This window comes from Chiloscyllium plagiosum, unplaced genomic scaffold (genome assembly GCF_037043375.1).
Source record: "Chiloscyllium plagiosum isolate Xiang-an unplaced genomic scaffold, Cpla_swu_hap1 HiC_scaffold_22, whole genome shotgun sequence".
NCBI classification, from domain to species: domain Eukaryota; kingdom Metazoa; phylum Chordata; class Chondrichthyes; order Orectolobiformes; family Hemiscylliidae; genus Chiloscyllium; species Chiloscyllium plagiosum.
Window position 1 is genome coordinate 63,999,913 of NW_028270160.1, and position 288,358 is coordinate 64,288,270.

A 288,358-nucleotide genomic window follows, 5' to 3' on the forward strand; every position below is an offset into this window, starting at 1 on the left:
ACCATTACCAATTAAAAATCTGTCTAACTCCTCCTCAGATTTAATCACTGTCCCAGCATCCACCGTACTTTGGGGTAGCAAATTCCCTTTGGGAAAAGTAATTTCTCAACCCTTTGGGAAAAGTAGTTTCTCTTCAACTCTATTTTAAATTTGCTACCCCTTATTCTAAGACTATGACCCCTTGACCTAGAATGTACCACAGGAGGAAACATCCGCTCCACATCTACTTTATCCACACCTTTTATCAACTGGAATACCTCAATTTGATCTGCCTTCATTCTTCTAAATTTCAGAGAGTATAGGCCTAAATTGTTCAATCTCTCTTCATACAACATCTTCCCCTCTTATCTCTGGAGCCAATCTACTGAATCTCCTCTGAACTGCCTCCAATGCCACTGCATCTTTCCTCAAATAAGGGGACCAAAACTGTGCACAATACTCCAGGTGCGGTATCACCAATGCCTTGTATTGGTGCAACAATATTTCCTTACCTTTACATTCTTTTCCTTTAGCTATAAAAGCCAACATTCCATTCTCTCTCTTTATTATCTTCTGTACATGCATGCTAGTTTTCTGTGACTCACGAACGAATACACCTAGATCCAGCTGTACAGGAGTTCTCTGAAGCTACTCCCCAGTAAGATAATAGGTCACCTTCCCATTTTTTGCAACCCAAATACATGACCTCGCACTTATCCATGTTAAACTTCATCTGCCACCTTTTGACCCACTGTCCTGACCTATCGATATCCATTTGTAAGATTCTTATTTCCTCATTGTAATATATCTTCCCAACTATTTTTGTGTCATCCACAAATTTGGCTGTAGAGCCTTTTATCCCTGTATCCTAGTCGTTAATATAGATTGTAAATAGCTGGGGTCCAAGAACTGAATCTTGTGGCACCCTACTAATTACATCTTGCCATCCAGAAAAAAACTATTTATCCCAATACTCTGTCTTCTGTCCATCAGCCAGTTTTCTATCCAGGCTAATAAATTACCCCTAATCCCATATGATCCAACCTTGTGAATTAACCTTTTGTATGGCACCTTATCAAAAGCCTTCCAGAAGCCCAGATAAATTACATCTACAGCATCCCCATTATCCACCTTGCCTGTTACACCTTTGAAGAACTCTAGCAAATTAGTCAAACATGACTTGCCCTTCATAAAACCATGCTGACTGTGATGGATAGCGTTTTGACTTTCCAATTATCCTGATATTGATTCCTTGATAATTGATTCTAACACTTTCCCAACAACAGATGTTAAACTAACTGTAATTTCCCACATTTTGCCCTCCTCCCCTTTTGAATAAGGGTATTGTATTAGCCATCTTTCAATCCACTGGAACCTTTCCTATATCCAGGGAATTTTGGAATATTGTAACAAATGGATCTACTATCTCTGCTGCTATTTCCTTTAATATCCTAGGATGTCCATCAGGCCCAGGGGATTTGTCTGTCCTCAATCCTAATAGGTTGCTTAGTACCTTTTCCCTATCAATGTTGATTGTTCTAAGTTCTACCTTATCCTTTGCCTCTGAATTGCCCATTCCAACAGGAATGGTACTATTGTCCTCCACTGTGAAAACTAAGGCAAAATATTGATTCAGCCTCTCTGCCATCTCAGTGATCCTCAATATTAACTCTCTGGTTTGTAAATATATGGCTTACTTGTAAAATAGATGGCTGGCTGCGCGTGTAAATATACTCGGCATTCGGAAGCCTGTGGTGATGCTGTGTAACGTGCACAGAAGGAGGTCACGTGATGCTCTGTTTCGCGCCCCAGAGGAGTGCAAGGAGGTCACGTGGTGCTCCGTTTCGCGGGCAAAAGAAGGTCACATGGGGTCGGACATCCGGGAACGCGAGGAGGCGGAGTTTGGAGTCAGATCAACAGCCAATCAGAAGACAATCCTACCTCAGTGATTGCATGATGTTTTTTATTGTATAAAAGACTGGGGCAGGAACAGGAAGAGGTCTTACTTTTTTGAACTGACACACTTTGTAGTTTGTCAGGGACAGAAAGGTCTAGACCCAGAGCTCTGTATACTTTGTCCACTTACTGCTAATATAAACTAAGAGTGTGAGACTGAATATCTTCTCCTATTGCTTAATTTAAAGAACATGCAGGACTGGGCTCACACATAGAAGAAAGTAAGCTGGTAGATTGAGCCAAAGTCCTACAGATTTCATCTTCAAAGGGACCAACATTCACATTAGCGACTCTCTTCCCTTTTACATACCTATAGAAGCTTTTTTGATGCATTATAGGAATAAGTATCTCCTAGTATTGGAAATGTTTTGGAAATTCCTTATGGAATTTGACGTGCTCTTTCATGATACGTTTGACTCCAGCTTCCCTGTTACTCATATTTTGGATATTGCAACATGAGTCATATCTGTCTTTGCACTACCTAAACCTTCTTTTGTCAATAATTATTACATGTTTGTATAAGTAAGTTTTATTTGTAGTGTTTCAAGGACATAACAAAAGAAAGATTTGCATTTATATATCATCTTTTATTACCGCAAGAAGGGAAAGGGAAAACATAATTTGCTTTAAGAATATGACATGAATGTTGATAAAAGGGAACTGGTAGATGTCCCAAGAACCTACACAGCTGATAAGGTACATCTTTTAAAAAATGTAGTCACCTTTGTGAATTTGAAAAGACAAAGGATATATTAGCAGCAAGAGCACTCAAGCCTGTAAAAAAGACAAAAACTCAAAAGGTGCTGTATTCGATCCATCTTCCCGTGCACCTCAGAAATCTAGACAATAACTAATAAATCTGGATGAAAATAGAGGCCTTTGAAATCTCCACATGCCCTAATGAAATTGCAAGAAGAAAATGTACTCTTAAAATGTGACGTACTGAAAACAAACTGACTGTATTTAGGCCATTTGTTCAGAACTGGAAAGTAGAGAGATTTCTTCTGGAGTCAAGGTGGAGGACACATGAAAGTAGGATTGTCTCTGGTTAGTTGGATGATGGGTGTCACAGATTAGTGGTAGACAAATTACAATGAATGGGCAAGGATGGTACAAGGCAAACGTGTGTGACCTCTTGGCAGGGTTAGCTACAAACGGCAGTCAGTATTGGAGCAGCTAATTTGCACACAGCAAGATGACACAAAAGGCAATGAGATAAGTGAGCAGACAATTGTTCTATTAATATCTCAGTGCTGTGGGAAAATATAAAGGGGATCATAAATTCAGTGAATAAGTACAACAATGTTTTGCTGTAGATTCAATGAGTGTAGATGAGCATTTATTTTGAGTTATGTTTTTCTGCTTGTAGATTATTAGCTGTATCGAAATAGCATTTGAATCATTTGCATTTAAAAGCTTTTCCTGTGGTAATTGTCCCTTAATGTATCACGCAACCCTTGACAGCAATTAATTCTTGGCTTTACTATTGAGCCCAATTATCTGAAGATGCTGGAACATTTGCAAAGAGCTGGCAAGTGACCAACTGTTGTTACAGAAATCCACATTCCCTAGTACTTTGGCAAACAGAACTCATCTTGGTAACTGTTACAGTTTAGACAAACCATAGGATCCTTTAACCTGGACATATGTGTGAATCTGGGCATTGATAGTTTAAAAAATGCCAGAGAATCAGAAAACTGGATCAAATTGCATTATGTGCAAGCCTCTCAGGAAAGGTGAGGTTTTCCTCCGAAACAAACTCATTACTTAATTGGGGCAATATTTCAAGAGGTTTCATGGGTTTCTCTGCCTCCTGAAATTATCCATTTCGATCTTCTGGTACTTGTTTTCGGAAAAAACCAGTCTCAATCTTCATCATGCAAGAATCAATAAATTAACACTATACATCACTGAAAGCAGTTGGTGACTGCAAGTCAGCAGTGCTGGAAGAATATTCTAAAAGACAGTTCAGTGTCTCATGCTGTATACTCTCTCCACTTAATTCCAGAATCCCGGTATCAGCGTAGCCATATAGTCTGGACAATCACAATTCTTCATTGCGACAGACAGATCCCATGAGCCCAGAACTAAGTCTACTACAAGCAAGCAGCAATCAAATTAAACTGCTTCAACTTATCCTGCAGCACAGCAGCCTCCTCAGGATAAGAAAGCTCTCTGAATGTATTCTATTCAGTAGGAGTCCAATAGATTAGTATCTCGGCTAATGTGCTTCGGCTGGTGCAGACCCACTAATAAATCAAGAGAGGTATGTGAATCTAAGCACTGTTTCCATTTACAGCTCAGCTTCAAGGTTGGGAAATCAGAATCAGTGCTGGAAATGTGTTGCTGGAAAAGCGCAGCAGGTCAGGCAGCATCCAGGGAACAGGAGAATCGACTTTTCGGGCATAAGCCCTTCTTCAGGAATGGGGCTGAAGAAGGGCTTATGCCCGAAATGTCGATTCTCCTGTTCCCTGGATGCTGCCTGACCTGCTGCGCTTTTCCAGCAACACATTTCCAGCTCTGATCTCCAGCATCTGCAGACCTCACTTTCTCTCCAAATCAGAATCAGTCATTCATGTTTCCCAGGCTGTAAAGGGTAAACCTGTCACTGGAATCCATGGGCTCATAAGGGATCAGCCAAGAACTTGAGTGTTTACAAATTTAAATTTATGTCCTACAGACAACAACTGAGCGAAACACCTGAGGCTATTAAAAACAATCCCTTTCTAATCCCTTTCTTAATTCCTCTATTAATGCTGCTGTTCCTTAGCTCTCAGTGAAGCTGCCACAGCCCATCAAAAACCTTGCTCCAAATTAAAATATTATTGGTTTTGAAAGTCCACCTTACCCTGGTATGAGGGTCTCACACACCACCTGAAATGTGCCTGTTAAAATGCTCTGCTCAGTTACCTCATTGTCACTGTCTAATGTTGACAACCCTGTCACGGTGGACGCTGCAAAACGTGTCAGATTGTGGACATTGATACCACTATTACGCGTGGGAACACTTCCCACTGTGTACATGGCAGGTACTCATGTGACTCAGCCAACATTGTCTATCTTATACGTTGCAGGCAGGGATGCCCAGAGGCATGGTACATTGGGGAAAAAGAGCAAAGGCTACGACAACGGATGAATGGGCACCGCACAACAATCAACAGACAGGAGGGTTCCCTCCCAGTTGGGGAATACTTCAGTGGTCCAGGACATTCAGCCTCGGACCTTCGGGTGACCATCCTCCAAGGTGGACTTCGGGATAGGCAGCAGAGGAATTTGGCTGAGCAGAGGCTGATAGCAAAGTTCGGTACCCATAGGGAGGGCCTCAACCGGGACCTTCGGTTCATGTCACATTACAGGTGATCACCATTGCACTACACACACACACACACAGATATTCCTACACACACACACTCTCACATACACGCAGACACAGATACACACAGACGCGCACACAGACACCCACACACACCCTTATAGACACACAGACTCCCACACATGCACCCCCTCACAGACTTAAGACACTCTGCACTCACTACACACACACACACACGCACACACACACGCACACACATACACACACACTTTCTCACACTCACAACCCCCACCCCAGACAGACACATACACATACACAGACAGACAAAGACTCACATGCACAAATATATTTTGTGTGGTGAATTTTTTTGGTACTTTCAGAGTTACATTGCACTTTGCTCAAAAACCACATACATTCATGTAGAACTCTGAGCTCAAAAACTGCATGAATTTATGTAAAACTCTGTTATCTCACTTTTTAGATTGGCATCAATCTAAACATCAGGTCATAGACAGAGAACACAGGGGGCTAACACGTTCAACATATTGTCTCGCTATCACCATTGATAACAGTTAACCCGAGAATGCAACTTTAAAAAAAAGGGTTTTGTGATTTACACATGAAAGAAGTGAAACTATCACTGTATTCTAACAGATGAAAGGCTTAACAGACAATCAATTCTTCAATGTATAATTTCAGTTACATCACACTGCAAATTCTTGTTATAAATTCTGTGTTACGATCGAGGTCTCCACAATCACCTGATGAAGGACCGTCGCTTCCAATTAAACCTGTTGGACTATAACCTGGTGTTGTGTGATTTTTAACAATGTTGACAAGTGGTAGGCATTAGCTTTTAGACATTGAGGCTCCAGTCTGTGGTCCCTCAAAACAGAAAGTGTGAATTATTTTTGTGGCTCCTTTGGTTGAGTGCTTCAGTACCACCCCTCGTTGGGGTAGCACAATGGAAATCAAGCTCCAGAGTCATCACAAAAGTTAGATTTCCACAAAATCCTTTAGTGCGCTTGTCTTTTAGAGCAAGATTGACAGAAAACACAGACCAAGTTTCCATATTTAACAAGAATGATTATTTATTCCAAGTAAATAGATTCTAGCTTCAGGCAAACAACTATGAAGCATTCTAGGAGAAAGTGAGAACTGCAGATGCTGGAGATCAGAGCTGAAAATGTGTTGCTGGAAAAGCGCAGCAGGTCAGGCAGCATCCAAGGAGCAGGAGAATCGACGTTTCAAGCATGAGCCCTTCCTGAAGAAGGGCTCATGCCCGAAACGTCAATTCTCTTGCTCCTTGGATGCTGCCTGACCTGCTGCATTTTTCCAGCAACACATTTTCAACTATGAAGCGTTGACATACAACTCTACTAGTTCAAACTCTCCCTCGGCGCACACATTCAGATAGGAAAATAAACATTGATGTTATGGGCAGAGAGGCAGACTGGAAAGACAGTTGAATGGTCCCTGACCACAGGGTTCACTGAGATAACCCTTTTGGCCTGTCAGGACTTATTGCTCCCTGTACAGCTACTTTGACTTGCCTGCAGGAGGCACAGGGCAACTAGTTCAAAATTATGAAGTCTCTGATTTACTGGTTAAAAGCCACAGTTAATAGCAACTGATGAGGGGAAATAAATAGGCTTTCTTCAGGCTTAGGATGGTTTTAACTCCTGGGGAAAAGGACAGCTTCTTCCCTTTCAGAGATCCAATGGCTTGTGCTGAATATTCACACCTACAAGCTGTTCAACTGCATTCAAACCAGTCATGTAGTTGGCAGACCTTTGTCCCTGATAGCTGGTCACCATACCACAGACCAATCATTGTTGCTGGCTAAAGTTACATTCATACTTACCCCTCAGCTCCAGCTTGTCTGTCACTCAGTTGCCCACATTGCTTAAGCGGCAGCTATGTAAACAGCACTTACAATGAGCATCCAGTAACCTGCTTTTAAAAAGTGCAGCAATTCTTCAACCTCCTTGATTTTTATAGAGAATTATAGAGTAATAATGCAGATGAGACCTTCAGCCCATTGAGTCTGCACTGATTTGTAAGAAACACCTGACCTTTAACCTCATCCCATTTACCAGCACTTGGTCCATAGCCTTGAATGTTGTGATATGCCAAGTGCTCAACCACATCCTTTTTAAAGGATGTGAGGCAACTTACCTCTACTACTCTTCTAAACCATCACCACCCTTTGGGTAAAAAAGTTTTTCTCTGTCCTTACTGTCAAAACCCACTTTAGACATGAAGAACACCACCACCTTCAAGTTCCCCTCCAAGCCACTCACCATCCTGGCTTTGAAATATATAGCTGTTTCTTCACTGTGACTGTGTCAAAATCTTGGAATTCCCTCCCTACTGGCATTGAGGGTCAACCCACAGCAGGTGGACAGCAGCGGTTCAAGAAGGCAGCTCACCACCATCTTCTCAAGAGCAACTATAGACGGGCAATAGATGCTGGCCAGCCAGTGATGCCTACATCCCACAAAATTAATAAATAAAAAGAAAATAGTTTATCTTTCCTTCAGCAATTGCAAGAGGCTGTGACTTTTTAATTGATTAATCAGAGACCCTTCAAAAGTGAACCGGTCATTCAGTGCCTCTTGCAAACCAGTGGGCACATTTAGATAAGCAAGGCTAAGCATGAAACTTTCTGATCAGCAAAAAGCAACTCAACACGTCGTGTGAAAAAAGATATCTGAACTACTTCCTTGTTTTCTTTTGATCCTTTTTTTAACATGTGAGCCTGTGTGAGTGAGTGAGAGTGTCTGTGTGAGTGAGTGAGAGTGTCTGTGTGAGTGTTTTTGTAGTAGGGTATTATAAGAGGATTGGAGTTTTTAATTTGTTGTCTTTATATGCAGACTGTTTACAACTATTTACCTGTAGTTAGAATCTATAGTTAACGTGTAATTAATTATTTATAGTAAATAGTAATTCTTTACAGTACAGAAACCTTGTTCATGCTTTCTGTCAACCTGGATCAGAAAATCAGGTGCATTGGGGATGACTCTGGGAATCATGCAGCTTGCAGTCCAGCACAGTACCCCTGGTGAGACTTTATAGACTTTGAAAAGACTTTCAAAGACATGTGAGCAAAGTTATAGCTCCTGGAGTAAGAGGACAGTAGCAGCCATAGACATGGAATTGGCTGAGTGATGGGAAACTAAGAGCAGCAAGGAGGGGACATGAAAAGTCCTCAGTTGGTAGGATTAGGGAAAACCGTAAGGCTTTCTATAGGTATTCTGGATCAGTGGTGCTGGAAGAGCACAGCAATTCAGGCAGCATCCGAGGACAGGCAAAATCGACGTTTCGGGCAAAAGCCCTTCATCCGGAATGTTCCTGATGAAGGGCTTTTGCCCGAAACGTCGATTTTGCCTGTCCTCGGATGCTGCCTGAATTGCTGTGCTCTTCCAGCACCACTGATCCAGAATCTGGTTTCCAGCATCTGCAGTCATTGTTTTTACCTTTCTATAGGTATGTCAGGAATAAAAGAATTACTAGGGTAGGAATAGGTCCAGTCAAGGATAGTAGTGGGAAGTTGCATGTGGAGGTTGAAGAGACTGGGGAGACACTGAATGAATACTTTTCATCAGTATTCACTCAGGAACAGGACATTGTTGCCGATGTGAATATTGAGTCACAATTAATTAGAATGGACGGCTTTGAGGGATGTAGGGATGAGGTGTTGGAAATTCTAGAAAGGGTGAAAATAGATAAGTCCCCTGGGCCTGATGGCATTTATCCTAGGATTCTCTGGGAAGCAAGGGAGGAGATTGCAGAGCCATTGGCCTTGATTTTTATATCCTCGTTGTCTACAGGAATAGTGCCAGTAGACTGGAGGATAGCAAATGTGGTTCCCTTGTTCAAGAAGGGGAGTAGGGATAACCCTAGTAACTATAGGCCAGTGAGTCTCACTTCTGTTGTGGGCAAAGTCTTAGAGAAAATTGTAAGGGATAGGATTTATGAACATCTGGATAGGAATAATGTGATCAAGGATAGTCAGCATGGTTTTGTGAAGGGCAGGTTGTGCCTCACAAACCTTATTGAATTCTTTGAGAAGGTGACTAAGGAGGTAGACGAGGGTAAAGCGGTAGATGTGGTGTATATGGATTTTAGTAAGGCGTTTGATAAGGTTCCCCAAGGTAGGCTACTGCAAAAAATACGGAAATATGGCATTGAGGGTGAGTTGGAGTTTGTATTAGGAATTGGCTGGCTGGAAGAAGACAGAGGGTAGTAGTTGATGGTAAAGGTTCATCTTGGAGTGCAGTTACTAGTGGTGTTCCGCAAGGATCTGTTTTGGGACCATTGCTGTTTGTCATTTTTATAAATGACCTGGAGGAGGGGCTAGAAGGTTGGGTGAGCAAGTTTGCGGATGATACGAAAGTCGGTGGAGTTGTTGACAGTGAGGAAGGATGTGTCAGGTTACAGCGGGATATAGATAAGTTGCAGAGCTGGGCAGAAAGGTGGCAAATGGAGTTCAATGTAGCTAAGTGTGAGGTGATTCACTTCGGTAAGAGTAACAAAAAGATGGGGTACTGGGCTAATGGACGGATACTTGGTAGTGTGGATGAGCAGAGGGATCTTGGTGTCCATGTACACAGATCTCTGAAAGTTGCCACCCAGGTAAATAGTGCGGTGAAGAAGGCATATGGCGTACTGGCTTTTATTGATAGAGGAATTGCGTTCCGGAGCCCTGAGGTCATGTTGCAGTTGTATAAGACTCTGGTGCGGCCGCATCTGGAGTATTGTGTGCAGTTTTGGTCGCCATACTATAGGAAGGATGTGGAGGCACTGGAACGGGTGCAGAGGAGGTTTACCAGGATGTTGCCTGGTATGGTAGGAAGATCGTATGAGGAAAGGCTGAGGCACTTGGGGCTGTTTTCATTGGAGAAAAGAAGGTTTAGGGGTGACTTGATAGAGGTGTACAAGATGATTAGGGGTTTAGATAGGGTTGACCATGAGAACCTTTTTCCACGTATGGAGTCAGCTATTACGAGGGGGCATATCTTTAAATTAAGGGGTGGTAGGTATAGGACAGATGTTAGGGGTAGATTCTTTACTCAGCGAGTCATGAGTTCATGGAATGCCCTGCCAGTAGCAGTGGTGGACTCTCCCTCTTTATGGGCATTTAAACGGGCATTGGATAGGCATATGGAGGATAGTGGGCTAGTGTAGGTTAGGTGGGCTTGGATCGGTGCAACATCGAGGGCCAAAGGGCCTGTACTGCGCTGTATTTTTCTATGTTCTATGTTCTATGTTCTATATTTAAAAATCATTAATTAATGTTTTTCTATTGAGGGAAGGTTTGTTGTTCCCCAAGGACCATTGTGGTACTGTTACTTTTCTTGATTTGTATAGGGGACAGCTTTTAATTTCATAGATGATATAAAATTTGAAAGCATTGCGAATTCTGAGAAGAATAGTGTGAAACTTCAAAACCCACTGAATGGAATAGGGGCAGACATGTGTCAGATAAAATTCAGTGCTGAGAAGTATTAAGTGATTCATTTTGTTAGTTAAAACATGGAAAATGTATGTGTTGGGGAAAATTCCAAAGGGGAACCTGGATGTACATGAGCACACATCACTGAAGACTGTGGGACAGGCTGAGAGAACAGTTAATAAATCTTAGGGTATCCTGGGCTTTATTAATAGATCCTTAGAATTCAAGATCTAAGAGATTATGTTGAAATTATTTATGATGCTGGTTTGGCCTCAGGTGGTGTATAACGTCCAGTCTGGACATTTAAGAAGGTCATGACAGTACTGTAGAGAAAGTGCCAGGGAGGTTTACCAGAATGGTTCCAGAGATGAGAGACTTCAAGAAAAAATTAAAGAAGTTGGGACTAATTTCTTTGGGAAATAAGCGGAGATTTGATGATGGTGTTCAAAATCATGAAGGGCCTAGATAAAGTAGATAAGTAGAAATTGTTCTTATTTGTGAAAGAATCAAGAATGACATTTAAGTTAATTGTCAAAGGATGCCAAAGTGGAATGTGGAATAGTTTCTTCACACGGTGAGTGGCTAGGGTGCAGTCCCTGTGAATGTGGTAGAGGTGCTGTAACTATTCTGTGATTCAGAGATGTGTGTCACACAGGACAGATATTCTTTTGCAGCTACACCAACAAGAGCTGGATCTTAGCTTCTGAATGTAGATCTTGTTCACCAAGACAATCTGAAGAAATATTGGACAAACAGAAAGAAGATGAGTGTTGGGTAGGGACAGGCTCCTGTTTTGTACATGTTTCCAACAGGTTTTTCAATGCCAAAGGCTGGTGTAGGAAGCTCTGCAGACAGTGAATTCCCAGGTCTTGGTGTAAGGTTGGACTTCTGCCCCTATTTCATTACAATGTCCTTCAAGGGGCAGGCTTGTTATTGGGCATGGTTGGATCCATATATTGAACTAAACCCACAATTCGAGAGGGCTGCTTGTTAAATTGAGTCAGGCAAAGGACACTATAGGTAAACATGGGAGAAAAATATTCACTTAAATATGATTTGGAAGAATTTCAACAATCCCAATATATGCATAATGATGACTGATGGTTCAGTTAGGTGATATTAATTGTGATTTACATGGGAAGTCTGAACTGTGAACATTGCTTGCATTTTTCTTCAGAATATGTTTATTATTACTGGCCATGATTCCTGTCACATTCTCACTATGATGTGTTCCTGGGCCTCAAACCAATAAAGGGCTTGTGACCATTTATGGCAAAAGTAGAAAAGTAAAATTAAACCCAGTGTGAAGGCAATTTCTGTTTAAACTCCACGTTTGATAAGATTGCATGTAAAGTTTGTGAGAATTATTTCTCTGTTGCCTGCAGAATTAGAAGCAGAGACGGTAATCTGGAAGTAGCTGTACAGGTGTAAACTGATGGCTAAGGATTCATTTTAGCCTGGAGTTGGCACTTGGAAGCACTTTGCAGATTGAAACTGAGAGTTAATCATGTATTAAAACATGGATTTGATTGTTAATAGGATATTATCAAATGGTTACAAGCTGGTTTCAGGCTGAACTAGAATAGCTGTGACTTTTTCTGTTTCTCATTTATACAGAATCTACTTGATCTGGAGGAGATACATATTAGATTTGAAATGTTCCCACTGTTATTTTCTCCACAGATGCTGCCTGGTGAGCTGGATTTTTTTTTAGATTACTTACAGTGTGGAAACAGGCCCTTCGGCCCAACAAGTCCACACCGACCCGCCGAAGCGTATACCACCCAGACCCATACTCCTACATTTACCCCTTCACCTAACACTGCGGACAATTTAGCATGGTCAATTCACCTAACCCGCACATTTTTGGATTGTGGGAGGAAACCGGAGCACCCGGAGGAAACCCACGCAGACACGGGGAGAATGTGCAAACTCCACACAGAGAGTCGCCTGAGGCGGGAATTGAACCCGGGTCTCTGGCGCTGTGAGGCAGCAGTGCTAACCACTGTGTCACCGTGTCGCCCACTCTAGCACTTTCTGATTTAGTTTTTATTTCAGATCTCCAGCAACTACAGGGTTTTATTTTTGTGTTATATATCTTCAGATACTGTACCAACTAGCATGAAGAACCACAATAGCTCAGAAAGATCGAAGTTTGTTTACCTCAGAGTGAACTCATAGCACATAAGGCCATTCAGCCCATCATGTGTTTTAGTTTTCAAAAGCAGTGTCCTGATACGGACTTTATCATTAACATTCTGAAAACCAAAATACACTATATCCTTCGGCTCTCCTTTCTCAATTTTGTGAGTAACATCATTAAAAAACTCAAACAAAACGTCATCAAACTTCATGATTTCCCAATCAGATCATTATCAACCACATATCTCTTTATTCCATCCTTTACAGTATATTCCAGCATTTCCCAACTACTGATAAAAAGCTAACAAGTCTGTAGTTCCTTGTTTTCTCTCTTGCTCCCTTCTTAAATAGTGAGGTTACTTTCACTTCTTTTCAATCCACAGAAATCGCTTCAGAGTCTATTGAATTTTGGACATTAATCATCAATGCATTAACTATGTTAATAGCAATGTCCTTAAACACTCTGGCAGGAGGCTGGAAGAACACAGCAAGACATGCTGCCTCAGAAGGTGGAGAAGTCAATGTTTCGAGTGTAACCTTTCAGGACCGAAGAAGGTTACACCCGAAATGTCGACTTCTCTACATCCTGATGCTGCCTGGCTTGCTGTGTTCTTCCAGCCTCCTGATGCTGCCTGGCTTGCTGTGTTCTTCCAGCCTCCTGCGTATCTATTTTGGATTCCAGCATCTGCAGTATTTTTTGTCTTAAACACTCTGGGACATAGACTGTCAGATCCTGGGGATTTATCAACTTTCAGAATCATTAATTTCTCTAGTTCAATCTTCTTACTAATGTCAACCCTGTTACCCTTGGCCTGTGTAGTGACTGTAATGAGGTCAGGCAGGTAGATCTCATAGAATCTGAGGTTTCTCTTGGGGCTGTTAATCTGGTCCCAACAGGGAGCCCTGGCTGGCAGTTAAAAAGAGGACATTGCCCGGACAGAATTTCACATTGGCCCCAAGGTCCCGTACTTCCTGCGGGAGCCTGTGCCCCACAACCTGAGCTGCCTCTGGAATTTTAGTTTTGTCCCTTTTAAGGACATAAAAAGGCAGGCCCTGTATCGACTGCTGCTGCACTCCTCTTCTCCTCATCCACTGCCCGGACACGCCTTGGCGTGCCCATTTGTAACCGGGTGGTGGAGATCCCCAGTGGAGGGCTCTCTATGTGGGAGTCCTCCCACTTTCTCTCGGGAATCTGGGGTGGAGGGTGCTGCATGCAGCAGTCCCCTGCAACCACAGATTGCGGTGTTCACAGACTCCCAGCCCAACTGCCTGTTCTGTGGCGCTGTGGAGTCCATGGACCATGTATATATTGGGTGTGGGCGTTTGCACTCCCTTTTTGATTTTCTCAAAAACCTCCTCCTCTGCTTTTGGTTGCACTTCAGTCCCACGCTCCTGATCTTCGGGTACCGGGTACGGGCCAGGCCCAGGAGGGGCGAGGGCAGTTCTGAAGACCTCCTCGTGGTTCTGCTCCTGGGCCTGGCCAAACTGGCCATAAACTGGTCCAGGCAGCGGGCCGTGGAGGGGGTCATTAGGGCCAATTGCCTGCCCTTCTTCTGCGGTTATGTTAGAGCCCGGGTGTCTCTGCAGAAGGAGCACGCGGTGTCCACCAACACCCTCGAGTTGTTCAGGGAGAGGTGGGCACCGTGGGGATTGGAGTGTATTATTTACCTCTCCAATTCTATTCTGATTTACTCCCTGCCCTCCCCTTCACTGTTTGATCACGCAGCATTGCCCTTTGACGTGAAGGGCACTGCTTGTCACTGGCCACTTGGGTGTTTCCTTTCTTCCTGGTGGTGGAAACTGAATAAAGATTCGTGCACCTTGTGTCGAAAAAAAAGAAAAAAAAGAAAGAAAAAAAGAGGACACTCTGACAGTGTGACAGCTGGCTCTGGGGCAGCTGGATCAGTGGCAAGGACTCTCCACATGTAAATAAAGGGTGACTTGGAGACAGAATACCAACCCCTGTCGACTTATTTCAGCCTCTACAATACTCCTTCACAAGATGGCAAGATTCCTCCAGAGTGGATGGTAGCCATGATATGAGGACTGTGTTGGACTGGGGCGAACAAAGTCAGAAGTCACATGACACAGGTTATAGTCCAACAGGGTTTTTTTGAAATCATAAGATTTCAGAGCGCATCCCCTTTGTTAGGTGGTGAGAGAGAAGAACACATAGACACAGAATTTGTAGGCAGAGAGATCAAGGGCAGAGAGATCAAAAGATCATAAAAATGGTGTGAGTGGAGTGTCGACTACTAAGTCCCTCTCACTATGGCAGTGAGAGTTTACTGTGGTTGAGAGTAACTGAGAACAGCTGTATTCCCCATACCCAATATTAGCCTGAAATGTAACACTCCAAACACTGTGACAGGGGATAAGGAGAAACTGAAATAAGGAAACAATTGTAGGTTTTGTTTTACACACGGCCGCTTGCCTTGCAGAGTCCACAATGTAAATCTTGTGGAATGATTACATGAGCACAAAGTCTCCCATCAAGTCATTCTCATCTGAACCCCACTAGATCTACATGCTTTTTCTCTCCAACAATCACAATCACTGCTATTGATCCTTTAGACAGTGCAGGTTTAAAGAGAAAAACCTATTGAAGCCCTCATTTGCTGAGTTCAGTTGCCTTCAGTATATTGAAACCTACAAAGGCAGATTTCCTTCAGTTTATACTTAGCACTGGCCCTTTATCTTCCGCCCTTCACTGTGTAAAAGGCAATCCTGCTTTACAGAATCCTACTCTCCAAGGCTACAGTAGAAGTGCCACAAAGTATTCGGGTACATTCCCAATGTTAGGCCTTGTCTGCTGGAGGAGGAAGGTGCAGATTTGGAGGGAGGTCCATCAGTATGTTGACTGTTTCAACAAGTAATAGCTGGACTAACTGGAGAGAGTAGGTTCCAACAAGATCAATTATTAAAAGTCATTGTCCCTAGTCCAAAAAAAATCAAAAAGCTTTTCTTTATGTTGACAGTTAGGCCCCACACATCAAGAAGGGGATGTTGGTCTTGGAGAGAGTGTGGGGCAGATTCATCCTGCAGTGGATTAGGGAATTCAATTATCAGGGCGCAACACATTTTCTTGGATTTAGTTGTGTGTACAAAAATAACCTGACTGAGGTTTTAAAAACATTAAACAGATTTGCTCGAGTAAATACAGATAAAACCATTTCCTGAGTGAGAACGTACACAAAAGGGGGTATAATAGAGTCATAGACTCGTACAGCACTGAAACAAGCCCTTCAGTCCATGCCAACCAGAATCCCAAATAAACTAGACCCACCTGCCTGCACTTGGCCCATATCTTTCCAAACATTTCTTTTTCATGTTATTATCAAAATGTCTTTTAAACATTATAACTGTACCCGCAACTATCACTTCCAGAGCCGACATCAGGATATCTTTCTTCACACTAATGCACATAAAACATCCGGCACTCTCTCCCTTCCTTGAATAAAAATAACTGTAGATGCTGAGGAGCAAGCGAAAGTTCAGCGTGAAAATGCTTTGATCTTGTCAATAAGATAGAGTTCAGGCAGATTAGATTCAGTGTGGAAACAGCCCTTCGGCCCAACAAGTCCACACCAACCCACAACCCACTCCCCTACATCTAACACTACGGGTAATTTAGTGTGGCCAATCCACCTAACCCTGCACATTTTCGGATTGTGGGAGGAAACCGGAGCAATTCCACGCAGTCACGGGGAGAACGTGCAAACTCCACACAGAGAATCACCTGAGGTGGGAATTAAACCCAGGTCTCTGGCGCTGTGAGGCAGCAGTGTTAACCACTGTGCCACCGTGCCACCCAAGATTGGAGTTGAGATACAGATCAACTGTGATCTAATTTACTGTGAACTCCTCCACTTTAGCAAGATAAGTAGCAAAGCGGTATATTATTTAATTAGATAAAGACATCACAAGTCTGTGATACAGAAAGATCTGGGCATCCTAATAAATGAATGATAAAAGTTAGTATGCAGGTACAGATTAAAAAGACAATATTGTTATTTATAGAAAGAGGAATGGATTAATTTGATTAATTAATCCTATTTAGAAATGTTATGACACATGTCTGAAGCAGGTGAGATTTGAACTGTACCTTCTGGTCCACAGATACAGACACAATTTTTTTTAAATCCACCTGTTCAGAAACGTTATAACACACCTCTGGAGTAGGTGTGATTTGAACAGACCTCCTGGCTCAGAGGTAGGGACACTACCATGACTGTACTACAAGATAAAAGTAGAGAAGATATGCTAATTTGTTGAGCAACACCTCAGTTAGACCATGTGGAGTACTGTGCATAGTTTTGCTCACCTTAATTAAGAAAATATATATTGCAATAAAAGCAGTCCAAGAACGTTCACTCAATTGATTCCTGGGATTAAGGGATTTCCTGAGCGGTCTTGACAGGTGAATGGTGGGAGAATGTTTCCCCCTATGAAGGAATTCCGGACAGCATGGAGGTTCAGAGGTTAACACTGCTGCTTCACAGTGTCAGGTTCAATTCCAGTCTTCGGCAACTGTCTGTGTGGAGTTTGCATGTACTCCCTGTGTCTGCGTGGGTTTCCTCAGTGTGCCTCGGTTTCCTCCCACAGTCCTAAGAATTGCAGGTTAGGCCGATTGGCCATGCTAAACTGGCCCATGGTGTCTAGGGATGTGCAGGCTAGATGGATTAGTCATGGTAAATGCAGAGATACGAGGATAGGATAGTGTGCTAGATCTGGATGGGATATTTTTTGGAGGGTCAGTGCAGACTCAATGGGCTGAATAGCCTATTTCTGTACTCTAGGAATTCTAACTAGCTAAGCCCTCTTTAAAAAAAAGAATCTTCCATTTTATATGGTTATGATGAGAGATACCTTCTTTGAGAAGTCATTTCCTTGTTGAATTCTTATCCCCAGAGAGCACTGGGGGCTGGATCATCGAATATATTCGAAGCCGAATTAGAGATAGGTTTTTGAGAGTTAAGAGGGGGTGGGAGCAAACAGAAAAATGGACACAAGGCCATATTAGATCACCCATGAGCTTATCAAATGGTGGAGCAGGCTCCTGCTTTGTGCTTTGACTTGCATACAATATTATGCGTTCAACTATAATAGAAACACCATTGATAGAAATTGTGTTTTGGTGTCATGGGTTCTCAGAACACAGCTGTATAGTTAGATTGAGTCCAGTGTTGCTGTTTCTCCTTTTGAAAGCATTCTCTTATGAAAAATCATAGCTCCAGGAAAGTCAGGAATTTGACTTGATTATTTAAAATCATCTAACAGCACAGTCCTTTCTGCCATTAAGCATATTAATGTGAATTGTCTGTAACGCAATTTGATGAATAGATGAACGTTGTTTGTTAAATGCGAACTTTCACATTTAAGTGTTGGCTATTACACAATTCCATCCCCAACATTTTAAGTGTTTTGGCGTGTGACAGAATACAACAGAGTCTCCACGTAGACTTCACATGTTCTATTGACTCACATACTTTGATGTGAAGTGCTTATTGAGACATACTCTGTAATTTTTGTTCATGTTTTTGCAAATTTTGCTGTGTTGCCCATAAGTATGGAACGACAAAGTTACAAGAATGTTTACGAGAAACATCCTGGCAAAGAAATTGCAGGTGGTGAATATGAAAGAAAGGTTAGAACTCTTGAAGAGAAGATACAAGTTATAAAGCGACTTGAACCTAAAGAAAGAACATGGATATGAAGAATAAAGGAGTCTACATTATGCACCATCAGAGACAATGCAGAAAAAATTAAAGCAAGCTGTATTGCTGGAACTAGCCTGAGTGCTAGCAAATCTGTGAGATCAGGCCAAAGGAACTTAAGGAGATGGATTGGCTTATAAACGTGTGGATAGAAGATCAAAGGAAAAAATGATCTGGGACCAACTTTCTCGCCATAACAGAGAAAGCCTTATCAATTTATGAGAGCAAGGTAGTTTACTGAAATGGAAAACAACTGGAAGGTCAAGGTCATTCCTACAGACAGAGTGATGGTATTCTGTAAAATAGTCACCAGTCTGTATTTGGTCTCGCCAATGTAAAAGAGATCACATTGTGAGCAGTGAATGCAGTAGACTAGACTGAAAGAAGTACAAGTAAAATACTGTTTCACCTGGAAGGTGTGTTTGGGTTCTTGGACAGTGAGAAAGTAAATGGGCAAATGTTACACCTTCTGTGATTGCATGGGAAGCTACAATGGGGAGTGAGGACGTGTACGGAAAGATGGAGGACTCAGCCAGTGTGTCACAGAGGGAATGGTCTGACAGTTGAGGGGAGGATGTGTTTAATGGTGGTATTCTGCTGAGGGGTGTTGAAAATTGAGAAAGATGATCCTTTGAATGCAGAGACCAGTGCATGGGAAATGGAACATTCTTGTTACCCAAATGAATAATTAAAAGTAAATTTTTATTTAATGCAATGCCTTGGAATTTAATCTTCGATTCCTGAACTCTCCAGGTCAGTGACAGAGAAATTGGAACCCTTTACAGTCACTGCCTGAAATATTCACTGTGCTTATTGTCTCTGAATACAAGCAAGCACAAATGTTTTGCAAGAACTGCTATCCTCATTAAACAAATAATGAAATAGTTCAACATTAAAATTTAATCAATTGGTCTATACGCTGTAGATGAGAAAAGCTTTCAATTCCCTTTCAATTTTTGCACTGTTCCATTTGGCACTGAATCAGTACTGATGGAAGTTATTTTAAAAATGGACATTGTTCAAGATAACTAAAGAAACATGGTTTGAAGTTGAAACGAAGTATGTCTTGTTTTGTAATTCTATAACTGGTATGGTCACTGATTATTATTGTGCATATTGGTGAAAGGTGTGACCCACTGGTGTTTTTTTATATTTGCTCATGGATGTGAGCATCATGAGCAAGGCTACGTTTTGGTGAGTGGCTTGGAGAGGAACTTTCTGGCGGTGATACTCCCATGGATCTGTTCCCCATGTACTTCTGGATGGTAGGGGTGTGGGTTTGGAAGATGCTATCAAAAGAAGTGAGTTGCTGCAGTGCATCTTGCAAGTGATACATTGTTGAGACAGTGAGTATTTGTGCTGATCAGCGAGGTGCTGCATTTTGAGAAAGCAAATCTTAGCAGGACATATACACTTAATGGTAAGGTCCTAGGGAGTGTTGCTGAACAAAGAGACCTTGGAGTGCAGTTCATAGCTCCTTGAAAGTGGAGTCGCAGGTATATAGGATAGTGAAGAAGGCGTTTGGTATGGTTTCCTTTATTGAGTACAGGGGTTGGGAGGTCATGTTGCGGCTGTATAGGACATTGGTTAGGCCATTGTTGGGATTTTGCGTGCAATTCTAGTCTCCTCCCTATCGCAGAGGACACAGTACAAAGAACCACAGTTGGGACAGAGTTGCCCTGGAAACTCTCAAAACTGACCCCATGAAATCTGAAGGCATCAAGTCCAAAGGGGTAAGGAAACATTCTGTTCATTACCACCAGTGCACTCTCTCAACTCAAGAATTGATCCCACAAATACCATTCCAAGTCATCGTATCTCTGACCAAAATCACCGTCCAAGCTGCTGCAAATTATTCAGGTATTGCCCCTTACATTTGTGTTAGAGTATCTCTTACATTGACGTATGCTTAATAACTGAGCCAGAGAACCTTGAAGTACAATGTTCACTGTAGAAGTATTTACCCTATGGAATCTCACTGACTATGCACCCCTAGTCCAGGAACTCCCCACATGTGCATAAAGTTTTACTTTTAATTCCCTGAATTCAGGCAGGTTTTCCAAATAGTTTTAAATGCACATTTATGCACATTTGGGTGAGGACTTGTTGGGCCGAAGGGCCTGTTTCCACACTGTAGGGAATCTAATCTAATATGTTCAAGACACCACCCGCACCCTAGACCTCCACCAAGACTTCCGTTTCCCCGGCCCCCAACGCCTCATCTTCACCATGGACATCCAATCCCTCTACACCTCCATCTGCCATGACCAGGGCCTCCAAGCCCTCTGTTTCTTCCTCTCCCGGTGTCCCCAACAGTACCCTTCCACCAACACTCTCATTCGTTTGGCTGAACTGGTCCTCACCCTTAACAATTTCTCCTTCGAATCCTCCAGACCAAAGGGATAGCCATGGGCACCCATATGGGCCCCAGCTATGCCTGTCTCTTTGTTGGCTATGTAGAACAGTCCATCTTCCACTTCTTCCTCCGCTACATTGATAACTGCATCAGCGCCAACTTGTGCTCCAGCAAGGAGGTTGAGCAGTTCATCAACTTCACCAACGCATTCTACCCCGACCTTAAATTCACCTGGACCATCTTTGACACCACCCTTCCCTTCCTGGACCTCTCCATCGATTTGACACTGCCATTGTTTACAAACCTACCGACTTCTACAGCTATCTGGATTACACTTCTTCCCACCCTACCTCCTGCAAAAATGCTATCCTGTATTCCCAATTCCTCTGCCTCTGCCGATCTACTCCCAGGAGGACCAGTTCCACCACAGAACACACCAGATGGCCTCCTTCTTTAAAGACCACAATTTCCCTTCCCATGTGGTTGAAGATGCCCTCCAATGCATCTCGTCCACATCCCGTGCCTCCGCCCTCAAACCCCTCCAACCACAACAAGGACAGAACCTCCCCCCCAATCCTTACCTTCCACCCCACCAACCTCTGCATAACCGCATCATCCGCCGACATTTCCGCCATCTCAAAATGGACCCCACCACCAGGATATATTTCCCTCCCCACCCCTTTCCGCTTTCCGCAAAGAATGTTCCCTCAGTGACTACCTGGTCAGGTCCACGCCCCCCAACAACCACCTCCCCTCCTGGCACCTTCCCCTGCCACCATCGGAATTGTAAAACCTGTGCCTACACCTCCCCCCCTCACCTTTATCCAAGGCCCCAAAGGAGCCTTCCGCATCCATCAAAGTTTTACCTGCACATCCACCAATATCATTTATTGTATCCCTTGCTCCCGATGCGGTCTCCTTTACATTGGGGAGACCGGACGCCTCCTCGCAGAGCGCTTCAGGGAACATCTCTGGGACATCTGCACCAATCAACCCCACTGCCCCATGGCCCAACATTTCAATTCCCCCTCCCATTCTGCCGAGGACATGCAGGTCCTGGGCCTCCTCCACCGCAGCTCCCTCACCACCTGACGCCTGGAGGAAGAACGCCTTATCTTCCGCCTCGGAACACTTCAACCCCAGGGCATCAATGTGGACTTAACCAGTTTCCTCAATTCCCCTCTCCCCACCTTACCCCAATTCAAACCTTCCAGCTCAGCACCATCCTCATGGCCTGCCCTACCTGCCAATCTTCTTTCCCACCTATCCGTTCCACCCTCCTCTCTGACCTATCATCTTCACCCCCACCTCCATCCACCTATTGTACTCTTAGCTACCTTCTCCACAGCCCCAACCCCCTCCCATTTATCTCTCCACCCTGGAGGCTCCATGCCTTCATTCCTGATGAAGGGCTTTCTATACTCCTCATGGATGATATTCTGCTCTTGGTTTCTGACACTAGTTTTGGATTTTGCCTCATTCTGAGCTCTCTGCTTTTTGACATCCAGGAAGATATCAGTTTGGGACTTCCACACTTTATTTTTCTGGAATTATAGACAATTTCCATCAGTATCTTCTCCCATGTGTTATTTCTAACCTGTACCCATATAGATACCTTCTGATCCAAATTCATTACTTGCTCTCATACTTCTTCCATCCCACTTTCTAATTAGTTTAAAATTATTTATAGTTCCTCAGTTCACCAGGGCACTGGTCACTGCACAGTCCAAGTGAAGCCTATCCCATCAGAACAACTCCCTTCTACCCCGGTACTGATACCATCTCCCATAAGCTGAAATCTATTTCACCCAGGCTGCTGAGCCACAGATTTAATTCATTGACCTTATTTATCCTATACCAGTTTGCGTACAGCTCAGGTGGTAATCCAGAGGTTGTTACCTTGGAGTACCTGATTTTTAACGTAGCTCCTAACTGTTCAAATTCTTTCGCAGAACCTCCTTTCTCGTCCTTTCTAGTCCTAACATGGATGACAACAAATAGATCCCTTCTCACTCATTTAAATTCCTAAAGAGATATCTTTAATCCTCATATATTACAGAAACATGGCTCAGGACTGGGCAGGACTGGCAGATTAATGTTCCAGGATACAAATGCTACAGGAAGGATAGAAAGGGAGGCAAGAGAGGAGGGGGCGTGGCATTTTTGATAAGGCATAGCATTACAGCTGTGCTGAGGGAGGATATTCCCGGAAATACATCCAGGGAAGTTATTTGGGTGGAACTGAGAAATAAGAAAGGGATGATCACCTGTTGCGATTGTATTATAGACCCCCGAATAGTCAGAGGGAAATTGAGAAACAAACTTGTAAGGAGATCTCAGCTATCTGTAAGAATAATAGGGTGGTTATGGTAGGGGATTTTAACTTACCAAACATCGACTGGGACTGCCATAGCATTAAGGGCTTAGATGGAGAGGAATTTGTTAAGTGTGTACAAGACAATTTTCTGATTCAGTATGTGGATGTACCTACTAGAGAAGGTGCAAACCTTGACCTACTCTTGGGAAATAAGGCAGGGCAGGTGACTGAGGTGTGAGTGGGGGAGCACTTTGGGGCCAGCGACCATAATTCTATTCATTTTAAAATAGTGATGGAAAAGGATAGACCAGATCTAAAAGTTGAAGTTCTAAATTGGAGAAAGGCCAACTTTGACGGTATTAGGCAAGAACTTTCAAAAGCTGATTGGAGGCGGATGTTCGCAGGTAAAGGGACGGCTGGAAAATGGGAAGCCTTCAGAAATGAGATAACAAGAATCCAGAGAAAGTATATTCCTGTCAGGGTGAAAGGGAAGGCTGGTAAGTATAGGGAATGCTGGATGACTAAAGAAATTGAGGGTTTGGTTAAGAAAAAGAAGGAAGCATATGTCAGGTATAGACAGGATAAATCGAGTGATTCCTTAGAAGAGTATAAAGGAAGTAGGAGTATACTTAAGAGGGAAGTCGGGAGGGCAAAACGGGGACATGAGACAGCTTTGGCAAATAGAATTAAGGAGAATCCAAAGGGTTTTTATAAATATATTAAGGACAAAAGGGTAACTATGGAGAGAATAGGGCCCCTCAAAGATCAGCAAGGTGGCCTTTGTGTGGAGCCACAGAAAATGGGGAGATACTAAATGAATATTTTGCACCAGTATTTACTGTGGGAAAGGATATGGAAGATATAGACTGTAGGGAAATAGATGGTGACATCTTGCAAAATGTCCAGATTACAGAGGAGGAAGTGCTGGATGTCTTGAAACGGTTAAAAGTGGATAAATCCCCAAGACCTGATCAGGTGTACCCAAGAACTCTGTGGGAAGCTAGAGAAGTGATTGCCGGGCTTCTTGCTGAGATATTTGTATCATCGATAGTCACAGGTGGTGCTGGAAGACTGGAGGTTGGCAAACGTGGTGCCACTGTTTCAGAAGGGCGGTAAAGACAAGCCAGGGAACTATAGACCGGTGAGCCTGACCTCAGTAGTGGGCAAGTTGTTGGAGGGAATCCTGAGGGACAGGACGTACATGTATTTGGAAAGGCAAGGACTGATTCGGGATAGTCAAATGGCTTTGTGCGTGGGAAATCATGTCTCACAAACTTGATTGAGTTTTTTGAAGAAGTAACAAAGAAGATTGATGAGGGCAGAGCAGTAGATGTGATCTATTTGGACGTCAGTAAGGCGTTCGACAAGGTTCCCCATGGGAGACTGATTAGCAAGGTTAGATCTCGTGGAATACAGGGAGAACTAGCCATTTGGATACAGAACTGGCTCAAAAGTAGAAGACAGTGGGTGGTGGTGGAGCGTTGTTTTTCAGACTGGAGGCCTGTGACCAGGGGAGTGCCACAAGGATTGGTGCTGGGTTCTCTACTTTTTGTCATTTACATAAATGATTTGGATGCGAGCATAACAGGTACAGTTAGTAAGTTTGCAGATGACACCAAAATTGGAGGTGTAGTGGACAGCGAAGAAGGTTATCTCAGATTACAACAGGATCTTGATCAGATGAGCCAATGGGCTGAGAAGTGGCAGATGGAGTTTAATTCAGATAAATGCGAGGTGCTGCATTTTGAGAAAGCAAATCTTAGCATGACTTATACACTTAATGGTAAGGTGCTGGGGAGTGTTGCTGAACAAAGAGACCCTAGAATGCAGGTTCATAGCTCCTTGAAAGTGGAATCGCAGGTCAATAGGATAGTGAAGAAGGCGTTTGGTATGCTTTCCTTTATTGGTCAGAGTATAGAGTACAGGAGGTCATGTTGTGGCTGTACAGGACATTGGTTAGGCCATTGTTGGGATTTTGCGTGCAATTCTAGTCTCCTTCCTATCAGAAAGATGATGTGAAACTTGAAAGGGTTCAGAAAAGATTGACAAGAATGTTGCCAGGATTGGAGAATTTGAGTTATAGGGAGAGGCTGAACAGGCTGGGGCTGTTTCCCTGGAGCGTCAGAGGCTGAAGGTGACCTTAATAAGGTTTATAAAATCATGAGGGACATGAATTGGATAAATAGATAAAGTCTTTTCCCTGGGGTCGGGGAGTCCAGAACTAGAGGGCATAGGTTTAGGGTGAGAGGAGGACGATGTGGTGGAGGCTGGTGCAATTGCAACATTTAAGAGGCATTTGGATGGGTATATAAATAAGAAGGGTTTGGAGGGATATGGGCCAGGTGCTGGCAGGTGGGACTGGATTGGGTTGGGATATCTGGTCGGCATGGACAGGTTGGACCGAAGGGTCTGTTTCCATGCTGTACATCTCTATGACTCTATGACTCTCTAGCCTTCAGGATTCCTGCTCACGGCTGCAGAGAACAGTTTCTATGTTCATTTTACACTATCTCCTACCAGTATTACATTCCTATTTTCTCCCTGCATTTGAATGGCTCCTTACCACAGTACCCATGAAAGATTTGATCATCCTCCCTGCAGTTCTCACTCTCATCCATACAGCTTGAAAGGACTTCGTAATTGTTGAACAACTTCAGAGACCAAGTCTCCTTGATTAGCCCCCAGTGTTACACATACCTGCATCACCTGCAGCAACAGATGACCTACTCTGAGGGGCACGGCCATCTCCTGGAGCAATATTTCCAGATTTCTTTACACCTTCCTGACATGGCACAATTTCTGTAGTTTGGACTCCAACCCCTCAGCTCTGATCTGAGATTCCTGGAACTGCAAACACTTACTGGACAAGTTGGACCCAAGGGTCTGTTTCCGTGCTGTACATCTGTATGACTCTATGACTCTAAACTGGGAGAACAGGAAAGCAGTGACGATGAAGAAACAATCAATTACCCACAGACTCCAACTGTACTTTAGAGGCTAGCTTCAAAAATACGAAGACGCAAACATACAAATCCTGGGCAGAAGCAGACCAGCTTGGACTGTCATTCAATAAGATCACGGATGATCTGATTGTGTTTTGAATTCCACATTCCCATCCACCCCCTCAATTTCCCCTGCCTAATACCTCCCTGAGTCTTGGAAATATTAAATTATCCCATCTCCCTTGCCTTCTGAGGCAGAGAAATTCAAAGTCATACAACCCTCTGAGAGAAATAAGATCCCATCACCTCATTACTAAAAGGGTGATCCCTAATCTTAAACAATGTCCCCTTATCCTGGACTGTGCTACAAGAAGAAGCATTCTTTCCACAACCATCTTGACAAAACCATTCAGCATCGTATACACTTCAATCAAGTCACCCCTCACTCTTCTCATTCCAGTGGAAACAAGCCCAGTCTGTCCAATCTTTCCACATTAGATAACTCATTCATTCCAAATATCAATCTAGAATAGCTCCTTTTGAATTTCCTCCAATGCATTTATATCCTTCTTAAACTAAGGAGATCCACAAATACTGCCCACAGTATTTGAGTTATCAGTCTCATCAATGCCCTATATAATATCCTTATATAACATAACATTCTTAATTTAATGTTCAATTGCTCTCATCTTTACTACATGCGGTTCCTGCACGCAATGTTTTTGTGATTCATTCATTTGAACACTTACATCCTTCTGCACTCAGAACTCTGCAGTTGTTCTCTGTATAAATAGCATTCTGCATTTTTATTCTTCGTGCCAGTGAACAACTTCACATTTTCTCACATTAAACCTTTTGTGCCAGGTTTCTGCCTACTCACTCAATCTTCTATATTTGTCTGCAACTTCCTTATGTTTTCACAGTGTATTTCATTGGTGTCATCTGCAAATTTAACAATTATGCCTTCATTCCCCTCATCGAAGTCTTTGATGTAAATTGCATGAAGTTGAGGCTGCAGCGCAGACCATTATGGGATTCGACTCATAATTTCCTGTCAATCAGACGAAGACCCATCAGATCGAGAATGTGAGTGTGTCAATAAGTTTGTGAGTGAGAATGTGAGTAAACAAGTGCATGTCAGTGATTGAGTGTACCAGTGAGTGTACAAAGCATGTAGAAGTGTGCCAATGAGTGTGTGCCAATGAGGTGTGTGCGTGTGTGTTTAAGTGATTGAGTCCTGATGAAGGGTCCTGCCTGAAACATCGGCGCTCCTGCTCCTTGGATACTGCCTGACCTGCTGTACTTTCTCCAGCACGACACTCTATCAACTATGTTTGTGTGTTTGGTGAGAGCGTCAGTAAGTCTGTACATGAGTATTTGAGTGTATGTGTGTCAATGAGTATATCAGTGAGCATGTGAGTGAGTATATCAGTGAGTGTGCGCATAAGTGTGCCAGTAAGTGTGTGTGTCAATGAATGTGCATGTGAGTACATCAGGAATTAGAACATAGATCATAGAACATTACAGCACAGTACAGGCCCTTTGGCCATCGATGTTGTGCTGACCGGTGGAACCAATCCGAAGCCCATCTAACCGACACTATTTCATTTCCATCCATGTTTATCAAATGACCATTTAAATGCCCTTAAAGTTGAAGAGTCTACGATTGATGCAGGCATGGCATTCCACGCCCTCAGTAATTTAACTACCTCTGACATCTGACCTATATCTATCACCCCTCAATTTAGAGCTATGTCCCCTCATGTTAGCCATCACCATCCAAGGAAAAGGACTCTCACTGTCCATCGTTTCTAACCATCTGATTATCTTATATGTCTCAATTAAGTCACCTCTCAACTTTCTACTCTCTAACAAAAACAACCTCAAGTCCCTCAGCCTTTTCACATAAGACCTTCCCTCCATACCAGGCAACATCCTGGTAAACGCCCTCTGAACCTTTTCCAAAGCTTCCACATCCTTCCTATAATGTACGCAATACTCCAAGTGCAGCTGCACCAGAGTTTTGTACAGCCACAGAATGACCTCATGGCTCCAACACTCAGTCCCTCTACCAATAAAAGCAAACACACAATTCGCCTTTCCAACAACCCTATCAACCTGGGTGGCAACTTTCAGAGATCTATGTACATGGACACTGAGATCTCTCTGCTCATCTACACTACCAAGAATCTTACCATTAGCCCAGTGCTCTTTATTCCTGTTGCTCCTTCCAAAGTGAATCATATCACACTTTTCTGCATTAAACTCCATTTGCCACCACTCAGCCCAGCTCTGCAGCTTATCTTTGTCCCTCTGTAACCTGCAACATCCTTCGGCACTACCCACAACTCCACCAACCTTAGTGTCATCTGCAAATTTACTAACCCATCCTTCTACGCCCTCATCCATGTCATTTACAAAAATGACAAAGAGCAGTGGCCCCAAAACAGATCCTTGCGGTACACCACTAGTAACTGAACTCCATGATTAACATTTTCCATCGACCACCATCCTCTTCTTCAGCTAGCCACTTTCTGATCCAAACTGCTAAATCACCCTCAATCCCTTGCCTCCATATTTTCTGCAATAACCTACCGGGGGAACCTTATCAAATACCTTACTAAAACCGATATACACCACATCAACTGCTTTACCCTCATCTATCTGGTCATCTTCTCAAAGAACTCAATAAGGTTTGTGAGACACAACCTAGTCTTCACAAAACCAAGTTAACTATCCCTAATCAACTTATTCCTCTCTAAATGAGTATAAATCCTATCTCTTATAACCTTTTACAACACTTTGCTCACAACCGAAGGCTCCCTGGTCTTTAATTACCCCTTCTTGAACAAGGGGACAACATTTGCTATCCTCCAATCTTCTGGCACTATTCCTATAGACAATGGTGACATAAAGATCCAAGCCAAAAGTTCTGCAATCTCCTCCCTGGCTTCCCAGAGAATCCTAGGATAAATCCTATCCGGCCCAGGGAACTTACCTATCTTCACACTTTCCAGAAGTGCTAACACCTCTTCCTTGTGAACCTCAATCCTGTCTAGTCTAGTAGCCTGTATCTCAGTATTCTCCTCAACAACATTGTCTTTTTCCAGTGTGAATACTGATGAATTGTGAGGGAAAGTGTCAGCTGGGTGCCAGTGAGTGTTGTGCAAATTGCTTAGATGGTGTGGCTGTCATTGTTCGTTAGCTGTGTGCTCTGTGGGTAATGGTGTTCAACTGGGGTGGACAAAGTCAGAAATCACATGACACCAGGGAAGCACCCAGAACACAGAATTTATGGCCGAGAAATCAAGAGCAGAGAGATCAAAAGATCATACAAATGGTGTGCATGGAGTGTCAACTAATAAGTCTCTGCAGGTGACCTGGGCATTAGACGGTATGAGTAAAGTGTCAATAGCTGAATAACAATCGAAGGGATGACCTATAATCCAATTAAATCAGGCAGAGAGATAATTGCAAAAAAAATAAAAATAAGGTGGTCCTGGTGACAAACCAAATGACTGGAATAATATGGAAAAAAAAACAGAAAAGATGTGGCAGCATCTGAATTGAATTGAATTGAATTGAATTGAATTTATTGTCACGTGTACCAAGGAACAGTGAAAAGCTTTGTCTTGCGAGCATTACAAGCAGACCACAGAGTTAAGTAGCATAGATAAGTAAATAATAGGTAAACTGCGGCAAAAACAAAAACACAGGTACAGGCGAATGTTCAAGGTTTGTTGGTCTTTTCAGTATTCTAACAACAGTAGGGTAGAAACTGTTTCAAAACTGGGTAAAAACAATGACTGCAGATGCTGGAAACCAGATTCTGGATTAGTGGTGCTGGAAGAGCACAGCAATTCAGGCAGCATCCGAGGACAGGCAAAATCGACGTTTCGGGCAAAAGCCCTTCATCAGGAATAAAGGCAGAGAGCAGGCTCTCTGCCTTTATTCCTGATGAAGGGCTTTTGCCCGAAACGTCGATTTTGCCTGTCCTCGGATGCTGCCTGAATTGCTGTGCTCTTCCAGCACCACTAATCCAGAACTGTTTCAAAACTGGCTGGTGCGTGTGTCCAGGCTTCTGTACCTTCTCTCCAATGGTAGAGGTTGTAGAAAAACATTGCCAGGGTGGGATGGATCTTTGAGAATGCTGGCAGCCTTTCCTTGACAGCGGGCCTGACAGTTGGATTCTATAGATGGGAGGTTGGCCTTTGTGATTGTCCGGGCTGAATTTACCACTCTCTGTAGCCATCTCCGATCTTGAATGGTACAGTTGCCATAAGGTAGTGATACATCCAGACAGAATGCTCTCAATGGCACACCTATAAAAGTTGGCAAGGGTATTCACCATCATGCCAAATTTCCTCAGCTGCCTGAGGAAGAAGAAACGTTTATAGCCAGTGTGTCCACATGAAGAGTCCAAGAAGGCTTGTTGTGGATGACCATTCCCAGGAGCTTAACAATCGCCACTCGTTCCGCCTGTGTGCTTTTAATGTTGAGGGAGGCATGAGTAATATCCTGCCAAAGGTCAATAATGAGTTCCTTGGTTTTGCTGGCATTGAGAGCTAGGTTGTTCTCAGTGCATCATTTTTCCAGGTCTTCCACCTCCCATCTGTAGTCTGTTTCGTTGCCATCTGAAATTCGACCAACTATGGTGGTGTCATCAGCATTAAGCACCGTGGGTGGCACGGTGGCTCAGTGGTTAGCACTGCTGCTTCACAGCGCCAGCTACCCGGGTTCGATTCCTGCCTCGGGTGACTGTGTGGAGTCTGCACATTCTCCCCGTGTCTGCATGGGTTTCCTCTGGGTGCTCCGGTTTCCTCCCACAGTCCAAAGGTGTGCAGATCAGATGAATTGGTCATGCTAAATTGCCCACAGTGATAGGTGCATTAGTCAAGGGTAAATACAGAATAGGGGAATGGGCCTGGATGGGTTACTCTCCGGGGGATGTGTGGCCAAGGGCCTGTTTCCATACTGTAGGGAATCTAATCATTAAATTGTAACTGGCATTAGTCTGGTATTTGGCGATGCAGTCATGGGTATACAGTGAGTACAGTAGGGGGGCTGAGTACACACCCCTGCTGGGCTCCAGTGCTGAGTGTTAGTGAGGCTGAAATATTGTCCCCAATCTTCACTGATTGTGGTCTGTGGGTCAGGAAACTGAGGATCTAGTTGCAGAGTGGATCTGAGATCACTAAGTTTAGTAATCAGTCTCGAGGGGATAATAATGTTGAAGGCTGAACTGTAGCCAATGAGTAGGTTTCTTACACAGCAGTTCTTGGTGTCAAGATGCTCTAGGGAGGAGTGAAGAGCAAGTAGGATTAGAGTAAAGTAGGATTAAAAGAACGAGGATACAAATCAAGAGACCATCATTGAATGGGCTTTTGTTTGAAGTTGATGCATTGAACAAAATGAGGTAGATCCTGAATTAGGATACCTTCATCATGACATTCGATAGTAACATGTAGGGGACAGAGGAGACCTTTAGCGAGTAGAGAGATGTGTAACCTAGTGAACAAAGTGAAAAGAGAGCGAGATACAAATTTTCCACATCAACTGCAAGGGACAATGTATGCGTAACAATTAGAGGAACCATCAAATCTGTGCTATCGAAAGGATAGACTGACAGACAGAGGGGGTGGGGTGACCCTGTTGGTGAGGAATGATATTTAGTCCATTGCAAGGAGTGGGGGGGCATAGAATCAGGTGATGTAGAGTCAGTATGGATAGAGCTGAGAAATTCTAAGGGTAGAAATACCCTAATGGGAGTTATCTACAGGCCCCCAAACAGTATTCTGGATGTAGGGTGTTAAGTTGAATAATGAGTTGAAATTAGCCTGTCACAAAGATATTACTACAGTTGTTATGGGTGGATTTCAACATGCAGGTAGACTGGGAGAATCAGGATGGTACTGGACCCCAAGGAAGGGAGTTTGTGGAGTGTCTCTGAGATGGATTCTTAGAACAGCTTGTGCTGGAGCCTACCAGGGAGAAGGCAATTCTGGATCTGGTGTTTTGCAACAAATCGGATTTGATCAGGGACCTCAAAGTAAAGGAGACATTAGGAGGTAGTGACCATAATATGATCAGTTTTAATCTGCAATTTGAGAAGGAGAAGGGAGATTCAGAAGTGTCAGTATTGTAGTTGAACAAAGGGAACTATGGAGCGATGAAGGATGAGCTGGCCAAAGTTCAATGGTTCAATACCCTAGCAGGGATGGCAGTGGAACAACAAAGGCAGGTATTTCTGGATATAATGCAAAAGGTGCAGATCAGTTCATTCCAAAGAGGAAGAAAGATCCTAAGGAGAGGCGGGGCAGCTGTGGCTGACAAGGGAAGTTAAGGAGTGTATAAAGACAAAAGAGAAGAAATATAACATAGCAAAGATGAGCGGGAAGCCGGAGTACTGGGAAACTTCTAAAGAGCAACAGAGGATCACTAAAAGGCAATACGTGGAGAAAAAAATGAGGTACGAAGGCAAACTGGCCAAAAATATAAAGGAGGATTGTAACAGCTTTTTTAGGTATGTGTAAAGAAAAAAAATGGTTAAGACTAAAATTGGGCCCTTGAAGACAGAAACGGGTGAGTTTATTATGGGGAACAAGGAAATGGCAGAAGAGTTGAATAGGTACTTTGGAGCTGTCTTCACTGGGGAAGACACAAGCAATCTCCCCGATGTAGTAGTGGCTGAAGGACCTAGGGCAATGGATGAACTGAAGGGAATTTATATTAGGCAGGAAATGGTGTTGGATAGACTGCTAGATCTGAAGGCTGATAAGTCCCCAGGACCTGATTGCCTGCATCCCAGGGTACTTAAGGAGGTGTCTCGAGAAATCATGGACGCATTGATAATCATTTTCCAATGTTCTATAGGTTCAGTATCAGTTCCTGCGGATTGAAGGGTGGCTAATGTTGTTCCACTTTTCAAGAAAGGAGGGAAAGAGAAAACATGGAATTATAAATTGATTAGCCTGACGTCAGTGGTGGGAAAGATGCTGGAGTCAATTATACAAGATGAAATTACAACTCATTTGGATAGCAGTAACAGGATAGGTCAGAGTCAACGTGGATTTACAAAGAGGAAATCATGCTTGACTAATCTTCTGGAATTATTTGAGGATGTAACTATGAAGATGGACAAGGGACAAAGACAGTGGATGTAGTATACCTGGACTTTCAGAAAGCCTTTGATAGAGTCCCACATAGGAGATTAGTGAGCAAAATTAGGGCACATGGTATTGGAGGCAAAATCCTGAGTTGGACTGAAAATTTCTGACTGACAGGAAGCAAAGAGTAGCGATAAATGGGCCCCTTTCGGAATGGCAGGTGGCTACCAGTGGGGTACCGCAAGGTTCGGTGCTGGGACTGCAGCTGTTTACAATATACATTAGTGATATAGATGAAGGTATTAAAAGTAATATTAGCAAATTTGCTGATGACACAAAACTGGGTGGCAGGGTGAAATGTGAGGAGGATGTTATGAGAATACAGGGTGACCCGGACAGTGGATGGATGCAGGGCAGATGCAGTTAAATGAGGATAAATGTGTGGTTATCCACTATAGTGGCAAGAGCAGGAAGGCAGATTACTATCTAAATGGAGTCAGGTTAAGTCAAGAAGAAGTACAACGAGATCTAGGTGTTCTTATACATCAGTCACTGAAAGCAAGCAAGCAGGTACAGCAGGCAGTGAAGAAAGCTAATCGCATGCTGGCCTTCATAACAAGAGGAACTAAGTAAAGGAGCAAAGAGGTCCTTCTGCAAATGTACAGCACCCTGGTGAGACCGCACCTGGAGTATTGTATGCAGTTTTAGTCTCCAAATTTGAAGAAGGGCTTTCTGGCTATTGAGGGAGTGCAGCGTAGGTTCACGAGGTCAATTCCCAAAATGGCAGGACTATCATATGTTGAAAGGTTGGAGCGACTGCGCTTGTATACATTTGAGTTTAGAAGGATGAGAGGGGATCTGATTGAGACGCATAAGATTATTAAAGGCTTAGTGAAGAAAGCGTTTGGTATGCTTTTGTTTATTGGTCAGAGTATTGATTACAGGAGTTGGGAAGTCATGTTGCAGCTGTACAGGACATTGGTTAGGCCACTGTTGGAATATTGTGTGCAATTCTGGTCTCCTTCCTATTGGAAAGATGTTGTGAAACTTGAAAGGGTTCAGAAAAGATTTACAAAGATGTTGCCAGGGTTGGAGGATCTGAGCTACAGGGAGAGGCTGAACAGGCTGGGGCTGTTTTCCCTGGAGCATCGGAAGCTGAGGGGAGACCTTATGGAGGTTTACAAAATTATGAGGGGCATGGATAGGATAAATAAACAAAGTCTTTTCCCTGGGGCTGGGTGTCCAGAACTAGAGGGCATAGGTTTAGGGTGAGAGGGGAAAGATATAAAAGAGACCTAAGGGGCATCATTTTCATGCAGGGGGTGGTACGTGTATGGAATGAGCTGCCAGAGGAAGTGGTGGAGGCTGATACAATTGCAACATTTAAGAGGCATTTGGCTGGGTAAATGAATAGGAAGGGTTTGGAGTGATATGGGCCGTGTGCTGGCAGGTGGAACTAGATTGGTTTGAGATATCTGGTCGGCATGGACGGATTGGACCGAAGGATCTGTTTCCATGCTGTACATCTCTATGACTCTATGACTGGACACTCTGGAGGCAGGAAGCATGTTTCCACTGATGGGTGAGTCCCGAACCAGAGGACACAGTTTAACAATAAGGGGTAGGCCATTTAGAAGAGTTGAGGAGAAATTTCTTCACCCAGAGAGTGGTGGGTGTGTGGAATGCTCTGCCCCAGGAGGCAGTGGAGGCCAAGTCTCTGGATACTTTCAAGAAAGAGATGGATCAAGCACTTAAAGATAGTGGAATCAAGGGTGATGGGGATAAGGCAGGAACAGGATACTGATTGTGGATGATCAGCCATGATCATAATGAATGGTGGTGCTCACTGTTTTGATCACACAGCACTGCCCTTTGATGTGAAGGGCAGTGTTTGTCACTGGCCACCCGGGTGTTTTCCTATCTTCCTGGTGGTGGAAATTGAATAAAGATTCGTGCACTTTGTGTCTTTCACTGTGTCTCACACGCATACACACACACCATGAGTGCTGGGGATAAAATAAGCACTACCGCACTTAGGTGGTAGTGTGGGGGTTAAATTATTTTAAAAAAAACAGGAGATTCACACAGCATCACCCTTTGAGAAAGAAAAAAAAAGAAACAGAAGTAGGGGCGAAAATGAATGGTGGTGCTGACTTGAAGGGCTGAATGGCCTACTGCTACACCTATTGTCTATTGTCTAACCATGGGAAGATTCAAGGGAGGATGATGACCTACATCAGGGAGTCAGGTTCAAAAAGGGTTCTGTGCAGTAAAGGGGCAACCTAATGGGGTCCCTGGGGAGGGGGATCAGAAGGTTGCTAGCTTCTTCCATTCTGGTGATCAACAGGGGGCTGCTTTGGGAAAGGGCAAATGTCCTGGTTAATTACAGTTGAAGCAAATGTCGGGTCGTTTGAGGGCTCAAGCGGTTAGGAGAGCCAGAGAGGAATAGTAAGAGAATATGTAGGGAGTAAGGGTCATCATGGACTTTTGGGGAGGCTACATAGCTGGACTCCACTGTCTCATAGGGATGTTGTTGATATACAGTACCAGTCCTATTGTCTTGCTATACTGGATGACAGTAGGAGGGTTCCGTTTGATAGCCTAGCTGGCCTTGCAGATGGGAAGATCTGTTTGGAGTTCTGGTTTTAGGTCTAGCCCCTGCAGTTTGCACAAACTCGGACTTGACCTTAACTGTTGAGCTGAAAATGTGTTGCTGGAAAAGCGCAGCAGGTCAGGCAGCATCCAGGGAACAGGAGAATCGACGTTTCAGGCATAAGCCCTTCTTCAGGAATACCCGAAACGTCGATTCTCCTGTTCCCTGGATGCTGCCTGACCTGCTGCGCTTTTCCAGCAACACATTTTCAGCTCTGATCTCCAGCATCTGCAGACCTCACTTTCTCCTTAACTGTTGAGGCCTTACTATTGGGTCCTTTAGTTCCCAGGAGTAACATCCTTCTCGGCTAAATTGTTCAACATCGGCATCTTGCCAGTGCATATTCTGGGTTTTAATAGCTTTCTGTACCTGGTCAGGAAGGCATTAAATTCAGGTGATTGTCCATGTTGGTGCTGAGCGTCACCAGAGTAAGCACCATAGCAGTCCTTAAAGCGGACAAGGAAATCCTCAGCTCCTTCACTTGAGCGAGGTTTACATGCGTCTCTGGTGGTGGGGTCCGTTTGTAGGTGGTGGAACTGGCAGAGGATGATGCGATATATACAGAGGATGGTGGGGTGGAAGGTGAGAACTGGGGGGTTCTGTCCTTGTTGTGGTTGGAGGACTGTGATTTGAGGCCGGAGGTGCGGGAAGTGATAAGATGCGCTGGAGGGCATCATCAACAATGTGGGACAGTGGCACTCAAAGGTGCCTTCTCAGGGTTCCTTTCATGTCTTAGTCTTAGTTGATTCCTAGTCCAGGTGACAATGGGATTATGATAACCTTGATCATCTGAATTCTCATTACGCTGGATAGGAGAGGCAAATGAGGAGAAAAGGGTATGGGCTTTGGTATGTTTGTCCTTAGAATAGGAAGGTGCTTTTGTTTCGTGGCGCATGCTCGCTTTGATCGTACTATGGGTAGGTTTCGGGGAAGTCCCTGTTGGGGAAATGGAAGAGGTCGGTTAACAGGCGGGGGGCATAATAAAAGATCTCCTTCTCTGAATTTGAGTCAAATTTCTCACTTTCCCCTGCAACTGCAGACTCCTATGGTTCACGGATTCCCAGCCCAACTGCTTGTTCTATGTTGCTGTGGAGTCACCTCCCATCACCAAACCATCATCTCCCAGACCACCTCCCACCACCAAACCATCATCTCCCAGAATTGACCACCTCAACATGTCCACCCCTCTCACCCACTCCAATCTCTCACCCTGACAACGTGCAGCCTTTCACTCCCTTTGCTCCAACCCCAACTTTCCCACCAAACCGGCAAAAAAGGGAGGCGCAGTGGTAGTTTGGTGCACCGACCTTTACACTGCTGAAGCTAGATGCCAACTCACGGACACCTCCTCCTACTGCCCTCTTGACCATGACCCCACCTCCCACCACCAAACCATCATCTCCCAGACCATCCATAACCTCATCACCTCAGGAGATCTCCCATCTACCGCCTCCAACCTCATAGTCCCACAACCCCACACCGCCCATTTCTACCTCCTGCCCAAAATCCACAAACCCGACTGCCCCGGCCGACCCATTGTCTCAGCCTGCTCCTGCCCCACCGAACTCATCTCAGCATACCTCGACACTGTCCTGTCCCCCTTAGTCCATGAACTCCCCACCTACATTTGGGACACCACCCACGCCCTCCACCTCCTCCATGATTTTCGCTTCTCTGGCCCCCAATGCCTTATCTTCACTATGGTCATCCAGTCCCTATATACTTCCATCCCCCATCACGAAGGCCTCCAAGCCCTCCGCTTCTTTCTTTCCCGCTGTACCAACCAATACCCTTCCACTGACACCCTCCTTCGACTGACTGAACTGGTCTTCAATCTTAACAACTTCTCCTTCCAATCCTCCGACTTCCTCCAAATGAAAGGAGTAACCATGGGCACCCACATGGGCCTCAGCTATGCCTGCCTCTTCGTCGGATATGTGGAACAGACCATCTTCCGCAGCTACACTGGCACCACCCCCCACCTTTTCCTCCGCTACATCGATGATTGTATCGGCGCTACCTCGTGCTCCCACAAGGAGGTTGAACAGTTCATCCACTTTACTAACACCTTCCACCCCGACCTCAAATTTACCTGGACCGTCTCAGACTCCTCCCTCCCCTTCCTAGACCTTTCCATTTCTATCTCGGGCGACCGACTCAACACAGACATTTACTACAAACCGACCGACTCCCACAGCTACCTAGATTACACCTCCTCCCACCCTGCCCCCTGTAAAAACGCCAACCCGTATTTCCAATTCCTTCGCCTCCACCGCATCTGCTCCCAGGAGGACCAATTCCAATACCGAACAACCCAGATGGCCTCCTTCTTCAAAGACCGCAATTTCCCCTCAGACGTGGTCGACGATACTCTCCACCACATCTCCTCCACTTCCCGCTCCTCCACCCTTGAGCCCGGCCCCTCCAATCGCCACCAGGACAGAACCCCACTGGTCCTCACCTTCCACCCCACCAACCTCAGGATACATCGTATCATCCATCGTCATTTCCGTCACCTCCAAACGGACCCCACCACCAGGGATATATTTCCCTCCTCGCCCCTTTCAGCGTTCCGGAAAGACCACTCCCTCCACAACTCCCTCGTCAGATCCACACCCCCCACCAACCCAACCTCCACTCCCGGCACCTTTCCCTGCAACTGCAAGAAGTGCAAAACTTGTGCCCACACCTCCCCTCCTCACCTCCCTCCAAGGCCCCAATGGATCGTTCCATATCCATCGCAAATTCACCTGTACCTCCACACACATCATTTATGTATCCGTTGCACCCGATGTGGTCTCCTCTATATTGGGGAGACAGGCCGCCTATTTGCGGAACATTTCAGGGAACACCTCTGGGACACCCACACCAACCAACCCAATCGCCCCGTGGCTGAACACTTTAACTCCCCCTCCCACTCTGCCAAGGACATGTAGGTCCTCGGCCTCCTCCGTCGCCAGACCATGGCATCACGACGCCTGGAGGAAGAGCACCTCATCTTCCACCTAGGACCCCTCCAACCACACGGGATGAATGTAGATTTCTCCAGCTTCCTCATTTCCCTCCCCCCACTTTATCTCAGTCCAACCCCCCGATTCAGCACCACCCTCTTGACCTGCAATCTTCTTCCCGACCTCTCCGCCTCCACCCCCTTTCAACCTATCACCCTCACCCTCACCTTCTTCCACCTATCGTATTCCCAGTGCCCCTCCCCCAAATCCCCTCCCCCCTACCCTTTATCTGAGCCCGCTTAGCACACCAGCCTTATTCCTGAAGAAGGGCTTATGCCTGAAACATCGATTCTCCTACTCCTCGGATGCTGCCTGGCCTGCTGTGTTTTTCCAGCACCACATTTTTCAACACTGGTCTCCAGCATCTGTAGTCCTCACTTTCTCCGTGGACCATGCATATATTGGGTGTGGGCACTTGCACTCCCTGTTTCATTTTCTTAAAAACCTCCTTCTCTGTTTTTGGTTGCACTTCAGTCCCACGCTCCTGATCTTCGGGCACCCAGTACAGGAGGGGGGGTGGGGGGGGGGTGCGGGGGAGGGTCGGTCAGAGGACTTCCTCGTGGGTGTGTTCCTGGGCCTGGCCAAACTGGCTATAAACAGGTCCAGGCAGCGAGCCGTGGGGGGGTTGTTCGGGCCGATTGTTTGCCCTGCTCTGCGGTTATGTCAGAGCCCGGGTATCCCAGGAGAAGGAGCACACGGTGTCCACCAACACCCATGAGCTGTTCAGGAGAAAGTGAGGTCTGCAGATGCTGGAGATCAGAGCCGGAGATGTGTTGCTAGAAAAGCGCAGCAGGTCAGGCAGCATCCAGGGAACAGGAGAATCGATGTTTCGGGCATAAGCCCATCTTCAGGAATTCCTGAAGAAGGGCTTATGCCCGAAACATCGATTCTCCTGTTCCCTGGATGCTGCCTGACCTGCTGCGCTTTTCCAGCAACACACCTTGAGCTGTTCAGGCAGAGGTGGGCACTGCAGGGAGTGGAGTGGATTATTTCCTCCTCCAACTCTATTTTGACCTAACCCTTGCCCTTCCCTTCACTGTTTGATCACTCAACATTGCCCTCTGAGAAGGGCAGTGCTTGTCACTGGCCACTCAGGTGTTTACTTTCTTCCTGGTGGTGGAATATAAATAGAGATTTGCACCCTTGTTGTTTTTCACTGTGTCCATCACCTGCACACACACGACATGGGTCCTGGGGAAAAATAAGCACTCCTGCTGACATGCAATAGAGTAGTATAAGAAAAAACAGTGGAAAAAGGAAAGAAATATCAAATTCCTCACTTGCAGGAGAATTGTTGTCCTTAACAATGGGTGTTTGGGAATAGTGGGGTATACGGAGTTATCCTTGTTGTCCGTCTGGTCCTGCATGGCTGCAGCTGCAGGATAATTTTTATTTACTGGTTTCCATTTTCTTTGGGGCTTCTGAAATTTCAGATTAGGTTGTGGTTCTCTGTCTTCTTTATTTTTTGTTATTTTTCCACTAGCCAACTCCAATTCTGTTTCTAAATCATGGGTTTCACATTTGCGTTTTAGTTCTGTCCAATCTAACTCAAATCCTTCCTCAGTTAATGGACTGATACCACTTTGTAATATAGTTTTGTCTCCATGATGATTGCATGGATTTTTCCCATTTTTCCTTACCTAAATTTTTTCCGCACTGAGGTACCTTCTTTCTTTTTACTCCCACAATCTTTTTTCCATATCTCTTGTTCAACTTTCATAAGTAGTTTTAGATCATGTGTGCCTCCCAGAGGCCAGTCCTTGTTCTGTTGGTCAGCTGTACACGATACTCCCCTTAATTGTTTCTCATAATTAGGATACATATTCACTATCTCTGTTCAGGGACATTTGATCTTCTATCTTATCTAGGGTCGCACCTATGTTATCCTATTTATTGTATACCTTCACAAAATTCTTACCATTGTCTCTTACCTTCGCAAGGTCTCTATTTTTAGTGCCTATTTAAACTATCTCATTCGGGGTTCTGTCAGGGTACGTGAGAGTGAAATGAGGGAAGCAGCACACAAAAATGCAAACTGAGATCAACCAAGGTATAACCTTACCCTGTGGGCCTGTTGGTCTCGAATACCACCTTTTGATGAAGCTCCTCATTTCCAGTTTCACTCACACTTACCCCTTGTTGGAACCCTGCTTGCAGCACCAAATTGTTAAAGTACCTATTCGATACAGCTCAGGGAATCACTGATGGGCTCAACCTGTAACCTCTCTTGGTTCATCATGGAGGTTGTACTCTGTGGTAGTCTGAAATATAAAACTTCTGCAGACAGTTTAGTTTAAATTATTACCTTTATTTTCCAATGGCATCAACATTACACTATAACATAGATACCTACACGCCAGGGTTGAGCTAAGGTTCTAAAACTATGAGCAGAGTAACGGCACCAGCTCTTACCCCGAAGAGCTCTCTCAGGCTAGCCCCTTATTGCTACAAACAAGCTGTCTTTACACAGAATTTGGTTTTTAAAATTATAAAAATGCCACATATCCTTAATCTGATAAACAGCAATAAAATGGCAAAAGTTTGCAGAGGAAGAAAAACACAGGTCTGTGTACGCTTGATGAATTCAGCTACATGCACATCAAAGTGGGAAACCTTGATCCAGCCAGGCCCCAAATAGCTGATTGCTTTGGCTACATAACCTTCCCTTTTAACAGTATATCATAACAAGTGACTAGTCTAAACTATGTGGAACGGTCATGAGGTAACCTTGCTCAGCTAACACATCCAGTATCATTGTCCTACAAATGGCTTTTTCTTTTAAAATCATCTTAGATTCACAGAATGCAAAATAAATTCATAACCTTCCCAGATCTTCAGGTCCAGGGAACAACATACAAACATTCAATCCATACCAAGCCAGTGTTCACTCAAACACTTAGTGGGCGGCACGGTGGCTCAGTGGTTAGCACTGCTGCCTCACAGCGCCTGAGACCCGGGTTCAATTCCCGCCTCAGGCGACTGACTGTGTGGAGTTTGCACATTCTCCCCGTGTCTGCGTGGGTTTCCTCCGGGTGCTCTGGTTTCCCCCCACAGTCCAAAGATGTGCCGGTCAGGTGAATTGGCCATGCTAAATTGCCCGTAGTGTTAGGTAAATATAGGGGATTGGGTGGGTTGCGCTTCGGCGGGTCGGTGTGGACTTGTTGGGCTGAAGGGCCTGTTTCCACACTGTAAGTAATCTAATCTAAACAAAAATCAGACCATAGAGGGTTAATCTTTTCACCAGCTTCTGACATGTCTGTCTCTCTCTCTTTCTGTGTCCTTTGAAACCTTCAGTCAGTGAATGTAATTTACAGAAGAATGTTTTCTCTCTCAATCACGCATGAACATCTTCCAACTTTCAGCCTTCATGTTTTCCTAGCCTGTAAGAGTAATGAGACATTCACTTCCCAGAGCAGTCAAGATAAGGGAGCTGAGCTTCATTAATTCAAATCTGCTCCAATCCGACACCCTACTGTGAAATATGCGCACTTCCAGCCTCCTGCGTGAGAAGGAAGTACTGCCACACATTCCACAAGTGAACAAATGTTATTACGTTATTTACACCAATCTATTGACACTAAGAACAGATGTCCCCAATTCTTCAGAACAAGCACTTTCCCACATTCTCTGCAGCAAATGTCTTACACCTGAGGCTACACGCTTTCCCACCAATGGGGACCAATTTGGTGGTGAGGCAGAAATTGCGCTCTCGGCTGAGAATTTTGATTTCGTCCGTTGAAGGATTTGGTCAAACAGGTTGATGATGGACTTCGCTGTGATGGTATCAGTTTCAATGATGGTACCAGTGGAGGCTGGTGGTGATGGCAAGTTTCTCCAGTTTCTTGGTCTTGATGGTAGTGTAGTTCCATTGCTTCGTCTGCTTGACAGTGTCTCGTAGCCGGTCCACTGTATTCTGAGCGCAAGCTGAGAACTTGGACTCTATCTCGATTTCAAGATTGTGGTGTCTGCTGCAGAGTTGGTGGACAAGATGATTGAGGCTTGTGCGAAATGTGCAATGAGGTAAAAACAATGACTGCAGATGCTGGAAACCAGATTCTGGATCAGTGGTGCTGGAAGAGCACAGCAATTCAGGCAGCATCCGAGGAGAGGCAAAATCGACGTTTCGGGCAAAAGCCCTTCATCAGGAAGGCTTTTGCCCGAAACGTCAATTTTGCCTGTCCTCGGATGCTGCCTGAATTGCTGTGCTCTTCCAGCACCACTGATCCCGAAAGGTGCAATGGCAGAGTGTCTCAGCATAGTCTGTGTTGCAGATCAACTTGAGTGAGTTTGCAATCTGTAGTGCTTTTGGGATTTTCTCTGCTTTCCTGCATCTCTGTTGTGGTTCTGTTCGCCGAGCTGGAAGTTTTTGTTGCAAATGTTTCGTCCCCTGGCTAGGCGACATCATCAGTGCTTGGGAGCCTCCTGCTCCCAAGTGGACTATAAACACCGGAGGAAACATCAAAGAAGCGCTTCGCAGGAAGCTCCCGAGCACTGATGATGTCGCCTAGCCAGGGGACGAAACGTTTGCAACAAAAACTTCCAGCTCGGCGAACAGAACCACAGCAGCGAGCACCCGAGCTACAAATCTTCTCACAAACTTCCTGCATCTCTGCAGAAACCTGATGTCAGTGTCAATGTACACAATCTTCTTGGAGATCCTCTCCAGTTTGAGTCGGGACTTTGTGGTGTTGATGGTAGCCATGATGTGGAGGTGCCGGTGTTGGACTAGAGTGGACAAAGTCAGAAAGCACACAACACCAGGTTATAGCCCAACAGGTTTATTTGAAATCACAAATAAGAATAGCCCCTTCATCAGGTGAAGTGAGAGGGAAGCACACAGAACACAGAATTTATGGGCGGAGAGATAAAAAGATCATACAAATGGTGTGAGTACAGTATCAAATAATAAGTCTCTGCAGGTGACCTGGGATATTAGACAGTGTGAGTAAAGTGTCAATAGCTGAATAACAACCGAAGGGATGACCTATAATCCAATTAAATAAGGCAGAGAGATAATTACAAGAACTTAAAAATAAGGCGGTCCTGGTGACAAACCAAATGACTGGAATAACATGGAACAGGAACAGGAGCTGCTGGAAAAGCCCAGTCCTTACAACACTTTATCCAGATAAAAAAGAGCTGCAATGCCTGTATTGATCATAATGGCTATCTGCTCCTAGTGCCTTCCTGGTCACCATTGGATAGAGGACCAGCAGTATAATTGCTGGGCACAGGTTACAACCAACTTATTTAGCTCTTGGGTCAAAATCTTTGGAGAGTGGCTCCCTTTAATACGCCTTCCAGTGTTAATATTTTCCTGCATTTTCCAATAACATTTCCCTCTCCGTGACTGATGATAATGTGTGACAATGTAAAATGCTATGTTACTGTGTGCTGAAACAGGAGTTGCACCACCACTTTTCCCCAATCACAGGGATCAGATTCCAGTGATTTAAACATAGGGATGCTGTGAAATGATTGAATGCTGTTCATCTTCCTAAAGAACCACTGTCTCCGTGGGTACAATCTCACATGTTACAATTCATACACTCCAAATTAATTTTAATTAGATCAACAGTCCAAGGTGCAGTTACAGATTGATATCTGCCCATAAATAATATTCTTAAACTAACAATTACATGGAGCAGTTATTATATGTATGCTCATCAACAAGTAGCCAATCAGAACCAGCCCTGATTCCCTCACCAGAACAGAAGGGCTTAATACAACAATCCTTATCAGATCATTTCACAACTCATTTAATGAATATATGAGTGATTTATTGACCTATTCCTGAGTCAACTCCATAGATTAATATTGTCTATTTCAGCATTTAAAGTGCAACTGGAACTGGCAGTTTTGGAACCATGCTGTGCCAACTAGCTGGACAACTGATCTACTGCTTCGAGTGAAGAGCCTCAGAGAATGATGAGACATAGTAACAATTTGACTAAAGGGGCCAGCATGTTTGATTCACAGCCCATCTTTATTTTAATAAAGAGAAATATCATTCCTTCAGCTCTTGAGGAACTAAATTATGTATTTTGCCCCAATTGTCTGAAAAACTAAAAGTAGGAATTTTCATTCTTTTCAGTGAAGTTTTAAAGCAAAACTCATGCCAGATAGTCTGCTTCCCTTTCAGAGTTAGCAGCATTGGTAGGATTAATGAAATCTAGTCAGTAAGTATTAGTTAGTAGAAAGAGAGGACTACAGATGCTGGAGATCAGAGTTGAGAGTGTAGTGCTGGAAAACCACAGCAGGTCAGGCAGCATCCAAGGAGCAGGAGAATCAACATGTATGTGGAACAGTCCATCTTCCACAGTTACACCGGCACCATCCCCCACCTGTTCCTCTACTACATCGATGACTGTATTGATGCTACCTTGTGCTCCCATGAGGAGGTTGAACAGTTCATCAACTTCACCAACACCTTTTACCCCCCTCAAATTCACCTGGTACATCTCAGACACCTCCCTCCCCTCCATCCTCTCCATCTCTATCTCTGGTGACAAACTAACCACAGACATCTACTACAAGCCCACTGACTCCCACAGCTACCTAGACTACACCTCCTTCCACTCTACCTCCTGTAAAAATGCCATCCCTTATTCCCAATTCCTCCGCCTTCACCACATCTGTACCCAAAATGACCAATTCCACCTTAGAAAATCCCAGATGGCCTCCTTCTTCCAAGATTGCAATTTCCCTTCCCATATGGTTGATGATGCCCTCCAGCACATCTCCACCACTTCCCGTACCACATTGAACCCCACCCCTCCCAACGCAATAAGGACAGAACTCCCCTGATCCTCACCTTCCGCCCCACCAACCTCCGCATACATCGCATCATCCTCCGCCACTTCCACTACCTACAAACAGACCCCACCATCAGAGATATAGTTCCCTCCCCACCCCTATCAGCGTTCTGGAGAGACCATTCCCTCCACAACTCCCTTGTCAGGTTCTTGCCCCTCACCAGCCCTCACCCCATTGCTGGCATCTTCCCCTGCCACCGCTGGAAGTCCAAAGCCTGTTTTCACACCACTCCCCTTCACCTCCATCCAACACCCCAAAGGATCCTTCCACATCCAACAGAAACGTATCTGTACCTCCACCAATGTCATTACTGTATCTGTTGCACCCGATATGGTTTCCTCTATGTTGGGAAGACAGGACACCTCCTTGCGGATCATTTCAGAGAATATCTCTGGGACACCCGCACCAACCAACTCCATCACCCCGTGACTGAACACTTCAACTCCCCCTCCCACTCCCCCTAGGACATGCAGGTCTTGGGCCTTCTCCATCGCCAAACCTTTACCACCCGACACTTGGAGGAAGAACGCCTCATATTCCGCCTTGGGACCCTGCAGCCACACAGGATCAATGTGGATTTCAACAGTTTCCTCATTTCCCTCCCCCCACACTATCCCACTCCCAAGCCTCCAACTCAGCACCACCCTCCTGGCCGTTTCAATTGGGTGATAGTTTAAACGTCCACAGCTCCAGATGACAATTAAAGTCTTGACATGGGACTTTCAGATGTGAGGCTTTAGAATTTAAATTGCCACTGCAGATAGTGGATGTCCTGTGTCAGGGCATTGTTTTATTGCAGGCTTTTCACTCGGTGGGGGTAACTGTCAAGTAGATTTAATCATGAAGGCAAGTTAACGGAAAGTCTGCTTTCACTATGGGGACTCCAACTCCAGGCCCTCTGAGGCTAAATAGGCAGGGGTTTCAGATCTTCCCATTCTACCTAATACCCTGTTTGATTCTTCAGCAACTGAACAGCACATTGTGTTCCCCATTTCCAGAGCGATGCTGGTGTTGGTGCAGGCGCATGGATTGGTCTGTATGGTGGGCTGCCCAATTCACTGCACACAAGGTTTATGTACCATTACAACATTTAAAAGCAGGCTTAGGAAGTTTGTGTGCTGTTACAATATCACAAATCAGCAGACAGCAGAGGTTTTGTGCACTAACACAATACAGTAGATGAGAAATCTGCAGGCTGTGGGACTGTTGTGTACTGTACTAATATAATATTACAAAGCAGGCAGCAGGGTGTTTGTGTACTATTTTGTGCTGCCTGCATCAAAAGTAACAGGCAAAGATCAATCATCCATTATTGTTTCCACAGCTGAGTTCTGGAATTGTGGAAACATCAACTTTCATGGTCACTGTCTTTTTGGAATAAACCTGCATTCATTTTAAAGGGAACAGTGCAAGTACATTTTCAGGTCACCTCTGGCTATGATGTGCGTGAATCAGGTACTGCATTTGAATATCTTCAACTTTAATAAATTACATTAAAGTATTGTAGCGAAGTGTTGTTTTGAGCAGGGTACCTTTAAGACCCTGCAGACTCCTCGACCAGTGTATTAATTTACCCAGGCACCTTGGCATATATCAGGAAAGGACTACACAGGTCGAGTGTGCAGTCAATGAACAGTTCAAACTTTATTTGAAGGCAACAAAGGGTAAGAGTTAAATTTTACACTTTTAACAACACTATTGGTAACTGTCCGATTCTTTAGAAACTTGAAATACTTCCCAGATACTCATCACTTTGTTGGTCTGTTGAATTGCTCTGTACCTTCATCTCTTCACAGGCTGACTCTCTCTCTGTGTCTGGTCTCTGGTCGGAGGGCAAGTTGTTCTGATCACTGCAGTATCTCAATGTGCCTCCAGGTAGGTTGGAGAGTGGGAGTACCCCTGAATCCTGCCAGACTGTGTTCTTATACCCTTCTGGTTAGCTTCCAGAACTTTCCGAGGACTTGACCAATCAGAGGTATTGAATTAATTGACTTTATCACCTTGAAATGCTGCTAATGGCTGTCATTGTCTTGCTTAAAGGCAACCCCTTTGATCTGTCTGCTCTTGGGGAGGCTTGATCTCTTGTTTTATCCCAGAATATACACCTGGTCTTTTATCTTAGTGAGGCTTCCCCATCTCGTGTTGTTTATTTGTCAGGAAGGGTTGAATTGCCCTTTAACACTTCCTGATGTGTTCTCGTGCCTCTCTGGTTTCAGTTGACTGGGCTTGGATCTTGCAAGGACTTGCCCCTATGCAGAATTGTCTATTACATCTATCTTGGCTCAGGCATTCCCAGCATATATTGCTTTTTAGCCAATTTTGATGCCCTGTTTATTTCAGTTGTTGTATCTGTATTTCTGGCCTCCCTGCTTAATGATTTTTATTTCACTTGAGCAGTTGCTCGCTGTTACAGAGGTATTTCACTATCTAAAACGCCATTACTGACACCACTTCTAAAGTGTTGTCATTAAAACAGCTTAAGTGACTCAGTAGTGTATTAAAATAGACAAGTAGGAGGCTAGGAGAACACAGCAAGCCAAACAGCATCAGGAGGTGGAGAAGTCAATGTTTTGGGTGTAACCCTTCTTCAAGACTGGAGGTGGGTGTAAGGGGAGCTGCAGATAAAGCGGGTAGTGGGGTCAGGGTGGTGAAGTGGGAATAGGTGAAGATAGGCAGAGAGTATGACCTGGTTGGTCAATGGGAGGAATGAATCCGGTTGGTGGCTGGGAAGAGTGGAAGGGAGGAGGATCAAAGCAAGATAAATGGATTAGCCAGGGCTATAACATCAGAGTTGATATTATGTGAATCTTGACGCGTTGTCAAACTGATGAATCTCCATTGAACTCAAAAAGCATCTACATCAAGGTATTTCCAGATTAGGTTTAATTTAACACATGATAATCCTTCTGCCAATTTGCAATTTAATAACTGCCTCACCAATGTGCAGAGATTTCAAGAATCATTAACTAAATAACAATTAAACAATCAGGGTCCAATTCATGTTGACAGTGATATATCACAGTTAGGAAAGTCTGTTGGGAAGACCTACAAGTCAGCACACATTTTACAGTGGAACAGTTCCATCAGAAACAATGGCAACTTTCCAGATGATGAACTACAAGTGTTACTGAGTTGGTGGTTTGCCCACTTTGGCCCCCAGTATTTGGATGGGTGACCAGGCAATCCCTGAACAGCTTGCATTCTAAAACTGCTGCTGCCTTCCACTGAAACTGTTCATCCTCCAGCATCTTCTTGAGGTGTCAGTGAAGAATCACTCCCCACTGCCACCATGCCACTTGATGCTGTGACCACTCAGTGAGTACAACAAAAGTTCCCTATGTCCGGCTTTACTGTCTGGCACCAACACAACAATCACTCAATCCAGCTGTCTGCCAGCACTCCATTTTTACTTTGATCTTGATGATGTGAGATGGTGCAGAAAAAGAGAGAACGGCCGAGGGAGTAGGGTCAGGGACTTTGTGGAAAGTCTTTTGACTTACTTTCTGTTGTATGTGTGTAAGGGCCATGTATTAAGAAGCTGTTGAGACATTATGACCTGACAGACTGTACTGACACCAGAGTTTGAGGAGCTCATTCTCACCATCTGTGTCTCCTTGCCTTTGATCTTGAGTCGCTCCAACAACACCATGCTTCCCTGTATAGTCTTCACAACCAATCACCATCATTCGGAGATTCTCTCACTATGATTGCTTAGCTAAGACTAGATTCAAGTGAGGGCAGTCTGACTCAGCTGGCCAAGGGAAGGCTGTGGTGGTCAGGTCATTGAAGCCAGGTCATGGCAGCACAGTGGCTCAGAGGTTAGCACTGCTGTCTCACAGCACCAGGGAGTCGGGTTCGATTCTAGCCTCAGGTGACTATGTGGAGTTTGCACATTCTCCCTGTATCTGTATGGGTTTCCTCCGGATGAATTGGACCATGCTAAATTGCTTATAATGTTTAGGGATGTGTAGATTAGATAAATGCATTAGTCAGGGGTAAATGTAGAGTAATAGGGAGGGGAATGGGTCTGGATGGGTTACTCTTCGCAGGGTTAATGTGGACTTGTCGGGTCAACTGGCCTGTTTCCACACTTTGGGATTCTATGATTCTATATTTATGATTGAGATAGATTGGTTCGTGGGGAGAAAGTGGGAGAATAGGGTTGAGAAACTTATCAGCCATGATTGAAAGGTGGATCAGACTCGATGGGCTGAATGGCCTAATTTCTGCTTCTATGTCTTATGGTGTAGGAGGCATTAGAGGGGAATGAAGTGATCAAGTATATCAAAGGCTATGTTGTGAAAACCTGTTTGGACAGAACCTGAAAGCGTTTAAACAGATGAAAATGAAGGTACATCTGGACTTAGTTATCTGTAGCAGTGCTAGCCATGGGGTTGAGTCATGTGACTAATGTCAGGGGCATGTGTGATAATGATGTCAGAGTCACATGATCAAGAAAGGGGCAGTTTTAACCTGACATTGAGAGAATGAACATTCCACTGACTCTGATTTGGAGATACCGGTGTTGGACTGGGGTGTACAAAGTTAAAAATCACACAACACCAGGTTATAGTCCAACAGGTTTAATTGGAAACACTAGCTTTCGGAGCGACGGTCCTTCATCAGGTGGTTGTGGAGGGCTCAATTGTAAGACACAGAATTTATAGCAAACGTTTACAGTATGATGTAACTGAAATTATACATTGAAAAATACCTTGATTGTTTGTTGAGTCTTTCATCTGTTCGAATACCATGATAGTTTCACTTCTTTCATGTGTAAATCACAAAACTTTTTTTAAAAGTTGCATTCTCAGGTTAACTGTAACAATTGGTGTTAGCTAGACAATATGTTGAAGGTATTAGCCCCTTATGTTCTCTGTCTTTGCCATAATGTTTAGACTGATTCTAAAATAAAAAGTGAGATAACGGAGCAGCACTCCGAAAGCTAGTGCTTCCAATTAAACCTATTGGACTATAACCTGGTGTTGTGTGATTTTTAACTTTCCACTGATTCTAACAGTGTGACTTTGGGAAAATCAACCGCAATAGACCTCAAGCACACAAGGAAACATCTGTGTGCTGAATGTTTGCCAGATAAAGAGCAGCTTTCTGCAAATAGCTGCCACAAAATAGTGCTCTTCATTCATTGCCTAATAACTGTGTCCATCTAACCAGGTGGGAGCAATGAAAGAAAGTGGGTGTGGAATAAAGGGGATGCAAGCTCCTTCCATGTCCATTCTGATTTAACCCCTTCCCGTTCTCCCTACCTCTCCCTCGCCTTTGATGGTTTCAATTGTCCTTAACAGGATTTGCACATGAATTACTAATTGGAAACAAGGGTGATATATTGGGGGGGTTGATAGATAAAAAAAATACTATGGGTGATTTGGCGATAGGAAAAAATATTAAGTTGTGTATATGAGCACTTAGAGTCATAGAGATGTACAGCACGGAAACAGACCCTTCGATCCAACTTGTCCATGCCGACTAGACTAACACAATCTAGTCCCATTTTCCAGCACTTGGCCCATATCCCTCTAAACCCTTTCTAATCAAGATGCGCATCTGGAGTATATATACAGCCCAAATGGTGAGAAACACCAACAGGTACTGGCTGCCTAGAGGGATAAAAACCAGTAAGAGTTCAGTAACTGACATATGTACTGATTGTACTAGAGTTCCATTTGATGTACACAAGATGGGGCAGGCTTGCATGAGTCATTTGTATGTTTTACTGGATTTTCCTTTAGAGTGGGTCAAAGGACTGTCTCCAACCTGGAATTTCTGGTTTGGTCATCTTCAGTCGTCCCCAGATCACCTGGCAGCAAATAAGATATCGTACTGCTTGTTCCACCAAGACCTGATATTTCAAACACTCTGAGCAGCAATGACTCTACACCAGAGGTATTACGTTCAATTAATCCTTATATTTTGAAGGATACCCTGTCCATTTTTGAAAAATGTATTCATTTTTTATGGGATGTGAACTGGCCAGCATTTATTGCCTGTTCCTAGTTGCCCTTGAGGAGGTGGTGGTGAGCTGCCTTCTTGAACCGCTGCAGTCCACCTGCTGTGGTTTGCCCCATAATGCCATTAGGGAGGGAATTCCAGGATTTTGACCCAGTGACAGTGAAGGAACGGCAATATATTTCCAAGTCAGGTGGTGAGTGGCTTGGGGGAAGAAGTTGAAGGTGGTGGTGGTGCTGCTACCCTTGTCTTTCCAGATGGAAATGCTTGATGAATTTCTGCAGTGCATCTTGTAGATAGTACACACTGCTGCTACTGAGTGTCAGAAGTGGAGGGAGTGCATGCCTGTGGATATAGTGCCAATCAAGTGGGCTTTTTTGTTCTGGATGGTGTCAAGCTTCTTGAGAATTGTTGGGGCTGCACTCATCCGGGCAAGTGGAGAGTATTCCATCACTCTCCTGACTTGAGCATTGTAGATGGTAAACAGGCTTTGGGGAGTCAGGAGGTGAGATATTTGCTGCCAAATTCCTAGCCCCTGATGTGCTCTTCATTCACTGTGTTTATGTGGCAAGTCCAGTTAAGTTCCTGGTCAACGATAACCCCCAGAATGTTAATACTGGGGGATTCAGTGGTGGTAGCACTACTGAATGTCAAGAGGTGGTGATTAGATTGTCTCTTGGTGATGGTCTTAGCCTGGCATTTGTGTGGCACAAATGTTACTTACCACTTGTCAGCCCAAGCCTGGATATTGTCCAAATCTTGTTGTATTTGAACATGGACTGCTTCAGTATCTGAGGAGTCGAAAATGGTGCTGAACATTGGCAAACATCTCTATTTCTGACCTTAGCAGCTGAAGATGTTGGGCCTAGGATACTACCCTGAGGGACTCCTACAGTGATGTCATGGAGTTGAGATGACTGACCTTCAACAACCACAACCAGCTTCCTTTTGTCAGGTATGACTCCAACCAGCAGAGAGATTGCCCCTAATACCCATTGATTCCAGTTTTGCTTGGGCTCCTTGATGCCACACTCCATCAAATGCAACCTTGGTATCAAGGGCTGTCACTCTCGCCTCACCTCTAGAATCCAGCTGTTTTGTCCATGTTTGAACCAAGGCTGTAATGAGGTCAGGAGCTGAGAGGCCCTGGTGGAACCCAAACTGGGCGTCACTGAGCAGGTTATTGCTGAGCAGGTGCTGCTCGATAGCGCTGTTGATGACACCTACTATCAATTTACTGATCATCGAGAGTAGACTGATGCAATGGTAATTGGCTGAATTGGATTGCCCTGCTTTTTACCTGCAGGACATTCTGGGGAATTTTCCACATTGTTGAGTACATAGCAGTGTTGTAACTGTACTGGAACAGCTTGGTTAGGAGAGGGGCAAATTCTGGAGCACATTTCTTCAGTCCTATTGCCCGAATGTTTTCAGAGCCAGTAGCCTTTGTAGTATCCAGTGCCTCCAACCATTTCTTGATATCATGTGGAGTGAATAGAATTGGCTGAAGACTGGTAGCTGTGATGCTGGGGACCACTGGTGACGGCTGAGATGGATTATCCACTCACCACTTCTGGCTGAAGATTGCTGTGGACACTTCAGCTTTATATTTTGCACTGAGTGTGCTGGGGTCATCCATCACTGAGGATGGGGATATTTGCAGAGCCTCCTCCTCCAGTGGGTTGTTTGATCATCCACCACCAGTCAGACTGGATGTGACAGGACTGCAGAGCTTAGATCTGAACCATTGGTTGTGGTATTGCTTAGTTCTGTCTATCACTTGCTGCTCATGCTGTTTGGTGTGCAGGTAGTCCTGCTTGGTAGCTTCACCAGGTTGACACCTCATCTTCAGGTATGTTGATGCTGTGCCTGCCATGCCCTCCTGCACTCTCCATTGAACCAGGCCTAAACCCTTGGCTTGATGGTAATGGTTGAATGGAGGATATGCCAGGCCATTAGGTGGCAGATTGTGTAGGAATACAGTTCTGCTGCTGTTGATGGCACACAGCATCTCATAGATGCCTGGCCTACTAGGCAACTCACCCTCGACTGTATACCACTGTGCTGCCCCGTCTGCTGGGTCTGTCCTGCCGATGGGACAGGACATATCCAGGAATGGTGATGATGGTGCCTGGGACATTGTCTGTAAGGTATGATTCTCTGAGTATGGCTATGTCAGGCTATTGTTGACTAGTCTGTGAGACAGCTCTTGCAATTTTGGCACTAGCCCCCAGATGTTAGTAAGGAGGACACTGCAGAGTCCACAGGGCTATATCTGCCATTGTCTTTTCCGGTGCTGAGGTTGATACCAGGTGATCTGTCCAGTTTCATTTCTTTCAAACTTTGTCATGATTCATACAACTGAGCAGCTTGTTAGGACATTTCAGAGGGCAATGGGGAGTCAACCACATTACTGGGGGTCTGGAGTCACATGCAGACCAGACCAGGTGAAGATGGTAGATTTCCTTCCCTGTAGACATTAGTGAACTAGATGGGTTTTCCAACAAATGACAATGATTTCATGGTCATCAATAGATTCTTAATTCCAGATTTTTGAAAAACTTGATTTAAGTTCCACATCTGCCAAGGCGGGATTTGAACCTGAGTCCCCAGAACATTAATTGAGTTTCTGGATTAATAGGGGGGATTGTAAAAGAGATGGAGAAGTGGCAATGCTAATCAGGGATAGTATCACAGCTGCAGAAAAGAAGGTCATCGAGGAGGGTCTGTCTACAGAGTCAGTGTGGTTGGAAGTCAGAAACAGGAAAGGAGCAGTCACTTTATTGGGAGTTTTTTACAGGCCCCCCAATAACAACAGATACACAGAGGAGCAGATTGGGAGGCTGATTTTGAAAATGTGTAAAAGTAACAGGGTTGTTGTCATGGGTGACATTAACTTCCCTAATATTGATTCGAACCTGCCAAGTTCAAATAGTTTGGATGGAGCAGTTTGTCAGATGTGTCCAGAAAGGGTTCCTGATGCAATATGTAGATAGGCCAACTTTAGAGGAGGCCATATTGGATTTGGTGCTTGGCGACGAACCATGCCAGGTATCAGATCTCTCGGTGGGAGAGCATTTTGGTGATTGTGATCAAAACTCCAAACCTTTACTATATTCATGGAGAGGGATAGGAGCAGATGGTATGGCAAAGCATTTAGTTGGAGGAGAGGGAATTACAATACTATGAGGCAGGAACTGGGGCGCCTAGATTGGGAACAGATGTTCTCAGGGAAATGCAGAACAGAAATGTGGAGATTGTTTAGGAAGCACCTGCTGAAGGTGCTGGACAGGTTTGTCCCACTGAGGCAAGGAAGGGGTGGTAGGTTGAAAGAACATTGGGTGACAAGGGATATGGAACATCTAGTCAAGAGGAAGAAGGAAGCTAACTTAAGGTTGAGAAGACAAGGAAGACAGAGGATTACAAGGTAGCCAGGAAGGAACTGAAGAATGGACTTAGGAGAGCTTGAAGGGGACATGAAAAGGCTTTAGCGGGTAGGATTAAGGAAAACCTTAAGGCGTTCTATACTTATGTGAGGAACAACAGGATGGCAAGAGTGAGGGCAGGGCCAATCAGGGGGATTGGAGGGAACTTGCACCTGGAGTCAGAGGAAGTAGCGGAGGTTCTTAATGAATGCTTTCCTTCAGTATTCGCTACTGAGAGGGACCTTGACATTCTGAGGACAGCATGAAACAGACTGATACACTAGAACAGGTTAATGTTAGGAAGGAGGATGTCCTGAAAATTTTGTACAACATAAGGATAGATAAATCCCCTGGGCCAGATGGACTATATCCAAGGTTACCAGAGGAAGCGAGGGAAGAGATTGCTACACCTTTGGCAATGATCTTTGCATCCTTACTGTCCACTGGAGTAGTGTTACCAGATGATTGGAGGGTGACAAATGTTATTCCCTTGTTCAAGAAAGGGAATAAGGACAATCCTGGATTTTACAGACCAGTCAGTCTTACATCTGTGGTGGGCAAAGTATTGGAGAGGATTCTGAGAGACAGGATTTATGATTACTTGGAAAACCATAGTTTGATTAGAGATAGTCAGCATGGCTTTGTAAGGGGCAAGTCATGTCTCACAAACCTTATTGAGTTTTTTGTGGATGTGACAAAACACATTGATGAAAGTAGAGGAGTAGATATGATGTACATGGATTTTAGCAAGGCATTTGATAAGGTTTCCCATGGTAGGCTCATTCAGAAAGTAAGGAGCATGGGATACAGGGAAACATGACTGTCTGGATGCAGAATTGGCTGGCCCATAGAAGACAGAGCATGGTGATAGATGAAAAGTATTCAGCCTGGAGCTCAGTGACCAGTGGTGTTCTGCGGGAATCAGTTAGAGTCATGCAGTCATAGAGATGTACAGCATGGAAACAGACCCTTCGGTTCAACCCGTCCATGCCGACCAGATATCCCAACCCAATCTAGTCTCACTTGGCCAATATCCTTCCAAACCCTTCCTATTCATATACCCATTCAGATGCCTTTTAAATGCTGCAATTATATCAACCTCCACCACTTCCTCTGGCAGCTCATTCCATACACGTACCACCCTCTGCATGAAAATGTTGCCCGTTAGGTCCCTCTAGTTCTGGACTCCCCGATCCCAGGGAAAAGACTTTGTCTATTTATCCTATCCATGCCCCTCATAATTTTGTAAACCTCTATAAGGTCACCCCTCAGCCTCCGACGCTCCAGGGAAATCTGCCCCAGCCTGTTCAGCCTCTCCCAATAGCTCAAATCCTCCAACCCTGGCAACATCCTTGTAAATCTTTTCTGAACCCTTTCAAGTTTCACAACATCTTTCCGAAGGAAGGAGACCAGAATTGCACGCAATATTCCAACAGTGGCCAAACCAATGTCCTGTACAGCCGCAACATGACCTCCCAACTCCTGTATTCAATATTCTGACCAATAAAAGAAAGCATACCAAACACCTTTTTCACTATCCTATCTACCTGCGACTCAACTTTCAAGGAGCTATGAACCTGCACTCCAAGGTCTCTTTGTTCAGCAACACTCCCAAGGACCTTACCATTAAGTGTATAAGTCCTGCTAAGATTTGCTTTCCCAAAATGCAGCACCTCGCATTTATCTGAATTGAACTCCATCTGCCACTTCTCGGCCCATTGGCCCATCTGATCAAGATCCTGTTATAATCTGAGGTAACCCTCTTCGCTGTCCACTACACATCCAATTTTGGTGTCATCTGCAAACTTACTAACTGTACCTGTTATGCTCACATCCAAATCATTTATGTAAATGACAAAATGTAGAGGACCCAGCACCGATCCTTGTGGCACTCCCCTGGTCACAGGCCTCCAGTCTGAAAAACAACGCTCCACCACCACCATCTGTCTTCTACCTTTGAGCCAATTCTGTATCCAAATGGCTAGGTCTCCCTGTATTCCATGAGATCTAACCTTGCTAATCAGTCTCCCATGGGGAACCTTGTCGAACGCCTTACTGAAGTCCATATAGATCACATCTACTGCTCTGCCTTCATCAATCTTCTTTGTTACTTCTTCAAAAAACTCAAGTTTGTGAGACATGATTTCCCACGCACAAAGCCATGTTGACTATCCCTAATCAGTCCTTGCCTTTCCAAATACATATACGTCCTGTCCCTCAGGATTCCCTCCAACAACTTGCCCACCACCGAGGTCAGGCTCACCGGTCTATAGTTCCCTGGCTTGTCTTTACCGCCCTTCTTAAACAGTGGCACCACATTTGACAACCTCCAGTCTTCCGGCACCTCACCTGTGACTATCGATGATACAAATATCTCAGCAAGAGGCCCAGCAATCACTTCTCTAGCTTCCCACAGAGTTCTTGGGTATATCTGATCAGGTCCTGGGGATTTATCCACTTTTAACCGTTTCAAGACATCCAGCACTTCCTCCTCTGTAATCTGGACATTTTGCAAGATGTCACCATCTACTTCCCTGCTGTCTATATCTTCCATATCCTTTTCCACAGTAAATACTGATGCAAAATATTCATTTAGTATCTCCCCCATTTTCTGTGGCTCCACACAAAGGCTGCCTTGCTGATCTTTGAGGGGTGGAAATGTGTTGCTGGAAAAGCACAGCAGGTCAGGCAGCATCTAGGGAACAGGAGAATCGACGTTTCGGGCATTAGCCCTTCTTCAGGAATGATCTTTGAGGGGCCCTATTCTCTCCCTAATTACCCCTTTGTCCTTAGTATATTTATAAAAACCCTTTGGATTCTCCTTAATTCTATTTGCCAAAGCTATCTCATGTCCTCATTTTGCCCTCCTGATTTCCATCTTAAGTATACTCCTACTTCCTATAAACTCTTCTAAGGATTCACTCGATCTATCCTGTCTATACCTGACATATACTTCCTTCTTTTTCTTAACCAAACCCTCAATTTCTTTAGTCATCCATAATTCCCTATGCCTACCAGCCTTTCCTTTCACCCTGACAGGAATATACTTTCTTTGGATTCTTGTTATCTCATTTCTGAAGGCTTCCCATTTTCCAGCTGTCCCTTTACCTGCGAACACCTGCCTCCAATCAGCTTTCGAAAGTTCTTGCCTAATACCGTCAAAATTGGCCTTTCTCCAATTTAGAACTTCAACTTTTAGGTCTGGTCTATCCTTTTCCATCACTATTTTAAAACGAATAGAATTATGGTCGCTGGCCCTAAAGTGCTCCCCCACTGACACCTCAGTCACCTGCCCTGCCTTATTTCCCAAGAGTAGGTCAAGTTTTGCACCTTCTCTAGTCAGTACATCCACAAACTGAATCAGAAAATTGTCTTGTACACACGTAACAAATTCCTCTCCATCTAAGCCCTTAACGCGATGGCAGTCCCAGTCGATGTTTGGAAAGTTAAAATCCCCTACCATAACCACCCTATTATTCTTACAGATAGCTGAGATCTCCTTACAAGTTTGTTTCTCAATTTCCCTCTGACTATTGGGGGGTGTATAATACAATCCCAATAAGGTGATCATCCCTTTCTTATTTCTCAGTTCCACCCAAATAAATTCCCTGGATGTACTTCCGGGAATATCCTCCCTCAGCACAGCTGTAATGCTATCCCTTATCAAAAATGCGACTCCCCCTCCTCTCTTGCCTCCCTTTCTATCCTTCCTGTAGCATTTGTATCCTGGAACATTAAGCTGCCAGTCCTGCCCATCCCTGAGCCATGTTTCCTTAATTGCTATGATATCCCAGTCCCATGTTCCTAACCATGCCCTGAGTTCATCTGCCTTCCTTGTTAGGCCCCTTGCATTAAAATAAATGCAGTTTAATTTATTAGTCCTACCTTGTCCCTGCCTGCCCTGACTGTTTGACTCACTTCTGTTCTCAGCTGTTCCCGTCTCAGATCAATCTCTTTCCTCACTGTCTCCCTGGGTCCCACCCCACCACCTTACTCGTTTAAATCCTCCCAAGCAGTACTAGCAAATCTCCCTGCCAGTATATTAGCCCCCTTCCAATTTAGATGCAAGCCATCCTTCTTGTACAGGTCACTTCTACCCCAAAAGAGATTCCAATGATCCAAAAATGTGAATCCTTCTCCCACACACCAGCTCCTCAGCCATGCATTCATCTGCTCTATCCTCCTATTCCTGCCCTCACTAGCTTTTAGCACTGGGAGTAATCCAGATATTATTACCCTTGAGGACCTCCTTTTTAAATTTCTACCTAACTCTCTGTAATCTCCCTTCAGAGTCTCAACTTTTTCCCTTCCAATGTCGTTGGTTCCAATGTGAACAATGACCTCCTGCTGGCCCCTCTCCCCCGTGAGAACGTTCTGCACCCTCTCTGAGACATCCTTGATTCTGGCACCAGGGAAGCAACACGGCATTCTGCTTTTTCTCGCTGGCCACAGAAACGTCTGTCTGTACCTCTGACTACAGAATCCCCTAACACAATTGATCTCTTGGAAGCCGACGTACCCCTCATTGCAATAGAGCCAGTCTCAATACCAGAAACTTGGCTGTTCGTGCTATGTTCCCCTGAGAATCCATCACCCCTTACATTTTCCAAAACAGCATACCTGTTTGAAATGGGTATATCCACAAAAGACTCCTGCCCTAGGTGCTGACCTCTCTCACCCTTCCTGGAGTTAATCTATCTATGTGTCTGTATCTGAGATTTTCTCCCTTCCTATAACTGCCATCCATCACATACTATTGCTGTTGCAAATTCCTCATTGCTTCTATCTGTCTCTCCACTCGATCTGATAAGATTCGCATCCAACAGCATTTATGGCAGATATAATCCGCGGTAACCCTTAAACTCTCTTTAAACCCCCACATCTGACAAGAAGTACATATCACTGCAAAGGCCAATTTTGCTCCTTTACAATCTTCAGACCCAGAAAGTAGCACCGTCTTATTCCTCTACAAACACTGCCCCAGGTTAAATGAATAGTTATGGCTTATATTTTAAGTTTAATCAAGAGACTTATCTCCAAAAACATATAATCAAGAAAGAATCCACTATACTCACTACTGCAATCTTTCTCTTGGACAGACTTAAAACAACAATTACCTTATCTGATTCTGTGCTATGAACTTCGCCCAACAGTTCCTCCAAGATTAGTTGTGAATTTCACTGTTCGTTAATTTTCCCAGTTGCACTCCGATGTCCAGCGATACACGAATTCAAACAGCAAAGGCAGTAACTGTGCAGGGTTTTTTCTCTCTCTCTCTCTCTCTCGCTCTCTCGTTCTCGCGCTCGCTCGCTCGCTCTCTCTCTCTCTCTCTCTCTCTCCTGCACTGTCCTCACCATGTGCTTCCTTTGTCTGCTCTTCTCCTTTTTAAACTGCTGTTGTTTTGACTTTTTTTTTCCAAAGTTCCAAAACAATGCAACAGCATATAAAACAGTAATTGCTGCTCCTGAAATTCGAGGAAATCACCTCCAACACCTAAAATACCTCAAAAAAAGGAGCAGCTTTTACAGCCAGAAATTTTTCCCATCCTCCATCTTGGATTACCCAGAATGTTGTCAGGCAAAGATAGAGTGGACAGCCAGGGACTTTCTCCCATGGTGGAAATGTCTATCACGACGGGGCATAATTTTAAGGTAATTGGAGGAAGGTGTTGGGAGATGCCAGAGGTAGATTCTTAACTCAGAGTGGTGGGTGCGTGGAATGCACTGCCACCAGTGGTAGTAGAATCAGATACATCAGAGACATTTAAGCCACTCTTGGATAGGCACATGGAAGTTAGTACAATGGAGGATATGTAGGTTAGTCTGATCTTAGACTAGGATAGAAGGCTGGCATAACATTGAGGGCCGTACTGTTGTTTGTTCTACTTAATAGTCTAGTGATAATAACACTAGGCCATCACCTTCCTTTGAACAAAGCTTTGCAATCATCAAAAGATACATGGCAGGAACTTTATCACCTCTTCCAGACCTGCTACCAGTGGAATAGCTTTGAAGAGTAGCTGCTGTGGCTATATGGTGAAATATTATAGCCAACATGTGCACAGCTAGCTCCCATTAGATTAGATTACTTACAGTGTGGAAACAGGCCCTTCAGCCCAACAAGTCCACACCGACCTGCCGAAGCGCAACCCACCCATACCCCTACATTTACCCCTTTAACCTAACACTATGGGCAATTTAGCATGGCCAATTCACCTGACCCGCACATCTTTGTGACTGTGGGAGGAAACCGGAGCACCCGGAGGAAACCCACGCAGACACGGGGATAATGTGCAAACTCCACACAGTCAGTCGCCTGAGTCGGGAATTGAACCTGGGCCTCTGGCGCTGTGAGGCAGCAGTGCTAACCACTGTGCCACCGTGCCGCCCACAACATCAATTAGGTTAATAAGACAATAAGACAGAGAAGGAAAAGTAGGCTATGCAGCCCATCAAGTCTGGTCCACCATTCAATAAGATCATTGCATGTTCCAGATCCCCCCTCACCATCCTTGGATATGTCCTGTCTCACCAACAGGACAGACCCAACAGAGGTGGTGGCACAGTGGGATACAGTCAGAAGGGTGATGCTCCGGGAGTCCTCAACATTGACTCCAGATCCCATACAGTCTCATAGTTTTAGGTTAAACAATGGCAAGGAAACCTCCTGCTGATTATCACGTACTGTCCTGCCTCAGCTGATGAATCAATACTCCTCCATGTTGAACAACACATAGAGGAAGCACTGAGGCTGGCAAGGGCACAAAATGTACTCTGAGTGGGGGATGTCAATGTCCACCACCAAGAGTGGCTCAGCAGCAGCACGACTGATCAAGCTGGTTGGATCCTAAAGGACACAGCTGCTAGACTTGGTCTGTTGCAGGTGATGAGGGAACCAACAAGTGGGAATAACATATTTGACCTCATCCTTACCAATCTGCCAACTGCAGATGCATTTGTCCATGACCGCACAGTCCTTGTGGACATGAGATCCTGCCTTCACATTGAGAATATCCTCTATCATGTTGTGTGGCACTATCATGGTGCTAAATGGGACAGACTTCAGACAGAACTAGCAACTCAAAACTGGGCATCCATGAGGCTCTGTGGGCTATCAACAGCAGCAGAAATGCACTCCAACACAATCTGCCTCATGGCCCAGCATATCCCCCACTCAACCATTACCATCAATCCATGGGATTAATCCTGGCTCAATGGAGTGTGCAGGAGGGCATGCCAAGAGCAGCACTAGGCATACCTGAAAATGAGGTGTCAACCTGGTGAAGCCACAAAACAAGACTACTTGCGTGCCAAACACCATGAGCAGCAAGTGATAGACAGAGCTAAGTGACCTCACAACCAATGGATCAGCTCTAAGCTCTGCAGTCTGGCCACATCCAGTTGTGAATGGTGGTGGATGATTAAACAACTCACTGAAGGCTGAGGGTCCACAAATATCCCCATCCTCCAAAGATGGAGGAGTCCAGCACATCAGTGCAAAATATAAGGCTGAAGCTTTCACAGCAATCTTCAGCCAGAAGTGGTGAGTGGATGATTGACCTCAGCCTTTTCCAGTGGTCCCCAGCATCACAGATACTAGTCTTCAGCCAATTCAATTCACTCCACACGATATCAAGAAATGGTTAGAGGCACTGGTTACTGCAAAGGCCTTGAAAACATTCCGACAATAGTACTGAAGATTTGGGCTCCAGAACTTGCCGTTCCCCTAGCCAAGCTGTTTCCAGTACAGTTACAACATTGCCATCTACCCAATAATGTGGAAAATTGCCCACATATGTCCTGTGCATAAAAAACAGGACAAATCCAACCTAGCCAATTACCGCCCCATCAGTCTACTCTCAATCATCAGTAAAGTGATGGATGGTGCCATCTACTGTGTTATCAAGCAGCACCTGCTCAGTGATGCCCAGTTGGGTTCCATCAGGGCCCCTCAGCTCCTGACCTCATTACAGCCTTAGTTCAAACATGGACAAAAGAGCTGGATGCCATCCGTGAGGCGACAGTGACAGCCCTTAACATCAAGGCTGCATTCAACTGATTGTAGCATCAAGGAGCCCGAGCAAAACTGGGATCAATCGGTATTGGGGGGAAACTCTCCAGTAGTTAGAGTCATACTTCATACAAAGGAATATGGTCATGGTTGTTGGATGTTTGTTATCTCAGCTCCAGGGCATCTCTACAGGAATTCCTCAGGGTAGTGTCCTAGGCTCAACCATCTTCTGCTGCTTCATCAATGACCTTCCTTCCATCATAAGGTCAGAAGTGGAGAAGTTCACCAATGATTGCACAATATCCAGCACCATTTGCGACTCTTCAGACACCAAAGCAGTCCTTGTCCAAATGCAACAAAACCTGGACAATATCCAAGCTTGGGCTGACAAGTGGCAAGTAACATTCATGCCATATAAATGCCACGCTATAACCATCGAGATAATCTCACCACCATCCCTTGACATTTGATGGTGTTACCATCACTGAATCCCTCACTATCAACATCCTGGGAGTTGTTGATCAGAAACTCAACTGGACTCACATAAATGCAGTGGCTACAGGAGCAGGTCAGAGGCTAGGAATACTGCAGTGAGTAACTCACCTGCATCCTCACAGTTATCTACAAGATACACGTCAGGAGTGTGATGGAATACTCCCCATTTGCCTGGCTGACTGCAACCCCAAAAATACTCGAGAAGCTTGACACAATCCAGGACAAAACAGCCCCTTAATTAGAACCACATTAACAAATATGCAGTCCCTCAACAACTGACAAGTAGCAGCAGTGTGTACTATCTACAAGATGCACTGCAGAAATTCACCAAAGATCCTCAGACAGCATCTTCCAAACCCACAACCACTTTGATCTAGAAGAACAAGGACAGAGATACATGGGAGCACCACCACTTTCAAATTCTCCTGCAAGCCATTCACCATTCTGACGTGGAAATATATTGCCTTTCTTACTGTCGCTGGGTCAAAATCCTGGAATTTCCTCCCTAATGACATCTTGGTTAACATTCAGCAGGTGAACTGCATCATTTCAAGAAGTTAGCTCACTACCACCTTCTCAACGCCAACTAGGAATGAGTAATAAATGCTGACCAGCCAGTGATGCCCACATCCCACAAAAATGAATAAATTTTTAAAAATCTGATAATTAATTCCACTTTCCTGCCTTTTCCCCATAACCTTTAATTCCCTTAATGATTAAAAATGTCTATCTCAGCCTTGAACATATTTCACAACCCAGCCACAACTGCCTTCTGTGGTAAAGAATTCCATAGATTCACTCCTGTCTGAGAGAAGAGGAATTTTGTTCATGGCAATAGGGGAAGAGGTGCAAAGGTTTTGAATCACTCCTTCAGTGCTGTGGTGATGTGCACCAGTCTGTTTACAGAACTGACATATCCCAGGATAGCCTCAGAAAGCCTCAAATGACATGACACAGACAGATACCAGTCACTGAGTTGAACTACCTGGGAGGCAAAGGTCCATGTATTACTAGGATCAGGTAGAGCCAGATGCCTCACAATCTGAGTGAGGCAGGCCATCCCAGACTACTCTGCAGTCACCAGCCGTTGTTTTAGGCAAAAGGGTATGATTCTGAAAGGCTTAATGTTGCAGACTGCACAAAACCCCACCCAGTCTGATGACATCATATAGTCATGGGTGGGCAAAGGCGTGTTTCATTCGACATCGTCACACGCATTGTCCTTGTCCCCTGGATCTTCTGGGATATTATGAGTGGAATCTTAAAGAGGCCTGAATAATGTGGTAGACGTCGATGATATCACAAAACAAACACCTGTGGATACTGGAAATCTGAATGAAAACCAGAAATTGCTGGAGAAACTCAGCAGATGTAGCAGTAACTATGGAGAGAAAGCAGAGTTAAAATTTTAGATCCAGAACTGACATTGACAATTACCCAAATGACAGACATTACTTGCTCCTCCAAGCCTCCATTTTGGACACTGGGTGACAATGTCTCAGGGCACATTCCAGAGCACCAATCACATGTACCCCATGGACACTGACATCAGATACCTACCGCTCTCAGCACCTCTCTAATCCATTTCTGTATTTTAAAGCTGCAGTTCAGAGTGCACTGGCAACTAACATTGGAAGTCTATTATGAGGACATTGCACACATAGGCTGTATATCAGGGCTGCTCTCTTGGTGCTCACTCACACTGAGCCTACCTGCATCCTCACAGTGTCCCTTCTCTCCTTTGCTGTGTCTTGACTTTTACTGCAAAAGTGCTTTAGCCAGAGCTGAAATGCTGACTGTACTGCCATACTGACTTGATGTTTGGGCAGACCTAGAGCCAGGCTGCTTATCAACCATGCCCCTTATCTGAGCTGTGGTGATCCTCAACTTAAACTCACCACCAGTCCAGTGGTCATGTGCCCACAGCTGCTCTGATGTTTGGTGCATGGTGATTGGTGTTGGCATGCTAATTCCAGCATTGACATCCAGTTCTAGAGGTCACTGCTGGACTCAAACCTCAGAAGCATACACTGGTGAGAAAATTAGGGGGATCGCTACACCCAATCATCTCATGTGCATCACTTGAGCAGCCTTGTGGTCCTCTGGTATTTACCTTCACCTTTAGTGGCAGTACGCACCTTCATGGCTTTCACGAGGAGAGTTTACGGGACCATGGTGAGCATCATTAAACTGCAATGTTGGGCCTCGGAGGGCATGGGGGAATAGAGGAGATGGAGCTTTATGTGGTAGGTATCCTCGTGAGTTGGGTGATATCAGTGGAAATGGGCTGTCCAGATAATGCAAAGTAAAAGGTTACAGGGAGACTCTAGGGTGGAGTCCTAGTGACAGGACAAGCCCAATGTTGAGGTATCCACCATGAACTACATTCCCTACCATCACTTACCATTTGCTGGAAGCAACGTGCAACTAGGAAATATGCCCAGGGTGGGCACAGTCAGTGACAGTTCAATGGGTAAAAACACAGGCTCCGTTTCTGATGGACAGCGGAACATTGAAGGGATGGTATACTATGGCTTTAAGAAGTGTATTTTTTCTTTTTTTTTACTGAAGACAGAGTTGGTTAGCAGTCTGTTCCAAGCCAATGAAGTAAACAGCTGTGAGGCCTTGGGTTTTTTCTAAAAGTTGCAACAGTAGAAGCAGCCTGAATGAGTGGGGTCAAGCTCCCACAGAACTAGGAGTTTAGTTTAACTTTCAGTAGTTGCTGGGGTCTTGAAGCTGGATATTGAAGCTGTTATTCCTCTCTCTGTTACAGCTCTTCCTGCTGCCAGAATCACTGTGAGACAATCTGTAATACAGAATTTGCCTTTGCCAAGGGTGTGTTTATGGGATGTTACTATAATGGAACAGTTGCTGTTTAGTAGTTAAATAACCATATGGTTCTGTTAAGTTTTCCTGTAGAGTTGTTGTTCCAATTCTTCTTTCTTTTGTTTGTATCTTAACCATACGGTAGGAATAAAGTGTGAATTGGTTTAGCTTAGTTGACTGAGTTGTTTGTTTACAGAACAGTGCGATGTTAACAGTGTGGGTTCAATTCCTATCACCAGTTTGAGGTTACCATGAAGGATTATCCTTCTTAACCTCTTACCTTTCCTGAGGTCAGGTGGCCCTCAGGTTAAATCACAACCAATCGCTTCTCTCTAATAAGAAAGCAGCCCTGTGGTCTGGTGAGACTATGGTGGCACAAAAGAATAAGGTGTGCTTTACATCAAGCCTGGTAGTCTGACCAATTGAATTGCATCTGGAATTCAACAACATCTTGCAGTTACCTGAAAAATAAGAAAATGTTCGGGCCTAGGTGATCTTCTTAATATATTTTGAGGGGTTTGGTCTGGTCCATAACGGTGAGGACAGCTACACTTCATTTTGTACCCGTACAATCAAGCATGTGCAATCTCTGCAGTGTGAGAGGGTTTGTGCTTGAAACACTGGTCACGGGTGATCTTCACCATATCACCGGTCCTTGCTAATTGTACACAGAGGCAGATTCTACTGGAACCGACTTTCGGATTCTGAGCACAATTAGCGCAGAGTTTGTGAGACCTCTGAAAGCATTATGAGGTATGATCTCCTCTACCCCTGCACTGAGAGTATAATGATCGAGACTGCTTCATGCAGTGAGGATGTCCATGGTTGATGTGGGGATGGGACAGGATGGATTCCAAGTGTATGGAATGATCCCAATATTCTGTTCTGTGTCCCTCATTCAGCTGCTGCAACATACCCATCACGTACAAAGGCAAAACAAAGAGCTATGAGGACTCCATACATGCCAGCATTGACCCTTCTCTGAGCTAATGTTCTGGTCCTTATATTTCTAACACGTGTCTCTGCAACTGGTGTCATGGGGTGGGGGGAAAGGGGGTGGGAGGGTGGGGAGAGTTGCTGGTCACAGTAGCTGCCTTGTGAAGAAACAGAGAGCAAATGGAGGAGCAGCAAGTTTGATTGTGAGCCCAGGAGCAGCTGCAAACCCCCGCAGAGGCTGAGGAGTACTCAGCTCAGGGAGAGGTTGTGATAGAGTTAGGGTTAGGGCTAATGCAGGCCTTCAGAATGTACAGGGCCCATATGAAGGCAAGGGCCTTTCACTCTGATATGCATCAGAGATATAAAGCAGCATTAAAGTTAAAAATATCTCAAAATTGCAGACTAGAGCTGAGGGAAGTAGAAGTGGGTTGGAATCAATTTTACAAGGATGTTGCCAGTTTTGGAGGATTTGAGCTATAGGGAGAGGTTGAATAGGCTGGGGCTGTTTTCCCTGCAGCATTGGAGGGTGTGGGGTGACCTTATAGAAGTTTATAAAATCATGAGGAGCATGGATAGGATAAATAGATAAAGTCTCTTCCCTGGGATGGGGGAATCCAGAACTAGAGGGCATAGGTTTACGGTGAGAGGGGAAAGATATAAAAGAGACCTGAGGGCAACCTTTTCACGCAGAGGATGGTAGGTGTATGGGATGAGCTGCTAGAGGAAGTCATAGAGTATTAGAGATGTACAGCATGGAAACAGACCCTTCAGTCCAACTTGTCCATGCCGACCAGATATCCCAATCCAATCTAGTCCCACCTGCCAGCACCTGGCCCATATCCCTCCAAACTCTCCCTATTCATATACCCATCCAGTGGTGGGGGCTAGTATGATTGCAGCATTTAGAAGGTATCTGGATGAGTATATGAATAGGAAGGGTTTGGAGGAACATGAGCCAGTTGCTGGCAGGTGGGACTAGATTGGATTGGGATGTCTGGTCAGCATGGACAAGTTGGACCGAAGGGTCTGTTTCTGTGCTGTACATCTCTATGTCTCTATGACTCTATCTTGTAGGGATTGAGATGCATTGTCGAAGCAGGCTCCGTATGGACAGTGACTAATGCCATCTGTACAAGCTCACGGTAGATCATTCCATTCACCCTCCCCCCCCTCCCCCAACCCCGCCCCCCCCCCCGCCCCACCCATCATAGGGTCAGTGCTACAGCCTGGGTGATTGGATTCAGGAATGTAGCTGGCTTCCCCCCAGTGGGGGCAGGGTACCATTGCCTGTTGCACACATGGCACTGTGAGGGCTGGGTCACAATGTTGCAGTATTCATCAACAGGAACGGGATCCGTTCCGTTTTTGCCCAGGCAACCTGCAAGCTGGATATCTGATTCCAGGAAGGGTCTGTGCTCAGGAAAGCTATAACGCAGTTAATAACCATATCCTAAAAATCCAGGTGAACTCAACAAAGATCAGACAGAGGATCCATGTGACTAGCACCAGAATGTAAGGAAAGGGAATAATAGAGAGAGAATGAAGGGGACAAATAGTGACAGACAGAAATAAATAGAGATGGTGGAATGGAGTGAGACAGAGAGTGTCTCTTTTAAAATATACCTCCAATTTCAGAGCACAGCACTCAGGGCTTCTGAAAGAGCTTAGCTTGTACAGTCACAAGCAGCTGGTGGGATCCTGCTCAGATAGACCAGAGTGTGTCTGGGCTCCATGTTTGTCCAGTCCCAATCCACTGCAATGTTTCCAGCCGTCCATCATATCCCAACACCATTCCTCTGCTCCCTCCCACATACTCTCAATCCAACACTGAGATCCCCAGTGCGTGATCTTCCTCACTGTCATAGAGACGTACAGCACAGAAATAACCCTTCGGTGCAACTCATCCATGCCAACTAGATATCCTAAATTAATCTAGTCCCATTTGCCAGCACTTGGCCCATGTCCCTCTGTACCCTTCCTATTCGTATAGCCATCCAGATGCCTTTTAAATGCTATAATTGTTCCAGCCTCCACTATTCCCTCTGGCAGCTCATTTCATACACGCACCACTCTCTGCATGAAAAGTGGCCCCTTAGGTTCCTATTAAATCTTTCCCCTCCTACTTTAAACCTACGCCCTCTAGTTCTGGATACCCTTACACTGGGGAAAAGACTTTGTCTATTTACCCTATCCAAGCCTTTTTGATTTTATAAACCTTTATAAAGGGTCCAACAGCCCCAGCCTCTTCAGCCTCTCCCTCTTGCTCAAACCTTCCAATCCTGGCAACATCCTTGTAAATCTTTTCTCAACCCTTCCAAGTTTCGGGCGGCACAGTGCCTCACAGCGCCAGAGTCCCAGGTTCAATTCCAGCCTTTGATGACTGTCTGTGTGGAGTTTGCACATTCTCCCCGTGTCTGCGTGGGTTTCCTCCGGGTGCTCTGGTTTCCTCCCACAGTCCAAACATCTGCAGGTTAGGTGACTTGGCCATGCTAAATTGCCCGTAGTGATCGGAGAATGGGTCTGGGTGGGTTACGCTTCGGCGTGTCATAGAGATGTACAGCATCTAAACAGACCGTTCGGTCCAACCTGTCCATGCTGACCAGATATCCCAACCCAATCTAGTTCCACCTGCCAGCACACGGCCCATATCCCTCCAAACCCTTCCTATTCATATACATATCCAAATGCCTCTTAAATGTTGCAATTGTACCAGCCTCCACCACATCCTCTGGCAGCTCATTTCATACCCGTACTATCCTCTGCATGAAAAAGTTGTCCCTTAGGTCTCTTTTATATCTTTCTCCTCTCACCCTAAACCTATGCCCTCTAGTTCTGGACTCCCCGACCCCAGGGAAAAGACTTTGTCTATTTATTCTATCCATGCCCTTCATGATTTTATAAACCTCTATAAGGTCACCCTTCAGCCTCTGACGCTCCAGGGAAAACAGCCCCAGCCTGTTCAGCCTCTCCCTGTAGCTCAGATCCTCCAACCCTGGCAACATCCTTGTAAATCTTTTCTGAACCCTTTCAATTTTCACAACATCTTTCCGATAGGAAGGAGACAAGAACTGCACACAATATTCCAACAGTGGCCTAATCAATGTCCTGTACAGCCACAACATGACCTCCCAACTCCTGTACTCTATACTCTGACCAATAAAGGAAAGCATACCAAATGCCTTCTTCACTATCCTATCTACCTGCAACTCCACTTTCAAGGAGCTATGAACCTGCACTCCAAGGTCTCTTTGTTCAGCAACACTCCCTAGGACCCTACCATTAACATAGAACATAGAACATAGAACAATACAGCACAGAACAGGCCCTTCGGCCCACGATGTTGTGCCGAACTTCTAACCTAGATTAAGTACCCATCCATGTACCTATCCAAATGCCGCTTAAAGGTCGCCAATGATTCCGACTCCACCACTCCCACGGGCAGCGCATTCCATGCCCCCACCACTCTCTGGGTAAAGAACCCACCCCTGACATCTCCCCTATACCTTCCACCCTTCACCTTAAATTTATGTCCCCTTGTAACACTCTGTTGTACCTGGGGAAAAAGTTTCTGACTGTCTACTCTATCTATTCCTCTGATCATCTTATAAACCTCTATCAAGTCACCCCTCATCCTTCGCCGTTCCAACGAGAAAAGGCCGAGAACTCTCAACCTATCCTCGTACGACTTCCTCTCCATTCCAGGCAACATCCTGGTAAATCTTCTCTGCACCCTCTCCAAAGCTTCCACATCTTTCCTATAGTGAGGCGACCAGAACTGCACACAGTACTCCAACTGTGGCCTAACCAAAGTCCTGTACAGCTGCAACATCACTTCACGACTCTTGAATTCAATCCCTCTGCTAATGAACGATAATACTCCATAGGCCTTCTTACAAACTCTATCCACCTGAGTGGCAACCTTCAAAGATCTATGTACATAGACCCCAAGATCCCTCTGTTCCTCCACCTGACTAAGAACCCTACCATTAACCCTGTATTCCGCATTCTTATTTGTTCTTCCAAAATGGACAACCTCACACTTGGCAGGGTTGAACTCCATCTGCCACTCTTCAGCCCAGCTCTGCATCATATCTAAGTCCCTCTGCAGCCGACAACAGCCCTCCTCACTGTCCACAACTCCACCTATCTTCGTATCATCTGCAAATTTACTGACCCACCCTTCGACTCCCTCATCTAAGTCATTAATAAAAATTACAAACAGCAGAGGACCCAGAACTGATCCCTGCGGAACTCCACTTGTAACTGGGCTCCAGGCTGAGTATTTACCATCTACCACCACTCTCTGCCTTCGACCGGTTAGCCAGTTTTCTATCCAATTGGCCAAATTTCCCTCTATCCCATGCCTCCTGACTTTCCGCATAAGCCTACCATGGGGAACCTTATCAAATGCCTTACTAAAATCCATGTACACTACATCCACTGCTCTTCCCTCATCCACATGCTTGGTCACCTCCTCGAAGAATTCAATAAGACTTGTAAGGCAAGACCTACCCTTCACAAATCCGTGCTGGCTGTCCCTAATCAAGCAGTGTCTTTCCAGATACTCATAAATCCTATCCCTCAGTACCCTTTCCATTACTTTGCCTACCACAGAAGTAAGACTAACAGGCCTGTAATTCCCGGGGTTATCCCTATTCCCTTTTTTGAACAGGGGCACAACATTCGCTACTCTCCAGTCCCCTGGTACCACCCCCTTTGCCAGTGAAGACGAGAAGATCATTGCCAACGGTACTGCAATTTCCTCTCTTGCTTCCCACATAATCCTAGGATATATCCCGTCAGGCCCGGGGGACTTGTCTATCCTCAAGTTGTTCAAAATGTCCAACACATCTTCCTTTCTAACAGGTATCTCTTCTAGCTTACCAGTCCATTTCACACTCTCCTCTTCTACAATACGGTCCCTCTCGTTCGTAAATACTGAAGAGAAGTACTTGTTCAAGACCTCTCCTATCTCTTCCGACTCAATACACAGTCTCCCACTACTGTCCTTGATCGGACCTACCCTCGTTCTCGTCATTCTCTGGTTTCTCACATACGCATAAAATGCCTTGGGGTTATCCTTGATCCTATCCGCCAACGATTTTTCATGCCCTCTCTTAGCTCTCCTAATCCCTTTCTTCAGGTCCCTTCTGGCTATCCTGTATCCCTCCACTGCTCTGTCTGAATCCTGTTTCCTCAACCTTATGTAAGCCTCCTTCTTCCTCTTTACCAGACATTCAACCTCTCTCGTCAACCAAGGCTCCTTCACACGACCATTTCTTTCCTGCCTGATAGGTACATACATATCATGGACACGTCGTATCTGCTCTTTGAAAAAGTTCCACATTTCCACCACATCCTTCCCTGACAGCCTATGCTCCCAACGTATGCTCCTAAAATCCTGCCTTACAGCATCGTAATTTCCCTTCCCCCAATTATAAAATCTACCTTGTTGTGCGCACCTATCTCTCTCCATAACCAAGGTGAAAGTCACAGAATTGTGGTCACCATCACCAAAATGTTCACCCACTAACAAGCCCACCACTTGTCCCGGTTCATTACCGAGTACCAAATCCAATATGGCCTCCCCTCTGGTTGGACAATCTACATACTGCGTTAGAAAAGCTTCCTGGACACACTGCACAAACACCGCCCCATCCAATCTACTTGATCTAAAGAGCTTCCAATCAATATTTGGGAAGTTGAATTAAGTGTATAAGTCCTGCTAAGATTTGCTTTCCCAAAATGCAGCCGGTGTGTACTTGTTGGGCCGAAGGGCCTTTTTCCACACTGTAACTAAACTTGAAAGGGTTCAGAAAAGATTTACAAGGATGTTGCCTGAGTTGGAGGATTTGAGCTACAGGGAGAGAGTGAAGAGGCTGGGGCTGTTTTCCCTGGAGCGTCAGAGGCTGAGGGGTGACCTTACAGGGTTTACAAAATTCTGAGGCGCACGGATAGGGTAAATAGGCAAAGTCTTTTCCCTGGGGTCAGGGAGTCCAGAACTAGAGGGCATAGGTTTTGGGTGAGAGGGGAAAGATATAAAAGAGATCTAAGGAGCAACATTTTCACGCAGAGGGTGGTACGTGTATGGACTGAGCTGCCAGAGGAAGTGGTGAAGGCTGGTACAATTATAACATTTATGAGGCATTTGGATGGGTATATGCATCGGAAGGGTTTGGAGGGATATGGGCCGGGTGCTGGCAGGTGGGACTAGATTGGGTTGGGATATCTGGTCGGCATGAACGGGTTGGACTGAAGGGTCTGTTTCCATGCTGTACATCACTATGACTCTATATAAATTATTTTGATACAACCATAGGAGGTATAGTTAATAAGTTAGCTGATGACATCAAATTGGTGGACAGTGAAGACGATTATCTCAGAGTAGAATGGGACTTTGATCAGATGGAGCAATGAGCCAAGGAATGGCAGATAGAGTTCAACTTAAACAAACGTAAGGTGCTGCATTTTGGACAGGCAAATCAGGGTTGGACTTATGATAAGATCCTGGGGAGTGTTGCTGAACAAAGAGACCTTGGAATACAGATTTATAGTTCCTTGAAAGTAGAGCCCTAGTTAGATAGGATAGCGAAGAAGCCATTTGGTATGCTTGCCTTTATTGGTCAGTGCATTAAGTATAGGAATTAGGAGTCATGTTGTGGCTGTATGGGACAATGGTTAGACCACTTTTGAAGTACTGTGATTAATTCTGGTCTCCCTGCTATAGGACAGGTGTTGTGAAACTTGAAAGGGTTGAGGAGAGATCTACAAGAATGTTGCCAGGGTTGGAGGGTTTGAGGTATAGGGAGAGGCTGATAGGCTGGGGCTGTTTTCCCTCGAGCATCAGAGGCTGAGGGGTGATCTTACTGAAGTTTGTAAAACCATGAGGGGAATGGATAGGGTGAATAGCCAAAGTCTTTTCCCCAGAGTAGGGGAGTTTAAAACTGGACATTGTAGGTTCAGGGTGAGAGGGCAAAGATTTAAAAGGGACCAAAGGGCCAGCTTTTTCACGCAGGAGGTGGTACGTGTCTGAAATGAGCTGCCTGAGGAAGTGGTGGAGGCTGGTACAATTACAACATTTAAAATGCATCTGGATGGGAATATGAGTAGGAAGGGATTCGAGGGATATGGACAAAATGCTGGCAAGTGGGACTAGATTAATTTAGGATATCTGGTTGGCATGGATGAGCTGGATCGAAAGGCCTGTTACCATGCTGTACATCTCTATGATTCTAAATCATACTGTGCCCACTATGAAACAATAGGGAAAAGAAATCCATTGGTGGTCTTTGAGATTGCAAAGGTGTTGTGAGATATATAATAAAAGATTGTCTGCACAGCTTGGTGAATTAGTGCTGAGCGATGGGTCATTGACTGTAGAAAGACACAGAACACAGGGAATGCAACAGCACAGAAGATTATTGATGCTAAGCCAGGCATTGCATTTAGAGGACTCAATTTAGAGGATAAAATCAGAGAAGCATTTAGAGGGAAAGAGTGTGAGGAAAGAGGTAAGAAAACTTTGGGGTTCAATGGCCCAATAACTTCTCTGCTGAAATGTCTTTATTCATCTTTTATTTCAATTCAAATTCTTTTATTGAAAAGAATTTGCAAATACCCAATGACTTACCTTTATCTCTGTCACCTTGGCAACAGTCCTGTCATCAACACCTGCAATCTTTGCATTTGGAGATTTATGCAATCATTCCTGAATGAAATATTTACAGTAAATGAAGGCAAATACCAAGAACAATATGTTATGAACACTGAGAGATCCTGTTTATCTTTCCTCATTGAGATTAATGTGGAAAACTAGGCTCCAGGCATTCTCTCCCAGGCGAAAGTGACATGTCTCGTTTCTGGTCAGTACAGTTCTAATTCTCCACAAACTTGACCTTGGCAGAACTTTCTGCAGTGTCGCAGAGGAGCTTTCAATCTGAACTCAGTGGGACGTTTCCAAGTCCAACCCAGTTAGTTGTGAACTATGAGCAGATTGTAGTGGCCTGGTTAGAAGAGGGAGAAAGAAACTGGAGCTGGAATGAAATGTTGATTGCCTATGGGAGGTGAAAGAAAACATTTGGTAAGCACTGACAGCAGCTGGGACAGCAGACGATGAGAGTGGTGAGCCAACTGATAAAGCCATTTTTTATTGCTGTGTGAGGAGGCAAAGTTCCTGAATGAAAATAGATCTTGAAAGCAGAGCAGCTTAGGGCCTGGTATACTGTTGAGAGCTGGCAGCCTTTCCAGGGAGTAGGAATTAGGCCCCTTTATTTCACTTGGTGCTGAGTACCTGATGGTAAATTTGTACTAGGATAGCCTGAAATCAAATTCACAGGGGGTTAAAGTGAAGGATCCCTTTCACATGTACATTAGCCACTTAGGGAGCCATTGGAACTGTCTCTTTGTCGTCTTCACAGTCACTAGTCAACTACAAGTTTCAACACTTAAATCTTTTCAAAAGCTGCTTGCCATGGAGCCAGGAGGAGGAGGAGGAGGCGTAATTCCACCTGGAGCAATTTGGCCACTGCTCTGCTCACTCCCATAACCTAGCCTACAATGTTTGATCTACCTGAGACCTACTCTAGAACAACCAGCAGCTCAACCTTGGGGCCAAAGTGAATCCTCCTTAGGATTTTGGAATAGAAATTGAAGAAGGCGCTTGGTATGCTTTCCTTTATTGTTTAGAGCATTGAGTATAGGTGTTGGGAGGTCATGTTGCTGCTGTACAGAACATTGGTTAGGCCACTTTTGGAATAATGTGTGCAGTTTTGGTCTCCCTTCTATCAGAACGATGTTGTGAAAGATTACGCTAGATTCCCTACAGTGTAGAAACAAGTCCACACCGACCCTCCGAAAAGCAAACCACCCAGACCCATTCCCCAACATTTACCCCTGACATATGTGTACCACCCTCTGTGTAAAAAGGTTGTCCCTCAGGTTCCCTGTTATTCTTTCCCCTCTAACCTTAAACTAATGCCCTCTAGTCCTTGATTCACCAACCCTGGGAAAAGGACTGTGTGCATTCACCCCATCCAGGTCTCTCACCCCTATAAGATCCCCCTCAGTCTTCTCTGTTCGAAAGTAAACAGTCCCAGCTTGTCCAACCTCTCTCTATAACTCAGACCATTGAGTCCTGGCAACAACCTTATAAATTTCTTCTGCACTCTTTCCAGTTTAACAACATCCTTCCTATAGCAAAGTGACTAAAACTGAACACAATACACCAAGCGTGGCCTCACCTATGTCCTGTACAACTGAAACATAACTTCCCAACTTCTATACTCAATACCCTGACTGATTAAAGCCAGTGTACCAAATGCCTTCTTCACTGCCCTGTCTACCTGTGTCTCCACTTTCAGAGAACCTTGCACCTGAACACCAAGATCCCTCTGTTCTACTGCACTCCTTAAGGCCCTACCATTCACCATGAAACTCCGACCTTGCTTTGAATTTCCAAAATGCTAGCCCTCACACCTCATAGAGTCATAGAGATGTACAGCATGGAAACAGACCCTTCGGTCCAACCCGTCCATGCTGACCAGATATCCTAACCCAATCTAGTCCCACCTGCCAGCACCGGCCCATATCCCTCCAAACCCTTCATATTCATATACCCATCCAAATGCCTCTTAAATGTTGCAATTGTACCAGTCTCCACCACTTCCTCTAGCAGCTCATTCCATTCCCGTACCACTCTGTGTGAAAATGTTGCCCCTTTTATATCTTTCCCCTCTCACCCTAAAATTATGCCCTCCAGTTCTGGACTCCCCGATCCCAGGGAAAAGATTTTGTTTATTTATTTATTTATTTATTTATTTATTTATCCTATCCATGCCCCTCATAATTTTGTAAACCTCTATAAGGTCATCCTTGTGGGCGGCACGGTGGCACAGTGGTTAGCACTGCTGCCCCGCAGCGCCAGAGACCCGGGTTCAATTCCCGCCTCAGGCGACTGACTGTGTGGAGTTTGCACGTTCTCTCCGTGTCTGCGTGGGTTTCCTCCGGGTGCTCCGATTTCCTCCCACAGTCCAAAGATGTGCAGGTCAGGTGAATTGGCCATGCTAAATTGCCCGTAGTGTTAGGTATAGGGGTAAATGTAGGGGTATGGGTGGGTTGCGCTTCGGCGGGTCAGTGTGGACTTGTTGGGCCGAAGGGCCTGTTTCCATACTGTAATGTAATGTAATCTAATCTAATCTAATTTAATCTAATCTAATCTAATCCCTCAGCCTCCGACGCTCCAGGGAAAACAGCCCCAGCCTCTTCAGCCTCTCCCTATAGCTCAAATTTTCCAGCCCTGGCAACATCCTTGTAAATCTTTTCTGAACCCTTTCAAGTTTCACAACATCTTTCCGATAGGAAGGAGACCAGAATTGCACGCAATATTCCAACAGTGGTCTAATCAATGTCCTGTACAGCCGCAACATGACCTCCCAACTCCTGTACTCAATACTCTGACCAATAAAGGAAAGCATACCTTCCCGCCTCAGGCAACTGACTTTCTGGAGTTTGCACATTCTCCCCGTGTCTGTGTGGGTTTCCTCCGGGTGCTCCGGTTTCCTCCCACCGTCCAAAAATGTGCAGGTCAGGTGAATTGGCCATGGTAAATTGCCCGTAGTGTTAGGGGCAGGGGTTAATGTAGGGGAATGGGTCTGGGTGGGTTGTGCTTTGGCGGGTCGGTGTGGACTTGTTGGGCAGAAGGCCCTGTTTCCACACTGTAAGTAATCTAATCTAATCATATCAAACGCCTTCTTCACTATCCTATCTACCTGCGACTCCACTTTCAAGGAGCTATGAACCTGCACTCCCAGGTCTCTCAGCAACACTCCCTAGGACCTTACCATTAAGTGTATAAATCCTGCTAAGATTTGCTTTCCCAAAATGCAGCACCTCACCTTTATCTGAATTAAACTCCATCTGCCACTTCTCAGCCCATTGGCCCATCTGGTCCAGATCCTGTTGTAATCTGAGGTAGCCCTCTTCACTGTCCCCTACACCTCCAATTTTGGTGTCAACTGCAAACTTACTAACTGTACCTCTTATGTTCGCATCCAAATCATTTATATAAATGACAAAAAGTAGAGGACCCAGCACCGATCCTTGTGGTACTCCACTGGTCACAGGCCTCCAGTCTGAAAAACAACCCTCCACCACCAACCTCTGTCTTCTACCTTTGAGCCAGTTCTGTTACCAAATGGCTAGTTCTCCCTTTATTCCATGAGATCTAACCTTGCTAATCAGTCTCCCATGGGGAACTATCTATATTAAACTCCATTTGCCATTTCTCAGTGCACTTCCCCAGCTGATCAAGGTGCTGCTGCAAATTCTGACGAGCTTCCTCACTGTCCACGATACAACCTACTTTAGTGTCATTAGTAAACTTACTAATCATGCCTTGTACATTTTTCATCCGGTAATGGACCCAGCACCCATCCCTGGTGCTCTCCACTAGTCACAGGCCTCCAGTCCAACAAGCATCCTTTCACTATTAGCCTCTGCTTCGTACCATCAAGCAAATTGTGTATCCAACCTGCCAGCTCACTCTGGATTCCATGTGATCTAAGCTTCCATGTAGAACCTTATCAAAGGCCTTACTCTCGTCAACTTACCTGGTCACTTCATCCAAGACTTCCCATTCACAAAGCCATGCTCACTACTAAGCAAATCCTGTCTTCCAAATGCATGTATATCTTATCTCAGAATCTTCTCAAGTAACTTTCCCACGACAGATGTTAAGCGTACTGGTTTATAGTTCCCAGATTTTTCTTTGCAGCCCTTCTTGAATAAGGGCACGACATTTGCCCCCCCCCAGTATTCCAGAACCTCACCCGTGGCTAATGATGATATAATAATATCAGCCAGGGCTCCCGCAATTTCTTCTCTAGCCTCTTGCAGGGTTCTTGGATAAATCTGGTCAGGACCAGGAGATTTATCCACCTTCATACATTCCAATGTGTCCAACACCACCTCTATTTTGATGTGGACTGTCCCCAAGATATGACCACTAATTTCCCCAAGTTAACATGTCTTCATGTCTGTCTCCATGGTAAACACAGAGGAGAAATATTCATTGAGAACCTCGTCCATCTCCTGCAGTTCTACAAGTACATATCCACTTTGGTCCTTGAGGAGCCTTATTCTGTCTCTAGTTATTCTTTTTCCTCTAATATACTTAAGGTATCTCTTTGGATTCACCCTAATCTTCTCAGCCATAGCTATCTCATGCCCCCTTTTTGTCATTCTGATTTCCTCCTTCAATAAACTCTTGTATTCCCTGTATACAAAGAACAAACAAAATTACAGCACAGGAACAGGCCCTTTGGCCCTCCAAACCTGAGCCGATCCACATCCTCTATCTAAACCCATCACCTATTTTCTAAGGATCTGTATCCCTCTGCTCCCTACCCATTCACGTATCTGTCTAGATACATCTTAAATGATGCTATCGTGCCCGCCTCTACCACCTCCGCTGGCAATGCATTCCAGGCACTCACCAACCTCTGCATAAAGAATTTTCCATGCATGTCTGCTTTAAACTTTTCCCCTCTCACCTTGAACTCGTGACCCCAAGTATTTGAGTCCTCCAATCTGGGAAAAAGCTTCTGGCTCTCCACCTTGTCCATACCTCTCATGATTTTGTAGACCTCAATCAGGTCCCCCCTCAACCTCCATCTTTCAAATGAAAATAATCCTAATCTACTCAACCTCTATTCATAGCTAGCACTCTCCATACCAGGCAACATTCTGGTGAGCCTCCTCTGCACCCACTCCAAAACATCCACATCCTTCTGGTAATGTGGTGACCAGAACTGTACGCAGTATTCCAAATGTGGCTGAACCAAAGTCCTATACAAATGTAACATGACCTACCAACTCTTGTACTCAATATCCATCCAATGAAGGAAAGCATGCCATATGCCTTCTTGACCACTCTGCTGAGCTGCTTTGCCACCTTCAAGGTGCAATGGACCTGAACAATCTGTACGTCAATTTTCCCCAGGGCTTTTCCATTTAGTATACAGTTCACTCTTGAATTGGATCTTCCAAAATGCATCACCTTGCATTTGCCCGTATTGAACTGCATCTGCCATTTCTCTGACCAACTCTACAATCTATTCACTATCTGCTACTCCACCAATCTTCGTGTCATCTGCAATTTGTTAATCAGACCACCTATACCTTCCTCCAGTTCTTTTAAGTATACCACAAACAACAGTGGTCCCGGCACGGATCCCTGTGGAACACCATTGGTCATAGCTCTCCATTTTGAGAAACTCCCTTCCACTACTATTTTCGGTCTCCTGCTGCCCAGCCAGTTCTCTGTCCATTCAGCTAGTACACCCTGGATCCTATACAACTTCACTTTCTCCATCAGCCTACTATAAGAAACCATATCAAATGCCTTACTGTCCATGTAAATGACATCTACAGCCCTTCTCTCATCAACCAACTTTGTCACTTCCTCAAAGAATACTAATAAGTTAGTAAGATATGACCTTCCCTGCACAAAACCATGTTGCCATGTTGCCTATCACTGATAAGCCCAACTTCTTCCAAATGTAAGTAGATCCTATCCCTCAGTATTTTCTCCAGCAGCTTCCCTACCACTGACATCAGGTCACTGGTCTATAATTACCTGGATCATCCCTGCTACCCTTCTTAAACAAGGGGACTACATTAGCAATTCTCCAGTCCTTCAGGATCTCACCCATGTTCAAGAATGCTGCAACGATATCTGTTAAGGCCCCAGCTTTTTTCTCTCTCACTTCCCACAGTAATCTGGGATAGATACCATCCAGACCTGGGGACTTGTCCACCTTAATGCCTTTTAGAATACTCAACACTTCCTCTCTCTTTATGCCAATTTGACCTAAAGTAATCAAACATCTCTCCCTAACCTCAACATCTGACATATCCCTCTCCTCGGTGAATACAGATGCAAAGTACTCATTAAGAATCTCACCCATTTTCTCTGACTCCACGCATAACTTTCCTCCCTTGTCCTTGAGTGGGTCAGCCCTTTCTCTAGTTACCCTCTTGCTCCTTATATGCAAATAGAAGGCTTTGGGATTTCATGACCTCTTTTAGCCCTCTTAATTCCTCGTTTCAGATTGGTCCTACATTCCTCATATTCTTCCAAAGCTTCATCTGTTTTCCATCACTTAGACCTTGTGTATGCTTCCTTTTCCCTCTTAGCTCGTCTCACAATTTCACCTGTCATCCATGGTTCCCTAACCTTGCCATTTCTATCCCTCATTTTCACAGGGACATATCTGTCCTGCACTCTAATCAACTTCTCTTTAAAAGCCTCCCACAAATCAAATCAAATGTGGATTTACCCTCAAACAGCTGCTCCCAATCCCACGTTCCCCAGCTCCTGCCGTATTTTGGTATAATTGGCCTTCTCCCAATTTAGCGCTCTTCCTCTAGGACCACACTTGTAAATAATCCCCTACTGAAACTTCAACCATCTATCCGGGCCCATTCTCCAACACCAGGTCCAATATGGCCCCTTCCCGAGTTGGACTATTTACATACTGCTTTAGAAAACCCACCTGGATATTCCTTACAAATTCTGCTCCATCTAGACTTCTAACACAAAGTGAATTCCAGTGGATATTAGGAAAATTAAAGTCTCTTATCACCACCTCCCTGTTGCTCCTACATCTTTCCATAATCTGTTTACATATTTGTACCTACATACCTCCAGTGATTCCCATCATCCCAGCTATCTGTACCTGAGCCATGCCTCCTTCTTTTTGGTCAAAGCCTCAATTTCTCTTGTCATCCAGGGTTCCCTAATCCAGTCAATCTTGCCTTTCACCCTTACAGGAACAAATAGACCTTGAACTCTAACTTTTAAAGGCCTCCCACTTGCTGGAGGTCTTTTTGCCTGCAAACAAACTGTTCCAATCAACCCCTGCAAGGTCCGGTCTAATTCCATCAAAATTTACCTTACTTCAATTTAGAACTTGAACCTGTGGACCAGTTTTGTACCTCTCCATAACTATTTTAAAATTAACAGAACTATGGTCACTGGTCCTAAAGTGCTTCCCCACTGACACCTCCGTCAGCTGTCCTGCTCTAGTTCCCAAGAGTGTCGGGTTTTGCCCCTTCCCCTTGACCCTCTGTACACTGTTTGAGGAAACTTTCCTGAACACTTAACAAATTCCACCCCATCTAACCCTTAACACTCTGGCAGTTCCAGTCTATGTTAGGAAAATTAAAATCCCCTACTATAACAACACTATTATTCTTGCAATCCTTTTCAGTTTCCCTGCATATTTGTTTTTCTCGTTCCTGTTGACTATTTGGGACCCTATAGCATAACCCCAATAATGTCACCATACCCTTCATATTTCTTAGCCCCACTGACAAAGCCTCACTGGATGCTCCTTCAGTTATTTCATCCCTGATTAATGCTGTGATACTCGCCTTAATCAAAAATGCTACTCCCTCTCCCCTCCTTCAACCACCTTTTATCCCACCTGAAGCACCTGTACCCTAGCACATTAAGAGTCCTGTCCCTCCCTTAGATACATTTCTGTAATGGCTATGATATCCCAGTCCCATGCACTGAGTTGTTAGCCCTCTTGCATTGAAATAAAGGCAATTTAAACCAATCAGCATTCTTTGTCCCTGTCATGTTCCATCCTGACCTGTCTCTTCAACTTACTATTTCTGATTACTATCTCCTTCCAGCCTTGCACTTTCCTCCATGCTGTTGAAGATTCCACTCCCCTGCCAATCTAGTTTAAACCCTCCCTTGTAGCACTACCAATTCCTGATGGAGGGCTTTTGCTTGAAACGTTGACTCTCCTGCCCCTCAGATGCTGCCTGACCGGCTGTGCTTTTTCAGCACCACCCTTTTCGGCTCTGATCTCCAGAATCTCCAGTCCTCAATTTTACTAGCAGACCTGGCCAGGATCAGGTTTACTAGTGGACTTATTCACTTTCATACATTCTGATACACCCAGCACCTCCTCTACTGTGATATGGACTGTCCCCAAGATATCACCATTATATAGGGTGAGAATACAGTCCCTCAAGGACCAAAATGGGCATGTATGTGTAGAACCACAGGAGATGGGTGAGATTCTCAATGAATATTTCTCCTCTGTGTTTCCCATGGAGACAGACATGAAGTCTTGGGAACTTGGGGAAGCTAGTGGTCATATCTTGGGTTCAGTACCATGTTAGTCAGACAGGATCTGTCTCCAACATAATGTGCTGACTATTCCCAATCAATCCCTTTCTTTCCAGGTGTTGATTAATCCTGTCCCTCAGATTTATTTCCAATAAACTCCCTACCACTGATGTCAAACTAACTAGTCTGTAATTATTTGGCCCACTCCTGCTGTCTTGAACTTTAGCTAACTTTAACATTTTTCCAATAACTAATGTAAAATTCATATCTATTCTCTTATTCTGTGTATTTCTATGTGTATTTTTAACGCCTCTCCCACACCCAGCCCAGCCTTGAAAGGTAACCATAGATGCAGGTAGAAACTGAAACTGTCACAGAATCATTATGGTACAGAAGGAGGCTGTTCACCCTGGCGTGTCTGTAACCGTTCTATTTCATTTGGCTCTATTACTTCGTGACAATCTCCTGTTTATTCCCCATACCCCTGCACACCATTACTCCCCAAAATAAAACATCCAATGCCCTCTTAAATGTATCAATTGAACTGGTAGCCAGCTGTGTGGATTAGATATGCTCAGCATGGTAACAACCCTCTGGTTAGCCTCTGGACAGATGGACAGCCTGAGTATGAACAATACAGAGGCAGAAAGCCTCCAGACTCTAAAAAGACAATGTCTCTCTTCTTGCAGAGAATTAACAAAGAATTGGAAGGTAGCAAGTTATTCTCCATTTCCCTATAAGCATGTGCTTCTAACTAATGACTGAGAATGAATAGTAGGTGTGCCAAATGGCCTGTATCTTCAGTAAAGATCTGAGAGGACTTGGACTGCAGAAATTCAGAGATCAAAAGGACTTGGAAGTAGCAATAGGAGACCTCAGTGAATCCTGTGGACTGATGATATTGAACTGTGTACCATTGATTTTTTTTCTCCACGCATACCATTTTGTTTTTGTGTCTTCCTGCATTTGAGTGCAGGGGTTTAAGAAGTGGTAGAGTTTCAGTTAGTGTGTTACACTTTGGTAATTCATATTTTATTTGCCTGTGGTTAGAATTGATTTATATGTAATAAGCAGTAATTCCTTGTTAAGTACGGGAACAATGTCATTGTAACTGATTGGCTTGAGGGACTGAATGGTTTGTAATGACCTACGTTTATCAGACAGAACAATTAGGGACTTTGAGTCATTTGATTATTGTGAAAATGCAGAGAGTAGCGGGGCTTGAGTATCAGTGCACTCTTCCAAATAGGTCCTGACAATTACTGTACCAAATGGCCTGCAGTGGTTCAAGAAGGCAGCTCACCACCACCTTCTCAAGGGGCAGCTCGGGGCAGGCAGTAAATGCCGGTGAAACCCATGTCCACTAAATGAATTTTTTTTTAAATCAGTGTTTCAGGTCAATGATAACTCTCCCTCCCTCAGCTCATAAAGATCATCTTACATTGAAAACCCAGCTACAACGTTTAGACGTTAGGGTGGAATGGTGGCTCAGTGGCAAGCACTACAGCCTCCCAGGGCCAGGGACTTGGATTTGATTCCAGCCTCAGGTGACTGCGTGGAGTTTACCCCGTGTCTGTATGGATTTCCTCCGGGTGCTTCAGTTTGTTCCCACAGTCCAAAGATGTGCAAATTAGGTGGATTGGCTGTGCTAAACTGCCCATAGTGTCCAGGGATGTGTAGGTTACGTGGATTAGCCATAGGAAATGCAGGGATATGGAGATAGGAGGGGATGGGTGGGTCTGGAATGGGATGTTATTCAGAGTGGTGGTAGGGACTGGATGGGCTGAATGGCCTGTTTCTGAACCATAGGGATTCAATGACTGAAAGGTGCCTCAGTAATCAAATGGTTCAGCCTGTCTTTACTTTCCATCTCATTACATTCTTCACATCAGTTCGCAGAGTCAGTACTCACTCCTCACAGGAGGATGGTGTTAAAATGCTGGCTTTGATTCATGGAGAACCTGCCATCAAATTTGGTCTAGGTTTGTAAGTTTCAGGGAAAGCTGTCCTGCCCTTCTTAACATATCAAATGTTTCACATCCAAGTGCAGACATTGTAACACAGGCAATAGTCCATGTATAGTAAGATCCCACAAGTAGTGGAGTTAGACTTGTCAGAAAAGTTGTGTTTGGATGTGGGAGAGTTAGGATTAACTTCTTGCCATGGTCAGTGACTGCCAGAAGAAGTTTTCTCCAGACTGTGGAAACTACTTTGAAGAATGGTCTCTACGATGGAAGGTAGGCTAGGGTTATCTGGAATAAAACCTAAAATTGCTGGCGAAACTCAGCAGGTATCTGTGGAGAGAGCAACAGAGTTAACACTGATTTAAGACCAATACAACTCCAAAGAGGTTGTACTGGACTCTTACATTAATTCTGTTTCTCTCTCCACAGATACTGCCAGACCTGCCGACTTTATACAACCCTTCTTGTTTTTATTTCAGATTTCCGGCATTGCAGCTTTTAATTTTTATTAATGTTTATGAAAGTAAGCTCTCAGTAAACAAACTATGCAAGCCTTTCACCTGCTTAAGTTGCAAGTGACTCAATATCACATTGTTAGGATTAGAAATTCTTTAATATATAATGTACTGGGGGAACATGTGTTATTTTGAACAGACTATGGGTCGTTTTATTTAAAAAAAGCCCTGAAATTGCTGGAGAAACTCAGCAGGTATCTACCGAGAGCAGCAGAGTTAACACTGATTTAAGACCAATACAACTCCAAAGAAGTTCTACTGGACCTAAACGTTGATTCTGTTTCTCTCTCCACAGATGCTGTGTCACTAGATGTTTGTGACATTAGCATCTTAACGGCAGTGCTCTTGTTTTTCAGGAAAATTCCGTTCCCGACAGGTCATGGGGCTAAAGTTACATTGTAGGAGTGGAAATGGAACTTGCACACGATCCCAGTCCTTTCAGGAAGCTTTCTAACCCGAGTCTACTGTCACCCTTCTGTTCAAATCTCAAGCTTCTGATTAGAAACCTGTTCCTCTGCCACTTTAACAACTTCTTTTGTCACTTTCGTGAAAAGTCCTGTCCTCGCCTCTTTCTGTTTTTGGCTGGATTATTTTCCTCTGAAGTTCCCTGGGCCAGGCGCTACGTCAATGCAAGTGTGTTGAGTCAGATACTTTGCAGGGGATGGCATTGGGCGGAAGCGAGAGCTCATTCCCATAAACAATTTTCACCCGGTCAGCTAGAGGCTGCGTTGGTATTAAAATAAGAGAATAATCTAAACAAATCCGCAAGAAATCAAAGGCAGGGTGACACCAAGTTCCCCAGAAGTTCCGTGTGATAGGCTAGCCCACATACTCATTACTGTTTAACCCTTCAGAAGGTCAGGTATGCAGGGATCTCGCTCTCTCCGCTAATGTATGATTGGGGTGGTAACAGCTAAAAGCTGTGGGTCTAATATCTCGGATTATGTTCCTGTCCGCCCTCTATATTTAAATAATTAATCCCTTTCAAATCAGCAGGAGGGACAGAGTGAAGCTCACCTCATAAAAACATAACACCGCGAACTATTTTACAGCCGCAGAAGTAACTATTGACAAAATGAAACCAAACATTGTAGACGGTTGTTTCCCTCTTTATTTGGGACATTCTTGCGATCAGACTGGTGCTGCATATTTCCAGTGTGTTTCGGCCGTACAGAAAGGAAGGTGTTAACGCAGAATGTAGCGGATCCAAGTGAGAATCTCATTGCTGATAAATAGAGGCACGTTCCAATAAATGGGAATGTTACACTAACGGATTCTCAAAATTAAACGAACTCAGTTTTGCAATGGGTTTTTTTGCTGCTAGCTGGAAGGTTTGAACCCGAAAACTGGGGAGCCCTGTCCAATTTCGGTTGAAATACAATTGCTATCAGAGACGCTTCATTTCACAGACCACGTTTTGATATTTCAGACGTAATTAAAGAGGTGAGATCTAACACAGAACAAACCAAAGCAGTGTTTATGTGTCCCATTCCCAAGCCTTCTTTCAGTCTGAGCGCTTTCTGTTGGACCAGTGTGTTCATCATTTGCTCCTGCAACTGAGTCTGAGAGAGGCCTTGGAGAGTTCAGTGTTCATGGTGGACAGGGGGAAGTGCTCGCCATCTTCTTTGCTGCTCCATCTGCACCTCAGGATAATGCTCCGGAGCTCCTCCTTGAAGTTATTGTTCAGGAAGCCGTAGATGATGGGGTTGATGCAGGTGGAAACCATACCCGCCAGGTGACACAGGGAGAAGATGAGATTGTGCTGACAGTGCATTACTATTTGCACATCCCAGTCCATGACCGCGTTGAAAACATGCAGCGGGAACCAGCAGATCCCAAAGCCCACCACCAAGAAGCCCAGCAGCAGGGTGATCCGCCGGCTGTTCGCCAGTTTGCGGTTCTCCTCGCCTGCTCTGTCCTGCAAGTCCCTCCTTGTCCTAAGCCTCCAGTATATCCTGCCGTAACAGACTGTAATGAAAGCCAGAGGCACACAGTACTGGAAGGCGAGCAGCCAGGTGGTGTAAACCAGCTTCTGCTCCCTGGATGGCCAGGACTCTGTACAGACTGCCTCCTTCACCAGGGGCGCCAGGGGAACAGGAAGATCCAAGAAAGGTTCATCCGTGAGGACATGAAAAAACACAAAGGGCAGGGAGACGGCACAGGCCAGGCTCCAGGTGAGCAGCAGCGCCAGGTAAGCTTGAGGGACACTGGGTTTCCAGCCGGTGGGGTGCAGAATGAGTTGATGCCTTTCCAGAGCAATCATGACCAGGGAAAGCACAGACACTGTCACCGACAGGCACTGGAAAAACGGCACCGTCTTACACAGCACTTCACCAAAAGCCCAATAGTCCATGAGGGTATAGGCCACTGTGAAAGGCAGGCAGAAGACACAGATGGTCAGATCGGACAGCGACAGGTTGGCGATCAGCAAGTTGGTCACGTTGTTCCTCTGCTGCCTGGCGATCACACAGATCAGGGAGATGTTTCCCAGTAAACCTACGACCAGCACGGCACTGTAAGATGCCAGCAGGAAGACGGTGAGGGCCGCTGATGCTGGGCACGGATTACCAAAATCCAGAAAGCGCCCCCAGCCCGTGGCATTGCCAGAGATGGAGGCATTGGCAGATGGCAGAATTGGAGCCTCCATGGCCCGGGATGGTTGGTATTGCCTTTCCCGCGGTCACTGTCAAACACCGGAGGGGATTGTATACCGGGTCAACATGACTGTCTCTTTCACACCGTGAGTGCAGCCAGCATTGATCGGGAACTGTGGAGAAAATCACAATTTCCACCAGTTAGCTATAGATATAACGGAATTCAGTGAGACGTTTATCTAGAACAGGCTCCCTCCTAACTCTAATCCTTCACTGATGCACTTTCCAACTGTTTCTCGAACACTCTTTAGTTCAGAGTGTGGTGACTATATAACATCCAGGTGCGGAGAATAGCGACAAAGTATCTCTTACCGTTGACTTTGATGTTGGGGCAGTCCTGCGTTAAGAGTTCAACCTTCCGAGACAGCTCAGAGCAGGAAGCACAAGACGGAGCTTTCCAGAGCGCTGTGTTTGCAGTCTGTGTGATCGCGGGGCGCTGTTTGGAAATGATCAGTGATGGTGAGCCCCTGTGTGTTGAGTCACTAAACACCACCGCCCTCTCTCGGAATGGGAAGCTTGGAAATGACTTCATCCCCCTGTATTTCATGTTCCTCCCGATTTCTTCCAAATGCCGATTGTTCCAGTGTATCTTAGTGACTTCACTGAGAGCGTGTTGGGCTGGGAGTGTTGGCCCATTCACCCGCATTGGGAAAATATCTCCCATACCGCCCAGGTTTTTGGGGGGAGATTCGAAACTGCAGCCTCTGGCTCAGGGAAAGGATCATTCCCCACTGCACCAGGTAGCCAGCGACTTGAATCTGTAAACTGTACATTTTGCCCATCAATTCGGTGGATTCCCAAGGATGTTGCCAGGGTTGGAGGATTTGAGCTATAGGGAGAGGCTGAACAAGCTGGGGCTGTTTTCCCTGGAGCGTCGGAGGCTGAGAGGGGACCTTACAGAGGTTTACAAAATCCTTAAGGGCATGGACAGGGTAAATAGGCAAAGTCTTTTCCCTGGGGTCGGGGAGTCCAGAACTAGAGGGCATAGGTTTAGGGTGAGAGGGGAAAGATATAAAAGAGACCTAAGGGGCAACCTTTTCACACAGAGGGTGGTACGTGTATGAAATGAGCTGCCAGAGGAAGTGGTGGAGGCTGGTACAATTGCAACATTTAAAAGGCATCTGGATGGGTATATGAACAGGAAGGGTTTGGAGGGATATGGGCCGGGTGCTGGCAGGTGGGACTAGATTGGGTTGGGATAGCTGGTCAGCATGGACAGGTTGGACCGAAGGGTCTGTTTCTGTGCTGTACATCTATGTCTCTGATCTTTTGAAGCTCTTGTGTCAGGGATGTTTCTCTTCCCCATTAACCCTGAAAGATGTTTCTCTTGCCCATTAACCCTGAAAGATGTTTCTCTTGCCCATTAACCATGAAAGATGTTTCTCTTGCCCATTAACCCTGAAAGTTGTTTGATTCGAAGTTGTTCTGCGAAACTGCATTTATTGATGTGTGTTTAAACATTGCGCGTATTTATTATTTATTTAATCACGATCGTGAATTTGGATTATAAATAAAAACAGAAAATGCCTCAAACACTGGGGGCGGGGAAGCCGAGATCACCAAGCATTCGTAGGAAGCATCTCAGGAAACCGACTGGCAAAAAGACAGCTGTGGAGATTGGGAACGTTAGGAAACTGGGGCAAAAGAAAATAGATGGGATTAAACAGCAGGATGTGACACAAGAGGGATGAGGTTACTGGTGAATGCATCAGCATAATCTCTAACAGCAGCAGCTGCTGGGACTGTGGTCAATTTCAAGAGTTTGACTTTGTGGGACTAATCGGCATTGTCCAGGGCTCTGGCTCCGTCCCGTCCCGTCAGGAGCACCAAAACAGATCAGGGTCACACTTGGAGACAGAATTAAGGTGTCCACAAATGTAAGCATCCCATGTGTTTGGTCACCACAAGGTAGAGGAGACAACACCAGGAACAGTCTACCATAGAAATAGCTGTCTCATACTTCAGCAGTATGTGGACCCTGTAAAGTGAATAAGCAAATCTGAGTGGTTAGAAGAAGGACATGTAAACAACTGACTCATCCAAAAAAATGGCATAAGCACATTTTTAATCGTTAGTTCAAATTTTTAACATTTGGTGTTAATGAAAAGGTATCAAGGGTTTCCAAGTTATCCAATCAGTGATAAAACCTAACAGTAGTGACCCACCCATTCCGCTCTAACCCCCTAATAAATCTGTGAATTTAGCTTCGTTAAATTGTTTTGCAATCTTGAACACACGTGACTATCGTTTTATTTTCAGCATTTTAATTGGTGCACTAAAGTGGAAAATGACTTTTAAAACAAATTACTAAATCTCATTGTGTGCTGGTCTAATGCTTTGTTCAAGCAGTGGGAGGAAATGTTTGTAGACCACGTAGCACCGAGGTCTGTGTAAAGTGAGATTTGGCAGGTAGTTGATTGGTGACATAGAAGAAGAATACATAGAAGAATACAACGCAGTACAGGCCCTTTGGCCCTCGATGTTGCGCCGATCCAAGCCCACCTAACCTATACTAACCCACTATCCTCCATATACCTATCCAATGCCCGCTTAAATGCCCATAAAGAGGGAGAGTCCACCACTGCTACTGGCAGGGCATTCCATGAACTTACGACTCGCTGAGTGAAGAACCTACCCCTAACTTCAGTCCTATATCTACCCCCCCTTAATTTAAAGCTATGCCCCCTTGTAATATCCGACTCCATACGCGGGAAAAAGTTCACACTGTCAACCCTATCTAACCCCCTAATCATCTTGTACACCTCAATCAAGTCACCCCTAAACCTTCTTTTCTCCAATGAAAACAGCCCCAAGTGTCTCAGTCTTTCCTCATACGATCTTCCTTCCATACCAGGCAACATCCTGGTAAACCTCCTCTGCACCCGTTCCAGTGCCTCCACATCCTTCCTATAGTATGGCGACCAAAACTGCACACAATATTCCAGATGCGGCCGCACCAGAGTCTTATACAACTGCATCATGACCTCAGGACTCCGGAACTCAATTCCTCTACCAATAAAAGCCAGTACGCCATATGCCTTCCTCACCGCACTATTTACCTGGGTGGCAACTTTCAGAGATCTGTGTACATGGACACCAAGATCCCTCTGCTCATCCACACTACCAAGTATCCGACCATTAGCCCAGTACCCCATCTTTTTATTATTCTTCCCAAAGTGAATCACCTCACACTTAGCTACATTGAATTCCATTTGCCACCTTTCTGCCCAGCTCTGCAGCTTCTCTATATCCTGCTGTAACCTGCCACATCCTTCCTTACTGTCAACAACTCCTCCGACTTTCGTATCATCCGCAAACTTGCTCACCCAACCTTCTAACCCCTCTTCCAGGTCATTTATAAAAATGACAAACAGCAATGGTCCCAAAACAGATCCTTGCGGAACACCGCTAGTAACTGCACTCCAAGATGAACCTTTACCATCAACTACTACCCTCTGTCTTCTTCCATCCAGCCAATTCCTAATCCAAACCTCCAACTCACCCTCAATGCCATACCTCCGTATTTTTTGAAGTAGCCTACCATGGGGAACCTTATCAAACGCGTTACTAAAATCCATATATACCACATCTACCGCTTTCCCCTCATCAACCTCCTTTGTCACCTTTTCAAAGAATTCAATAAGGTTTGTGAGGCACGACCTGCCCTTCACAAAACCATGCTGACTATCCTTGATCACATTATTCCTATCCAGATGTGCATAAATCCTATCCCTTACAATTCTCTCTAAGACTTTGCCCACAACAGAAGTGAGACTCACCGGCCTATAGTTACTAGGGTTATCCCTACTCCCCTTTTTGAACAAGGGAACCACATTTGCTATCCTCCAGTCTTCTGGCACTACTCCTGTAGACAAAGAGGACATAAAAATCAAGGCCAATGGCTCTGCAATCTCCTCCCTTGCTTCCCAGAGAATCCTAGGATAAATGCCATCAGGCCCAGGGGACTTATCTATTTTCACCTTTTCCAGGATTTCCAACACCTCTTCTCTACATACCTCAAAGCCATCCATTCTACTTATTTGTGACTCAGTATTCACATCGACGACAATGCCCTGTTCGTGAGTAAATACTGAAGAAAAGTATTCATTCAGTGTCTCCCCAATCTCTTCCGCCTCCACACGCAACTTCCCACTACTATCCTTGACTGGACCTATTCCTACCCTAGTCATTCTTTTATTCCTAACATACCTATAGAAAGCCTTAGGGTTTTCCCTAATCCTACCGACTAAGGACCTTTCATGTCCCCTCCTTGCTGCTCTTAGCTCTCTCTTCAGGTCCTTCCTGGCTACCCTATAACTCTCAATCGCCCCAATTGAACCTTCACGTCTCATCTTGAGATAGGCCGCCCTCTTCCATTTAACAAGGGATTCCAATTCCTTATTAAACCACGGCTCCCTCGCACGACCCTTTCCTCCCTGCCTGACAGGTACATAATTATCAAGGACACTCAATAGTTGCTCCTTGAACAAGCTCCACATATCATTTACACTCTTGCCTTGGAGTCTACTTTTCCAAGCCACACATCCTAAGTCATGCCTCACCGCATCATAATTTCCCTGACCCCAGCTATAACTCTTGCCCTGTAGTGCACACTTATCCCTCTCCATCACGAGAGTAAAAATCACCGAATTATGGTCACTATCCCCAAAGTGCTCACCTACCTCTAATTCTAACACCTGGCCTGGTTCGTTACCCAGAACCAAATCCAGTATGGCCTCACCTCTTGTTGGCCTGTCTACATATTGTGTCAGGAAACTCTCCTGCACACATTGAACAAACACTGACCCATCTAACGAACTTGAGCTATAGCTTTCCCAATCAATATCAGGAAAGTTAAAGTCCCCCATAACAACCAAAAGTTCCTGAAGAAGGGCCTGTGCCCGAAACGTCGAATCTCCTGTTCCCTGGATGCTGCCTGACCTGCTGTGCTGTTCCAGCAATAAAGTTTAAACTTTGATCTCCAGCATCTGCAGACCTCACTTTCTCCCCATAACAACCACCCTATTACTGTCACTCATCTCCTGAATCACCTTCCCTATCCTTTCTTCAATGATTCTAGGACTATTAGGAGGCCTGTGAAAGACTCCTAACAGGGTGACCTCACCTTTCCTATTCCTAACCTCAGCCCAAACTACCTCAGATGGCAAGTCCTCATCCATCGTCCTTTCCACCACTGTAATACTATCTTTGACAAGCAATGCCACACCTCCCCCTCTTTTACCCCCACCTCTGACCCTACTAAAACATTTAAATCCTGGAACCTGCAACAGCCAATCCTGTCCCTGTTCTAGCCATGTCTCCATGACATTGTGACCAGTTGTGGATGTCAAAGATGATTGGGCTGGCAACAACTATGATTGGCTCCTGGGTAGCTGAGCAGATTTTGAATGCGAACTGTATGTGTAACTCTCCTTTTCTTCTAGAGTAAAAAGATCTGAAGCAAGCCAGTTTTTCTCCCAACAGTTGCTGCAAACTGTAGTCTTTAAGCAATAACTGGGAGACTGTTGCTTATGTGCTATTTCTCTGAGTTTTCTGTAAGGTGAAAGAATGTGGAGGAGGAGATTGAGGAAGTGAGTCCCAGACTGCTACGACTCCCACAGTCTACATTAGAGTGGTGCTGGAAAAGCACAGCAGGTCAGGCAGCATCCGAGGAGCAGGAAAATCAACGTTTCGGGCAAAAGCCTCTATTCCTGATGAAGGGCTTTTGCCCGAAACGTCGATTTTCCTGCTCATTGGATGCTGCCTGACCTGCCGTGCTTTTCCAGCACCACTCTAATCTAGACTCTGGTCTCCAGCATCTGCAGCCCTTGTTTTTACCTACGACTCCCATAGCCAGAGCCCAGTCTCTCCATCAAACCGCTGCTGAATTATAGCAACCAATCAGAAAAGGACCTGAGAAAATTCTGATTGCAATCCAAAAAAATGTGTTTAGATTAGATTAGATTATATTACAGTGTGGAAACAGGCCCTTCGGCCCAACAAGTCCACACCGACCCGCCGAAGCGAAACCCACCCATACCCCTACATTTACCCCTTACCTAACACTACGGGCAATTTAGTATGGCCAATTCACCTGACCCTGCACATCTTTGGACTGTGGGAGGAAACCGGAGCACCCGGAGGAAACCCACGCAGACACGGGGAGAACGTGCAAACTCCACACAGTCAGTCGCCTGAGGCAGGAATTGAACCCAGGTCTCAGGCGCTGTGAGGCAGCAGTGCTAACCACTGTGCCACCCACAATGTTGCTTAGATTAATTGTATACTTAATTGATGGTACCTAGCAAGGAACTATATTGGAATTTGAATCTGTTTTTCAGTATGATGGCGGCTACGTACACTCAAGACAACCAATCATTTTACAAAATGCAGAGAGTGAATATAAGTAAAAGAATCTTCACCGAGAGGGTGGTGAATCGGTTTTTACTTAAACCTGTATCCTTTGTTGTGGCTTGGTAAGTCTTTTCTTCATTTGTACATTGTCAACGTACAGAGATTTATGTTTTCCTGTAATTTGATTTAATCCTACATATTGTGATCAGACTACAATACCAAGGAAGCAGTGCAGCCAATAGCCTACAACTTATTGGATGGGGTGTTTTCCTATTTGCATTAACACAAAAATTTTCCACTCCGTGGGTTAAGGTGCATAGATGAGGGACTATCTCTCATGTTTATGCAATATGGGCACCACTAAACCAGTGTCAGTTGTCCATTCCTAATTGGGGGGAAAAGCGATGCTGGATATCAGAGTCGAAGAATGTGGAGCTGGAAAAGCCCAGCCAGTCAGGCAGCATCCGAGAAGCAGAAGGCTTCATTCTTGATGGAGAGCTTATATCTGAAACGTCAATTCTTCTGCTCCTCAAATGCTGCCTGACCAGCTGGGCTACACTTTTTGACTCCATTCCTAATTGCCCTGGATCTGCATTCCCACAGGGACACTCACAGCATTATTAGATTAGATTAGATTAGATTACTTACAGTGTGGAAACAGGCCCTTCGGCCCAACAAGTCCACACCGACCTGCCGAAGCGTAACCCACCCATACCCCTACATTTACCCCTTTTAACCTAACACGACGGGCAATTTAGCATGGCCAATTCACCTGACCCGCACATCTTTGTGACTGTGGGAGGAAACCGGAGCACCCGGAGGAAACCCACGCAGACACGGGGAGAATGTGCAAACTCCACACAGTCAGTCGCCTGAGTCGGGAATTGAACTCGGGTCTCTGGCGCTGTGAGGCAGCAGCGCTAACCACTGTGCCACCGTGCCGCCCACTAAACACACCGCCCAGCGATTAATTGAAAATGGCACAAAAGCAAACACTGACTTATCTGCATATGCATACAGGATTTTCCAGATTTTGTCCCAGCAACAGTAAAGGAACACTAAGTCAGGAGCGTGAGCAGCTTAGAGGGGAACAAGCAGATATGGTATTCTCATTTATCTGCTGCCCTTCTCCTAGCTGGGAGGGATGGTGGGTTTGGATGCTTCCCACACAAGAACTTTGGCAACTGTTTGCAGCACTGTTGCAGATGGTATACACAGCAGTTCCTGAGCTTCAGTGGCAGAGGAAGTGAATATTGAAGGTGGTGGTTGTGCTGCCAGTCAAGCAGGCTGCTTAATGGATGGTGTCAAGGTTTGAGAGTTCCGGAGCTACACACATTCAGGCAAGTGGAGAGCATTCCATCTATGACTTTGGAGCTCAATTATTGATGTAGATTAATTGAAAATGGCACAAAAGCAAACACTGACTTATCTGCATATGCATACATTTTTTAGATACAAAAAGAGGTTACATATCACATTTATCTTAGCTGAATCCAATTTGTCAATTTTGCCAAACAAATCAATATTTAGAATAGTGGCAGGCAACCAGTTGCAGCTGTCAAATCATCCATGACCTTACTGAATGGTAGCATCGGCTCAAGGGGCCAAACAGCCTATTCCAATTTCTATATTAAAATACTTATTTAAAATCCAACCTGACTCATCTGAAACTATATTGTGTGCCTTTCAATTTCATTAAATACAAAGAATTGAGACTTCAATGCAGAGACATCAGGGATAGTAACCACTACCTGAAGCTGAAAAATTATAGAAATCACATTCACACACATTCCCCTACTTTATTCAGCTCTGTAATAACTTTGATCAGGTAAGTCAGACCCATTACAAATCCATATCAGATGTCATTATCAGCTGAGTATCCAATTACCAGATCGCCCAAAAAAATCTACCAACCAATTAACAAGGACTGCCCAGGAGAGGCAGTACATCAGTAAAAGGGGGCAAGTTAATGTTCATTAGATTAGACTACCTACAATGTGGCAACAGGCCCTTTAGCCCAACAAGTCCACACCGACGATCCAAACAGTAACCCACCCAAACCCATTTCCCTCTTGACTAATGCACCTAACACTATGGGCAATTTAACATGGCCAATTCGCCTGACCTGCACATTAGATTAGGTTAGATTACTTACAGTGTGGAAACAGACCCTTCGGCCCAACAAGTCCACACCAACCCTCCGAAGAGCAATCCACCCCAACCCATTCCCCTACATTTACCCCTTCACCGAACACTACGGGCAATTTAGCATAGCCAATTCACCTAACCTGCACATCTTTGGACTGTGCGAGGAAACCCACACAGACACGGGGAGAATGTGCAAATCCACACAGACAGTCCAGTCCCCCAGACTGGAATCGAACCGGGGACCCTGGTGCGGTGAAACGGTAGTGCTAGCCACTGAGCCAACATGCCACCCCTTCTTTATATTCCTACTTTCTCCCTTTAGTGCCTTTAAAATCTTTCCTGGATATATTAAGGGACTTGACCCCCCACAAACTTCTGATAGTAGATATTTCCATAGATTCACTGCCCTTTGATTTCTCCTTATCTCAGTCCTAAATGGTATCCATATCCCCTCATTCTAGATTTCAGTGTGGAAGCAGGTCATTTGGCCCATAGCAACCCTTTAAAGAGCATACCACCCAAACCACCTCCTTACAAGGTAGAAAGTAATTTATGTAATGATAGGCAATAAATGCTGTCCAGCCAGTGACACCACATCCCAGGAAAAACAACAAATGATAAACTAGCAATTGGCTATGAGCTGATATTAAAGGTACCTGCCATTTTTCTGAAATTATTATTTTAGCAACATTCACATCAAGAGATCTTTGCAAAATTATTAATACAAGTTGTTAAATCCACATGTTGAATGTTAAATGTTTTTTTTCTTTCATTCATTCTCTCAATGTGGACTTTGATGGCTGGGCTCGCATCTGTCACCCATTATATTGTCCTTGAGACAGTTGCAATGGCCTGCTTTCTTGAAACACTGCAGTCCATGTGACATAGGTACTCCCACAATGGTGTTTAGGAAGGGAATACAAGGATTTCACCCAGCAACATGGAAAGAATGACAGTATAGTGCCAAATGAAAATGTTGTCCAGCTTGGACCAGAACATGGTGGTAGGGAATTGGGAAAAAAAAACGTTTGGAAGGTGCTGTGTTGGTGATGAAATGATTGGGTATTTAAGGAGGTGGATATGGTGCTAATCAAAAAGCTTGCATTGTACTGGGGGGTGTCAAGTATCCTGAATGTCATCATAACTACAGCCATCCAGATAAGTGAAACATTTAGCACCTTTCAGGGTCTACATAGTTCCTTACTTCTGTTTCTGCAGGAAGTGGTGGGTGCAGGTACAGTTACAATGTTTAAAAGATAAAGTGCACAAATAAGAAACATTTGGAGTGATACAGGCCAAGTACAGGCAGGTGGGACTAGTTTAGTTTGGGATTATGGTTGGGATGGACTAGTTGGCAGAAGGATGTGTGTTTCCATGCTATATGATTTTATAGCAGGACAGGCTGAAGAGGCCAAAAAAAGTCACTTCCACCTGCGCCCAACTTGTCTGTTTGTATGTTAATTCAGGAATGGCAATGAGAGTCAAGGGAAGATAATCAGGTGCCCTCTAGCTGGCAATTGCCATTGCTGGTAAAATCATGAAAGTAAGTCCTACATTGAGGAAGTTAAAATGTCAGAGCGGTCAGTTCCATGCTTTACTTCTCTTTCAGGGCACATTGGGGACTTTAGGGTTAAAAATCTCACTACCAAAAAACTTACTGCAACAACATGTGAAAGCCTGTACTCTTTCAATCCACACAAGGAGTTACCTTTGTCCTTTCCAGACAGAACTAATAGCCCTGGCCCCAACCCAGTTAACAGCCTCCCCCTCCCATTGTCTTACTTCCCCTCCATATTAGCATAGGTATGTGAATCCCCCAGTTACCCCTCCTCCATATTAGCATAGGTATGAGTTCCCCATATGTAGCAGGCAAAACCTTTCTGCTTTAATTGCTTTCCGTTAACACATAATCATGGATGATATGATAATCGGTTTCTATAGTCCATTCACACTTTATTACAGGTCATTGACATTCATCAAGTTTTGTAAAATCATAATGACCTATTTTAAGTTATGTGATGTCAATCATCCATGTGACTGATAAATCTTTGTTCAATTCCTATAAAATATACTGTCTCTGGGTGTAAGGCAGAGATTTGGGAAGAAGAGTTGCTACAAGTAGGCAGTCAGCTACTTTAGTGACGCTTTGAATCTCTCGACGGCTGTATGATAATAAAGCTACCACTGTTAAACAGAAAATTTGTGTCATCTGGATTAGTGGAACAAAGCAGACACCAACAATACCACACCTCAAACTGAAGCTTGACGTTATCCAGCTCTTCTGGTTTCTGGATGTGGACTGTGCTGTATCTGAGGAGTTACAAGCCTTTCAGCATAAAGAATGCCACAGCTTTCCCATTACAAATGTACATAAATGCTCAGAGATGTTAAATTCACCAGAAAGAAAACAATGCTGTAGGATAGAGTATAGGAAATTGGAATTGCAGAATGGAATAAAAACTAGTACTGTGACAACTTGAAAAATTTATTTCTAATAAAAAAAACTTATTTTGTTTTTTTTTTTACAGTTTGTACATCAGCATTCCACATACATCAGGGATTGAAGTTTGCGACAAGGAGAAGGTCCATGCTCTTGACAATGCTGAGGAATTCTGGTCTTTACAAGCAGAAATCAGTCTCCTATTTGTAGTGCTCTAAGCAGCTGTTTACAGAAAGTCTTGACTAAGCTGTATTTAAAGCTGCAGAATATAGGTCCTACAAACTTTATCCCCATACTTTCTGTAGGCCCTGGTTTAATCCTTTTGTGCAAATATCCAAACCCAAATGGTTTTGAAAGAAACAGCAGCATGACTCTTGCCTGAAGAAACTAAAATCTCAAGGGTTGCATTTCCTAGTTGGCATACATCATGATTACAATTACACAGCCTCTTCTCCTTCTGCTCATCTCACACTGCTGCTGCCAAAGGCATTATGCAAAGGGAAGAAAATCCACACCGTTCCCAATAGCCAGCTTTCTAAGGATTTTTGATGTTACTGGAGGTAGGATTCAATGTTAGGCTTTCTCTCACAGTCCTAGATTCAAAGAAGAGGTTGCATATTGCAAATGAAAAAGCAAGTGGATTGAACAGTGCGTAGTAAGACTTCCACTTCAGCTCTGCTCTCCTGGTATTCTGACTGAAATGGTGCTTGGGTTCTTGTGGAAATGAGTAAGTTATGCTGGCAGCCCCTAACCGCATTGATTAACCTGGGTTTAGAAAGAAACCAGACTGCTGTCTAACAATTTTAATAAATTTCACCATCAGTACGTTTGATACAAAACTCAAAAAAAGTTAAGAGAAATCTCTCATTATCTGTCAGACTGGGAGACAACAAATGTGTCCTGTGGCAACCCTGGTGCTGATTTATTTAAAAACAAAGTTAAAACAGTGGTGCCAAGTTGCCTTCTAATGGTGATGGAAAGCCATGAGAATTTAAAAACATCCAGTGAAACAGTGCCAGACTGCATTCTGAATCTGATGCCTACAATCAAATGCTTGGCGTTAATTACCAACAGTAAGGCACAGTCTCGCATTCCTGGCAAACTGCATGCTGTCAACTTCCTGTTTCTCTTGAACAGCTGAGTGCAATATCTTAGAGGGTAAGAGCACAACAGGAGTGAAAACTAAACTGAATAAGTAAAAAAGCAAAAGAAGAATAAAACAATATTTATTTGCCTATACCACTTGCCCAGTGGTTAAACATTTGAAATCAAGCTCATCATTTAGAATCCAGGCAGCATTAAGTCAAACAAAAAATAATCTGCACGTATCCAGTGTGCAAAAACTTAATCACTTTCAAAGAAGTCCCACTTTAAAAACTTAATAGCAGGACACATGTCAAATCAACAACCTTAAACAGACGAATCCTCAGTCTGCACTCCAGGAGTGACATTCTTTCAAACTATTCCCTACTGGGGAGAGCAGGAAAGAGAAATGCAACTAACACCTGAATTAGGAGATGTCTCCAGCCATCTCTCTCAGCCCACATAGTTGGATTCCTGCATTCATGTCATCATTATCAAGTACTTCAAAAACTTTGTCTGTCTGTTTTTTGATTCCAGATTTCTTTTGTTCTGTAAATAAAAAACAAATTAAATACAACATATGTCACACATTGGCAAATGGTTCATGTCAACTAGCAGAATGTCTCAGAAATAAAGCGTATAAACAATATTTCAGAAGCCCTCAAGTGCACTCCTGCAGTACTTCTGCAAATCAGCACAGCTCGTTGTGTCCCCTTGCAGGAAATTTATTTTAAAAGTAGCTCATAGATGGCCCAATGGAGGGGAACAAACAACAGAATATGCATCCATGACTTTGGCTAATGCAGAGCATAATTATGCCCAATTAGATGACAGTCATATTTGGAGTCAGGAAGTTCCACCAATACCTTTACGAACATAAATTTGTAATAAGTTGACAACAAACCCCTGCTAGGGCTTCAGAATGAGTTCCCTGATTGGACTAGATTAACAGCCCCAATCAGGGATCCCTGGTTGACAGATAAAAACAGGAGTGTTGCACCCAACTGACAGGGTGTTAGAAGGATCTTGAGGATTACTTTTGCACTTCTTGCATTATTGGAAAATTCATATCACTCATTGTGTCAAACAAGAATTATGTAGAGCAATTCTTGGCCATCTGCTCCCTGCAAGCTTCTGAAAGGTTTTTCAACAAGCCTCTGTCTGGAATAAAGGTACTGGAGATCAGAGCTGATTAGATTAGATTAGATTACTTACAGTGTGGAAACAGGCCCTTCGGCCCAACAAGTCCACACTGACCCGCCGAAGCGCAACCCACCCATACCCCTACATTTACCCCTTACCTAACACTACGGGCAATTTAGCATGGCCAATTCACCTGACCTGCACATCTTTGGACTGTGGGAGGAAACTGGAGCACCCGGAGGAAACCCACGCAGACACGGGGAGAACGTGCAAACTCCACACAGTCAGTCTCCTGAGGCAGGAATTGAACCCGGGTCTCTGGCGCTGTGAGGCAGCAGTGCAAACCACTGTGCCACCGTGCCGCCCAATTGTTTCAGATTTACTCACCCCCAGTTCGAGTCCTTCACCCCAGTCCCACGGGATTTGCCCCTTTTTCCTTCTGATTGGTGTGAAGGTGTTGGAAACATGTCACTGTGTAGTGAACCTTCTTTACCAGCTTTCTGAACTTCTCAATCCCCACACCTGCCCCAACATACATATACACACTGTTTGAGTCAACCTTTGGCGGTAGAATTATACCAATGGCTGATGAGGGAGAAATTCTCTCTTTTTAATTCATAGAAACTGTTTGAATAATGGAGTGTTACATTGTACAGAAGTAGAGGACAAAATTCAAATTAAAAGTAACTGAATAAACTTTATCATTGTACAAGTTTGAAAAGTAGAACATGGAATAAATAAAATATGAGATATTGCAATGAAAAAAAAAACAGGGGTGTTTCCTGGTGGTGGAAATTGAATAAAGATTCGTGCACTTTGTGTCTCACACCTGCACACACACACACCATGGGTGCTGGGGAAAAAATAAGCACTACTGCAGTTAGCTGGTAGTGTGGGGGTTAATAAAGAGAAAAAAAAATGAACTGAGGGTCCCTTTGATGTGAAGGGCACTGCTTGTCACTGGCCACTCGGGTGTTTCCTTTCTTCCTGGTGGTGGAAATTTGAATAAAGATTCATGCACCTTGTGTCTTTCACTGTGTCTCACACCTGCACACTGGGGAAAATATAAGCACTATCGCGGTTAGGTGGTAGTGTGTGGGGTTAATATAAATTTAAAAAATAAAAAAAAAATAAACAGGACTGTCAGGGGTTCTGTTCACTCTGACAGTTGGGAAAAAAACCCAAAAAAAAAACAGGAGCATCCAACATCCTGACACTCAGAGCTGGCTCTGAGGGAACTAGATCAGTGTGTGCGCAAGGACTCTCCTCCTTGAAGGTGTCTGAGAGGAAGGGGACTGTCCCTGAACCAGCTGCCCAAAAAAAAACACAGGAGTGTTCACACAGCATTTGCCTTTGATGTGAAGGGCACTGCTTGTCACTGGCCACTCGGGTGTTTCCTTCCTTCCTGGTGGTGGAATATAAATAAAGATTTACACACTTGTTGTTTTTCGACAGCTGCACACACACCACATGGGTTCTGGGGAAAAATAAGCACTGCCACTGTTAGGCAGTAGTATGGGAGAAAATAGAAACAAAAGGGGAAAAAAAAGAAAATAGAAATATATAAGAACAAAGTGGAAAAAAAACAGGAGTATTCACGCAGCATTGCTTTCTCTCAAGAAAGGCACTGCTTGTCACTGACCATTCAGTTGTTTTCTTTCTTCCTGGTGATGGAATATAAATAAAGATTTGTGGTCTTGCTCTCCTTCACTGTGTTCTACACATGCACGCACACCACATGGGTGCTGGGGGAAAATAAGCACCACCGCTGTTAGGTGGGTAGTGTGGGGAAAAACTTTAAAAAAAAAACAAGAGAGTCAAAGGAAAAAGAAAAAAACCAGAGGTATCAGATATCCTGGCTCTGAGGGAACAGGATCAGCATCAAGGGTGCTCCACATGCAAGTAAAGGGTGACTTGATGTTCAACAGAAACCAGGACATGTGTTCTATTTTGAACTTACTGCTCAGGTCACTGCGGTCCATCAAGATCTGAAGTTCACCATCACTTATCACTTGATCAGTGGATCCCTTCACCTCTCTGTGGGAACAAGTGACAAATCATGTCAGACAAGTGAGGTTTGTGATGAACTAATAGCCTGCATTTAACCAGTAGTCAAATTAAGCAGGTTCAATTCCTTAATTTAAAATGGAATAACAGACTGGAAATGGTCAGCAGGTCAGGTAACACTTAAGGTCTGTAGCTGCAAATCATTAGCAGTTTGGCTCCCTCCGGTTGTTACCAGTCCAGCCACATATGTTCTGCTTTATTTCAGGATTCTGGAAAGGAGACATTATCAATATAACAAGGAGGACAAGTGTGTAATCTTAGACGGAAGCCAAATTCAGGATCAACTGTAAACACGGCAGACAACTTTGAGACAGAATGGGAACCTAGGCCCCCGAAGTGTTGAGAAATGCCCAAAGGGTTAAACAATCTAATCTACTTTACCTTTCATGATCCCGAGACTTCAGCAACTCTATCAGCTCTGTAGAATCTAGACAGCTCCTGGACTGGTTCAATCCTGACTTGCCCCCTTTGAACTTATCTGAACAAGAATGAAGAAAGACCATTATGAATGAGACAGAGTACAAAGTTCTGAGGGTTTTGTGGGTAATACTGCCTTCCCCTGCATAACAGGGTGTTGTATGATTTTTAAACTTTGTCTGCCCCAATCCAACACCAGCACCTCCAGTTATTCCCCCATAACAACCTTGGTGGGGATCTAGTCTCTTTTGCAAACAGATCGGAAATATCTAATTTCCATTAATTTGCAAATAGAAAATATCATTAAAACTGGTCACAGCCTGGACAATACGGTAAATGGAAATTGTCACACTGGGTACAGGGACCCTGGCGCTGTGAGGCAGCAGTGCTAACCACTGAACCACTATGTCGCCCTAATTCGTGCCTTCCTTGCTTTCTGGGGAAGACAGAATTGCTCTACCTTAGGTTTAAATGGGAAACCCCTAACTTTTAAGTGATCTTCCCTCGTCCTCGGCGTCCCCAAAAAGGGGGGAAGCATCCTCATAGCATCCAACCGAACAGGACTCTTTGTTTTGATAATCTCAGTATTGTAAATGCCAATGGATATAGGCCCAACCTGTTTAACCTTTTATCACAAGACAATCCGGTCGTCCCAACAAACAACCTTCTCTGAATGGCTTTCAAAGAAATTAATTTTATGTAATATTCAATAATTTGGACATGGAGCAGCCAAAATGGAAAAGATTATGACCCCACGAAAGAGCAGGCATTGAACGCTAAATTATTAAACAAACACTAACTTTTATGTATCACCATCTTCTCAAGTCGCCTTTTTGCTGTGGCTTTCTCCACAATCTTCTCATCGATGGTATTGGCAGTTACCAGGCGATAAACTACAACCGGCTTAGTCTGACCAATCCGATGGCAACGATCCTGAGCCTGAAGATCTGCCTGAGGATTCTGGAAGGACACAAGTTTCACTACAGCATCTCCGTCATTCATCATCTGCCATTCAGGTAACAAATCTGAAGCAGCCACTAGCTTCCTGATATCGCTAACACTCAAAAATGTTAATGGTACTTTGGCATCAAATATAATTGCCAATGCAAACAGACATTACACCAAAGTGAGTTGTCTTAAAAAGATTCCAAGACATGAGCATCTGATACAAGATCCAGCTAACACAATGACCTGCAAAACTGGCTACTGCCTACGAATCCTCAGGGTCTTTAAAAGTGTTCATTCTTCAAGTTAAATCAGTGATTTTACTCAGCTGTGAGGTCACCCTTGTAAAATGCGATTTTTAAGACTACAAAGCCAGTACTCAACTCAAATAAAATGGACAGCTCTAAACTTACTTTAAAATATATGACTGCATCATGAATAGGCTGGGGCTGTTTTCCCTGGAGCGTCAGAGACTGAGGGGTAACCTTACAGAGGTTTATAAATACATGAGGGGCATGGATATGACAAATAGACACGGTCATTTCCATGGGGTGGGGAAAGACCAGAACTATAAAGAGCATAGAGTCAGATGTGCAGCGCAGAAACAGACCCTTTGGTCCAACTTGTCCAAGCCAACCAGTTATCCTAACCTAATCTAGTCCCATTTGCCAGCACTTGGCCTATATCCCTACAAACTGTTCCTATTCATATATCCATCCACATGCCTTTTAAATACAGGGTGAGAGGGGAAAGGTATAATAGGGACATAAGGGGCATCTTTTTCATGCAGAGGGTGGTGTGTGTATGGAATGAGCTGCCAGATGAAGTGGTGGAGGCTGGTATAATTACAGCATTTAAAAGGCATTAGGATGGATATATGAATAGGAAGGGTTTAGAGAGATATGGGCCAGATGCTGGCAAATGGGACTAGATTTATTTAGGATATCTGGTCGGCTTGGACCGAAGGGTCTGTTTCCTTGTTGTACATCTCTATGACTCTGAAGAGGGGATAATGCCTGGACAGTCAATCAACATTTAAAGTTTTCATTAGGAAGATACTTTCCTGCAAATTCTCATGTTGAATTACATCACTCAGTTCCAAATTTCAAACAGCACAGAGTACAGATGGAATGGGGACCTTACACCCAGATTCAAACCCCACCTACTCCACAGGCAATATAATGTCTGAACAGATTGATGAGAAAATATAGAGTACAGATGGATTCTATGCAGTGTTATAGTAGAAGAATACAGCGCAGTACAGGCCCTTCGGCCCTCGATGTTGCACCGATCCAAGCCCACCTAACCTACACTAGCCCACTATCCTCCATATGCCTATCCAATGCCCGCTTAAATGCCCATAATGAGGGAGAGTCCACCACTGCTACTGGCAGGGCATTCCATGAACTCACGACTCGCTGAGTAAAGAATCTACCCCTAACATCTGTCCTATACCTACCCCCCCCTTAATTTAAAGCTATGCCCCCTTGTAATAGCTGACTCCATACGTGGAAAAAGATTCTCACTGTCGACCCTATCTAAACCCCTAATCATCTTGTACACCTCTATCAAGTCACCCCTAAACCTTCTTTTCTCCAATGAAAACAACCCCAAGTGCTTCAGCCTTTCCTCATACGATCTTTCTACCATACCAGGCAACATCCTGGTAAACCTCCTCTGCACCCGTTCCAGTGCCTCCACATCCTTCCTATAGTATGGCGACCAAAACTGCACACAATACTCCAGATGCGGCCGCACCAGAGTCTTATACAACTGCAACATGACCTCAGTACTCCGGAACTCAATTCCTCTACCAATAAAAGCCAGTATGCCATATGCCTTCTTCACCGCACTATTTACCTGGGTGGCAACTTTCAAAGATCTGTGTACATGGACACCAAGCTCCCTCTGCTCATCCACACTACCAAGTATCCGTCCATTAGCCCAGTACCCCGTCTTTTTGTTACTCTTACCGAAGTGAATCACCTCACACTTAGCTACATTGAACTCCATTTGCCACCTTTCTGCCCAGTTCTGCAGCTTATCTATATCCCGCTGTAACCTGCCACATCCTTCCTCACTGTCTACAACTCCTCCGACTTTCGTATCATCCGCAAACTTGCTCACCCAACCTTCTAACCCCTCCTCCAGGTCATTTATAATAATGACAAACAGCAATGGTCCCAAAACAGATCCTTGCGGAACACCGCTAGTGACGGCACTCCAAGATGAACCTTTTCCATCAACTACTACCCTCTGTCTTCTTCCAGCCAGCCAACTCCTAATCCAAACCTCCAACTCACCCTCAATGCCATACCTCCGTATTTTCTGCAGTAGTCTACCATGGGGAACCTTATCAAACGCCTTACTAAAATCCATATACACCACATCTACCGCTTTCCCCTCGTCCACCTCCTTAGTCACCTTCTCAAAGAATTCAATAAGGTTTGTGAGGCACGACCTGCCCTTCACAAAACCATGCTGACTATCCTTGATCACATTATTCCTATCCAGATGTTCATAAATCCTATCCCTTACAATTCTCTCTAAGATTTTGCCCACAACAGAAGTGAGACTCACCGGCCTATAGTTACTAGGGTTATCCCTACTCCCCTTCTTGAACAAGGGAACCACATTTGCTATCCTTCAATCTTCTGGCACTACTCCTGTAGACAACGAGGACATGAAAATCAAGGCCAATGGCTCTGCAATCTCCTCCTTTGCTTCCCAGAGAATCCTAGGATAAATGCCATCAAGCCTAGGGGACTTATCTATTTTCACCCTTTCCAGAATTTCCAACACCTCTTCCCTACATACATCAAAGCCATCCATTCTACTTAATTGTGACTCAGTACTCACATTGACAACAATGTCCTGTTCCTGACTGAATACTGACGAAAAGTATTCATTCAATGTCTCCCCAATCTCTTCAGCCTCCACATGCAACTTCCCACTACCAACTACCGACTAAGGACCTTTCATGTCCCCTCCTTGCTGCTCTTAGCTCTCTCTTCAGGTCCTTCCTGGCTACCTTATAACTCTCAATCGCCCCAATTGAACCTTCACACCTCATCTTTACATAGGCCGCCCTCTTCCATTTAACAAGGGATTCCAATTCCTTATTAAACCACGGCTCCCTCGCACGACCCTTTCCTCCCTGCCTGACGGGTACATACTTATCAAGGACACTCAATAGTTGCTCCTTGAACAAGCTTCACATATCAATTACGCCCTTGCCTTGAAGCTTACTTTTCCAAGCCACACATCCTAAGTCATGCCTCACCGCATCATAATTTCCCTGCCCCCAGCTATAACTCTTGCCCTGTAGTGCACACTTATCACCAATAAACTATAGGAAATTCATTCAGCATCTCAAAACAACAGACTCGTCCACCATTAGTTCACTCCTGCACTAAGCAGAAGGTAACATTTACTAAAACGTCCTGCCACCGAATGCTACACCATTCATTGTGCACAGTGTTAAAAATCCTGACTTCAAGTGATATTCCAAACTACAGTTTGTTGATCAGCTACAGTAGATTCTACCCAGTGCACAAAGAAGTCATCAATGTTCACAGGATTAACAGTAAATATCAGTTAGTAAATTTAAAGCACTAAAGTCACAGTCAGTTACCAATACTTACCCAGTCACTGTCGTATATAATGACAGTGTCTGCTGCAGTCAGGTTAATGCCCAAACCCCCAGCTCGAGTGCTCAGTAAAAAGATGAAAACTTCAGGATCACTGTTGAAATTGTTTATCTGGGGAAAAAAGAAAAGTGGCACAGAAATAGAATACTTTCTAATAAGAATTACTGCTCTCCAACCCCATTGCCCATTCAAAGTTCATGCTAGTGATATGTGCAGACTAAGTAAAGAAACTCAGCAAGAGGGGTACAAACACATTTAATAGCCCATTCCAGAGATAAACAGCCAAAATATTGAGAGACAGAGCAACATTCAGCCCAAACAGGACAAACAGTTTAAGTCAGAGTGGAAAAAACAAGTTCAGTATCCAAACTGAATAGGGTCAGCATGCTCAAGGGACTAAAAATAGAGAAGCATGCTAATGGTTTTCCTGAAGGACAAATGAACCAAATGATTTTTTTCTGCCAATTTCTTTCTCTGATATCACCAGTGAATAAATTTTTGCAAATTAATAGGTGGGATTCCTAACCAAGATACCAGCTTCCATAAATTTGCTCCTTTCTCCATCATCTGTTTCCTCGCCCATCATATCCACTCCAAGAAATAAAACACCAAACAACCATCCAGTTCCAGATTATATATCCCTGACTAATATTTTCCTCTTCAATTACTTCTTCAGGAAACCATCAGCTTAGGAAGCTACAAAAGCCACGTGACAGCTCTGTATTAATTCCTCTTAACATTGGTGCAATTTAACCACATTTATCCATAAACCTTTGTTCATTCAAGCTTCTTTAATTGGTTTTATTCTTTCAGTTCCATTTTCAATTCAGCTGTCTATTTTAAAAGATGTTCACGTTGATATAGTGACTTCTTTAAAATAACATCCCTTGTATCTATTTCAGGTCAAGACTTGAAGGACCTAACACCAGTGATCTGTTCTGATCTCTACTCTTTGTGATTTTTATAAATGACTTGGATGAGGAAGTGAAAGGGTGGATTAGTAAGTTTGCCAATGACACGAAGGTTGGTGGAGTTGTGGATAGTGTGGAGGGCTGTTGTAGGTTGTAACAACACATTGACAAGATGCAGAGTTGGGCTGAGAAGTGGCAGTTAAGAGTTCAACCTGGAAAAGGGTGAAGTGATTCATTTTGGAAGGTCCAATGTGAATGCAGATTACAGGATTCTTGGCAGTGTGGAGGAACAGATGGATCTAGGGGTCCACATCCATAGATCCCTCAAAGTTGCCACACAAATTGATAGGGTTGTTAAGGCGGCATATGGTGTGTTGGCTGTCATTAGCAGGGGTATGAGTTTAAGAGCCAAGTGGTTACGCTGCAGCTCTATAAAGCCCCGGTTAGACTACACTTGGAATACAAAACAACCTCGATTATCCGAAAGAGACGGGAGCAGAGTATTTTGTTCGGATAACTGATGAATAACGTTTTTACAAGACATTGAAATCTTGTTCAGATAATCCAAAATTCGGATAATTGTCATTTGACTAACCGAGGTTGTCTGTATTCTGCTCAGTTCTGGTCACCTCATTATGGAAAGGATGTGGAAGCTTTAGAGAGGGTGCAGAGGAGATTTACCAGGTTGCTGCATGAACTGGAGAGCATGTCTGATCTTATGAAGTAAAGTTGAGGCAGCTAGGGCTCTTCTCATTGGAGCGAAGGAGGAAGAGAGGTGACTTGTAGAGGTGTACAAGATGTTGAGTGGCATAGACTTTCTCCCAGGGTGGAAACGACTATCACGAGGGGGCATAATTCTAAGGTGCCAGAAGGTAGGTTTAGGGGAGATGTCAGAGGTAGATTCTTTACATAAAATGGTGGGTACATAGAATGCACTGCCAGCAGTGGAAGTAAAAGTCAGATACATTAGGGACATTTAAGCGACTCTTGGATAGGCACATGGATGATAGTAAAACGAACGGTACATAGGTTAGTTTGATCTTAGAACAGGATAAAAGGGCAGCACAACATCAAGGGTCGAAGGGCCTATACCGTGCTGTATTGTTATGTTCTATAACAATCAAATTTTCTTTTCTAGTAAGTGGCTGATTGATTTAAGGATCCTTGCACTATTATATTTTTCAATAATTGCACACGTGCCAGCCACTTATAGACAGCTTGTGTAAAAATCTTCATGGAAACTTTGGGTAGCTGGCTGGCTGCACATTTTAAAGGGAACAAAATTTTCATATTCCATACTGCTTAGAAATCCAGGAAGCTAAAAAGCAGCAACAACTTTGGAGTGAAGTCTAACCTGTTTTGGTGTGTACACTTCCACTAGTTTTCGTTATTTCTTTTACAAACAAGAAAGCCAAAACTAAGAAATGGCAAAGATTCAAGCTGCAGCCTGAGGGGAACATACATTTTCCTCACGCATTACATAAGACATGGAACCATCCAGCCGGCTGTATTTGTAGTCCCTCAAGTAGCAATAGTCCATTAGGATGTCCAACATGGATGTCATTTGAGAAAATATCAGCACCTGTTAAAAACAAAATCAGAACAGTCCATCAGAATAGAGCAAAGACCAAACTGTAGTAATGCTCGGGGATGTTAAGCTTTTGAAGAGGGAATGTAGCTTGCAGCACTCTGGATAAAAGGACGGGTAAAGTGGAGATGGACTTTTACAGATGGCAGGAAACAGACAAGCTCCACATTGCCATTATAGATCGAATAGAATTTGTAGCCAAATGATAAGTGGCTTGATGTCTTATAGAATGTGTTAATATTACAGAATTGAATCCATTGTAACAACTTTCACATGCATTAAGTTTTGCAAGATTCACATCAGATCTGCTGGAATGTCTGGTGAGCTTCAAAGGTGACGGAGAACAATCCTAAACAACCTGGGCAGCACGGTGGCACAGTGGTTAGCACTGCTGCCTCACAGCACCAGAGACCCAGGTTCAATTCCTGCCTCAGGCGACTGTCTGTGTGGAGTTTGCACATTCTCCCCGTGTCGGCGTGGGTTTTCTCCGGGTGCTCCGGTTTCCTCCCACCGTCCAAAAATGTGCAGGTTAGGTGAATTGGCCATGCTAAATTGCCCGTAGTGTTAGGTGAAGGGGTAAATGTAGGGGAATGGGTCTGGGTGGGTTGTGCTTCGGCGGGTCGGTGTGGACTTGTTGGGCCGAAGGGTCTGTTACCACACTGTAAGTAATCTAATCTAATCTAATCTAAAAAAAAACCTGGTGGTGTAGTTTTTAATTCTTGTGGCAATCTGACATGGGGTTAAGAGTCTGGGTTTATCAAACCGCCCCACGTGCAAGTTTCATGAGACATTAAAAATCAGTCCTGATTTACCGAACATTATTTGAGTTTTAAGGCATTTTAATATCGACAATGTGCAGACGACATTCTGAATGGAATGCTAAGATGGGCTTTGTCAGACATCTTAAAATCAAAACTGAAGACTGTAAGGTATAGAAACAGAAGTAAGACAGAAAACCCATTGAATCCATCCGATGAAATCATAACTGACCTGATAATCCCCAACTCTACATTCCTGCCTTTCCCCCCATAACTGTTAACATTGCCTCAGATAAAAACGTCTATACCGGCCTTGAATAAACGTAAATACCCAACCTCAAACAGCCCTCGCGGCAGAGTTCCAGATTCACTACCCTCAAGAAATTCTTCCTCATCTTTGTCTTAAACGAGTGATCTTTTACTCTAAGATTATGTCCTCAGGTTCGAGACACTCCACAACGGGCAAGACCCTTCCTGCAGCTACCACAAGTTCAGATAAATGTGAGGTGGTGCATTTTGTGAAAGCAAATCTTAGCAGGACTTATACACTTAATGGTAGGGTCCGAGGGAATGTTGCTGAACAAAGAGACCTTCGAGTGCAGGTTCATAGCTCCTTGAAAGTGAAGTCGCAGGTAGATAGGATAGTGAAGAAGGCGTTTGGTATGCTTTCCTTTATTGGTCAGAGTATTGAGTACAGGGGTTGGGAGGTTATGTTGCGGCTGTACAGGACATTGGTTAGGCCACTGTTGGAATATTGCGTGCAATTCTGGTCTCCTTCCTATCGGAAAGATGTTGTGAAACTTAAAAGGGTTCAGAAAAGATTTACAAGGATGTTGCCAGGATTGGAGAATTTGAGCTACAGGGAGAGGCTGAACAGGCTGGGGCTGTTTTCCCTGAAGTGTCGGAGGCTGAGGGGTGACCTTATAGAAGTTTACAAAATTATGAGGGGCATGAACAGGGTAAATAGGCAAAGTCTTTTCCCTGGGTTCGGGGAGTCCAGAACTAGAGGGCATAGGTTTTGGGTGAGAGGGGAAAGGTATAAAAAGACCTCAGAGGCAACGTTTTCACACAAAGGGTGGAACGTGTATGAAATGAGCTGCCAGAGGAAGTGATGGAGACTGGTACAATTGCAACATTTAAGAGGCATTTGGATGGGTATATGAATAGGAAGGATTTGGAGGGATATGGGCCTGATGCTGGCTGGTGAGACTAGATTGGGTTGGGATATCTGGCCGGTATGGACGGGTTGGACCGAAGGGTCTGTTTCCATGCTGTACATCTCTATGACTCTAATAAGGTCACCTCTCATTCTTCTAAACTCCAATAAGTTTTCTACGACTCAGTTCCCCCCTTACCTGGGATCAACTTTATGAACCTTCTCTGGACTGCCTCCAATGCCAGTGTATCTTTCATTAGATAAGGGGACCAAAATTGTTCATAGTATTTAAGTCCGATAAAGCTTTACCAAGAAAATTAAAGGCCAATTACTTTCTCCATTACCTGAGCTTGTATTCTAGCTTAGATTAATGCAGGATACCTCCAACAATCCTCTGAGCTGCAGTTTCAGCAGTCCTCCTCCATTAAAACAACATTTTGCTCCAAAATTCTGCCTGTTAAAAATGCATAATCTCACATTTCCCCACATTATAGTCCATCTGCCAGGTTTTTGCCCAGTCATCCATGTCCCTTTGCTCTCCACTTGCCTTCTCATCTATTTTTGGGTCATCCATAATCGTGGCTCCTCAAATGAAGCCATTATGAGTAGAACTTAAAACCAAAAATGAAGCACTCACATTGCTGGGAGTGTACTATAGTCCCTCAACAGTCCAATATAAGTAGAACAGCAGAAATGTAGGCACATTTCAGAGAAGTGCAAAAATATTAGAGCAGTTACAGTGGGAGATTTCAACTTCCCCAACATTAACTGGGGTAGTCACTGTGTGAAAGGTATGGAGGGAATGGAGTTTTAAAATGCATCCAGCAGAGCTTTTCAAGCCAGTAAATAGAAGGACCTACAAGAAAGGGGGCAGTCTTGGACTTAATTTTAGATCATGAAGCTGGGCTAGTGGTTGAAGTATCAGCAGGGGATTATTTTACAGACAGTGACCTTAACCATAAGGTATGGAGTTTAATTAGGTCATTCAGCCCATCAAGTCTGCTCTTCCATTCGATCATAGTGGAATTACTTCTTAACCCCATTTGCTTCCCTTCTCCCTGTAATCTTTGAACTCCTGACTAATTATACTCAATGACTTGGTCTACATAGCAATCTGTGGCGATTAGTTCCATGGGTTCACCACCCTCCGAATAAGAAATTCCTCATATCTCTAAAGAGACATCCCATCACTAGGGGACTGTGCCCTCAGGCCCTCAGTGGAAACATTCTCTCCATTTCCACTCTATCCAGGCTTATGAAAATTCGGTAAATTTCAATGAGATCCCTCTCATCCTTCTAAACTCCAGAGTACAGACCTAAACTCCTGAACCACTCTTTAATTTGACAAATCCTTTCTTCCCGGGATTATTCATATGAACCTTCTCTGGACCCCCGCAAAGTCAGTACATCCTTCCTTTGAAATGGGGCCCAAAATGTTCCAAATGTGGTCTGACCATAGCCTTATACAGCCTCAACAGTACATCCTTGTATTCTAGTCCTCTTGAAGTGATAGCCAATATTTCTGTCTAAATTTATGTTAACCTCAAGAATGCTAGGGCTCCTACGTCCCTTCCAGATTTTCACAGCCTTTCCCCATTTTAGGAAACACCTCTAGTCTTCCTATCAAAGTGCATAACCTCACACTTTCCCATACTGTATTCCATTTGGCACCACTTTGCCCACTCTACAGGTCTGTCCAAGTCTTTCCTGCAGCATCTCCACTTCCGCATCTCACTCTCTATCTTTGTGTCATCTGTAAACAGCATAACGTGCTCTCTGTTCTTCTGTCCAAATCATTACTGTGTAAATAGTTGTGGTCCCAACACTGACCCTCGCAGAATTCCACTAATCACTGGCTGCCATGCTGTAAAAGACCCTTCATCTCTGCATTTTGCCAGTCAGCTATTCTATTTAGCAACCTCCTGTGGGGCACCTGGTCAAAGGCCTTTGGGAAATCTAAATCAATCACTTCTACTGGCTCTCCTTTATCTAAAAACTGCACATTATCTCCTCAAAAGAATCATAATAGCTTTGTCAGGCACAACCTCCCCTTGACCAAGCCTTGCTGATTCAGCCCTATTTTATCATACATTTCCAAGTACTCCACAATCAGACTAACCCCACCATAATTTCCTGCTTTCTGCCTCTTCCCTTTCTTAAACTGGGAGATGACTTGTCAGTTTCTACTCCTCCGGAAATGAGGAAACTGGTGAAATCAGAGTTCATCCCTTGTGGTTGGAGGGTTCCTAGGCGGAAGATGAGGCGCTCTTCCTCCAACCGTCGTGTTGTTGTGGTCTGGCAATGGAGGAGTCCAAAGACCTGCATATCCTAGGTGGAGTGGGAGGGGGAGTTGAAATGTTGAGCCACAGGGTGGTTGGGTTGGTTGGTCCGGGTGTCCTAGAGGTGTTCTCTGAAACGCTCCACAAGTAGCCGGCCTGTCTCCCCAATATAGAGGAGGCCACATCGGGTGCAGAGGATGCAATAGATGATGTGTGTGGAGGTGCAGGTGAATCTGTGGCGGATATGGAAGTTTCCTTTGGGGCCTTGGAGGGAGGTGTGGGCGCAAGTCTTGCACCTCCTGCGGTTGCAGGGGAAGGTGCCGGGAGTGGAGGTTGGGTTGGTGGGGGGTGTGGATCTGACGAGGGAGTCACGGAGGGAGTGGTCTTTATGGAATGCTTATAGGGAAGGGGAGGGAAATATATCCTTGGTGGTGGGGTCCGTTTGGAGGTGGCGGAAATGACGGCGGATGATGCGCTGTACATGGAGATTGGTGGGGTGGTAGGTGAGTACCAGTGGGGTTCTGTCCTGGTGGCGGTTGGAGGGGCGGGGCTCAAGGGCGGAGGAGCGGGAAGTGGAAGAGATGCGGTGGAGGGCATCGTCGACCACGTCGGGGGGGAAATTGCGGTCCTTGAAGAAGGAGGCCATCTGGGTTGTGCGTTTTTGGAACTGGTCCTCCTGGGATGCGTTTTTGGAACTGGTCCTCCTGGGATGCGTTTTTGGAACTGGTCCTCCTGGGATGCGTTTTTGGAACTGGTCCTCCCACAGCTACCTGGACTACACCTCCTCCCATCCTGCCCCCTGTAAAAACGCCATCCCATTCTGCTCGATGACTGTATCGGCGCCGCCTCGTGCTCCCACGAGGAGGTTGAACAGTTCATCCACTTCACCAACACCTTCCACCCCGACCTCAAATTCACCTGGACAGTCTCAGATTCCTCCCTCCCCTTCCTCGACCTTTCTATTTCTATCTCAGGCGACCGAATCAACACGGACATCTACTACAAACCGACCGACTCCCACAGCTACCTGGACTACACCTCCTCCCATCCTGCCCCCTGTAAAAACGCCATCCCATTCTCCCAATTCCTTCGACTCCACCGCATCTGCTCCCAGGAGGACCAGTTCCAAAAACGCACAACCCAGATGGCCTCCTTCTTCAAGGACCGCAATTTCCCCCCCGACGTGGTCGACGATGCCCTCCACCGCATCTCTTCCACTTCCCGCTCCTCCGCCCTTGAGCCCCGCCCCTCCAACCGCCACCAGGACAGAACCCCACTGGTCCTCACCTACCACCCCACCAATCTCCATGTACAGCGCATCATCCGCCGTCATTTCCGCCACCTCCAAACGGACCCCACCACCAAGGATATATTTCCCTCCCCTCCCCTATCAGCATTCCATAAAGACCACTCCCTCCGTGACTCCCTCGTCAGATCCACACCCCCCACTAACCCAACCTCCACTCCCGGCACCTTCCCCTGCAACCGCAGGAGGTGCAAGACTTGCGCCCACACCTCCCTCCAAGGCCCCAAAGGAAACTTCCATATCCGCCACAGATTCACCTGCACCTCCACACACATCATCTATTGCATCCTCTGCACCCGATGTGGCCTCCTCTATATTGGGGAGACAGGCCGGCTACTTGCGGAGCGTTTCAGAGAACACCTCTGGCACACCCGGACCAACCAACCCAACCACCCTGTGGCTCAACATTTCAACTCCCCCTCCCACTCCACCAAGGATATGCAGGTCTTTGGACTCCTCCATCGCCAGTCCACAACAAAACAACGGTTGGAGGAAGAGCGCCTCATTTTCCGGCTAGGAACCCTCCAACCACAAGGGATGAACTCAGATTTCACCAGTTTCCTCATTTCCCCTCCCCCCACCTTGTCTCAGTCAAATCCATCGAATTCAGCACCGCCTTTCTAACCTGCAATCTTCTTCCTGACCTCTCCGCCCCCACCCCAGTCTGACCTATCACCCTCACCTTGACCTCTTTCCACCTATCACATTTCCGACGCCCCTCCCCCAAGTCCCTCCTCCATACCTTTTATCTTAGCCTGCTGGACAAACTTTCCTCATTCCTGAAGAAGGGCTTATGCCCGAAACGTCGATTCTCCTGTTCCCTGGATGCTGCCTGACCTGCTGCGCTTTTCCAGCAACACATTTTCAGCTCTTTCCATAATTGGTCCCATTACTTGTTCTGGAAACTGAAATGTCTTGTGGCCATGCTATTTATACTTTCCACTAAAATGGATATGGTTCGGGTGAAGGCCGTCCTGAAGGTACAGTTCCCTCCTGTCCCAATACTAATGCCAATGCTCCACGAAATGGAATCCTTCTTTCCCTCACCACTCCTCTAGCCATGCATTCGTTTCCCTAATCTTATCATCTCTTTGGCAATTTGCATTTGAAGCAGGCAATAATCCAGAGTTTACAACTTTTTGAAGTCCTGTTTATTAATTTTGTTCCTAATTCTGGATATTTCCTGAACCAGGGCTCTTCCCCTCCCTCGCCAGTAGCCTTTTAAACTGACTCGAGATGTCCTTCACCTTGACTCCAGGTACAACACACAATCTAACTCTTTTAGATTCAAGATTGTTCTGGAAAAAGACGAGGATGGGTCTGAAATCAAAGTAGTCAACTGGAGGAAGGGTGATTTTAATAAGATCAGATGTGATTTGATCAGAATGGATTGCGAGCAGATACTTGCAGGTAAATCTCTCTCAGAACAGTAGGATGCATTCAAGAAGGAAGAGAGAGAGTACAGAAGCAACATATTCCAATAAAGAAAAAAAAACACACAATCTAACTCTTTTAGATTCAAGATTGTTCTGGAAAAAGACGAGGATGGGTCTGAAATCAAAGTAGTCAACTGGAGGAAGGGTGATTTTAATAAGATCAGATGTGATTTGATCAGAATGGATTGCGAGCAGATACTTGCAGGTAAATCTCTCTCAGAACAGTAGGATGCATTCAAGAAGGAAGAGAGAGAGTACAGAAGCAACATATTCCAATAAAGAAAAAAAAACAGAGGCCATCAAATCCCATAAACCCTGGAGTGAGGAATATACAGCATTGGATGGAAAGAGAAAAAGGGAGGCTTATGACAGATTTAAGGTCTCAAAGCATCTGAATCCCCAGAGGGGTTCAGAATCTGCCAGAGGAACCTAAAAGGAAGATTGAGAGCCTAAAGGGGATACAAAAGATCACTGACATGTCAAATAAAAGGAAATTCCAAGTTGTTTTACAGATACATTAAGGTTACAATTAGGTAAGATTTAGGAAGCGTAGAATGGGGAAGGACTGATTTACATTACGTTATAGAGTCATGGAGAGATGTACAGCATGGAATCAAATCCTCCCATTCTAACTGGCATCCAGGCCAAACCCACCAGGACCTCAGAATAATGTTCTACCTTCCAAGATTCAGTTTTGCTGAACTCTGCATCGCTGCTGGTTTTAAATAAGTAAATTGACTGCAAGAGTTTTCTACTGGTCTTTGAGCAAATCAGCATTTCAAATAATGAGCATAGTTGAATGAAAAAGCACTACTCTATACACATAGGACAGACACATCACCTTGTGCCCTCTTCTCTGAAGTTCTGGCAGCATTCGGTCCAAAATAAGGAATTTTCCTGAGCTTTTCACCAGTTCTTCATCTATCTACAAGGAACAGATTTAAGATGTCAAACAATACAATAGTCATATAATTTTTCACTATTTATCAAGCTTGTGGATACTCAAGGATCAGTTGAGAGAAGCAAATTCCAGGCGGCACGGTGGCATAGTGGTTAGCACTACTGCCTCACAGCGTCAGAGACCCAGGTTCAATTCCTGTCTCAGGCGACTGACTGTGGAGTTTGCACGTTCTCCCAGTGTCTGCGTGGGTTTCCTCCAGGTGCTCCAGTTTCCTCCCACAGTCAAAAAATGTGCAGGTTAGGTGACTTGGCCATGCTAAACTGCCCGTAACGTTAGGTGAAGGGGTAAATGTAGGGGAATGGATCTGGGTGGGTTGCACTTCGGCAGTTGGTGTGGATTTGTTGGGCCAAAGGGCCTGTTTCCACACTAAGTAACCTAATCACCTGAAGAATGCATAAGCAAAATTCACAGCAACTTAGGAATTCAAATATACAATCTTTAAAAAAGTGGAAAACACAGTTAGCAAAATTAAGAAAAGTTAATCAAATAAGTAGTTTTACAAACATGCGCATAAAATAAAAATGCAGTTGACGATAAACATACAGATCATTGGATGGTTGAGTAAAAATAGCCTGCCCAATTTCCAAATCCTTACTTTGGGAGGAATTTGAAAAGGTCCTGGTGAGGGTTGACCCAGATAACACTCAGAACGTCAGGGAACATGTGGGAGTGAGTAATGTGTGGCGAGTGAGGGAGTCAAGTGAGTGAGACAAGTGAGGGGGAGAGAGATGGATATTTGAATAGAATGGAGAAAGTTAAAAGATGATGATTTAACAGATCAGAATGTTTATTTGTTTGTAGTTATTGTTTCATGAGATGTGGGCACTGCTGGCAAGGCTAGCATTTGTTGCGCTTCAAGCAGGCAATTTCAGAGGGCAGTTAAGAGGAATGAAATCTGCTACCTTATTTAGGCAGGTCCACATTACTATTTGGCGTGGAGTTACAAGTGGACCTGTCCAAGTAGCAGATTTCATTCCTGAAAAAGGATATTTATGAATCATATAAGCTTTTATGATAATCAATAGCTGTTTCCCAGTTACTGAGGCAAGTTTCAATTCCAGATGGATTAATTTCAATAAATTTTACCAGCTACGAAAAGGTTAAGGGATTGGAGATGGGGGTGCGGGGTTTGTTATTGTTGCTCCATATGAACCCACATCCCCAGAGCTGGTCCAATGACATCACCACCTGAATGGTACAGCTAAAATTAAAGGAAAAACATCTCCACTAGCCAGGCGTCAATAACTAGATGATATAAATTTAAACGTTATTGCAAAAATGGCAATGGGAAAAATAAGAGAACTATGAGAACATAGTCCTACTAGAAATAATCTTTCACATTTGAAAACACAATCTTTAAAAAAATATATTTAAAGGGCTTGGATAGGGCAGAAGAGGAATTGATGAGAAAACAAAAATAGGTTCACTTTTACAACCGTTTTTTTCCCCCACATATAATAATACCCATTACTGGCAAAAATTGGTATTTAATCGTTAACATTAGTTCTTAAACAAATTTTCCCCACATATTCAGGTTTGATTGGTGAATCGGAAAAAGCACTCTTTTCAAATTTGACAAGAAAACTCCAACTTTCCAATTTATTTCTAAAATTGGGTTCTGTCATGCAGCAAGTCACAGCCAGAAAGCTTGTTCACACATTCTGAACTTGGATGTGACTTGCATACATCTCTGTAGAAGAACGAATGGATTCAGATTTGTTGCTGCATGGACGATGCTCTTTTATAAAGACACTGATTTTCTTTCTTCTTTTTCCAAGCAAGATATTCTAGCAAGGGTTGCACTGCAACTGACGCCTGAAAGCAGATCTTATCAATAAAAGGGCGGACTTCAGGTAGACACTACAGCAAGTTCTGTCAAAAACAAATTGCTGGTGGAACTCATTAGGTCTGGCAACATTTATGGAGAGAAAGCGGAGCTAATGTTGTGAGTAAGGATCACATCTCAAAAATAGGAGATAGTGAGGACTGCAGATGCTGGCCAATCAGAGCTAAAAAGTGTGGTGCTCCAAAAGCACAGCAGGTCATGCAGCATCTGAGGAGCAGAAGTCAATCTTGCGGGCGTAAGCCCTTCATCAGGAATGTCCATTCCTAATGAAGGACTTATGCCCGAAATGTCAACTTTTGCTCCTCAGATGCTGCCTGACCTGCTGTGCTTTTGTAGCGTCACACTTTTTGACTCTCATCTTGAAACTGTAACTCTAACTGCTTTATCTCCACAGATGCTGCCAAACTAATGAGTTTCTCCAGCAATTTGTTTAAGATCTTCAGCACCCACACTTCTTTGTTTTATTGAAGTTAACTGCATCTTCAAGACATAAATCAAAAATTAATCAATCCATTATTAGTAACCAGAGCCACTAAAAATCTGACTTTTTGAAAATTTTTCTTTAAATTTTAAATGAACATTTGCTAAGGATTTAAAAGTCTGACAGAGAGCTCCACAAAAAGCTTGAAATAAACCATCACAATTGTTAAATTAGTGCAACTTTATTTCTTAAAACAAAATAAAACAAATCTATTTCAGTGATGTTCAAAGAGAAAATCAATTCTTGGGATCATTTACCTACTGCTAAAGTACACAGATGGAGGAAACTCAACCTTTGTGCCATAATGGTCAAATATTCTAAGTGAAAATAACCCAATGCAGAAGCAGAGGTTGGGGGCTGGGTTTCCAGTGGATACAAAATACTGAGAGTCAGTTGAGAACCTGAAGGAAATATTTTCACCTTAAACTCCTGGGTTTTGGGGTCCAGTGGGTATTCGATTAAGTAAGGATGGTTACAACACTTTCTGAGGAGCATCAGTACATTCTGCAATTTCAGGTGAACCTCCTTATCTTGTGGGGTATACACATCCAATACAGGCCTGGTGAGAAAACAAACTGCAAATTACTTTTAGAACATCAGCTAACTGTTCACTCTCAGCTCTGGGTCAGTGGTGACAATCAAGTCCAGCCCCAAACCAGAGGCTTCAGCTCACAAAAACAGGACTGGCACAACATCACAGTACTATAAGAATACCACACCTTTCAGGTGCTACGCTAAGTTTCAGTGGAGTGTCAGAGATCACCTGGCACAATTTTCACAATCCCACTGGTCAATATTATATAACCATTGACAACAAATCAGGTCTTTTTTTTCATTATTACAGCCATGAATACACTCCAGAAGGACATCAGTGGCTAGAAAGCATGGACCTACAAAGGCTATAGATAGAATGGCTATTTAATGCTCGAGATTCCAATACAGCAATCATTACAATTGGGTCCTGGAAGAGAGATGGTGCACCTCAAAAGATCACTGCAGAACAAGGTACCACCAAATGTTTACAGTAAGCAATTCAGGGTGTTACACACTTTATGCCATATCTTTCATGTAATATGACAATCAGCCATAGATTCAGACAGTGTATCACAAACCATCAACACTTCAGCTCAATGGTTTTTCTGATGCAAGGTCATTTAAGTGTGAAAACACATTCTCTTTGATGATACTGCCAGGCCTGCTGCGTATTTGAAGTATTTTCTATGTGTATGTCAGAATTCTAGCATCCACAGAACTTGGTTGTTTGCCACAAGCTATAATTTAGGTATTCAGGTACTGAAAAGGTGCAGATCCTGAATGATTTCGTTGTTTCTAGTTGTTTTAAAAAATTCTCAAGGTCAGGTTCGTAGGAGAGTAGTCTGACACAGAACAAACGACCAAGAGGCGAGTCTGCTAGAATATGGGCATTTTATTCCCCGCAGCGTCGCCACAACCAACGGGTCTGGCTTATACTCACTCTACATGTTACCGGAACTGGGAGCCGTCAGTTCTCGTAGAGCGGTTGCCAACAACCCACGCTCGGCGGTTAAACGTAACCCCGGAGCAGACTCACCGAACTGGAGACTTTTCCAGCTGATATACTCTTTTCCAGATATAAACATTCATGTGAACAGCAGAGCAAGGCTAAAAAACACATTCCATTCTGGTTACATACAGATAAGAAGATTCACACGGGGAGGTGTGTAATAAGATTCACACGGGACTAAGCAACACCTCCATTCCGGTTAGATTCACACATGTATTGGGACATAATTTTTAACCGTTTCACCACATTCCACTGCTTGGAATTTTACACCACACTAGTGAGCAGTTATAACTGGTAATATCGTTCTTGGACAGGAGAGAGCAGAGCCAATGAGCTTAGTTCTGGTAACTTTAATAAGTGGGCTTTTTATAGGCATAGAAGATTCTACCTCAACCACCACTTACAAACCAAACTCAAAACAGCTGAAAGACATATCTAGCATTTTGAAACATTGGAAGATTATTGGTCTATTTTTATGTGTTGGTATTTTGACACCAATATGAAAATGAAAGCTACAACGGTGAAGACAAGTGATACTTCCTACCATCCAGAAGTGTAGTGTCTTGACCAGCCACACCTGAACACAGTAGGCCTCACTGTATCATAATTCAATGGGTGCTAGCAGCTCTCCCAAAAGTACCAGGTCGTGCTGCCTAGATTGAGCAAAGTAACTTCATGATGGGCACATCAGTCAAGCTTGGTCCTGCCCTTTTCCAAGATAAATACAAGCATCTTCCAGCAGAGGTCACTAGACAGCGAACAAGGAAGGTAGTAATTCATAGGCATTTAAATCAATAGGCAGCTGCAAATACTCAAGGCTTCTCCCCAATCTAATTGATGTTCTTAAATAACAAAACTAAAGAAGATATATTTTTATTAAGAGCTTTTATCTCTCTGGAGGAAGCTTCAAGCCAATTCGCAGCCAAAGGTCAAAACACTAGGGGTCCTGAACAAAAGAAAACATCTGAATCACAGCAACGTGGTTAACCCTTAACTACTCCTCTAGGCGATCAGGGATAGACAATAAGCATTGTCCCGAGAAACACCACACATCTCCCATGAACAATTTAAACAAAGATAAACAACCAGATCCATTTTGGGTTCCAAAACATTACTGTTAAAGAACAGGGCTCCATTAGAAGAAGACTAAAATCAGTAGAAACAAAACCAGTGATATGACAGTAAGATACTGGTGAACCACTAAATCAAGGATACCCAAAGTAGAGGCTGGAAGCTGAGGATGGGGGCCATGAATTTTGCAATGGCTGACTCCCATCCCCCCCTTTAGTTATAGATCTCCTCCCACTCCAAACATATACCAATGAGTCACACTATTTTCAAGCTCAGAAATAAGATAATAGAAGGAAAAGTTTGGGAGGCACTGTACTAAAATTATTTTTGAGACATGAAATAATACTTTTAAAATTTGAAGCCAAGTAATTCAAATTCACAGAGGAGCTCAGCACCAACACTACAGAATTACACAGAAACTGCTTCTATTTCCATTTTCTCCCCCCATGCCTCCTGAAGAAAGTCTGACAGTAGATCTCATCATCCAGAACTGCCCCATAACCTCCAATCTTAGGTTCCTTCCCACCTGGCTCTCCCAATCGCAGTCTGTGATAGACCAGCAAGAGGATGGAAAAAACTTACTACTGGAGGAGGAATAGTGAGAGCAGAAGAAACAGTATCATGAAACTGCTCCAATCAGATTCTTAAATTCTGTCTCTCCTACGCTTTTTCTCACTCTCAAATGAAACATTAGTGCCTGCAATCATATAACATCACTTACATTATGGATGTTCCATAGCCTAAAGCAATGTGTACAAGGGCAAACATGCTGAATTTTAAAGGGCTGAGAGGATATTTTGCTTGTTGCCCCTATAAACTTTGAGTCACGTATCTAACAACCTATTCTGAAGATTCTGTTCATATTTGACAGCTGTGACAACATCACAGAAACTGACATCCACAAATCAATTCACCCTACCTCCCAATGTAAATGAATCCTTTAAATAAAATCCAAGATTTGGATAATTGATTACAAAAAATTAATCTGTTCTTTCTTGGTCATATTCTGTGGATGAATTTTCTTTGGAATCCAGTGTTCAGTAGTTTATGGGATTTCTTTCCTATAATTAAGAGCAAAATATTATCTCCTGCTGTCAGTGGGATGGTAATTCACTGAAGTCAATGTCTTACTGTATAGACTTGCCACCTCAGTGCCACAAGGCAGTGCTTGTAACCACTTCACAGTAGCTGTCACCAGCTACTCTATTATTATCTCAAGCCCTTTGACTAAAGTCAAACATATTGGACAACTGCATAATAGACTGATAAATAAAGCATTATTCACACAGTACTCATCAGATCAAAATGTTACAAAATACTTTATAACAAAAATGATTTATCATATTGTCTACTGAATTTGCCAATGCATGCAAAAACAAGAGCCCACAGAAACCAAAAGGGATAAACAGTTCCTTTTCTGGCAGCATTCATTAAAGACTGAACACTAAGAGACACTGTCTTTCACTTCTTATCAAATTGTGCCAACAAATTCAAACCATGTTGAGTTTCAACATATCATCCAAAGGATGGTTTTCTAGACAATGCAGCATTCCCTGATGACTGTGTCAACCCAGCTCAGGGTTGCTCAAACGGTGGGAAATAACTCCTAGTGAGATCATGGGATAAAGTTTTGGGGATGCAACATTCAAGACATTAATTGCAGCCATGTGGAGGACAGCAACCAAGTTCCTCCACAGGCATCCTCAGAAAGAACCCCAATCAGAGGAACAATTTGGGGGCAGGGCAGGGGATGGGGGCAGGTGTACAATTTGAGAATTGTAACAACAGTATCCCCTGCCTATGTGAAACTTGTCAAACACAATTGGCATAGTGCATTTCTCATCTGCAGTACAGGCAGAGTGATTTGAAAACTATTTGCAAGTCAAACCATGGAAAATGGTTTAAACAAATCTTTCACCCTCAGCAATCTAACTGCTTTGCAAACAAAGAACAAGGTAGAAAACATGATCATGAATAGGAGACTAAGTCCTAAGTATGGTTTCACAAGCTTTTGAGTTAAATCGGAGGAAAGGACAAAATGCCTCATTTGCCTACAGGATTGTCAAATGAAAGCAAGATGACAAAATACAGTAGTGAAGACGGTCTTAATTTATCATTAAAAGTTCCAAAACAATGAATGTTCCTACTGCCTCCCTGCTGCAAAACTGAAAAGTTCCACCCAATACAATAACTAGAGTCGCACTTTTGTTTCAGACATTAAAATGGGATCACATCACGAGGAAAAGAAAATTGAAACGACTGACCTAGGTTGTGTGTTGAACTCATGACTTTTGACTCAAAAGAATGTGAACAACAGAGTCCCTGAGGTTATCGTCAAGTATCAAATTGCAGTAATGCTTTGTTTAATGTTGTGATTTCGTCCTTCAGGACAAGCCACATCCCAGTCACCAACCTCTGCTCGTGGGCATTCTGCTGCACCACAGCAATCATCTTCTCCAAATCATCATCATCATATTCCGCTGTATAATTCACCAGCTTTCTGCTTCGACGTTTTGGTCTTCCTGTCGGGGTTAGCTGAGGTTTCTCCTGCTTGGACTGATCAGGGATGGAAGAGATGAATAAACAATTGCAGCAAACTCAAAACCTCAAAAGAGAAAAAAGAACAAATAAATGAAATGTCTTTCATATTTTTATAGTACCTCTTGTCCCAGTATTGTTGAGATGGTTTTATTGACGATGGCTGTATAGAAAGACTCTTGTTTTTTGCTTAGAGGAGCATAAACCACAACCTCCCGTTTTGGAGGAATTTCCAGAGTGACATCAGATTTCAACCTCCTCAGCAGGAATGGAGTCAGGATCTGCAACACCGATAATAACCCATTCAGAATTTGACGAACACCATGGCACACAGAGTCTAGATTTTGACTGACGGTGCCTGTCACTCAGGGTGCAGGTGAACCTCCCTGCTCAGAGCTACAGCTAGCTACAAAGTCTCATACTGATGGATCAGTGACTAAAATCTCCAGGTTGGGCACTAACTCATGTCCCAGGGATAAAAATGTTTCTCAGGGTACACTGCAAGTCACACAGGAACATGTACCAAGCAAAACACTTAACTGTAACTTGGTGCTTGCTTATTTAATTCTGGATGAGTTCAGATTCAGTGCTAGATTCAAAATTACTTTTTTGCCATTCATCTTTTCACAGGGAATTACAAATAATTTAAAAAGTCAATATGTTGAAAATGTCAGGTCTTGTTTCCCATTTACACTTCAACAACTGGCCCTGGACTGTGAACAAATTTCATTTACACTGAGCTGCACTACAATAAACCATTTCAGAGTCCAGAAAGGAATTAAAAAGGCTCAAGCAAGTGATTTAAAGACAAGGAACTTGGAAAGGTTAATCTTGAGAAAGCAGGCAATGGAATGACGACAGTTCAGAATTGGCATTCTGTAGAACTTGACAAAAGTAGCTGCAAAACGTCAATTCAGCAAATGAGAATCACTGGGGGTAGGAGGAAGGGTAAACCTTCAGGGACCAGGTGGAAACCGGAGGTTACAGACAGATGAAAAGAAGCACGAGAGCTTTACAAAGATGTGACATATGGAATATAGCGTATCGAGAGATGGTGAAGACAGTGAGAGGGGAAAAACATACTTTCCACACTCTCAGTGGCATCACTCAAGTTAAGAGTTTCTTTAAAAAACAACTGTGCATTTATTCCAAGGCATTCTATATTATCCCTATACAACAATGATAACTTTTTGTTAAATTAAACACTTTTTGCGTTTCCCTTATCAACTCCATTTTTAATACTCACTGGTATAGGCACCATGGTGGGGTGACTTATAAAACTTTGAATAGGATAGAATAGAATGCCTACAGTGTGGAAACAGGCCCTTTGGCCCAACAAGTCCACACCGACCCTCCGAAAAGGAACCCACCCAGACTCATTCCCCTACTGTTCTACATTTACCCTTGACTAATACACCTAACCTATATACATCCCTGAACGCTACGGGTATTTTTTTTTTACCATTTCACCTAACCTGCACATCTTTGTACTGTGGGAGGAAACCAGAGCACCCAGAGGAAACCCACACAGACATGGAGAGAATGTGCAAACTCCACACAGATAGTCGCCCGAGGCTGGAATTGAACCTGGGTCCCTGGCGCTGTGAGGCAACATAGAACATAGAAAAATACAGCGCAGTACAGGCCCTTTGGCCCTCGATGTTGCATCGATCCAAGCCCACCTAACCTACACTAGCCCACTATCCTCCATATGCCTATCCAATGCCCGTTTAAATGCCCATAAAGAGTCCTAACCACAAAGCCACAGTCTGCCCCACTTGTATTTTTCATGTAAAAGTACATGTGACTATAAATTTCACTTCTATTAGCTTTAGTTATTCTAGATAGTTATACAGAGTAGGTTTTATTTCAAACATTTATCTTTAAATATGACTTGGTGCACTACCTGAACTATCCCATTTCAGTTAAATTTGTCTCTTAAAGTCATCGTTAATTCTGGGTTTCATGGCTTAATCTTTAAATGATTGAATTAGTTTTTGCTTAATACTAAACTGATCAGGTTTTAAACATGTTTTAATACACAATTTCTTCCCATTCTCTTCAGTGGGGTCACGTGCACCACTGCTTGTATGTACACAAGGTAACAGGTGTGCCAACTTTAGCAAAGACAATTTCCTTCTTTTCTGTCATGGGAGGTGCTCCGTTCTGAAGAAGAGTCACCAGAATCAAAATGCTAACTTTGTTTTCTCTTCAAAGATACTTCCAGACCTGCTGAGGTTTGACAGTAATTTCTGCTTTTGTTTCAGATGTCCAGCATCAGCGGTTCTTTGTTTTATTAAAACCCATTTGACTTGCTAATGATAATCAATGATTGTAACCAAGGTTAGTTACCTTGAGACGTGCTTTCCATTCCAGATCTTTAACTGAATTTAAATTCCATTCAAATACTATGACAGGATTTGCCCATCACAGAATATGAACACAAGTCTCTGGATTACTAATCCAATGAAATTACTGCAACACCATTTCTCACATGTACTAAAACATGGTGCAATTTCACTGCATTTTCCAATGAGCACCTTCACAGCTCACTCCCAATGCAGAGAAACTAAAAGAGGGAGATGGCTTTGTCAGCAAAAAATCTGGTTAAGAGCAAGGGTGGAGTTCAGGTGCAAAATATCACAAGGAGGACAGGGGAGAGGATGGAGACTCACACTACCATTTTGAAAGATTCTGGTATAAACAAAATTAATTTCCTCTGGAGACTCTTAGGATCGGGATGGGACCATTCGCCGCCGACGATTAGCCACTGCCCTTTGACCGAGCATATCTAAACTATATAAAATGGTTGTTATATTGGTTAAGGTAGTGTTTGTGTTGTTTCAGTAACAACTTATTTTCGTTACAGGAGAGTTTTTTTTTAAGTTTGTATTTTTTTTCCCATTTACCCTCAAGTCTTCAAAATGGAAACAGAAATTATTAGTAAATGTGGAAATAAGAAGTTTTACCACAATGGTTTTATATATGTTTTTGATAAACTATCCAAGAGTGATTCAAGTATTAAGTTTTGGCGATGTGAACAAAGGGGCCGATGTAATGGACGGATCCACACCAAGAGTGGCACTGTGATAAAAACAATAAACGAACACACATTCCCCTTCTGCAGCAAGTGTCCAAGTTGCGAAAGTGAAAACAAGTTTAAAACGTCGTGCAGAAGAATCGCAGGAAGTACCTAGTGTTCTTATTAACGAATGTGTAGCTGATGTCCCTCAGTCAGTCCTACAGCTTTACCGATGACAAGCAGCATGAAGAAAATAATTCAACGAAAAAGGAATGATATTAGTTTAGCGCCACCAAACCCTACTGATCTTCAGCATTTGGTGATTCCAATTACATACAAAGTATATAAGCCGGATAACAGAGCAGAAGAAATGAACTATCAAATGAACTAAAAAATGTAATCGTTTAATATTAATGTGACTGCCATTATAAAAAGGTTTTTAAAATATATTTCCTTTTTCTGGTTAAAGTTTGTAACTCATTTTTATATATAAACCAATAAAATGATATTTATTTTACCTCTTTTATCAATATGTAGTGGAATAAATAAAGGGGATTGAGAAATATGAAAGAAACAGGTGGGGGGAGGGGAAAAACAACAATCAGTATATATATATTTCCGGTGGTGAATAGTCTCCAGAGGTCAAACGACCCCAGTGGAGAAACGCTGGTGGAGAACTGCAGTGGCTAATAATCGGCGGCGAATCATCACCAACCCCCTAGAGTCTGGTCTGGTTGGATAATTGTGTTGTATCATTAGAATCAACCAGTTCAGAAGAGGCCATTTGGTTCATCAAGTATGTACTACCAAATATATACTACCAAATCAACATGAGTCCAGTTTTCCAGCAATAGGCTCATTGCTTTAAAATGTTAGGACATTTTAAGTGCTCATCCAAGTACTCTTTAAAAGGTTTGAGGTTACCCATCACAACTACCCTCCCAGGCAGTGCATTATGACTCTCTGGGTGAAACCTTTTTCCTTAAATCCTCTCTAAACCTCCTGCCTGTTACCTTTACCTCTGTTATTGATATTTCAACTGAGGGAACAGCTGCTTCCTATTCATTCTGTCCATGCCCCTCAACCTGACACACAGCAAGAGAAAAAGATGGGAACATTTATCACCAAACAATCGCAGAGAAGTAGTTTGTCTATATTAAAATAATTTTGGAGATGATTATGGCAAATGTGACAGGAATTAAAGGAAAGAACAACTCCCCTGTACTGTTCACAGCATGTCAAAAAATTCATTTAACAAGACATAAATTAGACTATGGAATAACAAATCAGGTTGTTTACCGACAGAAGAATGACAATTCAGCTTGAACTGCACATTTTTTTAAAAATTTGCTTGGAGAATTTGATCCACAAAACTTGTTCAACATTCCATGAAAACAGTAAACAGGCAGCTTTATGTTTAACATGTAGCGAACCTTACATTTTTCTAAAAAGCTTGAGGCTCACTGCAAGAGGATTAGTTTTACATGGCCCACAGCGGTTGTGGATGGGTGATATTTAGCATTAGTAGGCGGGATTAGAGGTACTGGATCAGTGGTGCTGGAAGAGCACAGCAATTCAGGCAGCATCCAAGGACAGGCAAAATCGACGTTTTGGGCAAAAGCCCTTCATCAGGAATAATCAGGGATTAGAGGTAGTTGAGGAGCTAAGTGCAGTTAGAAGTACTGAATTCTCAATACTTAAGTGCATCAACACAGAGGAGAGCCTATCTTTGGAAGCATTAATCCAGTCATGGTCCTAAAATTAGCAAAAATGGGAGGTGCTCTTGGGTCTGGAAAACACCTGGGGAAGGGGTATGCTTCCAAGGACTGGTAGTGGTAGGGAAAAGCCAACTATAATCCCAAATCAGATGTAAAAACCTGCAAACATCTCTCGCCTCCAATATTTGTAGCATTTCAGGATTCTTAATCTCAATATAGTCACTGTTTTAACAATGTCCTGAGGGAAGAATATAAAATGCATAAAGATAAGATGATGAAGATAGGAGCATTTAATGGCCATTCAGAGCCAGTACAAACTTGAATCCTTGGTTCCCTCAAGGTAAACCTTAGTTAAAATGTCCCTACACAGTTACTGGGTTACAATACTGGAACTGGAAATGTGTTGCTGGAAAAGCGCAGCAGGTCAGGCAGCATCCAGGGAACAGGAGAATCGACATTTCGGGCATAAGCCCTTCTTCAGGAATGAGGAAAGTTTCTCCAGCAGGCTAAGATAAAAGGTAGGGAGGAGGGACTTGGGGGAGGGGCGTCGGAAATGTGATAGGTGGAAAGAGGTCAAGGTGAGGGTGATAGGTCAGACTGGGGTGGGGGCAGAGAGGTCGGGAAGAAGATCTCAGGTTAGGAAGGCGGTGCTGAATTTGATGGATTTGACTGAGACAGGGTGGGGGGAGGGGAAATGAGGAAACTGGTGAAATCCGAGTTCATCCCTTGTGGTTGGAGGGTTCCTAGCCAGAAGATGAGGCGTTCTTCCTCCAACTGTCGTTTTGTTGTGGTCTGACGATGGAGGAGTCCAAAGACCTGCATATCCTTGGTGGAGTGGGAGGGGGAATTGAAATGTTGAGCTACAGGGTGGTTGGGTTGGTTGGTCCGGGTGTCCCAGAGGTGTTCTCTGAAACGTTCCACAAGTAGCCGGCCTGTCTCCCCAATATAGAGGAGGCCACATTGGGTGCAGAGGATGCAATAGATGATATGTGTGGAGGTGCAGGTGAATCTGTGGCGGATATGGAAGTTTCCTTTGGGGCCTTGGAGGGAGGTGAGGGGGGAGGTGTGGACGCAAGTCTTGCACCTCCTGCGGTTGCAGGGGAAGGTGCCGGGAGTGGAGGTTGGGTTGGTGGGGGTTGTGGATCTGACGAGGGAGTCACGGAGGGAGTGGTCTTTACGGAATGCTGATAGAGAAGGGGAGGGAAATATATCCTTGGTGGTGGGGTCCGTTTGGAGGTAGCGGAAATGACGGCGGATGATGCGCTGTACATGGAGATTGGTGGGGTGGTAGGTGAGTACCAGTGGGGTTCTGTCCTGGTGGCGGTTGGAGGGGCGGGGTTCAAGGGCGGAGGAGCGGGAAGTGGAAGAGATGCGGTGGAGGGCATCGTCGACCACGTCGGGGGGGAAATTGCGGTCCTTGAAGAAGGAGGCCATCTGGGTTGTGCGTTTTTGGAACTGGTCCTCCTGGGAGCAGATGCGGCGGAGTCGAAGGAATTGGGAGAATGGGATGGCGTTTTTACAGGGGGCAGGATGGGAGGAGGTGTGGTCCAGGTAGCTGTGGGAGTCGGTCGGTTTGTAGTAGATGTCCGTGTTGATTCGGTCACCTGAGATAGAAATAGAAAGGTCGAGGAAGGGGAGGGAGGAATCTGAGACTGTCCAGGTGAATTTGAGGTCGGGGTGGAAGGTGTTGGTGAAGTGGATGAACTGTTCAACTTCCTCGTGGGAGCACGAGGCGGCGCCGATACAGTCATCGATGTAGCGGAGGAAAAGGTGGGGGGTGGGGCCAGTGTAGTTGCGGAAGATGGATTGTTCCACATATCCTACGAAGAGGCAGGCATAGCTGGGGCCCATGCGGGTGCCCATGGCTACTCCTTTCGTTTGGAGGAAGCGGGAGGATTGGAAAGAGAAGTTGTTCAGGGTGAGGACCAGTTCAGTCAGTCGAAGGAGGGTGTCAGTGGAAGGGTACTGGTCGGTACGGCGGGAAAGAAAGAAGCGGAGGGCTTTGAGTCCTTCGTGATGGGGGATGGAGGTGTACAGGGACTGGATGTCCATGGTGAAAATAAGGCGTTGGGGACCGGGGAAGCGAAAATCATGGAGCAGGTGGAGGGCATGGGTGGTGTCCCGAACGTAGGTGGGGAGTTCTTGAACTAAGGGGGACAGGACGGTGTCAAGGTATGCAGAGATGAGTTCGGTGGGGCAGGAGCAGGCGGAGACAATGGGTCGGCCGGGGCAGTCAGGTTTGTGGATTTTGGGCAGGAGGTAGAAGCGGGAGGTGCGTGGTTGTGGGACTATGTGGTTGGAGGCGGTGGATGGGAGATCCCCCGAGGTGATAAGGTTATGGATGGTCTGGGAGATGATGGTTTGGTGGTGGGGGGTGGGGTCATGGTCAAGGGGGCAGTAGGAGGAGGTATCTGCGAGCTAGCGTTTGGCCTCAGCGGTGTAGAGGTCGGTGCGCCAAACTACTACCGCGCCTCCCTTGTCTGCTGGTTTGATAGTGAGGTTGGGGTTGCAACGGAGTGAGTGGAGGGCTGCGCGTTCCGAGGGCGAGAGGTTGGAGTGGGTGAGTGGGGTGGGGGAGTTCAGGTGGCGGTTAATATCGCGGCGGCAGTTGGCTATGAAGAGGTCGAGGGCAGGTAGGAGGCCAGCACGGGGTGTCCAGGTGGATGGGGTGTGTTGGAGGCGGGAGAAGGGGTCGTCAGAGGGTGGGCGGGAGTCTTGGTTAAAGAAGTGGGCACGGAGGCGAAGGCGGCGGAAGAATTGTTCAATGTCACGCCGCGTGTTGAATTCATTAATCCGGGAGCGTAGGGGAATGAAGGTGAGGCCTTTGCTGAGGACTGATCTTTCATCCTCAGAGAGGGGTAGGTCTGGAGGGATAGTGAAAACACGGCAGGGCTGGGAGCTAGGACCCATTAATCCGGGAGCGTAGGGGAATGAAGGTGAGGCCTGGAACAATACTGGAACGTCCTCTCCACCCTAACCCCGGAAGGCAGGCATACATTGGTGTTCCTCACAGAAGGGTACAGAGTTTCAAGATCTCAGATGATACAAAGAACTTAGAAGGATAGGTAATTGAGGAGGATGATTAGTGATGTCAAGGGGATGTAAAACATGTTGGTGGTGGGGACGGTCAAATTTCAGAATCCCTATGGTGCAGACAGAGGTCATGCAGCTGATCGAGTCTGTACCAACCCTCTGAAGAGCACCCCATCATATCCCTGTTACCCCATATTTAGCCCACCTAGCCTGAATACTACTGTACAATATAGCCTGGCCAATCTACCTAACCTGAACAGATATGTATTATGGGAGGAAACTGGGGCACGTGGAGAAAACCCAGCGAAGGCAGACTGAGCAAACTCTTTCCAGTGACTGGAATCAAATCCGGGTCCCTGGTGCTGAGAGGCAGTAGTGCCAACTACTGAGCCACCATGCCACCGTCACAGGCAGGTTAAATTTACAAATAGTTCTAACTTTGCCATTCTTTCTGAATAGAAAGAATGCAGAGTCCTCTGATTGTTTGTGTAACCTGATTTGTCTGCGCGCTCATCTCTACTGGAAATGATGAACTCATTAATTTAAAATCTGAAATATTCATGGCTCAATGTTGCTTTCAGCTACTTTGAAAGACAGACAATTTAGGCAACTCTATTACCGAGGAATGCATTTTATCATTATCTTTAAAAGCAAAATTTTAAACCCAAGTAGTTAAACAGGTTTGAAGAGAAACAAAAACAGACAAAACCTCTCAAAATTTATCACAGCAAACTAAAGGTGGATCCATGCAATAATTTATTGATTGACTTTGCAGACTGGTTATTAGTATTTACTGTTTACTAGTTTCCAATTGTCACTTTAATTGTTAAGTCACAAATATTTGCATTCCTATTTGTTTAATACGAAATTTGAGCAAACTTCAGTTCAAACCATTGGTGGACACCATGTTCCTGGTATATGAACACTTCTAATACCTTATGGGTTTATCTCATGTTATGCTGCAGTGGCCATACCAAGCCCAGGGCTCAGACAAATAAATTATAGGATAGAAACAAACTCAGCAAAGAATAAACAGAACATAGAACAGTACAACACAGTACAGGCCCTTTGGCCCTAGATGTTGTGCCAGCCTTTTATCCTACATACCCTTTTTGTACTACTTTCCAAGTGCCTATCCAGGAGTCGCTAAAATATCCCTATGTATCTGACACTACTACCACATCTGGCAATGCAATCCTCACACCCACCACCCTCTCTGTAAAGAACCTACCTCTGATATCTTCTCTAAACCTTCTTCCAATTACCTTAAAGTTATGCTCCCTCATTATAGACATTTCCATCCCAGGAAAAAAAAAACTCTGTCCATCCATACTATCTATGACTCTCATTATCTTACACACCCCGTCGCCTCTCACCCTTCTTCACTCCAAAGAGAAAAGCATTAGCTCCATCAACGTTTCATAAGACGTGCCCTCCAGTCCAGGCAGCATCCTGGCAAATGATTAGATTAGATTCCCTACAGTGTGGAAACAGGCACTTCAGACCAACAAGTCCACACCAACCCCCCGAAGAGTAACCCACCCAAACCCATTTCCCTCTGACTAATGCACCTAACATTATGGGCAATTTAGCACGGCCAATTCACCCGACCTGCACATCTTTGGACTGTGGGAGGATACCGGAGGAAACCCATGCATTCACTGGGAGGATGGGCAAACTCCACACAGACAGACAGTCACCTGAGGCTGGAATTGAACCCAAGTCCCTGTCGCTGTGAGGCAGCAGTGCTAACCACTGAGCCATCGTGCTGCCCCTAAGTCTCCTCTGCATCCTCTCTAAAGCTTCCACAACTTTCCTATAAATGATGCAAAAGAACTGAACACAATATTCCAAGTGTGGTCTAACCAAGGGTCTACAGATAAAATTCAATTTAACTCTAACATCATACTTTCAGCTGTTTTGAAAGTATTTTAACTTGATATCTAAATGTTTAGAACAAATTTGCAAGAGAGATTAAACACTTTACATTGTACATGCAAACATAGCACTTATAATGCAAAATAAGGTTTTGCAAAAAGGAAGGGCATGTAATTCAAAGATTCTGATAGAGATACAGACAGACCCAAAGATGGTAAATTAAAATACCCAATGGACTGAAATTTTCATACTGGTAGCAAAGTATGTTTGATAAAGATACAGACAAAAACTCTTACAGTACATTCAAAGAAATTGAAAAGATCCTGCAAATAAACAGCTTCAAAGTGGAGCAAAACATTAAAGTGCACAAAGAGACACAGACAGGAAAACAACATTGGTGGGGAGTACAGATGTCAAAAGACAAACATCAGAATCACATTTGTAGGTGATGCACTTGAAAGAATATTTCCATAAAAAGAAACAAAAAAAATTGTACCTGGTGAAGCATGTGCAGAATATTTTGTTCCTGCTCGCTGGCAACTATATCTTCAACATTTTCTGTGATGCTTGTAATGTCAAACCAAGATTCAAAACTGGGGAGAAACAAAGATTGAGTTTATCACAAAACTAGTTCATAAACATTTATTTTGCTCCTCTCTCAATTTCAGTCCCTCCCATAAATGGGTCTGGGTCTGCTGTAAAATCAGGAGAACACCTTTTAACTGCCTGATATCTGGATAAACATTAGCAAGATTGAAGAATCGCAACACATAACTATTACAGCAGTTACTATACCAATGTTATCAAGTCACAACTTATTTCCCTCAAGAGGCATGAATATAATTAAGCATGCAGAGAATCAGGTGCTGCACATCGGGTGCAGCAGATGCAGTAAATGATGTGTGTGGAGGTGCAGGTGTAGGTGAATTTCTGATGGATATTGAAGGATCCCTTCGGGCCTTGGAGGGAAGCGAGGGGGGAGGTGTGGGCGCAAGTTTTGCATTTTTTGCGGTTGCAGGGGAAGGTGCCGGGAGTGGAGGTTGGGTTGGTGGGTGGTGTGGATCTGACAAGGGAGTCGCGGAACGAGTGGTCTTTCCGGAACGCTGATAGGGGTGGGGAGGGAAATATATCCTTGGTGGTGGGGTCAGTTTGGAGGTGACGGAAATGACGAAGGATGATCCGATGTATCTGGAGGTTGGTGGGGTGGTTGGTGAGGACTAGTGAGGTTCTGTCCTGATGGCGATTGGAGGGGCGGGGTTCAAGGGCGGAGGAACGGGAAGTGGAGGAGATGCGGTGGAGAGCATCGTTAACTACGTCGGAGAGGAAATTGCAGTCATAACATCAAGGTACAGAAAACCCTTTGACAACAGCAGATACACTCCGTCAAACAGCATGGAAACAGACCTTTCGATCCAAATAGTCCATTTCAACCATAATCCCAAGTTAAACTAGCCCCACCTACCTGCACCTGGCCCATACCCCTCCAAACCATTTCTTGTTCATATACTAACCAAAGTGTTTTTCAAACCATTGTAGGTCCTCGAAGGTAGTAACATTTGGATTACTCCCAGTGCCATGTACTTGTGAGTAGAAATAGGAGGATAGAGCAGATGAATGCGTGGCTGAAGAACTGGTGTAGGGGGCAGGGATTTACATTTTGGATCATTAAGATCCCTTCCAGGCCAGAAGAGACCCAAGTAAGAAGGATGGGTTGCACTTGAATTGAAAAGGGACCAATATCCTGGCACAGAGATTTGCTACTTCTACTCAGTAAAGAGATTAGTCTGGCACAATAGAGAAGTGTAGCAAGTTAAGTAGTCAAGGCAGGCAAAAGCAAGGCAGAGAATGAGGTAAAACAGACTTAAACTGCATTGAAATAAATGCAAGAGGCCTGATAGGTAAGACAGATGAACTCGGCTGGTTGGGAATAGGGGAATAGAGATATCATAGCTACTATAGAAATTTGGCTCAGGGAGGGGCAGGACTGCCAGCTTTTTTGTTACAGGGTATAGATGCTACACGAAAGAAAGGAGGGCAAGAGAGGAGGGGCGTGACATTTTTGGTTAAGGGTAACATTATGGCTACATTTAAGGAGAATATTGCTGGGAGAAGGTCCAGTGGAGAAACATGGGTAGAAATAGGAAAGGGATGATCACCTTATTGGGATTGTACTACAGGCCCCCCAGTAGTCAGTGGGAAATTGAGAAACAAATATCAGGCGATCTCAGGTATCTGTAAGAATAAAAGGGTTGTAATGGTAAGGGAATTTAACTTTCCAAACATAGACTGGGACTGTCATATAGCATTGAGGACTTGGATAGAGAGGAATTTGTTACATGTGTACAAGAAAATTTTTTCTTATTCAGGATGCACCTACTAAGGGAAGGTACAAAACTTGACTTTCGCTTGGGAAATGAGGCAGGGCAAGTGACTGGTCACAGTGGGGGAGCACCTTGGGGTCAGCAACCATTATTCTATTAGTTTTAAAATAGCTATGGAAAAACATAGACCGGATCTAAATTTTAAAGTTTAAATTGGAGTAAAGCCAATTTTGATGATATTAAGCTAGAACGTTCAAATGTTGACCAGGAGAGGCTATTTGCATGTAATGGTACGGGTGGCAAGTGAGAGGCCTTTAAAAATGCAATAACAAGAGTTCAGAGACACATATTGCTGTTAATGCAAAGGGTAAAGCCTGTGGAATGCTGGATGACGAGAGAAACTGAGGCTCTGGCCAAGAAAGAGAGAGGTGTGTGTCAGGTATAGACAGCTGGGATCGAGTGAATCCCTAGGGCAGTAGGAATATACTCAAGACAAAATCAGGACAGCAAAAAGGGACAAGATATTTTCAGCAAATAAGGTTAAGGAAAACCTAAAGAGATTCTCCAAATAAACTAAAGGGGTTAGAGAAAAAAAAAGTAATTAGGGAGAGTACAGGACTCCTTAGAGATCAACAAGGCCATCTATGGTTAGAACCACAGGAGCTGGGTGAAATACTAAACAAGTATTTTGCAACAGTATTTGTTGTGGAGAAGGATATGGAAGCCAAAGAACTTGGGGAAATAAACTGAGATATAAGTGTCTATATTACTGAAGGGGTGGTGCTGAACATCCTAACTCAAAAAGGTTAGATTAGATTAGACTACAGTGTGGAAACAGGCCCTTCGGCCCAACAAGTCCACACCGACCCGCCGAAGCGCAACCCACCCATACCTCTACATTTACCCCTTACCTAACACTACGGGCAATTTTGCATGGCCGATTCACCTGACCTGCACATCTTTGGACTGTGGGAGGAAACCGGAGCACCCGGAGGAAACCCACGCAGACACGGGGAGAACGTGCAAACTCCACACAGTCAGTCGCCTGAGTCGGGAATTGAACCCGGGTCTCAGGAGCTGTGAGGCAGCAGTGCTAACCACTGTGCCACCATGCCGCCCAAGGTGGATAACCTTCACCACCCTGTCTACAAGTGCTGCCACTTTCAAGGAACCACATACCTGTACCCCTCTCTGTTCAACAACACTACCCAGGATTCTACCATTAACTGTTTAAGTATTGGTCATCTCTTCAAAAATGTTCAATCAAGTTTGAGACACATGATTTCTCTCAGACAAAGCCATGCTGACTATCCCTAATTAAAAGTTAAAAGTTTCACAAACTCAGGTTATAAACTAACAGGTTTATTTGGGAAGAACTAGTTTTCAGAGCGCTGCTCCTTCATCAGATAGCTAGTGGGGCAGGGTCATAAAACACAGAATTTATAGCAAAAGATCAGTGTCACACAATTAAAACGATATATTGAACAAACCTAGACTGGTGTTAAGTCTTTCATCCTTTAGAATGGGTTGCAGGTTTTGATTCAATAATATGTAAACTTCTTTTAAGTCACATTCACAAGATAAGCTAAAGTTTTATGCAAAAAGGTGATATCTCCGGTCAGACAATGTATTAAAGGTGTGGGGTTAGAGTCTGTCTGTATCCCAATCTCAAGTCAGACTGGTTTTATTGGGTGGCATGGTGGTTAGCATTACTGCCTCACAGCGCCAGAGACCCGGGTTAAATTCCTGCCTCAGGCAACTGACTGTGTGGAGTTTGCACATTCTCCCCGTGTCTGCGTGGGTTTCCTCCAGGTGCTCCAATGCAGCCTCCAATGCAGACTTCGGGATATGCAACAATGATAGCCAAGTTCGGTACCAACAAGAATGGCCTCAACCAGGACCTTGGGTTCATCAAAACTACAGGTACATACACATACACACCATCCCACTCACATCCTCTCACAGGCTTACACTCCGTCACACTCACTCTAACCCTCACATGCAAACACGTCTATTGGTTGAATTTGCATAATAGTATTTGCAAGTACATTCTATTTTTACTCTAAAAGCAGATAGTCAATCCATATAACATTTTATAAATTGCACAATGGAAAGAGAACCAGTCTGATTCAAGATTAGGACACAGATAGACTCTAACCTCCAACCTTTAATGCATTGTCTGAGCTGAAATGTCATCTTTTTTAAAAATAAAACCTGAACTTACCGAGAATGCGACTTAAAAGACATTCTGGGATTTACATATCAATGAACCGAAACCTGTAATGTTCTAAAAGATGAAAGACTTAACAGCAATCTAGGTTTGTTCAATGTATAGTTTTAATTGCATGACATAGTGATCTCTTGCAATAAATTCTGTGTCTTATGATCCTGCCCCAGGATGAAAGAGTAGCACTCTGAAAAGCTAGTACTTCCAAATAAACCTATTGGACTATAACCTGGTGTTATATAATTTTTAACTTTGTCAACTCCAGTCCAACACCGGCACCTCCACATTATCCCTAATCAGTCCTTGCCTTTCCAAATGAATGCAAATCCAGCATCTCAAAATCCTCTCCAACAACTTACCTACCACAGACATCAAGAAAGGCTTACTTTTCCTTGCAGTCTTTCTTAATTAGTCATCCTCCAGTCTTCCGGTACCTCACCCATGAATATCAATGCTACAAGTATCTCTGCTAAGGGCCCGGCAACGTCTTCTCTAGCTTCTGAGACTTGGAATTTATCTAACTTTGCGTATCCTAAAACCCATAGCACCTAGTCTTCTGTAATGTGGACTTTTTCAAGATGTCACTATCTATTTATAAAGCTGGTCCTGTCAGCTGAAAGATGTCCATTTACAGAATGCTTTTCATGACCAGATTTTTAAACCTCATTGTAGTCAGAGGGTCTGTTTCCATGTTATACAGCTCTGACCCTTTGGTCCAACTCATCCACGCCAACCAGATATCCAAAGTTAATCTAGTTCCAGTTTATAACATTGGGCCCATAACCCTCTAAACCTTCCCTATTCATATACCCATCCTGATATCTTTTAACTGTTACTACATCACCCTCCACCACTCCCTCTTGGAGCTCATTCCATGCACCACCCTCTGTGTGAAAAAATTGCTTCTTTGGTTCCTTTTAAAAGCTTTCCTCTTCCACCTCAAACCTATGCCCTCTAGTTTGGGACTCCCCTATCCTGGGGGGAAAAAAAAGACCTTAGCTATTCACCTGATCCGTACCTCTCATGATTTTATAAACCGCTAGAAGGTCTCCCCTGAGCCTCCGACCCTCCAGGGAAAATAGCCCCAGTCTGTTCAGCTTCTCCATAAAGCTCAAACCCTAGCAACATCACTGTGAATTTTTTCTGAACTTTTTCAAGTTTAACATCTTTCATTAAGCAGGGAGACCAGAACTGAATGCATTATTCCAAAAGTTGGCGTAACCAATGTCCTGTACAGTCAATGAAGTTCTTCTGAAGCGGAGTTAGTGTTCCTAGTAATGTAGGAAATGCGGCAGTACATTTGTGCACACACCAAGCAACCACAAATGTGATAACAACCAAGTATTTTGTTTGTGATATTGATTTAAATGTTGGCTGGAGATAATTCTCCTACCTTTCTTCTAAACAGCACCATTGAACCTTTACAACATTCTGTACAAGGTAGACCAGAGCTTGTTTAATGTCTCATTCTGACAGTTCAGCTTGGCTCTCAGGACTGAACTTAAGTGCCAGTCTTGATTTGTGCTCAACTACTGGAGTGGGATTCCCACAGCCACACCTTATATGGCAATTTCATATACAAATATATTCCAAAAGCTTCACAGAGGCAAACCTGACAAAAGGAACAGCTATTAGAAGAGGCAACAAAAATAAAAAACTGGTCAGAAACACGAGTTGTAAATGGAGAGGAAGGAGGACAACGCAAGGCAAAGCTTCCACTACTTTCCACAATATCAATTGCTGCCAAATTCAGGACCACTTGGAGTTTGATTAAGACAATTCAAGTCAACAGGAGACTTCATTCCCCTCAGTACAGCTCAGGAATTACTTTGATCATTAAGTCACAAGTTCATAGTGTACAACACAGAAACGTTGATAACGATCTGTCCAGTTGAGAAGCCTGTTAAAAGGTCCACAAATGCCAACTCCCAGGTTAACATATCTTTAAATTCCATTCACCTTTGTGCATTTGTGTAAACTAGGATTTGATTACAGAACTACAAGGCCACTGCATCATTCATTTTTCTAATTCACCACAACTCATGGAACTCGAATTTGGCCTGGTGAAGTAAAATGCTGTGGAAAATGTGTCCTGGAATTAAACAGCAAGCCTTTTCCCTATTTTTATGTTTGTTGAAAGCCCTCTGATCATCCCAGCAGCCTATGTCTTGAAGAACCACTGCACCAACAGGCTTATGTACCGACATGACAAATCACAACTGAAGTTACTGCCCTAAAGCTTAGCAGCAATTTGACAGCATGGTACATGATCTTTCCCTTCTTAAAATAAAGGAACTCATATTCCCATGGCAATCCCAGTACATTAATCTTGGGAACTTTTACTAACAACTCTGCTACAGTAGGTGATGCCTTTGACAGAAAAGATCAAATAAATTCAAAACAGTGAAGCACCCAATCCATTCACAGTGGTTACCTTTTCAAGTCATCAAATACATCAGGCAGTAGAAAGTTGAGAAGTGACCAGAGTTCAGCCAGGTTATTCTGCAGGGGAGTTCCAGTCAACAGCAGTTTGTTGTCAGTGTTGAATCTTTTCAACTCCTGAATAAGGCGACAATTTAAGTTCTTGATTCTGTGGCCTTCATCCACGATGAGGTATTTCCAGTGACAATTCTATTTGATGAAAACCAAATGCAATTGTCATAGAGAAGTTTCAACTGTGGACCAACACAACGAAAACGCAAAATAAAGTCATCCGTCCCATTCTTTTCTTACAGGCATTGAATCCTACAGCTCCATAGGAATCGTGATTTCACACAATCTCATGACCAATCTCAGACTTCACAGCAGCTTGATTCAGGACATTACAACCCAATGGAATATACAGTTGAGTCACCTGGGCAGCAGTAATACTGGAATATTTCTTCTGCCCAGGATTTGTTCATGAAAAAAGAACTAAGAAGTCTGAATCAATCTGGATTTAAAAGTTAATTCACTTTGAAGGTATTCATTAAAAGTGCCAAAAATAATTTGTCAATGACATTGATTTAGATTCAGGCATAATGAACAAAACTTACAGCTTGGAAAACCAGCCTATTACTTCTGCTAGAAAAGTGCACACAAATGGATGAACTTGCTGATCTTCACACTAGGTTCAAACAGAGTGGTCACTGATGCACTATACCAGATAACTACACAGAATCAGATGACAAATTCCAAGTATTGCCAGAAGAAATTAAGATAAAGGCAACAAGGATGACAGAGTATACAGATGTTGAGTGAGAAGATCAGCCATGATCTAGTTGACTTACAGAGCAGACTAGAGGGACCAAATGTGCTCCTCGCCCACGTGAAAACTTTACAATGCTCAGTAACACTAAACAAAAACCAACTAACGATACTGCACATAAACGAAAATCAGTATAACTAACCAATTTTAATGAAATTAAACCACAGAGACAAGTACGCACTCCAACACCAATCAGTGCTCACTGGTTTCAGCGATCAAATCTCAAGTCTGTTCCACAGCCGAGAATTCCATTTTGCATAATTGCTACTATCTTTGGAACAAATCAATTTCTAAAGAGGGGACTTTGACAGAAAGGCCTCATTTATGAAATGTGTTTTATGCACTTGTTCTGTAAGCCAGAACCCTTGACCTTTTGATACATAACCACTTCACTATCTGATGCAACTAAAGAAACAGCTGCTTACATACCTGAAAGCGTTTCCTGTCCCTCATAGCGATTTCGTAAGAAGTGATAACAACTGGTAAAATGTGCAGAGAGCCTTGTCTTTTATGGATTTTACGCAGACTTTGTAAACGATCTTTCTGGTTCCCATGATAAAGCAGCACTGGAATCTGAGGTACAGAGGTAAACATTAAAATTCACTCAAAACACACATCAAGACAAGTGGTTATTAGAGATCAGTCAGTCTCACCTCTGGTGTAAACCTCTTAAACTCAGATACCCAATTTGGGAGAGTAGATAGAGGGCCACAGACAAAGAAAGGCCCTGGAACTCCTCTATCCACCATCATGGCTATCATAGCAATGCACTGGACAGTCTTCCCCAGGCCCATCTCATCTGCCAGAATCCCATTAATACCATTTTCCCACAGCATCTGAAACAGAAAAATAATTGCATTAGGATGCCTCCAAAGTATCAACACAAACTCACCTTAAAATATAACTTCATTATATTTAGTTTTTCTACCACACTGTGTGCAACAGATGAACAGTAATACAACAAAACCAAAGTGTAAGCTCACTGGCTGGTCTATCAGGTTAGCCAAATGAGTAATAGTGGGGAAATTCACCCACCCCTGGAAACTGATCCCAAGATCTTGACAGAAACAAGAGAATAGATCAGGAAAACAGAAAAGATCAGGCAATTTTCCACCTGCATTCACAGTAGTTCTTTCTGAGGAAAATACACACAAGGACAGATCAGCTCAACTTTAACAGCTATTCAGACTACCATTTTCATTTCCGACTGATCACTTCTGTACAGTAGCAGAGACCTTTCAGCATGCATTGATCATCACCCTGGGGTTGGGGGAGCTGAAGAGGGCACAAAACACTCCAAACTCAACATCTGCAAATAATGTCCTGTTGGGCTCAACATCTCACTTAGACAAATTCTGTCTCTCTACTTCGAACTTTAATGTCTAACAATCCCAAAAGCAATGTCAAAATAATATTGAATAAAGGGATTGTAATTTTAGACATGCTACTACATATATTCTTTCAGAAGACAGTGAAGAACACTGAGACAGGGATAGTGGATACACAAACAAGTTGCCCTGCTATGTAAAGTTTTCAAAGCAAAATGTATTAATTTCTTGCTATTGTACATATTTGAAAAGAAGACAAAATCCATTTGATTAGAGAGAAAGGGAAGAGTTGACAGGTGGAAAAAGGAAGACGGAGGGACACAAAGAGAAAGAGACTAGTGAGCAAGATAGAGACAAAGCAATCTCTCCCTCAACTGTGTCATGGATTCTTCACTGAGCTGCTAAACAAGTTCATCACATTCAAAGGGAAACTCTCAGATCTGTATGGAAACCACAAACTATTAAGATCCTTGCAGGACAGTTAAATGATTTTTAAAAAAACACAAATATTTTCAAAGATATCCTTAGCAGCTATCTTCATCTCAAACCGATTTGGTATGCAACAGTACGTGAACTCCAATAGCAGGTGGCTTGTATTTATCCATTTTGTACTAACCACTATTCCAGACAGGAGTAACTCAAAAAGAGACCACCTATAAGCTGGATATCACTTCATACAGCACCATTTAAAATTAAGCCAAAGTCTTCGTAAGTTGAACAAAAAAGGCAGAACGTTAACAGCAACAACAGACAGTGCCACACAGTTACCACCAAGACAGAATATCTGTAGCAAATCCATCCCAGTGAATCTGAACAAAGGTCACAGCTGGCTGATGTTTGGTCATTTTATTTTTTAAAAACTGTTTGGTAGGCTTTTGGTTTTTTTTTTAAAAGCACATGGTAACTTTAAAGTCTGCATTTCTACACAGAATGTAACCAGAGCAAGGCCTGCCCAATAACATTCAGGCTGCTGTGAGGCCAAGCAGAGTTTATCAGAAGCATTGTTGGTGAATGATCAATAGCCCTCTCGTGTCCCAGGTAAGCAGCAGGTCAATTGCCAGCTAAACAAAATTAGAAAAACACAAGCACAGTCAACTCACCCGAAGCCACTCCATTCCCTCCACCTGGTAGCACCTCATTACTCCTCCTTTGAAGAGTTTGGGCTGCTGATATGGAACTGCTTGACCATTCACTTTCCTTACTGGGTCCAGGAGGTGCTGAGAGTTATGGCGCACAGTCTGGGCTAGTCGGTCTTTGATGGCAAAATTGGAATCTTGACTTTTCTCAATATCTGCAGCTTCAAGCTTTTTGGGAGCTGTTACATCCCCATTCTTTATTGGAAACGTTAAAAGAAAATGACAGAAATCAGAATTATATATGGATGTCAGTTTAACATCACATATGTGAAATGGGAGTGCAACTAGTGAATATTTACACCATCCCTCAGCTAGTTACAAACTATTTTCAGAGGGCTACATCTCAGAACGAAATGAGTTTGGCCCAGAACAGATTCAGCAAGCCACAGAGGTCTCTTAATTTTCTCTATTCTTGATCAGATAAAGCCACACTGTTGGGTCATTGAAAAAGAAATTTTACTCTACCACACCTAAAAACGCTCAGTAATAATGAGCTAGAAATCACTTCATTCAGTACCAACACCCCTCACGTTGAGCCAGTAACTTACATATCAAATGTGTAAGGCCATGCTAGATAAAAGCAGACATACAAGGTTTACTTGACAACTGCTTTGCAGAATTAGAAAGTCAATTTTCTCTACTACTTTCCCACGTTCTCCTCTTGAAATAAACTGCCATGTACCAAAGAATGTTCACTGGCGGGGGGGGGGGGGGGGCACTGGTAGGTCTCCAGTAGCACTGAAAACATTAGCACACCACCCAAACATAATCCATTGTTCCAATATGTAAATTATGTGCATTCCTAAGAAATCACTAAATATGGAGCAAGGAAAGGGCTTAAGTTGATGTTCAGAATAAAAGGGCTACAAGGCTAGGCTCCAAATTTCGTACGAGCAGTTTATTTCATTTAATTTCTCAGATGGACTGAGAAACCTATGTTGCAAGTATTATGCAAACAAGAGGACATCTAGCGGCAATGCACAAAAACAACTTCTGTCCTTATCTTATCCAGACTTACAAGTGTTTCTACTTTATCTCCATGATTACAACACTACACAGTTTTAATTTAGAAACTTACCTCATCTGTTCTAGCCTTTTTGACCCTTGACAAAATGTCCTAGAAAAAGTGAAAGTAAAATCAGCAGGATTTGTGACAGGTCTTAAATGTTTTTTTGCAACACGATGGCTCAGTGCTCCGGTGACCTAGGTTCAATTCCACACTCGGGTGACTGCGCGTGCAGTTTGCACATTTTTCCCCAAGTCTGCGTGTGTTTCTGCCAGGTGCTCCAGTTTTCTCCCACTGTCCAAAGATGTGCAGGTTAGGTGGATTGGCCATGCTATACTACACCATAATGTCCCAGGATGCGCAGACTAGATGAATTAGCAACAGATATTATGGGGACAGGCTAAGGGGCTGGATCTGGGTGGGATGCTCTTTAAATTATTGCTGCAGACTCTTTCTGCACTAGTGTTTCTATGATCTTGCTTTTACAGTGTAAAATAATAAAATAAGCAAATATAAAAGACATTTAAGCATACACCTCCCACAAAAGAGTGGAAAGCTTTTAAAATTTCGAATGGGTTAATGCCAATTAAAGTAGCATGGTACCTTTTAGAGGTCAAGAATACAAAAAAACAACAGAAATGGACAGATCCAATATTCCCATGGTTATTATTAAAATTCTAATAAATTACTGCAGTTGCTGCTAACTACACCAAAGAGATTTTAGTCCACATGGTGAGGACATTGATGATCAAAAGAGAAAGAATGCTCAGTGGAGAAATTAAAATATAAATGTGATAAGATGCAAGAATCTTAATGAATCACAATATAAGCAATGCATTTAACATGCAATCAGCAATAATTGATGATATAGGCAAAACGTTACTGCTTCTGCTAAAATCGCAGTTCTCCCATGATTAACACAGACAGCATACATGGTGAAGACATCATGAACTTTGTGAGAACTATAAGAGACTGGCAACAAAAAATAAAACCACTTAATGTTAAAAGCTGCCAGTTGACAGACAGGTGTATAGTGAACTGAAAGGAAACAGACAAATGGAGGCTTTTGCATTGTTAGATTTGGCTAATTCAATTAAGAAATTCATGGGACACAGCAATGGCATTTATTGCCTGACCCTTGTGCCATGTCCACAGATACACAGTGTAACTTCTTTAAAAAAAAAGTTGTTCTTTAAATCCAATTACAATGTGATTGACAATTTCCACCATTCACAAAAACAGTAGGGACAGCCCAAAAACAAGTGAATTCCAGACAGCAGACAGAGCATCACAGCTGGAAAGCCCATTCAAGTTCACAAAAACAGAGAAAGTTAACAAGATGGCCGGCTAACAAAATGAAGAAGTGTCAAATAAAAGATCATCCAAGTGCACATTAACGGTTTCTCACTCCACAGATGCTGATTTACCGGTTCTGAATTTCCTGTCTGTACTTCAGATTTCCTTGTCGCTTTGCGTTTCTACAAGAACAATCGCCTTGTTAAGCTAGCACTGTAACATTGATATAAATGTTCTCAACGTTTGTTAATATGCCGTGTCTCTATGATTCTTTTATATTAAATGCACCCAATGAAGGGTGAAAGCAGTGACAGATATTTAACTCAGCCATCTAAGAGATCCACATGGTTAAGTCTGCGACAGAATCCTGGAAGGGCTGCAGTGGAAAGAACTAAGACAGACATTATGGCTTCCTTCAATATGGATGACATCAAGACAAGAAACTAAATTACATGAAGTGGAACAGGTACAATACCTCCTTACTGATGTAATCAGACAGATTGTATGTTTCTTCTTCTCTTCCCCTTTTCTTCATTGCTTTTTAAAAAAAAATAAATCAGAAAGCAACATCATTAATTCTGAATGTTGTGCTTCCTCCACAATGCATGAAAGCAATATAACATTTATTATCTTTGAGGACATCACATGCTCAACCATATTATAATGGTGGAAGTGAATTACATGAAGGAAAGTTATTTTTATCAATCATACTTATTCCAAAGATGAAAATTTATTCAAAGTTTGTGAGAAGATTTGTAGCTCAGGTGCTCGTTGTTGTGGTTCTGTTCACCGAGCTGGGAATTTGTGTTGCAGACGTTTCGTCCCCTGTCTAGGTGACATCCTCAGTGCTTGGGAGCCTCCTCTGAAGCGCTTCTGTGATGTTTCCTCCGGCATTTATAGTGGTTTGAATCTGCCGCTTCAGATTGTCAGTTCCGATTGTCCACTCATCCACAGATCATCGACCTGGACCCACTATACCGACCACTGCAACGGACAGTTGGAACTGACAACCGGAAGCGGCAGATTCAAACCACTACAAATGCCGGTGGAAAGATCACAGAAGCGCTTCACAGGAGGCTTCCAAGTACTGAGGATGTCACCTAGACAGAGGACGAAACATCTGCAACACAAATTCCCAGCTCGGCGAACAGAACCACAACAATTAAAGTATTGCGTCTAGTTTTGATCAACATATTTTGAGAACAGAACCACAGAAAATGCAAACAAAATTTACAAGGATGATACAGAGCTGCAGTTTTATGTGGAAGCTAAGAGTGAACAGACCTGTTCTCTTCTAAAAGAAAAGGCTGAGGGAAAATCTAAAGCTCTTAAATTAAGGAAGGCTTGGATACAATAAATTAAGACCACATAACCAGACACAGGAGCAGAAATTAGGCCATTCAGCCCAGAGTTTGCTCCACAATTCAAATCATGGCTGATAAGTTTCTCAACCCCATTCTGTCCGTAACGTTTGATCCGAAAGAACCTAACTCAAATCTTAAATACACTCAATGACCTGGCCTCCACAGCCTCTTGTGGCAATGAATTCCAAAGATTCACCACTCTCTGGCTGAAGAAGTTTCTCCTTAACTCCATTCTAAGAAGTCTTCACTTTACTCGAAGGCTGTATCCTCGGGTCCTATTCTCTCCTATCAATGGAAACACCTTCTCAACATCTACTCTGTCCAGGCCTTTCAATATTCTGCAAGTTTCAATTAGATAGCCCCTCATCCTACTAAACTCCTTTGAATATAGACCCAGAGTCCTCAAGATGTTCCTCAAGCGTTAAGCTTTTCATTCCTGGGAACATTCTCGTGAACCTCTTCTAAACACGTTTGAGGGCCAGTATATCCTCAGATATGGGACACAAAACTGCACACAATACTTCAAAATAAGTCTACTTCACAAAGTCTTTAGGTGCAAAAGCCATTTGGTCCATCATACCAGCACCATGTAATAGAAACGGTGCAATCTCCTGCACTCCTTTCCAATCCAATCCAAATAATCAACCGGTCCCCTCTTAAATGTCTCAATTGAAGCCACTCCACCACATTTCCAGCCAGTGCATTCCAGACGTTACCTACTAGCAATGTGAAAATGCTTTTTCTCACATCACCCTTACTTCAATTGCACATGACTTTAAATCAATGTAAGCTTTTTCTTTAAAAAGATTTGGTAACAAGTTCGCCCTCTACCCTGTCTAGCCCACTCATGATTGTGAAAACCTTTACCAAATCTCCTCTCGGCCTACTCATCTCCAGGAGAACAGCCTTAACTTCTTCAATCTATCTTCATAGCTGAAGTTTCTTCTCCATAAAAGCATTTTTGTAGAGTGTTTCTATACTCTGATGCATTCCCATTTTTCCTAAAACACAGTGATATATACAACTGTACACGATACAGCAGCTGAGGTCCAACGAATATCTTTACAAATTCAACACCACCTTTACAAATTCAGCACTTGCTCTATGCCTCTATTAATAAAGCTGAGAACACTATGCTTTAACTGCTCTTTTCACTTGTCCCCCCCCCAACTTCATACAATCTGTGCACATATACACCCAGGTCCCTCTGTTCCTGCACCCCCTATTTTGTATTCTCTTTCAATGTTCTTCTTACCAAAAGGCAAACCTCCAAACTCTCTGCATTGAACCTCATCTGCCAGCTCTCCACCCATTCCACCAACCTGTCAATGCCCTTTTGAAGTTCCAATTGACATCCTTACACAGTTCAACACACGAGGAGAAAGAAGAAATGCTAATCAGCCATGATTAAATAGCAGAGTGGACCCGATGGGCCAAATGGCCTTACTTCCACTCCTATTTCTTATAGTCTTAAGAATTTTGTTTACGCAGAAAGCAGTGAGAATGCAGAATTCACTTTTACTCATGGTTGACATGAATAATTTGGATGCATTTAAGGATAAGTTAAATAAACAAAGGAAAATAAATTGAGGGTCATGCTGGCAGTAAGGTGAAGGAATCAGATGGAGGGGAGTATTTGAACCAAATAGTTTATTTTTATGCTTAAAGAATTGGTTCATTATAATTCAAAAGGAGATAGTGAATAAAAATAAGTCAGACACAGCTTTACCTTCAAATAGAAATACAAGTTTTAGTGTTGGTGCTGATATTCTCTTGGTACCCAGTGAGGTATTACCACCAACATACACTAAATACTCTGCAGGAGATTAGATCTTCAGTGACACTGCCTCAATTTATGCTAATGAGTTACAAGTCTGCACACTGTTAATGTGCCTTTACCAGATTAGCAAATCCGCACATTCTTGGATTAATAGAATTTCTATTATTCCAAATACAATTTGGAACACTCATTACCTGCAAGCTCCCCTTCAAGCCAATCACCATCCTGAATTGGGAAAAAAAAATCTTTCACTGTCACTGGGTCAAAACCTTTGTATGCCCTCCCTAATGGCATTGTGAGTCAACCCATAGCAGGTGGAATGCAGTGGTTCAAGAATGCAGGGCAAAAGTGAGGACTGCAGATGCTGGAAACCACCCCCTCCCCAACCTCTCTCTCCATCCTGGAGGCTCCCTGCCTCCATTCCTGAAGAAGGGCTTTTGCCCAAAACATCGACTTTCCTGCTCCTCTGATACTGCCTGACCTACTGTGCTTTTCCAGCGCCACTCTAATCTAGGTCCAAGAATGCAGCTCACCAACACTTCCTCAAAGGCAATTAGAAACAGCCAATAAAATGCCAGTCAGCGACACCCATATCCCACAAATGATTTTTTAATTGATTGTCAAATATTCAAAGTTATTTCACAAGACAGTTTAAAACAAATCTATACCTGTTTCAGTTTCTTGTACTGACTGGTTGTCCCCTTTCACCTGGGCACGAACAAAGTAGTGTTAAATTCATGGTCTTATTAGAAATCTCACTCTGGAAATTTAATTAATACGTCACAATTTCTTAAAAGCTTTACAAATTCAACACCAGCATTAAATTTCACCCAGTAGTTTAAAAAAAATGGAAATCCCCCAAACCTTGCAACAACTGAACAAATTCCCTTTGCATCATGCCAAACGTCAGCCATACTCTGTCCTTGTGATAAAGGCTTCAAAATATCAAAAGATGCAAATTAACAATTAGGAAAAGAAGCAGAAGAAAGTATTTTAGGGAGGAACAAATTACTGCACATGCTGGAGATCACAGCGGGTCAGACAGCATCCATGGAGAGTCTGCAAGATAACGCTGAATCTGGATGACTCTTCAGAGCTGAAGCAGTGCAGGCAGAACAGCATTGCATCTATAGTTGTGATGTGAGAAGTGGGGGTTGAGGTGGGGGGTAGCGAGTGCGTAGAGCTGGTAAAGAAAAGATGTTGATAGTTCAGGTTAAATGATCGGAATGTGAGAATGGCAGAACAATATAATGTGTCTCTCGCCAGACGTGACAGCCAGTGGGGTGGGGTGGGGGAGGACAACAAATGATAGCAAGCTAAACAATTTAAGAAGTCTTCCACTCAATATTACGTCCACAACATTGTAAAGTGCCTAGTCTGAAGATGAGATGCTGTACTGAAAACAACAAAACTACACATACCGGGAGACCGTTTATGGAACACCTCTGCTTTGTGTGCAAGCAGGACCCCAACTTTCCCATACTGGGTCATTTTAACACAGAGTCCTGCTCACATGTCTGTCCTCAGTATGTTGCAGCATACCAGTGAGTCTCAACATAAACTCAGACTAGGCACTTTACAGCCTTATGGACTTAATTTGGAATTCTTCGCTTTCTTTTACCTTGTTAGCATGTCCCCCTCTCCCACTCCCGCTACCCCCCAAAAAAATCCTACTTACTGTGCTTTCAACTCTGGGAGACACACTATTCTAGCTTAGTCTGAACTATCAACATCTTTTCTTCACCAGCATGTTACACCCACGGGGCGGCACGGTGGCACAGTGGTTAGCACTGCTGTCTCATACCACCAGGGACCCAGGTGCAATTCCACCCTCGGGCAACTGGCTGTGTGGAGTTTGCACATTCTCCCTGTGTCTGCATGGGTTTCCTCCAGGTGCTCTGATTCCCTTCCACAGTCCAAAGATGTGCAGGCCAGGTGAATTGGCCATGCTAAATTGCCCATTAGTCAGAGGGAAATGGATCTGGGTGGGTTACTCTTCAGAGGGTCGGTGTGGACTTTTGGGGCCGAAGGGCCTGTTTCCACACTGTAGGGAATCCAATCTAATCACTACCTCCAAATCACTTAACCTGAACTATCCTAACCCCACCTTCCAAAAGCTATAGCATAAATCCTAGGAGAAAGTGAGGACTGCAGATGCTGGAGATCATTCCTGATGAAGAGCTTATGTTCAAAACATTGATTCTCCTGCTCCTCCGATGCTGGCTGGCCGACTGTGCTTTTCCAGCACCACACTCTTCGACTCTTTAGCATAAATCCTATCCCCTCTTACGCTTCACTTCAACTCTGATGAAGACTAATCTAGGCTGAAAATGTTAGCTTGCTCTCTCTCCACAAATGCTGTCTGACTTGCTGTAATCGCCAGCATTTGTTATTGTCAAAGAAATTAGGAAATTGCCAGGGACGTCACTTAACAAATAAAAGGAGTCCAATGAAGTAATTAAGGTTGAGTGCAAGAGGGAAATTGAATTGAAAAATAGAGGACAAGTGGAGTTGATCAATTAAAAAATGCATTAGATTTGATGACTGTTTCTTAAAAGTTTATCTGTGACAGTATATATTACAAGAACTTTTCCATAGCACTCAACTACAATAATTCCTAACATAAAGCTTTCAATCTATTACCACTTGAGTTGAAGCCAGCAGTTTTCTCTTTTTTTCGAGTTTTGCTTTTCTTTGCTGCTCCTGTTAAAAACAAAGACATCAACTATTTGGTAATCCAGTGCATCAAAGAAAGTATTTTATCTTGAGTATTCAACCACAATTTAAAAATACTAACATCACAGACAAATCCACTCTACCATCCAGGGTAAGATTTCAGCAATTAGTCCTTGGAAAGAAAAAATATCCTATCTTTTCTTCATCCTGTCCTGAAACCAGTCTCCTGCTTACAGACAGTTAGCCACAAAGTGACCAGAAGTGCAATCCTGAAGTCTGATAGTCCTGGACAGAATTTAGTTCTGTCGGATCATACCTCTTTGCCAAACCTTACACTTTTAAGCAATCATCACTGAATAAGGAGTAGGTAAAAGGAGAGCTAGCTGATTACTGCCCTGCATATACAAGGGGGTATAAAACCAACTGTCTCACCTCGTACTAACTCAGAGAACTGGTTTGAATGACTCCAAGTCATTGCAGGCAATGTCTTTATTCCCCAAAGATTAAAAGGCAACAAAATCATGTCATCATTCAGATTGATTAGACAAACCATCAAAAAAAATGTAGCCCTAAACTTTCAACCTGATGTAGCAAAATCTTTCAAGTTTAAAGTTTCAAACAAATAGTTATGATGCAGGTACAGGACTTCAGTAAGGTGTTCGACAAGATTCCTCATGGTAGATTAGTTAGCAAGGTTAGATCTCATGGAATACAAGGAGAACTAGCCATTTAGACACAGAACTGGCTCAAAAGGTAGAAGACAGACGGTGGTGATGGAGGATTGTTTTTCAGACTGGAGGCCTGTGACCAATGGAATGCCACAAGAATTGGTGCTGAGTCCACTACTTTGTCATTTATGGAAATTATTTGGATATGAACATAGGAGGTATAGTTAGTAAGTTTGCGGATGACACCAAAATTGGAAGTGTAGTGGGCAGCAAAGAAGGCTATCTCAGAGTACAAAGGGATCTTGATCAGATGGGCCAATGGGCTGAGGAGTGGCAGATGGAGTTTAATTTAGATGAATGAGAGATCCTGCATCTTGGAAAAGCAAATCAGAGCTGGACTTATACACTTACTGTAAAGGTCCTGGGGCAGTGTTGCTGAACAAAGTGACCTTGGAATGCAGTTTCATAGTTCCTTGAAAATAGAGTCGCAGGTAAATAGGATAGTGAAGAAGAAATTTGGTAAGCTTTCCTTTATTGGTCAGAGCATTGAGTACAGGAGTTGGGAGGTCATGTTGCAGCTGTACAGGATATTGGTTAGGCCACTTTTGAAATATTGCATGCAATTCTGGTCTCTTTCCTATCAGAAGGATGTTGTGAAACTTGAAAGGGCTCAGAAAAGACTTATAAGGATGTTGCCATGGTTGGAAGATTTGAGCTATAGGGAGAGGTTGGGGCTGTTTTCCTTGGAGCGTCAGAGGCTGAGGGGTGACCTTACAGAGGTTTATAAAATCATGAGGGGCATGGATAGGATAAACAGATAGATAAGGTCTTTTCCCTGGGGTGGGGTGTCCAGAACTAGAGGGGATAGGTTTAGGGTAAGAGGGGAAAGACATAAAAGGGACCTAAGGGGCTACTTTTTCACACAGAGGGTGATGCGTGGATAGAATGAGTTGCCAAGAGGAAGTGGTGGAGGCTGGTACAATTACAGCATTTAAAAGGCATCAGGATGGGTAAATGAATAGGAAGGGTTTAGAGGGATATGGATCAAATGCTGGCAAATGGGACTAGATTAAGATAGGATATCTGATTGGCATGGACGAGTTAGACAGAAGGGTCTACTTCCGTGCTGTATATCTCTATGACTCTATAATGGAATGAATACATAATTCTGTTTAGGACAGCACAGAACAAAAGTAGTTTACGTGGCAGATTAAATCATGTGAGGCCCTTAATCTATACAGCCCCTACCAGATTGTGGACCTTAAGCAACCATTTCATCACCTTCCAGTGACTCTCCTCTGACATAATCTCCACCGAGCATTTAATCTCTTGCAAGGTGAAAGAGGGTAGTGCCTTCAAAGGTTATTCGAAGACAAACAAAAAGCCACAAATATATACCAAGCCTACCAGGCTATGACATGAAAATAAAACACACTGCAATCAATAATTCAATTTTCACTATTCATCCTTGGCTGACCAGCTCTAGGAAAAAGTGAGTACTGTAGATACTGGAAAGTCAGAGTTGCCATCCACCTACCTTCACCCCACCCTCCTATTTATCTCTCAGCCCCCTTCCCCCTCACATTCCTGATGAGCAGCTTATGCCCGAAACATTGACACTCCTGTCTCAGATGCTGCCTGACCTGTTGAGTTTTGACTGGCTCTAGACAACTGCCCACCATTCCGTTGCCTCCAAAAGGAACCAATTATAGACATAGAAGCTACCTCCAGCTGCTGTTGTTCCATCTTGGTCAACAAGAACTTGGAATAGATGTTACTCTTCTCCAGTAAGTGCTGTAATCGCTTATAACGCATTTCACGCGAGTCCTTTTCCCAAAACATTTTGGCCTGGAAAATAAAATTGTGTCACTTAAGATATTTGAAATACTAATCTATACTGCAATTTATTTCTTGTTTCTGTTAGCTACTAATATTTTTTACGAATAGTAACCCTTTGAGTACAAATGAGTAATTTCATTCTCACACGCATTCAACCAAAGCAGAAATATATACATATCACACTAAAATCAAAGACGTGGTCAGGTCCCGTATGCTTTGCAGTCTTCATCATTTCTTAATATCATAGGAAACAAAATGAATTGTCTAAAGATTGGCATCTAAGGATGTGGGAACTCAGAAGGATTGACACTTCTGGCTGATGATCGTAAGACAAACCTTTGCACTGCCTTCACATTACCACTATTATTTGGAGATGGGGTTTCCATGGAGTCTTGTCCTCGAGGAAGCCGTTTAATTATCACTACTCAGAACTATTGCCAGGACATAGCACTTCGATCTGATCTACTGGCTGTGAAGTCACATGGTCTTCTATAGCTGAGTCCTCAAGAAGGATTACACCCAAAACGTTGACTTCTCCACCTCCAATGGGACTGAGGTGCATAAGGTATTATCTATTTTTACAATTTCCAAAATTGCTAAGTCCCCTGGGCTGGATGGGATTTATCCTAGGATTCTCTAGGAAGCCAGGGAGGAGATTGCTTTGATCTTTATGTCATAATTGTCTACAGGAAAAGTGCCAGAAGACTGGAGGATAGCAAATGTTGCTCCCTTGTTCAAGGAGTAGAGACAACCCTGGAAATTACAGACCAGTGAACTTTACTTCGGTTGTGGGTAAAGTGTTGGAAAGGGTTATAAGAGATAGGATTTATAATCATCGACGAAAGAATAAGTTGATTAGGGATAGTCAACACCGTTTTGTGAAGAGTAGGTTGTGCGTCACAAACCTTATTGAGTTTTCTGAGAAGGTGACTAAACAGATGAAATGAGGGTAAAACAGTTGATGCGGTGTATATGGATTTCAGTAAGGTGTTTGATAAAGTTCCCCACACTAGGTTATTGCATACAATACAAAGGCATGGGATTGGGGGTGATTTAGCAGTTTGGATCAGAAATTGGCTAGCTGAAAGAAGACACAGGGTGGTGGTTGATGGGAAATATTCATCCTAGAGGTCAGTTATTAGTGGTGTACAGCAAGGATCTATTTTGGGGCTCCTGCTGTTTGTCATTTTTATAAGTGACTTGGATGAGGGCGTAGAAGGATGGGTTAGTAAATTTGCGGATCGGTAGAGTTGTGGATAGTGACAAAGGATGTTGTAGGTTACAGAGGGACATAGATAAGCCACAGAGATGGGCTGAGAGGTGGCAAATGGAGCTTAATGCGGAAAAGTGTGAGGTGATTCACTTTGGAAAAAGTAACAGGAATGCAGAGTACTGGGTTAATGGCAAGATGCTTTGTAGTGTAGCTGAACAGAGAGACCCTTGAAAGTTGCTACCCAGGTTGATAGGGTTGTTAAGAAGGCACATGGTGTGATAGCTTTTATTGGTAGAGGGATTGAGTTTTGAAACCATGAGATCATACTGCAGCTGTACAAAACTCTGGTGAGGCCACATTTGGAGTATTGTGTACACTTCTGGAAGGATGTGGAAGCTTTGGAAAGGATTCAGAGGAGATTTACTCAGATGCTTCCTTGAATGGAGGGAAGGTCTAATGATGAAAGGCTGAGGGACTTCAGGCTGTTTTTGTTAGAGAAAGGTTGACAGATGACTTAATTGAGACATTTAAGATAATCTGAGGGTTAGATAGGGTGGACAGTGAGAGCCTTTTTTCCTCGGATGGTGATGGCTAGCACGAGGGGATGTGGTTTTAAATTGAGAGGTGATAGATATAAGACAGATATCAGAGGTAATTTCTTTACTCAGAGTAGTAGGGGCATGGAACACACTACCTGAAACAATAGTAGACTCACCAACTTTAAGGGCATTTAAATGGTCATCGGATGGGCATATGGATGAGAATAGGTTACATGAGCTTCAGATTGGTTTCACAGGTTGGCGCAATATCAAGGGCTGGACGGCCTGTACTGCACTGTATTGTTCTATGTTCCTGATACTACCTAGCTCGCTGTATGCTTCCAGCCTCTTTTCTTTTACTCCACACTGATCCAGCTCCCTCAGAGGCAGCTCTCAGTATGAACAGAACCCCTGACACTCCTGTTTATTTTTTTCCTTTTTTTTCTTTATATTTTCCCCAGCACTCATGTTGTGTGTGTGCAAATGTAAGACACTGTGAAAGACACAAGGTGTACAAATCTTTCCATCCTCTTGCCTGTTTACTTCCATAGGTAAAAACAATGACTGCAGATGCTGGAAACCAGATTCTGGATCAGTGGTGCTGGAAGAGCACAGCAATTCAGGCAGCATCTGACGAGCAACAAAATCGACGTTTCAGGCAAAAGCCCTTCATCAGGAATAAAATCAGCCCTTCCTGATGAAGGGCTTTTGCCAGAAACATCGATTTTGCTGCTCGTCGGATGCTGCCTGAATTGCTGTGCTCTTCCAGCACCACTGATCTGTTTACTTCCATAGTTTAGCATGCATGTAGTCCTGTGTCATATCTTAACTGGCACCTTTTTAGATATGCCTGATAACAACATGCCTTCCTGCATTTTCAATGAAACCAGGGTTATTTCTGTGGCTTGACAATAAAGGTATAGTGAGAGATATGAATGATTACAAAAGAATACAGACTGCAGTCAAATGTAATTCATCTGCTGGACTACATGGTGGTGTGGATTCCCAGACCTGTGTTGAACCTGTCCCAGTTAGCATGGTGGTCGTGCCACAGCAAAGTGATAGATTGTGCCCTCAGGTTTTCAACTTCACCAGGACTCTGCTATGATTACTCCCACCAATATAGTTGAGGACGAATGCACTGTTAGGCAGATTGGTGACATGAGTCCTGGTTACTTATTCTCTCAGTCAGTCCTATAGAACTCAGTTGTGATACTACTGAATCACTCGTGGTAATGAGCAAGTTCTTAGAGTACGTTTTGTGTTTGTTATCATGTTTCCTTCAGAATACTGACTCACCAGTTGAAGGAAAGTAGATGTTAGCATCTCACTTCAATGGTTAATGCGTAAATTTTCTTTCCAGACATTATCTCAACTGCCCTTCTTATTAATATCTTGGTCTTGCTGTTATATTTGTGAACATTTCACTTTACAGTCTACTTCAGAGGAAAGAAATCCAACTTAGTTTGTATTTCTGAACTTAAACTTCCAATATCATAAATACCATTTGATTTCAATCTTCACTCCCCAAACATAGCAGTTACATTATGGGATGGAATGAGTTTAAAGGGAGCAGTCCTGTGAGCAGCACAAGCAGCAGTACGAACCTGCTGGGTTAAAAAGGCCTGTGCTGCAAGACTATGAATTCTACACAGCTTTGCTGCAGCAACCACAGCCGCAGACTACTGTAACATAAACAAACCTGTTGCATCAGCTTTCTCTCCTCCTCCTGTCCTTCCTTCTCCAGTTGCCTTTCCTCTTCCAACATACTGGCTGTTATGATCTCATTTACTTCAGGCTCAGCCATCTCACTAGACTCTGAAAGGAAACAAAACGCCAGAGCACTGATTTAATTGAATACAAATAGCCTACCTGTTGCTCAATAAAGTCACTGACCAATGAGCTCCCAAGCCACGCATAATAAAGAATTCCCAGTTTGATACGTTAGAGCCCGGGTGTCCTTGGTGAAGGAGCACGTGGTCTCCACCAACACCCTGGAGTTGTTTAGGGAGAGGTGGGCGCCGCAGGGAGTGGAGTGCATTAATTCCCCCTCCAACTCTATTTTGATTTAGTCCCTACCCTCCCCTTCACTGTTTGATCACACAGCATTGCCCTTTGATGTGAAGGGCACTGCTTGTCACTGACCACTCGGGTGTTTTCCTATCTTCCTGGTGGTGGAAATTGAATAAAGATTTGTTCACTTTGTGTCTTTCACTGAGTCTCTCACCTACACACACACACACCACGGGTGCTGGGGAAAAATAAGCACTACCGCAGTTAGGCGGTAGTGTGGGGTAAAAAAAAAAATTTTTAAATAAAAGAAAAAAAAACAAAACAAAGAAAAAAAAGAAAGAAAAAAAATTCCCAGTTTGATACGTTAGAGCCCGGGTATCCTTGGTGAAGGAGCACGCGGTCTCCACCAACACCCTGGAGTTGTTTAGGGAGAGGTGGGCGCCGCAGGGCCCTCCAACTCTATTTTGATTTAGTCCCTGCCCTCCCCTTCACTGTTTGATCACACAGCATTGCCTTTTTTGTGAAGGGCACTGCTTGTCACTGGCCACTCAGGTGTTTTCCTATCTTCCTGGTGGTGGAAATTGAATAAAGATTCATACACCTTGTGTCTCACACCTGTGCACACACAACAAAAAAAACGATAAAAAAATTAAAGAATTCCCAGTTTGATTCTGTTGAATGGCCTGAGATACCATATTATACTCAACTTTGCAGGGAAAGGACTGCCGGGATTCGGGGGTGGGGTAGGGGTTATCACAATAAGCAATCACACACTCTTCCATAAAGGGAACAAAAGAACAACTTCTGAAGTCCATCAATGATCATTCGTTCAATTTACACAAGAATGATTACGCAATTGGGATACTCAAAGTTCCCACACAAAGGCAAAGCCTCACAGTAGCCCAATAGCCTGTAGCCTAATTCCAGCTGGAGAAACAGCACTTTTTTTCTACTTCAGCACCAGTCTTCTGGACTCAGTGCTGATTTCAACAGTTCACTTCCTGCCCACTGCCTGTATGTTTCACATTACTTCTTTCAACCAGAGCTGACCGTTATTCTGTTTTTAACATTAACATTGACCCATCGTTTACTGCTTCTCCACTGTCACTCTTTGCCTTTTAGACAATAGACAATAGGTGCAGGAGTCGGCCATTCAGCCCTTCGAGCCTGCACCGCCATTCAATATAATCATGGCTGATCATTCCTAATCAGTATCCTGTTCCTGCCTTATCTCCATAACCCTTGATTCCACTATCTTTGAGAGCTCTCTCCAACTCCTTCTTAAATGAATCCAGAGAGTGGGCCTCCACTGTCCCCTGTGGCAGAGCATTCCACACAGCCACCACTCTCTGGGTGAAGAAGTTTCTCCTGAGCTTTGTCCTAAATGGTCTACCCTGTATTTTTAAGCTGTGTCCTCTGGTTCGGCACTCACCCATCAGTGGAAATATGTTTCCTACTGCCAGAGTGTCCAATCCTTTCATAATCTTATACGTCTCAATCAGAACCCCTCTCAGTCTTCGAAACTCAAGTGTATACAAGCCCAGTCGCTTCAGTCTTTCAGTGTAAGGTAATCCTGCCATTCCAGGAATTGACCTCGTGAACGTACGCTGCACTCCCTCAATAGCCAGAATGTCTTTCCTCAAATTTGGAGACCAGAACTGCACACAGCACTCCAGGTGTGGTCTCACCAGGGCCCTCTACAGCTGCAGAAGCACCTCTTTGCTTCTATACTCAATTCCTCTTGTTATGAAGGCCAGCATGCTATTAGCCTTCTTCACTACCTGCTATACCTGCATGCTTGCCTTCATTGACTGGTGTACAAGAACACCCAGATCTCTCAGTCCTGCCCCTTTACATAAATTGATTCCATTGAGGTAGTAGTCTGCCTTCCTGTTCTTGCCACCAAAGTGGATAACCATACATTTATCCACATTAAACTGCATCTGCCATGCATCTGCCCACTCACCTAACTTGTCCAGGTCACCCTGTAATCTCCTAACATCCTCATCACTTTTCACCCTGCCACCCAGCTTTGTATCATCAGCAAATTTGCTAATGTTATTGCTGATACCATCTTCTATATCATTAACATTTATTGTAAAAAGCTGCGGTCCCAGCACGGATCCCTGCGGTACCCCACTGGTCACTGCCTGCCATTCCGAAATGGAGCAGTTTATCACTACCCTTTGTTTCCTATTAGCCAACCAATTTTCAATCCAATCTAGTACTTTGCCCCCAATACCATGCACCCTAATTTTACTCACTAACCTCCTGTGTGGGACTTTATCAAAAGCTTTCTGAAAGTCCAGATACACTACACCTACTGGATTTCCCTCGTCCAACTTCAGAGTTACATCCTCAAAAAATTCAAGAAGATTAGTCAAGCATGATTTCCCCTTCATAAATCCATGCTGACTCTGTCCTATCCTGTTACTACTATCCAGATGTGCAGTAATTTCATCCTTTATAATAGACTCCAGCATCTTTCCCACCACTGAGGTCAGACTAACTGGTCTATAATTACCTGATTTCTCTCGCCCACCTTTCTTAAAAAGTGGTATAACATTTGCCACCCTCCAATCCTCAGGAACCGACCCCGAATCTATTGAACTCTGGAAAATAATCACCAACGCATCCACGATTTCCCGAGCCACCTCCTTCAGTACCCTGGGATGCAGACCATCAGGCCCCGGAGACTTATCAACCTTTAGACCTAACAGCTTCTCCAACACCAAATCCTGGCAAATATAAATTCCCTTAAGTTCAGGTCCTTCAGCCACTGTTACCTCAGGGAGATTGCTTGAGTCTTCCCAAGTGAACACAGATCTGAATTACCCATTTAATTCCTCTGCCATTTCTTTGTTCCTAGTAATATATTCCCCTGTTTCTGTCTTCAAGGGCCCAATTTTTGTCCTAACCATTTTTTTGCCTTGCATATACCTAAAAAAGCTTTTACTATCCTCCTTTATATTCTTGGCCAGTTTACCTTCGTACCTCATTTTTCCTCTGCGTATTTCCTTCTTAGTAATCCTCTGTTGCTCTTTAAAAGCTTCCCAGTCCTCAGTTTTCCCACTTATCTTAGCTATGTTATACTTTTTCTCTTTTAACTTTATATGTTTCTTTACTTCCCTCGTCAGCCACGGCCGCCCATGCCTCCTCCTGGGATATTTCTTCCTTTTAGGAATGAACTGATCCTGCAACTTCTGCATTATACACAGAGATATCCGCCATTGTTCCTCCACGGTCATCCCTGCTAAGGTATTGCACCATTGAACTTTGGCCAGCTCCTCCCTCATAGCTCCATAATTCCCTTTATTCAACAGAAGTACTGTCACTTCCGACTGTACCCTCTCCCTCTCCTTTTGTTCTGACAGCTTTGATCTCTTAACTCCCAATCTTTCTCAGACATTGTCTTGTATTCCATTTACCCTGTGCACCATACATCCACTCCAACTCCACCCCTTTCCAGAGATTAAAAAGCACATTTATAACTTTTATCAGTTTCAAAGAAGGGCATCATTCAATTGAAAACATTGACTGTTTTCCTTCACTATCTCTTCTTCAATATGGCCAGATCAGCTGTTTCTACAGCAGTTAATAACTGTCTGTGTGTAGTTTGCACATTCTCCCTGCGCCTGCGTGGGTTTCCTCCGAATGCTCCAGTTTCCTCCCACAATCCAAAAATGTGCAGATTAGGTGAATTGGCCATGCTAAATTGACAGTAGTGTCAGGGATGGGTAGGTTAGGTGTATTAATCAGGGGTAAATGTAGAGTAAAATAGGTCCGGGTGGGATACATTTCAGAGAGTCAGTGTGGATTTGCTAGGCCGGAAGGGCTTGTTTCCACACAGTAGGGATACTATATATTAAAGTGTGCTGGAAAAACCTCAGATTCTGGCAGTATATCTGTGGAGAGAAGTCAGAGTAACACTTCAGGTCCAGGTGACTCTTCTTCAGTTCAGACATTTATCCAACAATTTGTTTTAATTCTCCAAATTTTTCTGACTTTATTCCTCATTTTGTTGATCTGTACCATTTGTAGAGGCAAAATAGCTACCTGCCAACTGGTTTCCACCAGGGCCTGCCAATAAACCAGTGACAATTTCAGTTACTTCTGATCATGGATATCATCAATTTATGATGATTCCTGAAGAAGGGCTTACACCCGAAATGTCGATTCTCCTGCTCCTCGGATGCTGCCTGGCCTGCTGTGTTTTTCTAGCACCACACTTCTCAACTATCGTCAATTTATTGCCTAGTGATTCCTCCTGTAAACAGTTTGTGCTGAACATTAATAAAAGCAGGAAATGCCAGAAAAAATATCCAGGTCTGGCAGCATACATGGAGACAGAAAGAGTCAACCTTTCAAGTCAAGGATTTTCCTCCACAATTGAAGGATGATAGTTTGAAGCAAATGAAAAAGGGGAAAGCTGTCAGAACAAAAGGCAAAACTGAAAAGATTGTCTTTTGTACTATAAGGCGAGTGATGATTGTTGCACTAAAAAAAGACTTGCCTAATTGGCAGAATAATCAACAATTTCATCCAAACCGAACTAGGATTGCTTAGCACTCAAAAACAAAGAAGAAAGTGCCCCATTAACCAGCAGTGACACCTTTAGTACTGAAAAAAAGACCAGTACTGAAAAAAAGTTCACTGCATGTCATAATTTAAAGGTGACTCATTTGTACCTATTGTAAAGAGACAAAAAAAACTCTTTAGAGACAACAAATAATTACCAGCTATTTCAGAATGTCAGGAAACATTTCAACATCAACATAATGTGAAGTTTGTAATCAACACCAATCTAATAGAATACATTAAAACAATCACAAAAGGCACTGTATAGGCACAAGCTGCACCAAAAAGTAAGCACCCTGAAACATTTCCAATGAGTAAGTCATACGAAATTTAATCAAGATAGTTATATAAGTGACAAACTTACTCATTTTTTTTTAAAAATCAAAGTTTTAAAATGAATTATAAAGGAGGAGGAGAGAGACAGACAAACAGATAGAGAGGGCACAGTAGACACAATAGGGCCAGCAGGGACAAACAAGACAGAGAAAGTGAGGATGCTGGAGATCAGAGCTGAGTGTGGTGCTGGAAAAGCGCAGCAGGTCAGGCAGCATCTGAGAAGCAGGAGAATCAACGTTTCGGGACAAACAAGGTGGCCAGGACCAGAGTAAAGCAGAGAGCGAAAGAGTGGTGGTGAAAGCTAGAGATGGAGAGAGATCTGCAACCTAGGATAAAAATATTAAAATTGAAAAGGTGCTGAACTTAAGCCCAATTGACAATTCAGAGGGGGAAGTAGAATTTAAAGTGAACATACAGTACTTAACACTGCTCTCTTCACAACAGTATGCTGATCTACCCAAATGTGGCCAAACTAATTAATAGGTAACATAGACTGAAGCACTTTGATTTTAGTATTGCAGAGCAGTCAGTCAATCAGTATTCAGTTCAGAATTACATTAACTTATCCAAGGATCCTGTCTGAAACGTTAAATTGGCAACTTGTGGCCTGTACACAAAAAGCTGCGACCAGCGTTGCTGACTGAATTTTACAGCAAAACAGCCAAGGTGTCACTGCAAAGATAGGAGTGCCACTGAACCTACCCGGGGCTGAACTGGGGTCCAACAGCTTCTGCTCCGCGCTGAGGTTCATTTCCAGACAACAACCGTTTCGTTCACCTTCAAAGACAGTGAAACAGGAATGTTAAACTAGAAACCGACACACCGGGAACGGAGGGTAGATGGACAGTGGGCAGGTCAAGGAAGAAAAGGACCAGAGAGAGGGGGGGGGGGGGGGGTGGCGATGTGTTCCTGGGGCTGGGCTGCCCTCCTCACTCGGCCATTCAGCCCCAAAGGAACAACCCGAAACTGCCTCACCAGTCAGCCTCTATCCTCACCAGTCAGCCTCTTGCCTCACACCCACTATCTCTACCTCCCCCTCTCCGGCTCTTACTCTCTCGGTCCTTCGGCGCCGGGAAGATTTTCGCGCCAACGTTTCGGCCTGATCCACCTGAGGAGCTCAGGTTCCAGGGGGACGGAGTGTGCGATTACTACAGTCCAGCCCCTGACAGTCCAGTGGGACCTCCCCAGATTTATCATGCACATCATTAAAATCACTTTCATATTATCAAAGATAAATTCACGACCTCGCTCCTTCCGCCAGGATGTCGGTTTGTGTGACTTACATTCATCCGCACGACCCTCGCGCCCCCATCGACACCCCCCCCCGTTTCTTTCAACCACATGGAAAATCCCAGTTACAAAACCATGTGGTGCGGGAGCCCGCACGCTAGCCGGACCGGGGGCGCGCACGCCGGCCTGGCAACGGAGGGGGAGGTACACACGTTGGCCTGGCAACGGAGGGGGAGGTACACACGTTGGCTTGGCAACGGAGGGGGAGGAAGCGGAGGCAGGGTGCAGATGTTGGAGGTGTGAGGCCCTGCACCAGTATGGCGGTTTGTAGGTACTTACTGCTAAAGATTCAAACTGGATGGGGCAGGCTGTGGTCGCCGAATTTACAAAGCTCAAAATGGAAACTGAGTGGACAAGAATGGAATTGACAACTGTCCTTCTGTGCGTCTTTGATTTTGATTTGATTTATTGTAGTCACATGTACCTAAGTAAAGTGAAAAGTTTAGTTTTGCGAGCAGTACGGCCAGATTGTAGCAAACAAGGACATGTAGGTCATAAAGTTAAAAATCACACAACACCAGGTTATAGTCCAACAGGTTTAATTGGAAGCAGTAGCTTTCGGAGCGCCGCTCCTTCATCAGGTGGTTGAAGGAGCGGCGCTCCGAAAGCTACTCCTTCCAATTAAACCTGTTGGACTATAACCTGGTTCTGTGTGATTTTTAACTTTGCATACCCCCCAGTCCAACACCAGCAGCTCCAAATCATGTAGGCCATAGGGTGTTTCGAGCAAAGCATACAGGTTACAGCATACAGGCACATGAGGTGTGCCAAACAAGATCAACATTAACCTGTCAAGCCTGCATGTGACTCCTGACATGTGGTTTCCTCAAATGGCTTTGCAGTATTCATTTGTGTCAATTCTCACCTGTCCATTATTTTACAATCTTTACTTCTGTATGTTGAATAGCATACAGAAGAAGTACTGAAGCTGACAAGGTCACAACAAAACTTGTGTCAATCAAAGTGCCCAATATCAAGAGTGGCTTTGTTGTGCCACTACTGACTGAGATGGAGTCCTGAAGGACAGACCTGTCAGACTAGGCATCTGATTGGTAGTGATAGAGCATACAAGAGTAAAAAATCTACTTGACCTTTACCGCACCAATCGACTTAGTTCTTGATGGTCTTCGTAGTAGAGACAAATGTGCAGTCTTGTGGACATGAAATCCTATTTTATACTACATGGATGTGAGCATAAGAGGTATAGTTAGTAAGTTTGCAAATGACACCAAAATTGGATGTGTAGTGGACAGCGAAAAAGATTACCTCAGATTACAACAGGATCTCAATCAGATGGGCCAATGGGCTGAGAAGTGGCAGATGGAGTTTAATTCAGATAAATGCAAGGTGCTGCATTTTGGGAAAGCAAATCTTAGCAGGACTTATACACTTAACGGTAAGGTCCTAAGGAGTGTTGCTGAACAAAGAGACCTTGGAGTGCAGGTTCATAGCTCCTTGAAAGTAGAGTCGCAGGTAGATAGGATCGTGAAGAAGGCATTTGGTATGCTTTCCTTTATCAGTCTTTATTGAGTACAGGTGTTGGGGAGGTCATGTTGCGGCTGTACAGGACATTGGTTAGAAGGGCTTCCTGAAGAAGGGCTTATGCCCGAAACGTCGATTCTCCTGTTCCCTGGATGCTGCCTGACCTGCTGCGCTTTTCCAGCAACACATTTCCAACATTGGTTAGACCACTGTTGGAATATTGCATGCAATTCTGGTCTCCTTCCTATCGGAAAGATGTTGTGAAACTTGAAATAGTTCAGAAAAGATTTACATGGATGTTGCCAGGGTTGGAGGATTTGAGCTATAGGGAGAGGTTGAACAGGCTGGGGCTGTTTTCCCTGGAGCATTGGAGGCTGAGGGGTGACCTTATAGAGGTTTCCAAAATGATGAGGGGCATGGATAGGATAGAACATAGAACAATACAGTGCAGAACAAGCCCTTCGGCCCTTGATGTTGTGCCGACCTGTGAACTATTCTCAGCTTGTACCCCAACACTATCCCAAAATCATCCATGTGCTTATCTAAGGATTGTTTAAATCTCCGTAATGTGGCTGAGTAGACTACATTAGCAGGTAGGGCATTCCACATCCTTAACACTCTCTGCGTAAAGAACCTGGCTCTGACATCTGTCTTACATCTATCACCCCTCAATTTGTAGTTATGCCCCTCATACGCGTGACGTCACCATCCTAGGAAAAAGACTTTCACTGTCTACCCTACCTAATCCTCTGATCACCTTGTATGTCTCTATCAAATCCCCTCTTAGCCTTCTTCTTTCCAATGAGAATAGACCCAAGTCTCTCAGCCTTTCCTCATAAGACCTTCCCTCCATACCAGGCAACATCCTGGTAAATCTCCTCTGCATCTTTTCCAATGCTTCCACATCCTTTCTGAAATATGGGGACCAGAACTCAACACAAGATTCCAAGTGGGGCCGCACCAGTGTTTGTATAGTTGCAGCATGATATTGCGGCTCCAGAACTCAATCCCTCTACCAATGAAACCTAACACACCGTATGCCTTCCGAAAAGCACTATCCACCTGGATGGCAACCTTCAGGGATCTATGTACATGGACTCCAAGATCCCTCTGCACATCCACACTACCAAGAATCTTTCCATTGACCCAGTATTTTGCCTTCCTGTTTTCTTCCCAAAGTGCATCACCTCACATTTAGCTGCATTTGCCACGTCTCAGCCCAATTCTACAGTTTATCCAAGTCCCCCTGCTACCTGTAGCACTCTTCCACACTGTCCACTACTCCACTGACTTTAGTGTCATCTACAAAGTTCCTAATCCGTCCACCTATGCCAGTGTCTAAGTCATGTATGAAAATGACAAACAGCAGTGGTCCCAAAACAGATCCTTGTGGCACACCATTAGTAACCGGATAAATAGAAAAAGTATTTTCGCTGGGGTCAGGGAGTCCAGAACTAGAGGACTTAGGTTTAGGGTGAGAGGGAAAAGATACAAAAGAGACCTAAGGGGCAACTTTTTCATGCAGACGGTGGTACGTATATGGAATGAGCTGCCAGAGAAAGTGGTGGAGGCTAGTACGATTGCAACATTTAAAAGGCATTTGGATGAGTATATGAATAGGAAGGGTTTGGAGGGATATGGGCCGGGTGCTGGCAGATGGGACTAGATTGGGTTGGGATATCTCGTCGGCATGGACGGCTTGCACCGAAGGGTCTGTTTCTGTGCTATACATCTCTATGACTCTACCTTTGTCATGCAAAATTACACAGATTCAGAACAAATATGAGCATTCATAAGGTTTAGTGGGCCACAGACACAGCAGAATTCCAGTCAATTGTAGTCTATAACATCATGGCCTGACATTTACCACAGTCTATTTGAGTCAGGAGACATGGGATAGAGGGAAATTTGGCCAGTTGGATAGAAAACTGGCTAACCGGTCGAAGTCAGAGAGTGGTGGTAGATGGTAATTATTCAGCCTGGAGCCCAGTTACAAGTGGAGTTCCGCAGGGATCAGTTCTGGGTCCTCTGCTGTTTGTAATTTTTATTAATGACTTGGAAGAGGGAGTCGAAGAGTGGGTCAGTAAATTTGCAGATGATACGAAGATTGGTAGAGTTGTGGATAGTGAGGAGGGCTGTTGTCTGCTGCAAAGCGATTTAGATATGATGCAAAGCTGGGCTGAGGACTGATAGGTGGAGTTCAACCCTGTCAAGTGTGAGGTTGTCCATTTTGGAAGGACAAATAAGAATGTGGACTACAGGGTTAACGGTAGGGTTCTTAGTATGGTGGAGGAGCAGAGGGATCTTGGGGTCTATGTTCATAGATCTTTGAAAGTTGCCACTCAGGAGGATAGAGCTTGTAAGAAGGCCAATGTTGTATTAGCGTTCATTAGCAGAGGGATTGAATTCAAGAGTCGTGAAGTGATGTTGCAGCTGTACAGGACCTTGGTTAGGCCACATTTGGAGTACTGTGTGCAGTTCTGGTCGCCTCACTTTAGGAAAGATGTGGAAGCTTTGGAGAGGGTGCAGAGAAGATTTACCAGGATGTTGCCTGGAATGGAGAATAGGTCGTACGAGAGTGCTAGGCCTTTTCTCATTGGAACGGCGAAGGATGAGGGGTGACTTGATAGAGGTTTATAAGATGATCAGAGGAATAGATAGAGTAGACAGTCAGAAACTTTTTCCCCGGGTACAAGGGGACATAAATTTAAGGTGAAGGGTGGAAGGTATAGGGAGGATGTCAGGGGTAGATTCTTTACCCAGAGAGTGGTGGGGGCATGGAATGTGCTGCCTGTGGGAGTGGCAGAGTCAGAATCATTGGTGACCTTTAAGTGGCAATTGGATAGGTACATGGATGGGTGCTTAAGCTAGGACAAATGTTCGGCACAACATCGTGGGCTGAAGGGCCTGTTCTGTGCTGTATTGTTCTATGTTCTCTTTATACCAGTTATGTTGTAAATTGTCTCTTAAATACTTTGTCCTTTCAATGCAGCAATCATTGGTGTTGGTGTTGGTTTGAAATCAAAGTTTAGATATTTTTTTCAGATTAACCAGCTCAGACATGTTATTATACACCTCTGGAGTAGATGGGATTTGAATTCAGGCCTGCTGGCTCAGATGACTGCTACCGCCGCACCACAAGTGTCCTTAAAAACTGTATTTTATCTTCGGGTCCAGGATTCCAATCTAGTGCATGTTAATGAAGGGAGAGTGGCCTTGACACCTCGTAAAAATATTCAATGATAGAAACATAGAAAAAATACAGCGCAATACAGGCCCTTTGGCCCTCGATGTTGCGCCGATCCAAGCCCACCTAACCTACACTAGCCCACTATCCTCCATATGCCTATCCAATGCCCGTTTAAATGCCCATAAAGAGGGAAAGTCCACCACTGCTACTGGCAGGGCATTCCATGAACTCACGACTCGCTGAGTAAAAAATCTACCCCTAACATCTGTCCTATACGTACCACCCCTTAATTTAAAGCTATGCCCCCTCGTAATAGCTGACTCCATAGGTGGAAAAAAGGTTCTCATGGTCAACCCTATCTAAACCCCTAATCATCTTGTACACCTCTATCAAGTCACCCCTAAACCTTCTTTTCTCCAATGAAAACAGCCCCAAGTGCCTCAGCCTTTCCTCATACGATCTTCCTACCATACCAGGCAACATCCTGGTAAACCTCCTCTGCACCCGTTCCAGTGCCACCACATCCTTCCTATAGCATGGCGACCAAAACTGCACACAATACTCCAGATGCAGCCGCACCAGAGTCTTATACAACTGCAACATGACTTCAGTACTCCGGAACTCAATTTCTCTACCAATAAAAGCCAGTACGCCATATGCCTTCTTCACCGCACTATTTACCTGGGTGGCAACTTTCAGAGATCTGTGTACATGGACACCAAGATCCCTCTGCTCATCCACACTACCAAGTATCCGACCATTAGCCCAGTACCCCATCTTTTTATTATTCTTCCCAAAGTGAATCACCTCACACTTAGCTACATTGAATTCCATTTGCCACCTTTCTGCCCAGCTCTGCAGCTTCTCTATATCCTGCTGTAACCTGCCACATCCTTCCTTACTGTCAACAACTCCTCCGACTTTCGTATCATCCGCAAACTTGCTCACCCAACCTTCTAACCCCTCTTCCAGGTCATTTATAAAAATGACAAACAGCAATGGTCCCAAAACAGATTCTTGCGGAACACCGCTAGTAACTGCACTCCAAGATGAACCTTTACCATCAACTACTACCCTCTGTCTTCTTCCAGCCAGCCAATTCCTAATCCAAACCTCCAACTCACCCTCAATGCCATACCTCTGTATTTTTTTCAGTAGCCTACCATGGAGAACCTTATCAAACGCCTTACTAAAATCCATACACACCACATCTACCGCTTTACCCTCGTCCACCTCCTTAGTCACCTTCTCAAAGAATTCAATAAGGTTTGTGAGGCCAATAAGGTTTGTGAGGCACGACCTGCCCTTCACAAAACCATGCTGACTATCCTTGATCACATTATTCCGATCCAGATGTTCATAAATCCTATCCCTTACAATTCTCTCTAAGACTTTGCCCACAACAGAAGTGAGACTCACTGGCCTATAGTTACTAGGATTATCCCTACTCTCCTTCTTGAACAAGGGAACCACATTTGCTATCCTCCAGTCTACTGGCACTATTCCTGTAGACAATGAGGACATAAAAATCAAGGCCAATGGCTCTGCAATCTCTTCCCTTGCTTCCCAGAGAATCCTAGGGTAAATGCCATCAGTCCCAGGCGACTTATCTATTTTCACCCTTTCCAGAATTTCCAACACCTCTTCCCTACATACCTCAAAGCCGTCCATTCTAATTAATTGTGACTCAGTATTTACATCGGCAACAATGTCCTGTTCCTGAGTGAATACTGACGAAAAGTATTCATTCAGTGTCTCCCCAATCTCTTCAGTCTCCACACAACTTCCCACTACTATCCTTGACTGGACCTATTCCTACCCTCGTCATTCTTTTATTCCTGACAGACCTAGAGAAAGCCTTAGGGTTTTCCCTAATCCTACTAACTAAGGACTTTTCATGTCCCCTCCTTGCTGCTCTTAGCTCTCTCTTCAGATCCTTCCTGGCTACCTTATAACTCTCAATCGCCCCAATTGAACCTTCACGCCTCATCTTTACATAGACCGCCCTCTTCCATTTAACAAGGGATTCCAATTCCTTATTAAACCATGGCTCCCTCACACGACCCTTTCCTCCCTGCCTGACAGGTACATACTTATCAAGGACACTCAATAGTTGCTCCTTGAACAAGCTTCACATATCAATTGCGCCCTTCCCTTGAAGCCTAATATTCCAAGCCACGCATCCTAAATCTTGCCTCACCGCATCATAATTTCCCTGCCCCCAGCTATAACTCTTGCCCTGCAGTGCACACTTATCCCTCTCCATCACTAGAGTAAAAGTCACCGAATTGTGGCCACTGTCCCCAAAGTGCTCACCTACCTCCAATTCTAACACCTGGCCTGGTTCGTTACCCAGAACCAAATCAAGTATGGCCTCACCTCTTGTTGGCCTGTCTACATATTGTGTCAGGAAACCCTCCTGTACACATTGGACAAACACCGACCCATCTAACGAACTCGAGCTATAGCTTTCCCAGTCAATATCTGGAAAGTTAAAGTCCCCCATAACAACCACCCTATTACTTTCACTCTTCTCCTGAATCATCCTCGCAATCCTTTCTTCTACGTCTCTAGGACTATTAGGAGGCCTGTAGAAAACTCCTAACAGGGTGACCTCACCTTTCCTATTCCTAACCTCAGCCCAAACTACCTCAGATGACGAGTCTTCGTCCATCGTCCTTTCCACCGCTGTAATACTATCTTTGAGGAGAAAGTGAGGTCTGCAGATGCTGGAGATCAGAGATGGAAATGTGTTGCTGGAAAAGCGCAGCAGGTCAGGCAGCATCTAGGGAACAGGAGAATCGACGTTTCGGGCATTAGCCCTTCTTCAGGAAGGGCTAATGCCCGAAACGTCGATTCTCCTGTTCCCTAGATGCTGCCTGACCTGCTGCGCTTTTCCAGCAACACATTTCCATCTGTAATACTATCTTTGACAAGCAATGCCACACCTCCCCCTCTTTTACCCCCACCTCTGACCCTACTAAAACATTTAAACCCTGAAACCTGCAACAGCCAATCCTGTCCCTGTTCTACCCATGTCTCCGTAATAGCCACAACATCGAAATCCCAGGTACCAACCCACGCTGCAAGTTCACCTACCTTATTTCCTATACTTCTTGCATTGAAGAATACACACTTCAAGCCACTTTCCTGTTTACAGGCACCCTCCTTTGAGATTGATGCCATGTTCCTAACCTCCCTACACTCGATCTCCTGCACCCTAAATCTACAGTCTAGGTTCCCATGCCCCTGCAGAGTTATTTTAAACCCCCCCCAAGAGCACTAGCAAACCTCCCCCCAAGGATACTGGTACCCCTCAGGTCCAGGTGTAGACCATCCTGTTTATAGAGGTCCCACCTTCCCCAGAAAGAACCCCAGTTATCCAGATACCGGAATCCCTCCCTCCTGCACCATCCCTGCATTTAACTGTTCTCTCTCCCTATTCCTCGACTCTCTAACTCTCTATCACGTCGCATGGGTAACAAACCAGAGACAACAACTCTGTTTGTTCTAACTCTGAGCTTCCAACCTAACTCCCTGAAAGCCTGCCTAACATCCTCAGCCCTCTTCCTACCTATGTCGTTGGTGCCAATGTGGACCACGACTTCGGGCTGCTCCCCCTCCCCCTTAAGGACCAGGAAAACACGATCAGAGACATCACGTACCCTTGCACCTGGGAGGCAACATACCAAACATGAGTCTCTCTCACCCCCACAAAACCCGAACTATCGAGTCCCCAATAACTATTGCTCTGCTCTTCTCCACCCTTCCCTTCTGAGCAACGGAGACAGCCTCCATGCCAGAGGCCTGAACCCCATTGCTTACCCCTGGTAAGTCCCCCCCCCCCCACAAGTATCCAAAACGGTATACTTGTTCTTGAGGGGAACGGCCGCAGGGGGTCCCTGCACTGGCTGCTTCCTCCCAGTCCCCCTCACTGTCACCCATCTGTCTGCAATCTTTGGAGTTACTACTTCCCTAAAGCTCCGATCTATGACCCCATCTGCCTCCCGAATGATCCTAAGTTCATCCAACTCCAGCTCCAGTTCCCTAACACGGTCTTGGAGGAGCTGGAGATGGGTTACACTTCCTGCAAGTGTAATCAGCTGGGACGACCATGGCATCCCTCACCTCAAACATGTTGCAAGAGGAACATTGCACTGCCTTCATTGCCATCCCTCTAAAAGTAACCTTTTTTAAAAAAACTAGGTCTAAAGAATAGAACAAGCAAAGTGCAGCACTTACCTACTTACCCCAACGGGTCTTATTATTAGGGTAGAGGAGGAGGGAGGGTGGGAGGCACTACCTCTGTAGTGCCTCGGGTTCCTCTCCTGCGCGCTTTTATAGGGAAAAAAAACCTACCCAGGTAAGGTTGCGCTACACCAGCTTCCGGGTCCGCTCCGCGCTTTTTAAAAAAAAACTTTCAAATTTAAACCGTTAAACAAACGTCCCCGAGCCTTCAAGCAGCCACTGCCAAACAGCCCTAGACAGGTCATAGACAGAGAACACCTTCAACATATTGTCTCGCTATCACCATTGTTAACAGCTAACCCGAGAATGCAACTTTAAAAAAAAGGGTTTTGTGATTTACACATGAAAGAAATGAAACTATCACTGTATTCTAACAGATGAAAGGCTTAACAGACAATCAATGTTTCAATGTATAATTTCAGTTACATCACACTGTAAATTTTTGCTATAAATTCTGTGTTACGATCGAGCCCTCCACTATCACCTGATGAAGGAGCGTTGCTCCGAAAGATAATGTGCTTCCAATTAAACCTGTTGGACTATAACCTGGTGTTGTGTGATTTTTAACTTTGCACACCCCAGTCCAACACCGGCATCTCCAAGTCATGACGACTGAAAGGAGACTTGGAAGAAACGTGGAAGGCTGTGATTGAGCAGTCAGATGGGAATAAACGAACGTGAGAGGAAAAGGAATCGGTGGTTTCAATTGTAGATTTAATTGAGAAAACATGGGAGGAAACTCCAGGGAATCATCAGACATGGAGAAAGTGAGGGCTGCAGATGCTGGAGATCAGAGCTGAAAAATGTGTTGCTGGAAAAGCGCAGCAGGTCAGGCAGCATCCAAGGAGCAGGAGAATCGACGTTTCGGGCATAAGCCCTTCTTCAGGAATGAGAAGGGTGTGCCAAACAGGCTAAGATAAAAGGTAGCTGAAAATGTGTTGCTGGAAAAGCGCAGCAGGTCAGGCAGCATCCAGGGAACAGGAGAATCGACGTTTCGGGCATAAGCCCTTCTTCAGGAATGAGGAAAGTTTGTCCAGCAGGCTAAGATAAAAGGTAGGGAGGAGGGACTTGGGGGAGGGGCGTCGGAAATGTGATAGGTGGAAAGAGGTCAAGGTGAGGGTGATAGGTCAGACTGGGGTGGGTGCGGAAGGTCAGGAAGAAGATTGCAGGTTAGGAAGGCGGTGCTGAATTCGATGGATTTGATCGAGACAAGGTGGGGGGAGGGGAAATGAGGAAACTGGTGAAATCCGAGTTCATCCCTTGTGGTTGGAGGGTTCCTAGCCGGAAAATGAGGCGCTCTTCCTCCAACCGTCGTTTTGTGGTCTGGCAATGGAGGAGTCCAAAGACCTGCATATCCTTGATGGAGTGGGAGGGGGAGTTGAAATGTTGAGCCACAGGGGGTTGGGTTGGTTGGTCCGGGTGTCCCAGAGGTGTTCTCTGAAACGCTCCGCAAGGAGCCGGCCTGTCTCCCCAATATAGAGGAGGCCACATCGGGTGCAGAGGAGGCAATAGATGATGTGTGTGGAGGTGCAGGTGAATCTGTGGCGGATATGGAAGTTTCCTTTGGGGCCTTGGAAGGAGGTGAGGGGGGAGGTGTGGGCGCAAGTCTTGCAACTCCTGCGGTTGCAGGGGAAGGTGCTGGGAGTGGAGGTTGGGTTGGTGGGGGGTGTGGATCTGACGAGGGAGTCACGGAGGGAGTGGTCTTTACGGAATGCTGATAGGGGAGGGGAGGGAAATATATCCTTGGTGGTGGGGTCCGTTTGGAGGTGGCGGAAATGACGGCGGATAATGCGCTGTACATGGAGATTGGTGGGGTGGTAGGTGAGGACCAGTGGGGTTCTGTCCTAGTGGCGGCTGGAGGGGCGGGGCTCAAGGGCGGAGGAGCGGGAAATGGAAGAGATGCGGTGGTGGGCATCGTCGACCACGTCAGGGGGGAAATTGCGGTCCTTGAAGAAGGAGGCCATCTGGCCCCACCCCCCACCTTTTCCTCCGCTACATCGATGACTGTATCGGCGCCGCCTCGTGCTTCCACGAGGAGGTTGAACAATTCATCCACTTCACCAACACCTTCCACCCCAACCTCAAATTCACCTGGTCAGTCTAAGATTCCTCCCTCCCCTTCCTCGACCTTTCTATTTCTATCTCAGGCGACCGAATCAACACGGACATCTACTAAACCCGACCGATTCCCACAGCTAACTGGACTACACCTCCTCCCATCCTGCCCCCAGTACAAACGCCATCCCATTCTCCCAATTCCTTCGACTCCGCCGCATCTGCTCCCAGGAGGACCAGTTCCAAAAACGCACAACCCAGATGGCCTCCTTCTTCAAGGACCGCAATTTCCCCCCCGACGTGGTCGACGATGCCCTCCACCGCATCTCTTCCACTTCCCGCTCCTCCGCCCTTGAACCCCGCCCCTCCAACCGCCACCAGGACGGAACCCCACTGGTCCTCACCTACCACCCCACCAATCTCCATGTACAGCGCATCATCTGCCGTCATTTCCGCTACCTCCAAACGGACCCCACTACCAAGGATATATTTCCCTCCCCTCCCCTATCAGCATTCCGTAAAGACCACTCCCTCCGTGAATCCCTTGTCAGATCCACACCCCCCACCAACCCAACCTCCACTCCCGGCACCTTCCCCTGCAACCGCAGGAGGTGCAAGACTTGCGCACACACCTCCCCCCTCACCTCCTTCCAAGGCCCCAAAGGAAACTTCCATATCCGCCACAGATTCACCTGCACCTCTACACATATCATCTATTGCAACCTCTGCACCCGATGTGGCCTCCTCTATATTGGGGAGACAGGCCGGCTACTTGCGGAGCGTTTCAGAGAACACCTCTGGGACACCCGGACCAACCAACCCAACCACCCTGTAGCTCAACATTTCAATTCCCCCTCCCACTCCACCAAGGATATGCAGGTCTTTGGACTCCTCCATCGTCAGACCACAACAAAACGATGGTTGGAGGAAGAACGCCTCATCTTCCGCCTAGGAACCCTCCAACCACAAGGGATGAACTCGGATTTCACCAGTTTCCTCATTTCCCCTCCCCCCACCCTGTCTCAGTCAAATCCATCAAATTCAGCACCGCCTTCCTAACCTGAGATCTTCTTCCCGACCTCTCCGCCCCCACCCCGGTCTGAGCTATCACCCTCACCTTGACCTCTTCCCACCTATCACATTTCCGACGCCCCTCCCCCAAGTCCCTCCTCCCTACCTTTTATCTTAGCCTGCTGGATAAACTTTCCTCATTCCATAAGAAGGGCTTATGCCCAAAACATCGATTCTCCTGTTCCCTGGATGCTGCCTGACCTGCTGCGCTTTTCCAGCAACACATTTCCAGCTCTGATCTCCAGCATCTGCAGACCTCTCTTTCTCCTGGCTAATAGGAAACAAAGGGTAGTGATAAATGGCTCCATTTCGGAATGGCAGGCAGTGACCAGTGGTGTACCGCAGGGATCCGTGCTGGGACCGCAGCTTTTTACAATAAATGTTAATGATATAGAAGATGGTATCAGCAATAACATTAGCAAATTTGCTGATGATACAAAGCTGGGTGGCAGGGTGAAAAGTGATGAGGATGTTAGGAGATTACAGGGTGACCTGGACAAGTTAGGTGAGTGGGCAGATGCATGGCAGATGCAGTTTAATGTGGATAAACGTATGGTTATCCACTTTGGTGGCAAGAACAGGAAGGCAGACTACTACCTCAATGGAATCAATTTATGTAAAGGGGCAGTACAGAGAGATCTGGGTGTTCTTGTACACCAGTCAATGAAGGCAAGCATGCAGGTACAGCAGGTAGTGAAGAAGGCTAATAGCATGCTGGCCTTCATAACAAGAGGAATTGAGTATAGAAGCAAAAAGGTGCTTCTGCAGCTGTACAGGGCCCTGGTGAGACCACACCTGGAGTACTGTGTGCAGTTCTGGTCTCCAAATTTGAGAAAAGAGATTCTGGCTATTGAGGGAGTGCAGCGTAGATTCACGAGGTCAATTCCTGGAATGGCAGGATTACCTTACACTGAAAGACTGAAGCGACAGGGTTTGTATACCCTTGAGTTTCGAAGACTGAGAGGGGATCTGATTGAGACGTATAAGATTATGAAAGGATTGGACACTCTGGCAGTAGGAAACATATTTCCGCTGATGGGTGAGTGCCGAACCAGAGGACACAGCTTAAAAATACGGGGTAGACCATTTAGGACAGAGCTCAGGAGAAACTTCTTCACCCAGAGAGTGGTGGCTGTGTGGAATGCTCTGCCCCAGAGGGCAGTGGTGGCCCACTCTCTGGATTCATTTAAGAAAGAGTTGGATAGAGCTCTCAAGGATAGTGGAATCAAGGGTTATGGAGATAAGGCAGGAACAGGATACTGATTAGGACTGATCAGCCGTGATAATATTGAATGGTGGTGCAGGCTCTAGAGCCTGAATGGCCGACTCCTGCACCTATTGTTTATTGTCTATCTTCCACCTAGGATCCCTCCAACCACAAGGGATGAATGCAGATTTCTCCAGCTTTCTCATTTCCCCATCCCCCACCTTTTCTCAGTCCCAACCCTCGGACTCAGCACTGCCTTCTTGACCTGCAATCTTCTTCCACCCCCACCCCCTCTAGGCCTCTCACCCTCACCTTAACCTCCCTCCACCTATCACATTCCCAACGCCCCTCCCTACCTTTTATCTTAGCCTGCTAAGCACACCTTCCTCACTCCTGAAGAAAAGCTTTTGCCCGAACATCGATTCTCCTGCTCCTTGGATGCTGCCTGACCTGCTGTGCTTTTCCAGCAACACATTTTTCAGATTTAGTCCGACATGTCATGTCTGGATCTTTGTGTAATTGCCTCGAGCCCCTTTAATTTGTTTCGTAATTTAGCCCGTGGACAGTTCGTCTCCTTTCTCTCCCTGTTTCCGATTCCTGAGTCAGTTTAGTCATTTGTTTGTGCAACTTATAGAGAGTTTGATTCCAGTTTGTGAGATATTCCTTCCGTGACAGTCGAATCAGGCAGAGCATACTCTGTTCAGATCGTTGGCTGGGTTGGAGCGAGGAGGAGATTGCTACACATTGGATTTGCTGACTTGGAGGTAAATATTTTCCAGTCCCATTTTATCAAAGTAAGTGATCCCGAATTCAGGTGTCGGATTTTGGGCTGGTTTAGTGTGCTGCTGTGTCCCTGTTCGCTCTCAGTCGGTGTCTCGAAAATGTTTAAGCTCTGGTCTCCAGCATCTGCAGTCCTCACTTTCTCCCTGTCTCAAAAATTCTGTTTGTGTCACTCGATGACACCGCGTATTGTATAGGACTTTATGTGAGATAGCTTTAATATGTCGGTAAATCATCTGATGTCATCAAGTTGTCGGGCAGGTTTTGCTCCAACATTTTTTGTGCTTAGCAAACTTCCTTTTTAAATCGCAAAGCGAGTTAGTTGAAGGTCATTTAGCGAAACAGCACAGATCGATTAATTCAGGGAAGATCACATTGTTCTGGAGTTTGAAGGGTTCCTGTGTGCAATAAACTGGAGGTGCCTCTTATGAGAGTTCGATCAGATTCACATCATTAATGAAAATTAAACCAGAAGGTTCTGTTGACTATTAAAAGAAGTGGTGGAAAGATTGAATATTTTCGTGCGATGGGCTTTGCGGTTACTGTGAGCCTGCATCTTCTGCTTGTTTCTCACTTGGCCGAGAGTGTTCGACTTTAAGAGTCGTTAAATGTCTGGCTCATTTCTCATTCAGATTTCACAAACAAATGAAAACAGAATTCGGGTGCAGTATTTTAGCACTGTTTAATGCTCTATCTCTGAGTCCGTCTATTAATGCTTCAAAAGCTTTGTTTTCTATCTGGAAAAGTTAAAGATCACACAATACCAGAGTCCAACACCTGATGAAGGAGCAACGCCCCGAAATCAACCACTTCCAACAAACCTGTTGGACAATAACTATAACCTGGTGTTGTGTAAATTCTAACTTGTCCAGCCCAGTGTCCAACAGCGACACCTCATTCTATCTGAATGAAAGTGAATTTCTGAATTGCAGATCTCACTGACGCTTTTACAGCGGCAACTGAAGATCTCCCGGTGGTCTGTCCCAGAGACCAGGGGTTTGGCGGTAAGAGCAACCCCATTTCTGAGGACATCTCACTTTTTTATATTCAACGCGATTTGATAGCAAGGACTCCGTTTGAGAATATGGAATGAATCATTGAGATGAGATTTCTTCACTGATTTGTGAATCTTTGGAACCACAGTCTTAGAGAGCTATGGCTGTTCGACTATCAAGTAAATTCAGAGATTGCTCGCTTTTTGGGATTTGAGGGACATAGGGAGAGTGGAATTGGGGTGGTAGATTTTGAGTTATGATTTTGTTGAGTGGCAGAGCAGGATCAAAAAGCAGATCGTCAGACAGATGTACAGCAAGGAAACTAACTTCGGTCCAACTCGTCCATATCGACCAGATATCCGACCCTAATCGAGTGCAATTTGTCAGCATTTGGCCCACATCCCCTTTAACCCTTCCTATTCATATTTAAAAGGCATCTGGATGTGTACGTTGTAATTGTATTAGCCTCCATCACTTCCTCCAGCAACTCATTCCATACGCGCACCACCCACTTTTTGTTTTAAAAAGTTACCCCTTAGGTCCCTTTTAAAATTTTCCCCTCTCACCCTAAAGCTATGTCCTCTAGTTCTGGACATCCCCCACCCCAGGGAAAAGACCTTGTCTCTTTATCCTGTCTATGCTATTCATGATTTTCTAAACCTCTATAAGGTCACCCCTCCAATGTTCCAGGGAAAACAGCCCCAGCGTATTCAACCTCTCCCTGTCGCTCAAATCCTCCAACCCTGGCAACATATTTGTAAATCCTTTCTGAACCCTTTCAAGTTTCAAAACATTCTTCCAATAGGAGGGAGACCAGAACTGCAGACATTATTCCAAAAGTGGCCTAACCAATGTCCTGGACAGCCGCAACACGATCTCCCAACTCCCATATGAGAAAGTGAGGGCTACAGATGCCACAGATCAGAATAGAGTGTGGTGCTGGAAAAGCACAGCAAATTAGGCAACATCCGAGGAGCAGGAAAATCCTCATTTCAGGCAAAGTCCTTCATCAGGAATGGGCCAGGGTACTGAGAGATAAATTGGGGGGGGGATGGTGAGGCAGGGGAAAGGTAGCTGGGAATCTGATAGGCAGATGAAGGTGGGGATAGAAGGTGGTATTTCAGCGAAGAGGGTGGAGTGGATAGGTAGGAAGGAAGATGGACAGGCCTTCTTCCTGCACCTGCGTGCAGCTTTTTACCTACTGGTGCACAAGAACACCAAGGTCTCTGCATCTACCCCTTACCCACATTATACATCATCTGCTATGCATTTGTCTACTCAACGTATCCAAAGCACAGTAAAACTTGTGACATTTGCTTCCATTTCTCCATATCCCTTTCCTATCCATGTACCTCTCCAAATTTCTTTTAAATATTGAAACTGTACTCACTTCCACCACTTCCTCTGGCAGCTCATTCCATACATGCACCACACTCTGTGTGAAAAAGTTGCCCCTCGTTCCCTCTTAAATCTTTCCCCTCTCACCTTAAACCTGTGCCCTCTAGTTTTGGACTCCCCTACCCTGAGAAACAAAACTTGGCTATTCACTTTATCATTGCTCTTCATGATTTGATAAACCCTCTATCAGGAAACCCCTAAGTCAAATGTGACCTTACAATGTCTCATACAATCATACCATGACATCCCAACTCCTGAACTCAGTGTGCTGAACAAAAGCCTTTGTCACTACTTTCAAGGAACTGTTTCATGTGTTACCCCAGTAGTCACTGGCTGCTAGTCAGAAAAAGACACACTTCTTCCTAATCTTTGAACTGGTTGGCAGATAGGAAACAATATCTCTTTCTTTGTTTGGACACTAATGCTGTGTTTGTTTAATGGTTAGGAACTTGTCCCTTTTCAGTGTCTCTCAGTTTCTTCCCTTTTTCACCTTTTCAACAGGCGGTTTGGAGACATGGCAGTTTACAGGGAAATGATGAGTGAGAATAGGCATCGGGGAAGGTTTCTGCTATTTTTCCACACGTCCGAAACGTCGATTCTCCTGTTCCCTGGATGCTGCCTGACCTGCTGTGCTTTTCCAGCAACACATTTCCAGCTCTGTCTCCTTTCTCTACCCCTCCATTGCACAAACTTAGTTACTTGTTTGTGCAATTTACAGAGCAGACTATCTGATTTTAGCTTGTGATATTCCTTCTGTGACTGTCCAATCACTCAAAGCATATTCTATCCAGATCATTGTTGGATTGGAGTGAGGAGAGATTGGTACTGACTTGTAGGGAAGTATTTTCCAGTCTCATTTTATCAAAGCAATTGAATACGGAGTTCAGGTATCAAATTTTGCGATAGTTAAGCATGCTGCTCTGTCCCTGGTTCTGTCTCAGTCGGTGTTTCGAAATCTCTGTTTGTCACTGGATTACACTGTGTGTAGAACTTGTGTGACACTATCTTTAACATGTTGTTAAATCATCTAATGTGAAGTTCTCAGGCCTATATGATGTAACTATTTCTAAAGTGCTGATTTTTGCCACAATACTTTCATTGTTTGCTTCACTTAGAAAAAAATCATAAAACAAGCTAAAAGGCCATTCAGTGATGAAGCACTGGTGTGCTAGTATTGATTAATTGAGGGAAGGTACCATGTTGCTCTGCACTTTGAAGGGTTCCTGTGTTCAATAAACTGGAGCTGCCTCAATGTTTTTTGTGAGCGATTGGATTTAGGGTTACTATGAAAGTGTTTTCTGCTTGATCTGAGCCAACCAGGAGTGTTTGATTTTAAGAATTGCTAAATATCTGACTCATTTCTTGACCAAATTTCATAAACAGAAATGAAACAGAATTCGGGTGCAGGATTTTGTTTAATGCTCCTTCCCTGGGTCGATCTGTTTGCAATTCAAAAGCTCTGTTTTCGAAATTGATGGAATTGAATTTCTGAAATCCAGAACTCACTGGTGCTTTTACATCAACAGGTGAAGAAGTAACTGAAGTGCCGGAAGTATGTCGGAGACACCAGTGTGTGGTGGTAAGACCAATCCTAGTTCTGATGCTGTTTCTCTTTTGTATCAAACTAGAATTGAGAGCATAGACTGTACATACCAAAGATACATGACTACCTGTTTGGCTTCGTGGTAGAAGTCTGTGACTAGTGGCTATTGTCTACAGGAATTAATGCAGGGTCCCTTTTTTTTTGATTATACATCCAAATTTTATCAGAGTGTGGGGGGAATGATAAGTGAGCTTGCATATGACAAAGGTTTGCCACATAGTTAACATTGAGAAGGAAGGTTTCGGGTTACAGGAGTGCCATAAATGATTTTATCAGTGGCAGATGGAACTTAACCGAGACAAGTGTGAGATAATGCACTTGGGAAGAAGTAATAAGTCAAGGAGGACTCAGTGAATGGCAAGACACGAGGAAGCTCAGAGGAACAGAGGGATCTTGAACTGCTTGACAACAAATCCCTGAAGGTGGCAGGGCATGTTAATAGGTTAGTTAAGAAGGCATATGGGATACTTGCCTTTATCTGTCATGGCACAAATTATACGAGCAGGGAGGTTATGTTGGAGTTGTACAGAACTCTAGCTCGGCCACAGTTGGACTACTTTGTGTAGTTCTAGTCACTGCACTATAGGAAGAATATGATTTGTAGTGCAGAGAGGATTCACCAAGATTAGATTCCCTACAGTGTGGAAACAGGCCCTTTGGCCCAACCAGTCCACACCAACCCTCCAAAGAGTAACCCACCCAGACCCATTTCCCTCTGACTAATGCACCAAACACTATGAGCAATTTAGCATGACAAATTCATCTGACCTGCACCTCTTTGGACTGTGGGAGGAAACCGGAGCACCTGGAGGAAACCCACGCAGACACGGGGAGAATGTGCAAACTCCACACAGTCAGTCGCCTGAGGTGGGAACTGAACCCGGGTCTCTGGCGCTGTGAGGCAGGAGTGCGAACCACTGTGCTACCGTGCCGCCCACTAATAGTCCATCCATCCTTTGGGAAACTGCCAAAGCCTATGCCGGGGGTTAGTTATTTCCTATTCCACCAGTAGAAAGGAGCAGAAGGTGGAGCAGCAAAGTCTCCTTGAAGCACGGTTGAAGGCAGCTGAGAAAGCCTACTTTGACAGTCTCTTGTTGGTCAAACTGGAGAGGATTATGGCACTGTGGTCTGCATTGAATTCCATGCTCTCACAGATGGCAAAGAAGCAGCTTGCTTTTGCAAAGCAAAAGTTATATGAGCATAGTGACATGCCAGGCAAATACTTAGCATATCTTGCTAGGAAAAGGAGTGCCCCACAAGCCATTATGGCGATTAGGGAAGGGTATGGGAACCTGACACATGACTCTAAATTAATGTGGTATTTTAGAGATTTTACTCTGTTATCACCATCTGAGGGTTGTGAGGAGAGGTGGGCCAAAATGGAATCTTTTTTCCAAGGATCTGAAGCTCCCGGGTGTGACCTCTGAACAAGAGTCCTTTCTCAATGCCCCCTTATCAAAGCAAGAGGTGGAGGAAGCTGTGAGGCTGCTTCAGAGTGGAAACGCGCCTGGTCCTGATGGACCTCCCAGCAAATTCTCTAAGGATTTTATAAATATATTGTCAGGCCCAATGCTCAATATGTTTAATGATTCATACAGTCGTGATTGTCTTCCGTCATCTCTGAGAGAGGCCAATATTTCCCTTATTCTTACAAAAGGAAAGGACCCAGAGGACTGTGCTTCATACAGGCCCATTTCACTCTGAGAGGATTTTAAAATCCACGTTTAAGAGTCTTGTGAAGGCTGGAGACTGTGTTACCTTCTATTGTTAGAGGATCAGACGGGCTTCATAAAGGGCTGCAGATCCTCCAATAATGATAGGAAGCTGCTTAATGTAATTCACGCATGTCAACAATAGTCAATACAGAGATTGGTGATTTCTCTAGATGTAGAGAAGGCATTTGACAGAGTTGAGTGGTGAAATCTTTATAAAATGGGTAAATCTTTATAAAATGGGTAAAAGTTCTCTATAGTGGCCCTCTCACGGTGGGCGTCACCAACTGGGTACGAGCAAGCAATTTTGACATTTTCAGGGACAGCTGGCAGGGCTGTCCCCTTTTGCCATTGCTTTTTACATTGGTGATTGAACCATTGGCGGAGGCCTTTCATGGGGATCCCAGTATATTAGCTCCAGAAGTGGGGTCAAAGTTGCATAAGACTTCATTGTACGCGAACGATGTCCTAATTTTTTTTTGTCAAGTCCCAGCAGTTTCAGTGCCTCGCCTGATACATTGCATCTGTGCATTTGGCACCTTTTAGGGGCATACCTAAGTATAACTATGGGTGGTCTTACGAAGGAGCGAGCTCTTGAGGGCCAATATTGATTCCCATTTAAGTAGTCTCTGGGGAGATTTTGTGTATTTGGGCATATTCATTACTCCAGTTCTGGATAGGTTGTTCTAAGTCAATTTTATTCAATTTGACAAAATCAAACAATCCCTTCAAAGATGGGAGGCACTTCTGATCTCGTGGTTGGCTCAGATAGTGCTTATTAAGGTGAATATTCTCCTCCGTTTGCTATACCCTATACGGATGCTCCCCCTGACTTTCAATAAGCAAATATTCAGAAGACTGAATGGCTGGTTCAGCTCCTTTATTTGGCTTTGTAAGTGGCCCCTGATTACATTAGCTAAACTGCAACTGCCTCACAGGTGGGGGGGGGGGGGGGGTGGGGAGTGGAACTTCCAGACATTAAAAATTACCAACTAAGCTCACTTTTGTCCTAAGTGAGTGATTGGGCCTGTGGGGATCCTCTTTCAATATGGTTAGATATCAAAGCTTCCCAGGCAAGATGGCTCCTTACCAGTTTGCTGTTTTTGGACAAAATGAGGACAGTTAGGGAATATTGCCATCACCCAGTAGTCATCAATACTGTTAAAGCATGGAGGGCAATTTGACAGAGGGAAGGCAATATTGGCAAAACATCTTTTACACCTTTTAGTGAGTATGCTGGGTTTTCAACCAGGGTTGATAGATTCAGGATTTAAACGTTGGGCAGTGAGGGGTGTGTCTTGCATGGGGGATTTATTTGAGGGAGATGTAATGATGTCCTTCGAACAGTTAGTATGGAAATACAAGCTATCTAATAGGGACCTTTCGTTTTTTTCCAAGTTAGGGATTTTATTTTTTTTTAAAAACTATACTTTTGATCTCTACAAATCCGACTTGGGGGGGATGTGCTCAGTGCTAAGACTATACTTTGTCAGTACTTTATAACATCAATTGGGGGGTGCCCCCTCAGATGAGTTCGATCCCCTCTGCAGGGTGTAGGAGAGAGAGCCAGGTGTGAAGTCTCCTCTGAGGCGTTGGAAGATATTTGGGAAAATGCAAGAAAGGTATCAATTTGCAATAGGACCCATGCTTTACAGTTGAAGATTCTCCACAGGGTCCAATTGGCTCTGGATTGTTTGTCAAAATTCAAACCAGGGCTATCTTCATATCCCAAATGCAAGGTCTGTATGGCACTCTTACCCATTGTCTCTGGTCTTGTGGTAGGCTTCAAACATATTGGAGTGCTATGGCGGGTGCAATGGAGAGGATTTTGGGTGTAAGGGTGGAAAAGGACCCTATCTCGCTCCTTCTGGATCTGTCCAGTGTGTTCTCTGCAGTCGTGCAGAAGAAACATCTTTTCAGTATCCTCACTTTCTCCGCAAAGAAAGAATATTTTGCTAGGTTGGCAGAAGATTGCTGTGGAGCATATTCCCCTGGATTTTCTCTCAAATCTGGTACGCCACAAAACTGAGAATTTTTATAAAGACATGGCAGTCCTTTTTGGAATACCTGGACGCAGATTTATAAGCCACACTAACAAGGGCTTTAATATAACCGTAACAATTGTGTTTGACGAGTCCAATATCCGGGGAGGAGGAACTGTGAATACAAGTGTCTTGTCTGGCTGAGTTGAGTTATTTTTATTTATTTATTTATTAGTTTGGCTATTATTTATTTAGCTAAATAGCTAGTTTGGTTTTTTCTATATATGTTTATACATTTGTACATGAGGGTGGGTTGGGTTTTTAAACTTTTTGTACTGCTTTGAATTGTATTGTTTAGTATTTGTACTATTAAAAAGTCTGTTTCAATAAAAATATATTTTTAAAAAATATATACTAATTGCCCCTACCTCCACTGTCTTCGGTAGGAGAGAAGCTCAAAGTTGCACAACCCTTAGACAGAAGACAAATTCTCTTTACCTCTATCCTAAAAAGGCAACTCATACTTTTTAACAGTGGCCCCTTGATCTGGATTCACCTACAAGATGAAGTATTCTTTCTATGACTACCTTATCAAGACTATTCACAATCTTGTACACTTTAAATAAGACATTGTTTACTCATAGATTTATAGAGATGTACAGGATGGAAACAGACCCTTCAGTCCAACCCATCCATGCCGACCAGATATCCCAACCCAATCTAATTCCACCTGCTAGCACCTGGCCCATATCCCTCCAAACCCTTCCTATTCATATACCCATCCAAATGCCTCTTAAATGTTGCAATTGTACCAGCCTCCACCACTTCCTCTGGCAGCTCATTCCATACACGTACCACCCTCTGTGTGAAAAAGTTGCCCCTTAGGTCTCTTTTATATCTTTCCCCTCTCACCCGAAACCTATGCCCTCTCGTTCTGGACTCCCAGACCCCAGGGAAAAGAATTTGTCTATTTATCCTATCCATGCCCCTCATGATTTTATAAACCTCTGTAAGGTCACCCTCAGCCTCCAAAGCTCCAGGGAAAACAGCCCTACCCTGTTCAGCCTCTCCCTATAGCTCAAATCCTCCAACCCTGACAACATCCCTGTAAATCTTTTCTGAACCCTTTCAAGTTTTACAACATCTTTACGATAGGAAAGAGACCAGAATTGCACGCAATATTCAGTGATTAGCACTGATGCCTCAGTGCCAGGGCCCAGGTTCAATTATTGCCTCAGGCAACTGTCTGTGTGGAGTTTGCACATTCTCCCCGTGTCTGCGTGGGTTTCCTCCGGGTGCTCCGGTTTCCTCCCACAGTCCAAAGATGTGCAGGTCAAGTAAGTTAGCCATGCCCGTAGTGTTAGGTGTATTAGTCAGTCGTGAATGTAGGGGAATAGGTGTGGGTGGGTTGCACTTCAGAGGGTCGGTGTGGTCTTGTAGGCCGAAGGGCCTGTTTCCACACTGTAGGGAATCTACTTTAATATTCCAACAGTCGCAACATGACTTCCCCACTCCTGTACTCAATACTCTGGCAAATAAAGGAAAGCATACCAAAAGCCGCCTTCACTAACCTATCTACCTTCAACTTCACTTTCAAGAAGCTATGAACCCGCACTCTAAGGTCTCTTTATTCAACAACACTTCCGAGAACCTTACCATTAAGTGTATAAGTCCTGCTAAGATTTGCTTTCCCAAAATGCAGCACCTCACATTTATTTAAATTAAACTCCATTTGCTATTTCTCAGCATCATTGGCCCATTTGGTCAAGATCCTGTTTAATCTGAGGTAGCCCTATTTGCTGTCCACTACACCTCAAATTTTGTTGTCATCTGCAAACTTACCAACTGTCCCTTTTTATGCTCGCATCCAAATCATTTATGTCAAAAAGTAGACGACCCAGCACTGATCCTTGTGGCACTCCACTGGTCACAGGCCTCCAGTCTGAAAACCAACCCTCCACCACCACCCTCTGTCTTTTACATTTGAGCCAGTTCTATATCCAAATGGCTAGTTCTCCTTGTATTCTGTGAGGTCTAACCTTGCTAATTAGTCTCCCATGGTGAACCTTGTCGAACACCTTACTGAAGTCCATATAGATCACATCTACTGCTCTGCCCTCATCAATCCTCTTTGTTACTTCCTCAAAAAACTCAATCAAGTTTGAGAGACATGATTTTCCATGCACAAAGCCATGTTGACTATTCCTAATCAGTCCTTGCCTTTTCAAATAAATTTACATCCTGACCCTCAGGATTCCTTCCAACAACTTGCCCACCACCGAGGTCAGGCTCACCGGTCTATAGTTCCCTGGCTTGTCCTTACCATCCTTCTTAAACAGTGGTACCACGTTAGCCAACCTCCAGTCTTCCAGCACCTCACCTGTGACAATCGGTGTTACAAATATCTCAGCAAGAGGACCAGCAATCACTTCTCTAGTTTCCCACAGAGTTCTAGGGTACACCTGATCAGGTCCTGGGGATTTATCCACCTTTACCCGTTTCAAGACATCCAGCACTTCCTCCTCTTAATATGGACATTTTGTAAGATGTCACCATCTATTTCCTTACATTCTATATCTTCCATATTCTTTTCCACAGTAAATACTGATGCAAAATACTCATTTAGTATCTCCTCCATTTTCAGCGGCTCCACACAAAGGCCGCCTTGCTGATCTTTAAGGGGCCCTATTCTCTCCCGAGTTACCCTTTTCTCCTTAATGTATTTGTAAAAACTCTTTGGATTCTCCTTAATTCTATTTGCCAAAGCTATCTCATGTCCCCTTTTTGCCCTCCTGATTTCCCTCTTAAGTATACTCCTACTTCCTTTAGACTCTTCTAAGGATTCACTCGATCTATCCTGTCTATACCTTACATATGCTTCCTTCTTTTTCTTGACCAAACCCTCAATTTCTTTAGTCATCCAGCATTCCCTGTACCTACCATCCTTTCCTTTCCTTTCACCCTAACAGGAATATACTTTCGCTGGATTCTTGTTATCTCATTTCTGAAAGCTTCCCATTTTCCAGCCGTCCCTTTACCTGCGAACATCTGCCTCCAATCAGCTTTCGAAAGTTCTTGCCTAATACCATCAAAATTGGCCTTTCTCCAATTTAGAACTTCAACTTTTAGATCTGGTCTATCCTTTTCCATCACTATTTTAAAACGAATAGAATTATGGTCACTGGCCCCAAAGTGCTCCCCCACTAACACCTCAGTCACTTGCCCTGCCTTATTTCCCAAGAATAGGTCAAGTTTTGCATCTTCTCTAGTCGGTACATCCACATACTGAATCAGAAAATTGTCTTGTACGCATGTAACACATTCTTCTCCATCTAAACCCTGAACACTATTGTGGGAGATTAGAAATGTAGTTTCTGCAGGTGGTGGTGGTTAGAGATGTTGTTTTTGCAGATAGGTGAGGGGGTGTTGTGGGGGGAGGGGAAGGGGAACATTACACAAACGGTCGCGGGATTCTTGCAGCATACTTAAGGTTAAGATTTTAATGAATATAGAGGTTTTTGTTTAAGAAATAGTTTTAAACTAAGAAATAACTTTAAAGTGTTGTAGCTGACCACAAAAGAAGCAGTAGGGGCATTCGCAATAAGCTTATAGTATGATAAGGGGAACTGGATAAAATAACAGGCAGGCTGTAACAAACAAGGACAAGGACAGCACGGTAGTCAGATAAGGAAAATTAGAGAAAAACAAGTGAAGTCATCGGCTTATGATAGGATAAGACTAGACGAATGGGAAAAGAGAGGCATGATTCCGCAACTTGCAAACTGAATAAAGAATGCTTTCATGCTTTGTAATTTGGGCTTCAGCTAGCCTGATTGCTTGAGCAAACACCCGTTCTTGCAAGGCCATAAAGAATAAAATGTTCTTGTTTCCAAGGCTTTGTCTCAGGCTGAATTGTGAGTGAGTTTTGTTTCTCACAGTTGGGGGCTCGTCCGGGTTCCAAAACTCCGACTGCTTGGCACTCTTGGGATGACGGGGGAGGTGCACCTCACCGATTTCGGTGATCTCCGTCTCCCTTGCTTGTTGTTCGTGGTTTGGGCGAGTGTGATCCGGACTGGAAGATCCTGGAAACAAGACGGGTTCGGTTGGGTAACTCTTGTGCACAAGACCCGGGTAAGGAAAGGTCTTAAAAGATATATCCGGGCGACCGGGGTAGGCAGCAGTAGTTGCTGCAGGCATTGCCGCGGGACTGGGCGCACTGAAACGACCAGGTAACTCTGTGCACAGACCAACGTAAGAAAATAGACCTTTAAATATTGCCTTGGTGGTCGGGGACATACGAAAAGTATGGGGAATTGGCAAGATATAAAATAAAGCATATGTCAATGAAAAACAGCCCGTGTCAGAAGGGCTAGTAGCTGAAGGGCTACTGAGAGTACTGAAGAGCTGTACAGCTAATAGAAAGTTTTACCCTTTGTGATTCAGTTTGAATGCACATTTGTTTGCTGGTGATTGAATGTTTGTGCTTTGTTCCCTGGAGCTTGAGATCCGGGACTGTTTTGAATCTGATTTCTACTATGGAAATTTTAACATGATTTCTTTTAAGGTTAAGGATTTTACAGATTATGAAAAAAAATATTAACTCCTGTTCTTTTTTCTGGTCATGACTGCCTTACTATCAGTTTCTAACTAATCTCTTTTATCCTTACATAAAAGTGATTTATGGAGAACAGTTGAAGTCTCAAAAAGCATATAGTTGGTCAGATTAATCGGACGAGTAAGGTGTCTAGTCAGGACCCTGAAGGGGGTGTGGAAGAAGGTGATACCGGACCTCGTTAACATTAATTAAAATAGCAACAATGGGAGGCACGGGGAGTTGCCTGGGTAACGATCGATCTGTAAATAACGTTAAAGGGGAATATATTCCACCCGACAGTCCTATGGGGAAAATGTTGGGAAATTGGGTACACAACTCCCGGACGCAGGGGAAAGATAAGGCTATAATGATAAATTATTGTTGTTTTGTCTGGACTCAAGAAAGCATTAAGGAGTCTCGTATTTTTTGTCCCAAACATGGGTCCGATGAAGATTGGCTGTGCCAAGATCTAAATATATACGTCAATCGGAAAGAAACATACAGTCAAGATGAGTCAGAGTATGCGGCTTGCTGGGTAGAGGTGCGGGGGTAAAACTATATCTCATGGAGGTGGAAGAATCGGGGAAAGAGGAAGAAAAGAATGAACAAGGGAAACCACAATGGGATCCCTTAACCTGTTTACCGCCCCCATACCCTCCTCTGGAGACATGTCTATCTCGTCTCTACAGCTAGCCTATGGCCCCAGAACCAAAAGCAACTCCAGTAACTGAAAGAGAAACGGACTCTGAGCTAAAAGATGCAGAACCTAGGGGGCCCAGAGTCACTCGAGCCACCACACGTAAAGGAGGGGCAGAGATAATGGAAAATATAAAATTATGTCCCTTAAGAGAGGTCCCGATTGGAGACAGAGAAATAGGATACGTAAACGCTCCCTTAACTAGTAATGAAGTTAGGGCTTTTAAGAAGGAAATGAAAAGTCTGATAGAGGATCCGGTGGGATCTAAAGGAAATGGTAATATTGGGAATTAAAGAGGCAGCACCTAGATCTTTCGAAGTACGACAAGAGAAGGATGAAACCTCTTCTGCATTTCTTCAAAGGCTCAAGGAGGCCACAAGGAAATATTCGGGAATGGATCCCGATGATCCGGTAGCTCAGGGACTCTTAAAGGCCCAGTTTGTGACTAAATCATGGCCGGACATACAAAAGAAATAACAGAAATTAGATGGATGGAGTGAAAGACGGATGAAAGAGCTGTTATGTGAGGCACAGAAAGTGTATGTGAAAAGGGAAGACGAGAAGCAGAAACAGAAAGCCAAAATGATGGTGGCGGCAGTAGAAGAAATAAAAAAAAGGAGGCTGGGGCCGGGGATAACAGGAAGGATAGGGGAGGACATGAAAGACAAAGGTCAGACATCCGGGGAAGGAGGCAACAGGCAGGATGTTACCATTGCGGAAAAGTGGGGCATTTTAAACGGGAATGCCTGGGATTAGCACGAGAAAGGGAAACTGTTTCCCTAATGACCTTCGATGAGGAATGGGGGGGTCAGGGGTTCCTTCCTCCTGAAACCCACCAGGAACCCTTGATAAATCTAAAAGTGGGACCTGAAGGGGAGGAGGCAGTATTTTTGATGGACAGGGGAGCGGCATGATCATCCCTAAGTTTTAGACCTACCGGTGTTAAATTGACTAACAAGAATCTGAGTTGAAGTGTTGAGCCACGGGGTGGTTGGGTTGGTTGGTCCGGGTGTCCCAGAGGTGTTTTCTGAAACGTTCCGCAAGTAGGCGGCCTGTCTCTCTGAAACGTTCCTCATTCCTCATTCCTGAAGAAGGGCTTATGCCCAAAAAGTCGATTTCCCCTGTTCCTTGGATGCTGCCTGACCTGCTGTGCTTTTCCAGCAACACATTTTCAGCTCTGATCTCCTGCATCTGCAGCCCTCACTTTCTCCTGGAAGAATTCTTGGTGCCTATTTTTGAGCCAACCCTAATTAGAAGAAATGATGAGGAAGTGACAGGACAATTACCAACTGTAGAGTTTAATGATAAGTTTAAAAAAAACGATATTGTGGCGCTTGGTTCTTCTTTCTCTGCTTTGTCCCCACCTGCCCTGACTGTTTGACTCAACTTTGTTCTCAACTCTACCAGTGTTAGATTGAAAACTTTCCTAGATCCTTCGAATTCTGCAGTCATTCTCAGTTTAAGTAATACCATGCTTTTTTCATCTGTGGTGTCAGATGTCACCAGACTGAAGGGGGGAATGGGAAGGAATATAACAGTGATAGGCAACAGTGTAGCCAGGGAGATAGATACTGTTCTCTGGGCTGAGACCAAGAGTTCTGAGTGTTGCCTGTGTGATGCCAGATTTGAAGAGCATCCTCTTGTCTGGAGATGAACATTGGGTAAGAAGTTTCAGATTGGGTCATTGGGGTTCACATTTTTTCAAAAATTGTAATTAGAACTGAGAATTAGAACATTCACATGTTCTGCCATGTGAATTCGGGAAGTTGAAGATGAGATTTAAAAATCAGGACCTCAACATTGATAATGTATTGACTGTTTCCTGAGCCATGTGCCAATTAAGGTTTAAAAAAAGGCAATAGAGATTGCAATCAAATATATGGTTAACAGGTATGGGGGGGGCGGCTCTGATTCATTGGCTACTGCAACCTGTATTCAGAAGGGAAGGAGCTGAACTGAAACTGGACTGGGATCAGCTTCGAGCAAAGTTGTGCTGTGGGATGTGCATCCAGCATCAAATGAAAAGCAGCACAATGGGAAGAAATGATCCAGATAAAGGGAGATTCAAAAACATTATATTTACTTTTTTCTTTAGAAATTTCTGAAGAAAGATTCCTTTGCGTTGTGGATATCTTTTCTCCCAAAGTGAAATAAATATGTTTAGAAGGAACCAATTTAAGTAGACTTTCTTGATTAATGAGTGAGTTTATTAGTGAGTAAATGTCAGAATTGAATACGCAACACGAATAGACAGATTAGAAAAGGGAAGCGAATTCAAATCAAGTTAAAAGATATACAGAAAGTCTCTGGGTTATTTATGAAGAATAGATTGCAAACTTTTGCAGGATGATACTGGTAGAATTGACACTGGTATTTAAGCAGCTGAGTTTGAGTTTTAGTTTTGCACAGTAGCTGAAACTCTTTTTATCCCATTTCATTTCAATAGTTACTGGTTTGTTAACTAGCTTCTAGCATTAAGCAACACATTTTCTTTTTTTTCTACCTACAGAGCAAGGATGTTTTCTTCAGTAATTGAAGAGTCAGCATTTCTGACATGTAATTTTGAAAAAGAACAGGTCTCTCTGGCATTATGGATCAACAGAAGTTGTGTTAGTGATCCAGATCATGGCAGTAACAGGACCATGATTTGGATAGGCGGAAGACTAGCCATAAAGAAACTCGTAAAGAGTCAAAATATTGAAGAAGTAAATAAACCAAAAATTAGTAGCTAGCTTTTGACTGCATGCATATTGGACTTTACTACCCTTCTTTCTCACTTATTCTCTTTATCACAGAGAAGATGAAGCTTTCTGAGTATTTTGCACGAATTGGCTACACAGGATCTTCCGACAACACTGACCTGGAGACACTAAGCATAATACTTGAAAAACATGTCACATCTATTCCCTATGAAAATCTCAGTCCACACTGCGGAGAAACAATTGAGCTCAACATGGAAGCGATCTTTAATAAAATGGTGAGGAAGCATCGAGGTGGTTGCTGTGTGGAAAATAATGCATTATTCTGGTGGGTACTAAAGGAGATGGGTTACGAAGTGATGTTTATACTAGTAAGATTGTACAAACCAGCAAAGGATACTTATGAATCCTACCCATCTCATTGTGTCCTCATAGTCACCATTGATTCCAAGCGTTACATGGCTGATGTGGGCTTTGTTTCATCCAACCAAATGCGACAACCCCTGGAGCTGGTATCAGGCAAAGAGCAGACTCAGCTTCCAGGTACATACCGTCTGACTGAAGATAACAATATCTGGTATATGGATAAAACTGTAAGAAAAATTTACATTGAAGGTCAAAGCACTAACAGTGAGTCTCTGCAGAACCAACCTTCCTACCAAAAACTGTTTTGCTTTGACCTCAAACCTTGTAGAATTGAGGATGCTCAAGACAAATTAACCTACTTATTAACAACTCCTGGGGCCATGTTTAAAGAATTATCCTTTGTTTGCTATCAAACCCCGAATGGCATAAAAACTCTGAAGGGTACAACCTACACTGAACAGATCTATAATGGGAAAGATGGAAAGGACCTGAGAACCTCCGTAACTCTGACTGAAGAGGAATTACAACATGCAATCAAGGAGACATTCAACTTGATTTTGGACAAGAAGATAACACCTGTGAATAATTTTACTTGTTTCCTGATTGAATAACATCAGATAATAATCTCCAGCATCATATTTCCTCTTCTGATAGTTAATGCATTATAGGAGTTGAGATCTGTCAGGTTTACCAATTTCATTGGGGAATAAATCAGTAATTTTATTAGGACTTGTACAATAATATCACGCATGAAAAGTCAATTTATAGATTTAAAGATTAATATTTTATAGCTAAATGATGGCAATTTATAGATTTACCTTTTGTTTTATTGGGGTGAAGGGAAATCAGTTTACTGGTTTCAAAGGATGCTGCTCCCCATTGTATTGATGACATAAAATGCAAACTACTCATCTAAAATCTCATCAACTAATTAAAAACCTTTGAGTTTGTTTTCAGAGAAAAATAACTTAAAATAAGCTGGGACATTATAAAATGATTACTAATCTGAAAATTTACTAAGGGATTTCTAAATAGCATTATCTAAAGCACCTTGAAAAGGTTATCTCGGGGTAAATACCTGAACATGAATATTAATCCACTAGAAGGTATAGCTGACATTGAGATCTTCAAGTATCTCTGGTGATGAAGCTTTTCAAATACCTTTTTGTTGCTGAAACAAAAGTTTAAATCTGTAATGTGTCCTCCAGGGGAGGATTTCTGTAGCAAAGAATAGCACGGGGATATCTGAGAATGAGCCATCAAAATTCTCTGGAAAAAATTGATTGTCGTTTTTGTGATCCAACAGCCAGGTACAAAAACCTCCTGTGAGAAGCTATCTTTATAAACCTGCTGGTATTGTTCCAGGGGGAAAAAGACAGCCAAAAGCTTGGGGTAGTATCCAGTAACATCAAGAAGAAGGAATTTCTGTGGTGACTGCATTCTGCAAAAGAAGTGATCATTCCTGAGAGAAAGTTGATGGCAAACCAAGAGATTTCCACATTTTTAAAAGCTGACATATAACTGTTTCCAGATGAACTACCAGTTCAGTATTTAATTCCTTCATTTAAAAAAAAGTGCTCTTTTTTCTCCGATTCAACCTTCACCCCACCTTGTGCAATTTGATACAGTTATACCTTTTGCTGAGGATCTTAACAAATAAATTAAATGTGACTAATTCAAGGAATTTTGCCTCGTTCTTTATAGCTTTGAGACATGTTTAAGTGCATGGTGAATTCAGAAGCATACCTGTTTGAAAATTCATCTGTTATAATCTGTTATTGTCTGTGTGCCCCGGAACCGTGTGTTATGACCCATTTAGGAAAGTGTGTTGAGTCTCAAATCCCATTACAAAAGTTAATCAAAGTGTAGAGTCCTACATTTAGCCATCTCTTGCACTCAAGTGAACCAATAATACTGATTGAGTTGCCATACTTTACAGGAATGGTTTTGTTACATATAACACACCAGATGGCCTCCTTCTTTAGAGACCTCAATTTCCCTTCCCACGTGGTTAAAGATGCCCTCCAACACATCTCGTCCACATCCCGCACCTCCACCCTCGGACCCCACCCCTCCAACCTTAACAAGGACAGAATCCCCTGGTGCTCACCTTCCACCCTACCAAACTTCGCATAAACCAAATCATCCGCCGACATTTCCGCCACCTCCAAACAGACCCCACCACCAGGGATATATTTCCCTCCCGCCTTCCGCAAAAACCGTTCCCTCTGTGACTACCTGGTCAGATCCACGCCCCCTCCCCCTACAACCCACCCTCCTGTCCTGGCATCTTCCCCGGCCACCGCAGGAATTGCAAAACCTGTGCCTACACCACCTCCCTCACCTCCATCCAAGGCCCTAAAGGAGCCATCCACACCCATCAAAGTTTTACCTGCACATCCACCAATATCATTTATTGTATCCGTTGCTCCAGATGTGGTATCCTCTACATTGGGGAGGCTGGACGCCTCCTAGCAGAGCGCATTAGAGAACATCTCTCTGGGACACTCGCACCAATCAACCACACCGCCCTGTGGCCCAACATTTCAACTCCCCCTCCCACTCTGCCGAGGACATGGAGTTCCTGGGCCTCCTTCACCGCCGCTCCCTCACCACCAGACGCCTGGAGGATGAGCGCCTCATCTTCCGCCTCAGAACACTTCAACCCCAGGGCATCAATGTGGACTTGCCAATTTCCTCATTTCCCCTTCCCCCACCTCCCCCCCCAGTTCCAAACTTCCAGCTCAGTCCTATCTGTCCTATCTTCTTTTCCACCTATCCATGCTACCTTCCCCCCCCCCCCCTCCGGGCTTATCTCCTTCATTCCTTCCCCCACTCACCTATTGTACTCCATGCTACTTTCTCCCCACCCCACCCTCCTCTCACTTATCTCTCCACCCTTCAGGCTCTCTGCCTGTATTCCTGATGAAGGGCTTTTGCCCGAAACGTCGATTTTACTGCTCCTCGGATGTTGCCTGAATTGCTGTGCTTTTCCAGCTCCACTAATCCAGAATTTGTTACATATAAGTAAATGCTAATCTCATGTAAACTTACAAACAACCAGCATATGATCTACTTAAAAGTCTCACCTTTTAAAACTCCGACAAATAAAATAAACAGTCATATAAAATAATGTTTTTGTTTGTCTACATGGAGGGAAAAATAACCTGGGAAACATGATTTTGAGATGCCGGTGTTGGACTGGGGTGTACAAAGTTAAAAATCACACAACACCAAGTTATAGTCCAACAGGTGTCAGTGGCTGGGAACCATAACTATTCACATCATATATTAACAATCTGGACAAAGAAAGAGAGGGCAATGTTGCTAAGTTTGCAGATGACAGATAGGTGGAGGGGCAGGTCGTGGTGAGGAAGCAAGGAGGCTGTATAAGGACTTGTACAAGCTCGGAGAATGGGCAAATAAGTGGTGGATGGAATGCAATAGAAGAATATGTGTAAAAGTGAACTGGTATAATTAAACTATGTTTCCCAGTTAAAAATTACACAACACCAAGTTATAGTCCAACTCCACTGGTCACGAGTTGCCACCCTGAGAAAAGACACCTTTGTCCTGTGATGATGCTGTGGAATTATTTTGTCCTTTTTTGTCAGACTGCCCTCGGGACTTTGGGACAGCTGTGTTGATCTGCTATTGTTAGTGGGTGTTGGGAAGTACATTCCCTTGTCTGCGAGTGCTGTCTAGTATCACTTGTCAGTCTGCTTGGTCCCTGCTGAGACATTCTGGGTGTTTTTGGGAAAGTTTGGCCAAGATTGCTTTCCTATGTTCTGTGTGGGACTTTTATAGGCTGGTAGGGTGGCAGATCTTTTCCCAGATACTGTGTCCATTGCTGTCAATGTGGTCTCCTCTGGACTGGGGAGACAGGACACCAACTTATGGAATGTTCAGAAAACATCTCTGGGACACACCCATCAAACACTTCAACTCCCCCATCCACTCTGCCAAGGACATGCAAGTCCTGGGCCTTCTCCACTGTCAAATCGAAGCCACCTGATACCTGGAGGAAGAACGCCTCATCTTCCGCTTTGGAACTGTCCAACCATACGGAATCAATGTCGACTTCACCAATTTCTTCCTCACCCCTTCTCCCACCTCATCCCAGATCCAACCCTCCAATTTGGTCCCACCCTCTTGAACTGTCCTACCTGTCCATCTTTCTTCCCATCTATCTGCCCCGCTCTCCCCTCCAACCTATCACCATCACCTCCCTGATTCTAATGATTCCTGAAAGATCACCACTAACACCTCCACTATCTCTTTAGCTATCTCCCTTAAAATGCTGGGGTGTAGTCCATCTGGTCCAGGTGATTTATTCGTATTTCAGCCCATTGACCCATTTAATCAAGAGCCCTTTGTAATTTTAGAAAACTTTCTTCACTGTCCACTATGCTGACAATTTTGATGACATCCACAAATTTACTAACCATGCCTTCTATATTCTCATCTAAATTGTTTACATCAATGAACACCACTGGTCATAGGCCTCCATTCTGAAAAAGGAATCCTTCACCATTACTTTCTGTCTCCTGCCGTTAAGCCAGTTATGTATCTAATTAGTAAGCTTACCCTGAATCCCATGTGATCTAATTTTACTAATTAGTCTACCATGATACCCCTGCTATCACCAACCGTTTTGGTAACTTCCTCAAAAAGCTCAATTGAGTTTGTGATATTTCGGAACAGTTAATTAGTAATAGTTACTGTAACTATTTTTCTGGTAGGTTTTCCTGTTGAGTTACTTTATTCTAATATAGAGTCCCTAAAGTAAGGACCCAGGTTCAATTCCAGCCTTGGGCGTCTGGCTGTGTGGAGTTTGCATATTCTCTGGATGTTCCGGTTTCCTCCCAGAATCCAAATATGTGCAGGTGAAGTGAATTGCCTATGCTAAGTTGCCCATAGTGTTCAGGGATGCGTTAGGTAAGGTGTATTAATCAGGGGTAAATATAGGATAATAGGGTAAGGGAATGGGTCTGGACGAGTTACTCTTTGGAGGGTCACTGTGTATTTGTTGGGCCAAAGGGTCTGTTTTCACACTATACGGTGTCAATAATAATAATCAAAAATAGGATCCAGAATTGTTGGAAGCATTAGAATGGTGGCAGCAAACTTTAAATACCATGTTGAGGACTTATAGTCAAGACTATCCAGAGGTTTGGGATAAAGGAATTCTGTTTGTACTGTGTATCAAATTTGAGGGAAAGGTTAAATAGAATAGAAGAGTTGGCCAGACAGCATTTAGAAGTTGCACAGTATGTGATGCAATAGGAAACTGACAAGAAATCAAAAATTCACAATTTTGCTAGCAGAAGTAGTGTTAGGGTTACTTCCAGTGGAAGGTGAACCTTTAAAAACAAAGTTTTGTATTGCAAATCCAAAGGAGTTAGAGTGAGTGAATTATTTGATAAGAACACCAGATAGAAAGAAATCTGTGTATGCCATGTGAATATGCTCAAAAGGTTTTTTTGATAGGGAAGGAAAGAAAAAGGTGAATGTGTTACTGGTTACAACACAGAGTGAAGTATAAAGTTCAGATGATTCAGAATTGGACATTCCTCAAATTAAATTTAATTAAATTAAATTAAGTTCTCAACTTAGGTTAAATTATTGTTACCTTCCAGATGAAAATCAAAATGACCTGAAAGAGTTATTACAATCAAATGGGAAGATATGTGGGGATAAGCTGGGAACTACTAATCTAATTATGCTTGATGTAGCTGTGGGAAATGCTGTTCCAATTAAGCAACATCCTTATAGACTTAAACTTTGAAAATTGGCACAGGTTCAAAAAGAGATTGAACGCATGCTCAAAGACAACAAAATCAAAGTGAATTGCAGTGACAGGAGCTCACCCATAGTAATGGCGTTAAAACTGGATGGTACCTGACAATTATGTGTGGGCTATCACAAAGTCAATGCACTTACAAAATCTGATTTACATCCTATTCTGCGTTTGGAATGCTGTTGAGAAGATGAGACTAGCAACTTATATTTCTAAGTTGGACTTAACCAGGGGATACTGGTTTATCTGAAAGACCGAAGACAATTTTGGCTTTTGTCTCACTGAGTGAACTTACCAATCTAAACTCATGTCATTCAATATGAAAAAATGTGCTAGCCACATTTCAAAGACCCATAAAGTCATTTTGGGATTTTCCAATTGTGTGGTGTATATCGACCACCTGGTGATTTTTAGTCACATGTGGAAGGAACATTTGCAGCATCTATTGGAATTGTTAGATCGACTTCCAAACATGGAAGCCATGGTATATTGGTGAGATCATGCAGATGCTACGACAACGGATGAATGGACACTGCGCAACAATCGCCAGACAGTAATGTTCCCTCCCAATCGGGGAATACTTCAGCAGTCAAGTACGTTCAGCTTCTGATCTTCAGGTAAGCATCCTCCAAGGCAGACTTCAAGATATATACTCACCGAACAGAAACTGAGCCAGGTTCCATACCCATGAAGTTAAAAATCACACAACACCAGGTTATAGTCCAACAAGTTTAATTGGAAGCACATTAGGTTTTGGAAGCTAGTGTACTTGCAATTAAACCTGTTGGACTATAACCTGGTGTGTGATTTTTTTTTTATATATAGATATTTTTATTAGAAATTTAACATTTTTACAAGTTTACAAAAATAAACAAAACTCTCAGATATAAACATTGATATACAATTAGCTCAAATAAAGAATAGCCAAAATTTAACAAAAAAAAATAAAAAAAACGAAAAAAAGAAAAAAAACAAGCAAAACTCAACTATCTACTAATCTAACCTACAACTAACCAGAGTGTATATTTAAGTCTCTTACATGCTCGGAATGTGTTAGCATCAGATGTAATAAAACCCGTATTTGTGCGGGATTCCTCCCCTGAGGAGCCCCGGACCAGCCAGGTTTGTAATCTCAATTAAATAAAAGCCCTTGTTAGGATAGCCGAAATATCTGTATTTATGTAATTCAAGAAGGGCTGCCATATTTTATAAAATAATTCGGTCTTTCGGTGCACCATATTTGTAAGGAAGTCAAGGGGAATACATTCCATAATTAGTCTGTGCCAATTTGAAAGTCCAGGGGGGCCCCTCAGCTGCCCAGTTCACCGAAATATTTTTCCTTGCACAGAAAGAAAGAATAGAAAATAGTCTCTTCCCGTACGTGTCCAGGGAGGGAAAGTTCGAAAAGCCCAAGAGGAGAGAAACAGGGTCCACTTTAATTTCCGTTCCTAAAATTTCTGTCAGGGTACTTGCTACTTTAGTCCAATATCTACGGATCTTATGACAGGTCCATAAGCAATGTACAAGAGTGCCCACCTCTATTTTGCATTTAGGACACATTGGAGATGCTCCTGCCTTAAATTTTGCCAATCGAACCGGCGCTATATGGGCCCTATGAACTATCTTCAGCTGGATAGCCTGGGTTCTGTTACAAATAGTAATTCTTCTAGCATTTTCCCAAATATCATTCCACGTTTCTGTAGAGATTTCTAGTCCTAAATCCTGATCCCATGTTTTAAGCAGATTATCCATATCTCCCGATACTTCATCATGTAGTAAATGATAAATAGTACTGACGGAAGATACCCCCACTGGTCGTAGGACACTACATTCTCTATCGGATTTATAAAGACCATCTAATAACGTAGTCTTCTTCTATATATAATCTCGAATTTGGAAGTATCGAAAGAGGTCTCCATTGGGTAATCCGAATTTCTGACGCAGCTGTTCAAAAGACATCAGGACCCCGTCTTTAATAGATCCCCTAGACATGAGATACCCCTGGATCTCCAGAGTTTAAAAGTGGCATCTGTTAACCCCGGTTGGAATCCCCATGCTCCCACTATTGGTGCATAGGGGGATGTTTTATGTGAATTGCCCTCATTTTGCTGCATTATATTCCAAGCCTTGATTGTATTTAGTATTATAGGGTTTTTACAGTGATCTGTAATGATTTTCCTCTTGTCTGAGAATAAAAGGTTAATAAGTGGGTATTTTACTTGAGAGGCCTCGATGTCCAACCAGATTGATTGTGGATCAGACAAGACCCAATCAGCTATGTAACTTAATAGGGAACTTAACTGATATTTCCTAAAGTCTGGGAAGTCCAATCCACCCCTTCCCTGTGGAAGCTGTAGCTTCTTCAGCTTAATGAGGGGCCGCCTATGATTCCAGATAAAGGAACCCAGCCAGCCATATAATTTACATAAAGCCGTCCTCGGCAGCATCACTGGAAGCATTCTCATAGGATATAGGAGACGGGGCAGGACATTCATTTTAATTAGTGCTATTCTACCCAACCAGGAAATTGGAAGGTCTCCCCATCACTGGAGGTCCTGCCTTATCCTTTCCAATAAATACACAAAATTAGCCTTATACAACTGACCAAATACTGGAGTAATAAAAATGCCTAAATATAAGAAGCCCTCCAGGGACCAGCGAAAGGGAAAAAGGGATCCGTCCACTAAGTGGGGTGTCATAGCAAGGCATAGCCTCCGATTTTGAAAAATTAATTTTATAGCCTGAGAATGCACTAAATGTATTGATAACTTGGACTAGGCGAGGTATGGACATCAGAGGGTTACTGAGGAATAGAAGAACATCATCTGCATAAAGGGTAATTTTCTGTTTACCTATACCAATCCCCAGGGCCGCTTTATTAGGATCAGCTCATATAGCTTCTGCAAGTGGTTCAATTATTAGCGTAAATAACAATGGCGAGAGGGGACATCCCTGACTGCAGCCCCTACCCACACTGAAGCTATCCGAACCTAATCCATTGGTAACCACAACTGCTTTGGGATCACTATACAATGTTGAGACCCATTTGGTAAACACCTGTCCAACGCCAAACCTCTCCAATGTGTAAAACAAATATGACCATTCGACCCTATCAAATGCCTTTTCCGCGTCTAATGAAACCACTACTCCTGGTATCTTTCCCTGATGACAGGCTTGAATCATATTCAGAGCCCATCTAACATTATTGGATGATCTACGGCCCTTAATAAACCCCGTCTGATCCTCCTTTATAATATGTGGCAGTATCCTTTCTAGTCTCAGTGCTAACGTTTTAGAGAGGATTTTAAAATCTACATTTAGCAAGGATATTGGTCTGTGTGATGTACAATCTTCTGGGTCCTTTTCTTTTTTAAGGATAAGAGAGATATTTGCCTCTTTCAGCGAAGGCGGGAGACAGCCCTGACTATATGCATAGTTATACATGTCCATAAGTGGACCAGCCAGTATTTCTGTGAATTCTTTATAGAATTCAGCTTGAAAACCATCTGGGCCCGGTGCCTTAGCATTCTGAAGTTGCTTAATTGCATCAAGTATTTCTTGGAGTGTAAGAGGAGTATTTAGGACCGATACTTGTTCCGGAGTTAGGCCTGGAAAAGTCAAATTTTTAAAAAATGACTGCAAATAAAATTCTCTAAAGATCGCATTAATCTTTTTGTGATCATGAGTCAAAATACCCGTACTTTCCTTGACAGATGTAATAGTCTGACGGGCCTTTGTTTTCTTTGCAAGAAATGCTAAGTATCTACCCGGTTTGTCTCCATATTCATATAACCTTTGCTTTGCAAATAATATTTCCTTCTTAGCCGTTTGAGTAAGCGTAGTGTTTAGAGCTGTCCTAAGAGCTGTAATCCTTTGCAATTTAATAATAGAAGGTCTATCAGTGTATGTTGTTTCAGCCGCTTTTAAGCGGGCTTCAAGCAGACGCTGTTGTTCTCCCTTTAATTTCTTCTGGGTCGCTGAGTAGGAGATGATCAAGCCTCGTGTGTAAGCTTTGATGGTCTCCCACATCATTGACGTGTTGCTAGCTGTACCTGAATTAATTTCTAAAAAAGTTTTAAATTCTTGACAGAAGTACTTTACAAATTTATTATCTTTCATTAGGAAGGGGTCCATACGCCAATGCCGAGGGGATGTCCCATTGTTCCTCGCCTTAGTTTCCATATATACAGCAGCGTGGTCAGAAATTGCTATACTACCTATTTTACAGGATGATATGGAATTTAAAAAATCGAGGGGGCAAAAAACATATCAATTCTGGTATGACATTTATGTGGATTAGAGTAGAAAGAAAAATCTCTGCCCTGTGGATGAAGACATCTCCATACATCTACTAATTCTAATTCTTTGTTCAAATCCATCAATTGTCTAGATCTGGGAGATACTCCTGCAGTACCCTAGGGAATCCTATCTATTTCTGGATCCATAATACAATTAAAGTCTCCCCTATAATTATATGACGGGCATCAAAAGCTATAAATTTTGAAAAGGCTTCTGTTATAAATTTAAAGGGGTGTGCCGGGGGGCAGTACAAATTTAAAATCCCATATTCCTCTCCATTTATGAGGGCTTTAATCAAGATATATCATCCAGATTCGTCTTTTATCGGCTTTAGGATTTTGAAAGGGAAATTCTTCCGAACAAGAGTAACAACTCCCCTGCTTTTTGAACTAAAAGAAGAAAAAAAGGCCTGATCAAATCCGCCCTGTCGTAATTTCAAGTGTTCTTTATCTAACAGGTGTGTCTCCTGTAGGAGAGCTATATCAACTCTTTCCTTCTTAAGATTTGATAATATTTTCTTCCTTTTAACTGGCGAATTACTCCCCTTGACATTCCAGGTGCACCACTTAACCGACTGATCAACCATAATCCTCTGGGCCAATCCGAGACCCCTCGGAAGAGGGAACCCTATCCAGAACATCCCGAGCATAGAACATATAAAATTTACAAAAATAAAACCTCTTTAATACACCCACAACAATACAGTAAAAAACTATTTCTAAATAAAAAAAAATAAAACGTATCTAAGTGGAGACTTTCCCCCTTGTTCCCAGGGGGTGTCACTTTCTCTCCAAAAGTCCATCATATCCTCTCCCAACCAATGCCCCACCCTTGACCCAGGCACGCCTCAATAAAATGAGGAGAATTCAAATATAATACAAAGCTAGAGTTAATAGTGAGCACCCTACCCCCACCCATACCAACACCTGGATATATTTGGTAATGTTAATACCATATATAAACATATAACTATACAATTACCACCTCAACAAATAATAATTAAATATGATAATACAAAATAACAAGGGGAAAACAACCCCGCTCCTAGAGACAGAGGTAAGATTGAATAAGGTAACCACCTCCCCCCACCAACATTAACCAAACCCCCCAGCTTTTATATATATATACACACACATATACATACATCCCTCATATATACATAAAATAATAACAGAAAACAACCCCAAGGGGGGGGGGGGTGAAATTCAAATCCCTCTCCCCACCCCCCCATGATAATATTAAACAGTAAGGTAAGAGAAAAAAAACAAGGGGGGGATATAAACCAAAGCAGGGGGAAAGGCAGACCAACATCCATTATATCTTACAGTTTATCTAAGAGAGTCCAAGAATTCCTTAGCCTTTTCTGGTGATCCAAAGTTATATACGGATCCTTCATGGTTAAAGCGTAACGTCGCTGGGTAGCGTAAGGAGTACTGAATATTTAAGTCCCTTAAACGCTTCTTCGCCTCGTCGTTTTTTTTTTTTTTGTTTTTTTTGTTTTTTTTTTGAGTGGGAGCAGCGGCCGAGTAAAGGCAAACCCGGGAGACTACAGCTAAGGTAAAACAGTTTGTTTCAAAATTACTTACCTGTAGCGGGCAGCGGTGTTTTTTATTCTCTCTTCACAAAAAGAGCGGGAGCAGCAGAGGAAGTGACGGCAAGCAGAGGGGCAGCCGGGAAGGAGAACTGTGAGTATAAATACTCACCCTTTAATCACCAACGGTCATTTGAGTGGGAGCAGCGGAAGTGAGGTTGGAGCGCATAGCTGGGCGGGAAGGTAAGTGATTAGTATTTGAGTGGGTGTGTTCTAGACCCCAGGTCCTACTTCCGTAGGGCCTCCCTCCCACCCTCCTCCTCTAACCTAACTTTAAAGTCCACAGGTAAGTGACTCAGTGTTATTGACTCAGTGTTCTTGTTTTTGGAGAAAGTGTACAGTCATGGCAGCGCAGGCGGTGGAATGTTCCTCCTGCAGGATGTTTGAGGTAGGGGTGTCCACCGATACTCCTGCCGACTTCGTCTGCAGGAAATGCAGTCAGATCCTGATCCTCACCGAACGAGTTAGGGAACTGGAACTGGAGTTGGATGAACTGAGGATTATTCGAGAGGCTGAGAGGGTGATTGATAGAAGCTACAGGGACATAGTTACGCCGGAGAACAGAGGTAGCTGGGTAACAGTTAGAGGTGGGAAGGGGAAGAAGCAGGCAGTGCAGGGTTCCCCTGTGGTCGTTCCCCTAAAAAATAAATATACAGCTTTGGAAACTGTTGGGGGGGACAGCGTTGCAGGTGTAAGCTGCAGTGAAGGGGTCTGTGGCTCTGAGACTCAGAAGGGAAAGGGGGAGAGGAGGAGAGCGCTAGTTATAGGGGACTCTCTAGTTAGAGGGACGGACAGGCGGTTCTGTGGACATGGGCGAGACTCACGGATGGTTTGTTGCCTCCCGGGTGCTAGGGTCCGAGACGTCTCAGACCGTGTCTTCAGAATCCTTAAGGGGGAGGGTGTGCAGCCAGAAGTCGTGGTGCACATTGGCACCAACGACATAGGTAGGAAGAGGGGTGGGGAGGTCATTCAAGAGCTCAAGGAGTTAGGCTGGAAGCTAAAAGCTAGGACAGACAGAGTCGTCATCTCTGGGTTGTTGCCGGTGCCACGTGACAGTGAGGCAAAGAATAGGGAGAGAGTGCAGTTGAACACGTGGCTGCAAGGCTGGTGTAGGAGGGAGGGCTTCAGATATTTGGACAATTGGACTGCATTCTGGGGAAGGTGGGACCTGTACAAACAGGACGGGTTGCACCTGAACCAGAAGGGCACCAATATCCTGGGGGGTAGGTTTGCTAGCACTCTTCGGGGGGGTTTAAACTAATTTGGCAGGGGGATGGGATCCGGACTTGTAGTCCAGCAAGTAGGTTAGCTGTTTGTCAGGATGCCCAAGACTGTAGGGGGGCTGTGGAGAAGGTAGCACTGACAGGGACTACTAGCGGACACAGAGATGGGCTCAAGTGCGTATACATCAACGCAAGGAGTATCAGAAATAAGGTGGGTGAACTTAAGGCGTGGATCGGTACCTGGGACTACGATGTTGTGGCCATCACGGAAACGTGGATAGATGTGGGACAGGAATGGCTGTTGGAGGTTCCTGGTTACAGGTGTTTCAGTAAGATTAGGGAGGGTGGGAAAAAAGGAGGGGGGGTGGCATTGCTAATTAGAAATGGTATAACGGCTGCAGAAAGGAAGTTTGAGGGGGATCTGCCTCTGGAGGTAGTATGGGCTGAAGTCAGAAATAGGAAAGGTGCAGTCACCTTGTTGGGTGTTTACTATAGGCCCCCCAATAGCAGCAGAGATGTGGAGAAACAGATTGGGAAACAGATTTTGGAAAGGTGCAGAAGCCACAGGGTCGTAGTCATGGGCGACTTCAACTTCCCAAATATTGATTGGAAGCTCTTTAGATCAAGTAGGTTGGATGGGGCGGTGTTTGTGCAGTGTGTCCAGGAAGCTTTTCTAACGCAGTATGTAGATTGTCCAACCAGAGGGGAGGCCATATTGGATTTGGTACTCGGTAATGAACCGGGACAAGTGGTGGGCTTGTTAGTGGGTGAACATTTTGGTGATGGTGACCACAATTCTGTGACTTTCACCTTGGTTATGGAGAGAGATAGGTGCGCACAACAAGGTAGATTTTATAATTGGGGGAAGGGAAATTACGATGCTGTAAGGCAGGATTTGAGGAGCATACGTTGGGAGCATAGGCTGTCAGGGAAGGATGTGGTGGAAATGTGGAACTTTTTCAAAGAGCAGATACGACGTGTCCATGATATGTATGTACCTATCAGGCAGGAAAGAAATGGTCGTGTGAGGGAGCCTTGGTTGACGAGAGAGGTTGAATGTCTGGTAAAGAGGAAAAAGGAGGCTTACATAAGGTTGAGGAAACAGGATTCAGACAGAGCAGTGGAGGGATACAGGATAGCCAGAAGGGACCTGAAGAAAGGGATTAGGAGAGCTAAGAGAGGGCATGAAAAATCGTTGGCGGATAGGATCAAGGATAACCCCAAGGCATTTTATGCGTATGTGAGAAACCTGAGAATGACGAGAACGAGGGTAGGTCCGATCAAGGACAGTAGTGGGAGACTGTGTATTGAGTCGGAAGAGATAGGAGAGGTCTTGAACAAGTACTTCTCTTCAGTATTTACGAACGAGAGGGACCGTATTGTAGAAGAGGAGAGTGTGAAATGGACTGGTAAGCTAGAAGAGATACCTGTTAGAAAGGAAGATGTGTTGGACATTTTGAACAACTTGAGGATAGACAAGTCCCCCGGGCCTGACGGGATATATCCTAGGATTATGTGGGAAGCAAGAGAGGAAATTGCAGTACCGTTGGCAATGATCTTCTCGTCTTCACTGGCAACGGGGGTGGTACCAGGGGACTGGAGAGTAGCGAATGTTGTGCCCCTGTTCAAAAAAGGGAATAGGGATAACCCCGGGAATTACAGGCCTGTTAGTCTTACTTCTGTGGTAGGCAAAGTAATGGAAAGGGTACTGAGGGATAGGATTTATGAGTATCTGGAAAGACACTGCTTGATTAGGGACAGCCAGCACGGATTTGTGAAGGGTAGGTCTTGCCTTACAAGTCTTATTGAATTCTTCGAGGAGGTGACCAAGCATGTGGATGAGGGAAGAGCAGTGGATGTAGTGTACATGGATTTTAGTAAGGCATTTGATAAGGTTCCCCATGGTAGGCTTATGCGGAAAGTCAGGAGGCATGGGATAGAGGGAAATTTGGCCAATTGGATAGAAAACTGGCTAACCGGTCGAAGGCAGAGAGTGGTGGTAGATGGTAAATATTCAGCCTGGAGCCCAGTTACAAGTGGAGTTCCGCAGGGATCAGTTCTGGGTCCTCTGCTGTTTGTAATTTTTATTAATGACTTAGATGAGGGAGTCGAAGGGTGGGTCAGTAAATTTGCAGATGATACGAAGATAGGTGGAGTTGTGGACAGTGAGGAGGGCTGTTGTCGGCTGCAGAGGGACTTAGATATGATGCAGAGCTGGGCTGAGGAGTGGCAGATGGAGTTCAACCCTGCCAAGTGTGAGGTTGTCCATTTTGGAAGAACAAATAAGAATGCGGAATACAGGGTTAATGGTAGGGTTCTTAGTCAGGTGGAGGAACAGAGGGATCTTGGGGTCTATGTACATAGATCTTTGAAGGTTGCCACTCAGGTGGATAGAGTTTGTAAGAAGGCCTATGGAGTATTATCGTTCATTAGCAGAGGGATTGAATTCAAGAGTCGTGAAGTGATGTTGCAGCTGTACAGGACTTTGGTTAGGCCACAGTTGGAGTACTGTGTGCAGTTCTGGTCGCCTCACTATAGGAAAGATGTGGAAGCTTTGGAGAGGGTGCAGAGAAGATTTACCAGGATGTTGCCTGGAATGGAGAGGAAGTCGTACGAGGATAGGTTGAGAGTTCTCGGCCTTTTCTCGTTGGAACGGCGAAGGATGAGGGGTGACTTGATAGAGGTTTATAAGATGATCAGAGGAATAGATAGAGTAGACAGTCAGAAACTTTTTCCCCGGGTACAACAGAGTGTTACAAGGGGACATAAATTTAAGGTGAAGGGTGGAAGGTATGGGGGAGATGTCAGGGGTGGGTTCTTTACCCAGAGAGTGGTGGGGGCATGGAATGCGCTGCCCGTGGGAGTGGTGGAGTCGGAATCATTGGCGACCTTTAAGCGGCATTTGGATAGGTACATGGATGGGTACTTAATCTAGGTTAGAAGTTCGGCACAACATCGTGGGCCGAAGGGCCTGTTCTGTGCTGTATTGTTCTATGTTCTATGTTCTATGAATGCCTTCCTGTTTCGAACCAGAGCCGGGGAAAAGTCCTGAAATAGCATGATCTTGGATCCTTTATAGATCATAGCTTGGGGGTCTTTTCCGAGATTTCTAGAGGCTTTTAGGAGTATCTGCCTCTCCTTGTAGCTCTGCACCCGGAACAGGACCGGGCGTGGGCGCTGGTTCGAGCCGGGCCCGCGTATTGCGACCCGGTAGGCCCATTCCACCCTTACCTGGCCTGATCCAGCTTGCAGATTTAATAGCTGTGGCAGCCACTGCTCCAGGAATGCTGTAAGCTGGCCTTCCTCTTCTTCCTCGATCATCGAGGTCGTCAATATGATTTTCCAAGGTCCGGACTCGCTGCTCGAGAGTCCGGACCTGATCCACGGCCGATTGCGCGGTATTTTCGGAGGTCGCGGCCTTTAACTCCGCCGCTCCCACTCGGCGTTCAATTTCTTGGATTTCTCGGTCGTGTTTCTGCAGCGCGGCCAAGAGCGAGTCCCAACGATTTCTGGATTCTGCAATAAAGGCTTCGTTTTTCGAATCCAGCTTGGAAATCATTTCTGCAAGGCTTGTCACTGTAGGTAAGTCCCCCGGGGCGGCTGTGGACGCCTCTGCTGCAGCTGGAGAGGGTGGGGGAGGGGATCCTGCTTGCTGAGAGCTGCGGGCTCCCTTCCTTTTAGTCATTTTTACTTAGGATTAAATTGTTTAAATGTAATATTACACAACTAATTAAATTACACAACTATTATAAATGATTTGGTGAGCGTGGTAGGGGGTGGGTGACCCACTGTACCCAAGTCTTGGGAGGAGCACTATAGACTCAGTCTTGCTGGGTCGCCGCCATGTTGGATCCCCGGTGTGAGATTTTTAACGTGTATACCCCAGTCCAACACGGGCAAGTCCAAATCATACCCATGAAGACAGCCTCACCCGTAATCTTGGGTTCATGTTGCATACATGTAACAGCACCACACTGTTCTGTATTTATAGAATTTTACTTACTTCTTGTTTTGATAGCTTGTTATAGAAATAAATCTGTTATTTCACTTTTTAGATTGGAATCAATCTAAACATCAGGTCATAGACAGAGAACACAGGGGGCTAACACCTTCAACATATTGTCTTGCTATCACCATTGCTAACAGCTAACCCGAGAGTGCAACTTTAAAAAAAAGGGTTTTGTGATTTACACATGAAAGAAGTGAAACTATCACTGTATTCTAACAGATGAAATGCTTAACAGACAATCAATTCTTCAATGTATAATTTCAGTTACATCACACTGCAAATTTTTGCTACAAATTCTGTGTTACGATCGAGCCCTCCACAATCACCTGATGAAGGAGCGTCGCTCTGAAAGCTAGTGTGCTTCCAATTAAACCTGTTGGACTATAAACTGGTGTGTGATATTTAACTTTGTACACCCCAATCCAACACCGGCATCTCCGAATCATATAAATTCTGTGCCTGTCTGCATCTCTTCACTTCACTTGATGAAGGAGCAATGCTCCAAAAGCTTGTGCTTTCAAATAAACCTGTTGGATTATAACCAGGTGTCATGTGACTTCTGACCATTACCAGGAATCGAGTCTGAGGATAGCTCATTGCTCATCAATTGCCCTGCAATCACTGGACCTGTGGAGTTCACAGTATAAAATACCTGGTGTCACAAGGGCAAATAAAGTTGAGGAATTAAATGCATGGCTCAAAGATTGGAGTGGTCGAATGTGTACCATTGACACCTGTACGTGCTTAAAGCAAGCTGTTCTGATAGGACAGGCTTCACTTGAACTGTGCTGGGACCAGTGTCCTTGCGAATTGAATAACTAGGACTGTAGAGTCAGTTTCAAAACTAAGTAAAAATGGAGTGGATTTTCACAAAGGGTTACATCAGCCTACAAAATAAAAGAATGTGGCAGCATTGAAGGGCAGTTATTTATGTAATAATATCCAAAGTGAGAAAGGTAGGGATGGAGGGTACAAACAAACAAGAAGCAGTAACTAAGATCAAAGTTGATATAAAGGCAAAATAACTGAGCCTTCAATGCATGTAGTGTTCAGTAGAAAATAAATGGACAAATAGACATTAATGGGAATGCTCTTATAGTCATTACAGAAACACGTTTACAAGGAAATCAGAGCTGAGAACTAAATATTCAGGGATATTGGACCTTGAAAGGACAGGCAGGAAGGAAAGTGTGGTGGGTAACTTTGTTCATATTGGATGGAATAAGTATGAAAGCAAGAAATGATCTTGGATCAGAAAATGGAGAATCCATATGGAGGAGATGAGATAGAATAAGGTGAAGACAGCAGAAATAGGAGTACTCTATAGGTTTACTATCAGGAACTATACTATAGGATAGAATAAATCAGGAGATATAAATTCAGCATGTTAGTCATACAAAGAACAAAGAAAATTACAGCACAGGAACAGGCCCTTCGACCCTCCATGCTTGCGCCAATCCAGATCCTCTATCTAAAGCTGCCGCCTGTTTTCTAAGGATCTATATCCTTTTGCTCCCTGCCCATTCATGTGTCTGTCTAGATATATCTTAAATGACGCTATCATTCCCGCCTCTACCATCTTCACTGTCAATATATTCCAGGCACTCACCACCTTCTGTGTGAAGAACTTGCCCCATCTCTCTCTCTCTCCCCTAAACGTTTCCCCTCTAACTTTGACCTTGTGATTCCTAGTAATCGAGTTCTCCACTCTGGGAAAAAGCTTCTTGCTATCCACCCTGTCTACACCTCTCACGATTTTGTGGGTCCCAAACAGGTCCGCCCCTCAACCTCCTTCTTTTCAATGAAAGTAATCCTAATCTACTTAATCTCTTCTCATTGCGAGCACCCTCCATGCCAGGCAACGTCCTGGTGAGCCTCCTCTGCACCCTCTCCAAAGCATCCACATCCTTTTGGTAATGTGACAACCAGATCTATATGCAGTATTTCAAATGTGGCCAAACCAAAGTTTTATACAACTGTAACATGACCAGCCAACTCTTGTACTCAATACCCCGTCCAATGAAGGAAAGCATGCTGCATGCCTTCTTAAACACTCTACTGACATGCATTGCCACCTTCAGGGAACAATGGACTTGAACAGCCAGATCTCTCTGTACATCAATTTTCCCGAAGACTTTTCAATTTCCTGTCTAATTTCCATTTCCTGTCTTGAATTGCATCTTTCAAAATGCATCACCTTGCATTTGTCCAAATTGAACTCCATCTGCCATTTTTCTGCCCAACTCTCTAATTCTGCTGTATTCTCTGACAGTCCTCTTCACTATCTGCTACTACACCAATCTTAGTGTCATTTGCAAACTTGCTAATCAGGCCACCTATACCTTCCTCCAGATCATTTATGTATATCACAAACAACAGTGGTCCCAGCACGGATCCCTATGGAACACCACTGGTCATAGTTCTCCATTTTGAGAAGCTCTGTTCCACTACTACTCTCTGTCTCCTTTGCCCAACCAGTTCTCTATCCATCTAGCTAGGCGGCACGGTGGCACAGTGGTTAGCACTGCTGCCTCACAGCGCCAGAGACCCGGGTTCAATTCCCGCCTCAGGCAACTGACTGTGTGGAGTTTGCATGTTCTCCCCGTCTCTGCGTGGGTTTCCTCCGGGTGCTCCGTTTTCCTCCCACAGTCCAAAGATGTGCAGGTCAGGTGAATTGGCCATGATAAATTGCCCGTAGTGTTAGGTAAGGTGTAAATGTAGGGGTATGGGTGGGTTGCGCTTCGGCGGGGCGGTGTGGACTTGTTGGGCCGAAGGGCCTGTTTCCACACTGTAAGTAATCTAATCTAATCTAATCTAAAACACCCTGGACCCCATGTCACTTCACCTTCTTCATCAGCCTACCGGGGAAACCTTATCAAACACCTTACTGAAGTCCATGTACATGACATCTACATCCCTTTCCTCATCAATCAACTTTGTCACCTCTTCAAAGAATTCTATTAGGTTTGTAAGACATGACCTTCCCTGCACAAAACCATGCTGCCTATCACTGATAAGCCCAGTCTCTTCCAAAATAGGCATATATTTTATCTGTTAGTATCTTCTCCAGTAGCTTCCCTCCCACTGACATCAGGCTCACCAGTCTGTAATTACCCGGATTAGCCCTGCTGCCCTTCTTAAACAAGGGGACAACATTAGCAATTCTCCAGTCCTCTGGGACATTTCCTGTGTTCAAGGATGTTGTAAAGATATCTGTTAAAGCCTCAGCTATTTCCTCTCTTGCTTCCCTCAGTAACCTGGGATAGATTCCAGCTGGACCTGGGGACTTGTCCACCTTAAAGCCTTTTAGAATACACAACATTTCCTCCCTCATTATGCTGACTTGACTTAGAATAATTAAAGATCTATCCCAATCCTGAACATTTGCCATGTCCCTCTCCTCAGTGATTACTAATGCAAAATACTCATTAAGAATCTCACTCATTTTCTCTGATTACATGCATATCTTTCCCCCTTTGTCCTTGAGTGGGCCAACCCTTTCCCTGGTTACCTTCTTAGAGTCATAGCATCATAGAGATGTACAGCATGGAAACAGACCCTTTGATCCAACCCGTCCATGCCGACCAGGTATCCCAACCTGCCAAGACCCGGCACATATCCCTCCAAACCCTTCCTGCTCATATGTTGCAATTGTACCAGCCTCCACCACCTTCTCTGGTAGCTCATTCCATTCACGTACCACCCTCTGGATGAAAACGTTGCCCCTTAGGTCTCTTTTATATCTTTTCCCTCTCACCCTAAACCTAAGTCCTCTAGTTCACCTGCACTCTAATCAACCTCTCTTTAAAAGCCTCCCACATATCGAATGTGGATTTCCCTTCAAACAGCTGCTCCCTATCTACATTCTCCAGCTCCTGGTATAGTTGGCCTTCTCCTAATTTAGCACTCTTCCTTTAGGACCACTCTTGTGTTTGTCCATGAGTAGTCTAAAATACTCATTTTGTGATGTGAATTGTGATCACTAATCCCAAAGTAATCCCCTGGCTGGGCTCATTCCCCAACACCAGGTCCATTATGGCCACTTCCCAAGTTGGACTATTTACATATTGCTCTAGAAAACCCTCCTGGATGCCCTTACAAATTCTGCTCCATCTGAACCTCTGACACTAAGTGAATCCCAATCAATGTTGGGAAAATTTAAATCTCTATCACCACCACCCTGTTGCTCCTACATTTTTCTATGATCTCTCTATATATTTGTACTTCTATCTCATGTTCGCTGTTGGGAGGCCTGTAGTACAATCCCAACATTGTTACCAAACCCTTCCTATTTCTGAGCTCTGACCATGTTGTCTCACTGCTCGAGTCTTCCATAGTGCCCTCCTTCAGCACAACTGTGATATCTTTGCCCAGTAATGCAGTGAATTGGCCATGCTAAATTGCCCGTAGTGTTAGGTGAAGGGGTAAATGTAGGGGTCTGGGTGGGTTGCGCTTCGGCGGGTCGGTGTGGACTTGTTGGGCCGAAGGGCCTGTTTCCACACTGTAAGCAATCGAATCTAATCAAATAGGACTAAATAGAACATAGAACATTACAGCATGGTACAGGCCCTCGATGTTGCATCGACCTGTCATACCAATCTGAAGCCCATCTAACCTACACTATTCCATGTACATCCATATGCTTGTCCAATGACGACTTACAGTTGGCGAATCTACTACCGTTGCAGGCAAAGCATTCCATACCCTTATTACTCTCTGAGTAAAGAAACTACCTCTGACATCTGTCCGATATCTATCACCCCTCAATTTAAAGCTATGCCGCCTCGTGCTCACTGTCACCATACTTGGAAAAAGGCTCTCCCTGTCAACCCTATCTAACCCTCTGATTATCTTATATGTCGCTATTAAGTCACTTCTCAACCTTCTTCTCTCTAATGAAAACAGCCTCAAATCCCTCAGCCTTTCCTCGTAAGACCTTCCCTCCATACCAGGCAACATCCTAGTAAATCTCCTCTGCACCCTTTCCAAAGCTTCCACATCCTTCTTATAATGTGGTGACCAGAAATGTACACAATACTCCAAGTGCGGCCGCACCAGAGTTTTGTACAGCTGCAGCATAACCACATGGTGCTGGAACTCAATCCCTCTGTTAATAAAAGCTAAAACATTGTATGCCTTCTTAACAACCAGGCCAGGTGTTAGAATTAGAGGTAGGTGAGCACTTTGGGGATAGTGACCATAATTCTGTGATTTTTACACTCGTGATGGAGAGGGATAAGTGTGTACTACAGGGCAAGAGTTATAGCTGGGGTAAGGGAAATTATGATGCGGTGAGGCATGACTTAGGATGTGTGGCTTGGAAAAGTAGACTCCAAGGCAAGAGTGTAAAGGATATGTGGAACTTGTTCAAGGGGCAACTATTGAGTGTCCTTGATAATTATGTACCTGTCAGGCAGGAAGGAAAGGGTCGTGCGAGGGAGCCGTGGTTTAATAAGGAATTGGAATCCCTTGTTAAATGGAAGAGGGCGGCCTATCTCAAGATGAGACGTGAAGGTTCAATTGGGGCGATTGAGAGTTATAGGGTAGCCAGGAAGGACCTGAAGAGAGAGCTAAAAGCAGCAAGGAGGGGACATGAAAGGTCCTTAGTCGATAGGATTAGGGAAAACCCTAAGGCTTTCTATAGGTATGTTAGGAATAAAAGAATGACTAGGGTAGGAATAGGTCCAGTCAAGGATAGTAGTGGGAAGTTGCGTGTGGAGGCGGAAGAGATTGGGGAGACACTGAATGAATACTTTTCTTCAGTATTTACTCAGGAACAGGGCATTGTTGTCGATGAGAATACTGAGTCACAAATAAGTAGAATGGATGGCTTTGAGGTATGTAGAGAAGAGGTGTTGGAAATCCTGGAAAAGGTGAAAATAGATAAGTCCCCTGGGCCTGATGGCATTTATCCTAGGATTCTCTGGGAAGCAAGGGAGGAGATTGCAGAGCCATTGGCCTTGATTTTTATGTCCTCTTTGTCTACAGGAGTAGTCCCAGAAGACTGGAGGATAGCAAATGTGGTTCCCTTGTTCAAAAAGGGGAGTAGGGATAGCCCTAGTAACTATAGGCCGGTGAGTCTCACTTCTGTTGTGGGCAAAGTCTTAGAGAGAATTGTAAGGGATAGGATTTATGCACATCTGGATAGGAATAATGTGATCAAGGATAGTCAGCATGGTTTTGTGAAGGGCAAGTCGTGCCTCACAAACCTTATTGAATTCTTTGAAAAGGTGACGAAGGAGGTTGATGAGGGGAAAGCAGTAGATGTGGTATAGAACATAGAACATAGAAGAATACAGCGCAGTACAGGCCCTTGGGCTCTCGATGTTGCGCCGATCCAAGCCCACCTAAACTACACTAACCCACTATCCTCCATATACCTATCCAATGCCCTCTTAAATGCCCATAAAGAGGGAGAGTCCACCACTTTTACTGGCAGGGCATTCCATGAACTAACGACTCGCTGAGTGAAGAACCTACCCCTAACATCAGTCCTATATCTACCCCCCCTTAATTTAAAGCTATGCCCCCTTGTAATACCCGACTCCATACGCGGGAAAAGGTTCATACTGTCTACCCTATCTAACCCCCTAATCATCTTGTACACCTCAATCAAGTCACCCCTAAACCTTCTTTTCTCTAGTGAAAACAGCCCCAAGTGCCTCAGTCTTTCCTCATACGATCTTCCTTCCATACCAGGCAACATCCTGGTAAACCTCCTCTGCACCCGTTCCAATGCCTCCACATCCTTCCTATAGTATGGCGACCAAAACTGCACACAATATTCCAGATGCGGCCGTACCAGAGTCTTATACAACTGCATCATGACCTCAGGACTCCGGAACTCAATTCCTCTACCAATAAAAGCCAGTACGCCATATGCCTTCCTCACCGCACTATTTACCTGGGTGGCAACTTTCAGAGATCTGTGTACATGGACACCAAGATCCCTCTGTTCATCCACACTACCAAGTATCCGACCATTAGCCCAGTACCCCATCTTTTTGTTATTCTTCCCAAAGTGAATCACCTCGCACTTAGCTACATTGAATTCCATCTGCCACCTTTCTGCCCAGCTCTGCAGCTTCTCTATATCCTGCTGTAACCTGCCACATGCTTCCTCACTGTCAACAACTCCTCCGACTTTCGTATCATCCGCAAACTTGCTCACCCAACCTTCTAACCCCTCTTCCAGGTCATTTATAAAAATGACAAACAGAAATTATATGGATTTTAGTAAGGCGTTTGATAAGGTTCCCCATGGTAGGCTACTGCAGAAAATACGGGGATATGGCATTGAGGGTGAGTTGGAGGTTTGGATTAGGAATTGGCTGGATGGAAGAAGACAGAGGGTAGTAGTTGATGGCAAAGTTTCTTCATGGAGTGCCGTCACTAGCGGTGTTCCGCAAGGATCTGTTTTGGGACCATTGCTGTTTGTCATTTTTATAAATGACCTGGAAGAGGGGTTAGAAGGTTGGGTGAGCAAGTTTGCGGATGATACCAAAGTCGGAGGAGTTGTTGACAGTGAGGAAGCATGTGGCAGGTTACAGCAGGATATAGAGAAGCTGCAGAGCTGGGCAGAAAGGTGGCAGATGGAATTCAATGTAGCTAAGTGCGAGGTGATTCACTTTGGGAAGAATAACAAAAAGATGGGGTACTGGGCTAATGGTCGGATACTTGGTAGTGTGGATGAGCAGAGGGATCTTGGTGTCCATGTACACAGATCTCTGAAAGTTGCCACCCAGGTAAATAGTGCGGTGAGGAAGGCATATGGCGTACTGGCTTTTATTGGTAGAGGAATTGAGTTCCGGAGTCCTGAGGTCATGATGCAGTTGTATAAGACTCTGGTACGGCCGCATCTGGAATATTGTGTGCAGTTTTGGTCGCCATACTATAGGAAGGATGTGGAGGCATTGGAACGGGTGCAGAGGAGGTTTACCAGGATGTTGCCTGGTATGGAAGGAAAATCGTATGAGGAAAGACTGAGGCACTTGGGGCTGTTTTCACTAGAGAAAAGAAGGTTTAGGGGTGACTTGATTGAGGTGTACAAGATGATTAGGGGGTTAGATAGGGTAGACAGTATGGACCTTTTCCCGCGTACGGAGTTGGGTATTACAAGGGGGCATAGCTTTAAATTAAGGGGGGGTAGATATAGGACTGATGTTAGGGGTAGGTTCTTCACTCAGCGAGTCGTTAGTTCATGGAATGCCCTGCCAGTAACAGTGGTGGACTCTCCCTCTTTATGGGCATTTAAGAGGGCATTGGATAGGTATATGGAGGATAGTGGGTTAGTGTAGTTTAGGTGGGCTTGGATCGGCGCAACATCGAGGGCCCAAGGGCCTGTACTGCGCTGTATTCTTCTATGTTCTATGTTCTATAAACCCCGTCAACCTGGGTGGCAACTCTCAAGGATCTGTGTACCTGGACACCGAGATCTCTCTGCTCATCTACACTACCAAGAATCTTACCATGAGCCCAGTACTTTGCATTCTGGTACTCCGACCTAAGTGAATCACCTCACACTTGTCCACATTAAACTCCACTTGCCACCTCTCAGCCCAGCTCTTCAGCTTATCTATGTGTCTCTGTAACCAACAGCATCCTTCATCACTATTCACAATTCCACCAACCTTCGTGTCGTCTGCAAATTTACTAACCCACCCTTCTACGCCCTCAGCCAGGTCGTTTATAAAAATGATGAACAGCAGTGGATCCAACACCGACCCTTGCGGTACACCACTAGTAACTGGACTCCAGGATGAACATTTCCCATCAACCACCACCCTCTGTCTTCTTTCAGCAAGCCAATTACTGATCCAAACTGCTATATCTCCCACAATCCCTTTCCTCCGCATTTTGTACAATAGCCTATTGTGGAGAAACTTATCGAACACCTTGCTGAAATCCATATACACCACATCAACCAGTTTACTCTCATCTACCTGTTTGGTCACCTCAAAGAACTCAATAAGGTTTTGTGAGGCACGACCTACCCTTCACAAAACCGTGCTGACTATCCCCAATCAAATTATTCTTTTCCAACACTTTACCAACAACTGAAGTAAGGCTCACTGGTCTATAATTACCAGGGTTGTCTCTCCTCCCCTTCTTGAACAGGGGAACCACATTTGCTATCCTCCAGTCTTCTGGCACTATTCCTGTAGACAATGACCATTTAAAGATCAATGCCAAAGGCTCGGCAATCTCCTCCCTGGCTTCCCAGAGGATCCTAGGATAAATCCCATCTGGCCCAGGGGACTTATCGATTTTCATACTCTGCAGGATTTCAAACACTTCTTCCTTGTGAACCTCAATCCCACCAAGTCTAGTTCCACTCCAACTTCCAACTCCAACTTCCTGCTCATTCAACGTGCTGACAAAAACTCTCTTTTCCTTTCAGACATCAAGATGCAACACCTCAGAGATACCCACAGCTCTCTGGAAGATTCCTCCCCACCCCTTGCCTTTTCTCTGACTCCATCCTCTCTTCCTGATCTTCCATTCTGATCCTGAATGTTCTGTACTCAGCAAAAGTCTTAGTTTTATTACTCTATGCACTCACCTCAATGCATTTCAGGCATGACGTGATGTTGAATGCTTCTTCTGTGCCATTTGCCTCTGTGATCATTTCTTTGGACAAGAGTCCTCTCCCCATCTTACTGACCACGTCACCTGCTTCAAATACTCTTCCCCGACACCTGGATACTCTTCTCTGGCCTCTGCAATCGACCCTTTCATTAAGAACTGTCAATGTGATATCGGTTGCCATAATTTCCCAGTCGTCTTACCCATTTAAACCTACCTATCCCCCTCTGAACTGACTGCACTCCATGCTCTCATATCTAATCCTGACTTCATAATCAAGCCTGCTGACAAGGGTGGTGCTACCGTTATCTGGTGTACTGACCTCTAAATTGTGGAGACTGAGCACCAGCTCTCGGACACCTCCTCTTACCTCCCCCTGAACTGTGACCCCATCAGTGAACACCAAGTTGTTGTTTCCACAGTGGTCACTAACCTTATTTCATCTGGTGATCTACAGCCCACACCCTGACTTCTCCACTGTCTGCAAGCTCATAGTTCCCCAACCTCTCATACCCTGTTTCTTCCTCCATCCCAAAACCCACACAAAGGACTGCCCAGCACACCCTTTGTTTTTGCCTGCTCCTGCCCCACAGAAAATGCAAACCAAACCACCTCAACTCAATTTCTTTTCTCCCCCTGTCCAATTCCCACTTATATTAGTGATTCTTCTCAAGCTATGCGTCACTTTCAGAATTTCCAGACTCCAGCCACCGACTCTTCATAGATATGCAAATCCCTTTACACCTCCATCCCCCATCAGGATGGTCTCGGGGCTGCTTCTTTCTGGAAAAAAGGCTTGAACTGTCCCCATCCAGTACCCTCCTCCTCCTCCTTCATAGAAATCATCATGGAATCCCTACAGTGTGGAAACAGGCCCTTCAGCCCAGGAAGTCCACACCGACCTCCGAAGAGTATCTTGGGTCGGCAAGGACAAGTTAGACTGAAGGGTCTGTTTCCATGCTGTACATCTCTATGACTAAGAACTTCTTTAAATATATAAGGAAGGATGAGTCCAAAGTGAACACAGGCCCCTTAGCGAATGAGACTGGAGAAATAATAATAGGGAATCAGGAACTGGCAGAGGAATTGAATAAATACATTACAAAATTAATAAATAATCAAGTGACAAAAGATGGGGAGGGAATAAAGACAGTAAATATAACTATAGAAACTAATGGGATTAGTACCTGTCGTTGGTAAATAGAAAGTCTGTTTTAAAAGATAAAAGAGTAGAGCATTTAGAAATGCATAATTTAATGATTTGGAGATGCCGATGTTGGACTGGGGTGTACAAAGTTAAAAATCACACAACTCCAGGTTATAGCCCACCAGGTTTAATTGGAAGCACTAGCTTTCGGAGCAACGCTCCTTCATCAGGTGATTAACAATAACCTGATGAAGGAGCGTCGCTCCGAAAGCTAGTGAGCTTCCAATTAAACCTGGTGGACTATAACCTGGTGTGTGATTTTTAATTTAATAATTTAATGAGGCAGAGAGAGTATGACTTCATAAAAGTCAAATCATGCCTGACAATTTTAAAATTCTTTAACATAGTAATAATCAGGATAGATAAAAGTGAAATAGTAGGTGTAATATACTTTGATATACAAAGGTCTTTTGGTAAGATACAACAATTAAAAGTCCACGGTAGTATTTTAGCTTGAGGAGTAACTAACTAAAAGAAGATGGAGTGGTGGGTGGTGGGGGTGGGAGGGGTGGGGGGGAGGGTGGGGAAGCACGGAGGGAAGCATTTTCAGGATGGCAAGCTGTAACTAGTGGAGTGCCACAAGAATCAGTGCTGGGGCTACAATTATTTACAATAAATATTAATGACTTAGTTGAGAAAAGCAAATGTACTCTTGCCAGGTTTTCAGATGACAAAAACATGCAGGAAAGGCAAATGATGAGAAGGACAGAGTGAGTAGAGGGATACAAACCAGTTAAGTGAGTGGACAAACCCATGACAGATGCAGTATAAATTGGGGAAATGGGAAATTGAGCACTTTGGCAGGAGGAATAGAGGAGCTGAATAATTGGGGAATGACTGCGGAAATCTGGAACACAGAAGGATTTGGAGAAGTACATAGATAGATAGATGGATAGATAGATAGATAGATAGATAGATAGATAGATAGATAGATAGATAGATAGATAGATAGATAGATAGATAGATAGATAGATAGATAGATAGATAGATAGATAGACAGATAGATAGATAGACAGATAGATAGACAGACAGATAGATAGATAGATAGATAGATAGATAGATAGATAGATAGATAGATAGATAGATAGATAGATAGATAGATAGATAGATAGATAGATAGATAGATAGATAGATAGATAGATAGATAGATAGATAGATGGATAGATAGATACTTGTATCTGTGAAATGCAATAACATGTGTATAAGACATGACAAGAGCAATGCCATTTATTAACATAAATTTTATATTTTAAGAAAAGACAAGGTTAAGAGAGATGTTTTTTGTTCATTCCATGGCCTCTTGGTTAATTTAAGACAGAGATGAGGAGGAATTTCTTCTCAGAAGGTTGTGAATTCATGGAATACTTTACCAGAGAGGACTGTTAAGTTTGGGTCATTGAGTCATAGAGTCTTAGAGACATATAGCACGCAAATAGACCCTTCAGTCCAACTCGTCCACACCGACCAGATATCCTAAATTAGGAGCAGGATATGGAAGACTTATCCACTTTAAGGCTCTTCTAGATACCCAACACCACTTCTTTCTTGTTCTCAAAATGTCCTAGCATATTAGCATGCTCTACACATTAGCATATTAGCAATCTCACCATCTTCCGTAGTCTGCTCTTCACATCCTCTGCCTCCAACCACAAGTTCCCACTTTTATTCTTCAGTGGTCCCACCTTCTTCCTAGTTATCCTTTGTTTTTAATGTATGTATAGAATGCCTTGGGATTCTCTTTAACACTACTTACCTCGGGCATTTCATTGCTCCTTTCTGCTCTCCTAATTCCCTGCTTGATTTCATTCCTGCTTTCTTTATATTCCTCATGGGCCCTGTCTGACTTTAGCTTCTAAACCTCACATATGCTTCTTTTTTCCCTTTTAAGTAAATTCCTAATCTCCCTTGTTATACAAGGGTCCCTTACCTCACCATCCTTGGCCATCCTTGTCCACCACAGTGGCTCAGTGATTAGTGCTGCTGCCTCACAGCTCCAGGGACCCGGGTTTGATTCCATTCTCGGGTGACTGTCTATGTGAAGTTTGCATGTTCTCCCCGGGTCCTTGTGGGTATCCTCTGGGTGCTCCAGTTTCCTCCCACAGTCCAAAGATATGCAGGTTAGGTGGATTGGCTATGTTAAATTGCCATAGTATTCAGGGATATGTAATTTAGGCGCATTAGCCATGGGAAATGTAGGGTTACAGGGAAAGAGTAGGGATGTGGGTTTAGGTGGGATGCTCTTCAGAGATCGGTGTGCATTTGTTGGACTGAATGGCCTGTCTCCACATTGTATGGATTCAATGGAAGTAATTCCTCCTTATTGGAACATATTGGTCCTGAACTCTCATCAGCAGGTCTTTAAATAATTCCCGTGTGTCAAATATGGACTTGCCTGATAACAGCTCCCCTAACTAACACTCCCTAGCTCCTGCCTAATATTAACATAATTTGGCCTCCCCCAATGTAATACCTCACCATAAGGTCCTGACTTACCTTTATTCATAGCTATCTTAAAACTTAAGGAGTCGTGATCTCTGTTTCCAAAATGCACTCCCACTGAAAGGTTAGTCATGTGGCCAGGCTCATTAGCCAGTACAAGGTCCCCCTCTCTAGTTGGACAATCCACATACTGTTTCAAGAAACCCTCTTGAATCCACTTTACAAATTCTGCCCTATCTAAGCCTCTTTCTCTAAGGGAGTCCCAGATAATATTGGGGAAGTTAAAGTCACCCACTATGACAACTCTGTTTTTATTGCATCTTTCTATAATCTACCTACATATTTGTTCCTCAATGTCTTGGTGTGTGTTGGGGTTGGGGGGGGGGGGGGGGGGGGGGGTGCGGGGTGTATAGTGTATTCCTATCAGAGTGATTGCACCCATCTTATTTTTGAGTTCCATCCATATTGCTTCAGTGAATGAGCCCTCCAGTATGTCCTCTGTAAGTGCAGATGTGACATCCTCCTTGACTAGTCATGCAACACCTTCACCTCTTTTACCTCTTCTCTATCTCATCTAAAACAATGAAACCCTGGAATATTGAGCAGCCAGTCCTGTCCTTCTTTCAACCAAGTCTCTGTAATGGCCACATATCATAGCCCCATGTTACTGATCCAGGCTCTAAGCTCATCTGCCTTGTTATAATACTCTTTGCATTGAAATAAACACACTTCAGTCCATTAGTACCATTGTGTTCATTTATGTGCCCAATACTAAATGCTTTCTTCACCATCCAAATGCTTTCTACCTGCAACCCCACTTTCAAGGAGCTTTAAATCTGACTCCTAGGTCTCTTTGTTCAGCAACATTCCCCAGGACCTTACCATTAAGTGTATAAGGCCCAGCCTGATTTACCTTTCCAAAAAGCAGCACCTCACACTTATCTAAATTAAACTCCATCTGCCACTCCTCCTTGGTCCATCTGATCAAGATCCCATTGTATTCTGAGGTAGCCTTCTTCTCTGTTCATTATACCTCCAATTTTGGTGTCACCTGCAAATTTACTAAGTATACCTCTTATGTTTATATCCAAATCATTTATACAAATGATGAAATGCAATGGACCCAGTGGCACACTGCTGATCACAGGCCTCTAGTCTGAAAAGCAACCTCCACCACCACCGTCAGTGTTCTGCCTTCGAGCCCTGTCTGTATCCAAATAGTTACTTCTCCCTCTATTCCATGTGACCTAGCCTTGCTAAACAGTCTAGCATGAGGAACCTTGTTGAACGCCTTACTGAAGTTCGTACAGATCACATTCACCACTCAGCCTTCATCAGTCTTCTTCATCACTTCTTCAAAACATTCAATTAAGTTTGTGAGACACCATTTCCCATGCACAAAGCCATGTTGACTATCCCTAATCAGTCCTTGCCTTTCAAAATCCATGTAAATCCTGTCCTTCAGGATTCCCTACAACTACTTGCCCATCACCAATGTCAGGCTCACCGGTCTACAGTCCCCTGGCTTTTCCTTACCACCTTTCTTCAATAGTGGCACCACATTAGTCAGCCTCCAGTCTTCTGGCACCTCACTTGTGGCTATCACAGATTAGATTAGATTACATTACAGCGTGCAAACAGGCCCTTCGGCCCAACAAGTCCACACCGACCCGCCGAAGCGCAACCCACCCATGCCCCTGCATTTTACCCCTTACCTAACACTACGGGCAATTTAGCATGGCCAATTCACCTGACCTGCACATCTTTGGACTGTGGGAGGAAACCGGAGCACCCGAAGGAAACCCACGCAGACACGGGGAGAACGTGCAAACTCCACACAGTCAGTCGCCTGAGGCGGGAATTGAACCCGGGTCTCTGGCGCTGTGAGGCAGCAGTGCTAACCACTGTGCCACCATGCCGCCCAAAAATTGTATCGATGATACAAATATCTCAGCAAGGAGCCCAGCAATCACTTCCCTAGATTCCCACAGAGTTCAAAGATAATCCTGATCAGCTCCTGAGGAATTATCCCTCTTAATGCATTTTAAGCCATCCAGCACCTCCTCCTCTGTTAAATGGACTTTGTTTTAAGATGTTGCTACTTATTTCCCCACATTCTCTATCTTCCATATCCTTCTTCACAATAAACACTGATGAAAAATACTTGTGTAGTATCTCCCCCATGTCAGTTGTATAAAACTCTGGTGCGGCCGCATCTGGAATATTGTGTGCAGTTTTGGTCGCCATACTATAGGAAGGATGTGGAGGCACTGGAACGGGTGCAGAGGAGGTTTACCAGGATGTTGCCTGGTATGGAAGGAAGATCGTATGAGGATAGACTGAGACACTTGGGGCTGTTTTCATTAGAGAAAAGAAGGTTTAGGGGTGACTTGATTGAGGTGTACAAGATGATTAGGGGGTTAGATAGGGTTGACAGTGTGAACCTTTTCCCGCGTATGGAGTCGGGTATTACAAGGGGGCATAGCTTTAAATTAAGGGGGGGTAGATATAGGACTGAAGTTAGGGGTAGGTTCTTCACTCAGCGAGTCGTAAGTTCATGGAATGCCCTGCCAGCAGCAGTGGTGGACTCTCCCTCTTTATGGGCATTTAAGCGGGCATTGGATAGGTATATGGAGGATAGTGGGTTAGTATAGGTTAGGTGGGCTTGGATCGGCGCAACATCGAGGGCCAAAGGGCCTGTACTGCGCTGTATTCTTCTATGTTCTATGTCAATGTACCTACTAGAGGAGGAGCAAATCCTGACCTACTCTTGGAAAATAAGATAGGGCAGTTAACTGAGGTGTTAATGGGTGAGCACTTTGGGACCAGTGACTGTATTCCTATTAGTTTTAAACACCTATACCAGACTGTCCATCCTGTCCATCCTTGAGCCAAGTCTATGATATCCCAATCCCATGTTCTCAACTGTGTCCTCAGTTCATCTGCCTTCCCTGTTAGACCTCTTACATTGAAATAAATGCAGTTTGATTTATCAGTTCTACCTTGCTCTTTGCTTTGTTTGACTTACTCCTTTTCCCAACTGTGCCAGTCTCAGACTGATCTCTTTCCTCACTCACCCCTTACTAGTTTAAATCCTCCCCAGCAGTACTAGCAAATCTCCCCTCCAGCATATTTGTCCCCTTTCAATTCAGGTTCAACCTATCCATCTTATAAGGTCACTTCCACCCCAGAAATGATTCCAATAATCCAAAAATGTAAATCCTTCTCCCCTGCACCAGCTCCTCAGCCACGCATTCATCAGCAGTCTCCCTATCCCAACCGTCCTTGGCTCATGGCACTGGGACTAATCCAAATACTGCTATCTTGAAAGACCTACTTTTTAAATTCCTGCCTAAGTTTCTATGCTCTCTACTCATAGGAAAAGAAATCTTGTCCTTTTCTCTTTCTTTGTCATTAGTTCCAATGAATACAACAACCTCCTGCTGGTTCCTGTCCCCTTTGAGAATATTCTGCATCCTCTCTGAGATACTTTTGAACCGGACATCAGGGAGGTAACACACAATTCTGACGGCTCGCTATCGGCCGTGGATTCATCTGTCTGTGCCTCTGACTAGACAGTTCCTTATCACAATCGATCGCTTGGAACCTAACATATCCCTCATTACATGTGAGCCAGTCTCAGTACTAGAAACCTGAATCAGTGCTGCGTTCCCCTAAGAATTCAGCACCCCCAACATTTTCCGAAACAGCATACATGTTTGAGGTGGGAATAGCCACAGGAGACTCCTACGCTATCTGCCTCCCTCTTCTATTTTTCCTGGAGGTCACCCATCTATCTGATTGTATGTTCAGTTTATCTTCCTCCCTGCAACTGCCATCCATCACCCTCCCTAGCTCCTATAAATTCCTCATTGCCTCTAACTGCCGCTCCAACCGATCCATGCAATTCGATGGGATTTGCAACCAAACACACTTCCTGCAGACGTAATCATCAGTAACATGGAAATTTTCTATAACCTCTATAACCTCCCACATAAACAGGAAGAGCACATTATTCTACTAAAGGCCATCTTTGCACCTTAACAATCTCCAGACCCAGAAAATAGCACAGTCTTACTGCTCTAACAACAACAGACTGACTTCACACCTGGGCAGTCAGCACAGCTTCTTCAAGGGAAGGTCATGCCTGACAAATCTGTTAGAATTCTTTGAGGAAGTGACAAGCAAATGAGACAGCCAATGGATATAATCTATTTGGATTTCCAGAAAGTCTTTGACAAGGTGTTGCACAGGAAGCTGTTAAACAAGATAAGAAACCATGGTGTGCAGGGAAAGGTTCTGGATGGATAGAAGTTTGGCTGACTGGCAGAAGGCAGAGGGTATGGATAAAAGTGACTGTTTTAGGATGGCAGCTAGTGACTAGTGGAGTTCTGCAGTGGTCTGTGGTGGGACTAAACTATTCATATTATACATGAACAATCTGGACAACAGAACTGAGGGCATTGGTGCTGCGATTGCAGATGACATAAAGATAGGTGGAGGAACAGGTAGTGTTGACAAAGCGGGGGCACTGCAGAGGAAGTTGGACAGGCTAGGAGAATGTGCAAAGAAGTGGCAGATGGAATGCACTGTGAAAAGTGTGAGGTTATGCACTTTGGTTGTAGGCTATTTTCTAAATGCGGAAAGGCTTCAGAATCTGAAGCACAAAGAAATTTGGGAGTCCTAGTTCAGGATTCCCTTAAGATTAACTTGCAGGTTCAGCTCATGGATGGAAGGCAAATGTAATGTTAACATTCACTTCAATAGGGAAAGAATACAAGAATAGAGATGTATTACTGAGGCTGTGTAAGGCTCTGGTCAGACCACATTTGGAATATTGTGAGCAGTTTTGGGGTCCGTATCTAAGGAAGGATGAGAATGAGCAGTACGGTTGCTCAGTGGTTAGCACTGCTGCCTCACAGCACCAGGGACTTGGGTTTGATTCCAACCTCAGGCGAGTGTCTGTGTGGAGTTGACATGTTCTCCCCGTGTCTGTGTAGGTTTCCTCCGGGTGCTCTCGTTTCCTCCCACAATCCAAAGATGTGCAGGTTAGGTGAATTGGCCATGCTAAATTGCCCGTAGTGTTCAGGGATGTATGCAGTAGGTGCATTAGTCAGAGGTAAATGAAGGGGGATGAGTCTAGGTGGTTACTGTTGGGAGGGCCAGTGTGGGCTTGTTGGGCCAAAGGACCTGTTTTCACACTGTAGGGATTCTATGAATGTAAGAAATAGGAGCGGGGGTAGGCCGTCTGACCCATCAATCCTACTCTGCCATTCAATAAGATCATGGGCTGATCTCTTTATGAACTCAGCTCCACTTACCCACCCACTCATCATAACCCTTCATTCCTTTACTGTTCAAAAATCTATCTTTGCCCTAAAAACATTCACCGAGGAAGCTTCAACTGCTTCACTGTGCAGGGAATTCTACAGATTCACAACCCTTTGGGTGAAGATATTCCTCCTCAACTCAGTCCTAAATCTGCTTCCCCTTATTCTGAGGGTCTGCCCTTAATTCTGCTTTCATCTGCCAGTGAAAACCACCTCCATGCTTCTATCTTAGCTGTTCTATTCATCATTTTATATGTTTCTATAAGATTCCCCCCCTCATTCTTCTAAATTCCAATGAGTAGAGTCCCAGTCTACACAATCTCTCTGCATAAACTAATCCTCTCAACTCCAGAATCAACCCTAGTGAACGTCCTCTGCTCCCCTTCCAGTGCCAGTACATCCTTGCTCAACGGATGTGCTGGTATTGGAGGAGATGCAGAGAAGCTTTAACAGAATAATGCTTGGAATGAAGGGTTTGTCATATGAGGAGTGGTTGAGAATTGTGCATCTGTACTCGATGGAGTTCATCTGAATCCTGAAGAAGGGCTTATGCCCGAAACGTCAATTCTCCTGCTCCTTTGATGCTGCCTGACCAGCTGTGCTTTTCCAGCAACACATTTTTAAGCTCTGATCTCCAGCATCTGCAGTCCTCACTTTCTCCTTCTTACTGCAAGGAACAGAATACTCAGAAGTCTGGAGACAGTGTATGTAGGAAAGATGTTTCCACAAGGTGGAGAGGCTAGCACCCAAGGGCACAGTCTCAGAATGAGGGAGCAATCGTTTAAAACTGAGATAAAGAGGAATTTCTTCAGCCAGAGGGTAGGTGAATCTGTAGAACTCATTACCACAGAAGGCTACGGAGGCCAAGTCACAGACTTACACAGCACGGAAACTGACCCTTTGATCCAACTCATCCGTGCCAACCAGATATCCTAAACTGATTTAATCCTGTTTGCCGGAATTTGGCATTCTAAACCCCTCCTGCTCATGTACTCATCCAGATGCCTTTTAAATTTTATAATTAGGTTGAAAATTTGCTTGCTCAACTGGTAGATGTGCTCTCAAATGTTTCATCACCACGCTAGGTAACATCATCAGTGAGCCTCCAGTGAAGTGCTGGTGTTCTGTCCCTCTTGCTATTTATCTGTCTCGGTTTGTTGTGGTGGATGATATCATTTCCAATTCTATTTCTGAGAGGTTGGTAAATGGGGTCCAAATCTTTGTATTTGTTAATGGAGTTCCAGTTTGAATGGAACCAGGCCTCTAGGAATTCCCGTGCATGTATTTGTTTAGCCTGTCCCAGGATGGATGTATTGTCCCAGTCAAACTTGTGTCCCTCTTTGTTTGTGTGTATGGATACCAGTGATAGTTGGTCATGTCTTTTGGTGGCTAGTTGGTGCTCATGTATCCTGGTGGCTAGTTTCCTGCCCATTTGTCCAATGTAATGTTTGTTACAATCCTTGCAGAGTATTTTGTATATGACGAGATGGAAATGTGTTGCTGGAAAAGCGCAGCAGGTCAGGCAGCATCTAGGGAACAGGAGAATCGGCGTTTCGGGCATTAGCCCTTCGTCATTTTGTATATGACGTTCATTCTGCTAGCTGTTGGTATGGAGTCCTTTAAATTCATCAGCAGCTGTTTCAGTCTGGTGGTAGGTTTGCGGCCTACCATGATGCCTAGGGGCCAGAGTAGTCTGGTCATCATCTCCGAGATGTCTTTGATGTGTGGCAGAGCGACGAGAGTCTCTGGGCGTGTTGTGTCTTCCTGTTTAGGTCTGTTGTATAGGAATCGATGAACTGCATTTATCGGATACTCATTGTTCCTGACTACGTTGTATGGGTGTTTTTGCTTAGCGTCTCATAGTTACTGAGTGCTGCAGTGCGTTGTGGATCATTTTAATAATGTCCTGATGCAGCTCTGTCTGTCAGTGTTGAGATGGTTGCTCCTATAGTTGAGTATCTGGTCAATGTTCTACAACCTATACTACAAACCTTCTCCAAAATCTCAAATGTTGTAATTGTACCAGCCTTCACCACTCCCTCTGGCAACTTATTCCATATATGCACCACCTTCTGCGTGAAAAGGTTGCTCTTCAGGTCCCTTTTAAATGTTTCCCTTCTTACCTTAAACATATGCCGTCTCATTTTGGACACTGCATTTAAGACAGAGATAGATAGCTTCGTGATTAGTTGAGGAGAAGGCAGGAGAATGGGGTTAAGATATATATCAGTTATGATTGAATGGTGGAACAGAATTGATGTCCTAATTCTGCTCCTATATCTGATGGTCTTAAAACACAAATTCAGTTAAGATTTGCTTCAAAATCAAAGCGAAACAGAAATTAGATACACAAGAAAATATTCCAACAATGAGTGATTTCCTGAAATCAGCCTCCAGCCACTCCCCTTTAAACTGCAGATTCCAGTGACATTTTATAACCTTAAATTACTGCTTATTTGTTTTACAATTCATCCAAAGTAATCTCTTTGTGTACACCACTAGAGTTTCAGAACATTAAATGTTGTAATTTGAATTCAGTTACACATGGGGGCAACTGCTGATACAAATGTGAAAAGCCAAGATTAGGCACATGGAATTTAAGCAGCTTTATGTAACATAATCACGAAGCAATCCAATAGGAAATTCAGAGGGTAACTTGCAACCTCATAGAGTGGATGAGACATAGTGAAGATGTACTGAAGGGGAGATTCAGCGAGCATGTGAGGGAGAAGGGACAATTATGAACCAGAGTGACCAAACAAAGTAAGGTACACTTCAGTAGTTCAGAGATTAGGGATAAAAGGTTGGTCGTCATTAACTTAACAGAAGAAAAACCAAGGACAGGAGTAATTTAAGAAGACATCTCGCCGCCACATTCTTCAAGGTAATTAGGGATGGGCAATAAATGCTGGCCAATAACTTCCCACTCACCCGGTGAATTAATCAAAATTCTACAAAACCATGGTCCTTGCAATAAATCACATAAAAGATACATTACTTCCAATCTACCTTCTCCAACCTCATTTCCACTCTGTAACACACACACATACCTCTGCCCAAATCCTGTGCACTGATAAAAATAACTCAGAAGTCCCTCTACTCCTTTCTTCCTGGGTCTACTCAACACCCTCACCACATCCTGCCCAGCTCCCAAACCTGCTAATAAAGCTACTGTGGCTTTACTCACAGACTGCTCCGGCCACCAGATTCAAGGCCATCTGGTCCACAGAAGAACAAAATAACCACTGGTTAAATGTTAGTTTCTCATTGAGGATGTTCTGATCCTGGTGGAGTCCAATCGGAACTATTTTACTGAAAACATACAAGGAAGTCAAGAAACTGGATTGTTTTTAGCTTTTACTTTAACATTTAATCCAAAATCAATATAAATTGATGGGCAAATTGCAATGGATATAAATAATAAATAGCACAATAAATAGAATTTCAATAACTGCAAGGTGCTGGGTTTTGGAAAAGCACATCAGAGCAGGACTTATACACTTAATGGGAGAAAGTGAGAACTGCAGATGCTGGAGATCAGAACCCTGATGAACAGTTTCTGCTTGAAACGTCGACTCTCCTGCTCCTCGGATGCTGCTTGACTGGCTGTGCTTTTCCAGCACCATACTTCAACTCTTATACACTTAATGGTAAGGTTCTGGGGAGAGTTGCTGAACAAAGAGACGTTTGAGTGCAGGTTCATAGTTCCTTGAATGTGGTATTGCAGGTAGATAGAATAGTGCAGAAGGCATTTGGTATTCTTGTCTTTATTGGTCAGTGCATTGAGTATAGGAGTTGGGTGGTCATGTTGCAGCTGTACAGGACATTGGTTCAGCCACTTTTGGATGATTGCATGCAATTCTGGTCTCCCTCCTATAGGAAGGATGTTGTGAACCTTTAAAGGGTCCAGAAAAGATTTACAAGGATGTTGCCAGAATTGGAGGGTTTGAGCTACAGGGAGAGACAGAATAGGCTGGGGCTATTTTCACTGGAGTGTTGGAGGCGAAGGGCTTATAGAAGCTTATAAAATCATGAAGGGCATGGATAGCATAAATAGGCAAGGTCTTTTCCCCAGGGTGGGGGTGTCCAAAACTAGAGGGCATTGGTTTAAGATGAGAAGGGAGAGATATAAAAGGGACCTAAGGGGCAAATTTTTCATGCAGATAGTGATGCATTTATGGAATGAGCTGACAGATGAAGTGGTGGAGGATGGTACAATTACAATATTTGAAAGGCAACTGGATGGGTAGATGAATAAGAAGGGTTTAGATTCGATTCCCTACAGTGTGGAATCAGGCCCTTTGGCCCATCAAGTCCACACCGACACTCTAAAGAGTAACCCACCCAGACCCATTTCCTTCTGATTAATACACCTATCACTACGGGCAATTCAGCATGGCCAATTCACCTAGCCTGCACATCTTTGGATTGTGCGAGGAAACCGGGGCACCCGCAGGAAACCCACGCAGACCCAGGGAGAATGTGCAAACTCCATACAGACAGTCGCCCGAGGCTGGAATCAAACCTGGGTCCCTGGTGCTGTGAGGCAGCAGTGCTAACCACTGTGTCACCGTGCCGAGGAATATGGGTCAAATGTTGGCAAACTGGACTAGATTTATATAGGATATCTGGTCTGCATGGATGAGTTGGACTGAAGTGTGTGTTTCCGTGCTGTGTATCTCTATGACTCTGTAAGGAGCCATGTAGAGACGTAACAGAAAATAACGGGCAGCCTCTGAATGTAGAGTGTAGAAACAGGGTCTGAAAGTGAGGAGTGCAGATGCTGGAGATTAGAGTTGAGTGTGTGGTGCTGGAAAAGCACAGCAGGTCAGGCAGCATCCGAGGAGCAGGAAAGTTGTGAGCCGAGGGGGTGGTGAGATAAGTAGGTGGGGCTCGGGGGGGAGGTAGCTGATAGATGGAATGAGGTGGGGGCAATGATGATAAGTCGGAGAGGAGGGTGGAGCAGATAGGTGGGAAGGAAGGTGAACCAGTAGGACAGGTCATGAGGGTGGTGCCGAGTTGGAAGATTGGATCTGAGATGAGGTGGGAGGAGGAGAAATGAGAAAACTGGTGAAATCCGCATTGATGCCATGGGGTTGAAGGTCCCAAGGCAGAAGGTGAGGCATTCTTCCTCCAGCGTCAGGTGGTTAGGGAGTGGCGATGGAGAAGGCCCAGGACCTGCATGTCCTTGATGGAGTAGGAGGGGGATTTGAAGTGTTTGGCCACAGGGCAGTGGGTTGGTGCAGGTGTCCCCGAGCTGTTCTCGGAAGTGCTCTGTGAGTAGGCATCCTGTCTCTCCAATGTAGAGGAGACTGCATCAGGAGCAACGGATACAGTAAATGACATGTGTGGAAGTGCAGGTGAAACATTGATGGATGTGGAAGGATACTTTGCGGCCTTGGACGGAGGTGAGGGGGGTGATGTGGGCGCAGGTTTTGCAATTTCTGCGGTGGGAGGGGAAGTGCTGGGAGGGGAGGGTGGGATGGTGGGGGGGGCGTGGACATGAGGAATAGTCCTTATGGAAAGCAGATATGAGTGGGGAGGGAAATATATCTCTGGTGGTGGGATCCATTTGTAGGTGGTGGAAATAGTGGAGGATGATGCAATTTTGTTGGGGTGGAAAGTGAGGACCGGGGGGGTCTGTCCTTGTTGCGGTTAGAGGGGTGGGGTTTGAAGGTGGAGATGTGGGAAGTGGATGAGATGCCCTGGAGAGGCATCATCAACCACATGGGAGGGAAATTGCAGTCTTTAAAGAAAGAGACAATCTGCTATGTTCTATGGTGGAACTGGTCCTCCTTGGAACAGATGCAGCGGAGGCGGAGGAATTGGGAATAAGGGATAGCACTTTTGCAGGAAGCAGGGTGGGAGGAGGTGTAGTCCAGCTAGCTGTGGGAGTTGATGGGTTTGTAGAAGATGTCAGTGTTGAGTGGGTCACTGTTGATGGAGATGGAGCAGTCCAGGAAGGGGAGGGGGGTGTCTGAGATGGTACAGGTGAATTTTAGGTTGGGATGGAATGTGTTGGTGCAGTTGATGAACTGTTCAAATTGCTCATGGGAGCATGAGGTGGTGCCGATGGAGTCATCAATGTAGCGGAGGAAGAGGTGAGGAATGGTGCCAGTGTAACTGTGGAAGATGGACTGTTCCATGTAATCGACAAAGAGACAGGCATAGCTGGGGGCCAAGCAGGTGCTTTTGGCTACCCCTTTTGTCTGGAGGAAGTAGGAGGATTCAAAGGAGAGATTATTGAGGATGAGGACCAGTTCAACCAAATGAATGAGAGTGGGACACACTCTCGACTGTAGGAAGAGGGGGACCTGGGACTGAATGTGCACAAATTATTGAAGGTGTCAAGGTAGGTTGAGGAAGGTGTACAGATCTTAGCCGCTACTAATAGGAACATATAAGTTTGACATAACTTCTGGCAGTCCTGTCAGTTGCTGGTTCATTTTTAACTGGGATATTTGTCCAGTAGTATTTTTTTGGAAGGATTTGAACGCATTAGATAGATGGAACAGGAAAGATTTGCGAGAATTATGCCATGAAGGAGTAATTTCAGTTATGTAGATAGATTGGAGAGTTCCTTAGAGAAATCTGAGAGAGGTTTTGACAGATGTGTCAATATCGTGCAGGGCCTGGACAGAGTAAACCTGGACAGAGGACTATGCAATGTATATGGAGGTTGGTGGGGTGGAAAGTGAGGGCCAGGGGGGTTCTGTCCTTGTTGCGGTTGGAGGGGTGGGGTTTGAAGGCTGAGATGTGGGAAGTGGATGAGATGCCCAGGAGAGCATCATTAACCACATGGGAGGGTACATTGATGACTACATCGGCACCACCTCGTGCTCCCATGAGGAGTTTGAACAGTTCATTAACTGCACCAACACATTCCACCCCAACCTAAAATTCACCTGGACCATCTCAGACTCCCCGCTCCCCTTCCTGGACTGTGTAGAGTTTGCACATTCTTCCCGTGTTTGCGTGGGTTTCCTCTGGGTGCTCCGGTTGGGTGAATTGGCCATGCTAAATTGCCCGCAGTGTTAAGTGAAGGGGTAAATGTAGGGGAATGGATCTGGGTGGGTTGCGCTTCGGCGGGTCGGTGTGGACTTGTTGGGCTGAAGGGCCTGTTTTCACACCGTAAGTAATCTAATCCAATCTAATCTAATATGCCATTACAAATGGGAATTGGATAAAGTCCAAAGTGATTGGTAAAGCTACAATGAAGGGTTTGGCTAAGTTATCTTGTATGGAGCTAGAATAGGCTGAATAGCCACCTTTACACCATGATTTGAACATTTAATTTGAAAACACACGAAACCTCCTAGATTTTCAAACACCTTTTAAAAGTGACCTTTATCTACACCATCTGTTATCCCTATGTTTGGTACTTAAAAGAAATGCCTTTTAACATTAGCTACAAACCCAAGAATGTGTATTCTCTGTCTCATTGCAGTCATTATCTATCTTATTGTGTAGATCCCTTATATCTGTACTGAATGACAATGCGAGAGTAATGTGTATATTGGTATTATCTAGGGGTGGCATGGTGGTTCAGTGGTTAGCACTGCTGCTTCACAGCACTGGAGACCCAGCTTTGATACCACCCTCAGGTGACTAGCTGTGTGGAGTTTGCACATTCTCCTGTGTCTGCGTGGATTTCCTCCAGGTGGTCTGGTTTCCTCCTGTCCAAGAATGTGCAGGTTAGGTGGATTGACCATGCTAAATTGCCCACAGTGTTCAGGGATGTGCTGGCTAGATGGATTAGCCATGGGAAATGCAGGGTTACTGTAGGGGTTGGGTCTGGATGGGATGTTCTCTGAAGAGTTGGTGTGGACTCATTCAGCCAAATGGCCTGCTTCTATACTGTAGGGATTCTATAAAGATTAATCATCTCGACTTTGTATCAGTCCCCTCAGGGACTGATTAGTTTAGCCACAAACTCCTTAAAACCTCTGGACTTTCTGAAGTGGAATTGCAGCTCCATTTCTTTGAGGATGTACCCAGCGATTGCCATCCAACAGCAGTTCTCAATTTAACCAGTTATCCAGGTCTAATTTTCACCAAAGTAGTGCACCTTTGTGAAGCCTCCTCTGCTTGCTACTGACGGTCTGAATGGTGTGGACCCAGCATAATCATATTGATCCGAACCCTCAGTAACTGTCCTAGGCATGGTATGGCCAGTGCTGGGTCAATCAGTTACTGCAAAATAACTGAGGCACCAGCAGTAACCAGATGTTACATGCCCCTGTCAGATGTACTTCCAGTGATTTGATTTGATTTCATTTCATTTCAATTATTATCATGACAATTTATTATAAATACAGTGAAAATTATTGCTTTTTAAAATAGATCAAGTGGCTAGCCCTCCCTCTTGCCAAGCACCGGAGCTGCACAGGCACTGAAATGAGCAGTCTGCTCATCATTTGTAAGAACTTAGGAGGAGATGGGTGAGGTCCTCAATGAATATTTCTGATCTGTGTTTACCGTGGAGAAAGACATGAAGACTTCGGAACTTGGGGATGTCAGTAGTGATGTCTTGGGGACAGTCCATATCACAGTAGAGGAGGTTTTGGACATATTAGAATGTATGATGGTGGATAAATCTCCTGGTCCTGACCAGATATATCCAAGAACCCTGCAAGAGGCTAGAGAAGAAATTGCAGGAGCCCTGGCTGATATTTTTGCATCATCATTAACCACGGGTCCCGGAAGACTGAAGGATAGCGAATGTTATTTAAGAAAACTTGGGAACTATAGACCAGTAAACTTAACATCTATGGGAGGTAAGTTACTTGAGAAGATTCTGAGGGATAAAATATATATGCATTTGGAAAGCCAGGGTTTGATTAGAAGTGGTCAGCATGGGAGATCATGCCCCACAGATTTGTTAGAGTTCTTTGATGAGGTGACCAGGAAGGTTGACAAGGGCAGGGTGGTAGATGTAGTCTATATAGAATTTAGTAAGACCTTTGATAAGGTTTCACATGGTAGACTACTCTGGAGGGTTAGGTCGCATGGAATCCAGCAAATTGGATACACAATTAGCTTGATGGTAGGAAGCAGACAGTACTCATGGAAGGATGCTTGTCAGACTGGAGGCCTCTGAATAGTGGTATACCTCAGGGGTCGGTACTGGGCCCATTGCTGTTTGTTATCTATATCAATGATTTGGATAAGAATATACAAAGCATGGTCAATAAGTTTGCTGATGACACTAAAATAGGTGGTATTGTGTACAATAAGGAAGATTATCAGAAATTTCAGCAGGACGTTGATCAGCTGGGGAAGTGGGCCGAGAAATGGCAAATGGCAAATGGCAAATGGGAAAACATTTAAAAGGCACTTGGACAAATACATGGACAGGAAAGCTTTAGAAGGATACAGGCCAATGGAAAAAAAGAAACAAAGATTCTAAAACTGCAAAACAAAAAAAATACAAAAAGAAAATCATATCAAAACAAACGTTATCAAAACACAAGAAAAGTTTATATTATAAAAACAGAGAATATTTTGTACAAACAAATAACAAAAATGAAAAGAATCAAACAAATATTATAAAATCATAAAATTTGTAATAAGAATTTTGAACAAACATTACAGAGCATTTTATATATGATGATAACCAAGATTCACTCGGACCAATTGAATATTTACAATGAGGAGAAAGTGAGGTCTGCAGATGCTGGAGATCAAAGTTGAAACTTTATTGCTGGAACAGCACAGCAGGTCAGGCAGCATCCAGGGAACAGGAGATTCGACGTTTCGGGCACAGGCCCTTCTTCAGGAATGAGCAGAGAGTGTTCAGCAGGAGAAGATAAAAGGTAGGGAGGAGGGACTTGGAGGAGGGGCGTTGGAAATGTGATAGGTGGAAAGAGGTCAAGGTGAGGGTGATAGGTCGGAGTAGGATGGAGGCGGAGAGGTCAAGAAGAAGACTGCAGGTCAGGAAGGCGGTGCCGGGCTGGAGGGATTCGGCTGAGACAAGGTGGGGGGAGGGGGGATGAAGAAACTGGTGAAGTCCAAGTTCATCCCCTGTGGTTGGAGGGTTCCCAGTCGGAAGATAAGACGCTCCTCCTCCGACCGTCGCGTTGTTGTGGTTTGGCGGTGGATGAGTCCAATGACCTGCATATCCTCGGTGGAGTGGGAGGGGGAGTTGAAATGCTGTGCTACAGGGTGGTTGGGTTGGTTCGTCCGGGTGGCCCAGAGGTGCTCTCTGAATCGCTCCGCAAGTAGGCGGCCTGTCTCCCCAATATAGAGGAGGCCACACCGGCTGCAGCGGATGCAGAGATGATGTGGGTGGAGGTGCAGGTGAATCTGTGGCGGATATGGAAGTTTCCTTTGGGGCCTTGGAGAGAAGTCAGGGGGGAGGTGTGGGCGCAAGTGTTGCACCTCCTGCGGTTGCAAGGGAAGGTGCCGGGAGTGGAGGTTGGGTCGGTGGGGGGTGTGGATCTGACAAGGGAGTCGCGGAGGGAGTGGTCTCTACGGAAAGCTGATAGGGGAGGGGAGGGAAATATATCCTTGGTGCTGGGGTCTGTTTGGAGGTGGCGGAAGTGACGGCGGATGATGCGCTGTACATAGAGATTGGTGGGGTGGTAGGTGAGAACCAGTGGGGTTCTGTCCTGGTGGCGGTTGGAGGGGCGGGGCTCAAGGGCGGAGGAGCGGGAAGTGGAGGAGATGCGGTGGAGGGCACCGTCGACCACGTCGGGGGGGAAATTGCGGTCCTTGAAGAAGGAGGCCATCTGTGTTGTACGTATTTTGAACTGGTCCTCCTGGGAGCAGATGCGGCGGAGACGAAGGAATTGGGAGAATGGGATGGCGTTTTTACAGGGGGCAGGATGGGAGGAGGTGTAGTCCAGGTAGCTGTGGGAGTCGGTTGGTTTGTAGTAGATGTCCGTGTTGATTCGGTCGCCTGAGATAGAAACAGAAAGGTCTAGGAAGGGGAGGGAGGAGTCCGAGACTGTCCAGGTGAATTTGAGGTCGGGGTGGAAGGTGTTAGTGTAGTGGATGAACTGTTCAACCTCCTCGTGGGAGCACGAGGTAGCGCCGATACAGTCATCTATGTAGCGAAGGAAAAGATGGGGGGTGGGGCCAGTGTAGTTGCGGAAGATGGATTGTTCCACATACCCTACGAAGAGGCAGGCATAGCTGGGGCCCATGCGGGTGCCCATGGCTACTCCTTTTGTTTGGAGAAAGTGGGAGGATTGGAAAGAAAAGTTGTTCAGGGTGAGGACCAGTTCGGTCAGTCGAAGGAGGGTGTCGGTGGAAGGGTACTGGGTGATACGGCGGGAAAGGAAGAAGCGGAGTGCTTTGAGTCCTTCGTGATGGGGGATGGAAGTGTACAGGGACTGGATGTCCATGGTGAAGATGAGGCGTTGGGGACCGGGGAAGCGGAAATCCTGGAGGAGGTGGAGGGCGTGGGTGATGTCACGAACGTAGGTGGGGAGTTCTTGGACTAATGGGGACAGGACCGTGTCGAGGTATGCCGAGATGAGTTCGGTTGGGCAGGACCAGGCTGAGACGATGGGTCAGCCGGGGCAGTCAGGTTTGTGGATTTTGGGCAGGTGGTAGAAACGGGCGGTGCGGGGTTGTGGGACTATGAGGTTGGAGGCGGTGGATGGGAGATCCCCTGAGGTGATGAGGTTATGGATGGTCTGGGAGATGATGGTTTGGTGGTGGGGGGTGGGGTCATGGTCAAGGGGACGGTAGGAGGAGGTATCTGCGAGCTGGCGTTTGGCCTCAGCGGTGTAAAGGTCAGTGCGCCAAACTACTACTGCGCCTCTCTTGTCAGCTGGTTTGATGGTGAGGTTGGGGTTGGAACGGAGGGAGTGGAGGGCTGCGCGTTCCGAGGGTGAGAGGTTGGAGTGGGTGGGAGGGGTGTGGGAGTGTAAATGTAACAGTGAGGACAGTGCGGTGTACCAGGGTAACCAGAATCAGCAGCACAGACAAATGTGACAATATTTACAATGAATCAATGAGCTCAGGGAGACCTTAAGTGGATTGAGGTCTCCAAATTCAGTTTGTTTTGAGCGTTTGTTCTTCCACTGGGTAAATGTAACAGTGAGGACAGTGCGGTGTACCAGGGTAACCAGAATCAGCAGCACAGACAAATGTGACATAAGTCGGAACCTCTTATCTTAATTTATGAGCCGGATTAGGCCTATTCTGGCGGGTATGTGTAGCCTAATATAGAAGGTGGTGTTGATGACATTACATTGGGCTGTTCCATACTGATAAGTGCTAAGTGAGGTTGTGAGGCAGTATTCCCCTTCTCCCTAGTAGGCGACCTGGGTTATGTTGGTGCACAGATTGCGAGCCTCTATGGGGCAGTTCAGGCTGGTATTTGTCTTGAAGCCTCACAGTGCGTGTTTATTTGAATAAATTGGATACGGGCATGTTATCACAGTATTATTTTGTTGACATTCATTCAAAATGAGCCTTCTGTTCTTCTCTACCGTGTACAGTAGGGTGTCTCCATATCCTATCCACAGATCCTCATGTATAGTGCCTATGTTTTCTACTTGAACACCCTTAGTCCCATTCTGTCATGCGTGGTTATTGGGAGCCCTAATACCATCCCCAATGCTTTCCCGGGAGTCCCTTTACAATCATCATTGACCCAGACCTTAGTCAGTCATCTCATTTGGCAATCTGATAATTTGGGGTGTTTCTTTGCCTTAAATAAATGTTCTATCTGTTCGTCGCTGATCCAGAATGGAACCTGTCCCTGTCTAATCTGATCCACATTTTCCCTCAAGTATTCTATCATCCATTGTCCATATATTCCCAACAGGATTTGGTTCTGCTGTCTGCCGTCATTTTCCAATTTCCCTTTTATTATCTGGTTTATTGTTTTGGCATGTCCTTCTAGCACAGCTACCATAAGGTTACTGACTTTATTTCCCACTAGTTCTCCCTTGGCATCCTGCCAACTATTTTCGTTAGTTGTGTCCAAAATCTGTTTTACTTGTCAGATCAGGACTCCGAACTTATTGTCCAGGTCGGCCAAATCCAGGGCATTAATGGTTAATTCCCCTGCCCCATATGCTTGCTAGGCATCTTATCTTGGGGTACCCATTGTTGGAGAGTCCCCAACAATCACCCGTGATTTCTAAGCTCAGATAAGAGTGATCTGAGCTACCATTTTCTTTTTTGTATACTTCCCGCCAATTGTTGCATCCAAACATTATAATCTTAGTGGCGTGTATCTACAACACACCATCCTCACATTCGCCGACATCCGGTGGGCTAAATCATAAATATATTTATTTGATGTATCATGCACATGGTTTCCAATAACGATTACGGTCCTGATGAGGTATATCTTGATTGCGTACCACGCAGTCATGGTTATCCTGGAGTGAGATCAAGGTTGTTTCTGTTGTTATCCTTGTTTAATAGCTGAATAGTTTTGAACTAATGTAATGTCTACGATGCATATGCCCTAACCCTCTCCCTTTTTTTTTATCAGAAACAAATAACAAACAAAACATAGGAGTGGAAACCCCATGTGGAATGTCAAATTGGGTGTTTAGAAGCCTGGTAGGCTCCAAACTCAGCTCCTAGTGGTGCAGTGACGATTTTATAAATGGCCCGACCATGAAGTGGTTAGGGAACACTGAAATGAGGTGTTCATGATGACCAATGATTTAAGACAAGTGAAGATGAAGGACTAAGATGAGGTGATCAGCAGGACCGATGATTTAAAGATGATCTCTCAAGAGATGAACAATTTAAAATTAACTGAAGAATTGTAGCCTGGTCAATCCCACCAGCGTGCACAGAAATAAGAGTTGAAAGACGTATGAGATGTATGCACGATAGGACCATCAGAAACAGTTGCACCTTGCCTTGAGAATCTATCAGGAGCTGTTTCATCACCTGAATTAGTGACTGAGTGCCAGGCAGGTGCCCAACAGTGATTCATCAGTGTATCTGAATCCTCTGTTTCTTGAGGCATGACCATATTGAATACCCCCAGTTCCCATGTTTGTGATCTGCCATGCCCCCTACTGGAGACATCTGGAATTACCATCTGGGAGTCTGAGCTCGTCCGTTTAGTCCGAACTGGACATCTTGTGATGTCACGTATCCATGGTGTGGGGATGCCATTAGGGGTCTGACTTATAGAAAGTCAGTGATATTCGATTCGCCTGTCTTTCAGGGGCTTATCGGGGAGAAAGTGAGGACTGCAGATGCTGGAGATCAGAGCTGAAAAATGTGTTGCTGGAAAAGCGCAGCATCCAAGGAGCAGGAGAATCGATGTTTCGGGCATAAGCCCTTCTTCAGGAATCGGGGAGTCCTGTCATATTTAGACTGTGAGGGTGTTTAAGCTATGGTTAGTTAGTTCATAGCGAGTCATCCCAATTTGTTACAGAGTCTGCCATTGAGTCATCTAAAGTGTCCAGGAGTCCCTTAGTCATTGAAGCTGCAGTTAATGGCAGTGATGGAATGGTATAAACTCCGTCAGGGGTGCAGTCTGACTGAGAGGATGTGTTGGGGGGTGTCCATGGTCTTGTTGTCTGTTCTAGGGCAGTGTCACCCACCATAGATATACTAAGGTGGGAAGAATGGCTGTGTTGTGTGCCATAGGCTTTTAACTGGTTGCCATGGTACCAGCTGGCTATTCCCGTGGCTAGTAGAACCTTGTAGACCAAGGGGCTAGCTTTATCCACCATCGTACGGGGACCAAATATTTAGGCGCAAGAAAAGAGTTAGGATTATAGATGTGTAGCATTACCTGCTGACCTATGGGGTTCTCAACAGGGTTAACCTTGCTTACTTACTTTCTTTTTCATCCCTGGCCTGACAGCTGCTGCTAACTGAATGGCTTTGATATTCTTGGTGAGCTGCCTGCATGGCGTTTTCATTGGTGGGGGCAGTGGGTTCTGTGAGATTGGGGCTGAACTGGTAATTGATTCCTTTCATGGATCGATCTGTCATCAGGGTATGGGGGTACACCCTGTTAATCCGGAGATGGTGTTGCATACCATCATGAGGACAATTGGAAGGACCGTGTCCCGGGTTTTATTATTCTGGCACACTATCTTCCTAATCATCCCTTTCAGAGTCTGGTTCATCCTTTCCATGGTCCCACTGGATTGGGGGTGACATGTAATGTGGAATTTCAGCTAGTAGCTGTCCTTGAGTGCTGGTCATGTACATCCCACAGCTGGTGATCTGACTGCCATCCTCGACAGTGGAGAATCCTTCTACATAAATTCTGAAGCCTCTGTCTGCCTGGTTATCCTTTTGTCTCATCCCTGACCATTTTTCCTGCTCTATTAGGCATAAAAGGACTGGTTGTGTATTTGGTGGCTATGATTTGGCAATCAGGTGGATCTCCTCAATAATTTAGGTGATCAGCTAGGAAGCTGGACTCCTTGGTACATTTGACCATGATGTCCCAACCTTGAAGCAGTAGAGTCCATCATGTAGCTCGAATCTGGCTCACAGAGCCATCTTTGATTCAACCATCCAGCAGGAGCTGGATTGGAGTGTGTTCGGTCAGTATGGGCAGTGGGTTTAAGCCCTTGGTATAATCGAAGTATTGGACTGCCCAAAGGAGGTGCCGTTTGCACATGGAAATCCCTTGTTCCAAAGGCTGTAGGACCCTACAGGTGTAGGCCACTCTGCCTTGCCTACAGTTCTTGTGGTAGAACAGCAGCCATCATCTGGTCTGTGGCTGCAACTTCTAAAGGCGTATGGTAAGTCAGTGTCTGGTGCTAGTAAAGTGGGTGCTGTTGTAAGGGTGTGTTTTAAATCAGTCATTGCCTCTGTGTGTTGAGATGTCCAACTCGAGGTAGCGTTCTTTTTTAACAACTCTGAGCATGGAGAACCCAACAATGTGGTTCCTGCACTATCCCACTAAATCTAGGGAAGATCAAAGTGCACTGATATCTCGGGGGAGTGGGAGTCATTCTATAGTCTCTATTTGCTTTCGGTCCATCTCCCCTTTCCCATGGGTGACTATCATTTCCAATCTTTTGACCTTAGGATGTAGAATTTGTGCCTTTTTTTGGATTTAGTTTGCATCCGAGCCTGTATAACAGACCAAGTAACACATCTAGGAGCTGGATGTATTTCTCCTTCATTTCTGCCTGTAGAAGTCTATAGTAGGGGTAGCATGGTGGCTGGGGTAGCATGGTGGCTGGGGTAGCATCGTGGCTGGGGTGGCATGGTGGCTGGGGTGGCATGGTGGCTGGGGTAGCATGGTGGCTGGGGTGGCATGGTGGCTGGGGTAGCATGGTGGCTGGGGTGGCATGGTGGCTGGGGTAGCATGGTGGCTGGGGTGGCATGGTGGCTGGGGTTGCATGGTGGCTGGGGTAGCATGGTGGCTGGGGTAGCATGGTGGCTGGGGTGGCATGGTGGCTGGGGTAGCATGGTGGCTGGGGTGGCATGGTGGCTGGGGTGGCATGGTGGCTGGGGTGGCATGGTGGCTGGGGTTGCATGGTGGCTGGGGTAGCATGGTGGCTGGGGTGGCATGGTGGCTGGGGTGGCATGGTGGCTGGGGTGGCATGGTGGCTGGGGTGGCATGGTGGCTCAGTGGTTAGCACTGCTGCCTCACAGCACCAAGGACCTGGGTTTGATTCCTGCCTTGGGTGACTGTCTGTGTGGAGTTTGCACATTCTCCCTATGTCTGTGTGGGTTTCCTCCAGGTGCTCTGGTTTCCCCTTACAATCCAAAGATGTGCAGGCCGGGTGAATTGGCCATGCTAAATTGCCCATAGTATTAGGTGCATTAGTCAGGGGTAAATATAGGGAAATGGATCTGGGTGGGTTACTCTTCGGAGGGTTGGTGTGGACTTGTTGGGCCAAATGGCCTGTTTCTATACTGTAGGGAATCTAATCTAAGTAGATTGTCGATATATTGTATTAGGTGTAACCTTTCTTCAGGACTGAAACATCAACTTCTCCACCTCCTGATGCTGCCTGGCTTGCTGTGTTCTCCCAGCCTCCTGCCTGTCTACCTTGAATTCCAGCATCTGCAGCTATTTTGTCTCTACATATTGTATTAGGCAGTCAGCCTGGGAAAACCTTTCCAGTCCCTTGGCTAACTGTTGGTGAAAAATCGAGGTTGAGTTATGAAACCCTTGGGATTGACAAGCCCAGGTGTACTCTTGTCCCTGGAAGGTAAACACGAATTTGTACTGGCAGGACCTATTCAAGGGTATGGACCAGAAACCATTACTGATATCAAGTAGTGTGAAGTACTTTGCTTCTTGGCCTGTTTCATTCTTGTGGCTGGGCTGGTAGCTGGGCTGGTGCAGTGAGAGGGGTGACTTTATTGAGTTCTCGATAATCGATGGTTAAACATCATGAATCATGTGGTTTCCTGACTGGCCAAATTGGAGTATTATTAGTGGAGGCTATAGGTCTCAGCACTCCTTGCTATAACAGACTGTCAATCATTTTGGCCACCTCCCCCTCTGACTGTGGGGAAAACCGTATTGTCTTTGTGGTTTCGGGTCGGGCCTCTTGATTATCACCTTTCCCGGGATACGCCCACAGTCATGTTTATGCTGGGTGAGTACCCGTTTGTGTTTTACAATTACATCTCTCATAGCCAGATCCTTGGTTATTGTCAGGGGATTTAACCAAAACTCCCCTATCATGCTGACTCGATTAGCATAATGGCCTGTTGAGATGATGGTTGGGGCATTAATGACTGGAGATAATTGCCATACACAAGCATTTACTGGGTCAAAACTCAGATTAAACCTAGTCACATAATCATATAATCGAAGCCAAGTATGTGTTTGGTACCTGGGGGAACGGTCGACTAAAATAGCAGGGTGCTGGCATGCAATGTCACCGAGTTTAAATTTTATCAATTCTGTAATGTATCCTTTCTGTACATGGCCGGTAAACCCATTGAAAGCAATAGTCCCTGTGGTCTGTCAGGGCATATTCTTAAATCTGGAGGTGTTCAGGGTTGTGTGGGATCCTCTGGTATCCCAAAAGAATTTAACAGGGTGGCCTCCTACCTCACCATTGACTAGTGGTTTACCTACACTATCCCACTTCATGTTGCAGACCCATACCGGGGAGGCTGAAGCCTGGCACTATCGTGCGGATGCATCATAGGTTGGGGGGTGGGGGTCAGTGCTGAAAATGTGTTGCTGGAAAAGCGCAGCAGGTCAGGCAGCATCCAAGGAGAAGGAGAATTGACGTTTCGGGCATGAGCCCTTCTTCAGGAAGAGTGGGGGTCAGTATATGCATTGGTTAGTGTCCATGGTCTGGACCATAGCCTGTGGAATTGGTGTGGTGCTGGAAAAGCACAGCAGGTCAGGCAGCATACGGGAGCAGGAGAACCGACCGTTCGGGCCGAAGCCCTTCATCAGGAATGTTGGTTCCGTAGGCAAGCACTGAGGAAGGGGATGTGGCTGTGGTAGCAAGTCTGGAAATGATTAGATTAGATTCCCTGGAAACAGGCACTTCAGCTCCTCGAGTCCACACCGACCCTCTGAAGAATAACCCACCCAGACTAATTTTTCTACATTTACCCCTGACAAATGCACCGAACACTATGGGCAATTTAGCAATGCCAATTCACCTGACCTGTATATCTTTTGAAATGTGGGAGGAAGTCAGAGCACCTGGAGGAAACTCATGCAGACACGGGGAGAATGTGCAAACATTCCTAGACGATTGCCTGAGGCGGGAATTGAACTCAGGTCCCTGGTTCTGTGAGGCAGCAGTGCTAACCACTGAACCACTGTGCCGCCCTAACCACTGTGGGTGAAGAGCTTATGCCAGATACATTGATTCTCCTGTTCCTCGGATGCTGCCTGACCTACTGCGATATTCCAGCACCACACTCTCGATTTTGATCTCCAGCATCTGCAGTCCTCACTTTCTCCTCCCTGCCAAATTAAGCCTTCTAATGCTAGTTGGCAATCCCCTCTATCACTTTTGGGTGCTGCTGCGGTCGGTGGTTCCTGTGGCTGTGAGTGCGGCCACACATGGGCTCCTCATTCCTTTGCATAGTGTCCTGTGTGCCCACAATGTTAGCACCATGCTGGCTACCAAGTGTTTCCTTGCTGTGTCCCTCAATCTCTCCCTGTGGGTGGCTGTGTACGGTGGAGCTGAGTTTCTTTGGTAAGAGCTCCCCCTTTTTCCTTCATTCCTCCACACCGGGCCCTGGTTGGAGGTTCAGAAAGGAAGCATTTTCCCTCCTCTCTCTACCTTGCCTTCCTTCAATTGTTGGGCTTCTTTCTGTCACACCCGGGACATTCTCCTCAGAATCCATGCCTCATTGTGGCTTGGCTCTGCAGGATTGAAATTCACACAGGCCTTCCTGCTCTCCTCGGCGGCATGGAAAACTAGAGTCCTAGACCACTTAGCTGAGTCAGCTTCAGATAACTGACCCCAGTCTAAGTCTCTGCAGATTCCTATGAAGTGCACCCATAATGACTAGCAAAGATAGTCAAGTTCCCCCTTTTGCCTATACTTGTTTAACCCATCTACGCGGTCTCCCTTATTATAGCCAATTTCAGTCAGGATGGCTGTTTTCCTAACAGCGACAGTTCTGTCCCCTACATTTAGTGGTGCTGCTATTGCGGCCTGTTGCATTTCAATGAATTCCATTTCCTCTCTCTCGTCCAGCCCATGTAAAACTTTCTGCTGCCTGACCCTCTCAAAAAACGTAAATGGATCAGCTGATGGTTCAAATTTGGGAATCTTTTTCACGATCTCTGCTAACTGTGTCATGGTAAATGGGCTGGTGTATGTGATTGCTGGGGCTTTGGTGTCCCCGACCCACCTTTCAGTTATTATCGGGTTCATTGCGACGGGGGGTGTTCCTGGGCGCTGAAGGAGTTGACCCCAATCCTCCATGCTCCTGGCATATGCTGGACATCTTCCCTGACCTCATACCAGACTATCCCTTGTTCTGTTCCCTTTTTCTCGAACCTCTCCATATGTGCACATTATTCCATTTCGAACTGAGAGCTGAGCTTTTAATTTGTCAATCTACTGCAGGCACTTGGTGTGGTCTGCAGTGACCTGCTCCTTCTCCCTGTTTGTCTGGTGTCATACTTTGACTGCAACTTGCAAATTCGCACATTTGTTCTTCAATTGGCTTGCTTCCTTCTCAGCTGCCTCTTTCCCTAGCACTGCGCGCTGACTATCCTGAGATGCTGATTCACAATAGGACTGGAATTGCCCCATGTGGAGCAGGTTTGTCTGATTGCTCTGGTCCTGAGCTGGGTTTTTTTCAACTTTAACTCTGCAATCTCCCTTTCTGCATCCTCTAGTTCCTTACGGACGAATTTTAATTCCTGCCCTGTGCCTAGTAACTGCCCTAAACAGCACATTATCGTGGTAACGTTCTCAAGTTTGGAGACCTGCTTCCCTTGAATTCTCCTAAAATCCTCCCGATACTTCTGCCCTAGGCATCCTGGTCCCATTTCACCATTGCAGCAAAGTCCTGCCCGGATGGTGCATTTTCCTTGTTGGTATTCTGCCTCAGTTTTGTTTCCCATACGGAACAATCCTCTACTCTGGCATCTTTCTCTGTCATATTCAACTAAACTACGGTGTATAGGGGTTGGATCAGTCTGAGGGTGCTCTATGTTCTGATCCTAATCCAACCGGGAGGTACCAACACACACACACACACACACACACACAAACACAATTTGTTGGATAAGGAGTAAACGCCTGTTGGCTTTATCTTTTAAAGAACAGTTCAGTTTAGACCTTTCTATTCCAATCGATTTACTTGAATTCCTGGCCTTCGTGTAGGACAGCTGTCCTCTTAAAACCGGCTCAGGCAAAATCTCAAGGAATATTAGGTTCCACTGGATTCGAGCTCAGAGCAACAAAGTCACTTCTTATCGAGGTCCCATCTGGGTCGCTAATTTGTTGCATCTGGCCCTGGTGTGTTTGAACTTTTATACGAGCAAAAGAACTGGAGTCGATTCTTAATAATAGCAAAACAATAATATTTGTTTATTTTACACATTAATATTAGAACAACAAATACACTATGAACTAACGATAAGCACTACAAATCTATCTTATGCTTTAACTTAACTTTGGATGATCATATACCACCACACGAGAACGTGGGTGGGCTCCACATGGTGATATCGTCTGGTCTTCTTCCGATTTTTTCAGAGGTGTCTTCTCTTCAGGTGGTTATTCGCAACTTACCACCCTGAGTGTGATTTTGCGGCGAATCTTATACTCCAAAGTCTTTGCGTCTTTTTTACGAAGGCCTTGGTTGTATCTTTCAATGGATTGATCAGGTTCGATTACCCTGATCGATCAGACCCAACAAAATGTTGGCAAGTTAAGGTGTTTGTTAGATGTCAATTACTGGAAGTGCTGGTGCACGTAGTCTCTTCCAGATAAGGGTGCAAGGCACCTCCATGTCAGGTGCACACCTTGATGTTTCCAAGTTTCCCAGGGACGATATTCCATTGTCGCATTCAAACCCAAATTTGGGTGTGTATTGTAGGGTCTGCAGCTACCTGGTTTGTTTGCAAATTACCTGTTGGTAGCTGCAGCCGTGTCTGTTGATTAGCACAGTTACTTTGGTCAAGGCTGGTTCCCATTTCTCAGCATGCTTTAATTATCATCCCTCTTTTGTGAGTCCATGATATGCTCATTATTTTCCATCATAAATTCATTATCTTAAGTGGCTCATCTGGCCACAGTAGGTCAGGTCAAGAGGGTGGTGGGGAGATATGGAAAGTTGTGAAGTCAGTGTTGGGATGGTGCTGGTGTAGCTGTGGAGGAGGGACTGTTCCACGTATCCTATGAAGGATAGCTGGCTCCCACGCACATGTTCATAGTTACCTCTCTTGTCTGAAGGAAATGGGAGGATTTGAAGGAGCTGTTGTTGAGAGTGAGAACCAGTTCCGCCAATCAAATGAGAGTGTCAGTGGAGGGGGACTGGTTGGGTCAGCTGGAGAGGAAGAAATGGAGGGCTGTTAGGTCTTCCTCATGGTGGATGGAGGTATAATGGGACCGGATGTCCATGGTGAAGATGAGGTGTTGGGGCCGGAGAATGAAAACTCATGGAGGACTTGGAGGACATGGGTGGCATCTTGGATGTATGTGTGGAGTTCATGGCCCAAGGGGGATGGAATGGAATTGAGATATGAGGAGATGAGTTCTGGGCTGCAGTAGCAGGCAGAGACAATCTGTCGATCGGGACAGTCAGGTTTGTGGATTTGGGGTAAGAGGTAAAACTGGGCTGCACAAGGTTGGGGAACTGTGAGGTTGGAGACTGTGGATGGGAGATCCTCTGAAGTGATGAGGTTGTGAATGGTTTGGGAGATGATGGCTTGATATTGAGAGATGGTGTCATGATTGAGATTGCAGTAGGAGACATTGGTAAGTTGGTGTTTGGCTTCAGTGAGGTCAAGGCCAGTGTGCCAAATGACCACTGTACACCCCCTGTCAGCTGGTTTGGTGCTGAGGTTGGGGTTGGAGCGGAGGGAGTGGAGGGCTGCAAGTTGCGAGGGTGGGAGGTTGGAGGAGGTGAGAGGGGTAGACAGGTTGAGGCAGTCAATGTCACAATGGCAGCTGGAGATAAAGAGGTTGAAGGAGGATAAGAGGTGAACACGATGTGTCCAAGAGGATGGAGTAGATTGGAGGCAGGAGAATGGATCTGGATCTTTGGGGAATGGGTGGGAGTCGCAATCAAAAAATAAGCATGAGGCAGAGGTGGCGGTAGAAAAGTTAAATATTGCAGTGCATACAGAATTCACTTACACGGGGGCATAGTGGGATAAAGGTAAGGCCTTTGCTGAGGACTGACTGTTCATCCTCAGTGAAGGGGAGGCCTTGGAGGGATACTGAATACCCAGTAGGACTTGGGGCTGGGACCTGGTGTGGAGCTGGAGTTGTGGATGTGGAGACTGTCTCTGGAGAGGAGTCAGTCATGCGATCGTTGGTGACATTGTAAGTGACCTCATCGGAGGAAGTGATGGTGGTGGTCGTGGGAGTGGAAGTGGTGCATTCTGTAGCAACTGCGGGGACAGAAGTGACATTCTCGGTGGTGTATGTGGCAGTGGTGTTTTCACCGGCGGTGTATACGGAGGTGGCATCATCGGTGATATTCCAGGAAGCGACGTCAGCGGTGGCAGTCATAGGAGTGGAAGTGGTGTGTTTTGCAGCAACCGTGGGGGGCAGAAATGATGTGGCTGGCAGTGTTTGTGGAAGTGGTATATTCGGCAGCATTTGTGGAGGCGGTGGTTTCGGTGGTGTTAGCAGAGGGAGCATGGTTGGCGGTGGCCATGGAGGCAAAATGGATGGGGCTATCCCGGGAACTGACATCAGCGCGGTGGTCGCAGAGACAGAAGTAGCGTGTTCGGTGGCAACTGCGGGGGTGGAAGTGTCGACACAGCAGGTGGTGTTTGTGGAAGCGGTGGTTCCGGTGGTGTTCACAGAGGCCGCATGGTTGGTGGTGGCCGCGGTGTTCTCGGCAGCGGTTTCCGCGGTAATTATGTCATTGTTTGCAGCAGTGGTGGCGATTGTAGTGGCCGCATGGATAATGGCATCCAATCGGTTCCAGACAGGGCCGGGGAAGGGGTTGGAGTGTTGAAGATTCCCGGGTTTGATTACACATCTTCCCACTCCCCTTCCTATAAAGATGTGGTCCCTTACTCCCAATTCTCTGCCTCCACCACATGTGCTCCCAGGAGAAGCAATTCCACTCCAGGATATCCCAGATTTCCTCCTATTGCAATTTCCTTTCCCACATGATCAATATTGCCCTCCATCGCATTTTCTCCACTTAATGCACCTCCGCCCTTGAACCCCACCCCGACCCAACTGCAACAAGGATAGAACCTCCCAGTCCTTACATTCCACCCCATGAATCTTCCAGCATTTTCTCCACCTACAAGTGTGACCCCATCAACAAGCATATGTTTCCCTCCTCTCCCTTGACTGCACTCCACAGTGACCATTCCCTCCACGACTCCCTCGTTAGGGCCACACTCCCCACCAACCCACCCTCTACACCTGGTACAATCCCTTGCTGCCGCACGAGGTGCAAAACCTGTGCCCACACTTCTCCTCTCATCTCCGTGAGATCATTTCAAATCTGGCACAGATATTCCTGCACACCATCCCACCTCATTGCTCTTGGTCTACTCTACACTGGGGAGACTGAGCACCAACTCACGGAGCGGTTCAGGGAACATCTCTGGTGTGCATGCACCAAACAACCCTATCGCCCCCAGCCAACCACTTCATCTCCACCCTCGTACTCCTCAAAGGACATGCAAATCCTGGCACCCCCTCCACCACCAAATCAAAGCCACTCACCAACTGGAAGAAGAATGCCTCATCTTCTGCCCCGGGACCCTACAATCACATGGCATCAACATTGACTTCACGAGTGTCTGTATCACCCCACCCCTACATCATCCCAGATCCAACTCTCCAACTCAGCACCACCCTCTTGACCTGACCTACCTGTCCATCTTCCTTCCCACCTATCCACTCCACCCTCCTCATCAATCTATTATAATCACCACCCACTTGCATCCACCTATCGCCATCCCACCTACCTTTCCCCCCAGCCCCACCCCCTCCTCATTATTTATCTCTCAGCCCCCTTCTCCCTCCACATTCCTGATGAAGGGCTTATGCCCAAAACGTCAACTCTCCTGCTTCTCGAATGCTGTGCTTTTCTCAGCGCCACAGTTTTCAACTTTTAAATTGATATTGTCTTAAAAGAAAGTCTTTTTAATCCTTTTCTAAGACCACCTTCAATAAAACAATGTGACTACATGGACAAACTATTTCTCATTCCAAATTCTGACTTCAAACGAGATGGCTCCCAAAACGTTTTATGTTTTGAGAAGCATTTCTTGCGAACCCACTTTTTTCCATAACATCATCTTTTATACAGCATGTGAAAAATAGCTTTTAATCTTATCGATGTTCTTGTTCTGATTTCAGTTGAATGTAACTGTCAAGTGAGCTCTCTGTGAAGATAATCCCATTTTCACAGAATGCTTCTTTGACTTCTATGGGGGAAAAAGACTTGTTTAACTCTGCCTAATGGTCCTACTCTTTTGTCCACACTATCTGACTCCTGGGTGATAGTTTCACTGTATTCTCACAGACGAAAGGCTTAACAGACAATCAATTTTTCAATGTTTAATTTCAGTTATATCACACTGCAAATTTTTCCTATAAATTCTGTGTTAAGATCGAGCCCTCCACAATCACCTGGTGAAGGAGCGTCGCTCCGAAACCTAGTGTGCTTCCAATTAAACCTGTTGAACTATAACCTGGTGTTGTGTGATTTGGGACTATAACCTGGTGGTGTGATTTTTAACCTTGTTCACCCCAGTCCAAAAACACCAAATCAGGTTGTAGTTCAACAGATTTACTTGAAAGCTAGTGCTTCCAAATAAGCCTGTTGGACAGCAACACGGTGTTGTGTGATTTTTAACTTTGCATTGGTATAAAACAGTTGGGAAAACATTCTTACCGACATCCCAAGCTCACCTTTTCTTGTCTTGCAAGATAACAGTCCCAGCTGCTGTCTGTCCACAGATCTCTGTCTGGCACGCTTGATATTTGCTGTTTTCATGAGAGAGAAGGTTGAGAGGTGACTTAATTGAGACATATAAGATAATCAGAGGGTTAGATAGGGTGGACATGGAGAGCCATTTTCCTCGAATGGTGATGGCTAGCACGAGGGGACATAGCTTTAAATTGAGGGGTGATAGATATAGGACAGATGTCAGAAGTAATTTCTTTACGCAGAGATTAGTAGGGGCATGGAACGCACTGCTTGCAACAGTATTAGACTCGCCAACTTTAAGGGCACTTAAATGGTCATTGGATAAACATATGCATGATAATGGAATAGTGTAAGACAGATAGGTTTCACAGGTCAGTGCAACACCGAGGGCGAAAGACCTGTACTGCGTTATGTTCAATGTTCTCGCTACACACCGGTGACAATTGGGGATGGTTGACTGATACCAGAGGTCAGACAAGTTGTCAATATGGAATGTTTCGGTCTTATTAAAGTGGTTGGGAGAGCATCCTGCTCTCTATTGTGGGGGTGTTTGGGAACATTTCTCTCAGTCTTTCTCATCTACTTCTGATCTGTCTGCCACCTTCCTAGTGAAGACTGCTCAATGAAGATTGCTGTCTGGCGAAACTTACCTCTGTGCTGAAACTTGTCTATTCTTGGCCTCTGTGTGGATCCTCTGGTGCAGATTTGACCCAGCCCAAGGCAGTTACTCTCGCGTGGAATCTTGGCTTCTTAATTCCAAAGCGACTTCTTTGACCCCAGTGCGTAATGGTGGTATCTATGTCCATACTCTGACATGTCTTGCAGCGTCTACCGTGACAGGGTTGTATGGAGTTGTCCTGAGAGCCGAGCAGCTTGCTACGAACAACGATCTGTTTGAGGTTTGGCGGTTGTTTCAAGGCAAATAGCGGAGTTGTGGGGAAGATCTTGGTGAGGTGCTCATCCTCATTGATAATGTGTTGCAGGTCACGAAGAACATGGCGTAATTTTTCAGCTCCTGGGAAATACTGAACAATGAAGGGTACCCTGTCGGTTGCAGCACGTGCCTGTGTCCTGAGGAGGTCATTACGGTTCCTTGCTGTGGCACGTCGGAACTGGCGGTCGAGTTGGGCATCGTATCTCGTTCTTGTGAGGGCATCCCTGAGTACTTCCAGGTGTCCGTCACATGCACACATATATTTTGTGGGGTGAATTTGTACTTGCAGGGTTACAGTGTACTTTGCTCAAAAACTGCATGGATTTATGTAAAACTCTGTTATCCCACTTTTTAGATTGGAATCAATCTAAACATCATGGCATAGACAGAGAACACAAGGGGCCAACACCTTCAACATATTGTCTAGCTATCACCATTGTTAACAGCTAACCCGAGAATGCAACTTTAAAAAAAAGGGTTTTGTGATTTACACATGAAAGAAATGAAACTATCACTGTATTCTAACAGATGAAAGGCTTAACAGACAATCAATTTTTCAGTTACATCACACTGTAAATTTTTTGCTATAAATTCTGTGTGTTAGGATTGAGCCCTCCATTACCACCTGATGAAGGAGCGTCGCTCCGAAAGCAAGTGTGCTTCCAATTGAACCTGTTGGACTATAACCTGGTGTTGTGTGATTTTTAACTTTGTACACCCCAGTCCAACACCGGCATCTCCAAATCCTGATAATAGAATACATCTGGTCCAGATGAATTTTTGATGTTATTTCAATGGGCATCGTGACCTCCGTTTTTTATAAATCCTCCTTTTGTCTTGTTTCAGGGAGGTGATGCCCGAGTGGTTTTATCATTGGACTGTTAATCCAGAAACCAGGGTAATGTTCTGGGATCCTGGGTTCAAATCCTGCACAGCGGGTGGTGGAATTTGATTTCAATAAAAATCTGGAATTAACAGGTAATTGTGACCATGTCAGTTGTTGGGGAAAAAAACCCATCTGGTTCACTAATGTCCTTTAGGGAAGGAAATTGTCATCCTAACTTGGTCTGGCCTATATGTGACTCCAGACCCCAATGTGGTCGACTCTGAATTGCCCTCTGGACAAGTAGAGATGGCAAAACCCTCATCCTATGAATGAAAAAATAAAAATATTAGACTTTAGCAAAGTTAATTCATGCTGCAATAGCTGTTAAATAAAATCGCATGCTATATCGTAAACAGTAGGAAAATTCAGTTTTTAAGGGATCCCAACATGCAAAATTTACGACCCGTATCCATATTTAAGATAGAGATGAGGAGGAATTTCTTCTGTTAGAGGTTAGTGAATTCAGTGGAATGTTTTGCAGCAGAGGTCTATTGAGGTTGGGTCATTAATTGTATTTCGGGCTGTGATATACAGTCAGTGAGGGAACAACGCTTATGGGGAATAAGGCAGAAAAGTTGAGTTACCATCAGTTCTGATCTCACTGAAAAGAGAAGGAGACTATTTGGTCCAGATGGTCTACTAATAATTTTGTCTAATGGTCTTATATCCTGTGATGAAACGCATTTAAAATGGCCTAAAAATTTCACTTTCACCAGTTTGACCTGCCCCTGTTCTCAGTCCCCACAGACTCACCTTAGAATAATTTCCAGAGTTGAAAGGTATGATGCTGGTAAAGCACAGTGGGTCAGGGAGCATCCGAGGAGCGGGAGAGTCAACGTTTCAGGCATAAACCCTTTATCCTAGTGCTGCCTGACCTGCTGTGCGTTTCCTGTGCCACACTCTTCCACTCTGATTCTGCAGCATCTGCAGTCAGAGTGTTAGAGATGCATAGTTAGGATATCTGGTTGGCATGGATGGCTTAGACCAAAGGGTCTGTTTCTGTGCTGTCACTTTCTCTGCGAATAGTATCCAGACAGGTTACCATTTGGAATTTAACAATCGCGATTGTGCTTGGTAATAACATCCAGGTCTCAGAATATGAGTTACTCTCCCAAGTGAATTGCTCTTCCAAATGAGTCCCCAGGGTGATGGTCCATCTGTATGAGTTATGTGAATTCTCAAAGGCCATTAAGCTTTCCTTCCTGAAGAACAGTGGGGGAGTTTGGAAATTTTCATATCAGTCTTTCCCTCATCATTGTGTCTTGAAAACAGGAGAGTCTGATTTGTAAATCACCATCAAAATCAGTCACATTGATATTGGGATGATCACTGACGGAATGACTTTCCAGTTTTAAAACACAGCTACAGACCACTGGAACACTGTCTCAGTTCTTTTTATTTCCTGCCAAACAGCAGTAGTGCCTATTTCTCCTCAGCACTCATGTCGTGTGCGTGTAGGTGTAGGAGACAGTGAAGAAACATTGAGTGCAGAAAACTTTATTCATATTCCACGACCAGGAAGAAAAACCATCAGAGAGGCCAGGGACAAGCAGTGCCCCATTCCTGATTGGCAAAGCCTGCATGAATGAAAGTGTGAAGGTGAGGATAGGGGTTAAATCAAAATGGACCTGTCTCAATTCTATGATGGTAAAACCCGATTAGGTTACAGATTGAACAATGAACTGAAAGATGCAGGAATGAGCACCAAGAGAAAGCTGATTTATTGACACATTGTAAGTATTAAAATGAATTTCCTGATTTTCAGCATGTCAGTAATCAGATGGCGATTTAATTTTTCTTGTTTCTTAAGAAGTGGTAATGTGTTTTCCTATTCCTTCCCTTTGTGAAATGACTGCAATGGCATTGTTGTAAAGTTAAACTCGAAGCAGGATTTATTTCACAACTCTGAACTGTCGGGTGGGTAGGGTGTGAAGCAAGCAGATACTGAATTATTCAACTACCAGCAACTTGAGTACCAAATAATTGATTGATAACAGTTCATTAATGTTGTTGCTTTAAAAGTGCATTTCAAGAAGTCCATAGCTGGAGTCAGCAGCCTGGAATTCCCTCTTGCCATCTCCTGACCTACATTTCATCTGCAATATCGTTACCTATTTGCACAATTTCCATATTATTTCACTGTCAATGAGACACAGAGGGAGACAATGATACCAGCTTCTCTGACATTCCCCTAGCGATTGTCCATTGCAGCTCATTCCATTCAGATCCCTTGATTGGAGGTTGAACCGATAGGAGATTGGGACTGATTGGATTTGCTGAATTTTAGCATAAGGGAGGAGTTACTTTAATTGATCACTTGCAAGATACCTAGCAATCGTCATGTCAACTTGCATTTCAGTTCCCCAGTGTGGCCAATTGAGGAGGCTTGGCATCAGGGCCGAGGACCCTTGGTGAGTCCTCACTCTTGAAACACTGTACTTGGTAAAACAATGCTATTTCCTTTTGGTCTGATGCCTTTGTTGTGAGGTGTTTCAAGAAGCTGGTCTTTCAAAGTTATTTTACATTTATAGGTTACATGGTAAATTACAATAAAAGCAGGAAATATTATAAGTACTCACCATTGATGTGTATACCTGGTGATATGTGATACCTAGTGAGTATTCCCAACATCATGGTTTTAGTTTCTGCAACATTTTGCTTTTGTAATGGCAATTTCTTTTTAAAAGAAAACAACTAATTTCAAATGAAATTTAAAAAACTGATAGTACAAACCAATTTTAATAGATGTTTCTGGGCTTTAGTGAGTGAACATTTTGGTGATGGTGACCACAATTCTGTGACTTTCACCTTGGTTATGGAGAGAGATAGGTGCATGCAACAGGGTAGGTTTTACAATTCGGGGAAGGGTAAATATGTTGCTGTAAGACAGGATCTGAGGAGCATAAGTTGGGAGCACAGGCTGTCATAGATAGATGTCATGGAAATGTGGAACTTTTTCAAGGAACAGATACGACGTGTCCTTGATATGTATGTACCTGTCAGGCAGGAAAGAGATGGTCGTGTGAGGGAACCTTGGTTGACAAGGGAGGTTGAAAGTCTTGTTACAGGATAGCCAGAAGGGAGCTGAAGAAAGGGATTAGGGGAGCTAAGAGAGGGCATGAAAAATCTTTGGCGGATAGGATCAAGGATAACCCCAAGGCATTTTAGGCGTATGTGAGAAACATGAGAATGAAGAGAACGAGGGTAGGTCCGATCAAGGACAGTAGTGGGAGACTGTGTATTGAGTCGGAAGAGATAGGAGAAGTCTTGAATGAGTACTTTTCTTCAGTATTTACAAACGAGAGGGATCGTATTGTTGAAGAGGAGAGTGTGAAACGGACTGGTAAGCTAGAAGAGATACTTGTTAGGAAGAAAGATGTGTTGGGCATTTTGAACAACTTGAGGATAGACAAGTCCCCCGGGCCTGACGGGATATATCCTAGGATTATGAGGGAAGCAAGAGAGGAAATTGCAGAGCCATTGGCAATGATCTTTTCGTCTTCACTGTCAACGGGGGTGGTACCAGGGGACTGGAGAGTGGCGAATGTTGTGCCCCTGTTCAAAAAAGGGAATACGGATAACCTCGGGAATTACAGGCCAGTTAGTCTTACTTTGGTGGTATGCAAAGTAATGGAGGGGTACTGAGGGATAGGATTTATGAGTATCTGGAAAGACACTGCTTGATTAGGGACAGCCAGCACGGATTTGTGAAGGTTAGGTCTTGCCTTACAAGTCTTATTGAATTCTTTGAGGAGGTGACCAAGCATGTGGATGAGGGTAGAGCAGTGGATGTAGTGTACATGGATTTTAGTAAGGCATTTGATAAGGTTCCTCATGGTAGGCTTATGCGGAAAGTCAGGAGGCATGGGATAGAGGGAAATTTGGCCAGTTGGATAGAAAACTGGCTAACCGGTCGAAGTCAGAGAGTGGTGGTAGATGGTAAATATTCAGCCTGGAGCCCAGTTACAATTGGAGTTCCGCAGGGATCAGTTCTGGGTCCTCTGCTGTTTGTAATTTTTATTAATGACTTGGAAGAGGGAGTCGAAGGGTGGGTCAGTAAATTTGCAGATGATACGAAGATTGGTGGAGTTGTGGATAGTGAGGAGGGCTGTTGTCTGCTGCAAAGCGATTTACTTATGATGCAAAGCTGGGCTGAGGAGTGGCAGATGGAGTTCAACCCTGTCAAGTGTGAGGTTGTCCATTTTGGAAGGACAAATAAGAATGTGGAATACAGGGTTAACGGTAGGGTTCTTAGTATGGTGGAGGAGCAGAGGGATCTTGGGGTCTATGTTCATAGATCTTTAAAAGTTGCCACTCAGGTGGATAGAGCATGTAAGAAGGCCTATGGTGTATTAGCGTTCATTAGCAGATGGATTGAATTCAAGAGTCGTGAAGTGATGTTGCAGCTGTACAGGACCTTGGTTAGGCCACATTTGGAGTACTGTGTGCAGTTCTGGTCGCCTCACTTTAGGAAAGATGTGGAAGCTTTGGAGAGGGTACAAAGAAGATTTACCAGGATGTTGCCTGGAATAGAGAATAGGTCTTATGAGAGTGCTAGGCCTTTTCTCATTGGAACGGCGAAGGATGAGGGGTGACTTGATAGAGGTTTATAAGATGATCAGAGGAATAGATAGAGTAGACAGTCAGAAACTTTTTCCCCGGGTACAAGGGGACATAAATTTAAGGTGAAGGGTGGAAGGTATAGGGAGGATGTCAGGGGTAGGTTCTTTACCCAGAGAGTGGTGGGGGCATGGAATGCGCTGCCTGTGGGATTGGCAGAGTCAGAATCTTTGGTGACCTTTAAGCGTCAATTGGATAGGTACATGGATGGGTGCTTAAGCTAGGACAAATGTTCGACACAACATCGTGGGCTGAATGGCCTGTTCTGTGCTGTATTGTTCTATGTTCTATGTTCTATGTTCTCTTTATACCAGTTATGTTGTAAATTGTCTCTTAAATACTTTGTCCTTTCAATGCAGCAATCATTGGTGTTGGTGTTGGTTTGAAATCAAAGTTTAGATATTTTTTTCAGATTAACCAGCTCAGACATGTTATTATACACCTCTGGAGTAGATGGGATTTGAATCCAGGCCTGCTGGCTCAGATGACTGCTATCCCCGCACCACAAGTATCCTTAAAAACTGTATTTTATCTCCGGGTCCAGGATTCCAATCTAGTGCATGTTAATGAAGGGAGAGTGGCCTTGACACCTCTTAAAGATATTCAATGATAGAAACATAGAAACATAGAAAAAGTACAGCGCAGTACAGGCCCTTTGGCCCTCGATGTTGCGCCGATCCAAGCCCACCTAACCTATACTAGCCCACTATCCTCCATATGCCTATCCAATGCCCGTTTAAATGCCCATAAAGAGGGAGAGTCCACCACTGTTACTGGCAGGGCATTCCACGAACTCACGACTCGCTGAGTAAAGAATCTACCCCTAACATCTGTCCTATACCTACCACCCCTTAATTTAAAGCTATGCCGCCTCGTAATAGCTGACTCCATACATGGAAAAAAGGTTCTCATGGTCAACCGTATCTAAACCCCTAATCATCTTGTATACCTCTATCAAGTCACCCCTAAACCTTCTTTTCTCCAATAAAAACAGCCCCAAGTGCCTCAGCCTTTCCTCATACGATCTTCCTACCATACCAGGCAACATCCTGGTAAACCTCCTCTGCACCCGTTCCAGTGCGTCCACATCCTTCCTAAAGTATGGCGACCAAAACTGCACACAATACTCCAGATGCGGCCGAACCAGAGTCTTATACAACTGCAACATGGCCTCAGGACTCCGGAACTCAATTCCTCTACCAATAAAAGCCACACTGTAAATTTTTGCTATAAATGTTACGATCGAGCCCTCCACTATCACCTGATGAAGGAGCGTTGCTCCGAAAGATAGTGTGCTTCCAATTAAACCTGTTGGACTATAACCTGGTGTTGTGTGATTTTTAACTTTGTACACCCCAGTCCAACACCGGCATCTCCAAGTCATGACTACTGAAAGGAGACTTGGAAGAAACGTGGAAGGCTGTGATTGAGCAGTCAGATGGGAATAAACGAACGTGAGAGGAAAAGGAATCGGTGGTTTCAATTGTAGATTTAATTGAGAAAACATGGGAAGAAACTCCATGGAATCATCAACACATTCATGGGAATGGTTGCCTCAAATGACCTCCTCTTGTGTTGTGGACCCGGTATATAGTCAGACATGGAGAAAGTGAGGACTGCAGATGCTGGAAATCAGAGCTGAAAAATGTGTTGCTGGCAGCATCCAAGGAGCAGGAGAATCGACGTTTCGGGCATAAGCCCTTCTTCAGGAATGAGAAGGATGTGCCAAGCAGGCTAAGATAAAAGGTAGCCTGGAGGAAGAGCGCCTCATCTTCCCCCTAGGAACCCTCCAACCACAAGGGATGAATGCAGATTTCTCCAGCTTTCTCATTACCCCATCCCCCACCTTTTCTCAGTCCCAACCCTCGGACTCAGCACCGCCTTCTTGACCTGCAATATTCTTCCACCCCCACCCCCTCTAGGCCTATCACCCTCACCTTAACCTCCCTACACCTATCGCATTCCCAACGCCCCTATCCAAGGCCCCCCTCCCTACCTTTTATCTTAGCCTGCTGGGCACACCTTCCTCATTCCTGAAGAAGGGCTCATGCCCGAAACGTCGATTCTCCTGCTCCTTGGATGCTGCCTGACCTGCTGCGCTTTTCCAGCAACACATTTTTCAGATTTAGTCCAACATGTCATGTCTGGATCTTTGTGTAATTGCCTCGAGCCCCTTTAATTTGTTTCGTAATTTAGCCCGTGGACAGTTCGTCTCGTTTCTCTCCCTGTTTCCGATTCCTGAGTCAGTTTAGTCATTTGTTTGTGCAACTTATAGAGAGTTTGATTCCAGTTTGTGAGATATTCCTTCCGTGACAGTCGAATCAGGCAGAGCACACTCTGTTCAGATCGTTGGCTGGGTTGGAGCGAGGAGGGGATTGCTACACATTGGATTTGCTGACTTGGAGGTAAATATTTTCCAGTCCCATTTTATCAAAGTAAGTGATCCCGAATTCAGGTGTCGGATTTTGGGCTGGTTTAGTGTGCTGCTGTGTCCCTGTTCGCTCTCAGTCGGTGTCTCGAAAATGTTTAAGCTCTGGTCTCCAGCATCTGCAGTCCTCACTTTCTCCCTGTCTCAAAAATTCTGTTTGTGTCACTCGATGACACCGCGTATTGTATAGGACTTTATGTGAGATCAGCTTTAATATGTCGGTAAATCATCTGATGTCATCAAGTTGTCGGGCAGGTTTTGCTCCAACATTTTTTGTGCTTAGCAAACTTCCTTTTTAAATCGCAAAGCGAGTTAGTTGAAGGCCATTTAGCGAAACAGCACAGATCGATTAATTCAGGGAAGATCACATTGTTCTGGAGTTTGAAGGGTTCCTGTGTGCAATAAACTGGAGGTGCCTCTTATGAGAGTTCGATCAGATTCACATCATTAATGAAAATTAAACCAGAAGGTTCTGTTGACTATTAAAAGAAGTGGTGGAAAGATTGAATATTTTCGTGCGATGGGTTTTGCGGTTACTGTGAGCCTGCATCTTCTGCTTGTTTCTCACTTGGCCGAGAGTGTTCTTTAAGAGTCGTTAAATGTCTGGCTCATTTCTCATTCAGATTTCACAAACAAATGAAAACAGAATTCGGGTGCAGTATTTTAGCACTGTTTAATGCTCTATCTCTGGGTCCGTCTATTAATGCTTCAAAAGCTCTGTTTTCTATCTGGATAAGTTAAAGATCACACAATACCAGAGTCCAACACCTGATGAAGGAGCAACGCCCCGAAATCAACCACTTCCAACAAACCTGTTGGACAATAACTATAACCTGGTGTTGTGTAAATTCTAACTTGTCCAGCCCAGTGTCCAACAGCGACACCTCATTCTATCTGAATGAAAGTGAATTTCTGAATTGCAGATCTCACTGACGCTTTTACAGCGGCAACTGAAGATCTCCCGGTGGTCTGCCCCAGAGACCAGGGGTGTGGCGGTAAGAGCAACCCCATTTCTGAGGACATCTCACTTTTTTATATTCAACGCGATTTGATAGCAAGGACTCAGTTTGAGAATATGGAATGAATCATTGAGATGAGATTTCTTCACTGATTTGTGAATCTTTGGAACCACAGTCTTAGAGAGCTATGGCTGTTCGACTATCAAGTAAATTCAGAGATTGCTCGCTTTTTGGGATTTGAGGGACATAGGGAGAGTGGAATTGGGGTGGTAGATTTTGAGTTATGATTTTGTTGAGTGGCAGAGCAGGATCAAAAAGCAGATCGTCAGACAGATGTACAGCAAGGAAACTAACTTCGGTCCAACTCGTCCTTATCGACCAGATATCCAACCCTAATCGAGTGCAATTTGTCAGCATTTGGCCCACATCCCCTTAAACCCTTCCTATTCATATTTAAAAGGCATCTGGATGTGTACGTTGTAATTGTATTAGCTTCCACCACTTCCTCCAGCAACTCATTCCATACGCGCACCCACCACCCACTTTTTGTTTTAAAAAGTTACCCCTTAGGGCCCTTTTAAAATTTTCCCCTCTCACCCTAAAGCTATGTCCTCTAGTTCTGGACTTCCCCCACCCCAGGGAAAAGACCTTGTCTCTTTATCCTGTCTATGCTATTCATGATTTTCTAAACCTCTATAAGGTCACCCCTCTGATGTTCCAGGGAAAACAGCCCCAGCGTATTCAACCTCTCCCTGTAGCTCAAATCCTCCAACCCTGGCAACATATTTGTAAATCTTTTCTGAACCCTTTCAAGTTTCAAAACATTCTTCCAATAGGAGGGAGACCAGAACTGCAGACATTATTCCAAAAGTGGCCTAACCAATGTCCTAGACAGCCGCAACATGATCTCCCAACTCCCATATGAGAAAGTGAGGGCTACAGATGCCACAGATCAGAATAGAGTGTGGTGCTGGAAAAGCACAGCAAATCTGGCAACATCCGAGGAGCAGGAAAATCCTCATTTCAGGCAAAGTCCTTCATCAGGAACGGGCCAGGGTACTGAGAGATAAATGGGAGGGGGGGGGGGTGGTGAGGCAGGGGAAAGGTAGCTGGGAATCTGATAGGCAGATGAAGGTGGGGATAGAAGGTGATATTTCAGCGAAGAGGGTGGAGTGGATAGGTAGGAAGGAAGATGGACAGGCCTTCTTCCTGCACCTGAGTGCAGCTTTTTAGCTACTGGTGCACAAGAACACCAAGGTCTCTGCATCTACCCCTTACCCACATTATACATCATCTGCTATGCATTTGTCTACTCAACTTATCCAAAGCACAGTAAAACTTGTGACATTTGCTTCCATTTGCCCATATCCCTTTCCTATCCATGTACCTCTCCAAATTTCTTTTAAATATTGAAACTGTACTCACTTCCACCACTTCCTCTGGCAGCTCATTCCATATATGCACCACACTCTGTGTGTAAAAGTTGCCCCTCATTCCCTTTTAAATCTTTCCTCTCTCACCTTAAACCTATGCCCTCTATGTTTGGACGCTCCTACCCTGAGAAACAAAACTTGGCTATTCACTTTATCATTGCTCTTCATGATTTGATAAACCCTCTATCAGGAAACCCCTAAGTCAAATGTGGTCTTACAATGTCTCATACAGAGTTTTGGGTGATCTTTCCACAAAGACTGATGGCATTTGACTGGAGAAACAGAACAGTGCAATGAAGTTTTCAATGTTATGAAGATTTTATTGGGAGATGTTGCTATATGTTCAAGTCAACAAATAACCCACTGTTGTATCTAATGATGCAGAAGTACAACTGTGTATTAGTGGAATGTTGTGTTGATTTTAAAACAAGTTTGTATTGTTTCTATTTAATTGTTAAATCCTTGAGCACCTGACTCAAACATGGCCCTTCAGATGAAAAGCTTGGCGGCTGAAAGCTTCCTGGGGTGGAATAGCAAAGTGATGAATACAAATACTTTCAAAATCACATCTAGCAAAGAGAATTGAAAGAAATGTGAAAGGCTGTGATTTGAGCAGTCAGATGGGAAAGAATCTGAGGGGAAAGGGAACAGGTGGTTTGAAGTGTAGACTTAATTGGGAAAACATGAGAGAAAACTGCAGTGGATCATCGACACATTTATGGGATGGTTGCACCAAGTCCTATATATCCAATATGTGTTCCTAAGACTATTCTATTAATTTGTGTAATTGCCCTGAGCCCCTCCTCCTCTAATCTGTGTCCTTTAATTTTGCCTGTTTGTCTCCTTTCTCTACCCCTCCATTGCACAAACTTAGTTACTTGTTTGTGCAATTTACAGAGCAGACTATCTGATTTTAGCTTGTGATATTCCTTCTGTGACTGTCTAATCACTCAAAGCATATTCTATCCAGATCATTGTTGGATTGGAGTGAGGAGAGATTGGTACTGACTTGGAGGGAAGTATTTTCCAGTCGCATTTTATCAAAGCAATTGAATACGGAATTCAGGTATCAAATTTTGCGATAGTTAAGCATGCTGCTCTGTCCCTGGTTCTGTCTCAGTCGGTGTTTCGAAATCTCTGTTTGTCACTGGATTACACTGTGTGTAGAACTTGTGTGACACTATCTTTAACATGTTGTTAAATCATCTAATGTGAAGTTCTCAGGCCTATATGATGTAACTATTTCTAAAGTGCTGATTTTTGCCACAATACTTTCATTGTTTGCTTCACTTAGAAAAAAATCATAAAACAAGCTAAAAGGCCATTCAGTGATGAAGCACTGGTGTGCTAGTATTGATTAATTGAGGGAAGGTACCATGTTGCTCTGCACTTTGAAGGGTTCCTGTGTTCAATAAACTGGAGCTGCCTCAATGTTTTTTGTGAGCGATTGGATTTAGGGTTACTATGAAAGTGTTTTCTGCTTGATCTGAGCCAACCAGGAGTGTTTGATTTTAAGAATTGCTAAATGTCTGACTCATTTCTTGACCAAATTTCATAAACAGAAATAAAACAGAATTCGGGTGCAGGATTTTGTTTAATGCTCCTTCCCTGGGTCGATCTGTTTGCAATTCAAAAGCTCTGTTTTCTAAATTGATGGAATTGAATTTCTGAAATCCAGAACTCACTGGTGCTTTTACATCAACAGGTGAAGAAGTAACTGAAGTGCCGGAAGTATGTCGGAGACACCAGTGTGTGGTGGTAAGACCAATCCTGGTTCTGATGCTGTTTCTCTTTGGTATCAAACTAGAATTGAGAGCATAGACTGTACATACCAAAGATACCATTTTCTAAGTTAAGATATACCAAAGAATGGGTGGTGTATTCACCCTTTTTTTTCTTTAACAATGTTTTCTTTATTAATATTGCTATTCTATGGTGTGTTTACTCTTTTTCTGTTTGTGTTCATGGTGCAGCTCTAGCAAGAAAAAGAGAAAATGGGTGGGCTGGCTAGATGCCTACTTATGGGCAGGGGTGAATCCCCCTATTCAGCACTGTTGGCGCTTTATCTGTTGGTTTGGTTTTTGTTTTTAATAGTTTTGTAGGTTTGTTACATGTGGTTTTAGTTTGTGTAGTTTTTATGCTCGATGGATCATGCGACACTAAGGCTCAGTGACTTGCGGTTCAAGTTTCTCCTTTCTGGAATGTTACTGCAGAAGGTTATGCTAATGACTTGATTAAATGGTGTACCTGGAATATTGAGGGAAGTCACCCACCAATTAAGAGGAAGAAGGTACATTTGAACCTTAGAAAGAGAAGCTGGATATTGTTTTGTTACAGGAGACACACTTGGATGATAGAGAGCTTTTGAAATTACAGCAGAATGGTTTTGATTGAGTTTATCTTTCATCAATTAATACCAGAAGTAATGGAGTGGCTATATTGGTAAGGAAGAATCTCTCATTTAAGTTACTAGAGTGTGTTAAAGACACACACGGGAGGTTTGTAATTCTTAAAGCTTTGATAAATAGGGAAGAATATGGTGTTTTAATGTTTATTGCCCCCAGCTCATTCCCTTATATTTTTGGTAGAAGCTTTTTCTAAACTGATAAGTCTTGAGTCCCGGCACATCATTATAGGGGGAGATTTGAACTGTCTCGTGGATCCCACAGTAGGCAGGTTGCCCAAAGGTGTCTCTACTCTCTGTACAAACTAAACAATTAGTGGATTGTTATGTGGAGTTAGGGTGGAGATGCCTCCAGCCAACCCGACAGGCAAGGATTTTACATTTTTCTCCAATCCACACAGATGTTACACCAGGATTGTTTTTTTTTTCCTGACTTCTGTGGCAACCCTGGACTTGGTGGCATCTTGTTTGATTATCATTGATCATTCTCCAATGTACCTGTTGGTTAGGATTAAGGATGTTACAGTGGGTTAGAGGCACTGGCAAATGGATCCCTTTATCCTCAAGGATAGTAAGTTTGTGCAGTATTTCTCTAGGGAATTTCAGGTGTGTTCCTAGACATTAACTCCGGCTCGGTTAAGATTAGATTAGATTAGATTACTTACGGTGCGGAAACAGGCCCTTCGGCCCAACAAGTCCACACCGACCTGCCGAAGCGTAACCCACCCATACCCCTATATTTACCCTTTACCTAACACTATGGGCAATTTAGCATGGCCAATTCACCTGACCTGTAGCTCTTTGGACTGTGGGAGGAAACCGGAGCACCTGGAGGAAATCCACGCAGACACGGGGAGAATGTGCAAACTCCACACAGTCAGTCGCCTGAGGCGGGAACTGAACCCGGGTCTCTGGCGCTGTGAGGCAGCAGTGCTAACCACTGTGCTACCGTGCCGCCCACTAATAGTCCATCCATCCTTTGGGAAACTGCCAAAGCCTATGCCGGGGTTAGTTATTTCCTATTCCACCAGTAGAAAGGAGCAGAAGGTTGAGCAGCAACGTCTCCTTGAAGCACGGTTGAAGGCAGCCGAGAAAGCCTACTTTGACAGTCTCTTGTTGGTCAAACTGCAGAGGATTATGGCACTGTGGTCTGCATTGAATTCCATGCTCTCACAGATGGCAAAGAAGAAGCTTGCTTTTGCAAAGCAAAAGTTATATGAGCATAGTGACAGGCCAGGCAAATACTTAGCATATCTTGCTAGGAAAAGGAGTGCCCCACAAGCCATTATGGCGATTAGGGAAGGGTATGGGAAACTGACATATGACTCTAAATTAATGTGGTATTTTAGAGATTTTACTCTGTTATCACCATCTGAGGGTTGTGAGGAGAGGTGGGCCAAAACGGAATCTTTATTTTAAGGATCTGAAGCTCCCGGGTGTGACCTCTGAACAAGAGTCCTTTCTCAATGCCCCTTATCAAAGCAAGAGGTGGAGGAAGCTGTGAGGCAGCTTCAGAGTGGAAAGGCGCCTGGTCCTGATGGACCTCCCAGCAAATTCTCTAAGGATTTTATAAATATATTGTCAGGCCTGATGCTCAATATGTTTACTGATTCATACAGTCGTGATTGTCTTCCGTCATCTCTGAGAGAGGCCAATATTTCCCTTATTCTTACAAAAGGAAAGGTCCCAGAGGACTGTGCTTCATACAGGCCCATTTCACTCTGAGAGGATTTTAAAATCCACGTTTAAGAGTCTTGTGAAGGCTGGAGACTGTGTTACCTTCTATTGTTAGAGGATCAGACGGGCTTCATAAAGGGCTGCAGATCCTCCAATAATGATAGGAAGCTGCTTAATGTAATTCAAGCATGTCAACAATAGTCAATACAGAGATTGGTGATTTCTCTAGATGTAGAGAAGGCATTTGACAGAGTCGAGTGGTTTGGTTTGGGTGAAATCTTTATAAAATGGTAAAAAGTTCTCTATAGTGGCCCGCTCACGGTGGGCGTCACCAACTGGGTACGAGCAAGCAATTTTGACATTTTCAGGGACAGCTGGCAGGGCTGTCCCCTTTTGCCATTGCTTTTTACATTGGTGATTGAACCATTGGCGGAGGCCTTTCATGGGGATCCCAGTATATTAGCTCCAGAAGTGGGGTCAAAGTTACATAAGACTTCATTGTATGCAAATGAAGTCCTAATTTTTTTTTTGTCAAGTCCCAGCAGTTTCAGTGCCTCGCCTGATACATTGCATCTGTGCATTTGGCACCTTTTAGGGGCATACCTACGTATAACTATGGGTGGTCTTACGAAGGAGCTAGCTCTTGAGGGCCAATATTGATTCCCATTTAAGTAGTCTCTGGGGAGATTTTGTGTATTTGGGCATATTCATTACTCCAGTTCTGGATAGGTTGTTCTAAGTCAATTTTATTCAATTTGACAAAATCAAACAATCCCTTTAAAGATGGGAGGCACTTCTGATCTTGTGGTTGGCTCAGATAGTGCTTATTAAGGGGAATATTCTCCTCCGTTTGCTATACCTATACGGATGCTCCCCCTGACTTTCAATAAGCAAATATTCAGGAGGCTGAATGGCTGGTTCAGCTCCTTTATTTGGCTTTTAAGTGGGGCCTCATTACATGAGCTAAACTGCAACTGCCTCACAGGTTGTGGGGCGGGGTGGGGGGGGGGGAGGGGGGGAGGGGGGGCGGGAGGGAGTGGGACTTCCAGACATTAAAAATTACCAACTAAGCTCACTTTTGTCCTAAGCGAGTGATTGGGCCTGTGGGGATCCTCTTTCAATATGGTTAGATATCAAAGCCTCCCAGGCAAGGTGGCCCCTTACCAGTTTGCTGTTTTTGGACAAAATGAGGACAGTTAGGGAATATTGCCATAACCCAGTAGTCATCAATACTGTTAAAGCATGGAGGGCAATTTGACAGAGGGAAGGCAATATTGGCAAAACATCTTTTACACCTTTTAGTGAGTATGCTGGGTTTTCAACCAGGGATGATAGATTCAGGATTTAAACATTGGGCAGTGAGGGGTGTGTCTTGCATGGGGGATTTATTTGAGGGAGATGTACTGATGTCCTGCGAACAGTTAGTATGGAAATACAAGCTATCTAATAGGGACCTTTCGTTTTTTTCCAAGTTAGGGATTTTATTTTTTTTTAAAAGCTACACTTTTGATCTCTACAAATCCGACTTGGGGGGATGTGCTCAGTGCTAAGACTATACTTTGTCAGTACTTTATATCATCAATTGGGGGGTGCCCCCTCAGATGAGTTCGATCCCCTCTGCAGGGTGTAGGAGAGAGAGCTAGATGTGAAGTCTCCTCTGAGGCATTGGAAGATATTTGGGAAAATGCAAGAAAAATATCAATTTGCAATAGGACCCATGCTTTACAGTGGAAGATTCTCCACGGGGTCCACTTGGCTCCGGATTGTTTGTCAAAATTCAAACCAGGGCTATCTTCATATCCCAAATGCAAGGTCTGTATGGCACTCTTACCCATTGTCTCTGGTCTTGTGGTAGGCTTCAAACATATTGGATTGCTATGGCGGGTGCAATGGAGAGGATTTTGGGTGTAAGGGTGGAAAAGGACCCTATCTCGCTCCTTCTGGGTCTGCCCAGTGTGTTCTCTGTAGTCGTGCAGAAGAAACATCTTTTCAGTATCCTCACTTTCTGCGCAAAAAAAGAATATTTTGCTAGGTTGGCAGAAGATTGCTGTGGAGCATATTCCCCTGGATTTTCTCACAAATCTGGTACACCACAAAACTGAGAATTTTTATAAAGACATGGCAGTCCTTTTTGGAATACCTGGATGCAGACTTATTAGCCACACTAACAAGGGCTTTAATATAGCCGTAACAATTGTGTTTGACGAGTCCAATATCCGGGGAGGAGGAACTGTGAACGTAAGTGTCTTGTCTGGCTGAGTTATTTTTATTTATTTATTAGTTTGGCTATTATTTATTCAGCTAAATAGTTAGTTTGGTTTTTTTCTATATATGTTTATACATTTGTACATGAGGGTTGGGTTTTTAAACTTTTTTTTGTACTGCTTTGAATTGTATTGTTTAGTATTTGTACTATTAAAAAGTCTATTTCAATAAAAATATATATTTTTTAAAAATAAATACTAATTGCCCCTACCTCCACTGTCTTCGGTAGGAGAGAAGCTCAAAGTTGCACAACCCTTAGACAGAAGACAAATTCTCTTTACCTCTATCCTAAAAGGGCAACTCATACTTTTTAACAGTGGCCCCTTGATCTGGATTCACCTCCAAGATGAAGTGTTCTTTCTATGACTACCTGATCAAGACTATTCACAATCTTGTACACTTTAAATAAGACATTGATTACTCATAGATTTATAGAGATGTACAGGATGGAAACAGACCCTTCAGTCCAACTCATCCATGCCTACCAGCTATCCCAACCCAATCTAATTCCACCTGCTAGCACCTGGCCCATATCCCTCCAAACCCTTCCTATTCATATATCCACCCAAATGCCTCTTAAATGTTGCAATTGTACCAGCCTCCACCACTTCCTCTGGCAGCTCATTCCATACACGTACCACCCTCTGTGTGAAAAAGTTGCCCCTTTGGTCTCTTTTATATCTTTCCCCTCTCACCCTAAGCCTATGCCCTCCCGTTCTGGATCTCCGACCCCAGGGAAAAGAATTTGTCTATTTATCCTATCCATGCCCCTCATGATTTTATAAACCTCTGTAAGGTCACCCCTCAGCCTCCAATGCTCCAGGGAAAACAGCCCTACCCTGTTAAGCCTCTCCCGAGAGATCAAATCCTCCAACCCTGACAACATTCCTGTAAATCTTTTTTTAGATTAGATTACTTACAGTGTGGAAACAGGCCCTTCGGCCCAACAAGTCCACACCGACCCGCCAAAGCGCAACCCACCCATACCCCGACATTTACCCCTTACCTAACACTACGGGCAATTTAGCATGGCCAATTCACCTGACCTGCACATCTTTGGACTGTGGGAGGAAACCGGAGCACCCGGAGGAAACCCACGCAGACACGGGGAGAATGTGCAAACTCCACACAGTCAGTCGCCTGAGGCGGGAATTGAACCCGGGTCTCTGGCACTGCGAGGCAGCAGTGCTAACGACTGTGCCACCCTTTCAAGTTTTACAACATCTTTACGATAGGAAAGAGACCAGAATTGCACGCAATATTCAGTGGTTAGCACTGATGCCTCAGTGCCAGGGCCCAGGTTCAATTACTGCCTCGGGCAACTGTCTGTGTGGAGTTTGCACATTCTCCCCGTGTCTGCGTGGGTTTCCTCCGGGTGCTCCGGTTTCCTCCCATAGTCCAAAGATGTGCAGGTTAAGTAAGTTAGCCATGCCCATAGTGTTAGGTGTATTAGTCAGTCGTGAATGTAGGGGAATAGGTGTGGGTGGGTTGCTCTTCAGAGGGTCGGTGTGGACTTGTAGGCCGAAGGGCCTGTTTCCACACTGTAGGGAATCTACTTTAATATTCCAACAGTCGCAACATGACTTCCCCACTCCTGTACTCAATACTCTGGCAAATAAAGGAAAGCTTACCAAAAGCCGCCTTCACTAACCTATCTACCTTCAACTTCACTTTCAAGAAGCTATGAACCTGCACTCTAAGGTCTCTTTATTCAACAACACTTCCGAGGACCTTACCATTAAGTGTATAAGTCCTGCTAAGATTTGCTTTCCCCAAATGCAGCACCTCACATTTATTTAAATTAAACTCCATTTGCTATTTCTCAGCCCATTGGCCCATTTGGTTAAGATCCTGTTGTAATCTGAGGTAACCCTATTTGCTGTCCACTACAGCTCAAATTTTGTTGTCATCTGCAAACTTACTAACTGTACCTTTTTATGCTCGCATCCAAATCATTTATGTCAAAAAGTAGACGACCCAGCACTGATCCTTGTGGCACTCCACTGGTCACAGGCCTCCAGTCTGAAAACCAACCCTCCACCACCACCCTCTGTCTTCTACATTTGAGCCAGTTCTACATCCAAATGGCTAGTTCTCCTTGTATTCTGTGAGATCTAACCTTGCTGACCAGTCTCCCATGGGGAACCTTATCGAATACCTTACTGAAGTCCATATAGATCACATCTACTGCTCTGCCCTCATCAATCCTCTTTGTTACTTCCTCAAAAAACTCAATCAAGTTTGTGAGACATGATTTTCCATGCACAAAGCCATGTTGACTATTCCTAATCAGTCCTTGCCTTTTCAAATAAATGTACATCCTGACCCTCAGGATTCCTTCCAACAACTTGCCCACCACCGAGGTCAGGCTCACTGGTCTATAGTTCCCTGGCTTGTCCTTACCATCCTTCTTAAACAATGGTACCACGTTAGCCAACCTCCAGTCTTCCGGCACCTCACCTGTGACAATCGGTGATACGAATATCTCAGCAAGAGGACCAGCAATCACTTCTCTAGCTTCCCACAGAGTTCTAGGGTACACCTGATCAGGTCCTGGGGATTTATCCACCTTTACCCGTTTCAAGACATCCACCACTTCCTCCTCTGTAATATGGACATTTTGTAAGATGTCACCATCTATTTCCCTACATTCTATATCTTCCATATTCTTTTCCACAGTAAATACTGATGCAAAATACTCATTTAGTATCTCCTCCATTTTCAGCGGCTCCACACAAAGGCTGCCTTGCTGATCTTTAAGGGGCCCTATTCTCTCCCTAGTTACCCTTTTGTCCTTAATGTATTTGTAAAAATTCTTTGGATTCTCCTTAATTCTATTTGCCAAAGCTATCTCATGTCCCCTTTTTGCCCTCCTGATTTCCCTCTTAAGTATACTCCTACTTCCTTTATACTCTTCTAAGGATTCACTCGATCTATCTTGTCTATACCTTACATATGCTTCCTTCTTTTTCTTCACCAAACCCTCAATTTATTTAGTCATCCAGCATTCCCTATACCTACCATCCTTGCCTTTCCTTTCACCCTGACAGGAATATATTTTCGCTGGATTCTTGTTATCTCATTTCTGAAAGCTTCCCATTTTCCAACCGTCCCTTTACTTGCGAACATCTGCCTCCAATCAGCTTTTGAAAGTTCTTGCCTAATACCGTCAAAATTGGCCTTTCTCCAATTTAGAACTTCAACTTTTAGATCTGGTCTATCCTTTTCCATCACTATTTTAAAACGAATAGAATTATGGTCACTGGCCCCAAAGTGCTCCCCCACTGACACCTCAGTCACCTGCCCTGCCTTATTTCCCAAGAATAGCTCAAGTTTTGCATCTTTTCTAGTCGGTACATCCACATACTGAATCAGAAAATTGTCTTGTACGCATGTAACAAATTCTTCTCCATCTATATCCTGAACACTATTGTGGGAGATTAGAAATGTAGTTTCTGCAGGTGGTGGTGGTTAGAGATGTTGTTTTTGCAGATGGGTGAGGAGATGTTGTGGGGCGAGGGGAAGGGGAACATTACACAAACGGTCGCGGGATTCTCGCAGCATACTTGAGGTTAAGATTTTAACGAATATAGAGGCTTTTGTTTACGAAATAGTTTTAAACTAAGAAATAACTTGAAAGTGTTGTAGCTGACCACAAAAGAAGCAGTCGGGGCATTTCGCAATAAGCTTATAGTATGAGAAGGGGAACTGGATAAAATAACAGGCAGGCTGTAACAAACAAGGACAAGGACTGCAGGGTAGTCAGATAAGGAAAATTAAAGAAAAACAAGTGAAGTAGCGGCTTATGATAGGATAAGACTAGACAAATGGGAAAAGAAAGGCATGATTCCGCAACTTGCAAACTGAATAAAGAATGCTTACATGCTTTGTAATTTGCGCTTTAGCTAGCCTGATTGCTTGAGCAAACGCCTGTTCTTGCAAGGCCATAAAGAATAAAATCTTCTTGTTTCCAAGGCTTTGTCTCAAGCTGAATTGTGAGTCAGTTTTGTTTCTCACAGTTGGGGGCTCGTCCGAGACCCAAAACGCCGACCGCTTGGGATGACTGGGGAGGTGCACCTCGCCGATTTCGGTGATCTCTGTCTCCCTTGCTTGTCGTTCGCGGTTTGGGCGAGTGTGATCCGGACTGGGAGACCCTGGAAACAAGACGGGCTGATGCGGCGGGTTCTGTTGGGTAACTCTTGTGCACAAGACCCGGGTAAGGAAAGGTCTTAAAAGATATATCCGGGCGACCGGGGTAGGCAGCAGTAGTTGCTGCAGGTATTGCCGCGGGACTGGGCGCACTGAAACGACCAGGTAACTCTGTGCACAGACCAACGTAAGAAAATAGACCTTTAAATATTGCCTTGGTGGTCGGGGACATACGAAAAGTATGGGGAATTGGCAAGATATAAAATAAAGCATATGTCAATGAGAAACAGCCCTTGTCAGAAGGGCTAGTAGCTGAAGGGCTACTGAGGGTACTGAAGAGCTGTACAGCTAATAGAAAGTTTTACCCTTTGTGATTCAGTTTGAATGCACATTTGTTTGTTGGTGATTGAATGTTTGTGCTTTGTTTCCTGGAGCTTGAGATCCAGGACTGTTTTGAATCTGATTTCTACTCTGGAAATTTTAACATGATTTCTTTTAAGGTTAATGAGTTTACAGATTATGAAATAAAATATAGTTGGTCAGATTAATCGGACGAGTAAGGTGTCTAGTCAGGACCCTGAAGTGGGTGTGGAAGAAGGTGACACCGGACCTCGTTGACATTATTTAAATTAGCAACAATGGGAGGCACGGGGAGTTGCCTGGGTAACGATCGATCTGTAAATAACGTTAAAGGGGAATATATTCCACCCGACAGTCCTATGGGGAAAATGTTGGGAAATTGGGTACACAACTCCCGGACGCAGGGGAAAGATAAGGCTATAATGATAAACTATTGTTGTTTTGTCTGGACTCGAGAAAGCATTAAGGATTCTGGTATTTTTTGGCCCAAACATGGGTCCGATGAAGATTGGCTGTGCCAAGATCTGAATATATACGTCAGTCGGAAAGAAACATACAGTCAAGATGAGTCAGAGTATGCGGCTTGCTGGGTAGGGGGTGCGGGGGTAAAACTATATCCCATGGAGGTGGAAGAATCGGGGAAAGAGCAAGAAAAGAATGAACAAGGGAAACCACAATGGGATCCCTTAACCTGCTTACCGCCCCCATACCCTCCTCTGGAGACATGTCTATCTCGCCTCTACAGCTAGCCTGTGGCCCCAGAACCAAAAGCAACTCCAGTAACTGAAAGAGAAACGGACTCTGAGCTAAAAGATGCAGAACCTAGGGGGCCCAGAGTCCCTCGAGCCACCACACGTAAGGAGGGGCAGAGATAAAGGAAAATATAAAATTATGTCCCTTAAGAGAGGTCCCGATTGAGGACAGGAAATAGGATACGTAAACGCTCCCTTAACTAGTAGTGAAGTTAGGGCTTTTAAGAAGGAAATGAAAAGTCTGATAGAGGATCCGGTGGGATCTAAAGGAAATGGTAATATTGGGAATTAAAGAGGCGGCACCTAGATCTTTCGAAGTACGACAAGAGAAGGATGAAACCCCTTCTGCATTTCTTCAAAGGCTCAAGGAGGCCACAAGGAAATATTCGGGAATGGATCCCGATGATCCGGTAGCTCAGGGACTCTTAAAGGCCCAATTTGTGACTAAATCATGGCCGGACATAGAAAAGAAATAACAGAAATTAGATGGATGGAGTGAAAGACGGATGGAAGAGCTGTTATGTGAGGCACAGAAAGTGTATGTGAAAAGGGAAGACGAGAAGCAGAAACAGAAAGCCAAAATGATGGTGGCGGCAGTAGAAGAAATAACAAAAAGGAGGCTGGGATCGGGGATAACAGGAAGGATAGGGGAGGACACGAAAGACAAAGGTCAGACATCCGGGGAAGGAGGCAACAGGCAGGATGTTACCATTGCGGAAAAGTGGGGCATTTTAAACGGGAATGCCTGGGATTAGCTCGAGAAAGGGAAACCGTTTCCCTAATGACCTTCGATGAGGAATAGGGGAGTCAGGGGTTCCTTCCTCCTGAAACCCACCAGGAACCCTTGATAAATCTGAAGGTGGGACCTGAAGGGGAGGAGGCAGTATTTTTGGTGGACAGGGGAGCGGCATGATCATCCCTAAGTTTTAGACCTACCGGTGTTAAATTGACTAACAAGAATCTCAGGGTTTCAGGAGTAAAAGGCGAAGAATTCTTGGTTGAAAATGTGTTGCTGGAAAAGCGCAGCAGGTCAGGCAGCATCCAAGGAACAGGAGAATCGACCTTTCAGGCATAAGCCCTTCTTCAGGAATGAGGAAAGTGTGTCCAGCAGGCTAAGATAAAAGGTAGGGAGAAGGGACTTGGGGGAGGGGTTTTGGAAATGCGATAGGTGGAAGGAGGTCAAGGTGAGGGTGATAGGCCGGAGTGGGGTGGGGGCGGAGAGGTCAGGAAGAAGATTGCAGGTTAGGAAGGCGGTGCTGAGTTCGAGGGATTTGACTGAGACAAGGTGGGGGGAGGGGAAATGAGGAAACTGGAGAAATCTGAGTTCATTCCTTGTGGTTGGAGGGTTCCCAGGCAGAAGATGAGGCGCTCTTCCTCCAACCGTCGTGTTGCCATGGTCTGGCGATGGAGGAGTCCCAGGACCTGCATGTCCTTGGTGGAGTGGGAGGGGGAGTTGAAGTGTTGAGCCACGGGGTGGTTGGGTTGGTTGGTCCGGGTGTCCCAGAGGTGTTCTCTGAAACATTCCGCAAGTAGGCGGCCTGTCTCTCTGAAACGTTCCTCATTCCTCATTCCTGAAGAAGGGCTTATGCCCAAAAAGTCGATTTCCCCGGTTCCTTGGATGCTGCCTGACCTGCTGTGCTTTTCCAGCAACACATTTTCAGCTCTGATCTCCAGCATCTGCAGCCCTCACTTTCTCCTGGAAGAATTCTTGGTGCCTATTTTTGAGCCAACCCTAATTAGAAGAAATGATGAGGAAGTGACAGGACAATTACCAACTGTAGAGTTTAAAGATCAGTTTAAAAAAACCTATATTGTGGCGCTTGGTTCTTCTTTCTCTGCTTTGTCCCCACCTGCCCTGACTGTTTGACTCAACTTTGTTCTCAACTCTACCAGTGTTAGATTGAAAACTTTCCTCGATCCTTCGAATTCTGCAGTCATTCTCAGTTTAGGTAATACCATGCTTTTTCCATCTGTGGTGTCAGATGTCACCAGACTGAAGGGGGGAATGGGAAGGAATATAACAGTGATAGGCAACAGTGTAGCCAGGGAGATAGATACTGTTCTCTGGGCTGAGACCAAGAGTTCTGAGTGTTGCCTGTGTGATGCCAGATTTGAAGAGCATCCTCTTGTCTGGAGATGAACATTGGGTAAGAAGTTTCAGATTGGGTCATTGGGGTTCACATTTTTTAAAAAATTGTCATTAGAACTGAGAATTAGAACATTCACATGTTCTGCCATGTGAATTTGGGAAGTTGAAGATGAGATTTAAAAATCAGGACCTCAACATTGATAATGTATTGACTGTTTCCTGAGCCATGTGCCAATTAAGGTTTAAAAAAAGGCAATAGAGATTGCAATCAAATATATGGTTAACAGGTATGGGGGGGGCGGCTCTGATTCATTGGCTACTGCAACCTGTATTCAGAAGGGAAGGAGCTGAACTGAAACTGGACTGGGATCAGCTTCGAGCAAAGTTGTGCTGTGGGATGTGCATCCAGCATCAAATGAAAAGCAGCACAATGGGAAGAAATGATCCAGATAAAGGGAGATTCAAAAACATTATATTTACTTTTTTCTTGAGAAATTTCTGAAGAAAGATTCCTTTGCGTTGTGGATATCTTTTCTCCCAAAGTGAAATAAATATGTTCAGAAGGAACCAATTTAAGTAGACTTTCTTGATTAATGAGTGAGTTTATTAGTGAGTAAATGTGAGAAGTGAATACGCAACACGAATAGACAGATTAGAAAAGGGAAGCGAATTCAAATCAAGTTAAAAGATATACAGAAAGTCTCTGGGTTATTTATGAAGAACAGATTGCAAACTTTTGCAGGATGATACTGGTAGAATTGACACTGGTATTTATGCAGCTGAGTTTGAGTTTTAGTTTTGCACAGTAGCTGAAACTCTTTTTATCCCATTTCATTTCAATAGTTACTGGTTTGTTAACTAGCTTCTAGCATTAAGCAACACATTTTCATTTTTTCTACCTACAGAGCAAGGATGTTTTCTTCAGTAATTGAAGAGTCAGCATTTCTGACATGTAATTTTGAAAAAGAACAGGTCTCTCTAGCATTATGGATCAACAGAAGTTGTGTTAGTGATCCAGACCATGGCAGTAACAGGACCATGATTTGGATAGGCGGAAGACTAGCCATAAAGAAACTCGTAAAGAGTCAAAATATTGAAGAAGTAAATAAACCAAAAATTAGTAGCTAGCTTTTGACTGCATGCATATTGGACTTTACTACCCTTCTTTCTCACTTATTCTCTTTATCACAGAGAAGATGAAGCTTTCTGAGTATTTTGCACGAATCGGCTACACAGGATCTTCCTACAACACTGACCTGGAGACACTAAGCATAATACTTGAAAAACATGTCACATCTATTCCCTATGAAAATCTCAGTCCACACTGTGGAGAAACAATTGAGCTCAACATGGAAGCGATCTTTAATAAAATGGTGAGGAAGCATCGAGGTGGTTGCTGTGTGGAAAATAATGCATTATTCTGGTGGGTACTAAAGGAGATGGGGTACGAAGTGATGTTTATACCAGTAAGATTGTACAAACCAGCAAAGGATACTTATGAATCCTACCCATCTCATTGTGTCCTCATAGTCACCATTGATTCCAAGCGTTACATGGCTGATGTGGGCTTTGTTTCATCCAACCAAATGCGACAACCCCTGGAGCTGGTATCAGGCAAAGAGCAGACTCAGCTTCCAGGGACATACCGTCTGACTGAAGATAACAATATCTGGTATATGGATAAAACTGTAAGAAAAATTTACATTGAAGGTCAAAGCACTAACAGTGAGTCTCTGCAGAACCAACCTTCCTACCAAAAACTGTTTTGCTTTGACCTCAAACCTTGTAGAATTGAGGATGCTCAAGACAAATTAACCTACTTAATAACAACTCCTGGGGCCATGTTTAAAGAATTATCCTTTGTTTGCTCTCAAACCCCGAATGGCATGAAAACTCTGAAGGGTACAACCTACACTGAACAGATCTATAATGGGAAAGATGGAAAGGACCTGAGAACCTCCGTAACTCTGACTGAAGAGGAATTACAACATGCAATCAAGGAGACATTCAACTTAATTTTGGACAAGAAGATAACACCTGTGAATAATTTTACTTGTTTCCTGATTGAATAACATCAGATAATAATCTCCAGCATCATATTTCCTCTTCTGAAAGTTAATGCATTATAGGAGTTCAGATCTGTCAGGTTTACCAATTTCATTGGGGAATAAATCAGTAATTTTATTAGGACTTGTACAATAATATCACGCATGAAAAGTCAATTTATAGATTTAAAGATTAATATTTTAAAGCTAAATGATGGCAATTTATAGATTTACCTTTTGTTTTATTGGGGTGAAGTGAAATCAGTTTACTGGTTTCAAAGGATGCTGCTCTCCATTGTATTGATGACATAATATGCAAACTACTCATCTAAAATCTCATCAACTAATTAAAAGCCTTGGATTTTGTTTTCAGAGAAAAATAATTTAAAATAAGCTGGGACATTATAAAATGATTACTAACCTGAAAATTTACTAAGGGATTTCTAAATAGCATTATCTAAAGCAGCTTGAAAAGGTTATCTCGGGGTAAATACCTGAACATGAATATTAATCCACTAGAAAGTATAGCTGACATTGAGATCTTCAAGTATCTCTGGTGATGAAGCTTTTCAAATACCTTTTGTTGCTGAAACAAAAGTTTAAATCTGTAATGTGTCCTCCAGGGGAGGATTTCTGTAGCAAAGAGTAGCACGGGGATATCTGAGAATGAGCCATCAAAATTCTCTGGAAAACATTGATTGTCGTTTTTGTGATCCAACAGCCAGGTACAAAAACCTCCTGTGAGAAGCTATCTTTATAAACCTGCTGGTATTGCTCCAGGGGGAAAAAGACAGCCAAAAGCTTGGAGTAGTATCCAGTAACATCAAGAAGAAGGAATTTCTGTGGTGACTGCATTCTGCAAAAAAAGTGATCATTCCTGAGAGAAAGTTGATGGCAAACCAAGAGATTTCCACATTTTTAAAAGCTGACATATAACTGTTTCCAGATGAACTACCAGTTCAGCATTTAATTCCTTCATTGTAAAAAAAAGTGCACTTTTTTCTCCGATTCAACCTTCACCCCACCTTGTGCAATTTGATACAGTTATACCTTTTGCTGAGGATCTTAACAAATAAATTAAATGTGACTAATTCAAGGAATTTTGCCTTGTTCTTTATAGCTTTCAGACATGTTTAAGTGCATGTTGAATTCAGAAGCATACCTGTTTGAAAATTCATCAGTTATAATCTGTTATTGTCTGTGTGCCCAGGAACCGTGTGTTATGACCCATTTAGGAAAGTGTGCTGAGTCTCAAATCCCATTACAAAAGTTAATCAAAGTGTAGAGTCCTACATTTAGCCATCTCTTGCACTCAAGTGAACCAATAATACTGATTGAGTTGCCATACTTTACAGGAATGGCTTTGTTACATATAACACACCAGATGGCCTCCTTCTTTAGAGACCTCAATTTCCCTTCCCACGTGGTTAAAGATGCCCTCCAACACATCTCGTCCACATCCTGCACCTCCACCCTCAGACCCCACCCCTCCAACCATAACAAGGACAGAATCCCCTGGTGCTCACCTTCCACCCTACCAAACTTTGCATAAACCAAATCATCCGCTGACATTTCCGCCACCTCCAAACAGACCCCACCACCAGGGATATATTTCCCTCCCGCCTTCCGTAAAGACCGTTCCCTCTGTGACTACCTGGTCAGATCCACGCCCCCCCCCTACAACCCACCCTCCTGTCCTGGCATCTTCCCCGGCCACCGCAGGAATTGCAAAACCTGTGCCCACACCACCTCCCTCACCTCCATCCAAGGCCCTAAAGGAGCCATCCACACCCATCAAAGTTTTACCTGCACATCCACCAATATCATTTATTGTATCCGTTGCTCCAGATGTGGTCTCCTCTACATTGGGGAGACTGGACGCCTCCTAGCAGAGTGCTTTAGAGAACATCTCTGGGACACTCGCACCAATCAACCACACCGCCCTGTGGCCCAACATTTCAACTCCCCCTCCCACTCTGCCGAGAACATGGAGGTCCTGGGCCTCCTTCACCGCCGCTCCCTCACCACCAGACGCCTGGAGGAAGAGCACCTCATCTTCCGCCTCAGAACACTTCAACCCCAGGGCATCAATGTGGACTTGACCAGTTTCCTCATTTCCCCTTCCCCCACCTCACCCCCCCAGTTCCAAACTTCCAGCTCAGTCCTATCTGTCCTATCTTCTTTTCCACCTATCCACTCCACCTTCCCCCCCCCCCCCCCCGACCTATCTCCTTCATCCCTTCCCCCACTTACCTATTGTACTCCATGCTACTTTCTCCCCACCCCACCCTCCTCTCACTTATCTCTCCACCCTTCAGGCTCTCTGCCTGTATTCCTGATGAAGGGCTTTTGCCCGAAACGTCGATTTTACTGCTCCTCGGATGCTGCCTGAATTGCTGTGCTTTTCCAGCACCACTAATCCAGAATTTGTTCCATATAAGTAAATGCTAATCTCATGTAAACTTACAAACAACCAGCATATGATCTACTTAAAAGTCTCACCTTTTAAAACTCCGACAAATAAAATAAACAGTCATATAAAACAATGTTTTTGTTTGTCTACATGGAGGGAAAAATAACCTGGGAAACATGATTTGGAGATGCCGGTGTTGGACTGGGGTGTACAAAGTTAAAAATCACACAGCACCAAGTTATAGTCCAACAGGTGTCAGTGGCTGGGAACCATAACTATTCACATCATATATTAACAATCTGGACAAAGAAAGAGAGGGCAATGTTGCTAAGTTTGCAGATGACAGATAGGTGGAGGGGCAGGTCGTGGTGAGGAAGCAAGGAGGCTGTATAAGGACTTGTACAAGCTCGGAGAATGGGCAAATAAGTGGTGGATGGAATGCAATAGAAGAATATGTGTAAAAGTGAACTGGCATAATTAAACTATGTTTCCCAGTTAAAAATTACACAACACCAAGTTATAGTCCAACTCCACTGGTCACGAGTTGCCACCCTGAGAAAAGA

The 288,358-nt window shown here is 44.2% G+C and overlaps 4 protein-coding genes and 1 long non-coding RNA gene across 18 annotated transcripts; 3 read left to right on the top strand and 2 right to left on the bottom strand.

Moving 5' to 3' along the window:
• Window positions 1-51,568: 51,568 nt before the first annotated feature.
• On the top strand, window positions 51,569-99,854 carry LOC148146003 (uncharacterized). Of its 2 annotated transcripts, none has more exons than XR_015760969.1 (3): window positions 51,569-51,670; window positions 95,044-95,178; window positions 99,733-99,854. It is a non-coding gene; the product is annotated as an uncharacterized LOC148146003 (long non-coding RNA). The 2 variants fall into 2 exon arrangements; XR_015760968.1 differs by lacking the exon at window positions 51,569-51,670 and adding an exon at window positions 89,301-89,442.
• LOC122561016 (neuropeptide Y receptor type 4-2-like) lies at window positions 87,137-89,157 on the bottom strand. The gene is made up of 2 exons (XM_043712291.2): window positions 89,015-89,157; window positions 87,137-88,815 (listed from the first exon to the last, which is right to left on the bottom strand). The coding sequence occupies exon 2, from the start codon at window positions 88,693-88,695 to the stop codon at window positions 87,589-87,591; it is 1,107 nt and encodes a 368-aa protein (XP_043568226.1). The 5' UTR covers window positions 88,696-88,815; window positions 89,015-89,157; the 3' UTR covers window positions 87,137-87,588.
• hells (helicase, lymphoid specific) lies at window positions 99,674-167,372 on the bottom strand. 4 transcript variants are annotated; one of them, XM_043712290.2, is made up of 23 exons: window positions 167,325-167,370; window positions 166,744-166,818; window positions 160,817-160,932; window positions 157,249-157,371; window positions 154,823-154,882; window positions 152,848-152,887; window positions 149,511-149,572; window positions 147,812-147,850; window positions 146,698-146,928; window positions 144,923-145,105; window positions 144,699-144,842; window positions 143,457-143,653; window positions 136,971-137,067; window positions 126,946-127,104; window positions 126,699-126,841; window positions 122,092-122,230; window positions 119,225-119,308; window positions 111,323-111,442; window positions 108,944-109,060; window positions 105,155-105,314; window positions 104,319-104,415; window positions 103,831-103,907; window positions 99,674-101,276 (listed from the first exon to the last, which is right to left on the bottom strand). In XM_043712290.2, the coding sequence occupies exons 2-23, from the start codon at window positions 166,790-166,792 to the stop codon at window positions 101,155-101,157; spliced, it is 2,559 nt and encodes an 852-aa protein (XP_043568225.2). In that variant the 5' UTR covers window positions 166,793-166,818; window positions 167,325-167,370; the 3' UTR covers window positions 99,674-101,154. The 4 variants fall into 4 exon arrangements, with proteins under 4 accessions (XP_043568225.2, XP_043568223.2, XP_087855255.1 ...); XM_043712288.2 differs by lacking the exon at window positions 167,325-167,370 and adding an exon at window positions 167,037-167,065; XM_087999129.1 differs by lacking the exon at window positions 167,325-167,370 and adding an exon at window positions 167,017-167,036.
• A 198-nt stretch (window positions 167,373-167,570) lies between these two features.
• On the top strand, window positions 167,571-199,085 carry LOC148146004 (arylamine N-acetyltransferase, pineal gland isozyme NAT-10-like). Of its 6 annotated transcripts, none has more exons than XM_087999136.1 (4): window positions 167,586-167,602; window positions 185,284-185,336; window positions 192,993-193,185; window positions 197,141-199,085. In XM_087999136.1, exon 4 carries the CDS (start codon window positions 197,146-197,148, stop codon window positions 198,019-198,021), a length of 876 nt encoding a protein of 291 aa, XP_087855262.1. In that variant the 5' UTR covers window positions 167,586-167,602; window positions 185,284-185,336; window positions 192,993-193,185; window positions 197,141-197,145; the 3' UTR covers window positions 198,022-199,085. The 6 variants fall into 6 exon arrangements, with proteins under 6 accessions (XP_087855259.1, XP_087855262.1, XP_087855258.1 ...); XM_087999135.1 differs by lacking the exon at window positions 167,586-167,602 and adding an exon at window positions 180,989-181,348; XM_087999133.1 differs by lacking the exon at window positions 192,993-193,185 and having other exon boundaries at window positions 167,571-167,602.
• Window positions 199,086-266,910: 67,825 nt separating this feature from the next.
• On the top strand, window positions 266,911-286,092 carry LOC148146005 (arylamine N-acetyltransferase, pineal gland isozyme NAT-10-like). 5 transcript variants are annotated; one of them, XM_087999209.1, is made up of 3 exons: window positions 266,911-267,226; window positions 271,347-271,399; window positions 284,529-286,092. In XM_087999209.1, exons 2-3 carry the CDS (start codon window positions 271,375-271,377, stop codon window positions 285,407-285,409), a joined length of 906 nt encoding a protein of 301 aa, XP_087855335.1. In that variant the 5' UTR covers window positions 266,911-267,226; window positions 271,347-271,374; the 3' UTR covers window positions 285,410-286,092. The 5 variants fall into 5 exon arrangements, with proteins under 5 accessions (XP_087855335.1, XP_087855336.1, XP_087855337.1 ...); XM_087999210.1 differs by lacking the exon at window positions 266,911-267,226 and adding an exon at window positions 268,112-268,244; XM_087999211.1 differs by lacking the exon at window positions 266,911-267,226 and adding an exon at window positions 268,346-268,414.
• The last annotated feature ends 2,266 nt before the right edge of the window (window positions 286,093-288,358 follow it).

What these genes read in the sequence shown, in the direction of transcription:
- LOC122561016 (XM_043712291.2), bottom strand. Translation starts at nt 88,695, where the DNA reads ATGGAGGCTCCAATTCTGCCATCTGCCAATGCCTCCATCTCTGGCAAT.
- LOC148146004 (XM_087999133.1), top strand. Translation starts at nt 185,312, where the DNA reads ATGTCGGAGACACCAGTGTGTGGTG. An exon ending in GGAGACACCAGTGTGTGGTG is followed by an intron (nt 185,337 to 197,140) that starts GTAAGACCAATC and finishes TCTTTATCACAG; the next exon opens with AGAAGATGAAGCTTTCTGAG.
- LOC148146005 (XM_087999209.1), top strand. Translation starts at nt 271,375, where the DNA reads ATGTCGGAGACACCAGTGTGTGGTG. An exon ending in GGAGACACCAGTGTGTGGTG is followed by an intron (nt 271,400 to 284,528) that starts GTAAGACCAATC and finishes TCTTTATCACAG; the next exon opens with AGAAGATGAAGCTTTCTGAG.
- hells (XM_043712290.2), bottom strand. Translation starts at nt 166,792, where the DNA reads ATGAACCTCAGCGCGGAGCAGAAGCTGTTGGACCCCAGTTCAGCCCCG. An exon ending in TGCTGGCTTCAACTCAAGTG is followed by an intron (nt 152,888 to 154,822) that starts GTAATAGATTGA and finishes GTTCGTGCCCAG; the next exon opens with GTGAAAGGGGACAACCAGTC. An exon ending in AAGTCTCGGGATCATGAAAG is followed by an intron (nt 103,908 to 104,318) that starts GTAAAGTAGATT and finishes TTGTTCCCACAG; the next exon opens with AGAGGTGAAGGGATCCACTG.